Genomic DNA, 288,358 nt, shown 5'->3' with positions numbered 1-288,358 from the left:
AAATGAAGGTAATTTTATCAGATTGATAAATCTATTTAAAATCCAAAACTTGAATTTAGGAATTTATAATTTTAAAAATTGAGTTTTATCTTTATTTGAATTTAATATAAGAAATTAAACACTGAATAAATGCAATATATTTACCTGTCAATACTTTTAATAAGACTTTTCTGAGAATGGGCACTCAAATTTGTTGTTGAAGGCAGCTTTTCGCGAACTGATCGAAAGAGTTTGCTCTGATCCTCTCAATTTATACCGAAACACAGGTGATTTGAGTTTGAAGAAGTGGGCTTCACTGCGCAGAATTCGAAAACTTCTGTCGACCAATTGGAGCCATTCGCGGTGTCAGTGATCAAGTAGCGCAGCTTAGAGCGCTTCGAATTTTAATAGATATCTCTTGGAATTTATGTAATTTGCATGAAATAATAAGAGATTTTTCACTTCAAATTTCCACACCGATTTCTTTATCTTCAACGAAAAGGAAGGTCTTTGTTTATTGCAATTATGGAACAAGATTATAAAAGCATTAACCCTATTACAATTAAAAATGCATCCCAATTTTTTTCTTCCTTTTTAGAAATTATTCACTTTGATAACTTTCATAAATGAAATACTACATGATAATTTATAATGAGGCCATTTATATTAGTTTAAGAAATTAATGATTCTCAATTTATTTAAATATTTATCATTTAAATTTTGTTGGAACATCAGACGACTTTTCATTTCAAAGTTCCACTCAATATTTTTTACAAAAAAAAAAAAAAAAAAGCTTTTTTTTTTTTTTACTGAAAAAATTATAGCGGACGATTATTGAAGCATAAACAATATTACATTTACAGGAAAGAGAATGTGGATTGCCATGTTAAATGAGTTTCCATTAGTGTCTGTGAGAGTGAAAATTTTGTTTTTCTTCCTCTGTAATTACAACTGGTAATGCATATTAATTTTTTTCTTCTATTTTAGAAGCTTTTCACTTTGATAATTTTAATACACGAAGTACAGGAGAGAATTTGAATTCTCACCATATTAGAAAAAAATATTAATCATTTCAAATTTATTTAAATATTTACCATTAACATCTTGCTTCAAGTAATCTGAAAGAAGGACTACGGAACAGTATTTACTTATTTATTTTTAAATAAATCATAATGTAGACAGTCTGTAATGATGAGGGTTTTTTTCTGCTTTAAACTTAGTGAATAATATAACTGTTAACACTAGTAAGATAAAATTTTTATTAATCTGAAACTTCTTTATGAAACTCAAAAATGTTAATGCTTTTTTGTAATTTATGTTTATTTTATCCAGTTAAATTAGCTTTGAAAAACCTTTAGAAAACCATGAATACAAAACATAAATAGAAAAAATTTGTGAACATTTTGTAAAAATTATTTTTTGGATTTTAGAAAAGTTTTTATAATCACAAAAAAGGAATTTAGACAGAAAATCAGATATACATATTGATCATGTTGTTTACTTTAAAAAGCAAAATAGTACGTCGAAATTTTGATTATCCATCACTGCACTCTTTAAATATCACTTTTGTTTGTATCACAAAATTATTATAACTTCACACATTTAGATTTAAAAAAAGCTTATAAATCTTCATCAAATATGTTATTTTTTTCAAAAATTCAGTAGTCAAATTAAAACTCATTTGTTAATTTTGAAATTTGTAGTTTCTTCCCAAAATATTTTTTCTAGATTTGAATTTTTGCGTCATTCACTTAGAACTAAGAATAATTTTTCACTCACACTGTTCATTTACTATTTATTTATTATTTGCTAAACAATTTTTAAAAGCCAAAAAAAATAATTAAGAAAAAGAAGCATTATATAATAATAAATAAATAAATTCAAAATAAACGTTGAAAGGAAATTTCAGAAGTATTTTAAATCTTATACTAATATGACTGCTTCTTCTTCAAATATTAAGAATCTGTAAGAGGAACAATCCCACATCGTAAAACTAAGCCGTAAAGGTGCTATACGCAACACCTTTATCGGTTTAGTTTTGTTAGATTAATGTACCGTGTTGATTCTATTTGATGGTGATTTGAATAATAATAATTAAAATTTAGATTCTACTAATAAATGTTTAATTAAAAATGAATCGAAAGTTTAACATTTTTTTCCCACAATAACTATGGCACATGTTTTGAACAGAAAATCGTTTTTATGCTACTTTTAAATTCAAAATATTAGCTTTTCAGTGATTTCAGTTCAATTATTTTCCTTAAGTTGAAATAAATTTTCAAAATGAATTTTAAACATAATTTCCTTACCTCACCTTTGTAACCGTATATTAACGAGATAGCAGAATGGTTAATAACTAGCATATACTATGTACTTTAATAGTTCTCATGCAATTAAACAAAAATAAATATTCGATATTTCAGCATTGTTTTTTTAATAATAGTATAATTTATTCATAACTTTTTTATATATATTTGTATAAGATGTCAGTAAAGACATGAGATTGGAAGGTCGGTAATTTTTAAATCCAATTAAACATTAGAATGCTTGCAAAACTAATAAAAAGAGTCACCAAAAAAACTACTATGAAAAACAGAGTATTATTGTCTTGTTCTGTGGCTAACAACAGAATATATATATAAATATATTTTATATTTCAAAATCGTCTGTACCTTTCTTTTGACCTAAATTTTTACAAAATAGTATATATATAAATGACTTAATATTTTATAAAAAATTAAAATTAAAATTTATTATAATTAGAAATTTTAAATTTTAAATTAATTAAATTTTTGAATTTTAAGATGATGTAAAAATATTTCTTGTGGAATAATTTACTCAGAAATTGTTGTGAAAAAATGGCAAACTTCCGTACGGAGTCGAGTATCAATTTCTAATTAATATTTGCGTTTGGGAAATTTGAAATACCAAGTGAACAGTTTGGCTGATTTCTGCTCATTTGTTTAGGAAGAGATGTGGAACATAGATATAGACATAGCGACAGTAGCTTTTATTTATTTTAAAATTATAAAAAGAAAAATATCTTTCAATCGCACGCAATTTTAATTCCAATTCGAATGAGAAAGTATATTACATCAAAAAATTTATCTTGCAGTTTCTCGAAAAACTGTCAACTGTTCCAAACGATTTTTAAAACCTGAGAGAGATAATTTGTTTCATAAGTTAATGATTTTAAAGAATACAAATGTTATTGAATGGCAACTTAATATATATTTACAACATGGAATATAAACTAAATCATTTTCAAACATAGATTTCAGTCTCAGTCCTTTAAAAGCAATTAATCAAGTTTTGAATAAATTTTTGTAATAACAATCTTTAAAACAATTTTCAAGTTAAAGAAATATTTTAAGAATCAATAAAGTAAATAAAGTTTTATCTAAGTATCTCTCTTCCTTATATTAAGGTTATTTTCAATTCAATTTTGTATACATATTTTGACCGCCATTATTTTTATGCTATTACAATACTGCGCAAGCGCAAAAGGAACAGAACTTTTAAATAATGAAAAAATAGTTATTTAATTAATTATCCTAAAATCTTCATTAGAAAATCTTCTTTACGCTTTACAATATTTGAAATACAAACAAGAATTTATTCAAAAATTTGAATTTCTATAGAGTAAAAAATATGATATTTCAGTCTTTGTTATATACATTTAAACTTTAACATGTTTTCAAAATACAATACAATACAATAGAAATTTTTTAACAGAAAATTGCATGAAATAAAAATCATTTCAAAGAGCATGCAATGATTAATGCAATCAAATTAAAATTGACAGTATTATTGTCAAATCTGGATGACAAGGAATGACGACATATCAGGAAATAGAAAACATTTTCATACTATGATGTTTCAAGCTATAGGTTCGAATCTTTTTTTACTTTTCAATGACATGAAGCTTTAATTTTGTATCGTGGCTAGAACATGAGAACAATAATTGAACAGGCACTTATTTTCCAAACCCCACTGGACAGTTTTAAAGAAACTAGCTGAAAATAGATGGCATAACTGATCATCATATTCAACAATAATTGTGGAACTGGATCTAATCATGATTTTCTGATCTTGAAACCGAAAATGATCACTATTTTTTCCTCTGTCACTTGATCAAAACGATTTCCATTACATTCCAGGAGAAATTCGCATATCGCACAATTTTGTTTTAAATTATCCCACAAGTAACAATAATAAGAAAAAAGCAGCTCAATTTTTTGGTTTGTTTTAATTTGAATACCAGAACTGGTACAGAATCTTCCATACAGGATTTTCTGTACAGGGTGATAACAACTGATACGGATTGATTTGTAAAAGTGTAGATAGTTGAAAAGTTTAATATTTTTTCTTCTTGTATACGAAATATAGAAAAAGGGTGCCTTTTAACAGACAAAAGGTTTTACCTGAAGATTTTGAGATGGATCTCCATATTTTATAGCTGTCTGAATCCGAAAAGAAATTCATGAAATTATATTTCTATGTCTGTCTTTGACATGACACAACAAAAAATAAAATGAAATTATGCTAATTGGTAATGTGGTATTTATAACGAAAGCGTTGGATGATGTTTCAAATTTAGAACCGTTGGATACTGCAGAAAGAGAAGCTTTTACAACTCGGGCTTTGTCCATAATTGCAGAAGAACTGAACTCAATACTTATCATCTTACGGAAAAAAGAAATTAACTTTAAACTGCATGGAGTTCATAGCACTTAAAATTGCAACACCTGAACGATATCAACGGCTTTTCCCCATTGATAAATAGAAAAAAATATCTCTTCTACATCTTCGAGTGAAAATAGAGAGCGGATAAAAGAAACCTTTTTTGTTGTTGTTCTTGTTATTCTCTTTTAAAAGGTGGTATCCAATAAGAGAGTGATTACTTGCACAATTACTACGGAGCGGTACTTCAGCATGAGAATATGGTCCTAGACTGGTCTTTAAAGAAAAAAGAGCGCTTTCTACAATAATATTTTTGCAAGATGTAGTGACATTCCACATAATAAATAATATAAAGTCGTCCCTAGGAAAGACAATATCCTTATTTCTCCCTGCAAGTTTTTAGGGCACTTTTGAATCATCAGATTTAATTGCAGCAAACGTCTAATTTAAGAGATATTTGAGAATGCATGTATATTGATCATGACTTTCGATGCGGTTCGCCAATAGATGCTGTCCGCACCCACGAACTTGTTGCACTTTGACTTTGTGACTTGTCGACAATGTGTTATATTTTGTAGTGGAGATTATATCGAAGACTGACTTTTGTAATTATAATTTTAATATTGTCTTTCATTTATTGTAGAAGAAAGTTGTGAAAGACGAGGTAATTGAGTTGCTAGTTCATTTCATGGCACAAACAAGCTGAGTACGGGGCATTAGTGGTAAAAGTGAAGAAAATACCTTTGTGTTTAGTAGCGGCCATTTTGATCGATTCGTTTGGATTCTAGTTTTTTAAAAAAAATAGTCTAGTTTCTCTTGAATAATTTATTTACATTTACTTAAATAAAGAACTTATAAGGATTTGGTTGTCATTTCATGTATATTGTTACAAAATTTTTTTTCTACAACAAATACCGCCAATCAATCGTAATGACGCAGCGCATTTAATCGCTAATTCAGCAGCTTACTTGCTGTCTAATCCTCTCAAATCTTTTACTTGTCGGCGACTCCGACTCTCTTCTGACGATACACACGACTTCTTTACAGCTTCAGAGTGCCCGTCTTTTATAGTTCCGGGAGCCGGGACTAGAATCTTCAGACCAATCAGGGCGTATCTGAGTGTATCTTGGTTCCTACTGGATGGATCGTGAAACTTCTCGAACTTTCCAGTATGATCCATTTAGTCGCCAAACTCGTCGCCAAATGGCCGCCAAGCTCTCAGGTCATTGACTCACAGGACAGATCTTACAAAGGTTTTAACGGTTTTTTCCCAGGATGACACTATTCGTGCCTGGTAGCAAAATTACAGATTTGTAACAATATTAACTAAAATTGTAGCCTTTATTAACTAATTACATACCTTATGACTACTTTTGTTAAAATCCTGACCAAGAAAAAATATTAAACACCCATTAACTTGTCTGTAAGACAAGACGAAGATTTTACGTGATATAATAAGCCCATTCTACTCGAATTTTCCTGAATCACAATTTTTTCTTTGTGGATTAATGAAGATGGGTCAGATTGTATAAGGAAGATTAACCAACGAAAGCAATATTTGGAATCAATGAAAATACTCATGCTCCACATATAAGTTTGAGGAAACATTCATTTTTACAATTCTGCTCGATTGGAAATGAGGCTTTGATTATTTATATTCAAGGGCCGGTGTCCTGACATAGGGTGCGCATCTTCCCCGTGATCTGAGCGTCGCGGTTCAGGCATGGTTGTTATTCTTCTATGTTCTATCTATGAGGCGTGTGAATGTTCGCCCCTGTAAAAAAGGGTTGTGCAAGCGAATGTGACGCATGAAGTAGCTAAGTCGTACTCTTGGCCCTAGTTGGTGCTACTGAAAAAACAAGAGACGCTCACTCGGCTTAAATCGCTGACAGATAACTTGTCGGCGGGCTTGTAAAGTGCCATAAGTCACCACACAACAACAAGGTTTATATTCAAGGAGATTTAAGAATTAGATTCAGTGTTGGAAATATAAGTGATGGATTCATTGTACATGTGCTGATGAAAAAGAAGACAATGCGTCAACTCATCTTTATTAGATTAATTCTTATCTTGGTCTATCTTTTGAAATTCTATTTTCAACAAAAAAAAATGTATTTTAATGAAGTAAAAATAAAAAAATAAATTCATTTGTAGATCATTATAAACATCATTGAGGAAAATTATAATGGAGTTCCTTTCAAAAAATTTCAATCATAAATGTTGATTTTATTAATCTATAAATGCTAGGAATCCATTTTTAGGGCATTGTACTTAAACTTATTATAATTAAAAATCACGAAACGTTTCTAAACATTATCCTTAAGATTTTTTTTTTTTTTTCATGATTTTACATTCGTTTATAGATTATGATACAGTGCAATCTTTTTAAGTAGATTGTCTTATAACAAAACAATAGTTCTGACAAACTTTACACAAGATTATTCAGATAATATTTTTAAAAAAAATTGTAATTATTAACATTTTTTTTTCTTTTTTTTAATTACTTTTAATTTTTTATTCGTGAGTTACTGAATCCTCTTCATAGTAACATTTGAAGTTAAATGTTTTGCAATTTTAGTTAATCATAATATTCCTTGCCTTAAAAACTGTTTATGTCTTGATTAAATGAAAATCAATGGGAAAATCTGATTTTGGAATAAAGTGGCCCCAAAGCATTGTCACGCTACCTACAAAGCTGAATCTGGCCCTGGTGCAGTGAGAGAGGGTTTAAAAGAAAGTTGTCTGAAATAATTTCCACTCTTTTTATTTACTCGAATATGAAATATACAAATAGGAAATATAGTGATCGTCGAAAAAATTCGAACTCGAGATTGTGACGAATCTCCACATTTCGGACCTCCCCGCGTCATAGAAACGTTATTGGAATTATGTTTGCCTGTCTGCCTATCTATGGACAAGGTAAATCAAAAACCACTTTGCGCTAGACGAGTGCAATTTGGTATACATTTTCTGCACCAAATTTGTTAATTTCTGTCAGATTTAGAACGAAATTCACACTGAGGAAGTATGTCTATCCAGCTGTTCATAAGTTAACTCAATAACTACAAAATAAAGAAAGCTAGATGAATAAAATTTGGTACATGATTTTAACATCTAAAGTGTAGATATATATCAAATTTGAAATCAAGTCCGTCTAAGGGTTGACGTCTATCGGTCTGTATTTTCACAAGTATGTAAACGCGATTGCTCAAAAATGCAATGACTTAAATAGAAGAAATGTGGTGATTGTGATTACAATCGTAGCTTTGTGTCAAATTTTGCTTTTAGTCATTGGAAAAAATGGGGCCTAAATTACACATTCGGTTTTCAGATTCTTGTATAATAACAGCTCTCCTGCGATTCATTGCCAAAGATCTAATTTATTAGGCTCTTTTGTAACTATTATTTGCCAATGAATAATAATACAGAAGTACATTTATTAGAGATCATGCGAGAAAGAAAGTTTTGAAGAAACCATTCCAAACTGGTTCAAGATATTTTCCAAAGCATCATATTCAATCATGTACCTAGGTCATATTTTTATTGTTGAATTAATATTTATCAGAGCTGTAAATAGTGAATTTTAAATGCGAGTTATCACAATCAGTATCTAATCGTTACCAATCGTACATTAGCCGCTTTATTCTCCAAATATTAATCCATATAATTTCAATATGAGTTTATATCAATATTTTATTTTACAAGAACGAACAAAAGATCTTGTGACTTCAACAATTTCTTTTTAAAAAGTTCTTTTTCAAGCTTAAATAAAAAGACACTTAAAAACTGTATCTGACAACTTTTTGACTACGATATGTTATTGTGTTACCTCTGAAGATTCTCACTTTGAAAAAATTATCTATTATATTTCTTTTCATATTCTTTTTAATAAAAAAAAAGCATGGAGTGCAATCTTTAATGATTCAAAAAATATTATAAGTTGTGTGTTAATAAAAATTCTCATTGCATATTGTAATAAATTGAAAGGAAGAACGATTATTCTTTATGTTGAGCAAGCAACATCAATATGAGTATGCATGGACATAATTTGCACCATCAGTTTCACGTAAAAAAATAATTTGTGCTATATAGAGTAATAAAGTGCTTTCATTTAAACTATTTTCATTTAGTACCCATAGTCTGAAGTTCTATAACTAAAGTCATTTTCTCGTGTCGATTTATGCATTTGGTTTTTTCCTTTTTATCCTATATATAGATTGCGTTATTTTTATACACATTTCTGAAGAAGGTAGAGCATTCCAAGAGAATCGAGGGTCGCGGTGACCTGGTGGTAAGGTCTCGGCTTCGGAACCGGAGGATTTCAGGTTCGTGACCCGATTCCACCGAAGAACCGTCGTGTAAGGGGGTCTGTTGCACGTTAAATCCGTCATGACCAAACGTCCTCCCGCTGGTGTGGAGAGGGGGGTGCCAACTCAGGTGTCGTCCTCGTCATCTGACCGTGGTTCAAAATTACGAGATCCGTCCCAAAATAGCCCTAGTGTTTCTTCAAACGGGACGTTAATATAACCAAACCAAACCAGATCCAAGAGAATCGAAATCATGTAGATATACAAGTTGGGAATGTCTTATTCATTCGACAAGAAGTATCCCCCAACTTTGATGATCTCAGGTATACGTTTTGCATGCCATATGGAATTTTTCACGGTCAAAAACGTCATAATTTACTGTGCAAAAAAAAAAATAAATAAATAAAGCACACATATGTGAACAAAACTCGCCTTATTAATAAATTAAAATATTTACGAAATGCTAAGGAAATAATTTCTTTAATTTTTAATTTAATAATTTAATTTCTAAATAATTCTTTTCTTTAAAGTCAATTAAAGAAAAGAATTGTCCTGGTGAACAATTTAACCTGGATATTATTTATTTTATAAGTTATATATTTGATATGCATAATGAAATATTTTTCTACAAGTGAAATTTTTACTCACTTTTTGATACATTTGCATTCCCTATTATTATATAGAATTTATTCACGAATTGATATATAAATATATTTAAATTTTAATTCCATGTGGGCAGTGGACTGTAGAACAGGAGTGGGGAATCCAAAAGCGCCAATCCTAGGATTTTCCATGGTGACAAAATATTAATGTGATTATACAGGTTTTTAAAGTAAAATGCGATAAAGAACGAAAAACTATTACAATGTCTCTGGCGCCATTTTTCTTGCTAAACCAATGATGATCAAAAGGGCGAGGGGCAAAAAAAATCATATTATACTCCGTACGCTAATTATCTTCGATACGCCGCTGTATGCGAATCGCATCTGTGATCATTAAGTAAATATCGGGAAAAAAAATTCATTTTGAAATTCCATAATGTATATAATAATGATTAATGACTAAAAAGTTAAAAACAATTAAAATAATATATATATATTTCTTAATTTACTAATAAAGTGCTTTTTTAAATGGCTTTTAATTAAATTTATGTTACATGGTGCTTGAAAGCTGGCTGGGATCCAGGAACTATCGAACATCATGCCCAGTAATCTTTTAAAGCGGACTCTGAATTACTGACAAGATTGTTCTCATCCAGAATCTCTGGGTAAATTTCTTATGGGAATATGCATTAGTCTTATTCATATACATGTATTTGGGCTATTAAGCGTCTGAAAAATATCTGTTCAAAACTTTTTTTTTCCCCAAATGTTCATGTAGCATAAAAATTCGTCAACGCGTAAAAAATATTTCTGCCTCTGCAAATTTTTTTATTCCAATTTATCTGAATATAATTAATCGCTATTGAAACATCTATATAAAACCTTCTACGGGGGTATTCAAAATTAAAAGTAAAAACTCAGATGATATAGAAACACAAAGAAGAGCCAAATTATATAGAAATATATGACAGAACTTCATGCAAAGAAGTTAGGGTATGCCCGAAGATGAAGAAATTGTAAATTCTTATTAGGGAAAAAAAAAAAAAATTATGGTACTTTATACTTTATCTGGTTTTATGATATATGTCTTACTATTCCAGTTTAGCACGATTTAAAATCGCGACACACGAATCAATAAATATTTCGAAAATGGCTAATTCGTAAACATTTACAGCAATGATGAAGTGATACAGAGTTAACTAACGTCTCACAGATAATTTCTTTAAAGTCATGTAAAACCAAATAGACATGCCAGATAAATCGCAAATTCCTGATTCGATAACTTAGCAAGAAAATAATAGCTTTTATCCGGTAGGCGTTTCCTGTTATAATTTTCAATTTGATTTCCAATAGTGTTTCTTACTTTTCCTAATAGTTAAACGTTGAATTTTCATCAGCCAGATAAAATTAAAACTTCTTTGATATTATATATTTTTTAATTTTCCTTAAATATGAATGATTTTAAAGTTACCAATGAGTTTAACTATTCTCCCCATGTACAAATTCTTAAAAGTAACCAATCCTAATTAATCGTAACCAATTTGATATGACGCAGAGGCAAACGAAGTAATTTAAAATTCAGTCCTTTTATAAATTTGTATCCTAATTTTAATTGACTCTAGTATCTCAATAGGTACACGCTGTTGAATCGTCATTACTATTGTAAATGTCGAGCTGAAGACAAATAGCTGTGCGGCAGATTTCATTTGTATAAGTGGCATTTGGGCGTAATTTGTTTCAATTCCTATGTGCGCGAGAGCAGCAGGATTTCGCATGACAAATACTTCTTGTAACTGCATCTCCTCTCGCAGCAATTTCGCTGCGAATATGTAATATAATTTCATTGCCAGTTCCGATTATGTTTAATAACTCGGAAGCGTCGTCAATAAAACTTGGTGTTGTCATGGTTGTATTGCACAAAAGATGAATACAAAATACAATCTAATTGCATTAAGTCTCCTGCTTTCTCATAAGTATTTGCAAATCCCACTAATTTAAAATAACGTTAAATGAATTCTAATAAACCGTTACGTCTGCTGTAACGCTACGATTTAAGTGTCAACATGATTGAAAGTTAGATGGATTTTTACACGTTTAAACTATGATATAAAAATAATACATTATTTTAAGTGTTATAATACATGGATATTATTATAAATAATATGTTATGCAATAGTATAATTTAGAAGAGTATTTATAAGATTAGTTACTGTACACAAATTTTCATATTATTATTTTTTGATGAATAAAGTGATATAAAATGTAACTGTGTAATTTCACTTTATACAAAATTTATCTTTGCATGGTTTGATTAGATTAACATCTAATTTACATGAATATACATTTAGGTGGCTTTCAGAGTGTCTTCATAAATTTGGAGTGTGACCAGGTGATGAAGATAGCACTCTTATTCAGCCTATTCTTCGAGCTTCTGTGCTGCTAATAGGATTTTTGATCTATAAAGCGATAACTTAAAGAATATTGTACAATACAAATGCTAAATTTTTTATGGAATTGGATTTTTTTCTCCTATTTGGATGCCTTCATACCAGAACATGGAAACGACAATGTTTGCTTGTTTTCTTTTCTTTTATTTATTTATCCCTCATGAAAATCCAATTTACCCAAAGAATGGAAATTTAATACAAATTAGTGGGAATAGCGTTGTTTGCTGCGATTAAGGAACAATATCATGTTTTCCTTTCCTTTTGTATCATAGTGTGCTTCTAAACATAATGCCATTCAAAAGACATCTCTTCCTACATACTAACCATTTATCAGCAAGCGGTTTATAGGTGATTGTCAATTCTCGAATTTTGAAAACAACTAAAAATTCAAACAGCAAAAGATATTCCATAAATTGTATCAATAAAACCAAAGACCAAATAAGTACACAACAGTTCTTCAATATGCCATATGACATAGATGTCAACAATTCTTGGCATCTTAAGGTATGCACCGATTGTGGAAAAGAACTGAACTAGTGTGTGATCTGTAATTTCATGGTCTTTACCTCATCAAACATAATTTCCTTCACTATAATTATAGGCCCTTTTTTTTCTGGAAATAAAACTGAAAAAATTGCGTAACAGACGGCATTTTAAAATTTGTGATAAAGTATTAAATATTTTAAACAGAAAAAAAATAAAAAATAAAACTACTGGAAATATATAATTAAAGCAACATCATAATAGAAAAATTTTATCTCACATTTGATACAATCGGATTGCACATTACCAAGAAAACGACAATTATACGGCATGTGTTGCTTTAGTTGCGTGATTATGACGACACACGAATTCACATCTTTGAGAACCAAATAGTCCATTTTATGCACAAAACAATCCCTGAATGAATTACTTGCCTCATATATTTCATGTGAAAAGCTTAGAATATAAAAAACTTTTTTTTTTTTCCCTTCTTAGCAGTAATATTTTAAGATATAAAGGTTAAAGGTTTTGAAAGGAATTTTTTTTAAAGCCAAGAATTAAAGTTTTAAGAATATCGACAGCGTCAAATTTAACGAGTAATTTTCATTTATATTATTCTTAAATCTTTTAATGGTGAATGAAAGGTTGAATAAAAAATTAAAATATCATTAATAAATATAAAAGAGCAATTAAATCCAAAAGCATCTCAGCAGAATTCGAAATAAATCTATATATCTTTACTTATAATAAAGAAGAACGTTTGTTCTGTGTCTATGTTGGCACTATACGGACAAAAACTTTTCCAATAATTTAATGTATTATTAAAAATTATTCAAAAAAAAATTTTTTTTGAAAACTTGCCAAAATTTAAGAAAAGATTTGCACAACTAAATAATTTTTTGTCGAATAATATTTTCAGAAGTTTCAGAAACGCCAATAACTCGTTTAATAAATAATATAATTAAAATTTCAAAAAAAAAAAAAAAAAAAGACTCCTAAGTTTTTAAGCTCCTAAATGTATTAATTGGGAGTTCTACGCTAAAGGGTCAGACTTGTAGACATACTTTTCCCAGTATTATTGGTAAATATATGTTAATTGTACACTTCTACTGTTTCTATAAACTAACGGGAGCGATCTCTTCAAACATTTCGCGCATATTCTGTCAAAAAAATTGTCATTCCAGAAAATCGTTTTACATGACATTGGCATACAATAGTACGAAATATTAACCTTTGACGCAGATTTAGCATTTTTACTGAATCTATCGTGCCATCCTTGGCGATATTTTGGCGATTAATCTCTGACATTTATTAATAGTATGTGAAAATCGAATTTGTGTTTTAGACACATTTTTCTCAAATCGACTGAATCAAAAACACTGCACTACAAGTGCGGTTTTGACACAAAACTGCACTTGTAGTCATAAAATCCCATATCAGATTTGATATATTTAAATCACAGCGTTTTAAAATTAATGCGTTTACATGTTTCTGAAAATACAGACTGACAGATAATCAACCCGTAGTTGGGTTTAGCTCAAAATTTGACAGGTGTCTACATTACAAATGTTAAATCTATGTACCGAATTTATCTATCCAGCTCTCTTCGTTTTGTAATTGCCGTGTTAACTTACATTCGAATAGCGGGATAGACAAACTTCTTCTGAACAGATTTTACTCAAAATTTGATAGAAATCTGCAACGTTGGTGCAAAGACCGTATACCAAATTTCAACCGTCCAGCTCTAAGAGTTTTTGAGTTATCTTTGTCGAAAGACATACGGCTATTTTCTAAAAATGTGTCTATACTACGTGTACGAAAAAGTAAAAAAAGAGAATATTTAAAGTACACGAAGGCTATCAATGGGTGGTGTAATGTATATTTAATAAGCACTTACTTGACGAATGAAGTTTTAAACTTCAGAGCAGTAGTCAAAAATTAGCAGTACTGTAAAAATATTTTTCAAAAAATTGCTTTTTAGAAACATACTATTTAACCTGTAACTTAATTTTTTAAATTCCACAACCAGATAAAAAAATTCTTAACAAATGTACATTTCTCAAATGTTTTTCACAATTTTCGAGCTTTTTTTCAGGAAGATGAGACAAATCATTCACACCATCAAAAATTGAGGCATGATCTCCATTGCAAACATGAGAAATAAAATTATACTTTTTTTTTCTGTATTACAGCCATACAACCAACAAAATTTGGAATACTACTGTATACGTGTTACGTTTTTTATACTGTAATATAAGTTTTCAATGCAACTGGATTTTTCTGTTTGGAGATATATCAATAATGTTCAAATTTGGTAAAGTACTTTTTATATTCAATTCCTCTCTCAGTAAAAACCTTGAAAATGCTCTTTTTTTTTAAGATCTGGTAATTTTATTGATTTTTACATGTAATAATTAATAGCAATTGATCCCTTTTTATAAACATTTTCATCTGAATAACGCTTGATAAAATTATAGACGTGCCTCTCTTTCGAGTAGTAAAAGAAAGAGAGGCACTCTAATAAAAGAAAATGAATAGAGGGACAAAAGAAAGAGAATGAGAACAAACTTTGGGAGTAAAAAAAGAGAGAGGGAGAGAGAGAGAAAGAAATCAGCTGCCCTAGCTTCAAGGCGGGTCTGGTGGAATTTCAGTTCTGATATCTCCAATTTCAAATGAAGGGAAGTCAGTTTTAATCTTCAAATCAGTTGTGTGTACAATAGACTTTCCTTAGCTGTTTTGACGATTAGTTCCAACCTACGGCTTTCTTCCTTGTTCATTTATTTTCTATCTCCTTTTTACGTCTCACGCCCCCTCTTTTTTGATGACCATTAGTAACAAACTGTTGTAATATTTTAATAAATTTGCAGTTATAACAACAACATATACCTTAATGATTATACTTCTAAATTACACCAGCATTTTCAACACCTCAGAACTTTAATTTTAAAATAGCTAACAATTTTCCTTTCTTAATAATTTACTTACAAATTGGTAGTGTTTGAATTGGTTATTATTTGGCAAAATAGTTGTCAATAGTTTTGTTTATCTTTACAGTACTACACTGTCTCAAAAATATTAGATTATTCATGTCAAAAATGATTTTGACACTTTTTCTTAAGATAATAATCAAATTTCCATTGAAAAAAATATAAAAAAAACACCTTTAACCATGAATTTAAGCTCAATTACATGAAGATATATTAATTCCCATGATAAATAAAAACGAAGCAGATTAATGGTTGCTATAATTGCTGAATTGATTCAGTCACATTTAACTGCAGATATCAAGGTCTTTTTGACTAGATCATTATTAACAACATCGTTACTACAATGTTATTATTAGGCATTTTTTTTTTCTGCAACAAGCAAGATATTTCTCAATAATTATAGCATATTAATTTGTCATCTCTTGCTTTTTTTTAAAAAAAAAAAGAGAAGAAGTAATCGCTTTTAACAGTATATTACACATTCACTTTCATCAGATATAAAAACTTAGTGAAAACTGAGATTTAATCAGAAATGATGGAAAAAAAAGAATTTAAAGAGATTTTTCTTGGGGGGGGAGTATAGTGCGAGGGAGGGAAAGTCATAAATTAAAAAGGAAAATTTGTAATGGGTTTTTTTTTGTTTTTTTTTTTTTGTAATGTAATGCATTTTTTTTAAAAAATCAAATAAACATACATCCTATCTTATAAATTAATATAAAATCCCTTTTGAAAACAGCACATAGAAAGGATATTTATACCTACACAAATTATACTGTCATCTGTCATTTTGACTAGATCATTATTAACAACATTGTTACTACAATGTTATTATTAGACATTTTTTTTTCTGCAACAAGCAAGATATTTCTCAATAATTATAGCATATTAATTTGTCATCTCTACCTTTTTTTTTTAAGAGAGAGGAACTAATCGCGTTTAACAGTATATTACGCATTCACTTTCATCAGATATAAAAACTTAGTGAAAACTGTGATTTAATCAGAAATGATGGAAAAAAAAAAAAAAAAAAGATTTTAAAGAGGTTTTTTTTTGGGGGGGGGGAGTATAGTGTGAGGGGGGAAGTCATAAATAAATTAAAAAGGAAAATTTGTAATGTGTGTCAAAATTTAGCATTTTTAAAAAAAAATCAAATAAACATACATCTTATCTTATAAATTAATATAAAATCCCTTTTGGAAACAGCTCATAGAAAGGATATTTATACCTACAACCCTCGACAGAAATTACACCATCATCTGGCATAACAGAAGTTTTACAAGAGAAAACATTTTCATTTTGTAGGTTTGAGCAAAAATTTTTTTGACTACTAAACTTGATGGCTTATTGTTTGAAAAAAAAATTATGCTTTATTACAGTGCATATTTATTAGATATTGTGACAAATGAAAGATTAAATTCTACTGTTCAATGTTACAATTGCACATAAGAATTACTCTTTTTTTAAGGTTTCAATTTTCAAAACAAATTCTAATTTATTAAATCAATCTTCAAAATTTTATGAAAATTAGCATTTATATACATTCAAATGAGTTTCAATTTATACAACAATATTAATACACCAAATAAAGACAATGTTAAATAATGTGATTTTCTTGAATTAACTTTTACTAGCAGAAGAGATGGGTGGGAAAAACTCAGTAATTTCTTTTATTTTGAAATATAATATACAAATATTCATTTACTACACTGAATGCTTTATGGAAAAGCACCACTTCTGAAATTCATAAATTCACAAGCAAACTTTCATAAGTGAAAAGCTTACTGTACATTTGCCAAAATATTAAGCTTTGTTTAGTATTTCACATAATAACAAAATCTTTTTGCAAAACTACATTCATCTATCTTCTGATGACAGCTTAATTTTAATTTGTATGAGAAGGAATCTAAAACTTTTATATGAAGATTTCAAGATTTTCATCCTATAAATGTGACAAATGTTAGTCATGATGCACAATTAAAAGTTCTTTCAAAATTCAAAAATATCAGCAACGTATGCACCTTCATATATATTAATCTAATTAGTGATAATCAGTAGCTATTCAAATAATACAGATATGTAAATAATAAGTGCAGTGTTTATACTATTCTGCGTAATAAGATATACTACTTATGCAATAGAAACAACTGCTCATGTTTTTTTTTTCAGAACTAATGCATACCTTTTAAGAGAAAATATTTATAGCAATTGTTAAATACTCTTTTTTTCATTGAAAAGCTGTAAGCGAACTTTACATTTGGTAAAACACAGTCCCAGTTTTTAAACTCTGCTTAAATATTTTATATTTATTTTATTCAGATAAAATGTCATCAATTTAAAAGCTCACCTCTTACACATTATATAAAATTTTAATAATGAATATTAAAATATTATGAAAAAATTAACACAAAAGTCTGATCTATTCGTTAAGCATTTTCATTTTAGATTAATTTATCAATTACAATATTAAAAAATTAAAATGCAATTTTTTAAAGTTATGATAGGCCAAAATTAAGATGCCCAGTAAGCAAATATGAATAAGATGCCCAGTAAGTAAATATGAAATTCAGAAAGTTGGCAAATCCTTGATTTTGAATAATATTTAACAAAGAATACAATGAATCATTTACTAAACAGCACAGCATTTTGCACAACATACACAACACCAATTCACAAGTTTAAATATATTCTATCTAACACACTAATAACATGTTGAAAAAATGAAATTTCAATGAAAAATATCCAAACAAATTTTAAAATTGGGGAAGGAGGGAAAACAACTGCAATCTTTTGTAACTTAACAACATTTTTATGTAAACCTAAATTTTTAAAGAAAGTGAATAATGAATAATATATGCAAGACCAATTTCAGTTTTGGTGACTAGCTGCTTCCAATCCAAAGAAGATTTTAATCTTACTTTACAGGGTTTTAGTATTTTTAATTAAGGAGCATTTTAAAATTTCAATTCTAAAAAAGAGAAAAAAACATAGAATTTTTTTCAAAATATATAAAAAAAGAAGTTTATCCACAGAAAAATTTATGCCTTATTTATCAATGTATCGAATTTTCAAAATCTAAACATCACAAAAGTCTTAACATAAAATGCATTGTTAAAACATAACTATTATATTTTCTTATAAAACATTTTAATTAAAAAACACATAAAACATACTGATCTAATGAGGAAAACGATGAGGAACAAAACATCACAAAATCAAAGGTAACTTAATGAAAGGATAATTATAATTAAAAACAAGCATGTGCATAACTAAGTTTTACCTCAGAACAAAAACATTCTATATAAAAGTTATACCTGAAAAAAAAATATTAAATTTTCCTTATTGGAAAAATTTCAATAAAAAATTACAAAAATATAAATGAGATTTCAACTTGTTAGTAAAATATCAAATAAATACTTATTGTTAAAAGAGGATATTTTTGTTTCTAAAGAAAAAACAACTATAGAACTCTTACAATACTTTAAATTATGTATGTATTATGTTAATATTTAAAGCATTTCAACAATGGGAAAGGAAATCCATAAATTTAAAATGAATATTTTAAGGACATTAAAATTCTGAATACAAGACAATTCCATAAATATTAAATTAACATCATCCTTTTCAATGCATACAACTAAATGCAAATAATTAACCATTTATTTGTTCCCTGTTTGCAATTATCCAAAATGGAGATATGGCAAACAGGTAAGAAATATAAAAAAGAAAAATAATTATGAAAACAAATGTCAATACTCAACCACGTTTGAAATTACATCTTTAAACTAAAATGACTTGTGTAAAAGTTAATGCTCGTGCAAATCTTAGATTTTCTGTGACAAACTTTTCTCATGGACAGAAACCAAAAATTTTAATTTAGTGCTATGATTTGAAGTAACTTGCATATTTCAGCTATTTTATGATTAGAAAATAATAAATTTATTAAGAGTGGTTAAGAAAATCATGTTTTCTTAAAGAGGTAAAAATAATACAAGAGGTTTTTTATAGAAAGAAAAAAATAAATTAACAATGTATTTTTAGAGAGAACACTAGATTCTACTAATAAGAAACAATGTTGCCATTTGAAGTTATGGCTAGATATGCAAGAAAACAGATTTAAGGACCATTTGCAGTCTGTAATAATCACATGCGAAATACTTCATTGAATCATTTTTAAAGCAAATCACAGAAATAATATAGGATAGAACTATGGGTTTGCAACTATCCAGTTGAAAAAAGAAAAGAGAAAGGAAAATTGCATCTTGACAACTCGCTGACATCTGGGTAGCTTTAAAGAAGAGCTTGAAGTGTCCAAAACACATGTCACTGAGAAAATCTAAAATTAAATAAACAAGCTGTTATTGGAAAAAGAAGTACATGCATTTTATAATAAAATCATGAAGTCAGAAGAAAGAATGCACACATAGGTAGTTAAATTAACTGTTAACAGAAAGGGATAAATTTTGTTGTGCCCTTCATGTACAATGATGTGTCTGGCTTGTGCATCAAATTGTCGGAATTTGAGTATTTATAGTAAAGTGATACTTATAGAAAAGCATTTTAAGTCAAGTAATAACTATTTTAAAAGAAAAAAGTTACATAAGCATGTTTAAATATCTTAGCAAATAGGTATCTTCAGCATTCATAAATGAATTAAAATGATTATCATTAAAAGCAGGATGCATCTCCAAAGATTAAATTCATATGTCCAGTCTAGATTATGTTCTAACTGATTGGAGATTTTGTACAATAACAATTAAGCTTGATTTAATAAGGACAATCTCTAGTTGAAAATAAAATAACCGTAATAGATATAGTGTATGTCGAAGATCATTACTTTTTGTCAACACTGTTTTATTATGTTAAAATTACATAACTGCTACTTTTTATCCTTGTATATACCAGTAAATAAATATAAGAAAGTTCAAGTAAAATATATACATAAAAAAATGTTTTATTAAAATTTATTTTCAAGCAATTATTGTTTTTAAAACCATGTTCATCAGAAATTTACAATTAAAAATTTTAGTGCAATAAAATATTTAGAATTTTTAATATACTTATCCATTAATGTAAATATATTAACATAACAATCATCATATCATAAAAAATTCAATACAAATTGTTGGCGATACTTCAGAGGTCACTACAATAATGAATGATAGTGAATCAATTTATTCACAAAATTTGAGGGTCATAGATACTGCTAAGGTAATAATAAGAATATTTAAATACTTCAGATTCTTGTTGTTCATTCCCAAATATTCAAACCTTGGAGGTATGAAGGCTCATATTTCAAACAAAGAAGCACACAAGATTTATTTATTATTTTTTAATATTTTCAAAGGTGACATATTTCAAGAGAGCAATAAATTGATTTCTTAACTGAAACAAATAATAGTCTTTTTAAAATGCCTACTTCACAGAACAGCATATTTATTATTATAAATATATATTAGTTTCTCAAGCAATTTTTTTAAATTTTGGAAAATGGAGAGAAAAACAGGCTAACAAACTTTAGGAAAATCAATCACTAGTTAAACATCAACTAAAAGAAATTTGTTTTGCATGAATAATTTAGAAGTTCTAGGTTTTTAAATAATTACATAAATATTATATTTAAATTAATTAAAAAACATTTATTAAGGTATTCAAATTTTCTAACTTGCAAGAACAAGCAAAATAAAATTAAATTCCATATTTTCTAAGTTGATTATATTCAGATTTAAGATAAACCATAGATTATAAAGATAAAAATAATAAATATATGTGTGCATATACTTGTAAGCAAATGAAAAAGGCATTATCAACCAAACTTTTCTTCTTCTTTCATAATAATTAAGCAAAATGTTTAACTTTCTAGCAATATTTAAACCATGTTCAGGGACTTAACCAACATTCTCATACAAATGATATAAAAAAACAGAAGTATGATGTAAAAAAGCATTAAAAGCTTATATTCTTTCAAAAGCGGGTTTTAAAAATATCTAACTGCCCAAGCATTTATTGTAGGTGCATGATTTTAACATATTACTACTTGATGCTAGACAATTAAAAGATAGAGAAATTGGACTTCAAAAAGCAAGGAAAGAACAGAACTACGCTCATCTCAGGAGTTAAAGTGATGTTTAAATTCAAATGCTTAATTTTATGAAAGTATATAACACATTACAGGCACAGAAATTACTGATTGTCAAATAGCAATAATCAAATGTAAACAAGCCATTGAAGGAATTTCAGATTGCTTTATCAAACATTTTTACAGCTGATTATAATGAGTAAATCGCTTAATTAATAGATATAAAATGCTATGTCAGAGGAAAGAAGATACAAGAGAAATCAGGAAATAAGCTAAGAAAATTTAATCCGAGCACAAAAGTATGCTTAGCTGCAAGATGAGTAACTGCAGACTTTTTCTATGGAAATTGACCTTCATATCTTCCAAAGCAATTTTCTTATAAAAATGGCCTTTCTATCACTTTAAAATTAAAAAAAAAAAATAATAATGTAATCAATTTCATTTCCATATTATGTTTTCTTAATAATTTTCATAATATTATTTAACATAATTTGATACACAATGTTTTTAAATGTTATACTCAAATTCAAACTTGTCCATCAAAGCATTCAATAGTGTGTTATTAACATTCATTAATATTACATTAGAATTTTCATTTCTCTTTTATTTTGTAATATATACACCTTTTTTTTATATTTGTTGTAAACTGGTTCAATTAAATGTATATTTTGATGCGAATAACAATTTTTTAAAAAAGAAATGATAATATTAATAATCTACAGCTTTAAAAGTCAATAATCTAGGCGAATAAACTAATTGCATTTATTACACACATACATATTATACATAAAAAAATTCAAAGATTCAAATAGAAACAAGAATTATTCAAAAGTTGAAAGAAAATGGGGCAATTTCGAAATAAGCATATCCAAGAAAGCCAACCAAAATCCAATATTGAAGTAGAAAATATTTGTGTAAATAAGCATAATACATCAACAAAAATTACATATAACACTTGATTACATTATATTCATAAAAGCATGTAAAATTTCCTCATATCACAGTGGTTCTCATGAGAAATTTACTAACAACTAATGAAAGAAAAAAAATGTTACTGGTTGCAAGTAATATGAAAAGTAAAAATATCAATCTGAATAAATTTTTTGAACTGCATTCAAATTCTTTTTTTTTTTTCCCCACTTTTAGTGATTTTGCTTTCTATTATAGTGAAAAAATAAACTAAATTCTGTTTCATGCCTACTCAGAAAGAACTAACCAATTTCAGAATGTGGATAGTTCAAGGGATTATAATTTATGGAAGCATTATACATAAAATATTACATTAAAAACATAACATTCACAATACAAAGATTCAGCACATAAGAAAATGTAATACTACATATATAAATTACCATTTTATTAGCATAAAAAATCCATAACACAGTAAATATTAAAAATTGACATTTTTTTTCTTTGTGGTATAAGTACCTTTTAAATGATAATGTGAAATTCAAAATAATACAATGCTTATTTATTTCAACTTTTTAAACGTTTTTTTTTTTTTTTTTTTTTTTTTCCCCTGCTTAAAATCAAAGATTTTTTTAAATATATTATCTATGGCATTTTTTTTTAATTTTCATTATGCATTTCATACAATAAAATTCATTCTAGTGAAATTTTGGCTTTTTCTCAAAACTAAAATTTTATTTTTAACAATTGTTTAGTATTACAAACTATCAAAAAAACGAGCAAACAATACACAATTTCAAGTTTTTAAATTCTCTTGAAAATCAATCAAACAACACATTTTTCTTTAAGTAAACACAAAGGATAAAATGGCTAAAAACTTTTACAAAACTTTCTTGTGGGAAAAAATTTAGAAAATCTAGATTCAATTTATTCATTCCTTAACATTGACATTTTATATTACAAATTAGAATGTTTAAGAGAAAATTACAGAAATAACTCATGCCACCTCTCATTACTTCAAAATTATTTTGATAGCAGCAGATTATTCAATTAAACTGAAATATCATGTATTAAACAACATTTTCAATGACAATTTTCAGTTTGTATATTGTCATGATAGAATTACACCATTGCTTTAGCATTTAAGAGTAAAAGCACTACTGTCAACAAACAATATTTGAAAGTAAACTTTTTATTTTATGTAGGAGAGGATATGAAAGCATTTAAAATACCTAGTAATTCTCCAATTCATAATCTAACCTTCTAATCTAATCCAAATTGTTTCAACTTATATATATATATATTTTATGGTGACATCCCAACGGAAAAAATATGATTAGCAAAACAGATATAAATATTATTCAGCAATCTACCCATGTCTGCTAGTTATAAAGTATAAACATTTCCTAAGGTCCACTCTTGTTTCCCTTGTTTTAAAGAAAAATATCAAAATTCAGAAAAATATCAAAAGAATGAATAGCTCTAAGAAATTCAGCCTTCAATAAACAATTTCACTTGTCAACATATGCAAATGTTTAATGGATTTTAATAGCTAAAAAGGTTTTATTTTTTTCACATTTAAGTATTCAAAATTCCTAAAAGAAAAGTGAAATCCTTATTGACAACTCAAAAATTTCATAAGTTCTGAAGATGTAGGGCTTTTACCTAAAATTATTTCTTCAGATCTTAAATTAATTTACCAATAATTTTTAATTACATTTCTGTAGCATAAGTTTTCAAAAAGATTAAGAAAAGGAGAAATTTTGTCAATAATTTTCACCCTCAAATAAATCTATTACCTGATGTCATTTATGCAATCTTATATCCTTAAGAATACTGTCAGAGAAGGTGATCATAAAGAAAATTGATTAAAGTGGTACTCAATCTCCCAAAATTTAATTTACTGTGATAAATCAAAATACTTTAAATATTTTCCAAATAACCTAGAGTGATATTTATAGGTTTTTTTGTTTGATTGATTGTATTTTAAGTTAATAGCAGCAGTTAGGAATTTGATCATGCTATAGCACTCAAATTTACTTATCCAATGCCTCTTAATTTACACTAATATTTTCTCATTTATTTTAAGCACAAATGCATATATTTGTGGGTTTGAAATTTATTGCAATTCATGATACAGATTTTCAATTATTCTTTCCCTTTCTCTCCCTTTCCTCCAATGAAAAAACTTTTTAAAGGCAATTCAATAATAAGAGATGAACTCAAAAGGTTTAAATAATAAAACAAATGTTGTATACAATCTGCATATTTCAAATAAATATGCATTCTCTTGCTAACAAGTATTTCATATTTTTACAAACATCATTCTTTAGAAATAAATCTCCCTTCTCAAACAAAGAATTAATGTGCAGTAACGAAACATCTAAGATTTTATTCCATTCACATAATATCTAAGCAAAAAAATTTAGTATTTTTAAATTCAGTAAAAAAGATTAACAGTATTCATTGCAAAATTTTATATGCCCAAAAATCATGTGTAATAGTGCTAGTATTCTTGAACTGCAAGAAAAAGTTATAAGCAAAGAACCAAATATATCAACTACAAATGTATCATCCTTTATGCACTTATTTATTTATTTATTTAATTATTTACTAAACAGTTCTGTTTCAGCTGCATCCTTGAAACGAAAATAAGATTCAAAATAACATATTTCAGAAATAAAATGTGTTGAGAAATTTTTTTTTCTTGACTTTTTTTTTTTAAATCCACAAAATTTTCAGGTTCATTTGCAACTCCTAACATATATTTAAATAGAAACGCAGGACATTCTATTCATTATATGAATTTGGCGAGTTTCTCTCTCAATGCCTTTTTTAAATGGAAGACATATGTGAGAATCTCAATAAAAATTCAGTGATCCCATTTTGAGCTCATGAACTAATGTTTAAGAAACACTGTCATACTTAATGAAACATATTTTAAAACAAATTTTTAACCATTGTTTAATACAGTTGAATGTTTCTTTTTTTAAAAAACTTCTCTGTCTTTTGTATTACTTTACTCTTAAAAGGTTATTTACAACCCTAGGGGTTTTTTTTATGTCTTAAAAATAATCAAAAAGTTCCTGTTTTGAAATGATTTGTTAATTCAGAATGGAAAGTTCTTCTGTTTTCAGTAATCAAATTAATATTAATTCACTTGAAGACTGTACTATTATACAAATCCATTTAATAAAAAAAAAAATCTAATAATATCTTATTGTGAAGTTTTACCATACAATTTTTATATTCAGAGTGCTTAATGTATAGAGAATGAAACTTATTAAAAATAACTGAAATTTAAAATTTTAAACTACTTATCAAAATTGTTTATTAATGATAATATATTACAATTAAAACATTAAAAATAAATCATTAGGAGTTTTTTCAGTTTTAAAATGGTTGTCTTCTACAATTTTTTTAGATCCAGCTATTTAATATTTGGAAAAATTTGTTTCAAAGTAACCAAGTTCCACTGTATGTGCTAACTTAATAAAGATTTTTTAACAAATTTTGTAAACTTATATAAAACAATTTAAGGTAATGGAACTTTATATAATAAGACAAAACAAATTTCAGTTACAAATGACATTAGTTACTAAAAATTGTGTAATAAAGGTAATAAAAGTGCTTACACATAAAGTCCCTATAACTGCTACTAAGTGTTAAACAGATACTTTTCAAAAGTCTATGAAAAGCAACTTTTTGTTTTGTTTTGCCAAAGACCACAGTAAATACACACTACACTATATTTGAAAGGGAAAAAAATTCTTTAATTTGAAAACAACCCATAAAAGGGATTATTTTAAGTCTATTAACTCAAAACATGAAACTGCACATAACATTTATTCACATACACATTAAATTACAAAAAAAAAAGTTACTAGTTGCAAAATTATGAACAGTGATAATATGTGCAAGGATGGCTGCAAGATATGAATACATTTACATTTCAAATGAATAAGACAACATACTTGTAAAAAAAACTTAAAACAGCCATAAACTTCAAAAAAATGACAAATTCTTAAGCCATTGTCTGTTCATGGCTCTGTGTTTCTGGGGGTTTCATGACATCGGGCAGTTCTGGTGGGCTAGAAAGCGGTGTTATTTCTAAGCTTTCAAATCCCAAGGTTTCTGAAATAAAAATGGATTTAAATATAGAAACATAAAATAAAAAACATAAGTACATGCTTGATATTTATAATGAAATATAAAAAAGATTGCTATAACATTTTGCATAAATGACTTATGACATTCAATTAAAAAGATTTCATTTTTTTTTTAAATCTGAATACACAAATTGCAAAATATAACATAAGTTAAATGTTCTTGCAATGCAACAATGAATTATTAAAAAGATTAACACTATAAAAAATTGATAAATTTATTTAAAAGTAAATTAATCGAAAAAATTTTTAATGCACTTAACCCTTTCCCAGCACAAGTCATTAAAATTTTTGAAATGTAATGAAAAAACACAATGCATATGAGCATTAGTTTGTACACACATGGATTTTGCAGTCAAAAAATTTTTAAGTTGTCTGGTTTTGCAAAAGGTGGTGTCTTGAAACGAGGACACCGTCTGCCTATAGCAATTTCTGTGTAAGAAAATTCTTTCAAAATAATGGTGTAAATTCCTTAGGACAACATAATTATGAATATTTTAGGTTTATAGACACTTTTATATTCTAAGTAATTTGAAACATTTTAAGTATTAAATATAAAAATATACTATATTTACCACAAAAATTCTTAAGTAAATCTTAAAAATTTAAAAATAAGAAATATTACAATATAAATTATAATTTAATTCAAATAAGAATAAAAATTCTCCCAATTAAAATGCTAAAAATACTTACAATTAAATTTTATTATCAAATAAAAACAAAATTAAAAGTAACATTTGGCATGAAAGCATATGGCAGTGTCTTTTCATCTAATACATGCATAATAAGAATTTATTTTTGGCTCATTGAATTGTTCCTGTTTTGAGATTTTTTTTTTTTTTTTTTTGGCACTGCACAGTGAATATTTTTTAAGGAGGACACTTGATGGGCATATGTTAGTCCCCCCCCCCTTTTCTTGTCACTTTACAATTTTTTACATGCTGAATACGATAATAATCCTACATGGCTACATGGCCCTAATTATGGCTACATTAAACTACAGTAGACTCCCGATTATCCGCGCCTGCTGCATTAAGTGTTTTTTTGTTGTTTTTGGTTTGCTTCCAAGCAAAGAGAAAATGCTTCCAAAGCAAGAAGCAAACACTAATGACTGATTTCTTCAAAAAGGTGTAGTTTTACAGTTATGCTTTTGTAATTACATAATACATTATAGTATTAAAACAGTACATATGTATTAATTTTTCTGTGTATCCTTAACGCCTCTCGTAAGTACAAAGCACATTTCTGTTTTCATTAACAAAATGCATTTTAGATTAGTTTTGAGTGATATACTAAAATATTAAGCGTTAGTTAAACATTTCCTGCTGTTTATTTTACGTTTTATTGTACATAAAACGATTTTTCAAAGTTGGAATGACTGTTTTCTCTTTTGCTATACCCGTTTTTAGCTTTTTTCGGATTATCCGCGACGGTCGCGCCATAATCGGGAGTGTACTGTAAATATTTACAGAAAAAGATAGCAAAAAATAAGACAGAACATGATGGAATATAAGCAACGGTCTTAAAAAAAGGCAAATTTTAAATGCAAAATGTTTTCTGCCTTCAAACATGGATTTCTTCCCGAATTCAAAGAACAATAAACTAAAACTCCCCCTGAACATAAAATCAACATCACATCTTTCTCTGCAAAATATCACATTAAAACCTTTCACATGGAGAGAGGCAGCAGTATAGAAGAGAGGCGAACAAAGTCCTATGGGGTCCTACATGGGCAGTGTCCTCAAATGAGGACACCTGTAAATCTGCCAATATGATTCGTTCTTAAATTAATTTGAATATTAAACAAAATTACAATTTAAAACATCATGGATATGGTAAGAAAATTGATGATTGATAAAATTTTATTTCTTAAGAGGTCAAAAAAATTCCGAAATATGAGACAATTTTAACAAAATGCCATAAAAGAAACGAAAATTCTCATCCTGCTATCTATTTTCTAAAAGGAGACTAAATGCAATTTTTCCAGCAATTTTGAGAATCTTAAAGCTAACAGTTTTTTTTTTATATATAGAAAATTTTAAAACTGGTGTCTTCTTTTGCAACCACCACCCCTGAAAAGGTTAAAAGAAAAATAGCAATTTAATAAAATTAAACCAATGCTAAAATGAAATACTTAAAAAAGGGAAAAAGTACAAAACAGACCATTTAAAGTACCTAATGTAGTCCAACAAGTATTTTACATTCAAATTCATTTCGATCTATATATTATATGAGTAAACAATCATGCTAGCAAAGAAAATTTAAGAGCTAAAAAGCAAGATTTATGTATTCACCTTAAAAGATTTAAATCGCAACATTATGATTTTAAAAAATTTATCCTGTATCCAAAATTTATTTTTTTAGAATGCTAGCTAGAGGAAAACATAAAACCCTCCTCCTACAATAAAGATTTTAACAAGAAAAAAAAATTTATTTGAAAATCAAGACTGCAAATTTCTCAACTATTTCAAAAGTTACACTTTCAGTTTTCACCAATTAAACTAATATATGCTGATCTCAGGAGATGGAGGGAGGGGACAAAACATCCAATTAAAATAGAAAAAATTCCAGAGAACTAAATCGTGCAGGCAATGAATATTGAAGCTCGAAATCACATAGGCAGTGAATAAAGTATAAATGGCAATTTTCGGCAGTGAATAAAGTATAAATGGCAATTTTCATCATCTTTTAATCAGATATGCTTTTTTACATGCTTTTACCAGTAGTGCTTTATTATTACATATGCTTCTTTGACAGCAGATGCGTTTTTGAAAATTTGACATAGAACTATGACATCATAACTGTAATTTTCATGGAATATAATTTTTCGGAGGAAATTAAATAATTTAATTTTTATAATATGTTCAAAAAAACTTCACTCGCGTTTAATAACAGTTTTGATAAAAGCATTTTCTCCCGCCCCCATGGGAAAATATCACTTCATTCATTCTTAAGTGGGAAACATTGAAGGATCTGACTCCGGCTCCAAAATTAATCCATTACAAAATTGGTTTATGATCTCAGAAATTAAAAAATAGCAATTTTTTTACAAAAATATTGCTCTCATAAAGATTCTACAGAAGTTAATGTTTAAAAATTTATTGGTAAATAATTTATCATTTGGAAATCGCATTGCAATGGAAATGCTCGTTATTCAGCTTCCAAACGTGGCATTCCTTTTTGTGAGAACATATTGTTTTGGTTAGGGGGTTTTAAAGCTTGAAATCACGTAGGCAATGAATAAAGCATAAATGGCAAAAACGTTTTGGAGCTCTCATAAACTAGTTAATTACTTAAATTATTAAGGCAAATAATGACATAAAAAATAATAATGTTCTCGCATGATAACTTGAAATTTGCAATAGATTTTTTAAAAAAAATTAATCCCATGCTTTCACAGGGAAGATTTGAAAAGAAGAAGTCTCATTTTTTTTTTATTACAGCACATTAGAAAAGGTTTTGCAACAAACTAGAGGATCATATGAAAATCAAGTTCTCATCTCATAAGAGTAAGGAATTTTAAGAGGGGGGGGGGGGACAAAGCAACTAAAAATATTCAGTGGCAAATTAAGCAATTACCTAGAGTAGAACTCATTACTTTAAACTTTTTTACATTCTTATTTTTTATAAAAGATTACAAATTTGAATTGTGTTATTCAACTAAAGATAAGAAATTCAATGAAGAATCAATCTTTAGGTTTAAATTTTTAAACAAATACATTATCCCGAATTGATATTTTCCAGCTGATTTGTAACATCTATTCATGAAATAAATTTTAAAAAAATTTTTCCTTGTGTTTTTATATTTTACATAAATAACATGTTTGTTTGTTTTTTTAAATATTATTGATCTCAATAAAATGCACTATATATTTTAATGCTAAATATCAAGTATTTTTAATTTTTTAATCATGACTGAAAATAAATTGTTACATATTTAAAAAATTGTTTCATTTCCATGCAAATAATAATTTTGATGAATTATGTGCACTGGTATGAAACATAATGTATGTTAGGCTTAGTGGAAGAAGCCTATACTTGTTCAACCTGTACAGACAGACATCATTTGGTCCCATCCTGTGTGTGTACTTTTTTCCAAGCACACATTCAATTTAAAGGGTCAAATGCGAAAAATATACAGGCCAATCTCGTAAACATACATCTGCTATAATTAATATTCCTAATTTATTAATACAGTAAAAAAAAAAAAAAGTAACCTTTTGAATAAGCACACATGTTAAAGATGCCCAAGAAAACCCAGAATTAAGCTGCAAATAGAGTAGATTTTTGATAATTATGGAACTCAACAGCTATTTATCAGTTACTCAATCGCTATGAGGCACTGTGTTCTTTATATTGAAAAGTATAAAGAATTTAACAAAACACTCAGGTTGCATACTTCAGGACATAAAAGTCTTTCTAAATTGCAGGCTTCTTTAAAACCAGAATATAAAACTTGATCAAATAGTATGAAAAGGCTTTCAATCCTAACAGCAAATAATTATAACTTCCTATAAATGTTTCCAACTTTGGATTATTTTCTTTTAATGTCCAAATGAAAATTTACTTTCAGAATAAGCATTAAGAACAAGTATTACTTTATATCCTCCTAAATTATTCAACAGATTTATTCCCAATGTTAAATTGAAAAGTAGTTGTCATACATACACACCTGAAATAATACTAAAAAAAAATTTTTAACTCAAAAATTTAGCTGAACAAGCCATCTACATTTAAATTTTACTAAACAGATAATTACCACTGTCCCGGTAAGCGAGGCCAACTTGAGCAGGAGCTTGGGCTTTGGCTGTTGAACAATTCAAGCCGTAATCTCCCAAAATCTTACTGTTCTCCATAACCTAATCAAATAAAGAAAATTCATTTAACCTTAAGAATAAAAATAAGTATATAGATATATAGAAACATCTGGATATTTTTATAAAAGCAATTGGAATACTTAAAATACTATTGTCTAAAATACTAATTTGCCTTTGATTTTATTTGCCAGGTTTCATGCTTCATTCAATCTAACATTAAACTATGCAAAGCAACAAATTATGAGCTGTATGTCAGAATAAAATATATGAAAGTTTGATAGACAAAAAGATATAGAATACTTATACAGTCCAGTCAGACATGCATTTGATAGTAGTGTAAAATAACCAATTGCAGAAGGCACACAGCAGTAATAGCAATGGAAAGTTAAAAATTTTAATGGAGAAGAAAAAATTATAATCATAGGCAGAATAATTAAATTAATCATTAGCCTGAGAGGACAAGGTTGCAAATATTTCCAAAATGGCTATCTTGTAAGCTAACACTATCCAAAATCAACAACATGCAAGAGTGGCATTCTCAAGTCAATAAGTGAAACAGCTAAATAATACATCAATAAACAGCTAAATAATAGTAGAAATATGCATCAATCAAATAGCTACACATCTGAACCAATGGGCATCTACCAGTAGTACATATGCAGTAACAAAGGTCAACAACAGCTAAGGAGAGACATCTGAATGAACAGACATGTCAATCAAGAAGCTACTAAAAGTGTATCTAACAACTCAGCAAATGTATGAGGCTTCACAGAAGATGGCTGGTCACTATATGTATGAAGCTGGAATTTACATACTAGTAACTGACTAATAGCTTATTCGAAAACTGGATTTTAATTAAGTCCATCAAGTAGCAAAAGATAGAGATGCATAATCCACGATTTTTTGAACAACAAATAATTTTGCTATTGTTATTTTTAAATATTTGCTCCAAATATCTGTTATTTCAATCATATTAATTAAAAATTATTACTTAATATTAAATTTAAAATTTATTCATTGTAATTAGTACTTAATTTACTAATTTAAGTAAGTCAAGTCACAAACAATAAAAAAGGATTTATATGGAATAGTGAATCATCAAATGCGAATATCGGAAAGTCAAGGTTACTCTCATGAAGTGGAGTGGCGACTTCGCACTTTCCAGTGAAGTCACTGCTCCGATAAATTTCAGTGACATGCAATTCAATGATACAATCACTTATCAATCCATTCACAGATTTCTCCTTTTCTGTTTTGTTCGAGAGCTTCTGTTGGACAAATCGTATTGATTGTTACTTTCCAATTAAGTCACCTCTCCAGTAAATTTTAGTGATATCGTATCGACTGCTACTTTCTATCGTGATCCAACACCTGTAATCGAAATATCACCAGTAAGATCATATCAGGGATTTGAATCACACTCTTTGAAAAGTATTGATCACTGGTATTTGTGACTTTATATTGGTTACTAATAACCGCTTGTAAAATATTCGTTATCCCTAGCAAAAGATGATTTTGTACATAGATATATATATATATAATGTGAAATGTCAAAAAAAAAAAAAAAAACTTGAAATTACTTATCATCATACTAATTGAAAAGGTGATATATTTAAATACTGTTAAAACAAATAGAAAGTATCTGCCATTTCACTAATTTATAGACCTTTAAAATTTTGTTACGGAATTTTCATCTCTTATTCCTTTAAATTTTTACATTTCATGCTTAACTTAACATTAATTATTTACTCAAATAATTAACTCACAATATATAACAATCATTCACTGCATGCCAAACATTTTTAAGAAAAAATGTTACCTCATCATCTTTGTAGAGTTCTTGGTTGTCAGGAGGAACTTTTGTAATGCCCTCAACCATTCTCTTTAATTCATACACTGTAGTGTTTTCTTTCGCATCTAAGAAAATAGTAGTTTTCTTGCGTCTAACCATAAGGAACACATCCTGAAATAAAGAAATATTTAATTATTACAAAGAAAATAATTACAACTTCATAGTACAGGCAAGTAATATTTTCATTAAAATATATCTTTTAAAAATTAAAATTTTAGCAGTGAAAAGATAACCATGGATATTTTGTTTTGATATGTAAATACAGAATATTCATTATCTTTTAATGACCTTTCTATACTAAAATATATTGTAAAACATTCAAAAATAACATTTTGCATGACAAATTTAATAGCAGTTTATTTTAATCACTTCTGCAAGGGGTAATTTCCAAATAGAGATTTGATTAAAGTAAATATAAACATAAAACAAAAATGAGAAATTAGAATGTAGACTACAATGTGTAATTCAACATTTTTAAAGAGGCTTATAATGTTAACTGAAAATAATAATAGGCAGGGGAAGAAAATATAATTTGAAAAGGTATAAGGATTTATTGAATTTATATGTAATAACACATTCATAACGATATACAATCCTCTCTTAATCTAATTTAAGTTCTCATTAATTTTTCAATTTGTATCTTATTCTAGCCTATATTAACTTCATTCTAAAATATTCTCTCATTTCCTTACCAACTCCCTCTTTTTTATTTAATTCTACACATGCTCTATAAACCTGCTGAGTTCAGCAGGTTCTTACACTCTAAGTAAAAGGATAAAAATCCTTAATGCTTACAACATAGATACCCAAAATTCCACTGTCTAAATCCAAACATGTCAAAGCAATCCTATCAAAATCTCATAACTAAACCACTGTTGGGAAAGATTTTGTTCTCTTCTGCTCTTGAGTCAAGATGCAGACTGATATATTTGTTACCACTTACTCTTTATAAGTAAATTTTGCCTCTAGTGACGAAATAAATCAAAGTTTTAAATTTTCAAAAGTCCCTTCTTCTCAGCCATGCAACTGTTAAAATATGTTTACATATATTTATAGGGGTTATCCAAAGAGAAGTGTGACCAAAATTAGAAAGTTGTGAATAATATAGATGTTAAATCTTAGCACTGAATTTATATCAATCTAGTTCTCTGTTTTATAATTACATTGAAACAGCCAGCCAGACGAAATTCTTTTGAATAGATTTTAATCAAAATTTGATAGAAATCTGCAAATTTGGTACAAAGATAACATACCAAATTTTATCTTGTCAAGGTCAAATCATTTTTCAGTTATCGTTGTCACAGACAGATGGACATTTTCCAAACATTTATTTTTCAAACTCGGGGAGATTAAAACCTGAAGATGCGTCAAAATACCAAGTCCAAATTTGACAATCACAATACTTTCTGTATACTTCATGTACAAGAAAGAAGAAAAAAATAAACAAATGTGTAATTCAACATTTTTAAAGAGGCTTATAATGTTAACTGGAAATAATAACAGGCAGGAAAAGAAAATATAATTTGAAAAAGTATAAGGATTTATTGCATTTATATGTAATAATGCATTCATAATGATATATACTACTAATCAAAATCATTAAAAGAATTTTTTTAAAGTTTTAATATTATGAAAAACCCTTTTGTGAATAAACCCTTTTTTACATATGTAAAAACACTAATTAAAACATATATTAATATTTACATTTGATGTTGCCCTTCTGTAATAGGCAATAAGAATGATTCCTGTGCCATTTACTGCAGCAATTTTAAGCTAAAAATTTATATGCAAATATACAACTTTTAATATTTTTTCCTAACCACTGCAAGTAAATTACAATAAGATTCCAAATATTAATACACAAGAGTAATTCTGAATAAAAGCAATACAACTTTAAAGCTAAATTTACTTTGCATTTCAAATTTTCATAAATTTTGCATGGATGTAGTATTTGTATAAACTTGGGAAAAATAAATTTTATTCAAATATGGCAATACAATTTTTTAATTACAGTTACAGAAATTTTCAAAAATTTATTCAAAAACAATGAGCAGAATTTTTTTAAATTGTTTTTAGAACTCTTATCTGAGCTACAAAGCCGACAGAACATTTCACAGTATATTTCATGATCTTTCTTATAGTATGCAAACATTATATACTTATGCAAAATCTGAATAAAAATTTAAATTTCTTTAAAAAAATACATATGTTAAAATTTATTCTTTGAATAATTATTAAAGTTGTAAATTATCTGGTAAAACATAAATCTGAGATGGATTATTTGTTTAAATAATTTAAAATAAAGCTTAATTCTGCAGCAATATCTATGTTTAGCTAAATAACAAAGGCTCATATTTACATTTCAAAAAAAAATATTGCTAACTTGCAAAAAGAATTTAGTAATCCAATATAATATTCAATACTTAAGATATGCAGTTTGTTATCTATTAATATTTATTAATTTCAACTTTAAGAACTTAGATGCTTGTTTTTTTTTACTTTCATAAAACCTTCATAAAAGAATCATACTGACATGAATACTGGATGAAAAGAGAAAAATTTAGGGCCATTTAACATTGTAAGTTATAGAGTAAATAATTCTTTAAGATGGCTAGGGAAAGTGCTCGGGTGACAATGTTATGCTGAATTAAACACTGTGCAGCTGTTGTGGTCTTGTACCAATTTGGTGTAAAATGAAATGATGACTATTAAATGAAAAGTTTTACTTAAGAATCATTACAATAAATTTTTTTCAGGTGTGTTTTCATTCATTTTAATAGAAGTGTACAAATTGACACTCTTCTATTATTCAACCAAATATACAGTATTAAAAAAATCAAACTTTAATTTTAAATTATTTTAACAAATAACTATCATTATTCCAAACATATTTTGCAGGTGATAAGCATTAATGACTATTATAAATGTTAAAGTATTAACTTTTAAAACATTTGATTTTTTTATTTTTTGTATACTCTACGTCTAAAAAAAACTATAAAATGCCTTTCTCAGCTCTAACTCAATTAAAAGGCCTTCCTGGAACTGTTTTTTTTTAAATCTTTTCTTTTTTAATTTTTAAAATTTAAAAAATTTAAATTTTTTTAACCTTACAATAGCCAATTTTGCGAAATTCTAAAGCCAATTTTGCGAAATTCTAAGATAGAGAGGTTTATAACATATGTTACGAAAGCATGTAATGAATACTGACACAGAACATATTAAATAATATCAGTTAAATATATTAACTTCTTATCTTTTAATGAATATTTTTTAAATTACATTTGAAATTCTGATAAAGTTGTCAAAAATATTCCATAACAAAAAAAAAAAATGTAAATGAAGCTTTTTCAGAATGTTACCCTAATTTATGATATTGATAAATGGAATAAATCTTAAGGAATCCAAAAAAATATTTAAATTTTAAACACAGAGCTCACAATCACACATATGTTCAAGCTAAGAGATGCACAAAGTTCAAACATGTAAAAGGATAGTAAATATAAAAGCTTTAATACTCATGAAAGATTGAAACATGACTTAACTTTAAAAATAAACATGTATGTTAATAAATACAAAACACATAAAAAGGCTAAAAAGTTGCCCTTCCTACAGCTAATTTATAGATTTAAGACTTCATATCAGAGACTATTTTAATACAAAAAATAACTTATAAGCATAAACTGCCTCATGATCACATGCTTGTTTGGATGTTTAAAATGGCCATTCAACATATGTAAGCATGTAATGCAGCTGTTTTCCATGTGCAAGTATATATGAGTATAACTGTTTGCTACACTGAATTACATATCCAATATGGATGTTAACCATGTGCAAATATTTCTATTATGGTCATTAACCACGTGGAAATATTTTTAATATGGTTATTAACCATGTGCAAATATTAATATGGATATTAAGCCTAATATGAATGCACCAACATTCTAACTATACATTAACCAAGTGCTAAATAGTTAACAAGTGGCAAGTTTTACTGTCTCTTCAATAGCCATTTTTATAAGCCTTTTAGATATTTTCCTAATAGGAATTTTAGAATAAAGGTTTTAGGAAGTTAAAAACTGCTTCACTATAAAATATGTAAGCTAAATTACTTCAGTAACTGTTTATTGTTAACTTAAAATGCTTCTAAAATACTATTAAAAACATTCAAGCTAACAGCCCCATTGCAGAAGAAAAAATTATAAAATTCAGAATAACTTTAAAATAACAATTCAATTGAAATAAAATAGGGAAATAAAAATAATAAGGTCAATACATAAAACATTTGAAGAGAATCTTAATATTTGAGAAAATAAGATCCAATATTAATAATTACAGAGAAAATACAGAAAAAATACAAAACATTTGGAAAAGAATTTATTAAAATAAATTAAGGGACTGCGTTTTTGATGCCTAATGCTGTAAATCCACGATTTCAAAATCAAGAATAATTTAACTAATAAGCATTAACAGAAGTGTAAACTAGAATTAATACGATTGAATTATTAGAATAAAAACTGATTTGGTAAAAAAAGCATATTTGATAAATTAAACGCAACTCAATAATCAAAGCAATTCCACCGACTTTCAAACCGGTGTTAGACATACGCTTATCCTAAATATCCAAGAACAAAGCATTTTAATTTCATTCAAAACTTAAAATAAAATGAAAGTATATCAATATTTAAAAACCGGGAGGTTGAAGTTAGAAAAAATAATTTTAAAAAAATACCTAATTTGCATTACAAACGACATTTCTAAAAATTTACATACCACAGAACAAGGATAATGGAATTTTGATTTTGTGCGTACATATTTTAGGTTTACCTCTTGCATCAAAACAGATAAACACAATCCATAAAAAGGTAAAGGAATTCATTATGTTCAAAAATGCAAATAAATACACTTACCATTTTGAGATACTTTTCTTCTAGTTAAAAACACTCGGTTATTCAAAATTCTTTATGCCTCAAAAAAGCGTTTTTGCACGAACCAGCGACCCGAGCAGCTTGTTGTTAGAACTATTGCCAACGCTAAATTGAAAAAGTTGAAGCGCGAATGAAAAATGAAATGTCATGACATTACTTATTTGATTTAAGTTCTGGTAGCCCCGTAGATCGTTGATAATTGTAATAAATAATACCAACATTTCTGAAATTATTAATGAATAATTTTAAGCGAACGAGATTATATAATAAATTCTAAGTTTCTCTTTTATTTCAAATGTATAACAACAATGGGTGTAGTAATGGACTAATCTCTTCGAAAGTATCCTAGAAATAAATAAATTGCTACAGTGACACAGGAATCAAATGGCATCAATTCAAAATCCTGCGAATCTCGTCAATTTTGCCATATATCGTCACTTTATAATGATTGTGAAAAAAAAAAAATGTCAGAACATGGCAAGCCTAATGATGTTTAATTCATGATTGTGATATCACACGTGTTTTTGTTTGATCTTTGAACGGTAAGAAAGCAGGGCCCAAGTGGAAACAATAATAGTTATTTGCCCGAATTTTCAGTAACTTTGCGCTATGAGACTTTCATTTCTTCCCTCTTCTTTTACATATTTTCAATTTTGAAGCAAAATAATGATAAAAAAAAAATGCAGTTTTGGAAAAGAAAAATAATGCAAACTAAAACCATGTTTTTGACATATTTATGTATTTTTATAATTTTTAAAAAATGAGATTAAAAACTACGTTTAAAAATTGTTATAACATTTTTAATGCAATATATCTGTGTAGAATTTTTTTTCTGTTTAATAATGGTGCGAAAAAAAATTTGAATCGAAAAAGAAGAATCTTAAGTTAATCAAGCCGAAATTCAACATTAGACTGTGAAAAAGATCATATTTATTACTTTACCCAGATTTTATTCGAAACATTTTTAAAGCTGCTGAGGATTTCGAGTTAAGAAAGAAAAACACAGCTATCATAAATTCTTAAAAGTTTTTAGTATCTTGTAAAGGTGCCCAGGCAGCTGTCCTGCCCGACTAAGAAAGTTGATTGCATTCTGATGCGAACCTCAATTAAGAGTAATCGGTTTAATCGGCTAAATGTTAGTTCTGTGATGAAGAGCGTGTATCTTTGATCGATTTTCAGTATTAACTTTGTTATTGCCTTCAGTTTTGAGAAAACTGAAATTTTGATTTTTAACATTAATATTTTTTTTTTAATTTAGTTGCTGTTTATTACTGTGTAGTATCTCTGATTATGGGAGGAGAGTTATTTTTGACTTGGAATTACTTTGAAACACAAATATAAATGAGAAAGTGGCTTTTAATCGCATAAGACAGAAAAATAATAATATAATTCATTTCTTATAAGATTCGTTAATTAAAAATAAAATCATTATTATTTAATGAATTAAGAAAATCTTCATAGTTTAATTGTCTAAGATTATCATCATCTATGTTGATAATTGAAAGATCTATTCTGCTCAGGATATGCTTTTCATAGAACGGCAGATGGTAATAAATAAAATTTTAGATTGGTCCGAAAACAATGGTTTTTCATTTTCTATTAAAAAACCGTACACCCCCCTTTGTTTTATTTTTTGGAAAGCATTACAACATATCCAGAATTGACACAGAATAGTAACCTTCTGACTGCATAGGATTAACATATATTTCTTGGTGTTAAATTCGACAAACACCTAATTTTTGTAACTTATATTATAGATTTACACAGTATGTACGGGCAGCCGTTAAATGTCCTTCGTGTTCTATGAATTAGTGTATGGGAAGCACTTTACACTTGTTTTTTAAGGATATAATCACAACTGTATTTGTTCCAAATTGGATTACAGCTTAAAAGTGTATGGTTCAACTAGGTCTTACTTACCTCGTTGCTATTACGTTCATCATCAGGATATAAATGCTCTTTGCGTATGCTGTAGTATTTTTAAAACATCAACTATTAGTAGTTTATATATAGTAAATTATGAATCTCCGTCATCTTCTAGATAAAACCTTGGTTATCTTTATCTGTTACAATTTCGGCATTTTATCAAAAACCAAACTCATCTTTTAAGACGAATGCTTTTAAATCATAGTCATGCTCTATTGTTCAGTGTCCTTAGATCTGGTATCGCTCCTTTGGGATACGCATTTGGAGATTATTACCAAATGCATATCTTTTTATTACCAAAGTTTATATGCAAAACTTTTCATGATACTGAAATTAATTAAGAAAATTCTTTTCACACTTCATTATGGATTCAAAATGACAGTGCTTTTACTTCATCCATTTCAAAAAATTTTAAAGTTTGATACGTCTGATTTCATTTTTAAGGTACTCCTTATAGCTCACAGACATATGTTCAATGACTACTTTCTTGTATAAACGGATCGTTCCAAGTCCGAATCCCAAGTTGCGTGTGCTTTTGCTAGTAAAATATTATTATAATTCACACATTACACATATTTACTTCAGTTTTTATTTCAGAGAATTACAAAATATTGCAAGAAACAAGTTAAAAACGAATAATTAAGTCCTATTTTTGGAGTTCCTTTTTATTTAGCGATTACAGTCAATGGTATGTGATCCTTCACCACACAAACACACACACAAAAAAAAAAAAACCTTAGTTCTTCAACATCTCTTATTAATAACGGAAGGGGGATCATAGCCCATGTAATTAGCTGAAGAATTATTTATTACAAATTTATAGCTGTTTTTTTTTTCTTTTCTTTTCATCATTAGAACTTTATAATTCAAAAAATATTCTGAAAAAGCTCAAAGGTGAGGTTTTATTAAATTTACTAGAGTAAAAAGCCTCCAATGTAATAGCTAATACAAAAGATGAGGAACATTAAATATTTGAAAGTAAAAAATATTTAGGGAATTCCAGTTATCCCTTGTTTCTTGCGTAGAGAATTTTAGGAATGCCTCGTATATTCGCAATGAAATATATAAAATGTCCGCGAGCAGATTAATTACAAATTTTGATTTGTCAATTAAAGTCAGATGAAACTTATCAAACACTTGATAGAGAAATCGTATCGCATATTAGTGTAACACGAGGAGAGAGGGTAATTGCTTTAGATTTAATGAATTTGGAACAGAAATAAAATTTTTACTACACGTCTCAAAATAAAATAACATCTGATAATTATAACAAAAAAATTAAAGAAATGTGCCTAAAACATTTTTAACGGGTATGAAAAGTATTAAGAAAGAAAAACACCACATTTTGGCAGGGCCAAATTATTTACTATACCTCTTGAGGAACGAATATAAACTGTAAAATTTAATATATTGCGTTTTAACTGTTCAAATTTTCACAATATAATAAATTGCAAATCAAAAGTATCATGTCACCGTAAAAAGGAGCATCGTAAATTTCTTCATTACAAAAAAAAAAAAAAAACGGGTAAATTTCGTTGGTCAATTTCCGCTGAAAGAAAAGAAAACTGCTCAATCTGAGAATATCAGAATGAGACATTGAAGAGCTGGTAATTTGATTCATCCGACAGGAAGAGCGGGCCGCGTTGGCTTGGTTTTAAGGTCTCGGCTTCGGAACCGGAGGGTTTCAGGTTTGAGACTTGATTCCACCGAATAACCTCAGTGTAAATAGGTCTGGTACACGTTTAATCCGTCCGGACCAAATGTCTTCCCGCTGATGTGGCGTGGTGGGGTGAGAGGGATGCCAGCTCAGGTATCGTCCTCGTCATCTGACCGCGGTTCAAAATTACGAGATCTATTCCAAAATAGCCCTAATGTTGCTTTAAAACGGGACGTTAATGTAATCGAACTAAACCGACAGGAAGAGACTTCCCTAAACATCAGTACTCTTGATTTTTGTGCAAAGAAATAACTTACCTTGTATAAGCAATAACAGCATTTGACATTGTTGAGTATATCTGTTTGTTTTTTGTTAAATGAGTCAAAGAAATATATGCGGTTGAATTGGATGGTAGATAACGGAAGTCAAATGTGTTTCTTAAAACAGGATTAATTAAAATTAAGAAAGAAAAAACAAATGTCTTGATATCAGGATTGATTGATTCCTCGGTTGTAATTTAATCCAAAGTAATGCCAATATTACAAACGAAAACAAAAGCTATGTTCGAACTTTTTACTTATTCCTACAATTACCGAAGGATTAACACCTAATAAACTCAAGGTACCCTTTAACAATTTTAGTAACATGAAATTATCCGATAAAATGTTTAATGCGCCTGAAAGAGTATATATGCTTCTAAGTATAGAAGTATTTTATGAATTGCTGAGACCAGGGGAAATATCTACACCAAAGTGTAATTTCTTTCTACAAAAAACTGTTTTGGACTTCATTGTGTCAGGAAATATGCGAAGAAAAGAAAAGAGAATAGGAATCTTCAGGATTTATACAAAGCCGGCCTTCTCTATGAAAGGGCCAAGTTGTAAGAAACCATTTGGGGTCCTAAAGATTTTGCAAAGAAAAAATTCAAATACAAGCACATATTACTATTGCATGTTTATTTAATGCGTGATTGTGTTTTTACTATTAATTACTGCAGGAAAATTACAATTTTTTGCAATTTCTTTTTTGATGCTTAGTATAGCAAGTGCATTTAAGCGTTATGAGCACATGCGTGCCCAAAGACAATTCTTCATTAATTTTAATTTGCTGAAAAAGCACTAAGCATTTATTATTATAACTGTCAATGTAAAGAAAAGTTTTAACACAGCTAATACATTTAGAAATAATTATTTAGTATATATTGCAATATGTGTTGAGCGTTATTTAAGTCCTTGTTATTCAAAATCAAATCCGGCAGCAAAACAATTATTTGGGCAGATTTTCATCTACATCGTTATTATAAAACGTTAAAAAGTTTTTAGAACATTTTTCTAATTCATGTTTTTCTAAAGTTTTTATATCAGTGATTAATTTCAAATAATTTAAATTTGTCTTCTATCTGTACAATAACAGTATCAGTTACAGAATTAGAAAAATAGCATCAAAATTCCTCAACCGGGTTTTCTATAAATTCATCTTCTGCTGTTTCGAAATATAATTTTACTCTTTTTTCGAATTCGTTTTTCAGAAAAATGCTCTGAAAGATTCATATTAGGTGCTATCGCTTTTGATTCGTCTAAAAATGAATTAAATTTTGAATTTCAGTTGTAATTTTATTGACTAAATTAAAAGCAAAATCGAGAACAATTGTTTTTACTTTAAATAGTTTATTGATAGTGCTAATTTTGTATTTCTATAATTTCCGGGATAACAACCGGGTTTTCTATAATTTCATTTTCTGCTGTTTCGAAATATAATTTTACTCTTTTTTTCGAATTCGTTTTTCAGAAAAATGCTCTGAAAGATTCATATTAAGTGCAATCGCTTTTGATTCGTCTAAAAATGAATTAAATTTTGGATTTCAGTTGTAATTTTATTGACTAAATTAAAAGCACAATGGAGAACAATTGTTTTTCCTTTAAATAGTTTATTGATAGTGCTAATTTTGGATAATATTGTAAACCATACTGTTGAGCATAAAATAAATGTCATTTCTTGTATTGAATCCAAAAGACTTGTAGCTTCGGATATTGCTATATTATTGTTATTTACATCAATAAATTCTTCTAAGGGATTCCAAGTTTGTTCAAACTGTATATACACTGTTATAACCGTATTTTTTTTTTTTTTTTTTGAACAAATGGTGCATAATGGTGTAAGAGAAATGTTTAAATACTCTTGTAGAATTTCCCATCTTTTTGTAGATGCAAAAAATAACCAATATAAACGTTGCAATATGTAAAAAAAAAAAAAAAAAAAAAAAAATGCAATATATACTGCTGTAAGCGGCATCGCAAATTAATAAATTAAAAGAGTGTCACAGGCAAAGCACATAAAATGTATGAGTGTTTAGAGCAATTATTTTAGATTATACACCTTTATATTTTCCCTTTCATGTTGCGACCGTTGTTGTATGCCTGTCCACTACAATCCATAATATGTAAATCAAGCTCACTTAATATTTCCAATAAATAAATATTAATTCCTTTTATAAATCCTCCTAAAGTCACACCACTTGCTTCAATAAACCCTATAAAGTATACTCATTTATATTTAATCTTTTCTCTTCAAAATTTACATACCTAAGACAGACTGAAGTTTGTTTTTTATGGGAAATATCAAAAGTAGAATCCATTTGAATACTATAATACATGGCTACTTTTGTATCGTCTTTAATTTTGTTAAGAACTTCATTTCCTAACGCAGGAATAATTTGTTCTTGTGATGTTTGTGCTAAATCATGAACAATTCTGGAATTTTTATCATGCACAATTTGCACAATTTTGCGTTTTGAATAATGTACAATTTTGGAATTTTTTATTCTGTTTATATAATTTATAAGCATAGTGTTGTATTTACTTAATAATTCGATTAAACTTTAAAAATTTCTATTATTAGGCGTTTATACTATTTCATGATTTCCTCGAAATGGAAAATTATACATGCTAAAAAATAGAATCACATCTACAATTCTTTAAAATAGTAATTAAAGTTGTTTCGTTGCCTTATTTATACTAACTGGATTTGTTTTATCAATAGTCGAACATAAATTTAGTCGTTTCAACAATTCTTTCCAAACAATAAATGAATTAATTATATAATAGTCGAATAAATCATATAATAATTAATTATATGATCCATAAGCACAGAGTCTTATTTACTCAAATAGAAAGCTCGTGATCTTGAATTACAGTTGGCAACTTTCTCCAGTTATTATAGAAACCTATAAATCGTGTAGATTTTTTCCCATTTCTTCTGGAAAATAATGTACAGCAAAAACAAAACACCGAGCTTTGCAAAAAATCAACCAGCTGCGAATCTGCATTTTGCGATTTGGCTTTAAAAAAAGGCAGTAAATAGTTGAAAATGATCTACCTTGAGTATTCTTAGCAAAAACTCCTTTGTGTTGTACAAGTCTGTTTTTAACACAAAATGTTTTAAATTTATTAGTTATAATGCTTGGTCATAAACCTGATCAATAGTATGTATGATCACATTTGTCATTGTCATTTTCGTCGTCATTTTCTGATTCAATCATGTATAAACATATGTTCTTCAAAGATTTTCACAGTTTCTATATTTTCATTGCAAGACTGTGTAGTTTGTGCACTTTCTTCGCCAGTTGAAGCTTGAATTGTAACTTCTGAAGTCGAAGCAATTTCATTGACAGAATTACTTCATAACCAAGTAAACAGATATACTCATGACTTTGAAATTTAGCTGTCCCCCCTCCTTTTTTTCCTTTCCTGCTAATTTTCTTTTTTAAAACCGAGTCTTGACACCCAGAGGCATGGACCTGATTAGATCTAAAAATATGAAACATTTTATAGTATGAATTATCAAAGTAATATATGTAATTTAACCTTGTAGGTAAATGACCGTATTTTATGTTTATAATACGTTGCACACTTGCACTAAGCTGTAATATATCTGTAAATTTCGTATATTTCAAAACCCATCAATAGTTCCAGTTTAATTTCTTCCTCTCTTCTTTCCATCCCGCTATTATCGTTCAGAACATTATTTTAGTTCTTTATCATGTTGGGGCCCCCTCAATCGCGGGACCCCGGTGCATAGCATCCGCCTCACCCTCCAGATGGCTGGCCTGGATTTATAAAACATGAAAATAATTTAGACAAAACAGCTTTGGAAGTTTGGTATGTTACTCTCAATTTTTCGAAGAGCAACGAGAGTTTATTTTGAGGGTAACACTTTCAAACTAACTATTCAAGAGATAATATAAGGTAGGTGTGTAGTTAAAATTGTTTAGACCAAACCAGATGTATTGGTCTTACATTTATTATGGACTCAATTTGTCAAAGATCTTGAATAATTAACATGTTACTCGAATTTTATACGCAAATATTGTGAGTTAGGACACATGGATGAGATTAATGAAATGAAAAAAAGAAAAAAAAAAAAAAGATGCATAACATTATAACATTTATTCAGGTGTTTTTCCTTCCAGAAAGTAATACTAGCCCTTTCTAACAGTTTTTAGCTCATCGACACTGACAACTGAAGGGAATTCACTTTATTCAATATAATATAGTGAAGGGATTATCTGTTTTCGATTACGGTTGGATTAAGAAAGCAGCGGATATAAAAAAAATGTATAAGATAGGATTAATTCATTCGGCTCAAAGATGACTTCAGAGCACTTTGTGGAAGGATAGTTACACGATCCAATAAATACTTACGAGCTTACAACTGTCACAAATGGGACTGCAAGTGCACTCTTTTTTGGCTATCGAAATAATAAAACAACTTGCCATTGATAATGGTTAAAAATTACCTGCAGCAACAGGTATGTTAGAAAAAGATGACGCACTGTTGTCATAAAAACGGCAAAAAGCTTCAATGAGAATTAATTGACTTATTGTATTGTAGAAGGATATCGTTTCACAAGTGATACTAATAGCCCTGTATCTGTGGTAAACAATGAACAATATCCCTTTCCCGATTCGGAAGAGATTAAAGCTTTATGGAAAAATAAGAAGAATAGTTTTTACTTCAAAATTACTAATGAAGATTTTGATGTGGCAAAACATCGAGCATTGTCAGCCAAAGCTCGTCTCTTTGTTTTACTTGAGGTTTTGATCCAATGGTACCAAAACAAAGATATGTTGGAAGAAATTACAGCTATTCAAATTAAATTGGGGCTTTCATCTTCCTGTAAAAAAGAAAGACGAATGGTAGAGATTTACAGTAATTTTTCGAAATATCAACGACATTCAAGTTTTCAGATGGATATTACCTCCCAAACCAAACTTGATTAAAATACACGACTTTGTGGATGCTAGAAAGATCGCTTATGGTGCAGCAATATATTTTAAGTTTTGTTCAAAATCTAATAGCCATATATGATTTCTATGAAAATATATCTAATTTATGGCCTAAACCTAATTACCTTATTAACGAAGGAACTCTCTCAGAAGAAAAATGTGAAAAATCAATCAAACTTGTAAATAGCTGCCTTTGTACTATAAATTCTTTCTATAGCTATTCTAAAATTATTAGAATCTTAGGAGCGGATATCAAGATTTTATGATAATTCTAAAGCTGTAAAAGAAAACACAGATGGAAATTAGGAAGGATTAGCTACATTAAAAAATAAAAGTAGCAGGAAACAAAGTTGGTCAGGTGAAAAAAAAGAGAGAGAGAGAGAAACTGTCATAGATGAAAGCCAAAATTCCAGGGGAACAAGCTGAATGCCGAAGTTGGTTATGTATTAATGAAAAATATGAATTACTACTGTTTTTATATAATATAGTTTAAATTCCAGCTTTCCACACTGTTTTGATATTAGAGACCAAGCAAAACCAATCCTGTAAATAAATAGGGCAATTTTGATATTTAACTAAAAAACGCTTCAAAATAAAATATCATTTTCTCTCAGCAGCCTCTCAAAATATGATCCAATCCTACATTAGGTTTTAAATCAATCTCTAGTATTTTATGACAGCACTTTATTTTACAAGAGATAAAATGTAGAATTTTATCTAACAATAAAGCCAAAGTCTAAATGATGGTTTTCGTATCGATCATCTTAAATACTATGCAGCTTATCTAAAATGCTATTATCTAATGTTAAACATCTTCTCATTAAAAGAAGCTTTTGTTGATAATAAGCTGTCGCATTCTGTAATCAGATTTACTTTTGTTGTCTTTGAGAAGTAACAACAATTTTCTTTATCCCAAATAGGTCTTTATTTCTTTTCTGTTGAAAATTACCGAAATTATTCAACTCAAATGGCCCATGACCCACGGGAAGATGTGGGTCACGACTTGAGTCAGATTTTTCTGATATTAGTGAATGGGGGAAGAATTATAAAATTACGTATGAATACTTTGATATGAAATTTGATAAACTGTCTGATCAGTTCCTTCCCCTCGTATTGTTACAATCCTATTTGAGTAAAAAAAAAAATGACGTGGAAAATATATACGATAAGAATGTTTTAAATAAAGTATGGTACACTCCCGAGTATCCGGCCTAATGTGGCGAAAGGGCAGGCCGGATAACAAAAAAGCTGGATAGACCGGAGTTCTATGAACTCATTTCTCGGTCCACCAATACTAAAAGACAAAGTTTTTATACAATAACTCATTGTTTTAATACGTATTTTCACACTTCTTATTGAGTTATAAGTCCTCCATTTATCTCAAGCCACGTAGAATGTGAAAGCGGTCTGGCGAATCATAAAAGCAGTTGCCGGTAACGTGTCGAGTTAAAATAGAAGACTCTGTATTGGTAGTTCATATATGTTTATATACTCCGCAGCACATTTCAAGAAGCTATTAGAGAAAAAGTAAGTTAAAGAATATAAGCTGTTCACATTCTAACATAAATTCTGTAATCTTCACTGTAGTACACTTTAAAAAATTTTAGGCATACCCCATGAACAATTCACGAATACTGTATGTACTGTGCAGTTATAATCAGGAACAGCGGTAACAATTGAGATCCATTACACACTGATGAAGCAATGAACATCGAGCAGAACGCTACTCTTTTCCTGTCAGAACTTGTATTTTACAGACGACCCGTCGGAAGATCGTAGCAAACGCCCGCTTCTAATGCCTTGACAATGTTACCAATACAACGCCTTGCCTTCTTTATTTAATTGCGATAAAAGAAAACTAGGTCGGGTAATAGGGAAGCCGGATAGTTGCAAAGCGGATAGTCAGGAGTGTGCTGTATAAGAAGAAAGAAAGAAGAAATAAAAGAATTTTTTTTTTTGAATATAAAGTTGATGCAAATGTTTCTATGATACTAAATTCATCAGCCCGTAAATTCTTCAGTCAGATGAGATGAAGTTCCCGCGGAAATCAACCTTTATTTTCTTAATATTCAATTTTTAAATTTTAATATGAAATTTTTTAAATATGTAACATTGATGCATAATATTGAATAATAAATATATTACCGAACTTTATATATAAAATCAAGTTAATAATATCTTTATTAGAACAAAAAAACTATTTAGTTTAATAGATTTTTTTTTATCCAATTAACAATCGTTTCGGTTTGAAAATCTCCTCCTTTTAATAAAGACATCATTTCATTGGCTTAAAATGTCATTACGGTATTCGCCTCTCATTAATCATGAAAAATGACGAGTTGAACATATTTCATTGTCAATAAAAATTGAGGCTCATTGATTTCTTAGAGCGGGATCAACTGAAAAAGATGAATGGTAAATTGATTTGAAAAGTTATGCAAATGCCTCAAGAAAATTATACTCATCTTTATCTTTACTTATAATAAAACTAAATGAGAATCTGTGCATTAGCGCTCGACAGATTGAACGCTTGATCTAAAGCTACTAAATTTGGCGCAGGCAAACTTTAGAAGATAGAAACGTGTAACGATTTTTTTTGGTCAAATTTTAATTAAAAATTAAGCAACATTTTGGCGTTTTTCCTCGATAATCCGGAATTATTACAGTAGAAAAACCACTTTAAAACTTCCCCAAAAATTATCTTATATGGGATGATTTTACATTTTAGACCAGCGGGAGTGTTCTACCCAAAACTTACTCTCATACTCACTAATAAAGGTGTTATCCCAGAGAACGTCTTGGCTATATGTGACCATATGCACTAAATTCTTTTGAGGTCCTTTTCTAGGTAAACTCTATAGATAATAAGAGAGTAACGAGAACTAATCTTATTTGCTCTTAGACAATCGCTATATTGTTATGTAGTGCATCTACAACATATATTTTTCGCTATTTGAACAGGGAATTTACTTTATTACATACTAGCCACCTTTGGCGACCAGCCGGTTCGCCAATCTTAATGTTCGTTTAAATTATAATAATTAAATATTTTACGTAATTCCTACTTAATAGATTCTTCATCATAATATTTTAAAACTTCAAATGTTGATAGTCATATAATTCACTCATAATATTATAAACGCCTTCAGTCATAACGTAATCTGTATCTCTCTAATTTTCTGTTAGCTCTCGTAGAATTTATGCTTTAAACTAAAGAGGAAAGAATTAAGCTGCAATTAATATAATAATATTTTTTACTGAAACAAAGCACTTTTTTATAATATGATTACTGATAACAGAGTCACTGAGCGTTTAAACTTTATGGGCACTAAAGAATATCTTTCTTAATTTATGTAATATCTCAAGAATTTGTCAACAAAATGTTCTCAGATTCATCATGAGCAGATCGATTAATTAACAATGTTCAATTTTAAATGCATCAAACACTAAGAAAATAAAATGAATCGTTTAAAATAAACGGTCGAAAACAGGTTTAAAAAACTACTTAAAAAAAGATGTACTTAAAATTATAAGCATATACAAAAAATATATAACTAACATAAATACAATTTACTTACAAAAGCATGCAACTAACCTAAAAATAATTTAAATCAAGAATCATCCGTTGATAATATTGTCAACAATCAGAACACAATGCGCATGCGTGAATTTTCCACGCCAGTTACGGTAACGCAAATGCGTGAATTTTTCTACGCCAGTTGGGGTAACGCTATGCAGATTAGACATTTTTAATTTCCTTTATTCTATGTTATTTTAATTCAAAAGTACTTCAGAATGAATCTGAAAGATCGATTCATTAACAATGTTTCATTTTAAATGCATCAAACATTAAGAAAATAAACAGAATCGTTTGAAATAATTGGCCGAAAAATAAGGCTAGCCTCATTAGAGTGGGGAAAAAAACTGAAGCCTTACTCATTTGGCGGCGGGGAAAATGAAAAGATTTTTTTGGCAGGAAAATTAGTTTTTAATTAATAATTAAATTCTAATTAAAAATTCAAAAAAGGGACCCTAGGTGCACATTACCGACCTCTAAGGTATACATTTGCCAAATTTGGTAGCTGTAAGTCAAATGGTCTTTTCTGTAGATCGCGAACACACACACACATTGAGCTTTATATAAGTATAGATAGATATTTATATGTATCAGTAATTTTATAGTTCTGCATTACTGAATTTTGCATTTTGTGTGGATATATATTTATAGAAAAACAATAGTGAAGATGGAATCACTGCATTAATTGCACATCAGGGGATGAAATTAATGTCGATAAAAAAGATGATACAAAACTGAAATCCAATATAAATTATTTAAGAGGAAAGAGCTTAAAAAAATAAAGAAAATATACAGGAGAGAAAAAAAAAAAATGTAGAAATTAAAAGAAGCAAATTATATTACAAATAGAACAGAACATTACCATTTATTCTCTATTTGCAGTGTAAAAACTAAAATATCTCTTTTCGTATTTTTAATACAAAGAACTTGTTTATATTCTATTCAAAATCTATTTCTCGTATTACGTCATTTTAAAGAAATATATATTCAGTGCGTTTAGTCTTACTATTTTGCAAATGGATGTGTTTTAGAACAAAAATATCCAATTTCCAGCAACAACATCTTTCTAAATGAGCAGAATATTGGAGGTGCCAGAAATGTAAATGATTTTACTCAACATTTATTCCTTTAATAATCAAAATTGGTAGACAAAATTTTTTCCTTCCAAGGAATAACAATGTTTCAATTTCAATCATAAACAGGAAATCGGTAGTAAATCTTTTTAAATTTTTGGCATAAAAGATATTGTTGATTAATAATATCATTTTAAAAAATCATTTTTATTCTGTAGAAATATTTCATATACCATTGCTTTTGTACTTTTTTTTTTATCGTTCTGACTTTTTCTCTTCGTTTCCATTGGTGCTGACTGCAATGTAGAAAATGTACAGATGGTTAAAAATTATGATAGACAAAATTAAGCTCCCTTGTAGGTCTTGAAGCATGAACAATTACGTAACTAGAGTGATAAGTACCTCAAATGCCATTACCAGAAGGCCCAAAATTTTGGAATTAATTAGTTGAATTCAATAAAAAATATTTTTTTAAACCTTTTTTTTTTTTTCAGTGTAAACTAAAGCTTCTTAAAAACAAAAATGAAGATTTTCCTCTCATTTTAATGTTTCTGTATATTCAATTATCGCAATCAATTAATAAGTTCAAACCATTATTTAGGTTTCGTGCGCACACATCGTTTCTAATATAAACAAGCGAGTCATAAAGTTTTGATAATACTTTTTTGATTAATAAGGAAAGACAAATAAATCTCTGTAATATAAAAATAAATTATGGGAGTAGTATTTTATAAATTTGACTCAAACTGAAATTGGACTTAATACAAATAAAATAGGAAGATTATGTTTCTATTCACCAAGTTGTCTTATCAATCAGCGAGAAAAAAAAATTATTTATGTTGAAATACCTAATAGATTATTTAGAATTGCTACAAATTAAAACGAACGAGAAGAACACGGAATAGAAATTATAAGAAAAAAAAAACATTTTATTTGGAAGAGAAATGGATAAAATAACGAGCTAATAGCTGATATTTTTTGCTATTTTTTGAGGCTGGAATTAATTTATTGCGTTCTAAATTCATATCAGAACCATCAAGGGGGAAACGTGATTTTTATTTTGACCAAAAGTATTAGAGTTATGCTTGAAAATGAATCTTTCAAATGAGCAGTTGACATGAGTTGTTTGTCTAAATATATTTTAAATATTCGGTATTTCTCATGTTTTATTTATAAAGCTATAAATTTTGAGTTAAGTCATTTACAACAATCGATGACACCAATGGGTCGATAATAATAATAATTAAGTACGGATTAAAATCTTTGCTTTTAGAAGAAATTAACTGAACTTTAATGATTTTTTTTATTTGAAAAATATTTCTTTGAAATTAAATGAAGACAATGAGTTAATATACTGCATTTAAAAAATAAAATTAAGAATTCGTCACTAAACTTTAAAAAATGAAAATATTTCGAATTTTTATGAAATTGAAATTTGTTCTGGAGTTTTATGAAGTTGTGTCACTGTAGACTAGTTGTTTGATACATTATTTATTGTCAAATAATGTCCATTCATAGTTAAAAATAGTTTTAAAAGTTATGCAAATATCCTAAATAATTTATATACATTTAATAAAAATGACATGAAAAATATAATTTTGGAATAAAAGTGGGAGAAAGAGAGAGAATATAATAAATTATAAAATAAATTAATTAGAAATACAGTAATCTTTTTTACTAGAAAAAAAACGATTTAATGGTTTGGTGAAAATAGGTGTGACCTAAATCCCTACAAATGAAACTACTATTGTTAAATATTATATTAATTTCAAAAATGTCTTATATATAATTATTTGGTTCCAACTTCCACCCTGGCATAAATGGAGGGAAGATCTGAGGATTACAGTTTAAGAACGTGGGATGAGGTACTGTTTTAATATTTGCATTGAACGCCATTTAGTGTAGGTATACGAGCCTGAGACAATAGCTTTTAATGCCTATGCGGTTAACTACCCCTGCTTATTTCCTGGCATTGGTCAGAAAAAAATAAGTACCCTCCAATTAATAACTAATAAAAAATTTCTTTTAAAAGCTCAATGGGAAATATTTAATGAAATTGATGTTTAGGTAAGAACTCGCATTATTGATGTTGAAATAAGAACACGCATTAAGCTAAATTTCTAATAATAAGAAAGACAAATGTGTGTTTATGTTTTTCTGCTGAATATAGTAGACTATCGGATGATTATGTGTATTTTGAAGTGTGTGCTTTTAATTTGAATTAGATTGATTTTTAATTAAATAAAAAAAAAATCAATATTTTTCTATTGGTAACTTCAGTAATTATAAAAAGACTTCTAATTTATTTGCTCGCCAATTTTTTTTTTTTTTCTACTTTCAAAAAAATTTTGAAAAATACTTTTAAATACGATTTTTAACCACCTTTTCATCACTTTAATAAAATTCCAACCGTCTTAGCTTCTGGACATATTTAATCACATATTTTCTTCTATTGTTTAAAACTGAAGAATGAAGATGTTTATTTTTTGCATACTGCATAACTTTGTTCAGGAAATAAAACTTATTCAATTTACTGAAATTATGTATATTTAATTCGCTTCTGTTCTGTCATATTATGTAATTTTATTAAAATATATTAATATTAAGAGTTAAAAAAAATCTAAAGAACACAGTGGTTCAGTATTTATTTAATTTTTGCTCATCTCTGTCAAATCGTGCCAAAAAGATGAAAAACTCGCCAAATATTAAGTAAGGATTACGATTAGATCACCCGCTGTTGAAAACATCTATATTGAAAACTTGGGATAAAAAGCTTATAATTTCTTTTCCTTATCGTGACTTCAAAATATTAGCATTACTAAATTAATTTGTGCATAATATAAACTCTGCAGTAGACAGAGAAAGTTAAAAAGAGAGACATACAATTCTTTTAATCAAAATTTTAAAAATTTTGAAAAATTACATTTCTAAAGATGAGACTGAAATTATTCAAGGCAAATTACGTCGTATTTTAACACCACAGTAATTTCTCCAATTTTTGAAATATAATGGCAATTATCTATGGAAGTAATATTTTCTGCAGCATGCGTTTAACTGTTCAGTAAATCACAACATTTCGGTGAATTTTAATCAGGTTCAAACTGAAACTGATATCCAAATCATCATCAAAATTTATATTTTTTTGTATTTCATTTTTCCCATCTCTGAGCTGTGTAGAAAATCATGATTTATTATTACATTTTTTTAGTTAGAAAAATAAAATCTGTTTTTCATTTTATTTTTATTTACAAATTATTTTATTTTATTTATTTATTTTCACTTTTTATAACTCTACAAAGATTAAATCTTTTTATGTAAGCCGTATGATCCACATTTATACATCTGCTGTAACAAAGACCTGATGAAAATTCTAGACAAGAATTGCAACATATCTGTTTTCTTTTCTGTAAGTGAAGTTGGTGGAATACCTCTACGATCTAAATCGATTGCGTTTTCATAGAGATATTTTTTTTAACTTTTTACCTCGTGACCTAATTTTGATATTCTAATTTTTTTTTTTTTTTTTTTTTTTGTGCAATTATATATCAATCGGAAAACAGCGAACTGAAATAAATATCAACTATTGATGAATGAATATAAAATGAACACAAATATAAATGCAGTTAAATAATTTTTTATTCTGTTTTTAAGTATTGTTAGTGTCGGAAGATTTGACAGAAATATGTGTTTTCGAAGCTTTAGAAATTCTTTAACACTATTAAAGAAAAAATCCGTAGATAAAGAAGTCCCTTATCAATGGGAGTAATGGGAGAACGAGTTTTTTTTTTATGTTCAATTTCTTTCAGGGTATATATTAGATTTCTTATATAAGTAGTCGTTCATCTGGATTTTTTTCTAGAATTATACGAAAACGCTTAAAGTACGAAATGTTAACATAATTCTTTTCAATAGTAGAATGGGTTTTTTTTTTCCGTCAGTTAAAAGAACACTTATTTTTGTAATTTAAGTTATTAAAGAAAAGTTTTTGCAATAGCTGACAGGTCAATTTTCTTGATAATAATTCTAATATAACATGATTTTCTGAGTTAGATAATCTTTTATGATAAATAGCATCAAGAAGGAGACATATTAATTCGAATTGAAAAATTGCCTAAGTGGAATTGCATAAATATTAGAGATTACCTGTGATTGTTGAATAAATTTTACCTGAAATTTTCATAATTTTTAGAAAATTATATTGAAAAAGGACTCTGAAACTTTTATTATAAAGGCAAAAGTTTCTTTTTGAAATATTTGAAATACTTCATAGTAAATATGATTTAAATTATAACTATATTTTTATACATAACTATACTTAATGTATAAAATGTTCTCACGCTCAGTTAGGCACTATAAAGTTGGAATAAAAAATTAAAAAATTCTGAAAATTCCCAAATAAAAAGAAATTATTATATAGATGAGGCCGTAACATCAATTTCTATTAGAAATTTTCTTAATCAGTATTAATTCTGTAAATGCCATATTTATTATATTTAACATGAATATCCCGTTTCCCTTTTCATGTACGAAATACTCAGAATAAAAACAATGTAATCGTAAAATAATAATAATAATTGAATTCTGTATTTTAACAAATCTCTTCTTTTTAGATCGCCATGAGCCAGAAAAATACATTTTTATCTTCTCGTATACGAAATGTACAGAAAGTATTGTTATCTTCAAACAACTCGTGTTCGAGATTTTGATGAATCTCCACAGTTTAGAACTTCTTGAATATGAAAAACACATTTTTGGAAAATGTTCCTCTATCTGTGTATGAAAAAGATAACTCAAAAACGCTTTGAACTAGATGAATGAAATGTGGTTAAAAAAATTAAAAAAAAAAAAAAAAAAAAAAAACGTACACCTAATTTGTACATTTCTATCAAATTTTGGAGCAAACTACATTCTTAGGAATACTGCCTGTCCGGCTGTTTGGATTTAAGTTAGCATGTAGTGGCAAAAAGAAGAGAGTTAGACAGATAAAATTCAGTGCACAGATCTATAGTGTAAATAAATCCAATGAGGGGTTGACCATCTGTCGGTCTATGCTTTCAGAAACATATAAAGGCGTTTATTCAAAAAAGCAGTAAGAAGAAAAAAAAAAGAGTGTCTGAACACAACTTCGATTTTCAAATTCTATTAACCGTATTCTAGAAATTAATCGCCAAAAAACTCATCAAATACAACATGATAGATTTAGTAAAAATGTTAAATTAGTTCCAAAGGTTCCTATTTCGTGATTATTGTATGCCAATGCATCCACCTGCAAGGCTTTTTCTGGAATGACGTCTTACCAAACGTCCTTCCGCTGGTGTGGTGTGGTGTGGAGAGGGGGTGCCAGCTCAGGTGTCGTCCTCGTCATCTGACCGCGGTTCAAAATTACGAGGTCTGTCCCAAAATAGTCCAAGCGTTGCTTCAAACGGGACTTTAATATAACCAAACCAAACCAATCTGGAATGACGTCTTAATTCGAGTGTATGAAAGAAAGTTTTTGAGGGAACATTCCCGTTAGTTTGAAATTATGTCTGAGAACAAAATAATTCACAAATGTATTGAGCTAGGTAGATAAAATCTAATAAAATGAAATTTTGGTGTAACATTTCTATATAATGCCATTCTTTATTGGTCCTAATTTCCTGTACTTGTAATACTTAAAAGTTCCTGATTTAACGTTATTACTTTGAAATATTTATCGTATATTTAACGTCTTTTTCAGTAGGAAGAATTCCGATCAATTTTCCTAAAATTGCTAGCAATTGCGATAGGGGAAAAAAAAACCCATTCTTGTCATCAGGTACAACACAATTCTCGGAACACAGAGAAGGAGGAATCTCTTTCTGTGCGACTCGGAATCTCCCCTTCTCCTCTCTTTGTGTAAAAAGTGGAAAGACTGCTTTTTCCCCTTATTTTCTTAGTCATATGAATAAAATTCCTAGAATCCGGGCTGAGCCATACCATAGTGTACCGTCATACCGTATTTGTTGTTGTATTTGCGATCGAGAAAGTAGGTATTTTTCCGCCACTCTTCGTTAGCTCTGGATGCTGTATTATGACATCAAAAAGAAAGTGATTTTCAAAAAATGAAAGTGAAAAATTCAAGTCATAAAAAAAAAAAAAAAAGCCGAAGCTGACAATAAAGTTGATTTTGCTAAATTACTTGGTATTTCATATCCAATTTAGCAAACGATTTTAAAGCAAGCAAATGCTGTGAAGCAAAATTCGGAAAAAATAGAAATATTAACTAAAAAGGAAAAAAAAAAAAAAAAAAAAAAAACTCGTCACCATTTTTAATGGTTCAACGAAGCTCGTGCAACAAACTTTCATAAACGAACGTTTTGAAAAAAAAACCACTAGAAATTGCTTCTAAACTGAAGATCCATGGATTCTCAGCTTTAAACAATTTATTAGAACGTTTTAACCCCTTCACATAAAATACAATGACGCGTCTGAGATGCGCATCGAATTATTGAATTTTTTTTTTTTTTTTTTTTTTTTTTTTTTAAATCTGCAATTAAGCGACAGAATTATTTAAAAATGCAAAACTCACTTAGAAACGGTAAAGTGTCTCAAATGCTCCTTATATTATTATAAGAATCAAAATAACAATGAATGTGCAAAATAAGATGTACCATCGAATTACGAAGTTAACTAAATTCGTATGTCAAGGGGTTAAGTAGAAGCACAATTTTATCGGATAAGTTTATTTGTGGTAAGTCTGCTGTAAGACTGTCCAAGAATTAACTAGCAAAAAATTATCATCCTTGATATAAAAATATTTTAATAAAGAAAATTTTAATGTTGACGAGACAGGATTGTTTTTCAATCTTTTTCCGGATAGGATTTCTGCAGTAAAGGGTAAAAGCTGTCATAATGGAGAACTATTGAAACTCCGATTGATTGTTTTGCTATGCGCCATTTGAGACGTAATGAAGAGGGGGAAAAATATTAAAAGCTTCTGAACTGAATATACTTCAAACCCAAAATCTCGAATGACAAAAATAATTTTTGAAAGCAATCTTAGCAAACTGGGCAGACAAATGAGCTCACACAAGCTTAATATTCTTTAATCTACTGATCAATCCATAGCCCATATTGTAGATTTAAAGTTACAAAATTACGAGTGGAATTTTTCTCTGCCAGTTGCACAAGTGAAACTCAGTTTTGTAATTTGAGTATTTTACGATCATTTAATGTGCACTGCCCAAACCAACTTCTAAAAAAATGCTCTTCTAAATATAGAATTTGAAGGTAAGAAAAAGTGAGAAAACTAGAAGCACTTCATAGAATTTCTTCAGTGGAGGAGAGAGCAATTTTAACTTTTCATCAAAATCCATTAGCTCATATTCCCCAACAAACATTCCCTTTTCCCCCCATAGTTGTGCTGTGCATATTGTTGTAGCTTTATTATATACTAGCCGCCTTTGGCGACCAGCCGGTTCGCCAATCTTAATTCTCGTTAAAATTTTAATAATTAAATATTTTATCTAATTCCTACTTTAATAGCTTCATCAAATATTTTAAAGCTTCAAATTTTGATAGTCATGGAATTCACTCATAATATTATAAAGGCCTTCAGTCATAACGTAATATTATCTCTCTAATTTTCTGTTAGCTCCCGTAGAATTTATGCTTTAAATTAAAGTGGAAAGAATTAATCTGCAATTAATATCATAATATATTTTACTGAAACAAAGCATTTTTTTATAATATGATTACTGATAACAGAGTCACTGAGCGTTTAAACTTTATGGTCCCTAAAGAATATCTTTCTTAATTTATGTAATATCTCAAGAATTTGTCAACAAAAATTTCTCAGATTCATCATGAACAGATCGATTCATTAACAATGTTTCATTTTAAATGCATCAAACACTAAGAAAATAAAAGGAATCGTTTAAAATAATCGGTCGAAAACAGGTTTAAAAAAACTACTTAAAAAACGATGTACTTAAAACTATAAGCATATACAAAAAATATATAACTAACATAAATACAATTTACTTACAAAAGCATGCAACTAACCTAAAAATAATTTAAATCATCCGTTGATAACGGTTGTCATAGCAACAGTCTGAATGCGCATGCGTGAATTTTTTTCTCCAGCTCCGGTAACGCAAATGCGTGAATTTTTCTACGCCAGTTGGGGTAACGCTATGCAGATTAGAAATTTTTAATTTCCTTTATTCTGTTTTATTTTAATTCAAAAGTACTTCAGAATGAATCTGAAACATGGATTAATTAACAATGTTTAATTTTAAATGCATAAAACATTAAGAAAATAAACAGAACCGTTTGAAATAATCCGCCGAAAAATGTTAACCCTAGCCTTATTACTGTTGGGAGAAAAAAAAGCTGAAGTCTTACTCATTTGGCGGTGGAGAAAATGGAAGATTTTTTTGGCGGGAAAGTTGGCGGTGGGGAAAATGGAAGATTCTTTTGGCGGGAAAGTTAGTTTTTAATTAATAATTAAAATTCTAATTAAAAATTCAAAAAAGCGACCCCAGGTGCACATTCCCCACCCCCAAGGTACACATGTACCAAATTTGGCATGTGTAGGTCAAACGGTCTGGCCTGTAGAGCGCCAACACACAGACACACACACATTGAGCTTTATTATAAGTATAGATGAACTCAAACAGTTTTTCTCCCTCAATGAATCTTTTCATGTATATAAACTGGCAGGGAATCTAGAGATCCTAAGCTGGAGGTTATTCTGAAGCGAAAAGAAAAGAAATTATGGGAGAGAGTCGGGAGTAAACGTAACTTAAGTTCTTTTATAAAAAGTGGTTTTCCGGACGTCAGAGATGAAGAATCTGAGAATGAAAATCCTAAAGAAATGGAAGAATTCTTTCCCATTTTAGATGCTTTGCGAATTGCATACCTTTAGATACAAATGCCCTTATATCAAAGATTCCGACTCTAAATGATTTGATAGACACAGAATCGGATGATTCGGGCGATTGTAATGAAGGACATGATATTCACTCTAAGATATAAAAGTTTGCACAAGCTCATATATATTTAGAATGCGATTTACGATGTAGAAGATAAAAACAAAATACAACTTAAAATATCCGATTTCTTTAAAAAATATATGATGAAACCATTGAGAAAGTTTAGTCATATTAACGTCCTATTTTTAAACTACATTAGGGCTATTTTGGGACGGATCTCGTAATTTTGAACAGCGGTCAGATGATGAGGACGACACCTGAGCTGGCACACCCTTCTCCAAACTTCCGCAACACACCAGCTGGAAGACGTTTGGCCCCGACTGATTTAACGTACACCGGACCCATTACACGACGGTTCTTCATTGGAATCGGGTCTCGAGGCGGAAACCCTCCAGCTCCGAAGCCCAGACCTTACCATCAGGCCACCGCGGCCCAAGGAAGAAATTAAAAAATATGTAATTGAAATAAGTTTTTATTTTCTGATTAGTATTTTGCTTTTGTGATACCTCGATTTAGAGTTTTCCCGCATATGGCGCTAATTTCTTGAATGAAATTAAATCGAGGGTATGCCTTAAATACTTTTTACACAAATTTTGTAATCAAAATTTAAACTTAATCCATTCAGAGGAAGTCTGATTGTCCGAGTATAATTGCCAAACAATTTAAAGATAAAATTGTGCATACAAGTTTAGAATCCGTAGATCCGCATCAAGTTTGAAGCCAAATCTTTGAGAGAACTGTTCATTTGTCTATATTTTTACATGCAATCTAAATGTGATTATTCGAAAACTTAAAAATTTAAATAAAGGAAATTTAGTTCATAGTCTTAGTATCTAAAGTGTAGATCTTTTTCAAATTTTTAATTAAATCTGTCAAAGGGCTGACCGTCTGTTAGTTTATACTTTCATATCCATGTAAGCGCCGATTAGTTAAAAATGCAATGACTGAAATAAATGAAATTTGGTATGTAATCTTGTAACTGGCACTGTATTGTAGATACATGCTATATTTTGGTTCCTATCGTTTCGAAAAACGGTTTCCATAATGCATATTCGGTTTGTTGGTATTTGTATCAAAAATCAATCGTAAAAAAAAAAAAAAAAAGAAGTCAGCCGGATAATGCTTGCCAATATTTTTCACGAGTTGTATGCGTTTAATATACAAGTGTTTTTTTTTCTTTACTATATTACATAGCATACAACTGTCATGTGTGTGACTCGGCAAAAATAAATAAATAAATCTGAGCATTCATGGCTTAAGTAGGCGAAGAAGTTTCGGTTAGACCACTTCTGCTCATTCTAACATATAATGTTCAAAATAAGCAAATGCATATCTGGCGATTTACGCTGATTGGAAATTTCTTCCTCAATTTCCACAAACTAGTAAGCTTATTTTTTACAATTATTATTATGGCTGTGCATATAATAATCACATTTAACTTAACCATAGAAATGTTTGAATCGATTTTCAAGCGTATCATACGTAAGATGATTAAATAACTATTAGCATATAATTATTTTATTGATAATGAGTAAGTTAGACCGCATTGTTAAAGATTTTTTTTTTAATCATTTGGACGAATATGTACAAATAAATTTAGTTAAAAACAGTTTTAAACAAAATGTGTGTTAATGTTCTAAATAGTATATATGTATATATAGTTTTCATTATTTTCTACTTAACAGGCTCTGATTTATTCTAATTTATAATTGCATGCATTACAGAATATTGGAACCAACTTTTCTAAAAATTTATTACAATATGGTTAATTCGTAAGAAATTAGTATTCAAAATTTATAATTGAATGCTAATAACTATATTCTAAAAATATCAACAATATATTCTGATTAAAAACACAAAAATTGCACAAAATTTCAAAATTCTGGCACATTAGAAATTCACACATATTAACACATTAGGAAATTTCATCTATACAAGCATGAAACGATCAAGTTAATACAAATAGTTTAAAAAGTAACCCAAGAATTTCACTAAGATTTAACCAACTATCTTTTGTAATATGATTATTCATTTTTAATGTAACATTACACGCAACATAGAAATTAATTTCTGATTCTATTAAAAAAGTGCAATAATTTTTAAAGATTTTTTTATTGATTAATTTTATATTAATGATAAATGTAAACGAAGTATGATAATTTTACACGAAGAGATATAGATGACTGACATCTAATATATTTGAACTCCAGAATTGTGCAAACTTACTAGAGTTTCATTTAAATCCATCAAAGAATTGACAATCTGTCTTCTTAATTTGTAGTCTTCAAATGTGGCATTTCAAAAATGCAACAATTTATATGAAAGAAATTTTTTATGTGCTTTTGACATCAAAATTGTAAATCTGTATGAAAATTTTCGATTCTATAAGCCAAAGGAAGAAAATTTAAAATTCTTCAATGATTTTTTTCATTTTGCTATGAAGCTAAACCCCACATTGTGAAAGTATACAAATAAAACCAAGAGGAGAAAATCCATCGATTATTTTTTTTAATTTGTGGTTCTTTTATGCGTACGTTATTGTTAAAAAGTTTGCCAATTGCTTGATATTTCAAATTTTCAAGAATTTATGTTATATTTTAACTTTTTAACCTAATAACAAATGATATATTAAGCCCCGGGTGACAATCTTATGGTTCCTCCCCAGCACGGGCCTATATTTAAAATAAATAGAAAAATAAAATAACTACTCCTCTGTCTCCAACTACAGGTTCGATTTCGATATTTTTTATTTCATAATAGTTTATATATTCCGCATTACTCTGAATTAAACCTTTCATGAATAATATTTTTAACATAAAAACCACTTTTGAATAAAATGTTATAATATACCATTATACACTTTAATGCTTTATAATTAAAATATAAATTGAACTAGACGATTTTAAACAGCACTAATAGTTAATTAACTCAATAAGCTTGGTATTTATATTTGTTATATTAGTATTGCAAATTTTGTTCACAAATATTGGTGTACAAGAAAGGTGCCTCCATATGACGATTGCTTTTTAATTATGCTTAAGGCACTGTTTTAAAGCACATAAAATGCATTGACAACTGCGCATTAAAACAAAAACACATTTTAAAGAATATAGGTAGTACAGTACAAAATGTGGAAAAGAAAAAAAAATGATTAATTTCTAATTAATTAATTAGTTGACATTATCCTTTCCTTTGCCTTGTATGATAAGTATGAAGAGCTTAGCACACACACACACACACACACACACACACACACACACACACACACACACAATAGAGTCTTTCTTCTTTCTGGAAACTTTCCTCAGACAAAGCCCCCCTAACCTTAATAACAGTGCCGATTTCGTCAATTTTTATGCAATTTAAAAACTCATGACGTATAGATACGTCATTAATGATAGCCTATTCTCCTCTCCATTTGGAAATAAATCTCAAAATCATTATTTCACTGCACGTTTTCATTGGAAAAAAAATCCATTATCCGTTTCATTGGAAAAAATCCATTATCCGTTTCATTGGAAAAAATCCATTCCCAGAATCGAACAGATTCTGAGAATTCTGTCATGGAAAAAATCCATGACAGAATTCCCAGAATCTGTTCGATTTCGCCACTTTCAGTTCCATTTGAAACCTCATTGCTACTAAATACATCATTTATGGTCGTCTTTGAAATAAAACTGAAAAAAACTATTTTACTATAAATTCTCTATGAAGGGGGGGGGGTATTACAAGGTATATAAATACATCCTTAATGGTTTCCTGTACACTTCAACTTTGTATTTTTCAGATATATCACAAAAATTATTGATGCATCCCCCAACCCCAACAGTTAGGTCGATTTCTTCAACTTTATCCGTCAATTTGTGTGTATAACTGTGTGCTATTTCTGTGTATAAATATAATTCAAAATAGAACTTTCAAATGGGGAGATGAAATATGGTCAATCAAAATTGTCTGACATTACTAAATGAATCTTATCAGCTTTATGGGAGAGCAGCTGCCTTTTTTAAATGCGGCAATATTATGGGAGAGCAATTGGTTGCCTATGGTCGCTAATTATTATCAAAAATAACCTTAATGGAATGAATATATTTATTAAAATACACAATGCGCCTTACAAACATTTATTTTCCATTTTCAGGTTATTAACCTTTTTTGGAAAAGATATACTATAATTTCCGAGATCTTTCAGACAGAATTTAGAAATGAGTTTTCTTCACTTTATAATGAATATAAGATGAGGGAATAAAGATATACATTTCTTGTAGTGTCAAATGCTTTTGCTATACCACTTTAAAAATTGCTATTGCTATAGCACTATTGTCACTATGGGTTTTCTTAGTTCAAATATGAATATATTCTTTTAATTGCATTTTATTGTTTTTCGTAAACATTGTCTGCTATTTTGAATAATTGGACTGTTCTTATCTAACTTAATGTGGAATTTTTCTTTCAGGAATTTTAAAAAAAAAATAAACGAATAAATAATGAACTAAAACTCAAAAAGTTACAATGCCAACATATTAGATAAATATGCTTTTATTGCCAAAATTTTTGTTACTCATTATTAGAAAAAAATTTCAAGCTCTATTATCAATTGCACAAATAAAAATAATCATTGAAATCTTACAATTGATCATAATTTTTTAAAAAGTAACTATTCTTTTTTTTTTTTATATATTCTCATTTATTTAAAGCGAAAGGTAAGATTTGTCTAAATAAAATAAATTTTTCTTATCATCTTCATATCAGTGTGGTTTCAAAATAACCAGAATATTTTGGGAATGGTTTTAGAATTAGTCATCTAGTTTAAAAAATATAAACTTTTTTTTTTTTATAAATCCACAAAATCTTTTTATTGCAATTTTAAATTTACAAACAAGCTTTTGCACATGCCTATAGGTATTCTAGAAATAAACCATATAAAAAAATCATTGATTTGTAAGGAGAAACAGAAGAAATATATTAAGTAAAAAAACTCGACACCAATTGCAAACTTTCTGGTTTCCTCACAATTTCAGGCAGAGCAGAACTACCCATTTGCAGAATTTTATTTGATTGTTTTAATTACTATCTTTAACTGAAGCTATATTTGGGCTATGTTGGAATGAAGTTTGTAATTTTGAATATTTCCCACATGACAAGACCAACACTGAACTGCACATTTCTCTCCAATTTAGCAATTAAGTTTCTGCATACCTACAGTAGATAGATGCTTGATCTCAATGGATTTAATGTCACCAACTCAATGCATCAGTCGAATCTTTGATGAAATCTTATCTTGAGTCCATTACTCCGAAAGAACCTTGCAATCGATATTGAAAGTACAATGTTCTAGACATGATTTTACTGAAAGTCTACTTAATCGGAGGTCTTTTGCTCATCAGATTTGATTGTAATAAAACATCCTCATATTGCTACGGTATGAACATTTAAAAACTGGGTTGACTACTCATATAACATCATTTATTCACAAGTTAAAAGTTTGAAGGTCTATGCAGCCTCATAACGGAGCGAAGCGAAATAAATTAATTGCACAAATCAACAGTCCTTAGTCGGTTGACATTTCATTATGAAGTAGTGGTTTGTAGCTTCATAAATGTCAAAAAAAAATCCATAAATCTGTCGAACCCAATCTTTTTTAATGTTGAATTCACAGCTGAATGTTTCTATTTCATTATCAAATGGTTAAATTGGAAAATATTTTTGATAATGATACTTCAATTTTGCAACTGCAGCAATTGTAGGATTAAAAATAAAAATTAAAATTAAAAAAAAAAACAAAACTCAGGAATTATCTTGTAAAATATGATTTGCTGAAAAAGTCCGTTTCACTGAAGTGAAATGCTGATTCATTTTCTTTGAATCGTGTGCACGGTTTTCACAAGTTTTTTCCACGTTGTCAGAAATTTGGCAAATATTATATGGTAGTTAGGTTTTCTTAATCTACACCATTTAAATAAAATAAAATATGGAACAAGCGCCGAAAGAATCAGTTAATTCCGTACAAGTTTTCGGTAGGAAAGTAAGTTATTTTTTTGTTATTTTTTACAAAAATTAAGTCCTACTTTTTGATATTAAGCCTATTAAAGAAAATATTTTATTATCCAATTCAAAGATTTTAATGAGAACAATATGTAGATTTGATTTTAAGCCAATAATTTTTTTTGTACCGAGAAATTCGTATAAAGAATATTTAGTTATTTTCACTTTGGTTGCTTGTTCTGGTCCTCGTTATTAATGCTAGTAATACAATTTGCATGTAAAGGTTTTTGTGTAATTCTCATGATGACAATCTTCGAATTATAAATTATATAACTGAGATACTTCAAACATTAGACTGGTATGGGATGTCATTAGTGGTTGTTTTAAGAGTGAATATCACACACATAAAGAAAAAGTATTTTTCATTAATAACAAATATCAAGTACTTTTAGAAAATTTGCATTGATAAAGAGAGAAAATGAAACGAACATTTTTCTTATTATTTATCGGTGATTTATTTATATGCAATAAGTTATTTTAACTATCTATGTTTCTACTTTGTTGGAACAGAATGCTAAAATCGAACTTTTCTGAGATGAAAAAATAATTATCTCCCTTTTTCTTTTGTATATATATTTATATGCAGACCTGAAACGTATTCACAACTATGATTTTTTCATTTTGTTTGGCCTATCATTTGCTTTTAAATTGCAATCACATTTTTGTACTCATTATAATTAATATCCTGATCATTTCATTTCTTTTTTGAAATAATATAATTTCAAATGTAATTATTAAAAATATGCTGATAATATTTATATACAATAGACTTAATTGTAATATTTTGTTTTTAGTTGCTTCTTTATAATTGCCAGCCCATGATTTTATTAGAAAAATTGTTATTCTTTAACCTATTTTTTTAATGGCATTGGTAACTTCTTTTAAATAATATACTTGACAGTTTTCATATTTTACTTCTTAAAAGCCTTTTCTACTTTTCTGCTAGAGTATTCATTGCTTTTTTTAAAACCAACATCTATTTTTCATCTTGTATTTTGTTCAGAATATTTGAAAACATGACTGAGTTATAATATTGTGTCTAACATCAGAAATATAACAGATTTTAGTATACTGTAAATTTACATCATAAATTTATATACTTAAATATTTTATTAATATTCTCCTTATTATTTTGATTCAATGTGCATTCATGCATATATACTGATTTAAGCATTTTCTTTTGATACAGTGTAGATTTTTTATGTTTCTTTGATTATTAATTTTTGAAAGCAATTCCCAAACTTTCATATAATAACATAGGTCATTTTTGTATAAATATCTTCAATCTTTGTGATGGATTACTTTTCATTAGATAATAAATGTTATATTTTTTAAACTCAAGCCTAAATAATGATTCTAAAATTGCATGATTAAATTTTCAAAAAATATCAAAAGGTCTAATTAATAGATTCTATGAATGATTCTATTCTTCTAGCTTGCATTCGTTCTGTGCGATGCATGAATTATATTTACTTTATTTTGGGCTGCATTTATTCTAATCTGAATGAAATGTATAAATAATGGAAGATCAGATTTTTTAAAATTTACGTAGTTGGCAATTGAAATTTCATTAAAATAAATTGCGATGATTGAATGCAGTATTCAGTATTAGTGGATATAAGGATTTTTAATAAGACATTGCAAATATACCAATTCATAATTTTACTTCTAAAAGTCAAATATCTCTTAATGAGAAAAGATGACCAAAATGATAAATTAACTATTTTAGGTAAAACTTAAATTTGCCAGGTCATCTAACAACAATTTTCTTTCGCGATTCTCCATATTAAATCAAATTTCAACGTTATTTATTATTAAAAAAATTACTCTGTTGAACAAAACTATTGGTTAAAATTCTGCATATTTGGATATTGAATTTATATACCTCAACCTGTCAATACAAACTGTGAAGATTCAGTCTAGGAAGTTTGTAGTCATCAAAGATATTATGTTTAATGAATTAACTACAAAAGAAATCGTATGGTTATTTTAAGCAAATGGCATTAAAAAAATGACTTGGGAACCACCTAATTTTATAATATTTTGGTCTGTTTAAACATTTTTAACTAGGTCATTTGTTAAACTCATTGGAGAGAGAAAAGATTATGCATTTTATTTGATTATGAGTATTAAAAATTGAATGATGTTGTATGAATCTAATCCTAACCGCTCCTCTCCTCTTTAATTTAAGTGAATTGTTAAAATTACTTTATAATAAATATCAAATGATATCAAGATTTAGTTAATTCATATTTTTCCTGTAATTCAGTGCTACGTGTCAGTGCTTCTAGAAATGAATTTTTGTATTTATTAATATTTATAACATCGATGAAAATAATTTCATTTTATATTTGTAGTGATTATTAAATGGAAAAATTCACTAATCAGCAATATTGTGGATTTAACTTTAATAAATTATGAATAACCAAATCAAATTGTTTTTCTGATTTTTGCAATGAATATATGCTTTAATAATATATACCATGCATATTTTCTATATATATTTTACAGTACTAGTATTACATATTTTCAGATTAGGCTTTCTTGATTTTAATTTATAGTTTAATTTATATACTTTTCTTCATTAGAAAACAGCTACAGCTGTTGCTTATTGTAAAAATGGAAATGGTCTATTAAAAGTGAATGGAAGACCTCTTGATTTATTAGAACCTCAAATTCTAAAATATAAGGTAAGATTTTATTACTTGTATTTTTGAATATCTTTTGAATATGTTTTTAATAAATATTGATGTTGACAATAATTATTTATTATTTGTAATTAATAAGGCAGTGTCTTATATAACTTTAAAATTCTGTATTTCTGGATATTTGTTCTATAGTTGTTTTAATCTCTAAATAAATGACTACATGTAACAATATATTAAACAAAATTATTCAAATAGTTAAGAGGGCTTGTTATTTTTTAAAATTTTAATGAAAGGTTAGATTTAAATTTTTTTTAGTTTTAAATTTCAAATAATAAATGAAGTAGAAGTATAAGTTTTTACAGTTCTGAAATTCGTCTAATATATTTCAGAATCAGATGGAAAGATTTAAGAAAGATCAGATCTAAAAAAGCTTTTATCTGAAAAACTGAAATGAATCTAAATATTGTATTAAATTATCAAATGGAATACAAATATTATTTTATATTAAGCATTTTTAAATAAATATATATCACAATTTTTTTTTCTTCCATTACAGCTTTTGGAGCCTATTCTCCTATTAGGTAAAGAACGATTTGCTGGTGTTGACATACGAGTTAGAGTGAAGGGTGGTGGTCATATATCACAAATTTATGGTAATTGAAAATAAACTCTTCTTTATAATTTGATGTCTTTCAGATATTTCTGGCATAATACATTAGTATCCAAATTAAAGTTAGAAATTTCAATAAATTTTTTTTAATTATTAAAAACATTAAAAATAAAAGGAGTTCTGAAGTAAAATTGAAAAATTGGTAGGAAATCATTATAGAAACATTTTTGTTTCGATTTTTAAAATAAAAAAAAATTAATTATGAATTCTTTGCATCCAAAATAAATTTTAAAAAAATCAAATGAAAATTGCCAAATTATGATTATTGGACTTTAAACTCTGGTTTATGGGTAGTATATGTTAGTTGAAACTTATTGAACAGCTTTTTAATGCATATTGTTTTCAGACAAAGCTGAAAACAAACAAAAAAAGGTTAATTTTTTTAGTTGAAGATGTTATGTGTTAATTAAGTTAAATAGAGCTCTGTATGAGCTACTAATGATGTTGAGTATAAATTTTATGATAAAATCTTAAATCCTTTCTATATTGATAATATTGTGTTGATATTGAAATAGTAATTTTCATGTAGACCATTATTAATATGGATTTAATATTAAATAAAATTCTATCTACAGATGGTGAAATGAATTATGTCCCTCTTTTAACATTTTACTTTACAGTTATTTTAAGATTTCATGACTTGAGTTAAAGTGCTTCAACTATTATTCACAATTGTAGAATACAAAAAAAAAAAAAAAAAAAAAAAAAAAAGATTGTGGAAAAAAAGTTACATATGGCATTTTTTCTCTTGAGTTCAGAATTCTTTCCAGATAAATGTTTAAATTACCATTGATCACATTAATTCTAAAATTATAAATTTCATGGATTTTAAAGAATACTTAATATCTGAAATTGTTGAAATTGACCAAAACTTGATTATATTATGCAAAAGACTTTCAAATGAGTATTTCAGTGAAGTCAATACACCCTGTTATTTGAAAATTTATTTTTATTATTAATTTGAAATTAGTATATTAGATACTTGTTTCTGTTTGTAGATTGTAATGTAATATCTCTTGATCCATAAGTTGTCAGCAGAAAACAGTTTTTCAGTTTTCTGTGTTAACTTCTGGTAAATGAAGATTCATCTGAAATTCGTTTTGAAATGACAGATGGAAAGAGTTTTTGATTAATGGAATGTAGATTTTTTTCCCCCTCAAATCTCTTTGTCAGAAACTCACAAATGAATTGTAATAAAAATTGTATGCTTATGGAAATATTTATCATTTGATGCACATTTTTATATTCCTTTATGATAAGGGCTCCAGTCTTGTGACTGCAGAACAGAACCATACAGGAAATGAAATTCTATAACTATTCTGTTTGAAAATAGATTTCTTGCATTTTTTCTATATTTGATATTGTACAATGTACTAAAATGTATTTCTCGGGTAAAAATAGATTGTACAAAGACATATTAAATTTGCTACTTTTATTTAAAACTAGTAGAAATTAAATTTAAATACTTCTAGATATATTTTTAACTATGTATTCTTTAGTGTACACTTGTATAACTTTCCTGGCTAAAATTTCGCACATTTAATCTCCCAACATTTGCTTTCATCACTATTGGTGACCCAACATTTTAGAATAGTAATAGTAGTTATAATGACAATTCCTGTTATGAAAAGGTTGCTATCCTTGTGGATAGTGAACAGATCAATACAGGGAAAGTAATTTAGTACCTGTGCTATAACCTGAAATGATTTTTTTTTACATTTTTTGGTGAAGTCAGTACTATACAATAAAAACAGCAAATTCTAGTGCTTTCATTCTATGAAACAAATTTCTCCATTATCTATTCATTAAAATTTATATGGTGGTCATAGTTTTTCTTGAAATACTAAAAGTCTCTCTCTCTTTTAATGAATTATGTAAGTTTTTACTTTTTGTCTACCTTGTCATATTCAGTTTTGCTTTTTATATTCCATGATATTCAGTTGCTTCTGTATAACATATGGCAATTTTGTGATGTATTGCAATTGATTTCAAGATATAAACTTCTTTATATACTTTTAAATTTTGTTATCTTTGTTTCATCATTGTGTTATCACATGAATATTCCATTGTTTCTTTAAATTTTTAATGTTTCTCTTTTCTTTTCAGCTATTCGTCAAGCTATTTCTAAAGCTTTGATTGCTTATTATCAGAAATGTAAGTTCAAATTGTAAAATTCCCTTTTTTTTTAAAAAAAAATAAGCATAATACTATTTTTGATCATTTTTATTTTTAGCTGCTATTAATATAATTGTTGTTGTTGTTTCTGATCCCAGGCGATATAGTTGCAGTATACCACCTCCATGAAACCAAAGATCTCTAAAAAGTCTAAAAACAATAGTAGGTCCCTTAAAATCTCAAAAATCGTAACATTAAAACATTTAAAAACATGATTGGGGTGGCTTGATCTGCTTTGCACCAAGGACATTCATCACAAATCCTCTGTCTGTGTTGTAAGGTGTGGGATTTGTTGTGCCCACTCAAAAAACGAGAGCCATTTGCTGTTTTCTAGAGATATTCAGATTGATCCTGAAAGAGATGATTGATTCAGATGGTTGATAGAGAGATCAACATAAATTGTTCTATACTCTGTTTCACCCTAACTTGGCAGTAGTGTATATTCTAGGTATGCCGAATCACAGTCGCTGTGAGGGGAACTGGGTTACTTTAAACTATAAAGTTACTAGAAATGCAGATCGCTGGCGGAACTTTATCTCGCAAATTTTTCGCCAAATAGTAAATATTTATTAACTTTATTATATTATCATTTTAAATCAGAATTAATTTTTTCCTTATTTTCATTATTTTGTTCAATATTATTAATACATTATTTTAATAAATCATTAAAGTTATTTCCTTTCGTTTCATTGTTTCTCAAAAGAAAACCCTAAATCTTTGAATATTCTGTAAAGCGTAGTTTGGTTAATGTTTTTAGAAAAGATATCTGTATCATTGTTCACATCTTTTAAAACTTTATCTAATGTTGGGATCTCATTTCTACGAATAAATGCATGGATTTTTCGTCAGATACAGGATAATGTAAAATCATCATTTTTACATCATCATATTTACTTTTTCATAAAATGACCTGAATGTTTACCTACTGAGCCTGGCTGCTTCTTTCCAGGGGTACTTAAAGGACTGGATGCCTTTATTTCTATTTTTATGTTGCACTTTTTGTTGATTTCACTCGTCTTGAGCGAAATCGGTGAGCACAACGTATTCGGTGATAACACTTTTTCTTTTTCAGACATTTTAGAAGTGAATAGAAATGACGATTCGAATAAATATTCAACAATCAAAACTAATAACTACTAATGCGATTAATAGTATCAAAAATATCAGCTGGTAAAAAAGCGAGAATAAAAAAGTACGAAAGATGATAATGGTTGGGAACTAAATGAAGCTGAGTTGGCGGAGATGTAAAAGAAAAGCGTGCCAAATATTTGACCTTGAAGACCGGTTCTAGCCAAAGTGGAATTCATTATGTCAATCGTTTCGTTTTATTCGTTCGCTTTATTTACAAAATACTTAACAGATAAACACTTCTAACTTGAGAATAATTTTAAATACATACTGATAAAAAAAGGATTTCTGTAATTTATGATATTATTTGATATATTTCTGAGCATTTTAACTATTTTAAAGTCAAAATTGATGGGGAACTCTTTCCCAACTCGGAGCGTCACATTTTCTGCCTTTTACAATACTGCCAAGTTAGGGTGAAACAGAGTATAATATTATAGTTGAAAAACAAAATTATGAATATCAAAGCATGCTTTGCCAATATATTTATGTTGCAATTATATTTGTAGTTTCCATTTTTTTTCCTTCAATATCTGAATACTGTGCCATTCATTATGTTAAAAGGGTGCATGTTATGTGAAATTTCTTATTCATATTTTCATTCCATTTCAGATGTAGATGAAGCTTCCAAAAAGGAAATCAAAGACATTTTAATTCAATATGATAGGTCCTTGTTGGTTGCTGATCCAAGGCGATGCGAACCCAAAAAGTTTGGTGGACCTGGTGCTCGTGCTCGTTACCAGAAATCCTATCGTTAATTCTTTTTTTGTCTGTATTAAAATAAAACTGCTTTGAACAGTTCATCCTTCTGACTTTTATTGCATTGTTTATTGACATTCAGTAGTTTGTAGATTTGAGTCGATTATTTGGGAATTTTTAAAAAACCTTAATTATTTCAAAAAAAAAATTAAATGCTTTAAATTATTTTAAAAATGAGGTAACTATGAAGTAAAATTAAATTTTTATTTTTTCAATAAAATTCAAAATGATGAGTGATTTTGAAACAGACTAAAGTGTGGAATACACCATTTGGAACTGTGTAGGAACTTGGGAATATATATTGACTTCATAGACTAAATAATAACATAAAGCTGCATTCAATTTAGCTGTAGAAATGAAATATAAATTGTTCTGTAAATAAGATACTAGGTATTTGTAAGTTAATATACTTGTCAAAAGATATATCATTAAAAGAAAATCCTTCAAAATTCCAGAATGAATTTTTTCTTGAAATGAAATGACAGCACAAAGAAATATCATATATTTAAATTATGATCCAAAAAATTTTTATCCTTTGTATGGACAAGTAAATAGTAGAGGTGAAGGTGAAAGTTTTTCAATACAATAGAAGCAAATATTGCCATTTGTATGCAGAAATGCAAAGCAGGCTTTTTGAAGATGCAAGTGCAAGCATATAAAGAAAAAGTTGCAAAAAAGCATGAGAATCGTATTTTATTTTAAATACTAGCTATTGGCATTAATATAATTTTCAATGGAATTTTTTATGAAGAATATTCTTGATTTTATATATATATATGTGTGTGTGTATATATATATAATATAATATAATATAAAATATCAATCTTAGAAGAAAATGATTCTATGCAATATTTGTATTTTTTTTTAGTGATGTATTGTTTATATGTATTTTTAAAATGCCTAGATTGTTGCCTATGTGCCTAGATTATGGTAATTTTATCTATGAAGATATCAAATCATATTTAAATGAAATTATAAAGTAGTAGTATTTTAGTATGTCTAAAATCTGCTTGCAAATATCGTATTGAGATTTGATTTTAAAGATTGAAGTGTGAACATTTTTGACCCAGCAGTTGTCAGCAGAAAATTTGTTCTTGAGTTTTCTGTGTTAACTTCTGGAACATTAAGATTCATCTGAAATTTCGTTTTGAAATGACAGGTGGAAAGAGTTTCTGATTAATAAAATGTGGATTTTTCTCAAATCTCTTAATCTGAAACTCACAAATGATTTGAAATAATTTTATGATTGTGAATAAAAATTCTATGCTTTATCATTTGATATATATCTTTACATTCCTGTATGAAAAGGGCTCCAGTCTTGTGGTTGTGAAACAGAGCCATACAGGAAAATAAATTCTATATCTATTCTGTTTGAAAATGCATTTCTTGTATTGTTCTCAGTTAAGAAGCTTATACATATTTTGAATTTGCCATTCCTGTCTTTTGAGACTTTTCTAATTTTAATTATTGAATTATTGATTGGGGCAAATTAAGTTCTTGGAAGTGATGAAATGCAAATTATTTCTTTGAATCATTAATGATCATATTTATATTTTTAATACATTGCACTATTAAATTGGGATCGAATTAAACATAAAATTCAATCATTTTGGAAATAATTATATTGAATAATGATATTCAATATAATTATTGTATTTTAACTGTATTGGGTTTGTATAAAAAAAGTAGTATTTAAAATTTTTAATTTGTTGCCATCAACTGTATGTCTATATCTGTAGTATGGCGATTTTTCATTCTAGTAAGAACAAATACTGCTAATACTCTGAACATTTCTGTGTGTGTTCGTATATACAGGGTGTCCCAAAAAGATTGAAAATTTAATTCTTTACCCATTCGAGATAAGTGGACAATGTAAGTTGCAAAATAAGGTACAGAATAAGACTACGACATTAATAAAAAAAATTTTGTGTTTAATTTTCGAAAAGATGTTTATGCCACCCTTTTAAGACAAATTTGATCAATTAGAAAGTTTATCTTTTCCATGCAAAAAGATTATTAAAGGGAAAAAGAAATAAACTCCCAAATAACTGCATCTTTAAAACCAAATTAATTATGATACATTAAAAAAAAATGAGCGATGCCATTTATTATCACATCACGTAAAATGCTCTTAGCAGAAAATAGGAGCCATATACAAATTGATACTAGAAATTTTTCGATCAATCATGCGATAGCGTGTGTCAAATACCCTTAAATAAAGTTTTAATAGATACAGATAAACAGTGGTATGCCTATGCAAGAAGCCGAATGCACGAGGCTTTCAAATTCATTTTATGCAGCCTCGTAGTTACCGTATATAATTAAAAAAAAAAAAATCATGCACACAATTAGATAAAACATTTTATAAAAGACATATTAGATCTTTTGATAAAAGAAAATCGTCTGCATTTCACTATGCTGTTTTTAAAAAATATTTTCATTAAATATTTGAAATGGTTAAATTAAATGAAAGAAAATAAACCGTCTGTGAATTAATTAGATTGCCATTTTGAAAAATTGATAAATTTGACAATGAATTACTTGCAATATATTTTGTATTTTAATTTTTTACAAATAAAAATGGCAATCTGAACATAAAAACAAGCAAACAAAAACAAAAAACCCGTAAGAATATGTTGCTCTGCCGTGAATATCCCTAAACAGACAAAAAAGGTTTTAATGTAAATATTTTACATTTTTATATGAAACAAATTTTATTTCTATTTTGGTATATGGTCCCTATGCAGCGCGTTCAAATTACAGTTAAGTATAACTCAATATTAATGATACGAATGTGCAGTATTTTTTGAAAATGATTTTATTGCATAAAAAATAAAAACTTTCCAATGGACTAAATTTGTCTAAATTAATAAAAATTTAACTTTGGGAAAATTAACGGGAAACGGGAAATTTTTTATATGATCATGATCTTATTTCGTACCTTGTTCTGAACTGCTTTGCAATTTACATTGCCCACTTATCTCTAATAGGCAAAGAATTAAACTGCATTTCAATCTTTTTGGGACACCTTGTATAATATATAAATGCAGGCTTGAATGAAATTGTTGAGTATGTCTAAAATCTTCTTATGATTATTATATCAAGATTTGCTTGTAAAGACTGATGTGAAAACTTTTGACCCAGGAGTTGTCAGCAGAAAATTTGTTTTTGAATTTTCTGTGTTAACTTCTGGAAAATTAAGATTCGTTTGGAATTTCGTTTTGAAATGAAAAACGAAAAGAGTTTCTTGATTATAAGAATTGGGATTTTCCCCTCCCAATCCATAGGTCAGTAACTCACAAAGGAATTGGAATATTTAAACAGTAAATGCATATTTTAGGAAATACTGAACAACAGATATTTTTTCCACATATCTTTACATTCTGGTATGAAAATAGTTTCAGCCATCTGCCTGGTAAACAGAGCAATGCAGGAAAAGTTAATTATATTCTGCTTGAAATTGCATTTCTTGGTTTTTAAATTTTTTTTGAATATAAATCTCAGTTTGATATAGTACAGTATATTAAAGTGATATTCAAGAGAAGGAAAAGGCGTTTACATGTATGCGCCTTTTATATTTTTAAGATTTTTCTGATTAAAATTTTTTAATTTTTGTCCAATAAAAACAATTCACTGATTTATTGTATTTGAAGCAAATTGGACTATTGAAGTGATAAAATGGAAATTATTTCTTTCAATCAGTAATAATCTTAACATTACGCTAACTAATTTAAAATTTTTATTAACATTGAATATAACGAACTGGATATAAAGTTCCTATCATATGATCAGAGTATTGTGAAAATGCAATTATTGTATTTTAGCTGCACTAGGACTGTTTCTAAAATACTTAAGACATTTGTTGGGACATTTTGATTTAGTAGTGCATTTAAAATTTAACTTACTATCGCACATTCCATTTTCTGTTAAAATTAGTTCAGGAACTGAAAGTGTGTGGTAACATGTTAATTTTGAATTTTGTTCTGTTTTCATTAATGTAAACGACATTTTAAGCGTCCGAATCAGTGTTTCTCAAGGTTCGTATGTGGGGAACAATAAAAGATAAAAAACGATTTGAACTATCAAAATCGTTTGTACTAAGAATATATACGGTCTATGAATACAAGAAAACATCTCTTTGAAACACTTAATACTAGCAGTTTGTTTATATAAACAAAGTATAGTTATATAACTAAAATCTTAGATAGCATGCATGTAGGGAAAGTAAGAACTAATTCAAGAGCGAAGGAATGTAAATTAGAAGTGCAAAATGTAAACGGTATTGCCTTTTACATTAAAATTTTATGTGCTTCGTAGTCCTTCCTGAGTAAGCTGTAATAAATTTTCTATTTTAATGATCCTGTGATTTGAATCGGGAAAGATTTTGTAATCATATAAGTGTCAATGCATTGATCAGCATTTGACATTTAATCCTCAATTCAATTTGATATTTTGAGTTTGTATTCCCCCCCCCCCTGATTGTTAGTACTATTTTGTATTAGGTGCATAGCTTAAGTAAATTCTTAAAAAAAAAAAAAAAAAAAAAAAAAGCACCGACCACCTAACTTGGCTTTCGGCATTCCTTTTTCATATTGGGTTCAAAAGAATAAATTGGCGGTAAATAGCTTGAAATGTCATTAACAAAAATATAACCCAATTAAATAAGACAGGGAGGTAAAATAAATGAATGAAATAACATTAGCAACACAATCTTGTTATTAATGCCATTTCTTAGTAACAATTTGAGGCAGAAAAAATCAAGCAAACAAATAATGGATCATGCAAATTCCTCTCGCCCATACGGCAAAAAGAAACAGGTGAAAAATGTTCATTCCTGGATTTGGAAACCCTTCCCTCTCCGTATTTGAGCATGCGTTAGAAGACGTTTACTTCATCGAAAAATGAGTGAGAGAAAGGTTGCATTGTATGCGTTTATTAATAGGTAAATTTAGATTATTTGCGGAATTAAATGGCATATTAAACACTCATTTTTCTGCATACTACTCCTTAGCGAAGTACAATCGACTATAAATGCTAATCTCAGGATCTTGAAGTGGACAATATCTAAATATTTGTAAATATCTAAAAGGGACACAAAGAGTTTTCAAATTCATTTAAAAGGGCTGTGAATAGAATGAGCATAGAAAATCAATTTCAAATGCAAAGAGGGGATAAAAAAAATCCAACTTTGACTGGGGAAAAATTGATTCAAACTTCTTATTCTAAAACAGCAGCAGCGTATCATTTGTAGGAGAAAATTAGTGCACTTAACCGGATTTTTGAAGGTTGTCATTGGACATCATACCTTTAATTGATCACATAATACAAAAAAAAAAAAAAAAAAAAAAAACAGCAGGAGGGTTTTCTCCAAAATTATCTTGCATAATCTCTAAGAAAGGTGGTATCCCAGAGAACGTGTTGCAGACTAGAGATGCATAATCCACGATTTTTTGAACAACAAAAATTTTTGCTATTATTGTTTTTAAATATTTGTTCCAAATATCTGTTATTTCAGTCATATTATTAATTAAAAATTATTACTTAGTATTAAATATAAAATTAGCAAATTAATTAATTATAATTAATTTGCTAATTCAAGTAACGTGTGATTGAATTAATTTATCTATTTCAGCTTACTTCTTAAATTTGATTTTTTTTTTCAAAACTATTTAATTTCTTTATTGGAGTAAACCATTTTCTGAAAAATTTGAATTAAATATATGTCATTTCTTTAAAATGTTTACTTTAGTTCTATATTCTACCAATAGATGGCGCCAGCAGTAAACAGAACATATATAATTAAAGTCATGTCACAAGCAATTAAAAATGATCTTTATGGAATAGTGCATCGACAAATGCGAATATCGGAAAGACACGAACACTCCCATGAAGTACAATGATATGCAATTCAAAGATACGATAATTCCAAGAATAACTGGTCCGTTCACTTTTCAACCCATTCACAGATTTCTCCTTTTCTGTTTTGTTCAAGAGCTTCCATTGAACAGATCGTATCGATTGTTACTTTCTATCGTGATCCAAGATCTGTAATCGAAATATCACCAGTAAGATCGTATCAAGGATTTCAATCACACCCCTCTTTGAAAAGTATTGATAACTGATATTTGTGACTTTTTGATATTGGTTACATAATAACGTAACGTTCGTAATATATTCGTCATCTCTATTGCAGACGTATGTGTTGGTGTACAATAGCTACAGAATATGGCTCTTTCGCATGTATTTAGTATTTTTACTGTATGAATTGTTTCATCCTTGGCCAGTATTTTGGGAATTAATCCCTGGCATGCGGTTAATAATTTATGAAAATCGAATTTGTGTTTTAGATCCGTTTTCCCCAGCCGATTAAAACAAAACTTTGACACAAAACAATTATAGTCAAAAAATCCCATACCAAATTTGATCTATTTAAGTCGTTGCGTTTTTGAGTTATCGTGTTTACATGTTTCTGAAAGTATTGACCGACAGACAGTCGCTCCCATGTTGGATTTGGCTCAAAATTCGAGAGGTTTCTACACTACAGATGTGAAATCTGTACCGAATATTCGTCTAGCTCTCTTCATTTTGTATTGTGTTAACATATATTCGGATACCCAGACAGGCAGACTTCCTCTGAATGTATTGTGCTCAAGATTTGACAGAAATCTACAAATTAGGTGTAAAAACTATACCAAATTTCATTCTTCTGTCTCAAATCTTTTTGAGTTATCATTGTCGCAAATACATACATACATATATATATATTTAAAAAAAAGTGTTTTTTGAACTAAAGGTCTAAAACTCAAAAATTTCAATTCCAATCCATCAAAATTTCAAATTTGTATTTTATGTCAATTACATTACTTTCTCTATACTACGTATACAAGAAAGTAAAGAAAAAAAATTATGCTGAATATGTATTCACGAAAAAAGTTAGGACTTCCTATCATTGAACGATTAACTATATTTGATCAAACTGCCATCTGACATAACATCAAATCATTTAATTTTAGTAATTTTTTTAAAAATCAGTGTTCATTTAGAATGAGGCCTGGTATCCCCCCCCCCCCCCATGAATCAGTTAATTATACGAAAAGAAAGAAGGAAGTTTTTTAAAGATGAAACATTGAGTTTTTAATAGATCGTTTCAGCGAGGGTCTAGAATTATGTCTGTAAACATAATAATTTGAGAATGGATATATGATGCCATTTTAATATATCCATTTAACATATTTGCGCCAACAGTCGGTTGGTTTAAAATTTTAATTCGCCTGGCCGCAAAATCATGAAATTATTATCGTATTGTTTAGAACGTCGGCAGATTGCATAAAGTGAGAAGTGACGATTTTATTCTTGCAATGCAATCGATAAAAACTTTGGAATTAATGGTTCTCTTTCTTTTTTCAAATTGATTTTCCGAAATTTCAAGAATTATACCCGAATTCTTGCATCTGATTTTCACTATCCCTTTGGGTATGAATTAGTTTGTAAGAAAAGGGGGGAAAAATCATCACCCAGTAGAATAATTTATTCTATTGGGAAGGAGGATTATTATATTAATTTTAAGCTCGAGCAGTGAGAATACCAAAGAACACAACGCATAAAGAACAAATTTTGTCAATATAGCATTGAGATGAACAAGTCAAAAGTTATTGAGCAATCTCCCATTTAGTTCTTGTCTTCCAATAGTGTAGGGTTGTTATGATCTGACATCTCTTATTGTCAGATTATAATGCGACCCGAGTCTCATGCTAAACTAAATATAGAATCGAACTGATAAAAGCGATCTTTGAGAAACCCCATAGCCAGAAGTTATAAGGGCTCAGACCTGGTGACCTTGTTGGCCAGGGAAGCGGGGAAGAACGTTTAGACAGCGAAGGAAAGGGGATGTTCAATAGAGAAATGAGCTTTATTCATGCATATTGCACGTCTTGCCGTATTAGCAATTGCCGCGTTTTGTTTTAACAAAAGTGGTCAAACAGCTTTTTTACCTTAATGCCGGAACAACATGATTCTCCAGGCTGGTGAGTGAATGAGCCCATTCAACCATTCATTGTCACTTTGTCAAAAAAGTACGGGCCAACAACGAAATTCTCCGTGAGTCCACACCATGCCATGACGTATGGAGAATGCAGCGGCTATTATGCAGCATGAAAATTGGTGGTACCTCGTGTGGTATAAGTTTGCTTAATTTGCATGTGCACAATTACCCACAGAATATCCAGTGATGCTGTTGAGGTTCACTTACAGAATTTGCAGATATTACAGCTGTTGCAATTGCAGATTTCTCCATAACTGACGATTGATTATATTGCACGCTGCTTTCTTCCAGACCCGGTTTTTTAAAACTTCGCATAATGCCTTTGATTGCATTGGCGATTGATCTGGGTCCATTTCTTAAATAGGATTTACATTCAGCCAGTTTCAATCCATCCAGTAAAACCATGAAAGCGCAGAAACTATACAGTAGCAAGTACTTGTCTCGACGCGACAAGAATTTGCTATTGTCCACTCTCTTAATGCAAGCGCAGTCTTCCTTTTGCACATGCGCAACTTACTGGAATCTTATAATTGTAAGTTTAAGCTAGAGTGTAAACCCACCTTTAAGTTTTATATCTGCAAATAATAAAGGAGGGCTGTTGAAGTATTGCTCGCAGTCTCATAAAAGTTTCTGGATGAACGTGTGTTCTTTCTTGCTTAGCACCATGTTTACTGCTGGCAAATGAATTCTCCGGAACCATATAATCGTTTTTATAGAACCCATATATTCATGAACCACTCATTAGTATGTGGTTTAAGCAATATAAAGCTCTATCAATCAGTAAAATTTCAATTTTTTTCTTCTTGCGGAAACCTTAGCTTCTTAATTAAAATCTATACTACTTATATAAAGCTCAATATGTGTGTGTGTTGGCGCTCTACAGACCAGACCGTTCGACCTACAGCTACCAAATTTGGTACATGTATACCTTGGAGGTCGGGAATGTGTACCAAGGCAGCTAGTAATAAATAAGTGGAGTTCCATTCGGATCCATTTTGTAGAAGCGGAGCCACAAATCTCTGAGTATTGTCAATTTAATTTTACTACCCTGTATTGTCCTTATTAAAAAAAGATAAAGAGCTCGAAGCAAATACACTTTTTATATAGCCTTTCTTGCTCTGGTATATTAAGCCTCTATATCCAGACATAATACAGGTTAAAAAGAAAAATAAATAAATAAACCGGAATTTTATAAGAAGAACGAATTGTGCCCAACACCGAGAAGTAAAATAAGCATGACTAATTTAACGATAAAATGAATACGCTTATATAAAAAGTATTTTATATTAAATATATTGTAATGCAATCGATCTCAATAATGATACTATTCCATTCCGCAAAACACTGACCGCTAGCTTACTTTTCCATTCAAATTTATTTTCTGGTCTTTAATAATAATAATAAGAAGAAAATCTTTAACTAACAGATTACACTAATTTTTTTTAAAGGCTGCCTTATTCTTCAAAAATAAGCATGTCAAAGAAATTTTAAGCTCGCATTCTTCTTCAAGTCTCCGCCTTTGGACCATACTGCTAATGATATTGAACTACTTGGTAAGATCAACATGACATTTAATTTCTATGTATGGAAATTCTTAAGCCAGCAATAATTGAACCAGTCTATTTATTTGACAACTATTTTAACAATCAGGAAAATGATTATTTTCTTGACATGGCCAGAAATATTTTTTAATCCGAACTTGAAGATAATCTAATACAGAAATTTCAAAAGTACGACATTCGTAATTCTTCTAATTTCAACACAAATGTTCAATTAAAAAAAAATGTGACGGGTATACTTATGAAATACCAAACGAACTATCCTTTATTTTTAATGATAAACATCAAAAACAGTTTATGTATAATTTTAAAAGGTAATGCATGGTATCACAAAGCTCAATGGATTGAATAGTTCGAATTTATTTAATTTCTCTTGAATTAAAAAAATTATGTAAACATTCGTTACTTGGTTTTTATCCAAATGTTTTTTTTTTTTTACAAATTTAATTTATCATTATAATTGGAGAGATAAATCTCTGACCTGTTTATCTGAGAAATGGAAGATTTTAATTGATTTTTGGTTTCATTAGCTGAAAGACTTTTTAGTATCAATTCAAAGAAAGAGACGAAATCCTAGTCATTCCAGTTAATAAAAAATTGTCAGCAATCAACAGATTCTCAGAAACTTGGTATGTATCAAGGCATTTCGACCTCATGTTGAAATGAAAGCGAATGAAATATAAAGTATTCAGAATTGCTATCGTTAGAAATCTGAAATTGCTGATCATAGTGAAGGTTAAAGATTAGTTTGTAAATATATATATAAATCAGAAAAATAAACGCGTGTAATATTTTTTATAATTATTGAGTAAAAAACAACTGTATTTTTGAATACTAACAAAATATTCTATTAGAAGTTAAGTCCCAAAAGGCATATAATTTTCTTACAAATTTTTTTGAACAAAATATTATTTCTGCATAGTTTCTAAAAAATACTGTTTTTTCTTTTTTCTAACATTCTTGTCTAAGAAGCAAGGTTAAGCCAAGAGTTTTATTTTGCGATATCACTAAAAAATGGAGGACGACCACTGAAGACATAACTATATGAGATTTGAGATGAAATAAAAATTTGTGAAACAAGTAGTCTTTGGTCTGGTTCTTTGTTAAATAAATGACAATATATGACAACTATATCTGGTTAATTTTATTATATTTGGTTAAATAAATTGGCGAAATCAGACCAGTTGATCTGTCAGTTTTATTTTGCGATAATTCTCGAAACTTCACGACAGCATGGGGCAAATGACAATATATGACACATTTAATGAATCTAAATAAAAAATATAATTTTTCGAAATCGATGCAGTGGTTATAGATCTTTATCGCCCTTTTTCCGTATACAGAATATATAATGAAATAGTGTCTTCGCGATTATTCTTGAAAATGGTCGTTGACTGAGAGAAGGAAACTATTGAGGGCTGGTTCTTTGGTTTTTTTCCTTATTATGTTAAATATAGAGTTTTGACTGATTTCATTTTACAGTAATCAGTGCTACTTTTATAGTACTAATTTCGGAAACTACCTGGCTAGTCAAAATTATTGTGTCTCATATCAACAACATAACTTTAGAAGAAAGATTTTACGCACACACACTTTTTTAGTAAAATCAAATTTATTTAAATTGAATATCAGGTTTGACAAACAGGGAATTAAAATGCTTTTTTAAAAAAGTTATATCGCTTTTAACTATTTTTTTCTGCTGTTAACTTTTGGTTTCGTTTGGCAACGATTTTTTGTTTTAATTCAAACTTTCTATATATTACTTGATAAAACATTTCCTCCCCTTTCTTTCATCTCACCCTTATTTCTGTAAAATCAAAAGCTAACTGGCACATGCACAAAACTTTCTGAACGTTTTTAGAAATTACTGAAATATACAAGAAAATGTTTGAAAACTGACAATTGTTATATGATCAAATACTTGATGTATTTATTTTAATACATTAGGTACTAAGAAACATACAGTTAGACTATTACCACATTGTTTTAAACTATCTGTTAAAATCTTTTAAATTTGATTCTGTATTATAATGAAAGGTTTGCACAAAACTCACATTGCATTCACTTTTAACATGATGTCATTATCTACCATGAGCATGACACAGCTTAATGGTTCTAGCATCATAAAATTATACAAAAGTGATAACAATCCACATGATAGATTCTGTATGATCCAGCTTTTAAATGTTAATTTTATTGTTATATATAGTGTTAATTAATAATTTGTAACAATAAATTAATACGGTGTGTATATTTATATTTGGCATATGAAACACTTTTTTCTCTTTTTAATTATTCTAGCAAGGATATAATTTAAAGATATATAAACATTTTGTGCCTCCATCTTATGCATATTACTTTTTTTATTGGAAATAAATCATTCTTCCAAATACGCCGAGAGTAATTTTCTAAAACTTTTTTGCCAACTACCTATAAATTGTACACATTCAACGCTGTAAGTAATAGATTTATTTACTATCGCTGATTACAGATCTAATTCATTAGACAAGAAAACCTAGCTTATGGTTATTCTCGCAGATGGTATTGGACATTTTAATAACACTAATAATTTTATGTGAGCATGTTTATAATATCAGTATCTACTGTTAATTAACACATTCACTGTTATTCACCCGCAAGCAAATATGATCGGGAGCGAATATAAGAAGTCCTAACGGTATTATATTTCAGAATTAATGGTTCTTATTTCAAGAAATACCAATGTATATTTATTACAGAAGTATAAATGACTTTTACTGTCGCTAACTAAATTATTGTGAGACTTAAAATTTTATTATAGCACATATTTACATACATAATCTCACAGCAATTCCATTTTGATGGACACAAAAGTTTAAGAACATGAATGCAAATAAATACTTTTACGTATTATCAATCATCTTGCTCGAACATCAATCTTTTGGCAATAAAAGGATTTGATTCGCCTACATCGAATTTCCTCTTAATTGGCTCAACATTGCCAGTTTCATCGGACACAGCAAAGCTGTTACCAGAAGGCATTGGCAACTGAGAGCAAGGTGTAGGAGGAGGATAATTGCTAAAGTATGCCATCTTGAGAGCTTCTTTACAGGTGCAACGTTTCAATGGATTCAAAGCCAGCATTCTAGAAAGGACTTCTAATAAATCATCACCCGCTGCGGTAAAAATGTCCCGAAAAGGAATAGGAGGCGAAGGTTTAAATTCAACGTAATGAGGCAAGGCCGTCACATGAGGCCAATCTTCTTCACTAGGAGAGCCTAGGACTTTGAAAATTTGACTCAATTGATCAAGGTCTGTCTTTCCAGGAAGAAACGGTACTCTAAGAAGAAGTTCTGCTAAAATGCAACCAACAGCCCAAATATCAATTCCTGTTGCATAAATAGTGGCACCGAATATAAGTTCTGGAGCACGATACCATCGCGTTACAACTTGGTGAGAATATACTTTGTTTGGAGAGCCATAATTTTTAGCAAGGCCAAAATCACCAATTTTTAAGATGCCATCAGAATTTATAAGTAAATTATTGGGCTTCAGATCTCTGTGTAGAATCCAGTTTGCATGTAGATATTGAAGCCCTTGCAGGGTCATAATAGTATAAGCCTTTATGTGTCCAGGCGTCAAAATGATTTGAGGATCTTTAATCACAATTTCTAAATCTGTGTCCATGAAATCAAATACAAGTGATACATTGGATTTGCTTCCAAACACATCCAGTAAGCTGATAACATTGGGATGACTTAAATCCCGAAGAAACTTAATTTCTCTAATAGCAGTACGGTTTATACCGTCTTTAGCTTCAGTTCTACTGCCGACCTTAATTTTTTTCACAGCAACAATGGTACCATTTGTGACATCTCGTGCTTTATATACAGTAGCGAACTGACCTTCACCCAGAAAGGATATTTTTTCATAACGCCTGATTTTATTTTCAGCCATAGTGCATCAGAGAATCTAAGAAAGAGAATCAAACAACGTTTATATTTTCACACACAATAAAAATAAATTAATTTTTGTAAATAATCGTTATATTCTTTAAACATAACTTCATACTTAATAATGCAGCAAATATGTAATTTTTGTACACAGTACCTGCAAGATGGATGAAATAACATAATACATTTAGAATATTTCACGAAATATTGAGATGAGGAATAAATTTTCAGGGCATCACAGTAAAAAGCTGTTAATTTTCGTACTAAAATTTGTTTATTAATACAGTCACATCGTGTTTGTATCGAGAAGATTAAGATATTTCTCTGGTAAAATTGTAATTAAGTTAGTTAAGAGCTTCTGAAAACCATGAAAAAAAAAAAAAAAAAAAAAAAACTGAACTAAATTATTTTTCCAAATCAATTTTATAAAATGAAGATAACACTACAAATAGAAAAATGATAATTTGGAAGAAAGGAATGCAATAAATGTTCTCCTCGATTTTTAATAGCTGTCTAAAAATGTTTCAATATCATGGAACACAACACCTTTTCCACTGATTTATTTTACCTGTTCTAAAAGAAATTCTTGTTTCACTTCACTTGTTCCTAATATCATAATTCGGGATTTTTTTAAAAAATTATTATTAAACTGGCCACAGCATCTTATATTGTTTGTCACACTTCTAATATCAGTAGTGCCATTTTTTTTTTTTTTTTTCGGTCTTTCAAGTTTAGACTACAGCGTTTGTTAATGCTACTTTCCCAAGATTCAACCACGACATTTTTAAAAACATTTTTTTTATATGCAACTTATTTTTATCGCTCATTTTCGGACATTTCGAAAGTGACTTCATTCCATTTTATTATAATACCGATTTCCAAACGGCAATTCAATTAATGAAACTTTTCAATTAAAATATTAAGCTTCTTTTTTACATACAGAATCTTGAAACGATTCATAACTTATTTCTGATGAAAGTTTAGTTCCTTAATAATATAACGATGGCCTTTGAAACTGTTATCATCTATCCCCCCCCCCTCTTCGCCAGATTTCATGAATCGAAAATTCAGAAGCACATCGTCCACAGTTAAGACATTGAACTGTTCAAATAATCACATACATAAGCTCCGTTAATTATTTAACATTTCGCATTTTACTTTGTTCTCATCCACTTCCAAGATGCAATAGCTTAGCATCGAATTAAAGAGTGTAATGGTTTCTTCAAAAATTGTACCAAGAAATCGCCATATTCATATCCATACACAAAATACTATGCATCTATTAATATATATATAAACATTCAATGCCGTCTGTAATGATGGACAGAATTCAAAATATTTGTCCTTTTTTTCTGCCTCATTATTGAATGTGAAATCCCAATTTCTGCTTTGTCTCCAAAATAATGCAATTAAAAAAACCCGTTTAAGCTGACCGATTAATTAGTGTACAAACAAACGTAAGTATGAATAAATAGCAAAGGTCAATGATAGAGACCTGGAATTTTTCATTTACGCTGATTCATTATATTTTCCATTCATGGATCAAATTGAAGGCTATAGTTAATATTTTCTTTCGGTATTCTAAAAAATTTTATGCATCGCAGGGTACCCCCCCGGTTAATGGATAATTATTTATTTCAATCCGATTTTGGTAATTCATTTTGATTTGAGTGTTTCTGAACATTATGGAAAAGAAGAGTACATTGCAAGAAAATCTAATGTGTACTGCAAGTAATATTTTTATTTTTTAAGCATTTAGCCAATGCACACGTATTTGCTACTACAACTTTCATCAATTAATCTGTGACAATTAGATCTGACACATTGTCAACAGGTTAATAGCCCATCTAGATGGGCATATCTTCTAGTATATTCTAATATCTCAATTCATGATTTTTCTAAGAATATTTGTGTTGCCTTTATAGCCTTAGTAAAATTAAAAGAGAAGTAGACTGCTAATTTATGTTAGTATCTAGCTTTAGCTTATAAATCACTTGAAGGTCAAAAGAAGCAGAAAAAATTACCCTCCCCCCAAACAAAAACTAATACACATTTCATTAATTTAAAAATTAAGTGTACTATTCTTAATATACAAAGATAGTTTTATAATCTCATATCCATTAAATTTTTGTTTAATTGAAATACCTTGGAATAAGCCCTATCCCCAAACAAAACTAATACATAGTTCAATAATTTAAACATTAAAATTACCATTCATAATATACAAAAATAGTTTTATAATCTCATATCCATTAAATATTGGTTTTTGTATAATTGATATATCTTGGAATAAGCATATATAACAAGAGCCTGCAAACACAGATTTTCAAGTAACTGACATTTTTATTAATTAAATTTAGTTTTTTAAGCATAAATATTTTTTAGAAAAAAAAAAAAAATTTCAAAGCATTTTTAACTGATCTGATTTATTAAATACATTGCATCATGGTAACCATTTACTTCCTAAATATCTAGTTAGTATTTTGAAATCAACCTTCCTCTTCACCACCACAATTTTAAAAAGGGAGAAAAAACTGGGATAGTTATACAGTTATGTATAGTAAATATTTCACATTTAGATTATAAAGAAAGTGTAATAACATTTTTAAAATATACATATAACATATATTTTTTATCATTCACAATTTTATCAACACACTTTTTCCTAGTTAGTTTTATTTCACTTGATTTGTAACAAAAATAAATAGAAAAGTGAAAAGTTTATTGTGATAATATAGTAATGCAGATGTTTATAAAAAAATTTTAAAATGCCAACTCAATCGAAGGAAAGAAACAGCAAGAAAAGGAATCTATGAATAACTGCTACACAATGTGGTAATAAACATAAGGCTACATTCAATTATTCCTTTATGGTCAGATGATTTTTTTTAATACATGCTTATGCTGAGTATAATGCAGATTAAAGTGAATTAATAAGCATTTATCAATGAAGTTATTTATTTATCATGTATAATGAAAAGCTACTAAAAATAATTAAGTATAACATTTTTATAAAAATTCCTGTTACAATGCTTAAGCCACAAAATTACATCATGTAGGCAACATACTTCTATTATTAGCAAATACAATATAGCAGAGAAGAAGGAAGTACCTACTTAATGTATATTATAAAGCTGAAATGGCTTGAAAGATTTATTTACAAAACTGGTCAACTGAAATTTCTGAAAATATTGCTGATATAAAGGACGGAATTTTCAAAAATATTTTACTCTTTTTAAAAATGTAATAATTGTTGGTTTAAAAGCCAAATCATCTAATCCTAAAACAACACCCCACCCCCCAATCACAATAGGGTTTTCTTCCATGAAAATAATGACACTGATCTGCTTTTATATTAAAAATCACATCACTCCAAATATTTAACTTAAGAGAGAGAGAGAAAAAAAATGAAAATATATATTTAGATTTGAGATTCTTTTTATCTCCTAAAATTTAGAAAATATGCATTAAATGATTTTAGATTCAAGCAAAGGGTATTCTGGTTAAAAATTACAGCTGTATTTTTGACATATCCTTATTCAGTAAATCTCATACCTAATTGTTCACATAAAAAAAATTAACACATTAAAATAATCTTATTTTAGCAGGTGAATAATTCCTTTTTAGCTAACTGGATTTTTATTTAGAAGCCTCTGGTTTTTAATTGTTGTTAACAGTTCTCTGCTAATTTGATATATTCTGCTTTTTTATTAAACAAAATTCTATTTATTGATTACTTTCACATCATATTATTTTAAATTGAAATAACATAACTTATTCTATCATTTGCCAAAAAGCAAACAAAAAAAAAATCCAGAAAAAAATTTAACAATTCAAATTTTAACGAACACAAAATCTTAATGACTAAAGTCTGTTACCAGTTCATATTCATGAGGAAGTACAGTATATAAAAGGTTAAGCATCTTTAATAACTAAAATACATCTTCTCTTTTTAAAATACAAAACAAAAACTGATGAGAGCATTCCTTGAATTAATAAACATATCGGAATGGGACATTTTATTCATTAAATGCTAACTAAATTGCAATCCTCATTTTGCTTTTTTTCATTCGTCGAAATATTTTTCTTTTGGACAATCATCCATGCTTCACACTCCAAGAAACATACATTGTGTAAAACCAAGCATCTAATATACCTAACTTCTTTGGGTCGTGGAGTGGGGAGAGATAAAAAAGGAAATTCTTTTCCTACCACATGACAGGTTATGTCCATTAACCTTTTTGTTGTCCATCGTGCATCTAGCATGTTCAAGTGAAACTTCTGCAGGGTGGCCGTAACATGCTTCAAATGTTCTTCTATTTTTTTTTAAACTTTTAAATATTTACTTGTTTGACTTATTATTTTTGTTTGTTCTAATGCAGTGAAAAGTAGGAATTTTCACAGTCAGGTGGGGACAGCAAAAGGTTAATCATCAGTTCTGAACAAGATCGATTTGAAAAGAAATCCAATATTTTCTAATAGAAACTAATGAAAAAAAAATATTGTATTGAAATAATTAATTAATTCATCAAATATGGCAGGGACCTATATTTTAATCAAGGAAAAAGAATAATTCATTAAACTGCAAAATTCATAAATAAGAGTTTTGTTAAATTGGGGCTTGACTGTAAATAATTACCAGATATTACTAAAGATTCATCCTATGATTATAAACAACTTTTTAAATTTTTTCTTTAAATATTGCCAAAAAAAAAAATATTGAAAACCACACCATTATTTTCTATTTATTACTTTTTTATAACTATTCTTTTAATCCCTTATTTTCACTTCTTTACAAATTAAAAATTATTTTGCATATTATATTGCACAATAAGCGTTTAATAAAGATCTCAAACTAGCTTACATAGCAGGACAATAAACATTATGGAAGCCTAACGTTCCACCAAAAAAACCACAATTAAGAGGCACACAAATATTTAACCACATATACATTAATCTTTAGGAATTGAAATTTATTTTTAAAAAAGTATTCAATTTTTATAGTGCATGTCAGAAATTATCTAATCAAATTTATAAGTATTAACTTATTTATTTAATAATAATAGAAGTATGTTAGAAGGTTTTCAATGATATTCAAGATTTACTATTTATAAAATCTAAAGATATTTCCATATAATGAGATACGAGAAGAAATACTACAGAAAGTAACAAACATTTTTGGACATATATATTTTATTTATGAGCTTGAAAAAAGTGGCATTCCTAATCTATGACAATAGACACATCTAATTTACAATAAGACAAAAATGCAAACAGTTCAGAAACATTTAAAACAAAGAATAATTTCTTTTACAAGCATTCTGAATATATAATATACATATATTTGTTTAAAATAAAAGTGGCAATGAAAATATATCTTCACCTATTATTTAGTAATTTCAAAAATATATTACAAGGATATGACAACTTACCTGAAACTAAAATAGCTTAAGCTTCTTAGTAATAATTTCTTATATAAATATCTGATACTTCCATTAGAAAAGCTTGCAGCATCTAACTAGATCCTCATGCAGATATTTTAAATTAAAAAAAAGCTTCTTTGTGAGTAACCTAAAAGATAACATACATAGCTTTTCTAGTAAACTGTAAAAATTATATAATAGATTAAAATTTAAAAAACAAACAAACTAGTTTAAATATTTAGTATCTGCATGGTTCTTATTATTTTGATACTCATATCAAAAAGTACAAAACTATATATTTAAATTTCAAGGGAAAAAATAGGCTATTAAAAATTCCAACTTCTCATTCTTCACGGTATAAAAACCATGGTTAATACGAGTTATGCACATGATAAATACTGATGTTTAATATACAATTTTAAATTATCAAAAAAGTATTTTAGGAGGAAAAAATAAGTACATTCTATATGGATGCAATATTGTTACTAGCATGATAAGTTAAAAATAAAATGTTCCTGAATAACTTTGTTTAGCTTGAGAGTATTTGAATGAATATCAAGACAAACACTAAAGATACATTCGTAAATATATATTAAAGCATACTACTTTTGCAGTAAAAAATATTTTGTAAAGAAGTATATTCACAGTAAAACAATTATTTAAAAATTAATCTTCACAAATTAATAGTTTAAAGTAATTACGGGATAATTAAGATTAATTCAATATCAAACCGAGAAACAATATTTTTCATAATCAATACATTTTTCTCAATATTATTTTTGACAGCTTCTTATCAGTTAATAAAAGAATAATCTTATTAATTTACAACAATAACAATACAGTACCGATATTTACATCTAATTTTCATTAACAATTATAATGTATTTTATCTATGTGTGAATTATAAATGTATATTATTTGTACTTAACATTTATATGAATACATTATAACAAAATATGCATCTGAAAAAATGAATAGATATTTCCTAAATGTAATTTAATAATGTTCATGAAATAATAATAAGTGAAATACCACTATTTTTTGGATTTTGAGTTTATAAGAAAAAGTTCTTTTGATGAAAATTTCATAGTGAATATTAGAAAAAAAAAAAAAAATGACAGTATAAATTCAAAAGTTTTCTCATTTTCTTCTCCAAAATATCATGATAGTGCACATAGTGTTGAAGATTTATAAATACAAAATATAAATAAATATTAATCAGAATCACTATCTTCCTTTCCTTGGTTTTGGGATCGACGAAGATTAGCAAGAACCAAGCTGTGATCTGGTAGCATGCCATGTTCCAGAAGATAATTTTCAACATCAGACGTCACAAATTCATCTCCTAGCTCATCAGTTACACGAATAAAGTTTCCCACCAAATTTCCACTTTTATAAATTAATATAGCTGGCACACCTCGTCGTTCAAAATGCCTGCTCAATCCAGCAACAGATACTTCAACACAACAAAACTTTACTTCAGGATATTCAACAGCAAGTTCCTCAAAACAATGATACATTAATTTGCAACTTTTTTCATTACCACTATATATATAAATTACAACTGCTGTTGTTTTCTCAGCCTGATCAACTGCATCCAGATATTCCTGCCCAGACTGTATCTGAAATACAGTGCCAAAATGTGACTGTTTGCAGTGTTTTTCCATCATTTGCTGCATGTGTATTTGTTTGAATTCTTCAAGAATTTTGTCATCAAAAAGGTCTTTTAATTCAGCATCCAACTCTTCTTGTTCCTGACGAGATTTTTCTTCATCATTTGCTGACTGACAAGTTAAAGATAATTTTTTAATAAGAGCAAGTCTTTCTGCTTCTTGTTCTTCCCGTCTTTCCGATTCCAACTGCTTGTATCTTTGCCAATCTTTAATTACACCTTTAGGGCCAGTATTGGTAGACGAACCCTCCCAATGATTGAGTTCTTGAGTTGGAATAAATTTTGGGGCCGATTCTCGAGCAGGCTTTTCTTCTTCTTTATCCGAATCATCTTCACTTTCACTGCTGCTACTGCAATAATAATGGGTTTTCTCCCCTAACAATTTATCGTCCAACGTAGTCATGCTTTAAGAAAAAATGCCGAGTTTAAGAATTATATATTGCCTTATATACCTAATTGCTTAAAAAAATCAGAGAAAGGATCTTACCTTTAAATCTGCTTCAAGATGATAATAAAATTACCAATTTCAATACAAATTATGCTTTTCGGTATGTATAAAGAGCGGATTTACAAACGGAAACACACCGATTACAGTTAAAAGCCTTCTTTTCCTTTCGACAAATTTATTTGCGCATTATAATAATAATGAGTTTTTTTTTCATATAAAGTAATATTAAATAAGCTAATAAAATAATATTAAATCATCTAATAAAATAATATTAAATCATCTAATAAAATAGTTTATCTACACAATAAAGAAAAATTATTAATCTCAGTAATACTAATTTTACATATATTGTTATATAAATTTTGGAAAGAATATAATATCGTTTTTAAAGAGAAAGTAACAATCACATACACTTAAAACTATTCAAGTTATTCATTTCAAAGTTTGAGTCATTAATTCAATAAGTAAAATTATATACATATAAGTCAAATATATATGTCTTTTTTTCTTTTGAAGTTATCTTTAAACCGCCACAATGTTTATTTTTTCAGCTTGATCTGTGTTTACTATACGTGGTTACTGAAAAATGACTTCCTAAATTATTTATTTATATCATGATAGTTTCTAATTTAGTAAGTAAATTTACTACCTATGTTTTAAATTTTTTTGGGTTGTCAGTAATGCGCGGCAAGTTTTACTATTTAAATGTTTTATTTTCTTGGATATTTATTTTTAATTGTACGTTCAAGATTTATAAAATTTTGTTGTATATGATTACCGGCTAGTCGATGCTTGATAAATCATATATTATCTGATCAGATGAGAGTAAAATTTGCAATGGCTTAAAAGTTTGAAAAAAGCATTTTTTTTATTTTTAATGATTTTTGTACATTTATTTAATTATTATTTGAATTCAAAGCTGTGTATTCATTGATTTTTTTTAAACAAAAAGTTACACAATTAAAAATTGTGTCTTGATTAAAAAAAAAAAAATTCTTTATCATTATTATTCTTTACTAATTATAATTCCTTGTCTATAATTTTTTATTTCCTCCAGTCATTTGTCATTTTTTAAAGGTGATTTTTAAAAGTTTTCTTTTTCTGCTCGTGACTACTTGAATTTTTAAATTGTTGCTTGTAAAGCTTGTATTTATGAAAATAGATAAAATGAATTTTTGCTTAAATAGTCTGTTATTAAGATATTGAGTTGATGATTTCCTAATAGTCATTTGTTTTTCTTATTGATTACAAAGTAAAAGTAATCTAGTATTTTAATCTATTCAAATAGAATTATTATATAGTATTATATAACAGAAGCTAGTTTCATTTTATTTTTTGTCTATTTATTAAATAATAGTATGCATTGTCTAGAATCAGCTTAGATTTTTTTTTGTAACAATATCAAAGAAGTAAATATTTTGTTATTTTTAAACTTTTCAAACATTTATTTTGTCATGTTTTTCTTTTTCTCATCTATATAAAAGAAGGACACAGCTTTTTAAAAAAAATATTCCTTTTTTTCTCTGCATGATTTAATGATTTAAGAAAAATTATTTAAAATAATTAATATACAAATAACTGATGTACTAGGAACACTTACCTATTTATTCACTTAATTATGCAATTAAAAGTAATGTTTTCCTCCACTAAAAAGTTGAATTTTGTGATGTTCTTATTTAATTTTATAAACAGTAATTTGTTGCCTTATATTCTTTAATATTATTTTAGCTGTATAAACTTGTTTTATTTCTTGATCTTATAATGAATATAAATTACATTTTAAATCTAATTTCCTGCATATTATTTCATTCTTAAAATTTTGGTTCTCATAATTTTTATTATTTATTGGTGCATAATTCTTTCAGTGTTAAAACAAGCTATTGTTTGTATTTTATAGTTATATTTTGCTTATGTTTTTACAGCTATTTTATATTGTATGGCATATCTATCACACAATAAAAAACTAGATGATGGTATTGACTTAGAGTTGATTAATATAAATAACAAATTAAAAATATACAGAAGGATATAAAAATAGTTAAAGCAATATCTCTCCTTTTAAAGTATTTTTATACTGAATTTTGTAAATGTATATACCTTATAGTTTCTGAGGAGCAGTATCCATTAATTTACAGATATTTCATAGCAAGATGGTGTATGTAAATTTGAGATAAGGCAGCGGAATGGCAAACTTCAATCTCAAACGAAAATTTTTTGACTTGTACATACATTTAAATTTGTTACTACAAAATTTTATTTAAAGTATTCCATTTGAATAATAAAAATATCCAGAGCAAAGGTACTTACTTTTTCTGTACCACCACCTTTTACAGGAAAAAAATATTCTGTGCACCACTCTTCCATATTGTTTACTTATATGCAATATTAAAATATTGTTAGATTTTATTTGGACTTTTCTGTTCTGTCTGATTATTAAGAATCACAAGGTATAAATAAAAGCAACTATCAAATGCAGTGAAAAATTGTTTAATAAAAATTTAAATATAGAAACAAAATCAATCAGAAGTTATTAAGGCTCATGGTATTTTACCAGTTTGTTAATATCATGTCCCGATTTTGTTTACATCATTTGTCATTATTGATTGCAATACCGGGATACCGAATACTGGAATTTTGAGCCATTTGTACAATTTTGTAATATCGGTATTCTCAAGTTTAAATACCGTTTTTTCGGTATTTACTAGAAATTTTTTAAATTGTCTCCACTATATGTGCAGGGATCAACATAGCAAAATAGTATACGTTTTTGTTTTTATGTCTCCCAAAAGGGCAAAATTGATTAGACTGTGAATACAAAGTTGCATCCTGCAATCAAGATAAGTGATAAAATACTATTTGATAATGGATTGTAAATCTCGCCGCAGTTTTGTGCATGTGTTAAAATGGGTTTAATTCGACAAAATAGGAGTGAGAGGAAAGATGAAAAGAGGGGATGTTTAGATTTAATGATGAAAACTCATGATTTTATGAGACATAAATCTTACAAATAATTAGTAATACAGAAGGAAAATGGTGCTAATGCACAGTAAAATATTTCAGAGAAATTTTTATTTAGTATACGGGATATAAAACTTAAATTATGAAAAATGATTGAAAAATTTCTGTTTTTAAAATTTGGTAATTACTTTTTTACAAAATAATAATTAATATTAATTTTTTTATATTAAAATGTTTTTTTATATGTTATTAAATTTTTTCAGGAATATTTTAATTACTCATTTTCTGCTTCTTGGTCATAATATTTAATGATATTATGTAAAATTTTCTTCATACCATTCATGAAAGTTTTTTTATCACTTTTGGCTACACATATTAATATGAAATTTTGAATACAACACTCACATAAAAGTTGAAAAAATTAATATATCGCACATTGCTAACGGTACCACCAACTAGCATAGATGCCGAAAGAGCGTTTTCGGCAGCTGCTAATTTTTACATAAAATTACTTTTCAGGCTTAATGACAGTACAATTGATGCATTGTGTTTTTTTAAGATCACATTTCAAAAATTTGTAACACTACCACAAACTGAATAGTTATATTTGCACTCTTTTGTGATTTAAATAAATAAGATGTTCCTTTACTTTTTGGTGACTCATTATATACTTATTTATAAGTTACAAATTATTTTTTGTGATATTTACACTTTCTAATAAAACTGACAAATAAAACAAAGAAACACCTATGTTTTCTTTCTTTTTCTAAAATTTCTACTACTGGTATTAAAACCGATATCCCGGTATTAAGATCTAAAAAATACCGAATACCGGTGTTGAACTTTTAGTCTGGTATTGCAATCCCTATTTGTTATTTATGGCAGATGTGTAGTCTGTTCCTTTATTTAGACAGTAAACACGTTTTAACCTAATCCCTTATTCAACCAGAAAAGCATTTGAAAAAATCTCTTCACTTATTTATACAATTCAAAGTAGAAAATGTATTTTTGAAGTTAGTATTCATTCTTGAATTTTACTTTTAGTTCATTGATTAATGAACTTTACAAGTTTTTCATCTAAATTTGATAATTTTGAATTTTCTATATTTGTAAATGGATCCGAAACTCATTTAACTACTGCTGATTTGTAAATCTAATTCAAGTATGTTATTGTATTAAGGTATACCATGGTTAGCTTTTTTTACTATCCCTTTACTGTCTTAATGTCCCTCATTTACCTCTGGATACTACTGCCCTCATAAAAGGCTCTAATGCCCTCTGAGGACATTGTTGCCGCATTTGGGAATCTGTGCTATAGTGTTATGAATGTTATTTTATTTTCAAATATCAGCTTCTTTAAAAATGAAAATTAAAAAAAAATGTATAAAATTATTAGTAATGAGATTTCTGTATTTCTTTTAGGCTGCATAATGTATTAAAGTATACTTTTTCCTTGAAAGTTTAATTTTTCCTAATCTATGGGAGAACAAAGTTTTTTGGCTTCATCTAGTAAGTATATATTGACACATCATATTTCTAAATAACTTCTGCTGTGTGTGTATAAATGTTGTTGCTTGAATTCAATATTGATTTAAAATCTTAAAAACTCTAAATTTTATTTGAGATAAAAAAAGAAAAGCAAATTTTTACAAAATTGTAAAGAGTGCTATAACTTGTTCTGTAATAATTTATTCGTACGTTTGTATTGTAATCTTATGCATTATATTGGAATCCATATTGATTACATCCAATGGCATATCTACATAAAGGGAACTCAGGCCAAATGCCAAAACTGCACCCATCTCTTCCCCTCCCACTCTCAATATACATATTTGAAACACAACCTTTATTTTTTCTGACACTTTATACTAAATAGTGTAAAGATTGAAAATACGATTAAATCTAAATAAAATTTATGAAATATTTTGTAATTTATGTGATTTAAACATTACTATTACAGTGAACATTATATATTGACAACCTTTGAATATAAAATGTTTCATACGAATATTTCAAAAAATGTTTGGAAAAAAATCATTATAAAATTAGTTTTTAAGTTTCATGCTAAACTTACAATGTTCCCTCTTCTAATTTTAAGTATTTAAATTAGGCCCTAATGAAAAAAAACAAAACAAACCCAAATAGTTCTTATTGTGTAACCTTCAATATGTTAGAGGAATGCAAATCAAAAATGATTTCTATTATATCATGCTTAGAAAATATAAATTAGGTATAAATTTCTTAATTCATCAAAAAGGAATATATATAATAAAGAAAAATTTACATATATTATTTGAGTGCCCTTAGTCATTAGATGATAATTCTGAATATTGAAATAAATCCTTTGTTAACACATTGCATTATTCAAAAACTTTAGTTAAATAAGTGATCTTTCACAGCCATATACTTAATGTTGCTATTATCAGAAATATCAACAGAGTTGTCTCATTTATTTTAAAAGTAAAGAAATAAATTTAAGAATGCATGTGTTTAGAAAAAATATCAGATTGATATTTGGTTATTATATTTAGACCATCTTAAATCATAGTACATAATTTTGTTACTTCTAATTTCCATGATAGATCCTTATGTTTTTAATGAAAATTATTTATTATTTTTTTTTCCCCATTCAAAAGAGTTAGTTCAAATTCCAAAAGATAAATTGTTCAAAATACCATTGATCTTTTTATCTCATAAATAGATGTTTTAATGAATAAAAATAAATATATTTTTAGGGTTTATTTGCATGTAGTCTGCTTTTTCAAGGCTTATTTATATCTACTTTGCACTAAATATACTTTCTAATATTCGTGCTCTAATATTCAGGTACATAGTTTCTGATAATCTGTTTTACTACCTAAACATTTGTAAAATGACTTATTTTTCAAGCACATTTCTTTTTGAATGAATTTGAAATTTCTATAATCTCTCGCTATTATATTGCCAAGTGTTTGTTAATGTATTTACAAGAATCGAAAAGAAAGGCTATTTCTTTTCACATAAATATGAATGATTTAAAATCTCTATTCCTTAATTTTCATGCAAAAAATTTTGAGTTTTGTTATCACTTATTCCATTTAATGCGTGAAATAACTATAAGAATCTTATCTGCCCTTATTTCTAATTAGAGAATTAGCCTTTAAAAATTGTTAATTTTCTCTTGTTTTGCTGAAATTGTTTCAATTTTTAAAAATCTTAAGAATAAGAGTTGATTAGAAAAGTTTCTTTGATTGATTCCTTTGTGCGTTCTGGCAACTGTGTTTGATGCACATGCCATGCCCTGTCTTAGTTATACCACTGATTAAATCCAATGCATTATGTCCTATGGATGATTTGAAACTTGATGACCAAATGCCTTGATGCATTTTAGTAATTATGCAGATTAGTTAGGTGAAAAATATATGAAATTAGTAAATGGAAAGGTATTTTAGCTTATTAAATATTAAAACCTTGTACAAAGAAAACATATATATCTTGTGTGTGTGTATATATATATATATATGTAACATTATTTTGGTTGAAGCAGAATGCAGGTTTGAAGACATAGATGAGATGTATTTTTAATTTCGTTTTATTCTTTCCGGGAGACAGGCATGATTTATTTACAGGAAGGCACAGTGTGACACAAAAACAGAAGTAAGAAAGAAGGGATGGAACAAATGATCAGTAGTCTTATATAACATGGGATTTCTGGCCACATGTCAATTGAAAACGTGTAGACCTTGAGAAGGGCAATGGAAGTATCACTTTCACTCGATACATAGTACTGATGGCGCATTATTCTTACAAAGGAATTAATTAGACCGAAAGTGGAATTGGATAAGGAAATAAGAGAATATTTTATTATGGGCTAAATTAAGATAAAGATGTGGAAATTAATTTGGTTAAATTAAGAGTTTAAAATATCATTACATATATATATGTATGTATGTACAGGGTGTGGCAGAAAAACCCAGACTAACAATTTTTAATATAACTTTATTAAAAAGAAATAAATTTACAAAATATAAGAAATAATATTAATAGTTGACTTTTACTAATAAATAAATTCAGTTGGTTTCAAAATGGTCACTTTTTGCAGTTACCTAGAGGTGTAAACACTTATTTAAATTTTCAGCAATGGGCCGCAAGTCTTCTACTTTTAATCTACCCCATTCCCGCTGAAGCTATTGCTTTAGAAAGTCCAAACTTTTGTGTGGTTTAGTAATTAGTGTGGAATCCAAAATGGACCATATATTATAATCCATGGGATTGAGATTCGGTGAGTTTCCAGACGAGATGATTCCTGTCTGGAAAATGTGCCTTTTACCACTCTTGTGACTTTTTGTCCATGTGAGCTGGTACGGAGTCTTATTGAAATGTCCACTTTACTTTGCCAAAGTGCGTTTTGGACTACGGAAATACAACGGCTTCTAGAATGTCTCACTGGTGTACTTTTTGATTTATTTTAATGCCCTCATCCACAAAAAGCAGAGATGTTTTGGCGCTTGTGCAAATTCCGCCCTAGACCAAGACCGACTTAGGATGTTGGGGATGTTCAACAATTGCTGAAGTGCCTGGAGTGTCTACATTACCAGATCCTATTGTTCTGGGAGTTATGAGCTTGCTGGACAGTAAAGAGCTTCTCATTAGTGAAAAGGAATCTCTCCCAGTGCCAGCATGCAGCCCGTCTCACAATTTTTCGGCATCTTTGGAGCCGCATGAGTTTGTTTTCTTCAGTGAGAAGCTTAACTTTTTGGAATTTGAAAGGCTTTAGTCCAAGCTTTGTTTTTGCTATATAGGTATATTTAAGTACTTTTTTAGGTATTTTTATATTTAGGTACTTTTTTTCTTTGGAAATGAAATAAAGAAAAAAAAGTACCTAAATATAAAATAATATGATTAAAGAGGAAAGAAAACACAAGCATTGCAAATGCCTAAAATACAAAAATTCAATGAATTTAGCAGATATAAATCATAAATCAATTAAAAAAAAGTAGAAATAAAATATAAATTAAGATGGTTAATGCATATATATATATATATATATATATATATATATATATATATTACATTAAAATGGGTAGTGTTGCTTAAAGATGGAAATTTAAAGGTGGTGATGATATACATATGCAATAAATCCAAATTATTATTGTTTTTAATTTTTTTTTCTCTTTACACAATTAAAATTCAAAAAATTCGGTTACTTGAGTTGCATGAGCTTTTTATGCAACTCAAGCATATGATATTTTTTCCATTGCACTCTTTTTTAGGATTTAATTTTTGTAACTCTAATTATATAACATTTAAACTGCCATATCATTAGAAAATCATATACCTAATTCATATCCTCTATGTTGTACATTGTTCCTTTATAATAATCTTCTTTGAAAGTATTTTACGTCATCAATTTTTATCATAGATGTATCATTTCAATGCATTGATTGATTTGTGCAGGAAAACAATAAGTGTTGCCAGTCAAAAATTTCAATTTTTTTAAAAAAACTTTAACTATAACTATGAGAACTCTGTTGTTTTAATTCATCACAATCTTGAATACATACCTTCAGATAACAATATTTAAAATTTCCTTTTAATTAATTGAAATATCAGGAAAAATATATATATATATATATTTTATTGCCACCTTGTAGATACAGGCCATAAACTAACTATAGAAGCTGGTAAAAATTGCTATGATATTTACTATTTTGAGTTTCAGAAATGTTTGCCTTCTAAATGTTTATCTTAGTGATAGATTTTAGTGTTTAGTTGGTTTTTTTGATGAATGAAAATGTTAAGTATATAATTGAGGCAACTTTATTGAATGTCTTTGATTTTTGTTTCTCTTTTGTAGATCCTGTGTATATTGTGATAATGAGAAATTCACGAGGAAAACTATTTGTGTATGTTGCTGTCTTAGGTGTTCTATGCTTTATTGTATTTCTTTTAAGTAACACCCGCAACAGTTTAAAAGAATTGGAAGGTGTCAGTGAAAAGTGTCAACAGCAGCGTGACTCACTTTCTGCCCAACTTCAAGGTGAGCCAAAATTACATTCTTATAATTATGCATTTAATTATAAGAATTAAAGTTTTATGTTTAATTATGAGAATTATTAATTTTTATGTTGAAAAGAAGTCTTGTAACAAACATTCACTGTGGTAACAAACATTTATGAAATTTTGCATGAATATTAAAGCAAATCAAAATAATCTTCTTTAAATACTCTATACAAATGCCTCTCAAAAGTGTAAGCATAATGTTGTTAATTATTAAATGAAGAACTGTTAATGCACATCTAAATTTCATAATTTAAATTAATATGAATATGGAATCTTGTGAATTTATGAAGTTGTTGCTCTTGTCTAATATCAACTAAATGAATAGTATATATTGCTAAGTGTTGTATAGAGCTTTATGGTACAGCAAATATTCATTTTTGAATACTGTCATTTTCTAAATTGTGGCTTGTCTTGAGCTACAAAGATTATGCTCCAGTTTTTTTTTTTTTTTTTTTTTTTTTAACTCAAAAGACAAGTTAGAAGCAGAATCAATGAGTGTGAGGAAATTCAACTATTCTTTTTCATACTAATCATGCAGTAAGAAAATTTCATCCAAGTAGATTGTAGTTCAAATAAATTAAATAATTTCTGATAGTAATTAATATATTTAATTTAAATTAAGAAACTTTCATGTATCACATTTTAATGTAATAATTATTTTTAAAATATGCATATATTTTTTGGAAATCCTCTATTAAATAGATTTTAATATTTATCCTGTAGTATAGAGTTAAGAAATATATATGTATCCAACAAATTAAAATTTTCAAATTGAGTAATTAATTTACAAAAAATTAATTTAAATGTTTTTAAATAAGGAAGTCTTTTGAAATTGGAGGATCTCCAATTCAGAAAAATATTGAAAAAGATTCAGAAAAATATTGTTTTAAGTAAAGAATTTTCATGTAAAAGTTAAAATTTTCCCGTTTTGTAATATATATATATATATATATATAAAAAAAAATTGTAATTTGAAAATATTTTCTAACAAACCACATACCTGCAAATGTTTGATTAAATTTTAACTATCAGCTATGGAAAATTTTGAATTATTTTATCTTGATATTGTTATTATTATTTATTTTTTATTATTGCATGTGTCTACTAAATTAAAAGCTTAATTTTAAGAGATTTATAATTATTGTTTTAAAGAATTAAAATTATTTAGCTTGATTATTTTTTAATTGTCCTGAAATTAAATAGATAAATAATATTAAAAAATTGCATTTTATTTTTCACTGATCATTAATTGCTTTATTTTGGTTTTTATATTACTAGTTGTCTATGAGCACAAAAATAGACTAGAAAAATCACTGCAACAAGAAAAAACAGATCACAAGCACACTAAAGAAGGTAGATTATACATCCTATTCTTTTTTTATGTGCTTATTTGAACATTTTTTAATTTTATTTCTTTAATTTTACACTCCAAATATTATGTTTTGAATTGTTTTATTTTTATTACTATAGTTTGCACTGAATATTTTACTAACTAATTTATGATTTCTTTTACAAATGTTCATATTTATTTTAGCTAATGAAAAACAAGTGTCTGAAATTGAAAGCAAATTCCAGAAAGAAAAAGTCAGTATTTCTGATTTTGTATTTAGATTTTTCTGCCTTTAATTTATTTTGATAGTTCACATATGTATTAAAAATTTAAAACTTTAAAAAGTGATGTTTATCTTAATTTTCTTAATTGATTAAACTTGTAAAAATAAATTTCTTTTAACCAGATTTATAGCTTTATTAGTTCCACATAAATTTAAATTTTTTAAATTGTTCTTTAGATACAATTATAGGCATAAAATATTTATTAGAAGTATTGTTTAAATGTGATGTTTATGAATTATTTTTTATAGGATGAAAAACAGAAGGTTGAATCACAGTTGGCTCAGTTAAAATCAAGTTATAATGACTTAGAGGAAGAAAAGACACAATCTGAAAATGCTTTACAAGCACAATTAAAAACAGTTCAATCCCAGAAAGATGCAGAAATTGAAAAATTACAAAGTATTGTATATATTTTTATTCCTTTTATTATTAAGCTTATTTATTAAAATACATATACATAATAATAATACATAATAAAATACATAAAAAATAAAATACATATAATATACATAATAAAATACATATAATATACATAATAAAATACATATACATAAAATACATTCATAACAAAGCAATTATTTTTTGGTTAAATAAAAAGTATTGTACTTATGCATTTTTTTTTTTTTAAATTGTATTTTGGTGAACTTGTATATTAACTTGAAAATGTTTGCACCCTCACTCAGTTGAATGTGTTATGTATATCAAAACATATAAAACCATATTTATTTATTACCATGTTTATTTATCGCTACTGAATTTAACAGTTTCTTGTTATAAAATTATGCAAATTTTTAATATTTTTAACATAGTACTAGAATAAATCTTTCAAGGGAAAAAAAAAAAAAAAGATGGTATAATTCATGGAAAATTGCAATACCTTTTATTTGAAATTTTTTTTCATTTTTTTGACAACTTGTTTATTAAGAAAATAAACTTAAAAAATTAAATTATAAAGTATTTTCATGGAATTAATGAATTTTAAAATTCCATTCCAATAATATATGTTTTTACTTAATTGTTTCAGTATATGTGTACAATCAATATTATTTGTATCTTGATTTTTTATGTTTATTTATAATGCTTGAATGTTCTTAATTATTTAATTTTATTTTCAGCACATATAAGTGAATTACTTTCTGAGAAAGATAAACTGGAAGTTTCAAATAATGCTTTCGCCTGGAAGCTTGAACAACATTCTGTAAGTTTATTGATTTGTGATTCAATCTATTTGTCCAAATAGTCATTTCTGATATATTTGCATTAGTGATTATCAAGCATACTTAGTACTAATTTTAGAAATATTTTATGAAATAATCAATCTCTCTCTTATTGTGTTTATGAATCTTGCTAAATTTTGTTAGACTTTTAAATCTACCAAGTTTTGTGCCTGCCAATTCAAGAAATTTATTGCTTGTATGCATATTAAGATTTAGTTGATTTTCGTTGTTTTATAACATGATGATGATGTCAAATTCTGAGGGGAATTTATAGCTAAATGGCTTCTGTGCCACTGTTATTGTGACCCAATAGCTAAATTCTAAAATATTAGGGATATACATGTATTTTCAATTAGAAAAGTGCTTTATATGTTGGAAAAAATTATATATATATATATTTTGAATTATTATATATATACTTCTCAGAATGTTAAAAAATATTTAAACTTGTCGAAAGTTATACACAGTTACAGTTATAGTATACAGTTATATATATATATATATATATATATATATATATATATATATATATATATATATATATATATTATGGATATTATGCTGTTCCAAGTCCTATCAATCATATTTTATAGAATATTCTTAGCCCATTAACATTTTTAAAAAATTGTTATTCAACATCTAAAACTGATTGAATTATAAAACATTAAGGGAAAAAAAAAAATCTATTTTAGATGAATTTTGCTGCTAAATCTGCGACCTTGTGAGATATCTTAAATGATCATTTGCAAATTCAAAATTCTACACTCATGTATTACTCTTTCAAATTGCTGCTTGAAAAAATTTGTAAACGAGCTTCCATGTATTTTAAATAGTTATAATTCAGTCAAAGTAACACAAATGAGATATTGAGCCATGAAGCAATCAATTTTTCTTATCAGGAGTTTTAGAGTAAAAATTTTTTACTAAATAGGATTGATAGGATCAAGGAACTATATTGAAAGTTAAAATTTGTAAGTTTTTCAAAAATGTATACATTTTCCTAACTGGAACTGTTTGCCAATCTCTGTTGGTTTAGAAATTAGCTTTTGGACCTCAATAAAAGTGGACACCCTGTGTACTAATTTTACACATATAAATGTTACTTAATAATTTAAAATTTTGAGAAACTGTAATTTTTACTTACAAATAATTAGCTATCATGTAGTATGTACAGTGCTTATTAATGAATGTTTCGAATGACCGAAGAAAATTAAGATAAAAGATTTTAATGGAATACATGCATTGAAACCAAATATATATAATTTATTGATTTTTTATTTGATATAGATTCAAGTTTTAATTTTAAACTCATGATTAGTGGTTTAATTGTAAATTAAGCATTGGAACACTTCAATTTAGATAGTATTGTTGGGGAAGATGATAGGTAAGATAGAATGAGTAATAGAAAAGGTAAACAGTGAATCATTCACTATAATATATATATATATATATATATAATATATAATATTGCATTTAAGATAGTAATTATTTTATATTTATTGAAACCAAATAATGAAATGACAATATTGAAGGAATGTATATTTCTAACATATAATTTGATACTTTATTCTTAATAAACTTTAATTTAGTATGCATTAAGTTCAAAAGATTAAAAAAAAAGCTATTTTAATTTCAAGATTTATTAAAATTATGTAATTTCAGTATATAAGCTTGATATAGATTTTTCAAAATTAAAAAATAAAATATATTTAATGTTTACAATTTCCTTCTAATGCTTGCCATACAATTCACATTTATGAGGACAAAAAGTATAAGCAATATTTTTACACTCTAATGCTTAAGAAGTTTTTGAAAAAGCAGCTAAATTTTGAACTTTAACTAAATTAAGGAACTTTAACTTTGTAAACTCATAATTTTCCAAAATAAATGCAGTCCTTATTTGCAGCTTATTTGTTTAGAAATATATATAGAAAAAAAGCTATTGTTTATTTCATTATCTTGAGATGACCTTTTTTTGATGATTCCATTTCTCTAAGGGTTGAGACGTGATAAAATATGCATCTTTCCGGAATACGTACTTCCGGGCATATCTCTTTTATCTTTAAATGTAAACATCTCCTCCTTTTATCTTTCTTCTCACACCTGTTTTGTTGAATTAAAGCCATTTGAAGTCATGTACAAAAGCGCAGAGGGTTTTAGAATCTGATGACAAACAATATTTCATTTTGATTGTCATAAAAAAAAGACCCTTTCAAGCATTTTGTTTTTAATTGAAATAAAATTTTCTATATCCTAAAGCTATTCTTATATTTTTATTATATGCTTGAGTTCAAAACTTGTATTTTACTATTGTTGCTAGATAATTGTGTTCCATCTAAATCCATCTAGTTCATTTTTTTCCCCTATCTTTGTTTATTGCAAATCATTTTGGACATGCTTTAGAGATTTGAAAATACTTCATTGTTTTTTTCTGTTTTTATTCAGTCTTTATTAAAATCATCTTGCTGCACCAAGCATTTTTGTGATTAATAGATTATTCAAATCCACATTTATATGGCAAAATATGAATTTCTTTTGATTTATATAAAAGTATTTCTTTCAGGTTAGTGTAATGTTATAGTAGATATGCATTGTATGTAGTCAGACCTGAATTTATGCATTTAATTTATTCCTATTAATATCAATATACCAATACTGTTTCTTCTACAAGAATTAATATAAAAGGGATAAATCTGTTTCTGAACCCCTAATGACTATTTTAAATTTATGAGTGTCTATTTTATACAATTGAATAACCTTGAAATCAGTGATAAAGTATTAAATTTACTGCGCAATCAATATATATCATAAAAATAAATTAAATTTAGATATAAGTTCAGTTTAATTTTATCATACCTTTATTAAAGAGCCTGGCATTGTAGTTAAAAATTAGTGAGGAAGTGAAATGCCATTGTGTGAAAAAGTGTATTCTTTATTTTTCTTCCTATGTTAAAGACTCCAATTAACTCTGCTTCAGAACTATAGAGCCTGACCCAATAAAAGTTGTTCAGTGCAGTTTATTTCTATTTTTAAAATGGTATTATAATGTAGGATAATATGTATTCATATTTCTGCAAGTTATGTTACTTCTTTTAATTCTCTCATATGTATGTGCATTTAAACTCTGTGATTTTCAAGTATCTGGAATTCTTTCTATATATGTCTATCTTTAATATTGTATATATTAGAAAGAGCATATAAAAATCATTTTTGATCTACCATTTAAATATGTATCTGTTGTTTCTTGTAGTAGTAAGGCATTTTCCTACTTGTTTGTCCTTATGGTGTTGATTTTTTATGGTTTGCATATTCATAATTTTTGATACAATGCATCATTTAGAATTATTGATTTTACACAGTTCAGTATCTGAAATTTTCTAAACTGAAAAAAATGTTATTTAACTGAATAGTTCATTTTCTGACACATTTGTAGATCGAGATTGAGCTGTACTTTGAATTTTGGTAGAATGTAGTTATTTAATGTATTAGAAGAAAAATATTGTATTTTTAGGTATATATTTGATGACAATTCTGCTTTTAATTATTGTTATTTTTTATTTTTCTGAAAATAGTTTAATTACATTTTGAAACATATTTTATATTTTCTAGAGTGAGCTTAAATTGTGCCATCTTCAGTTTGATCAAGCTAAATCAGAACTTCAGACTTGTCAAGAGCAACAAAAACTGCACAATCTGAATGTAGTTGATAATTTTTCTCCTAAACCTGTTTTTTTAGAAAAAGAAACCAAGAATATTTTACCAATCAATTCTCCAATACCACATAATGATAATCTGAAGCAAACTCAAGGGCACCCACAAATATATCATGTATGTATATAACTTATTAACTATTTTGAATTAAATATTGAAACAACATGAAACATAAGAATTGTTATGAATCATAATTAATTTTTATATATTTTTGACCCCCCTACCTCTATTTGTGTTTGCAAAATTTATCTTATAGTTAATTATCTTGCCACTTTTTTTTTGTTAAGAAAATAAATGCATACACTGAAGTTGAAATGCGTTTGTCATATTGTGAATGAAAAATATTTATCTGACTTCTACATTATAGCATACTGCATTTGAAGTCTGTTCTGACAAATTTTATCAAATAGTAAATGGTAATTTTGTTTAAGAATTCGTAAGCAGTGTTCTGTTTTACTTATTAATTTGAGATAGGAAGAAACAGGATATTATAAGAATGAAAAAATTTACTAGTTGTAAAAAAAATTCATTTTAAATGAAGATATGTATTTTTAAAATTCTATACATGATTTAAAAATTTATTTATTCACAAATATTGTTTATTGTGAATTTACTCAGTAAACAATAATAGGCTGATATTCTTAACACAATAGAATTCCATCTATCCAGAATATTTGGGTAAAGAATAAACAGCTGATGAAAAAAAAAAAAATTATTAAAATTAAAGTTTATCTAAGAAAAAAAATTTTTTTTTTTAGATAAACAGTACAAAATTGTCTGTTGCATATTAATCTAATGATTAAAAAATAATATTGTTTACATTTTGTTTTATTTAATTATATTAATTATTTAATTTATTAATATTACTTACATGCGAGACTAAGATATCTTTGTTTGAGGATATCAATTAGTTCGCTTTTTTTTTTACTCAAAAGATTTTTCTTGCTGAAATTTTTTTTGTATCTAGGAAATGATGCATATAAATATGGTTTGAATAATTGATGCTCTAATGTAAATTTATTGTCGATAAATCATATATATTTAAAAGATAATTAAAAAGAATTTTGAATGAGTTTTTAATCTTAACTTGAATGTTATTTAATGTTAGCTTGAATGCTTGGATGTAATTTTATTTTACATTTTTATTATATAAATAAGTAATTTTATAATTTTAATGTAGTTAGCCAAGGGGGCAGAGGGTGGAGGTGCCAATAAGACTGCTTCACCACTACCTGATAAACCTGTAATATTAGCGAAACCTCACATTATGCCTGCTAATAATATGGGTGATGGTGTTCTCCCCAAACCATTGGATCTGAAACCAGAAACTTTTCATAAGGATCTTGATGCTGCCATTGAAGTCAGTGATCTCAAAAAAAGTGTCAAACCTTTGATGCCGGATGAGCCCCTGCTAAACAACATTGAAGACAGAGATGTTGATTTTCGAGCTAATCTTATAAATGGGGAGAAGAAACCTATTCCAGCTTTGGCTGTAAAAGACCAAGACAACCATCCTCAAGTGGTGCCTCCAAACTTAGAAAATATTGATGATAAAGATGATCATGCTGGTGAAAGAGGAGAAGATGGCAATCAGGTTTGACTTTTATTGTAAAGATTCAAACTGCTTGTTGAAATTTATTAAATTGTGATCAAGTTTTTATTCCAGATTTTAATGCCAAATTCTTCCAGAAATGAATAAATGGTATATTTGTCAAATGGAATAAATTATTCAAACTTAAAATTTGCATTGAAAAGGGGGATAAAAAACTTCTCAGCTTTAAAAATGTTAATATTTTAAAAATTTGATTACTAATTATATTAATCAAAATTTTTATCTTCATATTCTATTTAAAGCATCATTAACATTAAGCATTGTTCACTGCTGTCATGATTTTGATTTAAAAAAATCTCATTTAAGTAAATTAATTCAAAGGACAGATTGAGATTGGGGTTAAGGAATTGGGAACATTATATTGAACTATTTATTTTTGTTTTCTGTGCCATAATTGAATTTTTTTTTTCTTCGTGAAATTAATATTTTGTTCTCACATTATAAGTTCTTTTTTATCATAACAGGAGTAAAAATTTTTAATGAAACTGAGTCAGAAGAAAGCTTGCATAAATGATTCTGTAATTAAGAAATACGTTGTTTATTGTTTCAAAATAGCATGTGCATCAATTGAATTTTTTAATAAGCCCAAAGAGTAGATTTTATTTTAATTCCTAATTTGTGTTTATTTACTTCTTGATGAAAGATCAAGAAGTAAATAATCAAGAAGTAATAATGATCTTCAGATCATTATTTATTAACTTTTGTTGCAAGAGTATATATACCTAATGATCAAATTATTTTAAAATGTATATATATATTTGTATTATTTACTTAAATAACATGATTAGATTAATGCTATTGTGATAAATAAAGCAAACCATTTCAGATACTATTTCTTTTACTGCAAAATGTGTATATGAATAGCACTAAATTTACTATATTTTTCAGAGAAATTTGTTATATATGTTACTGGTAATATATAAAACATTAGCATATTACAGAATACTTAAACATTTTATGAAATGCCTGGTATTTTTATTCAAAGTATGAAATATGAGAATTATTATATACTTTTCTGGGGCATTGTATATAATACCTGGGTATTCTAAGCAAAGTATGGAAAAGTCATGATAAAGTTGTTATTTAAAAGTTGCTAGTTCCTCAAAAGTATAAATGTTATTTAAAAAAATATAAGGAAAGAGTGCCATCAAGAAACTTTTATTCAAATTATTTCAAAAAAAAAAAAAAATTAACGTTGTACAAAACTTAATTTATGCTTTACTTATTAAAGAAAACAAAATGAAATATGAACCTACTTGTTGCACCAAAAAAGAATTTTTGTGAATTGCATTTAATTTTATTTCTTATAAAAAAGTTATACAAGGTCATTAAATGAATTTTTCTAAAAATACATATTTTAAAGAGGAAAATATAAAAAATATAATTCTTCCATAAAAAATTAAAATCGACTTTCTTGTTGAAACATAGTAGGCATAACTGCCATTTTGAATTGCACTTAATCATTTTTTTTGCACAAATGTACTTTGTATTTTGACACATTATTATATATATATATATATTTAATAAGTCCTTGGCTATTTCCATATGACTGAGTAATTTTCTGTCTGGAGAAGAATTTTGTAGTCAGGAGTATCTTTGATTCCTATCAAGTTCTTAGAGTATAAAGTGAATTGTCATCATGTATATATTTGTTTTAAAATATTCTGAAGAATTCTACTTTGATTTGAATAGATCACAAAGATAAATGCACCTTTCAATGTCATGGTGCATAATTTTTTCTATTTGACTGAAAGTCTTTTTAATATTTTATCACATACTTTGTCTAAAAGTCAAATGAACTATTTTATGAAGTTCATAGTTTCTGTTATGTAATATTGTAGAGTTTTGACACTTTCTTTAAATGAGTAAATGAATTTATTTACCACAAATATTACATCATATGCAACTAACAATAATCTGTGGCTGCTTCTTGTCATCATCATTTATTAATTTCTACTAAGTTATTTCTGTTAAAAACAAGTTGTTTTTTGCAGCATTAACTCTAAGTTTAGACAGTTCATCTTTGAATTTTCCTTGCATGCTTATTGATTCTGACTTCTCTAATATTATATTTTGCTTTTCATTTTCATACAACACATTATAAAACTAATTTTTTTGTTCAGCAAATTTAAGTAAAATCACATATTTTGATATTCCCGAACAAAACTTAAAATGTAAATGGCAAATTTTGAGCTTGTGTGAGTATTAAAAGTCGCATGTCTTGCAACATGATAGCACTCTTTGATATGTAATCAAAACTTTGAAATGTAAGAATATACCATTCATACAATCCTAAGAAAATATACTAATAAATTAAAATAATCTGTTTTTGAGTTGAATATGAAAAATGGAAGAACTGATTTGGTTTCTTGGAGGTTAAACTCATCTTTTGAAGTTAATGCTTATGGCCCTTACTATCATTTTCAAGCACTTTCGTTTCCCTCTCTTTATATTATGTTTATATTTGCAGTATAATCCTGATGCAAAGCCTCAAGTTGAGGAGCCAGTTGTGGGACGGCAGAATATTCATCGAAAAGAACCCGTCCCTGCACAAGAAAACAATGACATTGGAGTGCAGATGCAACAAATGAATGACATGATGAACAAATCTCCTGGAGATGTGAACAATTTGGCTGAACAAAATGTCTTGGGAATGCCTCCTCGTCTTGACCCTGCAAGACAAAGGCATCCTGACTATAAAAATGGAGGTCATATCTTACACAGAGGCGGTGCAGAAGCTCCTCGAGTGATAGATGATAAAAATTATGAAGAAGGTGTGAAGTTTTCTTTCACCCCCTTTTATTGCATATGAAATTCAAAAAAGAATTTAGGTCCACATGATGGGAATTGTCATATGTTGCTCCTTAACAAATGTCAGAAATGTTTTCATTTTGTAGTAGAACTATCTGTGATTTCACCAACGAAGTAAAATTTTCCAGTTTTTTATATAACTTCAACAGTCCAACTAGATACCACAAAAATCAGAAATACCTCTTTATAATCTCTGGTTCTTCTTCATATTACAAGGCTGGTAATTTGTAGCGGATACTGAGATCCAAGTTACCATTAGGTCTTTTTTCCTTTATAGTGTTTGTGTTTTTTATGAAATGGAGCCAAAAAGATGCTTCTCAGAATGAATTCTTTTTTGTTTATGCTAACCAGCATTTTAAGAAGGAACAGAATTATAAGCTTCTAAAATAAATCTGTTTGGTTAAATTTCTATTCTTTTCCCAATCTTTTCTTCTTTACTTCATTCTTTAACATAATAATTTGCAGACTTTTATTTTGTTTGCTAATGAAATGAATACATACCTGCATCATTTTTTGATATGACTGATAATGTTACTCAGAAATTTGAGTATCACTGACATTTTGTTTTGGGACAATCTATGTACTTTATAAATGTAACTTTAAGTATATTTGTCCTTTTCTCTTTCATCAAACTGAAAATTAATATTTAAACTGATGGCACTCAGTATTATAATAAGGATAACAAAAACGTCATTAAATAAGGAATTAAAAATAAATTAATTTTCTTATAATTTTTCATATTTGAGTATTCTCTAAAACTGGACTTTTATTGTATTTCTGTCAGTCTTCTATTCTTGAGTTAATAAGTGTTTATGTTCTATTTCCTAATGTCAAATGCAAGTTTATGAGATAACAATAAATCTATCTTTGATCAATGAATTTCTAACAGAAAGTAATTTTGATATAACATGTTGTGCCTTAAAAACATATATATGAATTATTTTTTTCCCTGTAGAATTGTAGAATTTTTTTCCTTCTTTGTAGATGATGACGATAGAGAAAATGATGATGAACCACCAAATGGTCTTGCACATGCTATGAAAGGAGTCAATAATATTTTACAAGATAATGATTTTGATGACCAAGTAAAAAGAAATTTAGATTATTTGAAAATTATGATTTAGATATTGTTTTCTTTTCTTTCCTTTTTAAATAATAGTAACATCTGTAAATATTATTATTATAAGATGTTATTATATAAATGTTTTTGTTATTTATCTCTTAATTAAAGCAGACAGGTTTCTGATAAGAAACTATTAGGTAATCCCAGTGTTTTGTAAACTTTTGTTCAGAATAAACTGCATTAAGAACATTGATTTAGCAGATGAGCAAAATGCTATTTTCACCATATAAATTGCACACTTTATTCTAAATATATGCAGGTGTAGTGCTGTGAATTTCAAAAAGCAAATTGGAATGAAGTGACTATAATTTTTATGAAGAAGCATGTAGTGACTTGATAAATTTTGTCAAAATAAAGATTATAAAAAAATGAAGTATAAGAATAAACCAGATTGAATTTAATAGACATTTTTGTTGATAACCAAGTCAGAAATCTTTGTAATTTGCATTCTTAATTTTGGTGTACTTGTTTTTTATGCCTGAAGCTAAAAAAGTTCTTTTTCTAATTTAACATTTTAAAAAAATTTTATTAATTTTTTTTTCATATGAAGTGTTTACTGTTTTGCTTGCAGTATTCCCAAAAGGGTCATGGTCTGGAACCATTTGAAATATATTATAAAAATATTATTCATTTGCTTATTTCATTGATTTAAAAAAAATATTTAGATATTAAAAGGAAAAATGTAACCAAAAATAACTTTTTGGAATGAGTACAGCTTATTTCACTAATGTTTCCACTTTTTTTTTATCGTGTATAACTATGTATAGTAGTTGGCGAATTGCTGTTATTGAATAGTTGCAGCTGTGATCAGATTAATTAATGAACATTTCCATGAAAAATTTTGTATTCTTATTACAAATATCTCATTGAGAAAAACAACCCAAGAGATCACTCTGTTTGTGAAATTTCTAGAACTATATTTTGCTGTCACTTGCAGGTATCCTATTAGAATGATGAATATCTGAAAGTAGATACCAAAGCAAAATAAATTCACCTGGATAAAAAAAAAAAATATTTTGAGCAATAAACAAAATAATAAGAAATTTTATAAAATCCTGGAATGATATTTCCCAGATTTTCTACATGCACCACATAATCAATATTCTTTTTTTTAAATATTTGTTATTGTTTTTCTGCACTTTTTACTGAAAACATAATATTATATGTTTGAAAGTGAAGTGTTTAAAACTGATCACATAAAAGTCTATTCACGAAAGTCACAAAATTATGTTTGTAATTGTTTTTACACATATCTATTTTTTTGTAGTTTATATTTTTAATATCTTCTAATGTGGTAAAAATTATGTGATTAGTTATTTATTTTTAGCTTTACAAAATAAGTTAATCATATTTGCATTAAAAACTTATGATAAATCAATGATTAATAAATTAACAGTGTGGGTATTGAATGTTGTATTTGAATAGATTATATTTATTTATTGATCACTGGCTGTATATATTAGATGTCTATTCTAATTATGACCCAATATTTAATTTCTAAATCGTTAGAGATGGGCATACACTCCTAGTTGGGAAAATGCTTTAAATGATGTGAAGAATTATATTTATATTTTTTTGTAATTTTTTAAAGAAGTATATTTATTGACTCGAAGTCTAAACTATTATTCAATAATTATATTTAGCAAAATATTCTTGACACTTTCATATTTTAAAATTACTATTTTTTTGTGATTAAATCTGATAGGATTATGAAGTTTTCAATTTTATTATTTTAGGTCAGTCAACAATTGCCTTGGAGAAAGGCTGTACTTTGATTAGCTGATCCTCCACAACGTGATCATCTTTTTATTGATACTAGATATTGACATTCTAATGCTTTATAATTTGATTGCAGGAAGGATAATGATTTTTTAATTTAAAATATTAGCATATTATGAATGTTTATTAAATATGACTAACAGAACCAGGGGATCAAATAAAAATATAGGCATAGTAATATTTTTCATAATGCTGAATGAAACAACCTTCCAATTGACTGTAGTTTCTGTTGACTGAAAACATGACATATAATTCTCATTTAAGTCATTTTTTTTCCTTCCCTATGAAAGTATAGGCCCATGTTCTAAAAATAAGCTATTGAATCACAATTCGAGTGGACAGCTTGTATAACACTGTACCTAGATAATTCTGCTGTCACTTGCTTTTATTATTTAAAATATAAATTTAGCTGCACTTCTTGAAAGTTAATTTTTTTTTGTGATAAAATATTATGTTTTGTTAATACTAATTCTTTTTCATATTTTTACAGGATAATGTTGATAATGCCAAGGAAGAAGAAGGTGTAGTTGTTGCACCTAAATAAATTTATCTCCAACTTCATTCTGAACTTTCTACTGTAATTGGAGGTGATAACACTTTTATAAACCATGTGGTTGATGTACTGCACTGGCTTTGTGCACAGATGTATGAGTGCCTAGAAACAATACATGTTACTGTTTATGCGAAATTGAATCAATATCCAAAAGATCTTTAAATATTGAGATCAATATAGAAGTGTTGTTTGGTGGTAATGTTATTTTTACAGTTCGCCTCCCACCTTTTCATGTCTTTCTATTCAGTCTTCACTCTTGTAAATGCAGCAGGATTTCTTTGAATTTTTCTACTGATGTGAGATTCTGTTCTTGTTTATATTTTTCTGCATTTAAACTGACTTTTGTGACCTTGATTTTATTTATATGGACTTCAACAATAAAATTAGCTGTCAGTTTTTGGTGAAAACATCTAAAAATCTAAAATATTCCTTTATTAGTGCAATATATTATTTTAGCTGTATTATTCTATACAAAAGCTTATTTAATATTTATTTATTTTTAATAAAAAGAACATCATACAAGATACATCTTTATGTTCTGAACATTTAATTAAAAAACAAAAATATGGAAATTAAATTAACTCATGTTGATGAATATTTTATTTCCAATGATTGAATGTTCATAAATGAAACTTGCAAATAGTTACAATGCAATAGAACATTAATACTATGAAAATGTTATTTATTAATTTATAGTTTAAGAAAAAGATGCTTTTTATATGTTAGATCAGAAAAATTTATATATGAATGCCTTATATTCAATAATAATAAAGAGAAATGATTAAAAGGTAATGAATTTGTGTAATTGAAACACAATTACACACTTCTGGAGCAATTTTTTGAGTGGGGTACAAGGGTATTTTTAAGCCATATCTATTGGTACTTTACAGATGATATAAAGTATTCTGATAATGTTTGAATGTATTTAAATTTATAAACTTTTAAGTGATGAAAAGAAATCAATCAAATATACTGTTATACAATGTAAAAGTATTAATATTTAATATCATCTATTTTAATTTGAATTGTAATGTACATATTAAAGATTGCTGCAAAATGCACTGGTTATCAAATCCATAATTCAAAAAGTTAATTTCAGATGATTTTGAAATTTTTAAAAATTTGAACTTAATTTAAAATGTTTTTATTTCTATAAATTTTGTAGGTATTCATTGATTATTTTAATGTATTTCTGAAATGGTGTATGTAAAAAAAATTATAGAATATTCATTTCATGAATATATGTTGAAGATTTAGCTATGTGTGCTATATATTTTCAAAGGCAGAGGAAATACTTTAGGTATTGATGTGAAATGGAATGAACAAAATTTTTTAGATAACTAATTATTTATTTACTTAAAATAATATTCTTTTCAATTCTACTTTTTTATTTATCAAATATATTTGAATATTGTTAATTTTTTTTTATTATAGAGATTTATTTTATTGTTTTGAATCTTATGTTAATTTAGAGAAAATTAACTGTAATTTAAACTTTTAACTATATATTTTTCGAACATAAATTTATTTGAATATTGAAAAATATGCATGACATGTACTTATATTTTGCTTTGCATTTTAAACTTCTATGTGGAAATTAATTTTGATTGATTAACTTTACTGCTGGAATGGAAAAATATTTGAGGTAAAAAACTTTATGAATAAAGGTTTTAGATGAATTTTTGAAAAAAGCAGATTGTATGTCTTTTAAAAATATATTATATCAAGAGAAAAAGTATTTTATAAGTTAATAAATCATAATCATGTGAGTCAAATTAAAATCTACCATGCACAAGTTATTCTGGCATCGAAGAACTTAGTATAATTTTGGCATAAATTCGATTTGGAACAAAAAGATATTTCAGAACTGAAATGGTATTTTTTTTTTCTATTTTGTGTGAAATCTACAAATATAATTTTATAATTATATTTGAAATAAGTTATTATTAATCAAATTAATTCTTTGAACTTTCCATATAGAACTTTATGATTGAAATCATAGTAATTGAATTGAATCCATTAAAAAAAATGTTATTTGTCATATTTTCTGAAAAAAAAAGGCATTAAAAATCTTATATATTGAAAATTTATTATTGAAATGCATTCCATGTTTTAATGAGATGTTTCCCTTTTCCCTATATTTCACAGATGAAAGAATATTTATTGGGGACTTATAGAATCTTTTGTTAGATTAAATCTTATTACTTCACATCTTTATTATTTCTTTTTAAATCATTCATATCAGTGTTTATTACGTGCTTAACTGTATCTCAGGATGGATTATCCTAAAAACTTCCTAAAGCCGTATTGATAATGCCATATTTCAAATGATCTTTTTTTGTTAATTTTTTGTGTGATATGTCTAAACGAATTTTTGTTCTATTGTGACATTTAAATGGGAAAGCTTTTTTTTTCCTCCTTGCATTAGAATGTAAATGGTTATTAAAAGTTATAATGATAATTTTTTGTGGAAGCACTTCTATTTTTCATTTGTTATAAATTTGTACATTTGAGTGACTGGGGTATCAAAAGTTGTATAATAAAATTACTATTAATATTTGTTTGTTTTAATTTTTTTATTGGAAAGTTATAATACATTATATCAGAAGAAATTATGGCTTTTCTTTTTAAAATTCCATAAAAAATGCTTCTTGTGTAGTTAAAATCTGTAATAGTTTCAAATCATTCAAAATATTAATGCAGCATATAGAATATTACTCCACATTTATGTTTCTTACTTTAAAATTTTCTTATTGTTTACAATATTTTTTGTTGGCCTTCTCATATCAGAAGTAATTAATGTGAGTACTCTCTCATGATTTTTATATATTTTTTTCTGGTTTATATTGCTAATCCTCATTTTCCTTAAAAAGTGTTTAAGAAATGTAATGCTGTATACATATTTTCAAGCAATTTCACCAACTAAGCTAAAAATGGGCTGTAAAAGTTATCAATTTATTTTTATTACATCTTTTCACCAAATTGTTAGATTAAACTTTTTTTTTTATTTATTGGGCCCTGGAAATCTTTGTTAACAACTAAATGTTCAATAGAATTAACTAAATATTTTAATATTGACAATGCTTTTTATATTCTTCAATTATTAGATTAAAACCTGAAGTGCAAATGTTTATAGCTATTAAGGTGAAAAAACAGGATGAGAATGATTCAAAATATTTTATTTGTATTATTTCAAAATGGTATATTTGTCCTAAAGCAAAATTTACAAAGAATAATGAGCCTGCAGGTTAAAAATGTTTTCAGTTTTGAGAAATCTGGAATTGTTGCTGTACCTGCTTGTGTAGAATTCTTATCTTTCATTTTATTTATATTCAAAATGTTTCTATGTGTTGAAGGAAGATATTTTTAGTTCCATGTAAGTTTTTTTTAAATGTGTAGGAATTTTTTTGTGAGTATTTATTGATTAGTAAGAGCCCAAAGGACCTTTTAACATCCTGAATAATTTTAGAATATATTGGTAGTGATGATTTTTGGTTTTCAGAAATCTGCTTATATGATTTGGAACCAACTAGAGCTTGCATATCAACATATCAATACATGCATTAATCTTTCAGAGAAAGTGAATAGGAATATCGATTGGACTACAACTTGTTGTCATCTCCTGTCCACCAGATCTCGCCTGTTTTGAGATTTTGTCGAGATCATCTGAACTGTAATGTGGGGAAAAAAAAAAAAAAAAAAGTGCAATAAAGTACAATAGGCTATTTAAAACTTCTTTTATTGTAAGATGCTGTTAATAATTTTCAAAAGAATAAAAATTGAAATTTATGTAAAAATTGCCAACATATTTGAAATTAGAAAAACTGAATTATTTAAGACAAATAAGCATAACAATTTAAAAGTGAATATTATTAATTGTTGTTACATATTGGATTGTATAGAAAAATGAAAACAACTATAAATATCTATTTTGGAATTAATAACAAAGTTTAGATTTGATGATGGGAAAAATGAAAGGATTAAATTAAACACTTTAATTCTTTTGGATAATAGGGAATAAAATTATTGCAAAGTTTATTTAAAAAAAAATTGTTACAACTTGAGAAATTATTTGCTAACTAAAAGAAAAGAAATTTCATAGGTTTTAAAAAGAGTAATAGTAGGCTAATTTTTTTTGAGGATTTTCCAAAGGCTAGTTACATTTTTGATTAAGTACGATTCCAGTTTAAATTGCAGAAAAATTGTTCCATTGTGTACATAAACATCCTTTAACATATGCTTGTGTTGCTTAAAATTTATTTACTTGCCTTTCCTATTCAATATTAACAAGCACAGAAACAAGCATTCATTTTAATTATTAGTAAAGATAGTATATGTTTCATAACTGAAAGACAGCATGTTTAAGTAACTGCAATAATTTTAATTCATTCCATGTAATATTTTAAATTTAAAAAAATGTGTTCCTTGTATTTAATGTCTAAAAGATTTGACTCTGCTAAATTTATTGTAAAAGATAATTATTGGATGTAACAGGAACTATTGTACGTAAGTAAACACAAAGATTCATTTCACAAGTATAATACATTTATTTTAGTTTTTACATTCAATAACAAAATTCACATATATATAAGAATGGTGGCTCTATTCTTATGCAATTTGTGTTAAAACTGCACATTGAAAGAGCACAATAATAAATGACTTACATTTTTGTGATTTAATTTCTCCGTTAATACTGACAAAGGGCTTTTTTCCAGGAGGTAAAAAATATTAACTCTTTTTACATGTAATACATAATTTCTTTACATTTTAATACAACTATATAAGCTTAGTCTGAGAGAAATATAATGTAATAATCTCTCTTTTTTAAATTTTTTTTTAGATAAAACTAAGAAAATTATTAATTTTCTCCAATGTAAAATTACAATTGGCTTATAGGATACATTTTCAATTAGGGAATTTCATCAGAAAAAATTTGTCATTCTACAAATTTTTGCTGTATGAGAATTTGATTTGAATACAAAGAGAAATATTTTTATTTTCTTTTAAAACTATAAAATAAAATAATGAAGTTTTGAAAATATCGCACATTTCTAAAAATGTATTTCTAGCACTGAAGATAATAAGCCTTACTCTTCCAAACTATTATCAGACTAAATAATCCCAACAATGCTACTTAGTACCTGATTTCTACATTCTTTATATACAGAATATTTACACAAATATTTTCATAAATCAACACCAAAGATTTTTAAAGGATCCTGAGTTGGTTCCACTTCTGCTAAATGAATAGTGACTTCTATCTACTTCATCTACTCCGATTTTAGTATTCACTTCTCATATCCTTGACATTAGTGAGATCGAAACTAAACAATGAAAAATTTTTACTATTATCAAAGTCACTCTTCGGGCAGCATGTAGCAGTTGTCTTGGATGAACTCTTGCAGGACTATTTTTGTAACTCTTGCCTTGGTGGTCGCACCATTCCGGACAACAGTCGCCTCACCCTTGACTGAAACATCCTCTACCAGAACATTCTGCTGGGTAATGCTGCTGCTAAACACAACATCGCACATGAAATGTACCTCGACCCTCTTTTCAATCCTACCATCATCTTGAATTACTGTGCCAATTTCGATGTCAGGTGAAATAGCAGGGTTATTGACAATGATCCTTCCAATGTCCTGGCCACTCGATGCATTCAGGATCCTGAAGATGGCGTTCGATGAGATGGCTTGAAAGGTGAATCCATACCCATGTAGACGGCTGTCGGACCAGAAATAATTGTCATTTTCGTTCAGACTATCACCTTGGAAAGTCAATCTTTTACCGTAGCCCAGACCTATTGTCTCCAAGAAACGAGCTTGGCCATTGAATAGATATTCATCGCTGAGGTTTTTTCTTACTTTGTACTGAAAACCAGGAATGATATTTTTGTCGACGTATGTGCCTAAAACAGATGAATAAATAAATGATGAGTCTGCAACTAAAGTTAATTGTTATACGTAATGCCAAGAATAACTAATGGGGGAAAACATCATACTATAGTTTGCTTTGCAGATGTATGGAATTTGTATTGATATGGATTTCGGTTTTTTTTTTTTTTTTTTTTTTTTTATACTTAATATGACATTCTGTCACTTTTTACTAGTAAATAATAGATTTATATTTTATTTCAAATATAAACATAGTTCAGGTCTGTGAATTCCTTTTTTTTATCTCTTACCTTTCTGAGTTTCTAAGATACAATACAGTTGGAATGTGTTAATCTTTAAATGGAATAGCCTTTACTGTAAAGTGTACACTCCATAACTTGAATAATAATAAAAAAAATTCTTTTTCTAAGCTTTCTAATCCACTTTTGTTGCGTTTTTAAGCTATAGTAATATAGCTTTTGAATTGACTATGATAATGCCGTTGGCAGTTAAGAAAATCTTCATTCCCAGATAAGTTTACAGCTTCGGAATTTAATTAACTCCATGTTGAACAACAAGCTGATGTTAGAGTAATTTTCCTTCATCCAGCAAACTGCATAAAAATAAATTGAATAATTATGTAAAACCGTGTTAATTTAATAAAAACGTTTCTAATTTTTATTACGAAATTATCAGTCAGGATCACAAATTATTAATCGAGTGAGAAATTCTTGTTCTTTTTATTTCTTAATTACAATTGTTCTTTTCTGAATGAAAATTATTATTATTAATGCTAAATACTTATTCTCCTGTAACATCTTTTGTGCTTAAACAATTTCATTATTTATTCCATCATTAAACGATTTAATGATTTTAAAACTGATTTTCTTTCTTAAAAAATAATAAGGAAGGTGTTTAAGAAAGTAATAAAGAAATTTTTTTTATTGTAAACTTACCGACTGCAATCAACTCATGAGATTCGAAACCACCGATGACATATGACGTCGGAATGTCTTTTATATCTTCTCCCTTCAGTATGCAGAGGGTTTCATTTTGCGAATAATTATCCTATGAAATAATGAAAATATTTATTAAAATAATAAAATTATTCATTATTATTTATTAATAATAAGAAAAAACAACAAAATTTCTCTTAAAAGACATAAAAATACAGAAAAGGTTTTAATAATATCCTACGATCCTTTCAACTTCTGTTAATTTTCAAAGGATGAGAAAAGCAGAAAAACCAAAGAAAGAAACCATTTTAAAAGAATCTGATTATTTTAGCTTCTGTTCGTTTTGCATAGAATAAGAAAATCGCAAAAAATCATTGAAAACGCCCCCCCCCATTTTTATAAACAAAATTTATATAAACAAATTGGCAATTAATAATTAAAATAAAAGAGTTTGTTAAATTAAAATCAAATTCTCCGTTAATAATCCAAAAAAATTAGTTTGGAATTTCATAACGGTACAAGATATATATCACATGAAGAGTACAAGAAACAGGAAAGACAGCACTCTTTACTTGTTCTGGATACTCGGTTGCGTTTAGATGATTAACTGGGTTTGTTTGTGAATTTAGAGAAATGAATCGTCTGGTGGACAGATGTGCAACATTCATGACTTGACTGACATTCAAGTATTTGTATTTTTTCATGCTTACTTTTCCTTTAAATATATTCTGTTATTCCCATCATACCCCTTTTTTCTTCCCCACATACTATTTGTCCGTTGGTATATTAAACTTTATGGGTTTTTTGGAAATCTAATCTCGTTCTCTAATCAAACTAATCAATCAAAATCTAATCAAACATTTCTCTTTATTATTTATTTTATTTTGTGACTTTCGTTTTTCCTAATGTGACATTTTGGGAATCAGAAAATTAACGAATGAATTCTTTCCGCTTCATCTTAGATAGCTACCAAATTTAACTTGTATATTCTAAAGTTAGTTATGTAGTAAAAAATAAAATTGAATTCATATCTTAATAAATAATGCATGCGGAAAAAAAAGATTTCTTTTCATTCAACATCTCAAACAAATTCTATACAAACAGCATTAATTATCTTGAATAAATACTAATTTTTCTAACATATCATCCAATCAAAACAAAACAATTTAAAAAAATTAATAGAATTTCATTTTATCTATGATTTCACTGCCATTTTGCTTATCCTTACTTTCATATTTTTTCCAAATCAGGTATAAATTATTACAGTTTCCAAACATGCCCATAAAATTTAATAAATCGTTATAAAAATAATCTTTTAAAAAATACAAAATAATATTTTTGTCTTAGCAACTAAAATGACAAGAATATTAGTTTGATTGACAAGACATCTAAAAAGACAAAGAAAGTTATATTATATATATATATATATATATATATATATATATATAAATGTATATACACACACAGTGTAAAACAGTAGTGCTCCAATATTAAGTAGAAATAATACGATTGAAATGCAAATTGTTAAATAATAATAAAAAAATTCGCAACTAAAAGCAATAAATAAGATGGTTGGAAATTCAAATAATGATCACAAAAAGCAATAATTTTTCTTGGCCAAAAATTTATCTAAAGATAATCTTTAAGCAGAGAAAATTAATAATTGGTAATTGTTTACACCTTTCAAATGATAATAATAAATTTTTTTAATTAAGATATAAGTATTCCTTTAAAACTGTTTAACTTTACAAACTATTTGGGTCATCTATTGACTAATGAAATAAATCATTTACCTTTAAAGCCTGTGTTGGAGACGGTTCCTGAATGTAATCGTCATACAACAAATGTTTCTCTAAACTATTAGACAAAGGTTTTGTCTGCCCGTCAAAATCTTGCAGTCTCTGTTTCTCGTCTCCCCAGAATTCTTCCAGTTTGTGCCACTGCCCTCCACCCTCTTCCAGAGAACATTGTTCTGGGAAGACATCGAGCACGCTTGCTGAAATGCAAATAGCTTCGCTGTGGGACGTCATTTCAGTAACTAATTCAGTAACAAATCTGCCGGGCAGAAGCGTGCATTTGCTTTTATAGGCCAGGAAAGGTTGGGCAATCTGCTTATCTGTCATACTTGAGAGGCGCGGGAGTACGTCAGGAGTGCATCATTGACGGCTTATCGATTGGAAGAAACGATTTGGTTTCGTCAGATCTCAAGAATTACGTGATTTCTTACGTGTATCTATGAAGATTTCTTGTTTTTTAATATCTTAATTTCTTTTTCTGATAAGCGTTTTCGTTGATGTTTTTTTCTCTTTTCTTTTTTGATTTGTCGCATACGAAATATTCATGGAAAAAGTATCGCAACCGTTAAAAAATTTGACCTCAAGTTTTTAATGAATTTAGTAATAAATCTAAATGTACACAGAAAGACGCACACACACATATAAACACATACGTAAGATATACGTGACAAAACGTGCTCATACATGTATATGGGATCAAAGTTGCCAATATCATAACTAGCAGAATGGATAATAATGCTAATTTTTATCAAAAATGTATGTTAGATGACGAGGACGACACCTGAGCTGGCACCCCCTCTCCACTCCACACCATACCAGCGGGAGGGCGTTTATGATGACGGATTTAACGTGCAACAGACCCCCCTTATACGACGGTTCTTCGATAGAATCGGGTCTCGAACCTGAAACCCTACGGCTCACAAGTCGAGACCTTACCACCAAGCTACCGCGGCCCCTACCTCTTTCAAAAGATTCATCTTATATTTTATATTATATATATATATATATATATGATGAATGTTTATTTGTATGTTTTTTTATGTAAATCTGTCGTTTTTTTTTACAGTTTGGAAGAAATTTGGCACACGGGCTCTTCCATACAAGAGAAGAGTCATTGTCACCTTTTCAAACTTCAAATGTCATTTGAAAATTATGAATTCAAATTTTATCAAGTTCTAATGTTTTTTACATTTTCTAATTTATTATCACAAAAAAGCAGTTTTTGAAATACCTGAAATATTTTGGACCAAATTTGTCAACAAGAACGAATTCTTTTTCACCACATTTTTTTTACACCTCTCTCTCTCTCTTACACTTACTTACACACACACACACACACACACACACACACACACACAGATGATTTTTGTATGTCTTAAATGAATCTGCAATTTTTTTTTTTTTTTTTCGATTTAGAGGAAATTTCGTTCACATATTCTTTCATATAAGAGGAGAGTCGCTGTCATCATTTGTCTGCCTTTAAAATACGCTATTTTAAAGTGAATCAAGTTTTAGTGTTTTTCAGTTATATTTTCTAATATATTAACTAAGAAAAACAATTTTAATATTTTGAAAGTAAAAAAAATAACATCTTAATGAGTTCAATTTCATTTCTGTGCAATTTTCTCAAATTCAAAAAAATAAAAAAATTAATTTGGTGCATAATCAGTAACAACCTTTTTATTGTTATGATGAAATTTATTGTTCTATCAAACCATTCAATTGTGTGCTTTTGAAATTGTTAAAATTAAGATAATAAAAGTTGCTTTCTGTAGCCATCAACTCTTAAGAAGAGTTTTTCCACTTTTATTTGGTAGTTTATACTTTTTTTTCAAAAAAAAAAAAATGCATTAATTTGCACATTGATTTGTAGTAGTCTAATTACATTAAATTAATATTTTTCAGTCTTATAAAAAATAGATAAATACATTCCAGATTAGTACTTTCATTACCAGAGAAACCAATATTTCGTGCAAGGAAGTGATTTTCGAAAGGCGGCAATAAAATTAAATAGCTGTATTAAAAATAATCTAAATTTACAAACATCATGATATCATTCGAATCGAAGGAAATAATTTATCTAAACATTACGTTCACGTTTAAAAGAAATATTACTTACATTTTAAATTATTGTGTTTATTTACATACGAGTCTCTTCTCTGTTTTGTGAAATACATTTCGAAAATATTAAATACTATTTTAAGTGCGCCAATTTACTTAGTTTTTCTTAGTGATGAGCTTATCTATTTTTAAAAATCTAAAATACTCCTAGGGATGTTTATAACCCTCATCTTTCTGTATAGTTACCCATTTTTACAGTTGTAGTATAATCATCATACAAATTTATTTCTATAGAAATTTTGTTCCCGAAATTATATACACATTTTTGAAAATTTTGGAAATCAGGAAAAATCTAAACTATAATTAAGTTACCATCATAGAAAAGATATTTTTTTTAAGTATTAAAATTGCTTTCATTAGGTTTTTTGCTCAGATCTGATCGTCGGAAAACATTAAAAAACATGAGTGCAGTGTGATACTTATGAATCATTTTTGGAATATTTATGATTGGTATTTAATAATTTTTGATTGCATAGTTCCAAGGAAAAATTATTATAAATATTCGATATAAATGATATCCTTAAGTGGAAAGATATAGTCGAGAAAAACATTAATATTTCTTTTCATGTAATTTGAAGTTTTAATTTTTAGTTCTAGAAAAAAATAAAGAATGAATATCTATAACTTTGATGTTTGAATCTAAATATTTTATCAGAGAATATTTGAACTGAGTGATTCAAAGGCTTTTACATAATAAAAGTTAAATAAAGACTGGTGTCGAAAATTTTTGAAGTGACAGTTTGTTATTTATGGATTTCATGTCAGAACAATTGTTTTTTATATCTGTAAATAAGTTATGGTCAGTTAAAATTCGATATTTTAAAAAAATGAGTAGAGTTTCAGATTAAAAAAACCGAATAGATAATACAAGTAAAAAAATGTATTTGTATTAATACATATAAAATAAGTACATATAAAAAATTGAGCTGGGTTTGTTTAAAAAAAAACCGAATAGAAAATACATATATATAATATAAATTGAGCTGGGTTTCAATATCAAAAACCAACTAGAAAATGCATATAAAAATAATTTATATTTTTATCTTAATTTTCTTTCAACTGCATTTTCAGTTTTTATATGAAAATTCTGCTTCGTAATTTTTTTTAAAGTTAAAAAAATTGATTTTATCAAAACAACTATTGCTTTTTTCTTGGTGTATTAGTAGGAAGAAAATCATTTTTAAAATCAATCTTTTGTAGAATTTTTTGCTAGCAGCAAGATAAGAACTCTCTTTATTCTGGTTTTATAACTTCTTCACTGATTAATTTCTTATTTGCATTTTGCTTGACTTGTTTGTATCCTTAAAATGCCACTTAAATTTTGCTTAAAATTGCAGAAAAGAATCAGAGTTAAAAAAAACAATAGAATTTTCTTAATTTATAAGAAAAATTAAAATTTCAAAACAGTAGCTAGGTGATATGGAATATTCCGGATTTATAGACATTTTGTTCAACAGTACATTTAATGAAGTAACATAAAATTTTTTCCCCATCGTTTAAAGCATTATCTGTTGAATCACATACCCATCTTTAAAGTTAGAAATTAAATATTAGGTTAGAGTAAATATACTATATAAATTCCCTAATAGGATTTCTTGGCTGACGATAGAAAAGTTATAATATACACTAATTATTTTGTTTGTTTTTAAATAAATTTATAAGGAAATTTTGAAATTATTTGAAAGTTTATACAACTTTAAAATTTACACCTTAATTCGCTTTTGCATTTAACATCCCTTTTTTAATAATTATCATTTTCAAAAAGAATTTGAAAATAATTAGTATAGTTGGCATCAAGATAATAGTTTTAAAAACTAATATGGATTTTCGTTTAATTTTAAAACCGCAAGGTTTAAAATAAATATTTATCACTTTTTTTGTAATTTTTTTAGGTAGTTCATTTACAGATTCAAGTAACATAAAATATAATTTTTTTCTCATTGTTTAAAGCCTTTTCTGTTGAAGCATATACCCATCTCTAAGGTTTAGAAATTAAATATTAGGTTAGAGTAAATATACTGTATAAATATATAAATATACTGTATATTTATACAATATATTTATACTGTATAAATATATAATGTATTAATATAACTGTATAACTGTAAAAATATACTGTATAAATATATAAATTCCCTAATAGGATTTTTAGACTGTCGATAGAAAAGTAATACTATATACTAATTATTTTGTTTGTTTTTAAATAAATTTATAAGTAAATCTTAAAATTATTAGAAAGTTTATATAACTTTAAAATTTATACCTTAATTCGCTTTTGCATTTAACATCCTTTTTTAATATTTAATCTTTTCAAAAAGAATTTGAAAATAATTAATATAGTTGGCATCAAGATAATAGTTTTAAAAACTAATATGGATTTTCGCTTAATTTTAAAACTTCAAAGTTTGAAATAAATATTTATCAATTTTGAAACAAACAAAAATATATGAAAAATGAATATCAAGTTATCTAACACCAAAATACCAATAAAATATTAATAATAATATCACTAGTAAAATAATAACTTTTTTTGTAAAAGTTTCATACCTTCGTCTTTTATTTGCCCTAGAAAAAAGCGCTTCTAAATAAAGAAATTCGAAATGTTTGGCAAATCATTCCATATAAGGAAATTCGAAAATTTTAAGTCGTAGTGCATACTTAAGGCAACATTATCTGGCCATTCCGATTGACTGGAAATGTTTGGTTTTTCCGACAAAAGCAGTTTTCATTCACGTGAAACCCAAAGTATTGAGTATTAAGTGTTTTCTTTATCACTACATGGTGAAAGTGCATAAAATTCTAAAAATAAACTTCAAATTGTGATACTTGTTTTATTTAGTGATAAAAATAAATCTTAAATGTTCTGAGAAACAAAAATAAAGATATAAATATATTGATGTTCCCAGTTTTCTTGTAAATATTTGTATTTTTAAACTGAAAAATGAGAATCTTTCTTGTTTAACCCTTTCTAAGGCCTTGGGGAGTATGTTTCCCAACAACTTCGTCAGTTATTATATGAAGTTATATAGGTTGGCATAAATTCTGACAAATTTTTCTGCAAGATAGAAAACTAGGTTCTTCAGTTTCTTTATCTCGCACAAAATGACGTATCTTGATTTGTTAATTATTAAGTAGCCGAATTTATTAATTAATCGAATTAAATTCATCTTATAAGTTAAATGAATCACATTGTTTAAGCCAATCTCAATCCTAAAAATATTTTAATTTATCATGAATAGAAAAAAATAGCCTTTTAAAGGTTTAATTAAAAGGGGGGGGGGGGTCAAAAAAATGTATAATTTAAAAAGGCACATTTGTAGTGATAAGTAAAGATATATAAATTTTGTATTTATTTTTAAAATGTTGAATTTAAAGATATTATCACGTTAAAATAAATGAAACCTTCCGCTCTCAAAAATAAGTAATAATATGCTCACTTAAATTAGAATAAAAAAAAATGAAATATGGTCAGTGTTATATCCAAATGATGCATGTTAAATTTGATAAAACGTTTTATCGATGCAAAATACTTGTTTAGATAAACCACATTTTCTCTCAAATTGCTGCATGGGATTTGTGATTACAGCATGATGTCACAAAATGTCGCATGTTACTTGTAGTTCCAGCTGTATTTTTTATTGTATGTTATTTGTTTTATGAGGAGACAGCCCATCCCATAGAGCCAAAGTTTTTGGGGACATATAGAAGGGGTTGGAGGTCACCAATATGGTGTAAGGAGAATATATTTTTTAAATTTTCAAGATTACTTTACTTTTATTTTCTCATATATGTAGCATAGAGAAAGTATATAGTAATCGTCAAAAATTTCGAACTCAAGATTTTGACGATGAGATGTTTTAGACCTCCTTGAGTTAGAAAAACGCATTTTTGGAAAATGTTCGTCATCTGTCTACCTTTCTGTGAAAAATGATAATTCAAAAATGCTTTGAACTAAAAGGTTGAGATTTGGCATACAAACTTTACACCAAATTTGCAGATTTCTGTAAAATTTGGAGTAAAATCTGTTGTGAGGAAATTCGTATGTCCACCTGTTCGAATATAAATAAACACGATTAGCAAAGAGAGCTAAATCGATAAAATTCTGTACACAGATTAGACATTTATTGTGTAGACACCTTCCAAACTTTCAGCCAAATCCAACTAAGGGTTGACGGTCCGCCGGTCTGCACTTTCAGAAACATGTAAATTTGATAATTCATAGTTAATAAACATGTAAGTTGATAAAACATAATTCAAAAACAATTACATGCAGTGTCTTAAATGTATCAAATTTGATATGATATTTTATGACTACAAGTGCAGTTTTAGGTCAAACTTTTGTTTCAATCGATTGAGAAGAATTCGTCTAAAACACAAATTCGGTTTGGGGATACTATGAACGCATACCTGATATTACTCTGCAAATAACTCGCAAAGGATGACACGATAGATTCAGTAAAAGTGCTAAATTCAAGCCAAAAAGTAATATTCCGTAACTATTGTACGCCAGTGCCATGTAAGGCGTTCTCTATCATGATAAATATATTAGAGTACATGCGAGAAAGTTTTGGGGGAGACCACGGCTACTGTTTTTTTTACTGAAAATGATGCCGGCATGAGTTGAGCTATACTTTCACATTTATTTTCTCTAAGACATGAGTGTGGTAGGAGATCCGCATAGCAATATTTTGCATCGAACCTCAGTAGACCTAGACATATAATATTAGGATCATATTAAGGTCATTTTGTCATAAAAATGGAGTACTTACTGAAATGAATTGAATTTCACGCCATTGGAGGGATGTTTGATTATTTGTATAAAAGCCTCTACGGTTGATAAATAATGTTATTAGAGATCTAAAATGCTAATTAGATATGCAAATGTAACTTGCAATAAATAAATTTTGCAATTACGAATTTAATCCTTTAAAGGGCCACTATTTTCTAGTCATATTATGTTAAAAAATTTTTAGGCTAGAAATTAGAATAAGAAAAGGGATTCATTTAGCTTATTAGATAAATTTAATTTCATTAAGGAATTAATTTGGTTAATTAATAATTAAGTAACAAATCAAGACACATCATTTTGTCTGTGATAAAGAACTGAAGCCTCTAAGTTTCTGTCTTACTAAAAAAAGTTGTCAGAACTTATGCCAACCTACATAATTTCATACAAAGATTGATAAATTTGGTGGGAAGCATACTTCCCACAGCCCTAGAAAGGGTTAAAGTAATGTCAAACGAATCTTTTCATACAAAATTATAATCAAGAGCCGTGTTTTCATCAAGATATTCCAATATACTAAAAAAATATTGCGCACTTTAAGTTTTGATTTATGATACTCACTTCCTTTAGCCCATTTGTAACTGACAGTGACTAGTTGATCTATAAAATTTCACAAAGGTCCATAATTTTGGTTTCAAAACCGTACGTTACTAAATTTCCCTATTTAATTATTGGGTTCTTCAATTATCACTTTCACGTACATAAGAATGAACATACAGGCAGACAGTCAACAAAGACTGTGGTCTAAAATTTGGTTTAGGATCTACAATTATAGTGAGAAATAAGTATTCCACATATCATTTATCTAGCATTCTCGTATTGTTCAGTTCTTCAATTATCACTTTCACGTACATAAGAATGAACATACAGACAGACAGTCAACAAAGACTGTGGTTTAAAATATTTGGTTTAGAATCTACAATTATAGTGATAAATAAGTATTCCAAATATCATTTATCTAGATCTCTCATATACGAAGTATAGAGGAAATACTGTAATTTTGAAAAAGTTCGAACATTTTAACGCATCTCCACATTTTAGACTACCCTAAGCTCGAAAAACACGTTTTTGGAATTGCACCTGACTGTATACCTGGAAATAAAGATAATTAAAAAATGCTTTCAAGTAGATAGTATATGATATTAGACAATTCTTTAGATTTCTATTAAATTTTGAATAAAATTGATTTAGAAGACTGTTTGTCTTTTTTTCTGTCGAAGTGAACTCGATAGCTACAAACTGTATAAAGCTAGATAGATAGAAATTGATACATAGATTTGGCATCTAAAATGTAGATATTTTTAAAATAATATTTTGAAATAAATATATCAGAGGGTTAACCATATATTGGTCTATATTTTCGCATATATGTAAATGAAATAATTCATAAACACAATGATTTAATTCAAAGAAATTCGATATGTGCTTTGGCGACCTGTGTAAACTCGTTTAAAGTTTTGATTTAAATCGGTCAGAAAAAAGGCGTCCAAAGTATATATTGGCAAGATAGATTCAGTAAAATTGGAAGAATCGTGCCAGAGATCTGTTTATACTTTGTAACTATTGTTCGTCAATGAGATGCCAGGCATTCACGACTTTACCCAAGTATTATAATTTTATACTTGGTAAACAAAACCATGGGAACAAAACCATTATTGGAGAATATGCAAGCAAATTTCGAACAGATCACTCCCTCTCGTTGAGTTATCTTATTCATGTATATTTAATACATAGACAGTCTATCTTTAGTTGGATCTGATCTAAAACAAGATTAAGATTCGTAATATTGGTGTAAAGATTAAGTACGTGAAAAAATTTCATTCGCGTTGCTTGTTACGGTTTCATATGGTGATGGATGCATTTTTGGTGTAAAAACCATACGTATATTTAATTAAGTATATGATTTTCTGTTATGTAAAAAATGAGCTTTTCCATAACGATTGAGACAGAAGTTGCCAATCACATTTTTAAATTTTGAATTGATTCAGAAAAGATTTTTCTTTTTTGAATTGTTAGGTTTACAAATCGTCCATGAGACATAATTTCAGAAACATTTTTATTTCGGACTCGAATTTCAAATTTTACAGTTAAACTTTTTGTTTTTGCAATCTTTACTTACTGTATATGCGAGGGAAAAAAATCTAAGCGAAATTAGGTCCAGTTTTTCAAAACATATTAGAAGCTATATTAGTTAAACAATTAAAGTTTCTTAAGAGACTTCTTTCAAGCCATGTTTGTTTCACGATAGAGATATATGATGCTATTGAAAGGACCCAAACTGCTGAAAGAATTTTCGTGACTGCATAGTGTTTTATAGAAATTAAAATATTATTACTACTACTAAAAACGAATACCCGAATTTTAATTACAAATATTACCGAAAACCAATTTTTGGAAATATTCAATTAAAACTTGTATTATTAATGCGTAATTAAAAGACATTAAATTTATAAAAAATGTATTTATTAATTTTTCATACTTGATTTATTGTTAAAAAAAACCTAAAATGATTTTCTTTTCTGTTTTTCTGTTTTGTAAAAGTGATGATAATTGAGCTTTTCTGTAACAATATAAAAAGAAGCCAATAATATTTTTGAAATATTCTACAGTATTCAGACTTTTACAATATCAAAATACCTTGAAGAAACTGGAAATTTTAATCACATTTTTATTATATCTTAATCCATAATGAATGTTTAGGATTTTTTTCACAATATCGTGTTTGACTTGGTTGTTAAGAATATCCAAGTCAAACAAATTTGAAAATGAGTTAACTTAGTAAGTTATAAAAAAATATCATCCGTGTAGCCGAAATTTTTTTTTCATATCAATATCCAATTTTTCAATATCAAATGTGGTCGAAAAACATTGACAATAGTGACTAAGTCATCTAGAACATGATTCCTGCAGCTAAATTAAAAAAAAATTAACTTGGTAATTTTCATTTGACCATAGTTATATTTATATACAATCTGCTAATTATTATCTAACTAGTTTAATAACTTGGATTGATGGAAAACTGGTTACATAATAATAACGAAATAGCCTCGGTTACTTTTAACGTTATCAATATTGTATTAACTGAAAATTGTTTACTGAAAATAATTAGAAAATAATCAGAGTAAAGCAAGCTTAAAATTCAAGAAAAATGTCTTTTTTTCAAATGCAAAAGATTTTCTTGCTTGTTTATTCTATTATCAAGATCTTACAGAAATAAATGTAACCTAAGATAGTTTGGAATTTTTTTACAACTGCGTGCAAACTATGATTCTTTTTTGTTATTTAAATAATTTTTTTTGTATAAAGACTGCTCAGAATCGTTTGCTTTTTAATTAAAGTTTTTCCATTTTGTTTTAATTTTCTATTGCGCAATTACTTCTTTTTTCATTTTTGAAGAGATCATTTTAAAATATTATCCAAGTTTTTTTGAAATATTAAAAGACAATTAAACAAAATGGTGAGTGGGCTGAAGATATTTTTTTTTTGAAAACTAAAGTAGGGTTTATTTAAGTTTTGTATAAATTATAGTTTCATTCTGAAAAATATAAAGAAGTTCGGATATTTGGTATTAGTTACGAAATTGATCTGGAAATTATAAGAAGTAGATATTTATGAATTTTTCAGTTTGAATTTGATGTTCAATCTATCAAATCTTTCATATTATTTAAATATTAAAAGTCCTTATTTCAGTTTTACCAAGTTCCCGTTCCCAAAAGATGAAATTCCATCCTATGATGGCAGCAGAAAGTGACCAAATCAGCTTAAATTGAAATACACAAGAGATAAAGTCAGGAATTTCCTCTTTCTTTCATATTTTTATACCATGCACCCCCCAAATATATTTTTAAATATAAATATTACAAAAAAAAAAGGATTACGAAGAATAAGGTAACACCAAATAGGAAAAAACTACGATTTTTCAAATTATTCTAAACTTTAAATTGCATTTTCTACAAAATACGTATCTTGATTTTGTACTTTTAACAGTAAACCGACAATATTCCATCTGATTTATTTTTCTTTCTTGTATTGTTCTCAGAACTTCATATTTTTATATTTTTAATTTGATGTTCCTATTTTTGACAAAAAACGTTTCTTGATAACCTTCATAACAGCATATTTTCAAAAATTCTTTTATTTATTTTTTATTTTATATTCTTAAATATATTCCACAATTCATTTTTAAGAAAATTATGAATAAGAAAGTAATCCTGTTTTTCGAATTTATTATCAGATGCCATCTTTCATATGAATTCAAAATTGCAGTTAAAATTAGTCGATGAACTGATAATTAAATTCTGAAAACATTAGAATGTATTGTCATTGGGAACACATTCTTGTACAAAATTTCACAAGTTCTTGTTCAATTTCACAAAATTTCACAATTCTAAAACATCAGGGAAGCGAATGAAAAACTAATTGCAAGTTTTTTCCGTCATGAAATAAGCCGTATTCAATAAAAATGTATAAAAATCAAATGGCGAATCCTAATGGTAATAATTATTTAATAAAATTGAACGAGATTAACGATAGAAAAAGAAAATGCATATTTTTTTTTTGTTTCAAGATAGAAAAAGAAAATGTATATTTTTTGTTTCAAGATACAATTTCAGAATCTGTAACTAAATCATGGCTGCTAACTAATCCAAACAGCAAGAATTTGTTTCACATTTGGAAGTAGAAATGCAATTTTTTTTTAGGTTTTAAAAGCAATTAATATGAAATTAAAATTGTAAGATGATAACTATTAACTTACCGAAAGTTTTATAGGCAACTGAGCTGATGAATCTGTATCCATTTTTTGGGTGAAAATTACTAGCTTCACTAATGGATATCGCTTTAAAAAATACAATAATCTCTTCGGAAAATTCCGTTATAGATTCAATTCCGATATCTGGAAAAAAATATGGAATCTAAAGTGTGTCAAAATAATAAACCTTAATGAACTCAAGGTAAAAGAAGTTTTCAAAATTCTATCACAAAAAATACATACTGAAAGATAAAAATGAAAACAGACATTCAATAAAACGATGAAATCTGAGTAAAAGAATGTATACAGTTATTAGTATAAGAATTACTTTATACATTTAGAGTTGGCTCATAAGAAAAAAAAAGATATCCTTCAGAAAATTATAAATTTTATTTCTAGCGCTTAGACAAGCACAAATAGAGGTTAGTTTTTAAAATCATTTATATTTATTTTATCGTAATTTGAGAATCCTAAATCTATTTTTTAAAGTAGGATTAAAATCTGATTTAAAAATACATAATCACCAAGAATTATCTTCACCTTGCGATGACATCCGGAAGGGAAAGGAATTGAATGATTAAGTAGCCACTAATAGCAACATTTAGTCTTCTGTCCGAAGCAAAATAGCATTTATTAACAGCAACTTTTGTGCTTTATCCTTAAATTGGAAGTAAGGTCTGTTCATCCCTGATGAACAGTTTTATTACCATTATTTTATTACATTACATTACCATTATTTATTACCACAAATGAAAGAGAAACCCTGCCACTGAATACATCAACTTTTCATTGTCATAATTGATGCGTGTGTCACTTTCGGCGGCATTTAAAAATGCATAAAAAAATATAATATTAAAAATATCGATATATCAATATTTTTCTTTTTTTAAATATCCTATTCCATTGAACGATATCAAATTAGTTTTATTTCTATAATAATAAACTATTCTTAATATTTATTTAGACACAATAGTTGATGACCACATTTTCTAAATGGTATTTGTACTTGGAAGTCTATGAGTATGTCGAGAGAGAACACTCTTGATTTTGTTTATGTCCAGCCGTCGATCACGATCAGCCTGCTTGCTAAGATCATTAATTAATCACGAATTTTTGTTGTTTGTGCGTTTCAAATGTCTTGAACAAGCCATCTGAAACTTCTGATTGCGATAAGTATTTAAGCTGGATAATTTTAGTTGTCTATTGTCTGTTTTCGCCATTGTACGTCTTTAAAATATAGTAAACAGGAGCAGAATGGATGCGAAAAGCAACAAATTTTAAAAGTCGTTCATAGCGATCTCTTTAAAAGTTTGAGCTTCGTTGGGGTAAAAAAATGGAGAGATCGCAATATTAAATTCAATTTATATAAATGCCTATACTAAGTCTGAACTGTTGTCTGTCAGATATATATCATAATATAGTTAGTATTTTGATCGATTCTTATTTGTAGACAACAAAAAAGTTAATCAACGATTATAAGATAAAATATCCAAACGAAAGAGTAGTGAGATTTTTGGGTCCATCACATACACACACATTCGCTACTATTATTATTAAAAACTAGAAGATGTGTTCTTCTAGATGGACTGTTATTCTGTTAACAATATTTCGGATATGATTTTTACAAATTAACTAACGAAAGTTGTACTAGAAAATAGCATGCACATTGGCAGAGTGCATAAGAAATTTAAAAATATATATATTATTTAAAGAATACTTTAAATGTAAATTTACAGTAACTTGTGGAATCTTCTTTATCCATAATGACCACGGACACTGTAATGACTAAAATCGGTTTGAATTTAAAGTAATAAACCTCAGACCTTAGCGCATTAACCTTTGCTATAATCCAACACACACACACAAAAATGCAAATAAAATGTGAAATTTACTATTACACAAATAGCATTAATTAATACTTAGCTTTATTCGTACCGATAAATCAATCAAATTAAACATAAAAAAAAACTTGTCGCAGTTGTTAGACGCCAAAACAGAAGTTGGGATTCTGCATTTGATAATGACACAGACCGAAATGGAGGCGATATTTTTTACTCCGCCTAACGTTACAGACGATGAGGAACGATTTTATATACTGATGGGTAAATATTTTGTCTTGGCTACGGCATTAATGAATTTCATGTGAGTAAATAATATTTATGAAAGGCTAAATATTCGAAACACGGCGTAAAAAGACAACTTTCGCAAGATTTCAATTAAAATTTTAAGTAGTGTATATCTAAATAGAAAATTTACCAATTTATACATCTGAGAAAATAGTAGCAGAAAGTAAATTGACAGTTCAGTTTCTTTGGGCCAGAGATTTAAGTGCAGTTATATTTGGATTTCTCCATAAGCAGGATATTTGATGGAATTAAGCAAAAGGTTGTTCTGTTTGATCTGCTTTGATGATTAAACAGAAAACTTGTAATAACGCTGGTTTTATCATAAAGTGATCTTAGGTGTCTATAAAAAAGATAAAAATAAATAAATAAAAAGAAGCAATTGCCAATCAAACGAAATAGCCGTTCTCTCCATCGGAAATCAGAATAATTCTCCAGTTATTGATGAAAGATATTTAAGAAATCAAGAAGAATTCTTGAAAAAAGTCGGACAATTGTTTTCTTTTTATATATGACATATCAATTTACATGTATTTTTTTTTGCGAAGACTTGCAACATTGTAAACATCAAAAGCTCGCCCAGAGAAGAGTTTATCAAAACTGAAATCGGTAAAAGATTCGATTGACCAGGGTTCAAGAAAGATTGAGAGACTTTATAATAATATCAATAAAACCCGAAATTATAATTTATCTTGATGCCAATACATTAATTCAAACATTTGCAAAAAAAAAAAAAGCACGAAAAAAGCATGTATTTAAATTATATTTATAAAAATGTATTATGAAGTAAAATAATAAATTATTGATATTTAAAACATAAAATAATGAAAATCGCTGAAATATTTCTTTTTATTCTATGTAATTTAAGAAGTGTCTTGATAATTAAAACGATGTATTTTTAAGTAAAATGTGTTTATTTTCGACTGCGTTATGTTTAGCTGCACATGTGAATATATAAATGCTCTCAGATAAAAAGCGTAGGGATTGTTCTTTGTGCCGGCACTTCCCCCGCAAGAATCATCAAATAATCATATATAATATGGCAACTAAAATCACTCGCAAAGCGGGCGATTGTGTTGGAGCAGTAGTTGAATAATCTGAAATTTGTCTTAGCAAAATTATTTTTCATTTTCCAGTATTATTATATAAAAACACGCATTTCAAACTTTCTGTTTTTTTAAAGTTTATATTATGTGGTTCTTAATTATAAAAAAAGCAAAAAGTAAATGTAGAATTCAGCATTCTTCTACATTTTCATAAAATTGGAAAATGGTATCTGTTTTATCAGATTTTCTGTTTCCAATGTTCTTTTTTACATCATGGTTTAAAAAAAGCATAATTGTCACTTAACAGATACTAGATTATAGCGGTTAAATTTTATTTACTAAGCAGAATTTAATAAAAGGGAACATAAACCATAAAATTATTTTTAATAACATAGGGAAATTATTGATTGCAGATCAAAAACTTGTTAAAGATACTGCTGTGCTAACACAAGTAACGTGAAAAAAAAAAAAAGGTTTAGTTTTGTTACAATTAATTATTGTGAAGATAAATCATTATTTTTTTATAAATCATTCAAAATATCCTACTTATTTTTAAAAATTTGAAAAACATATATATTTTTTTTCTGCACAAAAAAAAACTAATCTTAATAAAGACATTTCTCATCAAATTGAATATAATAGCGATTTCTCAACTTCAAAAACTTATAAAAATGAAAAAATAAAAATATTCGTGTTTGAAGAAAACCGATCATTTCGAAATTTCTTCAAATGATAACTTAAGATTAAACCCATTCTTATAATGCGACCGCATTTTTATGATGCAATCCGGTGAAATCTTGCAGGGCACAGAGATAAAAAAACAATTTTCACATCTAGAAACTGATTGGTTCCCCCCCTGTTATCATAATTGCGTAAGCATGATATAAAATGCTAATTGAGTAGCCTAAAAATGTGCATATATGTAGCGATGTAGGGGTTTTTAAACTCAAAAGCGAGCCGCTCTGATAAAACTAATTTTCAAGGGTTGAAAAAAATCTCACACAAAAATGCTTTTTCTCAGTTATTAGTTAAAAACTTATCTTGCTACTGATTAATTTTTTTTTGAATTTGAATTGATGAGATAACTGAAAGAACAGTATTTAGAATTTGCTCTACCTATTATCTAAATGAAAAATTTTGTTTTTTCCGAGTGTCGATAGGGTTATCGGTTAAACGTACATTTTTTAAATGCTTTTTTACTTACTGGAATAGAAAGAGAAATTATTGCTTTAATCTTTGAAAAATTCCGCTTTGAGATGTTAATGAACTAAAACTCCAACTCTGACAAAAAACAAAAACAGCTAAGATATTTTGTTTGTCTATCCGTGGACACGTTAGCTCAAAAAGGGTACTAGATAAATGATATTTGGTATACAGTATGGTATACATTCAAATTAGAGATTTTAGTTAGATTTTAGACAAAATTCTCCATCGGAGAGTCTGTTTGTCTATCAATATGCTCGTAAATGTGTTAGATCAAACACGTGATTTTAAATATGGAATCTTTAGATCAAAAGAGTACATTCAAGCCAAATTTTAAACCAAACTGGTCTAGGGGCAGAGGTACTGATCAAAGAATCTCATCCGTACATGATGAAGCAAAACATAAAAATGTCCCACACTGAGGATGTAAAAGGCAGCCTTCAAGAAAAAGCATTTTCCCTAATCTTTCTATTTATATAAACTATTTAAAATTCTACGCAGGAAAGGAAGATCACTTGATGAAATTATCGTCAGTATATCTTTTGAATTTGTATAGCTGATATAGAAACCTTTTAGCCCATACATTAAGAAATAAGGTCGGCCTCCTGACCTAGAGGTATCGCTTCTTCCCCGTGATCTAGGCGTCCCGGGTTCGGGCCTGGTTATTCCTCTACCCTGTGAGGTGCGTGAATGAGCCCCCCTATGAAAAGGGGTTGTGCAAGCGCGTGGTTGTTTCTTCTTCATTTGAGCTAGAAGTCAGACTTCTGCCCTCAGGTGCCCAGGGGTCTTTACCCTCAGAAGCTACTGTGCAAAAATCTTGGCTTAAAATAGTCACACGACGAAAAAAAAAAATTAAGAAATAATTATTCAAAGGTAAGAATTAAGAAACTTGCCACATAGAGGAACCCTTTCTTTACTACTATATTATGTTCAATAGACAGACAATAAAATGTTCTTTTTTATTTTGCTTTTGCCGAAGACCACATCAATTACTGTATATCTTGAGCCATTTTTTAAAAAAATTTTTTCATTGAAAGTTACCTGATGACACAAGAAATCCGAAATTTCTTGTCACAAGTAATTCAATTTCTAAAAGACAAATGATTTATTTTTACAGATAAGTGAATTTGAAAATATAGCTTTTATTTCTTTGATATAAGTCTCATCTCTTTATCATAACAACAACATAGGAAAAACCCTTCCATCGATGTTACCTCCTCTTTATTCCATACTTTGAACCAAACTATTGAAAAGAAATTTCTTGGAAAATTTTCAATAAGACAGAAAATATTCTATAAAACAAAAAAGTTTCTAAAGCTGAATAAAATTCTCAAAATCCCTGAATAGAAATTTCAAACGTATTTAGTCAAATTTTATGCATTTCTTTCTATCAAGGTTGAGGTTGATGTATAAAAATATAAATAGGGAAGAAAACACTTTTATATGCAAAGAAGGCTTTAGAATCATTAGAATTTTTATTAGTTTCCTTTTAAAGGAGAAATTAATTTCCGGTTTTTATGCAGAATTCTCAAACCGGGAAGAAGCAATTGTAAGAAAATATTTACTAACAATTCTTCAAACAGATCAAGAATTCATAGATTTTTGGATAAAATGTGAACGTACATCATATACATTTCCTAGAGAAAAGAAATTTTGCCATTCCTTCTAGTATTTAAACTAAAAACTTTTCAAAGAAACTTGGTTAATTCGAATTTTTTTTATTCGATTGCATTAGTAATTCAAGTGTTTTTTTTTCTATTGACATAATGATAAAATGCGGAATAATATGATTCGAATTTATTTTAATTAATTCCATTTCCAAGCTGAAATTTTCCACAGTTTATTTCTACTTCCGGAATGCTTTTGCTAATTAAATACGTCATCTCTTTGTACTAATGCCAGATTATCAAATAGTAATTTACTTCCTACCTTTTTTGGCAATGTTTTCAAGTAATTAAAACAATTAAAATATTACATAATTATAATTGTATATTAACAATTAAATATATAAGAGAAAATTTATATAATTGTAAATAAAAATCTACACAAAATTTATTTTATTAAATTTTTCACTTTTATTTGATTTGTAAGTATTCGAAAACATTCAAACTTAAAAAAAAAAAAAAAAAAAAAAACTAAAATTAAAAAAAAAAAAAAACAAGATTTCGGAACATTATTTATGGGACCGTTTTAATATTTTTAAATAAATTCATTCACTAATCATTGAAATCCAAATTTTTTTTAACCTGCTATCGGTTATTTCGAATTAATAATCCTGGTAAATTTTTTGTTAAAACAGTTTGCGTAAAATAATTTTAAATTTCAATTTTTTTATACACAAGATTCTAAAACCAATGCTCTTTAAGGTGAACCATAATTTAATATTTTGTTATTTAAAATTGTCAATTATTTATTATTTAAAAATTAATTATTCAGAAATTCAATTAAATTCAATAAAAGAATCAGGTTTTTGAAGTTGGGTAAGATCAAATTGGAGAGAGAGAGCTAAATTTGCGTTGCTTAAATACTTTCTGCAGGACTCTAATTCTGATTCTGACGTGTGTCCTCAGTTATCATAAGGAAATAATTTATGAATAATCTTAAGTTCTTCGAATAATTTATTGCTTCATATTATATTCATTAAAAATGATAAAAGTTTTATCAAGTTTAAAAAAAAAATTTAAACACGTAAGACGTGCTGTAAAATTTTAAAATAGTGTAATTCACAATAATTGTATACTATTTATTAAAACTGATCAAAAAAAGTTTAAAAAAATTATCAAAAAATTAAATGAAATCATTATTTTTAAAATTATTGAACATTTTTAATCATAATTTTTTTATTTCATTTATTAAAATAAATCTTATTTATTTATTAATTACATAATTTTTAAACTTTTTGATTATTAAAAAGGAAACTTGAATGCCAAATTTAGTTTTAAAATAGTCGTTTATTCTTATTTTATTCATTTTGAGATTCAGTTTTTTTTATTCGAATTTTTAGAATTACCGAATTTTAATTGTTTCATCAGTCTCGAATCAGCCAACTCCAACTGTATCTATATGCCAAATGACGTGTTTAAAATTTGTATATTGTTATTTGTAGGAAAATTGAAATTATGTCCTGAAGTTTGAAATATCAAAGATGGAATAAAAGCAGTCAAAATGAACTGGGATTTTACAAAATAAACAGATTCTTCACTGATATTTTATCGGCTCCTTCGGAATTTGTCTGATCTGATGCTTTTGATTCTGGAAGTAAGCAGATAGTTATCAGAAATCGAAAGAGATAAAGAAATCGAATTCCCTTGACGTCATATGAACGTAATTGTGATCTTATATTCGGAAAGAATCTCTATGGACCTTTACGAAGTAATGTTGCAGAGGAATATGAAGTTATGTAAAATAATATTTTTTCACATGTTTCATATTCCATTTAAAAGTTTATTTATTGATTCTGTAGAGAACAAAACTAAACAAATTAGGGCACATGCTGGGTTGGGTGTTTTTGAAATAGTAGCAAAAATATGCACATCTGTACAAAATATGTGCATTAATGGAAAATTAATTTTCATAAATTAAAAAAATATCATCTTACAAATGTTTATTATTTATCTCAGAATCTCTGCAGAATGACTTTGAGCGAAGTGGATATCATAACATGACTAAGGCAAGTCTTCCAAATTGAGTATTTTCATATTTTCTGCAATACATACCATACTTGGAATATCATTTAATCCTGGTTAATTTGTGGTGAATCGCATATAAGCCAGTAACAGCTGTTTTGGCATAATCGGATCGTTACTGGACTGCTAACCAAAAGGTCCCAGGTTCTATCCCAGCGCGTCCCTTCCCTCCTCATACCGTACTTGGAATATCATTTAGCTTTCATTTCGTTTATAAACTACTTCAATGAAGATCAACCCAATGTCAAATTGTCAATAATGGATTTCTAACCAGGCAGCTACCTAGAATCGCAGTCACGTTGCTTAAAACGAACTATTGCTGAATTTGAATAAAATTGCCATAGCTAACTAATTTGATAGTAACCTGAATAATTATACTTGAAAAATTATTAATATCATTTTCGCTTTTCATAAGGATATTTCAAGTATAATTGGCCAGCTTCCTATTTGCTTCATTATGTTCAACTGTTATAATATTTAAAAACACCGAATTTCTGCTTAATTTTTTTTTATATCTCGAACGTGGTTGTCACAGTCAAAATTCATAATCTTTATAATAAAGAGAAATTTGTCTATGTCGAAGTATTTTGACGCCCTGCAGGTCATACCGTTTAGCTTAGACTTACCACTTTTGTCAGAAATAAATTTTGAGGGGGGGGGGGCGGATATGCTCCTCACACTGATTTTCTTTGAAACTGTAATAAAAATTTCGATTTAAAGAGGAGGATTTTAGTATTATTCTATCATAGCTTCCGAAAACACCATTATATCAAAATTTTTGCATTATTTTAAATTAAAAAAAAATTGTCTTTTTATTATAATCGTAAATCTATAATTGTAACTTAAATAGTTATTTTATTATAATTATTTAAGTTATCGTGAATTTTTCCTGATTTTGGCAATTAAAAAAATAGAGGTTTTTCAAAGTTTTCAGCAGTTTATTTTTGCACTGAAATTCAAACAGCTTTCATTATTTAGTTAATTATGGAATGACGTGGTTTAGTTCCGTGTGACAACTGAGAAAGCCTGATTTTATTTATTATCTATAGATCAGGATCAGGAATCAGAAAATCTCTTTCTCAATACTGCAAATGGTTACGTGCGATTCAAAGATGAGTCACCAAAAGATATACTTTTTTAATACTGGCATGATGCTATTGGACTCCATTTCATTATGTTTAGAATAAACAGAATAGATATATGACTATTAAAATAAAACGACTTCAAGGCCTTAGTGTTCATGATGATTTAATGCTTAGAAATATTTTGTGAAGGGAATCATGAAAACCAAGTCATGCACAAGAAATTTAATTGAAACTAAACATAACCAATATTCCTGTCTAAACCAAATGGTATCAAAATAGTTTCTGACCAGGCATAATAAGACCATAATAAATTGTCTTATTTTGTCGTAACATAATAAGACAAAATATTATGGTTTAAGGCTTGAGCTTAGTTTAGTTTCCAGATAAAATTAATTTTATGACCGGAAATGAGTACAACTAACATTCACATCGAACTAGCAAGTCATTAGGTAAATAGGAAATAAGTATTACTAAAATAAAATTCACCTTAAGTAAATCATTAACATACTGATTAAGTTTTAAAAAAACGTGATGAAATGTGAAACTAAATTGCCCTTTTATTAAGGGAAGAACTTCTAAAAACACGCTGCTAATTTGACCGCGAAGTATACAGATCCTCTACTGAAGATTGTGTTAGAAGAGGGCGCCGAGTCTTTTCGGTTGATGAACAACCTGCGTCGAAACTCACGCTGAAACGCAGTCATCTTTTCAACACTCCAATCATAAGCAAATATACGCTATTCTAAAGTCCGCATCTGCTTGACGCAGACAGAAACACTAATGCTGTGAACAGAAATGAAATGCTTCCATTTTTGTACCTGTGTTTTTTCTCCGAGGCCAAGGACTTGAGCTTTATCTGTCTCATTGTCAGTTGCTACTTAGCAAATATTTCAACAACAATAGCCTTTCGAGTAAAAGTTGTTGATTTCTAAATATTTCAAATTTTGAAATTTTATACTTCTAGATATTCCACACTCTAGATATTAAAATAATGTACCTAATTTAGGTTCATATGTAAATTAGCTAGTTAATGTATTTACATACAAGCATACAAATTACATTAATTAACAAACTTCTATGTGAACGGATTTTGTTCAAAATTTGAATAAAAAATTTATAAAAAGCTTGGAAAAAAATTAAAGATGAAAATTAAAAACCACATACCAAATTTCACCTGTCTAGTTCAAAATGCTTTTAGCTATTGTTCAAAAATAAAATAAATATACAAAGAGACTGACAGATATAAATATAAAATTATGTTTTTCACCCTCATGAAGGTTTGAAATGTAGAGATCTGTCAAAATCTCGAGTGCACCCTTTTTGACAATTACAAAAATTTCTCTTGTATTTCATATATGAGAAAGTAAAAAGCATGAAGTGTGTCATTTAAGATAAGCACTGGGGAGAAATCACCTTATAAAATCAGTTCAAAACTTATTACTAGCTCCAAGAAAATCTGGCTTTAGTCCTTCCTTATTTACATATTTTGGTAACGAATAAAACATGTGAATTCTTGACAAACAGAGAATTTTTATTTTGGTGAATTTTCAGAAAAGCGAAAGCCATTATACAAAGAATGCACTGTTTTTAATAATATGTTCCACCAATTAAATTTTTGTTAGTAATTCTTGTAATGTGGCGAGAAGCTTTAAAGAAAAGCACTTTAAAGATTAAAATTTTACTTAGATGTAATACGTTTTTCAAAGAAGTCTCTCTTGTTAAATTGCCATGAGACTATGAATTATGAATAAATTAAATTATCACTAATGAACGCTACCAGAATACTTTGATATGTTCTCTAAAACTACTTACACAAAATGTTCTGAATTCTAGCTGAAAAGGTTATTGATTTTGTACTAGGACGGCATATCATCTTACAATCTTTTTTGTTATTCATTGTAAAATTCCCTCCAAAAGTTCCTTATCCCTCTGATAAATTTCTTTTTCCATTATATTGCCATCAATTGCCATATTTTTCCATTATATTGCCTTCTTTTTCCATAAAATTGCCATTACTGATCTGCTTATTTGAGTTTCTGCTTATTTGATATAATAAAAAAAATGACGCGAGTGCTTAACAGCCCATGAAAATGATTTTGATAACAGACTCAGCGATTGTAAAAGCGTGAATTAATTTTTCGAGGGCCAGTACTTTGTACCGAATGCAATAAATATTGATTAATAAATTGAAATCTCGTGTTTTATGGAATCATAATTTATATTTTTATCGCTGTTTCATAAGTGGAAATTTACGAAATTACAAATCTACATTAATTTTAAAATATAAGGTGGAGATATAATTCTATGCCTTTGAAAGACGGCTATGCATCACAAGATAATTTTTTTGTGGTAGAAATTTATAAATTGTAAAATTTAATGTCTCCCTCTTAAGTATAAATGAAACGTCTGGTCGTTGTAGGTCAAATTGCCCGGCATATAGAGCGCCAACACAACACATATATTCCTTTTTATTATTAGTAGATGTTAGTCAGCAAAGGCGACCATCCGCTTGGTACATTGGTACATTGATAATATTCGATTTCAGATTAATCGTTTAGAGATAACTTAATGTTCATGGTTCCATCAAATTATCTGCCATTACGCCGTCTTAATTGTTTATTGTGTATATGAAACATTATATTTCATTTATAAATTTATTTTTGTTGTATAATACTTTCGGTAGTTAAGGAAAAGGGGCAAAACACAGCCTAGATTTTAATTAATTAAAATTCTAATTTGGTCTACCACCAAATAGTGTGGCTTGTAGAGCGCTTACACACACACACACACACACACACACACACACACACACACACACACACACACACACACACACACACACACACACACACACACACACACACACACCTTTATTATTAGTATTGATTTATAATCTAGAACCTCAAGTTTATTTTATTCAGCTTCTCTTTGATGTAATAATAAAAATAAATTCTTCTATTATTGTACTTTATTTTCTACTTTTCCAACGCAATATTCTAACTCAGTTTCAGGTGACGCCACTTATGGATTCATATTTGATAATAATAATTAACTCATAATTAAGTTCTGAAAGTATTAGGATAGTATATTTTCACCGAAAGCTCATAAGTATACAAAATTTCAATTCTTCAGCCCATCAGGAAGTACTATGTGCGAAATCGACTACAAAATTTCACCTTTAAACATGAAACAATAAAGTTTAAAATAAGTTGTTCAAAAAAGAATCCGTTCCATCTTTTTACTTTTGACAATCTTCCATTGTTTTTATCTATTAAGTAAGCATGTACTTAATATAAACAATTCGGGAAAACGAAATTTAAAGCTACAAATGCCCTTCAATAAATTTCCCAGATATTGAGATGATCAGTTTTCCTTTCCACCGATAAAATATGTGATCTAGCTGTAGTGAAGTCATCTTCAACGCCGATGATCCCTATCAATTTAGCTTATCAATCAGATCGGTCGGCAGTCCTCTGATTCACGCATTGCAAAACGGAATTGATGTCACGATATCTGGTCACAAAGAGCTGCCTTGAAACTGATCGATAAGCTAGATATCGGCAACTTGATCAAATGAAACTTCTTAAAAAACAAGTGTCGTGCCGGATAACCAAATGACGTTATTTAGGTACTACATACGTTTTTCAAAATGTAGGGGTAAAAATACCCCTCAATTAAAAAATCTCTGTAAATTTCTGTCTAATGATAATGTTTTCAATATAATTCTTCCTCCATGTGACTTCAAATGATCGATTTTTTACTGAGGTTTAAATTCAGAAAATGACTAGGATTAATGCAGAGAAACAATTTAGATTGTTGGCCATACTTTTTTTAATGTATGTGTGTGCAACTGAAATGTTTTTTTTTTAAATCAAAAATAACAAATTAAGACGTCGTGTTCAATCTTGATATTTTATTTCTCGAAAAGGTTTTTTACTAGTACGAAATTTTTTGTTAGTTTTTTTATTTCCGGTAGATAGTTTTTTTTTTATTCACAAGAAATGCTTAATAAAAGCAATAAAAATTAATAGAAATCTTCGTAACGAGAAGGTATTGAATTTTAGGACAGTTACTTTTTTTTTTAATTTTTATACTTGTGCGAAGTTTAAAAGTTGAACGATTTAAATTTTATTAAATCCAGTCATTTAATATTGCAATTTCTAAAAAATTTATACTTACTTTATATAATTAAATATTTTTTATATCTTATTTATAAAGAGCATAATAATATTTTTTCCATCGTCACAAGACACTTGGCTTTATACTTTGCAGTCGAGTGCAGAATGTAAAATAAAAACTTTTTTTAAAGGAACGATTTTTTTTTTTTACAATTCCAACGATAACTAAATATAATAATTTATATCATTCGTATTTCTGACATTTTTGTTAGCATAAAGAACATATTAACTTTTTTTCGTTTATAAACACAATTGTTTAAAAATAAGTTTAATCTTATTTTCAGTTTAGATAACAAAATTTTTTTTGATTCTTTGCTTTGTATAAAAAAAATTGCATATGTTCGTTGATCGATATTATTGATCATCATGTTACAAGCATACAGGCTGCATTTATGGATAAATGATGAATATTATTTGAAATTCACGCGATTTAGTTAATTTATTATACATTATCGAATATGTTAGTAGCAATGATGTTACTTTGATGTTGTGTACAGTTTTACGCTTTAATATCGACAAAATTGGATTTTCATTAAGATTTTTTTAAATTGTTAAGTTGGAAAGCTTTTGCAAGTAGTTTGCACTGTCCAATGTAATGATTATGATCCCTCAAGAAAGTTAATTCTATTCTAGGAGATTGCTCAACTTATTAGTTATGATTTTTAGTTAGGTATGTATCATTTTGTACGTGTGTATCGCATAGATACACACGTACACGTACTTGGGAAGACGCAAAAAGACAAAAAAATGTTTACTCTTTAATTATTACCCGTAAGGAGAGCCTTTTAATACATTCCTTAATCCAGTATTGGATGGTTTTGTCAATGGAAGAAATTGTATGCGACATTTTAAAAAACTCAGAACTATAAATCCAGAACTTAAATGCACTAATCCATCAACTAGGATTGTACAATTTTTCAGTGGTACACAAGACACTAAAACATGAATAGCAAAATAAACTTCAGCTCACGGGTCATAGGATGAAAAAAAAAATTAATGGATTTTTACTATTAGAATAGTAAATTTCTAGAATGCATTTCTAGATGCATTTAGAGATGCATTTATAATATTTTAGATATATCGATGAAAATCCAGATCTTCGAAACTCCCGAACTTGAGCTAACAAATTTATACTTTTGATACAAATTTTTATCTAGAAGTTTTAAGGCATCTTTAAAATAAGTAACATTCTATAAAATTCGAGGAAGTATCGTTTAAAATTCAAGTAATGAGCTTTTCAAACGATTAATTGACAAACACAGAAACACACAAAAGAGGAAAAAAAGATCTTGGTTTACTATTAAACAGGAAAAAAAGATCTTGGTTTACTATTAAACAGGAAAAAAGATCTTGAATATGTTAGCATTACTATCAGCCATACTTTGCTGGGTTGCAATTTTAATGTATAAAGTATTCTACTTGATAACTGATGCATTTTCATAACAGGACATATATCGGAAACATAATTCTAATTAATTTGTGTAGAATTCCACCCCACTAAAGGTTTTTTGTCTAGTTAGAGACATCGGAGTGAAAAATAAAATAAAGCATGATATATTTTTAATAATAAAAATAATTTAGATCAATAATTTTATCATTTTTTTAAAGAAGTGAATAAAAGTCCAACATTTTATTTTAACTTTAGAAGGCAAAAATTTGTTTAGTTCATAATTTTGAAACGAATAGACCTAGAATAATGAAATTTGGTTTTTTGAGAAGAATTTTTCAGACAATTTTGGAAAATGACCAGAAAAACAGATGCTGCCATCAGAAATTCTGAAGTTTATTCTTATTTTAATATATAGACTTCCGCATATAAAATTTTGAATTAAAAAAAATCTTAAAAAGTACGTAATTTCTATTGAATGATATACATTTTTTTATGAATATACGATGAATGATAATAAAGCTCAATGAAGCTTAGTGGCTCTTTGTATTCCTTGTGTTGTTTCCTGTATATGTGACTGCCATGTAACATCTGAAGCAGTATTATGATGTTATGTTTTGAGCAAGCTTTCCAAGTCGACAAAAATGAATTATTATCGATTATAATATAACGGTGAAAGATAATTGGCATATGAAAAGATGGCATAATATTTTTTTATATAAATTAAATATTAAATTAAATATTTTTTACCTATCCCATAAAAAATGAAAAATATCTAATAAAGAATTCAAATAAATTTAAATAAATATATTCATGAATTAAAAATTTTACAATATTTATATAAAACTCATTTTAATAATGAAAATAAATGCAAATGATTTTAATGTAAATACCTAATGATGTTAAATCGACAAAATTTAAGAATTACAAAAAAAAAAAGCCCAAAGTTAATAAAATTTTTAATGAATGCATTAGAAGGATTTACGAAGCAACAACAAAGATAACAATTATTTCGATAAACAAGAGAATTTTTCTTACCATTATAGGTAACAAATCTCTGATGCGCAATTAAGTCAAAATTTGAAGTGGAGAGGTCAGTTACCATTACAGTTTGTTTTGTTCCCGTTGGGATTCTGCTAGGAACTGTCCGTGTTGCTGTTTTTCCAGCAGTTATTGAAAATTGAAACTTATCTGCGTCATTTATATCCCTATATTTCGAAATGCGTATTCTATATGTTTGGTCATCTTATGATCAATGTCCATCCACTTCTTTTTTTTAAATAACATTTTGAACAGAGATACTTTAAATTTAGTCACTTTAATATTAAGAGAATCAAAAGAGCAGAATTGGAGAGAATTCTGTAAAAATGAATAGCGGAACACTATATTTTTAAAAATAGACCTAATTAATAGATTATTCTATCTATTCTAATTTATATAAAAGCACTGTCTACTCAAAGTCTAAATAAATAACATATGATCAGATTTCAGATAGCTGAATTTGCCGGGGTTGTTACATTTTTTCCCTCCACAGATAGAGTAAACACTCGTGTTTTTCTCAATGAAAAATCCAGTTGACGCAATAAAGAATTTTTCAAAAATTTGATACACGAGGCGACATATTGTAAACAAGTAGGCGGATGACACAAAACGTTGAAATCCCATTTTCCAAATATGTTTCGGAGCGCACGCGATCTCAAAAAAATGACGGAAGTTCCTTATTAAGGTTATTCAAGGGCAATCGTGGGATTGTGTCAATTTCTATTGCGTGATCAATTATGCGAAGTAAATACAAAACTTCGGAGTAAAGTGTTTGTTTAAAAAATTAGATTATTTACTCCTCAAACTTTCTGCCTGCGTGCGCTGGCTGCATCACATATTAATAATTTTTTCTTTCATATGCAAATTTTCAAATCTTTTCCATTTTTTTTTCATTTTCCCTCAAAAGAATTTCATAATTTTGAAAAGCAATGCAATTTCCTTCATGAATGAGCAGGTTGCTGTTATTTCTTATTTACTCTAGCCGCCTTTGGAGACTAATCTGACGAGCTGGGAATATTTTAGTGCTTAATTCAATCAAATCTTTTGATGCCCATGATTGTTCATTGCGCTATTGAGTCCTCCTGATTAAACCAAGCCCCATGACCTCATAATGGGATTAGAAACTTAAGTACTCCATCTTATAATAGTACGCCATCTTTTGCAACTTCAGTTTTTTGCAGCATTTAATTGTACACATTATAATATGAAGCAATGAAATATACTATTGAAAACTATACGAATATATGTATATATTTAAACTATCGAAATTTAACAAAATTACAAATAAATTAATGTTATTAAAAAGGAAATTTGTTACATTTTTATTAGTGTAAAAATTATATTTGTGAAACAATATCTTTGGGAGTTACTCATTTAATCAATTAGCATTTAAAAAACATAGCCCCAAAGTGCATATTTCCATTCATCAAGGATATTTGTATCCACACACACACACACACACACACACACACACACACACACACACACACACACACACACACACACACACACACACACACACACACACACACACACACACACACACACACACACACACACACTGCATTTAAAGGCAGTAACCCCTTTCCAAACTTCAGTAGCAGTTAAGCGAGAGAACGTTAAACCATTGACAGATTTAATGGGCAAAACCTGTAAACCTGGTGTATTTCCCAAGGAGCTGGTATCGAATCCATAATTTTATCATGCAAGCCACCGCAGTCTTCAGTCTTGATTAAGGCCATACGCATTGGAGTTACCTCTGTGTTGCATAAGAAAATGCATTAATTAAATGATCATCGCCGTGATAGCACAGAATTAAATTTGAGCCCTTGCGGCTTTTACGAAACAGGGTACAGTCTGGTTTGTAGAAAGTACGTACTGTCATGGAAGTGGAAGTAACTATCCCACAGCCTTAATGTGCCCATTCGGGAAGCGAGAACCGATCACGAGGTCAATAACTTTTCTTCTCCATATCTAAACTGCCTCCCCCCTCCCTCCTGAAGAGAAAATGCTCATCATAACAAGCATTGTAAATCTAATTCCAAACGAAATGTTTGTTTAATAGATAATTTGCATGGTATTGGAAAATAATCGAATAATTTTATATAATTAGACACATTGTGAACATGACTAATGTTGGCAGACAATTTGACAATTGGAATATGATATGTAATTTTCTATATATTAAAATGGTAGACTTCTTTCCAATTTTTGGACGAAGTACATTGTTCGGAACTTTGTATGTTTCTCCAACTGTATGAATGTGCATATGATAAATTAAAAATAAAACAATTCATTTAAATGAAAGTTAGCATGTTATTTTGGCACTAAATTTGTAATTAGTTTTCAAAATTTCGTTTCGAAAGAAACAAAGTTGTTGAAACTGCGAAACTGCATGTTCAGCTTTTGTCTCTATAGTACCAAGAACGAAACGCGCCTATATGTTAGCATCTGAGAAAGCCGAAAGTAACTTTTATATGAAATAAAAATTGGTGAAATCGGTGCAGTGATTGGGGATGGGGAATACTATTGAGGTTTTATTTCATATAGAAAATGCGCAATGAAGTAAGTATTTTTTTAAAAGATTTCTCACGAAAAGGGTGGTGGTGGGAGGGAACACCCTTAATGACATTTCTAGAGATTATGAGCTTTCATAAGCAACAAAATTTGGAAAATCAAGCAAGTCGTTAGGTTATGGAACTGAGTTTTTGCATATTACAAATTATTTTAAATATGTGAATCATGTTTTATATGCAATTAAGTTAAGTTATTTATAATATGCATTTCATCTTTTGGAAAATAGAGACATTTTATTCCTCTGTTATATAACTCATTTCGTAATTTTAAAGTCTTATTTATTATACCAGTGCTTTCAAAATTTGTAATCATTTTTAACTAGAAATACATAAAATATTTTTGTTAAGTGACTTTTACTTTGTTCGATTATGAAAATGAAGGTAAACATTTATCGTCTTTTTTAAAAATAATAAACGGGATGATCAATATTACCTTTTGTGTAATTAAACACTTTATAAAAAAAACGAAAAATATTGATTTAAAGCAGTATTTTAATTATTTGAGTAATTTTATGATCTTAGAATGAAAATTAATTTTCGACTTCTGGTGGACGATTTATTTATGTTTGGTAACTTTGGAAAAATAAAAATAAAACTTCTGCTGAAAATATTATGTTTAAAAAAAAATTAAGAAATGATTTTTGACATTGGCATTGCGTAGTTTTCGAAAAATGCAAATAGTCGCTCATTAAATATATCATTCATAAATTTTTTCAGGTATTTTTTAAATTTTCAATAATATTAGTTATTCCAATATAAATTTTTGTTATTTTGAAGGTTCAATAATTATAAAAAAAATCTGTAAATACACATCTCCGGCAATGTATTGGCTAATACACATCGGCAAAAAGAACATTGTAGTAACTATTTGTTTTCCTTTTTCTCTTGCACGCAAAATATAGTTAAGTTAGTAATATGTGGCTAATTAACTTTGGAAAACCAATGTCATTGAAGTGGTATTGTTTTGCTCCGTCAGTTTTTTCAAAAGTTCAGTTTTTTGCATTCCCTGGATACAAAAATTAGACAATAATAAGTAATCATTTATAAAATACAAACAAATCTAGCATAAAAAAATTTTCTTTTACGAATTTGAGTTCCGATTGCAGATTTTTATATTACAGGAGGGGAAGGGGGGCAAATGCCCTTGAACTTTAAATGTTTCATCTATTATTTGAACAAAATATCCTGCTACTTACATTTGGGGGCCGCGGTGGCCTGGTGACAAGGTCTCGGCTTCGGAACGGGAGGGCTTCAGGTTCGAGATCAGATTCCACCGAAGAATCGCAGTGTAAGTGGGTCTGGTGCATGCTAAATCCATCGGGGCCAAACGTCCTCCCATTGGTGTAGTGTGGAAGTTCAGAAGGTCGGTTCAGAGGGTTTACTACGAAAAAATACATTTTGCTCTGTATAGTAGTAAATGTTTCAGTTATTCGTGTAATTCAAATTAAAGTAACATTAATGTGACTTCTGTTGTTGCAGATTAGATGACAAACAACTTATATTAGGATTGTAAGATGTTCAGAATGCACGCTAAATTATAATCATCTGCCAAACGATTTTTAAGCGAGTCTTTAATGTTATTCCTCTCTGAAAATGACTCGCTGGCATAGATGAAAATATGCTTAAAATAGCATGAGCCAGCTTCTTCAAACAGTTAAATGTTCGAATCGATTTTCATGTTGTCAAACTTTCATTCCAGGCATTTTTACTTCTATTGCTTGTTAACTTTTCACTATTTCTAACTTTTTCCTTGTTTCAATACATTTTTGAATCCACATTGAACTAGACTGGAAATCAATCAGTTGCATTTCAAATTCTTCGATTTCCAATCAATCGAATTGGGACAAATTCAATTTATCAAATGAAATCACATGCAAGCCGTTTTGCAAACTGTATAATGGAAACCGGTTTGAATCGGCGGCGTGCCCAAAATATTGTGTTACGTATGATCGATGGCACGCATGCCATTGGTTCGCCATCCCTGTTATTACACACACACACACACACACACACACACACACACACACACACACACACACACACACACACACACACACACACACACACACACACACACACACACACACACACACACACACACACACACACACACACACACACACACACACACACACACACACACACACACACACACACACACACACACACACACACACACACACACGTGTGTGTGTGTGTGTAAACAATTTTTTAAGTAGAGTCCGAAGAGAGAGAAGACACTTTCGAAATTTAAACTTTGTTTTTATTCCATACAGGGTGGCATGATTTATGTCCAAGCAGAAGCGACGAGCACATCAGCACATAATGATACAAGAGTGAAAAGAGGAAAAGATAATGAAATATTTATCTCTATGATTATATACTGTGAGATTTTGATAGGGATTTCTTTACACTTGCCGATTTAAGTAAGGGAATTATAGGGATCTTTTAAAAGAATGTTAGATAAACAAATTTTTATTCCTTCACTCGGAGTGTGGGAACCGCTGACTTAAGTATTTTTCAAAGTTTCTGTTGAATTAATTAAATAGAAAAAGTGGAATGGGATCAGGAAATAAGAGAATATTTTAGAATGGAGTTAATGTGGGCTGAATTAAGATAAAACTTTGGAAATTAATTAGGATTAAATCAAATTTTAAAATATCATCACTCACACACACACACACACACACACATACACACACACACACACACACACACACACACTTGGTGCTGAGAAATTGCTTCGTGGAGAAACAAGAATCTTTTTTTGAGGAAAGTTTTTTATTTTTTTTTATCAGTTTGGAATAATTTCTTTTTTTTTATTCGCTGTTATCTTTGGCAGAACATTATCACCGCTGAGAAGTCAGAACATAACTCTGTTTATCGAAAACTAAGCGAGAATCGTATTTCATTCATATCAAAATGAAATCGTCAATACTTTTAAGGTTTATGCCTTTAATTATTTGTATTATAAAGAATTATTTTTAAAAATCCCATTTTCAAGATATATAGATACCAAGTCCCATTGAAGTACTAAGAATTAATTTGATATTTCCATATCGATTATTTGTCGTTGAATCCTTTTTAAACTTTTGTTGCCGTCTCTTATACAAAATGTACCTAAAGAGACTGCAATCTTCGAGAAATGTTTCTTTGGTACTTGGATTATCTCCTTGTTTTAGTGTTCCCAGAGTTGAAAAAAAAAAGATTTTTGGAATCACATTTATGTGTCTGTTTGCAAATGTCATAACTCAAAAGCCCAGTTAGCTAAATGAATGAAATTTCCCCGCTATTTTCCATCTAGAGATGATAGGCTAACTGTCAGCATTATGACAAAGGGAATCTCTCTCTGTCATTATTATAATAACGATCTTGGATCGAAAGCGATACTTTTATATGGTAATTGTACACATTATGATACCGCTCTTAAGCACGCCAATGTAAAATCTACCATTGCAGTTTTAACATGTCAGTGTTCTTAGAAATTAAAAAAAAAGTTAAAACAACAAGAATATATGAAGATCTTTATATCAATCAAATCTACACTAGCCACGTAATTTTTGGAAAACATTTGGCACGGTTATTCAATAAACCAGCAACATGTGCTGCTGGCTGGCACTTAAAAAATCAGTTGAACATATTCATTTCAAATGTCCAAATGTGGAAAAATAGGAGATCCTTATGGCCAGAATGTTGAAAAATTTACATATCCTTATATTCATTCTGCTCTGTTGTCGCTGCTTATATCACTTTGACTAAACACCAATTCAAATCAAGTACAAGAAATTGGGGAAAGAGGGGTGCAGTAGTTTCTGAGGAGAAAGACCTCTGAGCCCCCGAGGGCAGAAGTCTGACTTCTAGCTCATATGAAGATGACACTCACACACTCGCTTGCACAACCCCTTTTTACAGAGGGGCTCTTTCACATACCTCACAGATAGAACTCACATTAAAGAACAACCATGCCCGAACCCGGGACGTCCAGATCACGGGGAAGACGCGCTACCCCTTGGCTAGGACGCCAGCTCATTCTGCTCTTCTGTAAACAAGTTAAGGAATCATCCACCTAACCATGACAATTGATTTAAATCAAATGGACCAACCTCACTAATTCCTCCTTTCTATTTCTCCTCATTGAATTGTAATTTCTTTTTAGAGCGTTACTCATCGTTATGAAGTAGACAAGAATTTATTTTGCCTCCAATCTTCTTTATTCATTTTCATTCACTTTATTTACTGTTTTTTAAAATTTATTTTATTTTTAAAAATTTAGATTTATTTTATTATTTATATTAAAATTTTCTTCTGTTAGTTTTATAATTTTTCAGAATTATTTTTTTATTTTTTGATGCATACGTTTTCCTGCTTTTTGAATTGTTTATGTTTTTATTTATTTCTTATTCCTATTTTTTTTCTTTATCTTTTTCTCCTTTTTTTGTTATTTCTTATTTTGCTTATATTTATACATGACTTTACTTATTTTGAATATGTTAACTATACTACATACATTTTTTTGTATATATTTGCTTTTATGCATTGTCTATATGATTTCTGCCTTTGTCTCTTTATGTTGAAGATTTGGGCGGCTAGTCGTTTTCCCTACGAACAACACAGGGCCGGTCAAATCTTCTATACTGAATGTCGTGTTCTTAGAGATGTCAACATCCTATCGAGGCCATTACGATCACCAGATTTTTCGGTGAGCCAAATTTGGGCAGTTACTCTTTCATTCTTATCTCACTACTACTATTGTTTACGACACTGAACAAGTGCAACAAGCTTTGATAGCTATCATCGGAATGACATATGTTATTTGTACAATCGGATGCTTTTTAAGTTTTCATGTTTTTACTCAATATGGTATTGAAAACATAGGTTGCTAGGAAATAGTTGCAACACATTTTACACGTTACAACTCTCGCATTATTCTTCTTATGTTGAAATAACTGTTTTAAGCTTGTACACTCCATTGAAATGAGCATTATTATTTTCACTCGTGAATCCTTGTAGGTACAAAAATTTTATTTTCTAACATTGTACATTAAAAATCTTCTGAATGAAATTGTCATAGCTTCATTTTCCCTTTCCACCCATCCCTAACCCCCGGGGGGGCACCTCGAAAAGAGTTTGACATGTTTTCGGCAAGGTGGTTGGATCTCGCCACACTGGCGGGTACACTAATAGGTGGGGGATCTGACTCCTCCTATCGATGACGGGACGTACTTCCTTCGGGGAGGGTTGTACCGTGGCCGGTGACGGCCCTTAGGACTCAACCACAGTTCCCACCAATGTTGCTGTTGCGACGGTTCGGTCATTCAATTTTTATGGTTTAAATCCGTGTGCGTTCGTGGCGGGACGGAGAGTTAGATGGCTGACTTTCCACCCATCCCTCCGGGGGAACCTCGAAATGAGAATGAGGCGCTTCGGACATAGTGGTTGGTTCTCGCCACCCTGGAGGGTACACGAAAAGGTGGGGGTTCTGTCACCTCTCCTCGATGATGGGACGTACTTCCTTAGGGAAGAGTTATACCGCGGCCGGTGATAACCCTTCGGACTCAACCATAGTTTCCACCAGTGTTGCTGTGGTGGCGGTCCGGTCATTCAGTATTATTTATCCATGCATCTTCGGGTGGGTCGGAGAGTCAGTTATATGACTTTCCCTTTTTAACCTAGAGCTCATGTATCCACAGAAACCTAACTATTTCCAGTTTCTCAAATCCAATACAATATCCTAATTCAAATCTCTCCTTAAATGTTTCTGGGATTTTAGAAGATTTCATCAAGTGATTTAGCTTTGTATAAATTATACTATTGTCAGATTTGATTATCTTGAGATTTATCTCTCTTTAAGCTACAATAAGTTCGTCTTTTTTCTATTTCTTTTTTTATTGTCTCGTATAAAATTTTTATAATTATATGTCATAATAAGTTTTATATATTCTTATCAATGAAACTGTATATTATTGTTATAGATTTCTTTTTTATTTTTTCATATGAAATATACAAAAAAAAAAAAAAAAGTATTTCAATCGCAAAAAAGAAAAAAAAAAAAAAAAAAAAAAAAAAAAATTGGATCCAAGAATTTGATTAGTCAAAGTTTCAGACTTCAATGAGACCTACAAAAAACATTTATCGTCTGAGTAGCCGAACTAACAGTGTAAAATTTGGTCCTACATTTTAGTTTTCTGTCGAATTTAGAACGAAATCTGTTTATAGAAAGTCAATCTATCTTTTTTCTGGATTAGATGTAAACATGTTAATTCAAACTATCTAGATAGACAAAATTTAGTCTATAGTCTTATCACCAGAATTGTAGATGTATATCAGTTTTGGACAAACTCCGTTTATTAGCTGACCGACCGCCTCTAGAATTGTACATCCAAATGAATAAGATAAATAAATAATAAGAATATGATAATAAATTAACTTTTGGAGCGAATTTCGCATTTTTGCTGAATTTAGTGCGTCATTCTTGGCGAATTTTTCAGCGATTAATATCTGACATGCGTTAATAGAATCCAGAAATAGAATTTGAGTTTTAAACACGTTTTTCATAGCCGATTTAAACCTAAATTTTATTCAATGCACTTTTAATCAGAAAACCCCGTACTAAATTAGATATATTTAAGTCCCTGCTTTTTTGAATGATCGCATTTACATGTTTCTGAAAGTACAGACAGACAGTCAACCTGTAGTTGGATTTGGTTTAAAATTTGACAGTTGTATACACTATAGATCTTAAATCTGTGTACTGAGTTTTATCTATTTGTCTTCAATTTGCAATAATCGTGTTAACTTATAATAATACAGCTAGACGGACCGACTTCCTCAGAATAGATTTTACTCAAAATTTGATATAAATTTTCAAATTTAGTGTAAAGATCGTATACCAAATTTCAACTGTTTAGCTCCATCCGTTTGAGTTATCTTTGTCACAGATAGACAGGCAGAGAGACGGAAAATTTCCAAAAATGTCTTTTTCGAAGTCATGGAGGTATAAAACGTTTAAATTCGTAGTAATCTCGACTTTGTTTTGACGAATACTATACTTTCTCTATACTTCCTATGCGAGAAAGTAAAAATGCAAGGACTTCCATAAATGACATTCGACATGTGATCGTACGATCAAAAAGGCAACTCTGTACCGAATTCCGTACAAAATAGGTCGAAAGGCATGCGTCAGTATGAGCAAAATTCAATTATGATGATACACTATCCTGCTATAGATAATTACTGCGTGCCTAAACAATGAACTTATTTTATCAGTAAATAAATACAAGAAATAGAAGGAGACCTAGATTATAATATATAAATAATCTATAATTATATAAAGCTCAATGTGTGTGTGTGTGTTGGCGCTATGCAGGCTAGATCGTTCGACCTACAACTACCAAATTTGGCGCATGCATACCTTGGAGGTCGACAATGTGCACCTGGGGTCCCTTTTTTGTATTTTTAATTAGAATTTGAATTATTAATTAAAAACTAACTTTACCGCCAAAAAATCTTCCATTTTACCCACCTCCAAATGAGTAAGGCTTCAGTTTTTTTCCCACGCTAACCAGGATAGGCTTAATATTTTTTCGGTCGATTATTCAAACGATTCTGGTTATATTCTTAGTGTTTGTTATATTTAAAATTAAACATTGTTAATTAATTGATCTTTCAAATTCATTCTGAAGTACTTTTGAATTAAAATAAAACAGAATAAAAGAAATTAAAAATTTCTAATTTGCGTAGCGTTACCCCAACTTGCGTAGAAAATTCACGCATGCGCATTGCTTTCTGATTGTTGACAACTCTATTTTCAACGGATACGGACTTGGTTTTGAAGGCTTAACGTGTTTCCAACCAATTATTTCAAACGACTCTGTTTATTTTCTTAGAGTTCGATGCATTTAAAACTAAACATTGTAAATTAATCGATCTGTTCATGATGAATTTGAGAAAATTTTGTAGAAAGCTTCTTGAGATATTACTTAAATTAAGAAAGATATTCTTTAGTGCCCATAAGAATTAAATACTCAGCGGTTCTGTTTTCAGTACTCGTATTAAAAAAATACTTCGTATCAGTAAAAAAAATGTTCTTATATTAATTGCAATTTAACCATTTCCACTTCAATTTAAAGCATAAGTTCTACGGGAGCTAACAGAAAATTAGACAGATACAGATTACGTTATGGCTGAAGGCCTTTATAATATTATAAATGAATTATATAACTATCAAAATTTGAAGCTTTAAAATAGGAGTTACATAAAATATTTAATTATTAAAATTTTAACGAGCATTAATATTGGCGAACCGGCTGGTCTCCAAAGGCGGCTAGTAATAAACTATAAATAATAACTAATAATTTTATCGATTTTAAAAACGAAAGAATAATTATTGCATTTTTTGGGGCTATTCATTGTTTATTCCTTAATGCTGTCTTGATAGAAGTTGTTAAAATATACTTTGTTCGAATGGAAGATTTTAAAGATTGACAAATATTACTATATAAAACATATTAGTCAGAATTCCCAACACGAAATTCACTACTGATCTTTCAAAATCAATAGAAAATGTTAATTTACTTTAATAAAACGTTACTTCCCCCGAGTCACTTCAAACAACAGCTGTTATCAAAGAGATCAACATCTCAACGATTAGCCTACCATCTCTGTGTCAAAGGTTACAACTGGACGTCCAATTTGGGGGTGTGTTGAAATGCATCTGCTGGATTGGGCGGCGGATAACCCCTAAGTAAACATTGAACGATGTAGCTCATGCCAAAAAAAAAAAAAAAAAAAAAAAAAAAATCGCACATGTTGAACTTTCAAAATGTTTTTGAACTCAACTTTACACAAAGATTTTTTCCAGTCTTTGTAAACATGGCCTATTTCCTCTAGTGGGAAAATATCTCAGTCAAGGTCCAAACAAAAAAATCGACACGTGGTAATTTTTCTTATTTTCGCAAAATCATGGTAAAATAAAATACCCAAAAGATAGAAAAAAAAATCAGTTTTGTTTGTACATATAATTGGGTCAGTTTGATGCTTGGAATCGATAATCGATAAGAAGAAAAAAAATGTAGGGAAGCTTTAAAATGAGTAATAAAATAAATAAAAATAGCATGCTATAGAAACAGTAGGATATGTATTATACTATTAGGAAAAACTTTTTCAAGGTATGCCTCATAATTTCATTCAGGTAGGTACAAAAATCTGCTCTTCAGAAAAAGATGATATAAATTCCATAAATTAACAAAATTCGAAGAAAAGAAATATAAAACAAACGAAGAATTAAAAAAAAAACTGCTTTAATCTAGAATGGCTGTCAGTTTGTTTCAAAAATTGAACAGGAAGATAGTCACCTCTTCAATGTCTCAATGACACATTTCTATGTATTCTTTTCTCTGCTTTAATCCTCGTAAGTTTCAATAGTAGCTTTCAACAGATAAGAAACTGAGGTAGCATGAAATATGTATGCAGAAAAATTTGGACTTATCACCAAACTTTAGAATTAATATTTGAAAATAAATAAAATTTGGTTTGGATCAACTTCTATATTAGGAGAAGTAATGTAGTGCGCAAGATATTTTACATTTCAGACCAAATTACTGATGCATTTATCTCAACAAGCATTTAGATTGAAATATTAAACATGTAACATGTTCGATATTTCTAAGGTGTCGTTTAAAGGAATTTGATATAATGGCAATATCACTGAAACACACGGGAATGCTTATTTAGGTAATATTCAAAGGAAAAAGTTTAAAATGACCAGGATTATTCTGCAGCCTGGAAGGCATACCGTTGAGTTGAAAATTCTAAAGAGATTCGCAAAAGCAGTCTTATATTGTGGAGGAGATTTATTTGTAAATATTTTGATTTGAAATGAGTGATTGATATGCAATCTGTATGATTAAATCCATGCAATCAATTATTCATTCATGTTCAAAGATATTAATTAGGAATGGTAAATAAATTGTTTACGATAATCAACACAAAGATACACAAAATCGCTTTTTTTGGATCCTTGGTAATAAGCGCAACATCAAAAAACTCGCACTTTTCATTCAAAACTTTTCTTAACTCTCAGCAAGTTCTCTCTTTTTTTTTTTAAAAAAAATGTATTCTTGTAAACTACATTCTGTAAGGAGGGAATAAAATGGAAGTGGAATATTTTTTTTATATAAAAATAATTCTGTTTTTTTTTTGCACTTCATTTTCTTTTTATTATTAATCTATGATTTCTAAAAGACCAGGCTGGTCAGAGAAGAAATTTTCTCATTTCTATATAAATTAAAAAAACCTTTTTAAAATATTATCTAATATCTAAGGTAGAGAAACCTGACCAATCTAAAACGGATATGTAATTTATAAAAGTCGAGCGAAAGTCCGAAACAACTCACACAGAACAAATCAACAGATACAGCAAAGGCTTTTATATTCGCCATATTTTATAACTTCTTATCAGCATCGATAAAATATAATATAAAATTTATTTACAATACGTGAGAAACTTTGAAATCAACAGTTGCAACAAAATTTTGGAACGATAAAATGCGCGAAAACTAAAAGCAAGGTTTAAACAGTAAAAAATGAAAATAATAAAGTAAAATGCAAAAAATCAAATATAATGTAAGATATAAATTAATAGCAAGAAATGTATAAGATAAATAAAAAAGAAAATATAAATAAATATAAAAAGAAACGCACATTAAAAGTGAATAATAAGATAAAAGTATAAATAAAAATAGTTTAAAATGCTATTAATAATAACAAGAAGTAAGATACATACAATCAATATACAGCATATTCTAATGCAGTGTACTCTCTAAATATAATTCCCAGTATATTTTGTACAACGTTTTTAATCCCAATTTTCCCAAAATCTTGTGCAGAAATGATACCAAAATTCTCATAATTCTATAATTGTTAGAAAACAATTTTTCCTTTATTAGTTAGTACTTTGAACATTCCTCAATATACTGTCAGATGCCTCCTCCTTCATCAGTTCCGTAGTCACAATCTGGCGATTTAGCTGAAAAAACTGTTTTTTTTTTTCATTTGCCTTTTTGGCTACAAAATTTGACATGCATACTTGTTACCCATTATATCAAATAGGCCCTTTGAAGTTTTATATTTGGTAAATATTTTACATATCTTTGATCTTAACAATAGGTGGATAATTGTTTTTTGTTGATCCTAGGTCCATGAGTACAGAGCAAGAATCAGTATACAGCTAAATTTCTTCAAAAACGCCATTTTCTCAATTGCTTTTAAAATAGCCACTACTTCTGCCGATAAAATACTGGCCTCAGCATCGAGTCTCATCATTACTTTCCAAAGTATTTCAATATTTTCACTAAAGTATACAACAGCACACCCAACCTTATTAAATAATTTTGAACCATCAGTGAAGATGATTTTGGTTTTACCTTTAATAAAACCATTTATTGTAACATTTTTCCAAAGTGGGGAGTCAATATTTTAGAATCTTGCAAATTATGGTAACCTATTTCTATGCCATCTGTTTCAATCGCAATTCAATAAAATGATCAAATTTTCTTACTTCTTTTATACTGATAAATTGATGGACAAGTCGCTAATATCTAGGTTGAAAATGTTCTACATATTTATGTTTGGTTAGGCTTTTATTTGATTCTAATAGTGTCTTTAAACTTAATCTAACGCCGGCGTCCTTGCATAGGGGTAGCGCATCTTCCCCGTGATCTGGGCGTCCCGGGTTCGAGTCCCGGTTCGGGCATGGTTGTTCTTCTTCTGTGTTCTATTTGTGAGGTGTGTGAATGTGCCCCCTGTGAAAAGGGGTTATGCAAGCGAATGTGTGAGTTTCATCTTCATATGAGCTAGAAGTCAGACTTCTGCCCTCGGGTGCTCAGGGGTCTTTACACTCAGAAGCTACTGCACCCCCTTTCAGTGGTAACGCAGACACGACATCATCATCAAACTGAATCTAACCATCATATAGCATCCTTTTTTCTGGAAGATTTAATTAGATGAAATCTGATAATTAGTATAACTAACCTTCATTTCTTTCATGTTTGATCTTTGAAATAGCCTTAAAGGTTTCATTTCACGGACTACATTTTGAAATAAGAGCATTCCTTATTTTGAAGTATAAAAAGCTGCACCGCTACATTTACATATTACAATTTGACGACCATCATAAATACGCACAACTTCGCATCATAAATTTTAAAAATATATATAGCGTGCAATGACTAAAATTTCATTTTAAAAGTTTAATTTCCTATCTTTTATTTTTAGAACATATGCGAAGTCTACAATTAAAAGTTTTTTTTTTTTTTTTTTTTTTTTTTTTTTTTTTTTTTTTATCGGAACGATAATTTAAAAATTGTCAACTCCATTTTATTTCAAAAAAATTGTGTATTTAATTTTTTTTGACATAGAATAAATTAACTCAGAACCCAAGCATTTAAGTAAATATCATATATTATTTGTTATATTTTAAAACGTAAAAATTCCTTTTTATTCATTTAGACAGGCAATATTTCAAGAATACATGGATCTACAAAAGACATTATTTAAAGTACATGATAAAAGCGATTCAATAATGGAAATCAGTTGATGAAAGCACGATTACTTAAATTTATATAAATAAATTTGAAATACGGAAAATAGTTATAAATTATGATTTGTTTCTCATATGCAAATGAATATTTTAATATTTTTGTGTAGATACAGCATGATTCGGAAGTACTGCAGATACTGAATGGACAAATCCAGCTTTGATGGATGCTTGCATATAACGTAGTGATTTTAATTTCCTTAGTACATTTTTGTAAAGAATACTGCCATATTCATCTGATCATATGTGCATATATGTAAATAGATGAAAGGATTTTCTAATCGCGGGGGTAAAAATACATCAATAATGAAGAACCAGTCGAAATGGGTTGTATTTCTTTTATTAACTTCCCAGTGTTATGGCAGATCCATTTTTCAGGTTTAAATCAGGTCATGACATTTATTGTATTCGAGGTGATAGTTTAGTTTAGTTATATTAACGTCTCGTTTAAAGCAACACTAGGGCTATTTTGGGACGGACCTCGTAATTTTGAACCTCGGTCAGATGACGAGGACGACACCTGAGCTGGCACCCCCTTCTCCACACCACGCCACACCAGCGGGAGGACGTTTGGTCAGGACGAATTTAACGTGCAACAGACCCCCTTACACGACGGTTCTTCGGTGGAATCGGGGCACGAACTTGATACCCTCCGGTTCCGAATCCGGGACCTTACCACCAGGCCACCGTTGCCCCGTATTCGAGGTGATAAGCAGTGGCGTAACCAGGGTGGGGGGAGGCAAGGGACGCTATTATTAGGGAAAGCAAATTGGGGTATAAAGTAGTTGCATTTAAGACAGAAGTGCTGGGTTTTATTCCCCATAATTAAAATAAAAGTACTTCAAAACAAACACGAAATTTTTTAATGCCTTGACATATTTAGTTATCTTGAAATTTTCTTAATTCAAATCACTAAATTAGTTCCATGGATTAATTTTTTTCCTACAATTGACAATCAAATCAGGAGCGCTTGAAAATATATTTTTGATTAAGAGATAAAAGCAGATAAACGAATCAAGAAAATAGTATTTGATAAAGAAAAAATTAATGTGAAATCGCCTATAGTATAAATTAGATTAGACGATCATATATTCACCAAAAACTTGTATAAATCAGCAAAATAGGGATTAGTTTTTCGAAAATAACTTAAAAGTTGTTAAGAATTGATACAAAATAGACTGAATTAAAACGGAAATAAATTTCATTAATTATAAAAATGCTCAAATACAGAAATTATGAGCAATAAGAATGTTACTTATAATGAAAGATGTACTTGAGGGAAAAACAAATTATTAATCCTTTGCTATTTTTGTGGCTGAATGGACGTATTTGTTGCAAATTCGTGTCTCAGAAAAATAAAATTTCGGAGTTTTGTTTTTGTCCCATAACATGGCATTGCGTTCGTAAACGAATTATTCATTGGTTTTTACGACTCTATTTTACAAACAAGTTGAGTTTTGAGAAATTCTTATAGCCAATATTTAATATTGAATAATTAATTGAACAATTTCTCAATATAATCTCATTGAATTTTGAACAGATATATTATGAAACACAAAATATTATATATAAAATTTAGTACCGAATTCTTAATTTTATTTTAATCTCGTTGTCTTTATTTCACCCTTTCTAGTGTAGTGGGAAGTATGCTTCCCACCAAATTTATCAGTCTTTGTATGAAATTATGTAGGTTGGCATAAGTTCTGACAAATTTTTTTAGTAAGTCAGAAACTTAGATGTTTTAGTTCTTTATCTCAGACAAAATGATGTGTCTTGATTTGTTACTTAATTATTAATTAACCAAATTAATTAATTAATCAAATTAAATTTATCTAATAAGCTAAATGAATCTCTTTTCTTATTCTAATTTCAAGCCTCAAAATATTTTAACATTATATGAATAGAAAAAAATGGATCTTTAAAAAGTTAATTACAAAGTAATTTTGAAAAAGTAATTAAAGCTCAGTTTTTAATTTATTTTTTCATCAGCATTAAAGAAAAGATTTTAAACAGTATTTTATTCCCTTTTTTATTTCTAATGATAGTAATATGGATTGGTGAATTATTTTCTTAAATTTAATTCGATCAAGAAATACTTCCGAATTCTTGAAGAATTTTTAATAGCGTATTTCAAAGATTCCAGAGGAAAATGATTCTAGTTAAATCTTCAACTCAATATTAAAATAATAAGAATTAAGAAATAAATAATCAATTTAAATTTTATATTACCAACTGTTAACTTTAATTTCATAAAAAAATTAGTTAATTATTTTTCAAAATATGCTCTTGAATTAGATTTTCCGATTTTCATTTAATCATATTAAAAATTAAATTTAGATTTATCTTTTGTGCCTTATTAACAAAATTTTCTCAATTTTATTTTTTAATAAATATATCTTTACTTAAATTTCAGTGGTTAAATTGATACATTCCGTTAGTAAAAATTAAGAAATGTGTCATGACGCTAGAATTTTTTTATAGAATTGACATAGATTTCCATTTGTTAATCATTCGTGGCAAAGTGTTTAATAATTATCTTTACAAGGATTTAATATTAGTCTTTAAAAAATACAAGCAAAACAAACACAAGCGTATTGCGAATATAAATAGCATAAATGCGTTCTTCCGTTGTTCTTATTAAATAAACCGTTCATACTGTAAATTAATATAAATTATAATATTTAAGCAAACATTTATAAGCAAGAATTGTAAAAATAGAAATTTAAAATTACAGCTAGTTCATCCATCAAGCTATTTGTATTAATTTCTCAATGAAATAGTTCTAATTTAAATTCCAATAACCAAAAACTACTATTAAAAATATCTAGATTTTTTTTTCATTTGTTAAAATAGAAGAAAAATAGTGTAACTATAAAGATCAATGAAAAGTTAATTCACTTTTTCACAATTTTAGACGGAGTAAAATTATTTTTGTGCTATGATAGTTCAGAAGTTATCACGAAGACAAGTTAGATTTCGCTTAATTTTTGATTCATTAAAACTAATTCCTTTGAAAAATCGAGCTTTGAGATACAAGTTCTAACCATCCAAAATGCATTTGATTCATATTTGATAAAATTAAATCAAAGAGTTTGATCAGTAATGTGCCAACGAATACACAGATCACAAACACATAAACCTCCATTTTTAGTATTAGTAAAGATAACTGCATAATATATATTATGTACGAATGGTTGTCACATCTAAAAGACATTATCATAATGACATGTCATTAAAATGTTTGAAAAAATTTTAAATAGTGCTTAAAAAATGTTAATAAAATTTTGTTAAACTTGTTCAGAAATTACTTGATGTATATAATTTTTTAAACCACTTAAAAAGAAATTGAATGATAAATTTTTAAGAGTTATTTCGTCGAAAATTTTCAATTGTGCCGATTTTCTTGGGACAATCCTACATACAATGTACACACAAATCACAAACAACTGAGCATTTCGATTTATCGGTCATTATGTTTTAAAACATAATTTCAAAGGGTTTTTAACATTTTAACTATATATGCAAATTATATAGTAATTATAAAGTCAATAATGATTAATATTATTTAATTCGTAATAATACAGAATGCGGTAAAAGAAACTCGGACAAGGTTATTACATCATAAAATGGAAATTAATTAATTTCTTTTTAATTTTTGTTCATTTATTTTTGTTACCACTTCAATTATAACACATTTTATAATGCAGGCATCATGAGGATTAAGAATCCCCATACAACATAGGGTCCCAAATGATATTTAGTAGGTGAAAATCGCAAAAGTGTAGGAAGTCCGCAAATTGTTGGAAACAGTAAAAAAAATTTATGCCTCTTGATGTCTACTATCATCTCTCTGAATTTGTCGGTCGAATTCGGCAACACCCTGTATATGCATTTTCCCATTATTTGTGATTAAGTAGAAATGGGGAAATATGAGATGCAGGTATAAAATTTTTCATCAAATCGCATATTAGAAATATTTTTTTATAAAATTATATTTAATAATAAATGCTTTTTTCCCCACAAAACTTCTATTTAACCCGTAAATGGCAGAACACTGGTTGTTCTTACTGAAAAATTTCAGTGCGCCATGAATTGAATATAAATATTGGGGTACATGAGTCGCTATAGATTCGGTTTCTAAAAAATGGATCTCTTTATTTAAGTGCCTCTGTCATACATTATGATTTTTTGTAGACTGAATCATCTTTTAGGATCTCTGACAGATGACGCCACTGTCTGACGTCTCGTAATTTTATAACAGTTTTGGAGGGAAAATGGTCTTTGGAAATAATTACCATATTGTTACTTGTAATTAACATGATACCACCAAAATTAACAGTGCACATTTATGCAAAATCTTTATAGTTTTTTAAAAAAATTGTCTAAATTTATAGATTATTTAAATAAAGAAATTTGAATTGTAACAAAGGAAATGAAATATGAAAGATAGGCGACATATAAATGATTTTTTTCTGAAAAATAAAATAATAATTAAAAAAATTACTACTATTATTTTGAAAAAAAATAACGTTTTTATTCTTTTATTTTGCTTCTATTACAAACATTCTATTATTCTTACATTTTAACTGGTGGTATTTTTAGATTTAAATCATTATAAAGAAGAAAGTTATGCATAAATAGTAATATTTTTCCGATTGTTTTAGATAACATTTCCATTTTATGAAAAAAATGTGTAAGAATCTATATTAAAAAACGATTTTTGAAGACTTAGTTTATGCTAAATATGCATAAGTTTTATGCAATTTCATTTTGCTATTTAATATATATATTAATTGGCATAAAATTATGATGCCTTATTTCCTGTTTGTAAACATGACACTTTGTAATAGATTTGTTTTATTGATTAACTAGAGTTTTGAAATTTTCTTCACTTACGTAAAATCTGGACGATAATGCATTATTTTAATATTTTCGAGATTTAATGAGCAGCTGAGATAAGCAATCATATAATCAGATTTTGTTTCCGTAGTGTTAGCGAAACCAGGCAATTAATATGAAATTATACTGTTCCACGGATTCTGAATTATTTATAACAACGTATAATAAAATAATATTAAAAAGTAGAAATAGTTTTTAACAATTCAATGTTATAAAACGCAAATAAAAGTTGTTTAAAAATAATTGCATGAGATGCCTTTTTCGCCACATATACTTTTTTTTAACTTTTTGTACACTATAATTTATCCAATTCTTTTTTGTACACTACAATTTATCCAATTCTTTTTGCAGCAATGGAATATTATGAATTTTAAACGAGATAATATTATTCTGTTAACCCTATACCTTTCTTGAATTCGTTTTGTGATAAAAATTAATTTCTTGAAAGGAAACCGTTCCCTCTAGTATTGAAAATAATTGAAGAAATTTTTATTATTCGTATGATTCTTTCTGTAATTCTCATGAATTCAACTTTAATTTCTTAATGAATCAATTCTGCTAAAACTTTCCTTTTTTCATTTGAAAAGAGGCTTGTCTAATCATTTTAGATCAAAATAACTCAATACATCTTTATGATAATTAGGTTTCAGTGAATTAATATTTGTTTAAGAGGCAAAACATGCTTTTCAAAATGGAAGCTACGCTTTCATTTTCTTCCTGAAAAGTTCAGATATTCCAACCATAACAAATATAAAATCTAAAGATGTTAGTAAATTTTTAAAGTACAGTGTAAAAATTAATATACAGTATTTTTTTACATTAGCTTTTAAATTGTTGTATTCTGTTGCATTATTTTGTAAGTCAGTTATAAATTAAACCTTTCTGATTAAATCTGCATTATAGGGTAAATCTAGAAAGCTTGAATTAAAAAAATTTTCCATTTTAATGATAAAAATATGATATAAAGATCCGCGTTTTTATTTTTTTTATATTTGCAATGGCTTAACTTTAAAAGGATATATATAATAAAATGATAAAGATTTACACCGTAATAATTGAAGGGTTTTCTGCAAAAAGGATGTAGCTCCAACTTAGGGGAATTTGCAGTTTCATGTACTATCATGTGGAAAAAAGTTGTATGTATATTTTGTTAGTTTACTTTAAGTAAAATGATATAGTAAATTGCATTTTTATTGGGATATATTTTGATAGATGTAGACAGATTATTTGTTTGGTTGCAAGAAAGAAGTAGCTCCAATATTCCAACATGTGCCCCGTCATTTGGAAAATATATTTTTGAATGAAAATTCTGTCATAAAACGTAGGAACAATGAAGAAGATTTATCAAAAGGAAAATCTTTACATAATTTGGAATTTTCAAAAGTTTTTAACGGCTTTATGCAAACTTGAATAATTGGAGCTATCTCCTTTTTACAGCAAACACCTCAATTATCTTTAAAGAGAAAATATATAAGAATTTATTTTCGAAAAAAACAAACAACCTATAATTTTTTAAAAGTAATTTGCTTCTTTTATTTCAAATATCTTGTATGTTTCTTTTAAAATATCTTTGTCAGAAATTATAGGAGGTCAACAAGAATACATATTCATATACATGCAAATTCAACACAAATTAAGCAAAACAATAATAAAAAAAGAATAAGCTGGACGAAACTTTTTTTAGTCAGAATTTGTTTACATTTTGCTTAAAAGATGGCGCCAAAATCTTGTCACCGATAGTATGAGAGCCATCCATCTAATAACGCAATTAGTCTCTTGCTTCAAGTAATTAAAAAAGAAAAAAATCAGGGTGTGTGTGTGGGGGGGATGCTTTTCCTGTCGAATGAGAAGTTTGAAAAATTATACTTTTATTCTTGACACTTAATTATTAAGATTATTTGTTTTATGAAAATTTTTTTTCCCAATAGTGTTCTTACAATTGAAAAATAATTCAATTTAAGCAAATTATCGCTTTATAATAAAAAACAACTCTCGAGAAAGAATTGTTTGTTAGTTGCATTCTATTAGAAATTAGGGAGTTAAAATTCCTTTTTCAACACTTCGATAAAAATATGTTATCAGTTATATCAATTCTATCGCGTTCCATCCTCTTTGCTCTAACCTCTATGAAAATAAAAGTGGAAAGAAATATCAGAGGGAAAATTTTCTATGTTTTGTATTTCCGACAAGTTCACCAACAAGTTTTTTTTTTCCTTTAAGGCGTGAAGAATTTTAGAGTAGTTTGTATAATTAACTACTCTAATTATACAAACCCCGTAATAATTATACTAACTATTACGGGGAGGAAATCGTTAACTTTTTTATATACGTAAAGTTATACAGTTTATTGTTACAGTAAATTTACACAGTTAGTTTTTTTTATACACTTTGATTTGCGCTGCATATGTAGTTCGGATATACGAAGATTTGCAGACCCATGCAATTATGAATGTGTTTATAAGTCCAATACAAGTGTGCATTTATAAATAATTCATATGTGCTTGGCAAATATTTTGCAATTGTTAAAAGTGTAACTTGGGAGCCTACTCGATTCCTTTCACTTGTTTTAACGTTATTTTGGGATTCCTCAATTCTTAAATATATTTATAATTTTAAGAATAAAAGATATACCATATTTCATTCTTTTAGTTTGCTAGATTTTTTTTTAGTTATTTTATTCAAATGCTGATGAACGGACATTTCGAAAACGGAAAGATGTAAACGAATGAAATTCTGAATATCGTCTTTATTATAAAATTGTAAAATGTATATGAAATTTTTGACAAAGCATTTGAAGTAATTCAGTCTGGCTATATGTATTTCGGAATTGTGTATGTGAATTCAATAATTCAAAAATTAAACAGAACAGATACAGCAAATCTGGCATATTGTTTAATCATCAGAACTATAGATCTCTATCCAGCTTCGAACTAAATTCATAACCGATTGATTGTATGACATGTATATTCTGGTGTATGTAGATTTATAACATAAAAATGCAATACGCAAATGCATGGATTTCAGCATGTGATCTTTGATTCAAAACTGTAGATCGTCAAATTTTGAACCCAACCAATTGAAGAATGAATTCTTCAACCCCAATCAGTGGAAGATTTAATTGTGAAAAGAAGAATGCATTCGCGACTTACTGTATAAGAAAACTAAACGCGCTATATTGAGGAAGAGTAGTCATCATATTACTGACTCTTCGACCCACCCGAAAGCACACGGATAAAGAAAACTGATTAAACGGACCGCCTCAACAGCAACATTGGCGGGAACTGTTGTCGAGTCCTAAGGGCCATCCCCGGCCACGATACAACCCTTCCCAAATGAAGTACGTCCCTTCATCGATGGGAGGAGTCAGATTTCCCACCCATTTATTTATGTACCCACCAGAGTGGCGAGATCCAACCACCATACCGGAAGCATCTCATTCTCATTTGGAGGTGCTCCCCCACAGAGATTGCGGAAGAATATAAGGAATTCAAATTTCAGTTTGTGTTCATTTTGCCTTCTATCTTTTCAGATATTTAAAAAAATATATCGAAATGATGAGAAAATTTCAATTTATTTTCCGATTCGCCTGTAAGTGGACAAGTATTATATATAAAGTTGTTTATTGCCTTGTAAAGGGTAAAAAAAGTTTGTTGCATTCCAAATAGTTTTACAACGATAAAAGTAAACAATCCCTAATACGGAGCAGAAACATTTCAATTTTATATTCGAATCGTTGGAAAAATTCTATATGTTTTGCTTAAGTTAATCAACATATATACAGTTAGTATATGTATTAATTAACAGAACAATACTCCGATTCTTCCCAGAGACTTTAGAACACGTCGTTACCTGAGCCATCGATAATATGATTCTGGAACTCATTCAGCGTAATTGGTTAGGGTTGCAGATGCACAGTGCTTTAATGTAATTCTAGCCGGAGCAATAGCAAACCATAAAATTTGGAGATTTTCTAAGTTACCTATAAAGGGCTAAGTTATCAGTATCCTGCGTTTTTTAATATTATAAACCTTTTATTTCTTTTTCCTTTTTATCACGGGAATGTGTTTGGGAAGAATTTGGAGATATTCTTTTTAATCTGAAGTATATGCAATAGACTAAGCATTTTCACAAAATTTTTTCTTTTGAACTTCTATTGTTATTTAGTATCGCAATCTCAAGTACGCACAAAACCGCGCCCTTTTCATTCTTTGCTTTTTATCTTAACATGTCTATCGGATTGTTTTAAATATGAATATAAAAATTTAACATCTGCTTCTTCACCTGATTAGCACTGAAGAGTGTAATTAACTTTTTAAAATTGTTTTTCAAACCTTTTGATGTTATGTTTGAATTAACTAATATATACATAGTTATTCGAGATAAATTTTTATTTTTATTTATAAACTAATTATCATAAAACGTCATTAAAGCTCTATTTTTATTTCCATATTGGTGGGTAAAGTTTGAATTATGTATCAAAAGCGAAAAATTTAATATCTATTTAATAATAGCAATCGATATAATTCCAATATGTACATAAGCAGATGCATTTTAAATAACTCATTTTCAATGATAAATATCATTTTATATAAAATAATATTTTATATAAAACAGTACACAATTTTTTTGTTTTGTTAATGCAATTTTACTTTTGGATTAAAATAAGAACGTCTATGATCTAAAGAGTTTTAATATTTCATTGTTTCAAAACTGCAGATTATTCTAAACGCTTTTTAAAAAGAATAAAAGGCTTATTTTTCATTCAGTTATAAATTAAAAAAAAAGAATCACAAAATTTAGTTAAACATCGTGTATGACATCTTAGATATGAGCTTACACCATGGAATATAAATGTAGCCATTTTCAATCCTGAATTCAAAACTCCAGTGACCAATAAATGAAAGTAGTTCAAGTTTTCACATGAGCGTGGAGATCATGCAAAAGTTCACGAATGCAAAGATGGTGGATATACTTACTACATCTCAAGAATTTTCAGAAAATGCCTTCATCTATTATGGCTATTTTAGAAATATGCCTCCAATTCATACACCGGATATATGAAACGTGCGTTGTTTAAAAACTTTGAACAGTTGAAACAAAACGTATGCCTGTTCTAAGTGTCAAATAAAGCCAAACAAAAAGTTTTCACTTTTTATTGGCCTAACATTTCTGCATTTTCGTGTATCCACTACCTATAAGGGATGGCATTTTCAGTTACACATTTTTATGCTATTCCTATTGTTTTGTGTTTCCTAGTTCCTCTCATAGTTTGTATGCCAAATTTTAAATTACACATATTATTATTACACGTATGTAATCATTTCATGTGAATACTTACGCGCATGTTCAATACACATTTTTACAAATACGCAGTCTTTTTGTAAAGTTTCTCAGTAAATAGAAAATTGAATATGCACAGAAGTGACCATCGAATACTAACCACTCTAGATTTTGTCATATTTTAAATACAAAGGAGATAAAATCTCTTAAAGCATGATGTATTAGCAAAAAACAATAACGCATGCGTGGTTATTTATTACCTATTAAAAATAATTTTTCACAAAACAAATATTATTTGACTAGTTTCAATTAATGCCATATTCTTAAAAAATTAAAGTTTATTCTTTTGATTTAATGTATTTCGAAGAAATATTTCTACACTTATAAAATTTTAGTTTTAGAAAATACTTAAATTATACGAATCATTTTATCTTTGGGCAGATAAACATTTAGACTTTAAACAAAACAAAAATTCAAGGCCCCAACATAATGGGATCGATGAGATTTTGAATTTTTACAAAACTTTCTCTCAAGTATTTCACGTAGCAGAAGACAAATTCCTCAATAGCAACAAGAAAATTGCAAGGGCGCTCTGTCTTTATTTCAAATCTCAAAGAAAAAGATCGCTCCAACATTTACCAATCAGTTTGATTTCATATCTCTCACCTTGGAGAATTTTCCCAACGAAAAAAAAATAAAATTTTTCGGTTGCAATAGAATCCTCGAAAACAATCATTGCAAAGCACTTCTGTAAATGCAAGCTTTTACTAACCATTTATTTATTTTTTAAAGCCGGGATTTCTTATTTCTTTCCTCGCATTGAAAAGAAAATATCTGATAAGTTTTGTGTTCCGCTCGTCGCTTGAGGATCTATGCTGGTCTCGAGGGGATTAAGATTTTTGAAATGAAAAATAAAAAAAAAAGAGGGTACTTCAGTAGATTTTGATTTTAATCTTACGAAAATCTTTCAAAATGGAGCATTTGAAAGATTTTTTTTGTCTCGAGCTGTCTTTATGTCTACTGTTTTAATAAAAAAAAGTGACTTATTTCACATAAATGTCGACACTGTACAATCATCACTTTTTTTCTAAAAATTGAAATGAAGTATTTCTTATCTTTTTTGTCATTGTGATATGAAATTTAACAGATGTTTTTATAATACTTGCATAACTGACTAGAAATTTGAAATACGTTTTTTGCAAATAAATACATGTACAATTGAAATTTTTTTTTGAAAGTATCATATTACCTTTTATTTTACTTAAATTACATAATAACACCTGTTGAAGTTTAATTTAATTTTGCATTGATCGTTAAAGCCCACTTTTAGGATTCTATTCCCTTTTTTTTGTGTACGAAGAAAACACAGGGAAAATAATGCATTCTACAAATTCAACCTTGAGACTGATGAATCTTTACGCTTTAGATCTTTCTGAGACAGGGAAATGTTTTTTCGAATAACATCGATCTGTTAATGTTCCATTAATTAACAATCAAGCACTAGAGTGAGAAGCTGATATTACTGCCTATCGGCAAATATTATAATTAAAAAGTATTAATAGATATTGAAATGATATTTGATAGGGGGGACTTCACACAAAATTGTAAATTTCTATCATATTTTGGATAAAGTCCTCTTGTAGAAAGTCTGTTTGCCTCTCTGTTGGATGTGATAGTCCATCAAAAAAAGTGTAAATCAAACATATGAAATTTGATGTACGGTTTTATTCTCAGATTTTTACATTTGTATTGGATTTAGACAAAATCTGTCAGCAGACTGATTATCTGTTGATCTGCTTAATCAAGTATATGCAGTTGCAATAACCTCAAAACGTGATTATTTCTTGTCACCAAAATTGTAGATCTATATCATATTTTGGACTTGAGCAAAAATGCTCAAAAAGCATAATCTTTTTTTACTTTCTTGTATATGTAGTCATACGTGTCAAAAAATTCGACCTTGGGATTTTGACGAATCTCCACGTTTTAGAATTCCCTGAGTTCGAAAAACACATTTTTGGAAAATGTCCGTTTGTCTATCTGTCTGCGACAAAAATAATGTAAAAAAGTTTTGATCTAGATGGGCGAAATTTGGTATACAGACTTAAAACCAAATTTGTTGCTTTTTGTCAAATTTTGAACAAATTCCGCTTAGCTTAGTCTGTCTGTCCGGCTGTTACAATATTAGTTATCACGATAACTACAAAATGAAGATGGATACACAGATTTAACATCTTGTAACATTCCCCATTTCCCAGTACTGATAAGACATTTTACAGCCAACTGTGTCGTCGCTGTTAATTACTAAACGCCACGAGATAGCCAGATGGTGCATCTTTTCACCTGGGTGGTTTCGCATATGTTCATTAGCGACTACAGTGAAAGACCACATGTGGGAATTCTTCGTCCAAGAGATATTGATTGTACCTTCAAAGAGAAAGGGGTGTCCAAACATCTGGATGCTAAATGTTTCTCATTGTGAAAGGGCTATGATAACTCCGTGTTCCAGAATAGTTAGTTATGAAAGGTGAATCACTAAAAGGACCTTCCCACGACCTACTGGCGCCGCTGAACCCCGATGGCAAAAAGAGAGTTCAATCGCTGAAATAAAATGCGGTTTTTTTTGTTTTTTTTTAGGGAGAGGAGAAGAAACGAATTGCAGGCAGACTGTTGGACTACGCTCACGATTTCGGAGTCCGAGAACTACCCCTGGAGTGGTCGTGTTGACTAACAACCTGTTAGTTCCCTGTGGCGTTGTTTCTCCGTATTGATGGAGAACTGAGTTTCAAGATAAACCTTCGACTTCGACTGTTGTGTCTCCTACTACAGGTGTAAATAACTATTTATTTAACCAAGATTAGAACAAGTTGTTCTTTTGTATATATAGAGCTGTAAAATAAAGAATTGTCTGGAGATTCTGCTTCGTTATTTGATAAGTCTAGATAAATCTATAGTGTATACACCTGTCAAATTTTAAACCAAATCCAACAGGGGGTCGACTGACTGTTGTTTTATATTTTCAGAAACACGATAACTCAATACGCAATGACTTAAATATTTTAATATTTCGTATGGGATTTTGTGATTGCATGTGCAATTTTGTGCCAAATTTTTGCTTCAATCGGTCTATAAAAAATGTGTCTAAAACACAAATTCGATTTTCGGATAATATTAACAGCATGCCAGAGATGAATCGCGGAAACACACGCCAAGGATCACACCATATATTTAGTAGAAATGCTAAATTCTCTCCGAAGCTTCATATTTCGTAATTATTGTACGCCAGTGCCTTGCAAGGCGTTCACTGGGATGACATTTATTAGAGAATATGCGAGAAAGTTTTGGCGGGGTCATTCCCTGTTTGTTTAATCATTATTTTGCGAAGCACAAAGTGAGTTATACTTAAATAAAGCTCAATGTGTGTGTGTGTGTGTGTGTGTGTGTTTTGGTGCTCTACAGGCCAGACCGTTCGACCTACAGCTACCAAATTTGGCACATGCATACCATGGAGGTCGGGAATGTGCACCTGGAGTCTTTTTTTTGAATTTTTAATTAGAATTTTAATTAAAATTAAAAACTAACTTTCCCACCAAAAAATATTTTCATTTCCCCAGCGCCAAGTGAGTAAGGCTTCAGTTTTTATTTCTCAGGCTAAAGAAGATAGGCTTAAGAAATTTTCGGCCGATTATTTCAAAGGATTCTGTTTATTTTATTAATGTTTGATGCATTTAAAACTAAACATTGTTAATGAATCGATCTGTTCATGATGAATCTGAGAAAATTTTGTTGAAAACTTCTTGAGATATTATATAAATTAAGAAATATATTCTTTAGTGCCCATAAGGTTTAAATACTCAGCTACTCTGTTTTCAGTACTCATATTTAAAAAAAAATGCTTCGTTTCAGTAAAAAAATTATTATATTAATTGCAGTTTAATTATTTCCACTTTAATTTAAAATATAAATTCTAAGGGAGCTAACAGAAAATTAGAGAGATACATATTACGTTATGGCTGAAGGCCTTTATAATATTATGAGTGAATTATATGACTATTAAATTTTGAAGTTTTAAATATTTCAATGAAGAAGCTATTAAAGTAGGAATTAGATAAAATATTTAATTATTAAAATTTTAATGAGCATTAAGATTGGCGAACCAGTTGGTCGCCAAAGGCCGCTAGTATTTTATAAATATGCTAACTTCGAAGATCTGTATCATATTTTGTATTCGGTTGGTCAAAGGAATATATAAATATACATAACTATTTAGATTCGTTTGCAAGAAGTTCGTCTCCTTTTGTAAATATGTAAAATTCGTAAACAAACTGCTTTTGCTTTGTAAAAAGCAACTAAATGAAATACAATCGCAACTAATTCAAATAATATTTCTGATAAAATAATCAATGTAAATTTCATCATCTGAAGATATACTTTTTTTAGGTTATTAGCTCAAAAGGTTCGGTAGTCCAAAGGTTCAATACCAAATGTTGAAGTTTTCACGTTGCATAAAGTCCAAGAATAGTTTCTTTTTTGTAATAGCAAAAAATTTGCATTATTTTATTGAAGCCAGTTTCCCTGCTAAAACAATGGTCGGCGCTATGGAAACTGAAGGTATAATGATGTTTTAAGTTCGCATAAAAAGTTGTGCCACTTTGGTACAACTTTTACAAACTGAATAAAAGTACACATTATAAAAATATATAATTACAAACTGAATAAAAGCATATATTCACTAAAATTCATATTTATACATAGTAACTGGACAAATTTCAATTTTTTTACATTCAAAAATGTTACTTTGCCTATGTTTTTCTTAATCGTCCTAAGAAACCAGTTTTAACTAAATAAATTTATCTGGTATATCGCTATTTAGTTTGAAAGTTAAACATTGACGCATTTGAATCGTTATCTTATTTGCTTGATGAGTGTAAAGATTGCTTTTTGATAGCTACAGTGGTACATCAGTGCTTTGTTTATAAATCATTAGATGTCTTCCTTGTTAAAATTTGACTTCCTCGTCTGTCAAGATAGTGAATTAGTTAACGAAAGCTAGTAAAGCAGCCTTCACAATTAACACAAACAAAGGTTGAACCGTCTAATCATCTTTTAATGTATAAGGAGAGGAAAGAATTCTTACTTAAAACTAGTAGAAAATTAGAAATAGTTTTTTTGATGATTTGAAATATAATTAAGCTTTTACTTTCTCTCATACGAAGTATAAAGAAAATCCAGCATTCATTAAAAAAATCCGAATTCGAGATTTTAACGAATTTGTATGTTTCAAGTCTTCCCGAGTATTAGAAACCAGTATTATAAGCCAAAAATATTTTGAGCTAGGCCGATGAAATTTGGTATAGTATATCTACTCCAAATTTGTAGATTTCTATCAAATTTTGAATGAAATCTATTCAGAGGAAGCCTGTCAGTGCAAGTATAAGTGAGCATGATAACTTGAAAACGTAAAGAAGTAGATAGTTAAAATTTGCATTACAACTTGAAAACGTAAAGAAGTAGATAGTTAAAATTTGCATTACAACTTGAAAACGTAAAGAAGTAGATAGTTAAAATTTGCATTACAACTTGAAAACGTAAAGAAGTAGATAGTTAAAATTTGCATTATAACTTGAAAACGTAAAGAAGTAGATAGTTAAAATTTGCATTACAACTTGAAAACGTAAAGAAGTAGATAGTTAAAATTTGCATTACAACTTGAAAACGTAAAGAAGTAGATAGTTAAAATTTGCATTACAACTTGAAAACGTAAAGAAGTAGATAGTTAAAATTTGCATTATAACTTGAAAACGTAAAGAAGTAGATAGTTAAAATTTGATACTGCATTAAACGCAATGACTCATAAATGCGTAATGACATAAATTAAACAAAAAAAGTTTGTACGTGATCTTATAACTACAAATGTATTTCAGTAGCAAATTTTGTTAACAATCAATTGGAAAAAAGGAGTGCAAAATACTCATTCGCAGAACAGATTCATTATAATGCTAGATTCACACCAAAGATCTACATTACATAGCTAATTTTTTCACTCAGGATTTTGACGTTTCGCCGCATGTCAGTCCTTCCAGATTCCGAAAAACAATTATGGAATTATGCTTGAGCGCCGCGATAACAGCAAAAATTCCGTGCATTATTTCTGCTCCTAATTCATAGGTTTTTATTAACTTTTGAATGAAATCCATTTAGAGGGACTCTGTCCGGCTATCCGAATATAAGTTAACATGAGAATTACAAAACCAGGAGAACAAGATGGATACAATTTGGTACACATATTCAGTTTCTAAAGTGTAACAAATATTGAACCAAATTTATCAAGGGTTTGATCAAAGATCGATCTGCGTTTTCACAAGCATTCCAACGACATAATGTCATCTTTTAAAAAATATAATCTTTATATTAAAGTAATAGAAATTTTCATAGTACTTGATCTTCCAAAAATATAATCTTTATTTGAAAATAATAGGAATTTTCAGGGTTTTTGATCGTCAAAAAAATAGCCAATTGAGTTATTATTTAAATTTTCTTTAACGTAGAAAAACTGGCTTATTAAAACAGTCGAATTAAAGAAACTTATTTCCTAAATTGGTCAAGCAAAAGTATTTTTAAATTAAAAGTAATTATTGAATCTCAAATTTCCGCCTGAACGCAATGCAATAACCCAACATTTTTACTTTGTATCTTTTTCGCATTTTTTCCTTATCAGCTCCCTAATCTACAATACAAATGCACTCTTTTTAGCTTTTTTAAACCGATATTTGATGTCTTTAACTTCTCCTTATTGTATTTAGTTTTGCTTTGATTTATTTCATTTGTAGTTTATAAATAGTTATTATAACTGCTTTCTGGTTTACTTCTTTCGTTTGAGATAATATTTTTCATTTTATTCGGATTATTATTTGTGATTCAGTCTGAGCGACGTTTGGACAACAGAAATAGAATCCTTCAAACATTATCTTTTGAGTATTTTTTTAAAAAATTTTTACAATAAATTATATCCGAACAACTTTTTCGTTTGACCAAGAAATCATACCTCAGTGATATAATAATAAAAAAATATATAAAGTAGCAATCGAAAAAGTATACTGAAACATGTTTTTTGACGCATACGTTATTTGTCTTCGAGATAAAAAAAAATCTTAAAGTATTCTAATTTATTTATCTACTTTACGCAATATAAAAAAGGAAAAATCTTGTTTCTAGAACCTTCCATTTCCCGCCAAAATTCACCAAATTGCATTATTTTGTTATTGCATTACAACACTTTCTCTATGCTCCGTGTACCAGAAAGTAAAAAAAAAAAAAACTGTAAAATTTAAATAAAGCCAAGAGAAACAATCAGACAGAATTAAAAGTGAGGAAATTGAAGCAAAGAAAGAAAATCAGAGAAATCTCATTACATCAATCTATAATACACGCCCTGAAAGGATTTCTCGAACATAATTACAATAAAGGTATCATTTTTATCTTCTGTATACTATATACTTCTCCCCTATATGCACTTTTCTCTTTTCAACTGAGAGAAGTGAATCACTCTTCGGAATTAGATATACACGCCCTGAAAGGATTTCTCGAACATAATTACAATAAAGGTATCATTTTTATCTTCTGTATACTATATACTTCTCCCCTATATGCACTTTTCTCTTTTCAACTGAGAGAAGTGAATCACTCTTCGGAATTAGATATACACGCCCTGAAAGGATTTCTCGAACATAATTACAATAAAGGTATCATTTTTATCTTCTGTATACTATATACTTCTCCCCTATATGCACTTTTCTCTTTTCAACTGAGAGAAGTGAATCACTCTTCGGAATTAGATATACACGCCCTGAAAGGATTTCTCGAACATAATTACAATAAAGGTATCATTTTTATCTTCTGTATACTATATACTTCTCCCCTATATGCACTTTTCTCTTTTCAACTGAGAGAAGTGAATCACTCTTCGGAATTAGATATACACTCCCTGAAAGGATTTCTGGAACATAATTACAATAAAGGTATCATTTTTATTTTCTGTATACTATATACTTCTCCCCTATATGCACTTTTCTCTTTTCAACTGAGAGAAGTGAATCACTCTTCGGAATTAGATATACACGCCCTGAAAGGATTTCTCGAACATAATTACAATAAAGGTATCATTTTTATCTTCTGTATACTATATACTTCTCCCCTATATGCACTTTTCTCTTTTCAACTGAGAGAAGTGAATCACTCTTCGGAATTAGATATACACGCCCTGAAAGGATTTCTCGAACATAATTACAATAAAGGTATCATTTTTATCTTCTGTATACTATATACTTCTCCCCTATATGCACTTTTCTCTTTTCAACTGAGAGAAGTGAATCACTCTTCGGAATTAGATATACACGCCCTGAAAGGATTTCTCGAACATAATTACAATAAAGGTATCATTTTTATCTTCTGTATACTATATACTTCTCCCCTATATGCACTTTTCTCTTTTCAACTGAGAGAAGTGAATCACTCTTCGGAATTAGATATACACGCCCTGAAAGGATTTCTCGAACATAATTACAATAAAGGTATCATTTTTATCTTCTGTATACTATATACTTCTCCCCTATATGCCCTTTTCTCTTTTCAACTGAGAGAAGTGAATCACTCTTCGGAATTAGATATACACTCCCTGAAAGGATTTCTGGAACATAATTACAATAAAGGTATCATTTTTATTTTCTGTATACTATATACTTCTCCCCTATATGCACTTTTCTCTTTTCAACTATGAGAAGTGAATCACTCTTCGGATATATAATTTTTGTATAAAGAGAGCTAATTATTTTTCTCAAATGACGCTTTTATACAAGGTTCTTAAAAGGATTCTCAGTTTTTACGTTCAGTCTGCGCTTCAAGGTAAAATTCCCAAAATATTTAACCACTATTTGCATTCATTAATCTGACCTTCGAAAAATCAGAAAATATCATGAAGAAATGTAAACTTAAAATAATTGAAAAGTGCAATGTATATTTTTTAGTAACGCTCATTTAGAAGTCAATGTTCAAAGTCCTAAATTTAAACAACTGAAAAAAAAAATAGAATACATTTTAAAAGGTAATAGGTAAAATAGGGGGGAAAGTATAATAGAGTAAGAAGAAATGATTGGTGAAAATGCCATGAGTGATTGGTAGGAATACTGAATCAAACAAATCGTTTGAAGAAAAATCCTTTTTTATAGCATTTGAACTTCTCGTAATGAAATAATTATAACTTGAAGTTTAGAATATTAGTTTGGAGATGAAAAATAGCAAATAATTCAATAATTTTTGTTTCCATTTCCTTTTATAGTGCAAATTTCTCGCATTGAAAAAAAGTCTTGCTTTTGAATGAAATGTCCGGAATTATTCTGCTTTTTTTACTTGCAAATAAGTCGATACCACAAAAGAAATTTTTAAGATAAATTTGATCTAATTTAAGAATTAACATCCGACAAATTAACTTTATCATCTTTTATTATATGCAGATTTACCATACTTTACTGAATAATCCCTTTTTCTTATTTATGTTCTTTGTAAATTATAAAATAACATATGTATATCCATTCTGCCATTAATATCAATGGCAAAATCATGGCGGATATATTAGATTGTAATCATCTCTTTATTTTCTCGTATGCGTAGTATAGAGAAAGTCCAGCAACCGTCAAAATATTCCAACTCGAGATTTTGACGAATATTCACGTTTTAGACCACCCTGAGTTCGAAAAACACATTTTTGGAAAATGTCCGTTCGTTCCTCTGTCTGTCTGAGACAAATATAACTGAAAAGCGATTTGAGCAATTCTTTATGTATCTAGTATAGTCTAATATATGTTCTTTACAGCAAATTTCCAGATATCTATCAAATTTTGAGTAAAATCTATTCAGAGGAAGCCCCTCTGTCCGATTAGAAGTTAACACGATATATACAAAACGAAGAGGGATAAATAGATTTGATTCGATATACAGATTCAACATCGATAGTGTAGCGCTTATCAAATTTTGAACAAAATCTAACGACTGGTTGAATGTCTGTAAGTCTGTACTTTCAGAAATAAGTGAACACGATGATTCAAAAACGGAATGACTTCAATATATCAACTTTATTATGAGAATATTTGGTTACAAGTGCAGGTTTGTGACATATCTTTGTTTCAATCGATGGATAAAAACATGCCTAAAACACAAATTCGATTTTTGGATACTATTAATAAATGCCAGGGATAAATCGCCGAATAACTCGCCAAGGATGACACGATAAATAGATTAAAGATGTTAAATTCACATCAAAAATATTTTGCAAATATTGTACGCCAGTGCCATGTAAGACATTCACTGGCATGGCATATTTATTAGAGTCCGCGAGAAAATTTTAGAGAGACCACTCTCGCTGGTCGAATTTATTGTTTAAACCGAACCCTCCTATCTCCCTCATAAAATATCTGAAACGCTCCAAATTAGAATTATGAAAATCTAACGCTTTTATTAAAACCACATAGGAAATTATTTTACTTAGATCATAAGTGATCATTTTTCATTACAGCTTAATCCGAAAGGATCAGCCTATCTAGCTTGATGAAGTTCCTTTGCAGTAAATATGAAAGATAAAATGATGGCAAGGTTAAAAAACAACTGGGAAATTAAAAAGAATGTGCAAAACAGCTTTTGTTATTATTTTTCATCCTTTAGGATTATTTGGGGGGGGGCGACGATAAAGACTTGGACCTCAGTCAGAAAAAAACAATTTTCCATCGAGTAGGTGATTCTTCCAAAGTGGGTAGTAAAGTTCAATGCCGCTAATCAGCCATAACAGTTGAAATTTCAATTTGACGATTCTATTTATAGAAATCAGGTGATGATAAGACAATTCTTATCAATCGATTTCACATAACTTGAGCTATTCTTAGCCAAACTTATCGGCCATTCCAGTTATCCAATCAGCCTTGGCGATCAACGGTCGAGCCCCTCAGTCGGAAGTGTTCTGTTTTCCTTGTTCTCCTTGAACTGGGGCATCTTCTGGATTGCAAATATTTATTACAATCGCAGAGAATCGAATGCGATAACAAGGATTGATTACAAAATGATTAGCCTCCGATTCCTGTTTATAAATAAGTGATAAGTTTTACAGGGACGTCTTCGTGAGAAGTGATGAGCTATAAATTTTGCTCATAATTAAAATGTTCACTGTTTTGAATGAGTAGTTCCTAAATATGTGCATAGTTAAAATGGTCTCTTTCTGGCGTTGTAATGAAAATCAATGGAATTTTATAAAGTTGAAATAATTTTTTGGAATTTTGTGAGAAATGACTAGCCAATTGAAATTTTATATCCTTAATATTGATTTCTAGAGTTAACTAGGAAGTTAGTGGTCAATGAAACTGTACACTATTAAAAATGATCTCCTTCTAGAGTTCTGTGAGAAATGAAAAACTAATGAAATTGAGCATAGTTAAAATTTGTTTTTTTTCTAGAAGTTATGTGAGAAACGAGTATCCATTGAAACTGTACATAGTTAAAATTTGTCTCTTTGTTTTGAAGTTATGTGAGGAACGAGAATAAATTGTACGTACTTAAAAAAATTCTACGTACTTAAAATGTATATGACAAGTATTTGCGTAGGATAATTTTTCTGCATTGAATAAACTTTCCTTTTTAAATAAATGTTTCCATCTAAACTTGATATATCCTTCTAAATATAAAAAAAAGCATATTCCTGCAAATTTTATATATAGAAATATAAATTTTATGCATGCATATTCGAATGTAAAAGAAACGTTTATTAACTGAAACTTTTGCACTGTCGATGAACTATGAAAAATGGGCTTAATTTTTTTTTTAATTATTTACCTTCACAGAAGCCCGAGTATTTCTTACAACTTCCCATCTTATTTAATGTTCCTTATTAGCGCGCACGCACACACACACACACACACACACACACACACACACACACCTTAATTGTTAATAAATATTATTAAGAAGAACATTATACCTTAAAGAGTGGGTAGTGTTAGCGGTATTTAGTGTTAGAAGCTGAGATTGTTGCAACTAATCTAGGAACTTTGTTCCCTTTACACATGTTTCCTCTTAAAAAAAATAACATTTCTGAATGCCAACAATGCTTCTTAAAATAAAAAGTAGATAAAAGTAAAATTACGTGAAGACACAAGCACGTAAGTAATTTGTCTAGAGAGGAAATAACTTAATTTTCTATCTCCTTGCAACATATGAGTTTTCCTAATTGTGGTGATTATTTTCGTCTTTGGAGAAGATTTCTTCAGAAGCTAAAAATTTTAAAAAATGAAATGTTATCATTATATAAAATAGCTTTTTTAATTAGCCATCTTCGCCGGGATAGATTCACTTTAATTCTTTACTGATTATAATAATTTAGATTACTATAGGAAGAATAGCTATTGCAATGGCACTCAGGACAAGACTTCGGGAAAATTTCTTCAGTTCTTCACCGTTCATAGTCCCTAGAGCCCAAAACCATCCTTCGTTCAAATTTATTATATATATGAAAGGCATATATTTTAAAGCAGTTTCGAGGCCGAAAAGAGATAACACACTTTGAATTTTTAAATTTCGCTTTTACTCCATCCCGGGAAACAATTGATGTACAAGCAAGAAGCGACGAGGTACGTCAATCTACATCACAACAGAAGAGCGAAAAGACAAAAAAGCGTCAGAAATATTTTCCACAATGATTATATTCCATGAGATTTTGATAGGGATTTCTTTACAAATGTCGACTTAGGTAAGAGAATTATAGGCATCTTTCAAAAGAATTTGTTTAGATGAACAATTTTTTTATCCCTTCACTCCGAGCGTGTGAAAGCGCATATTTAAGCATTTTTACAGAGTTCGTGGAACATTAAATAAAAACAGCGGAATTGGATCAGGACATGAGAGAAGTTTTAGAATTAAGTTAATATGGGCTACATTAATATAAAATTAGGAAATTAATTAGGATTTAATTTAGATTCTGAGATATATATATATGCTTTGTCCATGTCATCTTGTGAACAGGATGACTAGAGTAATTTTGTTTGCATTTTCACTAGCTTATAATATAAAGTTAGAAATGCAAAACTCTCGGACGAGTTCGTAAATGAGCCATCTAATTCCAAGAGGGTAGGAATAGCGGGGGGTGAGGGGGGGGGGTGAAATTTTTAATTTCTCTAACTTTCTTAATATTGAAAATAGAAAAATAAATCCTATTAGCCAAATTAGTGCCTCATAAAAACGAAGAATTTTTGCATTTAATCTTTTTCAATAACTGCAATATCTTTGAAGTTAGGAGCTGAAAAGTGATTTTTAAGCCCTCATTTTGACTATTTCTAATATCAATAATTTATATTGCCAGATAATAACTTGGATGTAAAGGAATATACCTCTGTCTTCCAGCTTGCCAAAAGGAACCTTTTTTTAATATTTTTTTTCCATGAATTAACGACACGTTCTTTCCTTCCTTTGATTTCTTATATACTTTACTTTAATAAACGATCTATAGGCATTCTGTTAGGTTATTCCCTATTTTCATTATAAATTCTTGAACTTATGATCATTTTCGCGCAACGTCTTTTTCAAGGATTTGATTAAACTTTTGGTAACCTCAGGAATCACAATATAACAACATTGCATTTCAGCTTCATCGTTGGCAAGAAGCCATATTTGGAGGTATTTGGCTTCTTCATTGTAAAGAGAACCGAAATTTTATTCTAGTTTGCAGCTGAATTATGTCGAATCCTTTGCTTTCAGTACACTTGAATTTTATTTAGTAAATGGTCTGGCACTCGTTTCTTTCTTGAAAAGCCTGATTTTTTTTTTTTGGTTTGCAGTTGCCTGCAATTGGTTACCAGAAAGTCGCGGTTAAATTGTGTAGCATTTTTTTTTATTTCGTCTTACAAATTCTTATAATTGTCTTCAGAGCATCGCTGTTTAATTTCTTCAGCAGTTAATTTCTCAACTCATCGAATAATGTTGGAGATTATTGTTCTTCAGCTTGTTAGTTCCATGGCTGCATTTCACGCACTCTGTTGAAACATGCACGATTAAAAGCTTGTAATTTTCTTTGAAGCATTTATATAATAAACCAACGGGCGTGGCCTCCTCGAAACTTTGTCATATACTTTCTAATAAAATTGTCATACCAGAGAGTGCCTTGCATGGTATTGGCATGCAATAGTTCCAAATATTAACTTCTGGCCCGAATTTGGCATTTTTACTGAATCTATCGTGTCATTCTTGGCGATTAATCCCCGACATTTATTAATAGCATCCAAAAATCGAATTTGTGCTTTAGACACGTTTTTCTTAATCGATTGAAGCAAGGATTTGATACAAAACTGCCCTTGTAGTCACAAAATACCATACCAAATTTTATATTTTCAAATCACTGCATTTCTGAATTATTGCGTTTACATGTTTCTGAAAGTATAGACAGATAGACAATCAACTAGTTGTTGGATTTGGCTCAAATTTTGCAGGTATCTACACTATAGATGTTAAATCTGTGTAGCTTATCTTATTTGTCTTGTTCTCTTCGTTTTGTAATCGTTTTAACTTATATTCGAACAGCCAGAGTGATGATTTTTTTCTGAATAGATCTGCAAAATCGGTGAAAAGACCATATACTAGATTTCAACCGTCTACTCAAAGCATTTTCTCGATATTAAGTAAATGAAAGAATAAAAACTTATAATAATTATATGTCTGATTTAATTTCAGAATGTAAAAACTTACGTGTACTGTGTACGGTATCGTTCCATACATCTCTAAAATAAGCAAAACATTAAAGTTAACAAAAAGCTTAATTCTTAAAAAAAATATGTTATGAAAATTAAATAGCAGATTTAAAAATTATTTTGCTATTTATTGGTAAATGATTACATAAATTTAAAAAAGATAACCTTAAGATAAAAGAACCAGTTTGTTGACAGTTTCCATTTTTTTAATAACAAAACCTTGAAAGGAAATTATTCCTTACTTAATTAAAGATAATGTACTTTTTTTTATGTAGGACAAACAGCCGGGAGTTAAATATTCGATAATATACTTTAACTATGTTATTATTTTGAAAAGTTGTGCATAATGTTTTAAATGCCAGTAGGAAAACAGTACTATAAAGAAGAGAGAAAAAAAAAAGAACGAAATAAAGGAAAAAGACCTCTCCCCTTTAAAAATAGATGCAAATTATAAGTAGAGTGTTTTAAATTAAACTGGAGAAGTTCAAACCCCCGCTGCTCATAAACTATTGCTTAGATCATAACCAAATTTTTTACTCATAGAATTCTGAATATGCGGTTTTGATTTAAAGAGAAAAAGAAACAGTTCATATTATGGCCCCAGAGGAAAATTAGAAATGTAATAATAATATGCATAAAATGTAAGGTATTTGAATTTTTTTCTTTATATTTGTGCATTAAATCCATTTTCATTAAAATGATTTTTAACAACAAGAATAAATTTGTCACCGAACATTACTCATTGCACTTTTTGCTCACATCGCAAGATCTTGACGTTTGGGCACTTCAGGCTCGAAGCTTGATTCCAACGCAGAACCGCCGTACAAACTTATTTAGTGCACGCTATTTCTGTTGAGGCTAAATAAATGTCTTCCCTTCAATGTGGCACGGAGCTTGGAGGGAAAGGCGTCAGCTTAGGTGCCTCCTCGCCATCCGACTCCGGTTCAAATTTGGGAGATTCATTTCAAAATAGCCATAGTGATGATTTAAAACAGAACGCTAATATAAGTAGGAATACTTTATTTGAATCTTAGATTAACAGTACTTCTCCGTCCCCATTACATTTAGACATCCTCTTACTCTCTCAGATCTATTGGTGAATGCTTATGCGTTTTGGAGAAACTAGAACCTCTACAGTAAAATATAGATAAGGTTCCAAACCACTTTGGATGCCGTGAGATAAGTTGCGATTGCAATTGTTGAACAATCAGTAGCAAATGCGCTTGATTACAAAAACGCAAATGCATTTAATTTTGCATTTTGCTTTAGAAGAAAAAAAATGCACTTCTTTTTTAAATAAACGTATTTCTAGCCACCTTCGACTGCCTACCAGCTGTTTTTCTTCTGTATATTTAAAATAACTATTAAAACAAAAGAATCAATTTCCGAACTACAGCCGCAGTTCCGTTTTTGAAGATTTTTATTTTACATAAAATTTAATGAATAGGTATGCGATAAAGTCCCTTTTTTCTACTATCTTCCATTTTTTTTTGTGAAAAACTATTTCAATGTACATTTGTAGTATTAAATTGTACCTTTAGAGTCACAAAATACTAAATAATATCTTTAATGAATCGATTTTGATAGTTTTTATTTCATATGTAAGCACATGACCTCTTTGTATGTCATTAAATGTCTACCTCTCTGCCTTTTTTTTCAAAAAAATATTGCAAAATAAAATGCCGATAGAGCTAATCTCAAGAACTGTACGTATTTAGCCAATTTCTTATGCCAATTAATTTTATCATTTTTCAATAATAGCTAACCAATCAGAATGCTTTATCAGTGTTATGCAATCATAAGTTGCATTTCAAATTTGATCAACATGACCATCTTATTTAGATTTATTTAGTCATGTAAGTCAACTGATCTTAAAAAATTCACTATTTTAATTATATTTCCACAATAATGATACTTCATTCTAATTGATGAGCTTCATTTCAAAATGAATTCGTGAAATTATCGCATGTTTTGCATCGTTATTAGAAAAGGAAAAATTGAATAAAATTTACTATTTATAATGTATAATGAAATGAAAATCAATTAAAAAATTCTACCATTACAAATCAGAACATTTACGAACTAAATAAAACCATATAATAATCAACAATTTGAAAAGAATTTTAAGTGTTTTTTTTTTTTTTTTTTTTGTAAAAATGCGAATGAAGTGCAGCCATTTTTATTTAAATAATATGATCAGACGATTGTCAAAAAAGGGAAGTAGTCGTTTCTTGTTTAAAAAAAAGAATCAAGTTCTAATCGTAACCTTTCTTGAGTAGAATTTATGCCCATGAAAGCTTTCACTTTCTTTTATGGACGAAGAGAGGCGATGTTTTTCCTTTCGTTGACCTACTCTCCTAAGTGGACCTGTTCCTCCTTAGATTATTTCCTCTGCGAAACGAGTACGTCAGAGACCAGACATTTAGAGATTATTTTCATATTTTTAACTATTTGGTGGAGGTTTTTCATGACTTTCATTAAACGGATACACCTCATCAGTGGCTAAATTGGACTAAGAATTAAAATGATTTTCATTTTCTTTTTTAACTTCATTGTTAAAGATGTGATTTAGTGTTTTATCACATAACAGCATGTTGGAAAAAAGATAAAATGATATTTGTGGGAAAGGAGGAAGAAATTGGAATCGCTATTATGAAGTGGAAATATGATAATATTTTAGACATGATAGCTCATTATGTATACAGACATTTTACAGAAAGCAAGACAATCTAAAACTATTATACTGTTGAAGAATGGGTTTTGCATTATTTTAATCCTACAGTGCATGAATTTTTATTATTTTTTTAAAATTATATGGGTTTTAAATAGTTGCATATAATTCAAGAAAATTATTAAAAATATTTTGAAGTACTTTTTCGGAAAATTAAAAAATTAAAATATGCCATATGGTTACATTATAAATAAAACAATTTCACAAATTACATTATAACAATTCTTCAATAAAAATAAGAGTACCTCTTTACCAATATATTTTCACGAAACAAAAAAAGTATTTTGATTATATTTTTAACTGTAGAACTATCCATACACAGAACCGTTCTGGTATTTTCCCCAGCTTCCAGTCTAAATCTAATTCTAGTGACGATATTGCCTATATCAGTCTTTTCTACAAATTTTATCAAAAGGAACTTAAAAGATTTCCAAACACTCATTGTTACCCTTTAAAATAGCCATGTGAAACTTATAAATAGAAATAAAAATGTGTATCCAAATGGCTACACGATGCACTGTAGGGTTAAAGCAAAACCTCCACCAGCGAGGGTGGTCTACCCAAAGCTTTCTTGCATGCTCTCTTATAAATGTGTAACCCTCCGTCTCCTATATAAAATTGATATCGCTGTGAGTGCCTTACATGACATTTGCGAATAATAGTTATGAAATATGGATCTTTAAATTTAATCTTGCGTATTTACTGTATATGTCGTATGATCCTTGACAATTACACTCTGATATATGGGCAATATACAAGTACACGAAAATCAATTTATATTTAAGAAGCCATTTTTTCGACTGATTGAAACCGAAATTTGATGTATAACTATAATTGTAATCACAAAATCATTTACTAAACTTCTTTATATCATTGTGTTTACATACGTGTGAAAGTAGCGAGCGATAGACGTCACTCCTTTGACAGAAGTGTTTCAAAATTTGCTAAAGACCAACAGTTTAGATGCTAAATCTGTGCACCAAGTTTTATTTATTTTGCTCTTAACGCTTTGTAATTATTGTGTTCATTTGTCCAAACATCCTCAGTATGGATTTCGTTCAAAATTTGATAGAAGTCAACAAATGTGGATTTCGTTCAAAATTTGATAGAAATCGACAAATGTGGATTTCGTTAAAAATTTGATAGAAATTGACAAATGTGAATTTCGTTCAAAATTTGATAGAAATTGACAAATGTGGATTTCGTTCAAAATTTGATAGAAATTGACAAATGTGGATTTCGTTCAAAATTTGATAGAAATCTATAAATGCGGTTTAAACTCTGTATATTAAATTTCGTATATCTAACTTAAAATATTTTTCAGTTATCGTATTCATAGACAGACGAACATCGTGCCAAAATTGTATTTTTCGATTTGAAAAAAGTCTGAAACATGGAGATTCGTCAAAATCTCGAGTTCGAATTGTTTGGAGTTTACAATAATTTCTCTTTGAATATTTCATATAGGAAGAAGAAAAAATGTAATATTTATCTTTGCTTTGTCTCAGGAATGTTATCAAATAATCTTGATATTGTTTTTTAGATAATTATTTAAAGGAAAAAGACAAGTTATAATATTGCGTTTGAAGCCAGTTTTGGAGAACTTATTAAAACTAAAGAGAAAACTTCACGAAAATGAAGTTGATATAAATAAAAAGCGAATGTTTTTAATTTTAAATTAAAGGAAGAATATTTTTTTGTGTGACATTATATCCCGAATTTATAAATGAAAATTTAAATCTCAATTTTAAAATTCTGATTTTTTTTTTATTGAACTCTTATTATTGAAGAAATAGCTAGCTTTCAAATTATGTCTATCTGGTTCAAATGGTTATTGCTTTATAGAGTATACATAGGAGCAATCAACCACCAAAATATAATTATGTATTACAATCATTTAAGAAAAATATATAGTGTGAAAAACCGTTTAAATACTCTCATATTTGGAAAAAAAATTAAGCAAATAAACAGTATACAAAATAGTTTTACACACACACACACACACACACACACACACACACACACACACACACACACACACACACACACACACTTGAATTATATTAAATTATATAATATTAAAATGAAAAAAAAATATGTTAATTAATAATTGCTAACTTTCTCTTTTGCAGACAAAGATGACTTATTTTTAAAAAAACTTATATTTAAAAGCAATTATTTAACAAGTTTTATTTGTTTTATGTAAAGCAACAGCATTATTAAATATTTAATTCACCATCTTTATATGTTTATTTTGTTTGAAAAAAATAATTATGATTAAATTCAAGTATAACAGATAGTTTTTCAAAGCAAAATAAAAGAGAATAAGTACATAATATGTTGTTTGCTGTTATAAAAGTGGTGTGGGCTGTACCCAGACACACCCGCATATTTCATTTCACATAAGCAATTGTATATACATTTTCTCGTGAACGTATTGTATTGAACGTATTGAACGCTAACAAAATCATTTCTTTCTTATGACTATAACCTTATTTAGTTATAATTCTATCATTCAAATGGTGAACAGTTATTGTAGTTTAATATATTAGTCATAATATTCAATTCTACGTAGCATGTCACTTCAAAATGTAATGTACATATTATATTTTGAGCTCACATTATCGCGTTTATATAATTAAGAACGTATTTTAACATTTTATTAATTCGTTTTCTGTTCTGTACGTTTGTTTATTCGATGCAAATATTTCACTCGATTTTAAACTAACTTCCCGATGAGCTGGAGACTTGAAAATTTAAGCATATTTCAGAACATGAAAACAATGCAAGATTAACTCGCCTTCTTATCTATCTTTTTATTTGCCTGTTTATCACGAATTTTGAAAGGGATTGAAAATTTTCATTACCGACAGATGGCACCATCTAAAATCGTTAGTTCATCCGGAAGTTAGTTTAAAATCGTCTATAATTTCATGCACAAAACTGAAAACAAAAATTTATTATTGAAATAAAATGTATTTTCAATACACCAGTCTTTTAAAACGTATTAAAAAGAATAAATCTAAGCCCCATCGAGATTTAAACCCCTATACAAATTCCAAACTCCATATTATTAAACTGTACAGAACTAGGAAAAATTACTCGATGCTATTTAGTCCATTTTAAAAATGTGGTATATTAAAAATCTTTTTTATATAGCTAAATATCTTTAAAAATAAAATGGACGATCCAAGTTTGAAGCATTACCATGTTACGATGTTTCGGACAAGAAGTTCAAATCTCCACGGCAAATTTTATCCAAACATAATTATAATTGTTCATTTTGTATTACGTTATGTAAATAAGCCTACTTGTTAATAAAATCGACTCTAAGCGTCACATTAATAAATAATGGTGCTCAACGGATACACTGCAAGAGCAATCATCTATATTAAATGGATTATAAATACCTAATTTTCAAATAATATTCACAATTATTTTTTCACGACTTAATAGTTCCTTTCTGTTCTGAAGAAATCAATAGTTAAAGGTTATAAACAATCATATTTCCTATTATTTCTAGCATATTTCTTTCAATAATGGATTGTGTGAATAACAGTTCACACAACGCAATAATAGTTCATTAGCTTTGCTATCTTTGTAACACAGCGCTTAATAAAATAATGTGCAATTACATGTTAGGGACATGCGTAGATACATTTGTCATGTGATTATGACGGCTAACATTTATTATTACAGAAACAAATAGAAATAATGACACATACTTCAAAAGTATGGAATAATATTAACGCAAAATGAAAATAGAATAACTCAAATCATTGCTATCAAGAATAAGAAATAAAATTATCATGAATAGAAAAAATCATAGATTTTTTTGTTTAATCACAGGTATTAAGTATCCCATATAATATTAAACTATTTCATTGACTGTTAAAATTTCTGCTATTTCATTGCATTATATAGTATTTTTTGTATGGATATTAGAACAGGAAGCTGAAATCACTTCGACTGGGGTGATTTGTTGATAATGTATAAATTACAGAGCCGGAAATTCCAATATCGAAACACAATTCCTGCTAAGCACTGCCTTGTAACCGAGCATAGAACTTATTAAAGTCGGCGTCAAACATTCTCCGATCGGTATGGCGTGGAAGTTTGGGAAAAGGAGGATAGCATAGGTGTTGTTTTGTCACTTGAGAGCGGTTGATACCTGTGAGATTGGTTTCAAAACAATGATTCTTCAAAAAGGGAAATTAATATAACTAAGTACTAATCATTTCTTATTATGCATGTGGTGAAATCGTTCGATTGCTTTCTTTTCCCTTTAGAGTGTCCGTATTCCTAGATGTAACCACAGCAAAGCACTGCAAACTTTATTAAACGAAAAAGTAGCTGTGAAATAAACATTCCTAGGCGACATTCATTAAAAACTTGCACTTATTTTTTTTTTGTTTCACTTTATATTTTGATCTAATTTAAATCTAAATTAATTTCCTAATTTTTTAGCCCATATTAATTTCATTCTAAAATGTTTTCTTATTTCCTGATCCAATTCCACTTTTTAATTTTAACATGTGCTCTAAAAAACGGATGAATTCAACAGGTTCTTACACTTCAAGTGAAGGGATAAAAATCTAATACTTGCAATATTCTTTTGAATATACCTAAAATAACCTTACCTAAATCGACTCGTGGCAAAGAAATCCCTATCAAAATATCATAGTAAAAACCATTGAAAGGAAAAATTTTGGTATCTTTTGTACTTGTATTGCGATGTAAATGGGCCTCAGTTTTATCATTGCTTTTCATACAGAAAATGCCTCCCGTAATGAAATAAATTGAAGTTTAAAAATCCGAAAGTTTCTTCTATTCGGTCACGCAACTGCTAAACAGTATGTTTATGTTACCGCCAAATACCGAAATCTGGAGAATGTCAACATATACCAAATACCTCAGTGAAAGACCGAATAGTTTGTTATATTCTTATATATTCGAACTATCACCAGTGTATGTCGACAATCGTCGACATGCTCTGGTGAAGGTCGAAACGAGATGCCGATGCCCACGGAGAGGCGGCACCACTGTGCGAATACAAGTCCCTGAAGTCGACTGTGTTCCTACAGATACCCGAAATGTATTGGCGGTTGTTGTTGGAATAGAAGACTGATTTTTATAAATTAGCAAACAAAAATGGTACCTTTAAGCAGCTTTATACCCGTAATTAGTTTGTAATTTGTAACGAAAAGTTACTTCCCATAGATGAGATTTCTTCTCAACAAATGTCGCTAAAAGAAGCTGCTGCAGCTAATTCGAGTAGTGGAGAGTCTATACACGCGGTCATTGCAAAAAGAGATATTTCACTACTAAATACAATTGTAAAAGCAAGGGACTTTTGTGCAATTGAAAGTGTCATAACAGTTTAAATTGTTGTAACAAATAAGATAGTATAACATCAATCACATAATTATGTTTAATACTATAGCTTTAAGTTTAATAATTTAATTACTATAATTTTATAAGTTTAAGTTTAATAGTTTAATTACTATAGTTTTTAAAGTTTAATTACTATAGCTTTCTCCTATTTTGACATATATCATTCATAATATGTTTTAATAATAAAGTATGATTTAAAAACGAAAAAATTTTTTCAACATTCATCATCAGTGCATGGTGATTGTCGACATACACCGGTGATAGTCCGAATATATAAGAATATAAAATATTCGGTCTTTCACCGAGGTATTTGGTATATGTTGACATTCACCAGATTTCGGTCTTTCGCGGTAATACCTCGAAAGACCGAAATCTGGAGCCAACTTTTATCCAAAGCGAGCAATTCGTTGTTGAAGTCTACATCGGTTTACAAGTTTTTGAATAACGCTGATTAAGAGTATAGTTTGAGGACTGAACTCAAACTTCCTACTCTGATTCCTTTCCCTTTGTTAGATCATTTTAAAACCATTAAAACATTAGTGGATAACTTAAATTACTTTTAGTCATTTTAACCATAATGGATAACTTTTTTTTCCAATTATGTAAATATTGAATCAATTCAATAGCGGCAAGCAATTTATACCTTCTAGAAATCAAAACTAATGCATATAAAAGTTTTAGAATAACAAATAAGACAATAAAGCGATTGATAATAAAAATGTAATTAACATTCGCAACATGTTCCTTGAATCATCAGATTATGCTATTACAAAACGAAACGAAAGCTCTTCATGCATAAATAAACAATAACAATTTATTGGAATTACCACTGCTTGACCCGAATTTATTTAGATTAAGGTTCCTTAACATTTCTAGTAATGTTGGAGTCAACTGGCGCAAACCACGCAGAGACATTTATAGCGGTTTTTGAATGATCTAATTCGAGTCTATAAGAAAAAGACTGGATCCTGTTTCATTCATAAAAGTATTCATAGATGACGGCTTCATATATTGTGGGTCACGATCTCACAATATATGAAGTCCACAGTCTCAAACCAAAAAATACTAGAATAGCAAAATTCCAATTTAGCACTGCATGATGTCGAGCAGCATTCGAATTATTCGAATGACATTTGTTCTATAATCGAATTCTGTCCGTTCAAAAAATTCAAATTTTCTATCGTATTTGTGTCTGAACTGAATTGTGGAAATTCAAATATTGTATTGCGTTCAAATTGCTACCGAATTCTGGAAGTGTGAATTTTGAACTATAGGTCTCTAAGCCTAACCATGAAATATAAAAGTAACGAAATTTTGCAGGACCTTTTCTTTCATATTCTAGAAATTGTGTACTGCAGTCAAATTCCAGCTATTCGTTGAATTGGAATATTAAATTGCATTCAAATCCGAACCGTATTCAGGAAATTTAAGCCTCAAATTATGAGTCTGGATTCCAGGCTGGTTTCAAATAAGAAATTAGAATTGCAAAATTTGAATCTGACCCGAAATTCATATCAAAATTCGAATTTTGGTACATTCTAATAAGGAACATGGAATCGGATCTGTATTTGATTTTGATTTATACAAATAATTCACATTATAATAATCACATAATTTCAAATTCATATTTACTTGAACAAATATATCTAAAAATCAAACATTCCAATAAAAGATTTGGTTCTGAAACTGAGTATTATATTGGTCTAATATTGGATATTAATATTGTATATCTAAAATACACAGGTGATTAAATTTTATACAAAATTTCAGTTGCCTGTCACATTGCGTTGAGTGTTTAAGTGATGGGGTTCACAAGCATGCGGACAACAGATGAATTTCATCCGATTGACAGAAACCTTGAACTTTGGTGAAAAATACCACACATCGAAATTCATACTTCTAGCTTATAGAATTTCACAAGTTATCGTTTTCACAGAAATACCGAAAATCAGCTAAAAATAATCACAAAATTGTGTGAGAAAGTAGAGGGAATTTAAAGTGTGAAGATTCATCAAAATCTTGTAAGCAAGACTTTTTTTTTTGACGAGTAAAACATGCTTATACTTCTAATAATGAAATCACAGTTTATTTTTTTAAGGGCCTGATGCGAAATAACTTGGATAAAAAGATAAACAGACGCATAATTAAAAAAAATATTGTAATTTTTATAAGCAACTTTGTTTATTATAAATATAATACAGCCAATGCAATTTCATTTTAAAGTAATAATTTGAAAGTCTTTTTTTAGGTTTCTTTTAGGTGACACTGATAAAGACACATTACTCTATTGAAAACGATGATTTTGTTTTAAGATGAAACCACTATCATAAAAGTGTGAAAACCACTTTCTTTATTACATTATTTCAGTACTAATTACATATGTCTTATTTTATAAGATTCATGTGCGTGCAAATTGATGTTTAATATGAAAAAATTCTTTAATCTACTCAGACACTTTGATTATACGTGAATATTAAATACAGCATTACGAATCGAATTCACTTTACTGAATGTTTTTTTTACTAATGTTTTGACAACAAGGTGATTTCGAAGTTTTTCTGTGAAGTCCAATGTATTCTTAAAGATAAAATAATTATTTTTCAAATCCCTCTATATCACTGCTTAAAGGCCATTTGGTGGAAAAGTCTCGAATTCGAGACCTAATTAACCGCCGTGTAAGTTGTCTGATCCACGTTTAATTTTGTCGGAGACAAATGCCCTCCAGTTGGTGTGGTGCTGAAGTTTGGAGAGGAAGGCGCTAGCCCGGTGGCCACCCTTGTAATCTGATAGCGGTTTAAAAGTACGAGGGTCATCCCAAAGTAATCTTAGTGTTGCTTTAAAACGAGCTATTAATATAATTAAAATGAACAACTCTCATCAATGTTTAATAAGTAAAAGATAATTTGTTCTTTAATTCCAAAATTAATATATCGGTGACATAAACAAACCACTTCTCCTGTCTCTTAATGGGAATAGAGAAACAATAATTCGGGTAAAAAGTTTTTGGATTTCAGAAAGGGGCAAAAATGATGTATAATTGAGGAATTTCATCTTGTGCAGTATAAATGAAGAACTTTATCATTATAATTGTTACGTAATTGGAATATCACTGTTATAGCAAATATTAGCTTTTTTTTATCATTACATAAGTAATGCTCAGCCTCAAATCGATCTAGGCTTTTAAAGAGAAAAAAATTTCTTTCCTTGAAGGGACCCTATTTTTAGGAAAACGTAAACTTTTACGCTGCATTACTCTTAATCGTTACTGCATTTCAAACCACTCGTTCTCTTTTCTACTTGAAAATGAAATGTTCGGTGAATTTCTCGAACTATCCCAGCCATTGAAATGATCGATTCTTCGTCAATGTGTCTTTTTTTCATTCTTGACTAAACCGCTTCAAACAGCAATTTTCTCCTTCTATCCGGTTAATTTATTCCAATTTAGTTCTTTTCAATGTTTTTCCACTGTTAGTGGGATAAAAGTTTACTAGAACTTTCAGGAATTGATTACTTTTTTTGTGTAAATCCAGCTGATGTCCTGGATGATTTGTTAAATACTACTACATACAGCTTATTTCTGAGATTCGATCAGTTTGAACACTTTTTTTCTTCTTTTTTTCACATTGATCTCTCTATTTCTAAAGGGATTTCTGAGAGAAACAAAAAAATTATTCTTAAAGCTAAGAAGAAAAAAAATTAGAAGCTTTATAATAGAGAAATAAGAAATGAAAAATCAGTCTAATAATTATAAGTGAGTGAATTAGTTTTCGAGCGACACATGCCAAGTGTGTTTGTCAAATTTATTTTTAGAATCCATTGAGCATTTTGTGCAAAGAAAAAGAATGAAAAATTCTTAACCCCCTTAATTATTTTATTCTTTTTATTCATGTTCTGGGAATGTATGATCTATTGATTCAAATAAGAATTTGTAGAAGCCCACGAGATATTTGAAGATATTATGCAATTGGATCTTATAATATGATTTGTATCTAATAATCTAATGATATTTGTATAATTTAATTTTAGGTCATAAATTAAAAAAAAAGGATATTTTGTGGCATGTATGATGCACTGACATGCCTGTTAAGGGGATAAACATTTTCCATTTAAGATTCCTACCATGCAAATTAAATAAATAATCGTTTCATTTTTATCCAAAATATTCTATTGAAAAAAAATTGTGAAAAAGAATATTAATTAATCATTATCAATAAATTGATACAAAATATTTTCCAATGACTTATAAAGAAACACATGAATAACTTGAAAATTAAAAAAATTTCGACGCTAATAATAACACGGTTTAGCATAATTGTGTGAATTTTAGGAAAAAATAATCTCTGATGTATATGGTAAGAATTTAAGAAAGTAAATTATTTTTTATTTTCCGAAAAAATCCACTTGTATAATTTCTTTCGGTAAAAAACGTTTCTATTCTACTTTCTTTCTGAATATTAAAAATAGATCCTTTTTCATATAAAAGAATGTTTGAATATTTTGACCCTCTAGGTGAATTGCCATAAACGATAACAACCAATGACAATTTTAATTTAGTTAGTTTCATATGTAAATGAAAATATTTGCATATGAAATGTCAGATTTTCTGAATCATATTTATAAAATATGGCTGATTTATGTGATATTTTCTGAAGTATAACAATTACAAATTAAAATATAATCGTACTTATAAATTGAAAAAAAAATATTTATTAAAAGAATCTTTGCGATAAAAGTCATATATACCGCTCCAATTTAATTTTAGAATTCAATACGCATCTTGTAAGAAGATGGTGATATCACAGTTGCTTCAGTGAAAATTTAATTAGATGAAATGTGCTTTTCTCTTTGGCATTAATTTAAATTGTTTTAATCATTTTGTAACATTATAATTATTTACGTCTGGAGACTTTTGAGCACAGTCGAATTTTAAATTGGATTCTATCTTTATTCGCTTTTTTCTTTTCTTTCTGTTCTTTTTTTTGTCAACCGTTGTTATTCAAGATAAATGTTTTAGAAGTGTTCTCATATGTCCGATTGAATATCGCGTGTTTTAAATTGTCAACTAATACATGTATTTATAAATTCTAAGAGGAATTTGCTGAATTGTTGTATTTGCATTGCAATATTAATTGCTGCTTTATATGTTCTATGATGGAACATCCAACTAATACATGGAATATCTAACTTTCAATTTTCTTATTCGAAATTAGAAACTTGGAATAAAAAAAATGTATTTTTTCCAAGTCTCGATATAAAGAAAAGACTGAATATTTTTCTGGTCTACATATCAACAGATGTAGTTACTGGTGGTAGCTTTGCGATTCTATCATCATCCAAAGATTTAAATAAAGGATGATGACCTTCTTCTTGTGAAATAACCATAAAATATTTTGAGGTTAGCATAAAAAATCATTATAAACAACCCTATCTGGAAATATTCCCATGCATTGCACCACTAATTTAAACGCAAGATGGTGGCTTTCTTTTATGCTTACCATGTTCTTGTTCCATGGATGACAGTGTTCCACTTTATAGCAGAGAAAGTTAAACATAGTTTAGTATGAAAATTCCTTATAAACTATGGTAAAAGGAACCAACAAAACAAGGGTTTAATGTCAAAATTTCATATAAACATCTTACAGTAGTAAAAATCAGTACTAGCAGAAAGTCAAAATTTCATAAAAATACCTTACAGTAGTAAACATTAATAACAGCTGAGTAAAAATTTCATATAAACACCTTACGGTAGTAAAAATTACTAATAGCCGATAATTTAAATTTCATATAAACACTTTAAAATAGTAAAAGTTAGTAATACCTTACGATAGTAAAAATTAGCAATAGCTGAGTGTAAAGATATCGTATGAACGCCTTATAGTAATAAAAATTAGTAATTTTTGAGTGTCAAATTTCCTTATAAATATTTTATTTGAAATATTTCTGTGCAATGCCTCATTTATTCAAATATTGGGCGATAATTTTGCTTTTTGCCTACTTTGTAATCTCCCTTCTCCGTTAACAGTTTAACGTCTAAATTTATTAAAATAACTTTTTGAAAAATGCCAAACTTCTGACAAATGGGATACTTTGATATGGTCAAATATTTGAAATCGATGTTTCTTTTGAAGTTCTGCCCATTTTGCAAGCTATTCTGCTTGTTCTACAAATCTAACCAATGGATTTTAATGTTTTAAGTGCTCGGAACATGTTTCGGTCCCAAGTTTCCTCCTTCCGGTCGAGTGAAGGGTGTTCGTTCCTCTGGGGCGGCTGAAGAGTGAAAGTCCTCCTTTGTAAGAAAAAAAGGGCAAGGTGACCTCTGCCAGAGTTATTTGGGTCGCCAGAAGAAAATCCATCCAGAGGTCGCACCCACCTGCTTCAAGGATGGACCGCGTGGCTTTCCTTCTGGTAACGAGCGATTAGGCAATCAGTTTCTAACGAATGGGTCATTCTTAAAACCACAACCATCCAAGCAACAGAATGCCGCTAAGGATAAACAGTCAAAGAGCTTTATAAATGCTAACTGCGAATAATAGCATTAACTAATCTGAAATTCTGATTTATTTTCAGAGTGTCATGGCTTTGTAGCAGACAGATGGTCGATTTTGTTTAACTAAGTAAAATAAGAATCAGACTTTCTGAATGAACCGGGAAAGACCTGACTTTTGATATTTTGTCCCGGAATTTATCATACACCTTAGTTTTTACTTATATTTGATTATATCTGTAATAGAGTTACCTATGTAGCAGAATACTATTTATTCAGTTAAGTAACGGAGAAATCTAAACTTTATACGAGACTTCTGCGTCAGTACCATTAAAGAAATTAATTCGAATTTAGGTAAGTTGCCCAACAGTTTCTTCGGACTACAATGATTATATAGAAGCAAATGACCACTTTTTTGAAAATACAATGATCGTGAAGTATTCCAGAAGCAGACAAATCAAACAATTTAAAGAACAATAACAATATAAATCACAATCAATGCATTCAAAGATTTTAAAAAGTAAATATTTGTTTACCATTTTTTTATTTTATTGAATACAATACATAGCACTAAAGCACTTGCGTGAGTTAAGAGTCTTAAAAACTATTCATCTATGAACACTAATGATACAAAGTATGGCTGTATTTTAGTAATAAAACGTGTAGATGTATTTGGTAACGAACGGATGTATAAATAACGGTCTAAACAGGAAATTACCAACAAATTAAAAGTTTCTAATTTAAACGAATTCCATATTAAATTTTATCTTAAAACATTAGTTTTCATCTAAAATTTTTGTACGCAGACCACATACAAAATTTCATTCCAATAGTTCGTTCGTTTTTTCTTTTTTCTCAGACAAATATGTAGATACTATTAACCTTATTATAATTTAACAAAGGTTTACAAATAAATTTCGAAGAATTTTAAATTTTATTGTGAGGGCAGAGCAACAATAAAAAGAGTGGAAAAACCAAACTAAAATAAGTTTGTTTCACCAATCTTATTTTGGGCATTTTTAAATCATCTATTTTACCAGTTTATTTTTTACGAGATAATTCTTTTAAAGTAAAAGTAGTAACTTATTACTGATAAAAATAAAGTAATTCAATTCATATAATTTTTCTGACATTTAAGCTTTTGCCGGCATGAAGAGATTATTCTAAACCATAATAACAAAAATAACCATCATAAAAATGAACTGCCAATACAGTCAAGAAAATAACAAATAAATTGATTTATCATCTTAATAGTCTTTTTCAGATGTAATTGATTTTCAATCAATGATTCATTAATTTTTTTTCTAAAATAACTAATGCTTTCATCACTGGTTCAACATACATGTATATATCCCCTTTATTTATTGAAGCCAAAGCTACATACAGAGCAGCACCAATGGTGACTATTTTTTGAAATAACTGAAGCCTTTACCACGCATTCAACTTATGTATTTCTGAATTACAGTGAAGCTAAATTACTTGAAGTGAAAACGATCATTACAGAATTTCGAGAAACTGACTTTCCTTTTCATTGAGGGTTGAGTAAAGGATTACAAAATGTGTCAATGTGTTACCTTCGTTTATGCTTTAAATGCGTCTCTTCCTAGCGGAATAGCGCACGCCGGAGCCTTTCCGCGGCTTGGAAGATTCCCTCCTCTGAGGCCAAATGAGGACAGAGGACGTGGCCTCGCTGTGGGCAAGGCGATTCCAAGGATACAAATGCGACCGCATGCAAAATAACCACTCTCACTCGCAAACATATTACATCTAAAAAAAAGTTACAGAAGCTTGTGTCATACGGTGAATTAAAAAGATTTTTTAGTAGTGAAAGTTGAATTAGTTTAATAATTTTCGATAAAGGAATATTTGATCAACTTGTTAGCATTGATCCGTTAAATTGTTCTATAAACACCAGGTCATTACAAATTAATCATCAACTCTTTATATTTTAAAAAGTATTTAAAATGATGAAATTTAACACATTGCGTAGGGGTCAAGAGATTTTTCGTTTTTAGCAGGCAGAACGTTGTAGCCGGATCACGAGATATCTTGTTTCCATGTTTTTTCGGCTAATATCGATGCATAACCAACCCGAGAAATATTCAACACATTAAGGGCCGCAAAGAAATCTGTAAGACATAAGCCTGGGATAGGTTTTTGGGCAAATCTGTAATTTTTAAAGTCATCATAACTTTGCTATTTATAAAGCAATAACAGACGGTACATGCAACATGAGTAAACACGTGAGCGGCTCGTAACAGATAGGGCGCGAAACACGAGAAAATAACTGAGCCATCCTTAATGTTTTAAAACAACATACTGCTTCAAATCGTGCCAAATATCATTGCGCAAAGTAATATTCTTTACCAAATATCGTATTCTAAAGCATTATTCAAGTCTGAAATAAATAACAGTTAAAATGTAAAAATATCTTATATAATAAATGCATGTATAAAATATATAGTAATATTTAAGAATACTTTATGTAAATAAAATACCAAATTCAAATTAAAAATGTGCATATATGCATCCTATTGCTTGCCAAGCATGCTTCCAGAGCGTTCAAAAATGTGCGGACCCTGGAAGCGCGTTGAGCTCGCAAAGAGTCGTACGAAATGTGTTAAAATATCCAATAAAAGATGGACATATTTCATTCAATATGTTATGATAAAGGTATAAAAATATGGCTTATTTTGGTATTGAGTAGGGCATTTAAGCATGCTTCTAATATAATTTTTGTTACTTGCATGTATTTAATATCTGAAGCGAATAATGAAAATTTATTAAAGTTCGTTCACTTTTAAATACCGCTACTTTTTTATGTATTAAAAGTATAAGCATAAAAGTTTTTATACTTTGTTTTCATAATTTGTTATCACATTATTAGTAAGAAAACTGCTTTCGTATTGTAGTGAAAATAATGTTTTAAACCCAAATTTCTTTTATTGAATTATCTTGTGATCAAATGTATAAAGATTTTTAAAAACAATTCTTGGGAATTAGTTGGCTTCTAAAAGTGCTAATTTGTACATATAAAATAATGGTATATAACCGGACCATGGTGAGTGTATAAATATAAATTATGTTTAATTCTTGAACGAATGTATTATAATAAACATATGAACTATTTTCAGCTGTAATAGCTTCTGCATGAAATTTTGTCGATTTCTATCGCAATAGGTGCATAGACCTGGATGCTAGTAGCAATTTTCTCAAATACTTTCAAAATATGGCGCTATTTATATTTAACTTTATAATAAAATAAAAATTACAGTGTGCATTTTGGACTTTACTCCATTAATCATTTGAGCCAAAAATTTCATTTTATACATATCTAAAAATTTTAGCGTTAAGGTCATATACAAAATTTCATTTGTTTAGATTATTTCAGCATTGAATCATTGTGTTCACAAAGCTGAAGACATACAAACTATGCGATTTTATCAAATCTTGTCATTTGATTTTAAGGATTCAGTAGGTACCTAAAAAGTAGAAATTTTTCAAAATCGCGACAGGATTAAAAAACGATTTTTTTTTGAAAACTAAAACTATCTTCTGTCTGCATTCTTCGTCAAAAGAGACAGCGAAAAGGATACTTTTAAGATCCAGACATGACCGTTAATAAGTGAACAACAAATGTGTCTGGATTATTAATTAGATGAGCTAAAAATAAACTCACTGTCTCTGGAAAAAGAACCTGAAAAGTAATGCGTTATTGCGTTTAATTTGCTGCATCAGCACATTCTTAAAAACCAGATAATAATTTAATCGGAAGAAAGAGAATGGCAACTGAATCACGTACCGTACTTGCCTTAACACTAAACTAATACTTCTTTTCCGAAGGAATTATCAAATAAAGCCGAGCCACCCCTACAGTTTCTCGTACATTCTGTGTTAAAGGTCTTAAACTCTGTATTAAAAGATCCTGCTCGTCACACGCACAATGCAAAAAATTGTGGATCTTGGCAGTGTCATAAATGGTAAGAGCGCACAGTTTTTTTTCAGAGACCTATACATAAAAGATAACAAAGCAATGCATTATTGCTTCGTAACAGAATGACGAAGACTGAACACTCACTTTAAATGGCTCTTGTTCAATCGATTGAAATTCAAATTTGGCAAAGAAACACATTGAATAACAAGATAGCATACCAAATGCCATTTATTAAAATAAATGCGTTTTTCAATTATTATTTTTGAATACATACACATGTACAGACAGAGACTGCCAGTGCGTTGACGGATTTAGTTCAAAATTTGATAGATACCTATACTTTAGATGGTCAAACTGGCTACCAAATTTGATCCGTCACTAACTCCTTATGTTTTTTAGTTGTGTTTACTTACATGCCAACAATACGAAAAGTACAGCCCAAGAAATAGTCAATCATTTAATCAATACGGCTCAAAATTTAATAAAAATCTAGATTACAAATCTATGTACTAAATTTTATTTTCCATTGAATTTTCGACTTTTCGTGTTTACATACATGTAGGTGAAAGTACAGGCCCAAAGACAGTCAATCCTTTGATAGATTTTATTCAAAATTAGCTAAGAGTTTTACATTTTAGATGTTTAATTGTAGACCAAATTTTTTTATCCAGTTCTTTATGTTTAGCAACTGTTATGTTCACTTGTATTTTGGCAGACAGACGAATATTCTGCAAATAGATTTGGTTTAAAATTTAATAAAAATTTATAAATGCGGTGTAATGACCGCATACAAAATTTCAACCTTCTAGTTTAAAGTTTTTTTTAGAGTTATTGAGTTCGCAGACAAACATATAGACAGACAAGCATAATTCCAAATACATGTTTTCGGACACTAGGAAGTCTGAAACATGGAGATTCATTCGAGGACAGATTTTTTGACGATTAGAATTTTTTTTTTAATATTTTATATAGGAGGAGCAAACAAAACCTATACTATGTGTAAAAAACAGACACTGTGATATTACGTTATCACAAATACTATGTATAAAATATCCGTAGGGATATTTTCATGAATTACAATAGCATGTATCGGTACGAATATTTCTTTTTTATTCTTTATTATTATCTTTAAAAAGTACAACAAAATATCAGGTATCTGATAATGTGAATGAAAAATTCATAAAAAATGTATTTTTATGTATCATTAATTATCACCGATGTAAGGATATTATGTTTTCTTTTTATTATTTATTCATTATTCATATATATAAAGAAATACCAAAAAATCACACATCTGATATATATAGATAAAAGTGATACAGAAATAATTATTAATACTATTAGAATGAATCGATATGAGCATTTTATAGTTTCTTTTTATTTCTTTCTCATTTTTTACCTACACAAGGACATTAAATTTACTAAAAGATTTTTTTTACTACATAAATTCTGTCGTATGCAACAGTGAATATCAAAAACTAAAATGAAAACTTTTCGTTAGTAAAAAATAAATTTTAATTAACTTTGTTTACAATTGTTGAAATTTTATTTAACAAGCTATTTAAGAGCAGAAATAATACTATATTTTATTTTCATGAATAATTAAAAAAGATTTTGAATTATCCCTTACTATTTTCGGCATAGTACTCTTTCTTTATTTTTTTTACTAGCCGCCTTTGGCGACCAGCCGGTTCGCCAATCTTAATGTTCGTTAAAATTTTAATAATTAAAAATTTTATGCAATTTCTACTTTAATAGCTTCTTCATCAAAATATTTTAAAACTTCAAATTTTGATTATCATATAATTCATTCATAATATTATAAAGGCCTTCAGTCATAACGTAATATGTATCTCTCTCATTTTCTGTTAGCACCCGTAGAATTTATGCTTTAAATTAAAGTGGAAAGAATTTATCTTCAATTAATATAATAATATTTTTTACTGAAACAAAGCATTTTTTTTTATAATCTGATTACTGAAAATAGAGTCACTCAGCGTTTAAACTTTATGAGCACTAAAGAATATCTTTTTAAATTTATGTAATATCTCAAGAGTTGGTCAACAAAATTTTCTTAGATTCATTATGAGCAGATCGATTAATTAACAATGTTTAAATTTAAATGCATCAAACACTAAGAAAATAAAACGAATCGTTTAAAATAAACGGTTGAAAACGGTAGAATTTATGCTTTAAATTAAAGTGGAAAGAATTTATCTTCAATTAATATAATAATATTTTTTACTGAAACAAAGCATTTTTTTATAATCTGATTACTGAAAATAGAGTCACTCAGCGTTTAAACTTTATGGGCACTAAAGAATATCTTTTTAAATTTATGTAATATCTCAAGAGTTGGTCAACAAAATTTTCTTAGATTCATCATGAGCAGATCGATTATTTAACAATGTTTAAATTTAAATGCATCAAACACTAAGAAAATAAAACGAATCGTTTAAAATAAACGGTTGAAAACAGGTTTTAAAAAAACTACTTAAAAAACGATGTACTTAAAACTATAAGCATATACAAAAAATATATAACTAACATAAATACAATTTACTTACAAAAGCATGCAACTAACCCAAAAATAATTTAAATCATCCATTGATAACGTTGTCATAGCAACAATCAGAACAGAATGCGCATGCGTGAATTTTCTTCGCCGGTTACGTAACGCAAATACGTGATTTTTTCTACGCCAGTTGGGGTAACGCCATGCGGATTAGAAATTTTTAATTTCCTTTATTCTGTTTTATTTTAATTCAAAAGTACTTCAGAATGAATCTGAAAGATTGATTCATTAACAATGTTTAATTTTAAATGCATCAAACATTAAGAAAATAAACAGAACCGATTGAAATAATCCGCCGAAAAATTTTAACCCTAGCCTCATTACTGTTGGGAGAAAAAAAAACAAACCTTTCTCGTTTGGCGATGGGGATAATGGAAGATTTTTTTGGCGGAAAAGTTGGCGGTGGGGAAAATGGAAGATTTTTTTGGCGGGAAAGTTAGTTTTTAATTAATAATTAAAATTCTAATTAAAAATTCGAAAAAAGAAACCCCAGGTGCACATTTCCAACCTCCAAGGTATACATGTACCAAATTTGGTAGCTGTATGTCAAACGGTCTGGCCTGTAGAGCTCCAACACACACACCGACACACACACACATTGAGCTTTATTATAAGTATAGATTATATTACTATGTCAACATCAATTCTCCTAATTCGCTTTTTAGTTACTGTTTTTTTGGAACTAAAATGAAATGAATTATTTTGCTAAATAGATTTATGTTAAAAATTTTACATATTAAAACTTCGTTATCATATTGTTTCACTTTGTATCTTTGTTTTTAACATTCAAATATCATATTCTTGGTGATAAAATTTAGCTTACTTTCGTACTTTCACTTTCAATATGATAATTTTTCGCTAACATCCCTTTTATAAACTACGTAACAGAAAAAACGTGCTAACAGAATACAATGCGATGTTTTATGCACAGAATACAATACTTTCAAGACAAAGATTTTGATCTAGAAATTCTAAATTTGGTGCGCAGTAAGTCCTTAGATTGTAGGGGTTTACTAAGAGAATAGCTGTCAAATTTTGATTAAAAATTGAAATGTACAAATTTTAGTTAACTTCGGCGTATTTTATTGTAAAAAAATTTCTGCATCACTTCAAAATCTAATATAATTTTACTGTTGTACTAATTCTATTTCGGCACAGCTCTTTAGAATTTTAATAAGTTTCCAATCTTAACACATTTCGTACAGGTCACGAAATTTCTCGTGTTTAGCAGGTCGAACGTTGGGGCAGGGCCATGAGATCTCGTTTCATGTTTTTTCGGCTAAATCGATGCATAACCAACCAGAGGTAAATATTTAACATACTAAGGACCACAAAGAAAGCTGCAAGACATATGCCTGGATATGTTTTTGGGCAAACTTCTAAGTTTTAAAGTCATCGTAACTTTGCTATTTATGAAGCAATAACAGACGACACACGCAACACGAGAAACCCCGTGAGCGGCCCTTAACAGATGGGACGCAAAACACGAGAAAATTCGTGAGCGATCTTAATGTCTTAAAACAACATACTGCTGCAAATCGTGTCGAACACCGTTACACAAGGTAATATTCTTTACCAAATATCACACTCTAAAGCATTATTCAAGTCTTTGAAATAAATAACAGTTAAGATGTAAAAAATCTTATATAATAAATACATGCATACTATATATAGTAATATTTAAGAATACTTTATGTAAATATAGTATCAAATGCAAATTAAAAATGTGCAAATATGCATCCTATTGCTTGCCAAGCATGCTTCTAGGGCGTTCAAAAATGTGCGGACCCTGGGAGAGCGGTAAGAGGCGTACACAATGTGTTAACTTTAAATAAAATTTGCAACAATGGTTTTTTTTTTGTGCTGAAATTCAAACCAATTTGTTACATCAAATAATGTGAACGAATTATGTTAAAGTTCTAATTAAAAAAAAATTACTTTCTTTTGATTTTACTTACTTACACTTTTGCTTTTGTTAACATAATAACGCTTTTAAGGTAGTTTTAAGGTTAAGGTATTATAAGGTAGCAAACTGCGCGATATGTAAATCATTAAGCGCAGAATACAATGCTGATGAAATAAAGATAGGCGAATCAAGTCTAAAGTATTATATTATTACATTATTTTGGAAAAGAGATCCGAAAATTAAAGGTTTTTTCCCAAAAAAATTTTACTTTGTTCATGGACGAAAGTGAAAACGCAAGTGACCTACTGCCATCTATTAAAGAAACTCAAGAATCGAAACTGAATGAAATAATTGATCACGCTTTTTTTTATCGAGTTATTTTACGTAAAATTGTCATTGTTTGTGAAAATCACTTTTGAAACAAAGTGACTTCACCTGAAAATTTAGCAAGCCTTCTTCAAGAAATAAAAATAAAGAATTATTTGTGTGGTAATTTAGCTCAGATATGTTAACGTCAAGTTTTAAAGCAACATTAGGGTTATTTTGAGATGGACCTTTGTAATTTTGAACCGTGGTGAGATGACGAGGACGCCACCTGAGATGGCACCCCCTCTCCAAACTTCCACAATACACCAGGATTTGTGTAGTAAATATCTCTGACTTACAAGATACATATGTAGAATATGTTTTTATACTTGAGAAATATTTGAACCATCAATTTATATTTTCAAAATTCTTATTTTGATCGCATATCAAATTAAATTATTGTAACATTTTTCTGCTTTTACTCAAACGAAGTTTTTACATCAAAAGCGTAATAATCATAAATTCTATTTCAAAATTTTGTCACATCTTGTTGTCAGTTATAAAACTGAGTTAAAGTTTAAAAACTAAGAATATTCAAAAATATTCATCAAGATAATTCGCTCGCGAGATGTTGCTGAATTTCTATTTTTAAATCTCCTTGAATTCTAAAGAATCCGTGTTTGATAGAATTATGTTCTGTGAACACGATGATCAAGATGAATTTTATTTAGTACTTAGCAATGATTTTGGTTTTAACATGAAAATTAGAAATCTGCAACACATTTTGGATAAAATCTGGAAAAATAAACATTATTATTTTGCAATAATGTTTAAATGTATCCTAACTTCAAAAATAAAAGAACTAGACGAGTAAAATTTGTAATATGATCTCTTCGAACCAAAAATGTTAATTTGCTCCAATATTTAAAAAATTCTTCAAGGAAAAGACAGTCTGTATGTGCATTTAGAAGCCTTATATTATATAACCCTAATAAGTGAAATTTGCATTATCTAAACTGCGGAACACCCGTGGGGGGGACCTCGAAATGAGGATGAGATGCTTCCGGCATGGTGGTTGGATCTCGCCACCCTGGAGGGTACACTAATAGGTGGGGGATCTGACTCTTCCCATCGATGACGGGACGTGCTTCCTTAGGGGAGGGTTGTACCGTGGCCGGTGACGGCCCTTAGGATTCAACCACAGTTCCCGCCAATGTTGCTGTTGCGGCGGTCCGGTCATTCAGTTTTTATGGTTTAAATCCATGTGCCTTCGTGGCGGGTCGGAGAGTTAGATGGTTGACTTGTCTAAACTGCGGATCCACGTCAAATTTCCTTAAAAGGAAAGAAAAACAGAGTAAGGCAGATAAATGCGACGTTTTTCAAAGCATGCCTGACTTTGGAGAGGGGGATACGTATAAAAGTAGGGATATTTTATACCACTGACATTTCTGTCTATACCATGCAGTAGCGAATATCAGAAAATTAACGCCCTTTTCTCTGTGATTTTTTTAATGAGAAATAATGAACTGAGTACCACATTTGAACTTGTGTTTCGTTGTAGATTCAAAAATCCATAGAAGAGACATCGATTCCCTTGCCTATGGGAATCTCATATTATAGTAATCTTATTTAAAAGATTCATAAATGAAAACAAAATTACATCGCAATTCGTAAAGTATCCTCCAAGACATTCGCGAAAGGTTAGAGTAGCGATATTGTAATATCCATACCGCTAAAAGTTTTCACAAGAGTGATTTCGGTGATATTTTTAATAAAAAAAATATTTGATCCCTTTTTAATATGAAAAATAAGGCTATCGAATTTACGGAAACAAAAATTAAAATATTATTGGTTTTGGGGAATTCACTAGTTGTCCTCTTATATTATTCTTGTTGCAGGAAAACTGCAAAAAAATTTCCTATAACAATGATTAATTTTTTTTCGAGTTTGTTTCAATATTTCCAATTGTTTTTCTTAACACTAATTATTTTTCTCCAAATTTGATGAAGCTTATTGAAAAATAATCGGAATTATTGAGAGAGAAGTAAAAATCAAAATCTAGCATTTAAGCACGATTTTGTGTTATTCACAGTTGAGAAAATAAATGCACAAAAATATTAAACAAGAAATTACATTAATTGAGAATCCCTCATTTTTAATTATCAAATTATTTCGAAAGGAAGAAAGATATTCGGTAACAATAATAATAAAAAAAATGTTTAAATTCATACATTTTCTTTTGCATGAATTTAATTAGAAACGCTTGTAATACTTAGTGATCATGACAGTTCAATTCTTTATCGAATTTTGTTCTAATTGAATATATTTGATCAAGTAATAACATAGTTCTAAAACACGGTTATTTCACTTTCCCTTTCGTGTTAGCTTAACTAATAAAAAAAATACTGAAATCGAAGTAATAAAATATTCCCAAGAATGCATCTATTTTTCTTTTTTCATCTGCAATTAAATTTTTGCCTTTTAATTTAATCTTAAAATAATCCCAACAATTTATATTTATTTTGTTTCATCAAAATCAAAATTAAAAATCGCAAAAGAATCTTATTTCTGAATAATTCTTGTTAATTATTTCTTGCTCACAGTGATCGCAAATTATTCAATTTTAGTGTCTTTATTCTATTATCGAGCTCTTAATTGCTATGCAATGTTTTAAATAATAATCACAAAAAAAAAACCGCAAAATCTTTCCATTCTTTAAGAAAAAAATGAATATATACGAGTGAAAATTTTATTATACTACAGTTACATTCAAGAAATTGTTGCTTATAAATTTACTTATATGCAGAAATTATTTTTACAACTATTTAGGTTTTGTATTATATATGAATAAATTGTATATATAAATTAAGTTTTATTATACTACAATTCCCTTCAAGAAATTGTATTTTGCCTGCTTATAAAATTACTTATTTGTAAAAATTCTTTTTATCTCTTTTTAGGTTTTGTAATGTAACAAATAGTCTTATTTATTGAAATATTAAATCGTTTTATTAATTATGCTTTATCATAATTTTTAAATATTAAAATAACTATTTACTACCATTTTTCATTTAAATATAATTATCACTTCCTTTGTACATATTAAACCTAGTTTTTTTTATTTAAATTATTAGATAAATCACATTTTTATCATAATATCTTGGATTTCTACTGGACCTTTAAATAAAAAAAATTTATTCTTTAAGAAATGATTTTTATCAGGAATGAATTCTATTTGAGTAATAATAATAATAATAATAATAAGCATCAAAATACTGGGAAAACACTAAAAATATTTGTTGTTCAAGAGGAACATTAGTTATTGATTAGAAATTTGAAAAAATATTTCAATGCCGAAAAGCGAAGCCTTCAGTTGTAGAATCTTTGTTCTATGTTTGCGAAACAGAAGGTTAGAGAAAAAGATATTCAAAAAGATAATTTCAATTCAGCACGAAAGTAAAAAAGCAAGTTCAAGAGTAATGATGCATATCCTGTGAAGGAATTGTCTTTGGTGATCTCGCATTTCAATTAACCTTCGATTTGAGATTAATTTTCGTAGTAAAATAAATGAGAAAATAAAAGAAGCTGCACCTTCAAGGAATTCCAGGAAATAAAAGTTAAAACGTCATTAATGAGCAAAAGCTATTAGAAAAAAAATATCAGAATATAACGGTACTGAATACGATGGTCCATCATTGAATTTCCTGAAAATTCGATTGCGTTATTTTCAAAAATCATTTTAGGTTTTTCCAAGATTCGGGAAAAGAAAAAAATAAAGTGATTGAATTTTTAAAACAAATTCAATCCAAAAGAAAATGAATGCAAACAAATTTTGCAAAATAATTAATTCCATGAAGTCAGCTTTGTTTAATGCAATATACGAAATTATATTATGCTATTCGGTTCTGTTATTCGCAATTTCCGAGCAATGAAAAAATGAACAAACATGTGTCAGAAGAAACTTATGTTTGAATAAAAGGATTATAAGTGAATTTTAATCTTTTATAAGCTATATAAATACAAGCTACTGACTAGACACATTTTGTTCATAAATATTGTAAAGTATACAGTGGCAGTGAAAAGTATTCATACATTTAAATTGTTCACCTAAAAAATGAATGAAAATTGAAATTGCGTAGTAACAAATAGCTTTTTAAAAAGGGTTAATGTCAATCAAACAGCTGTGAAAATTATGTGTATTTTTGAGAGAAAAACCTTAAAATATAATAAATTGCTCATTAGAAAAACAATTCCTAACTCACCATTAATCTCGTGCTTCAAAAGATTCGTACATCGACAGTTCACTTTAAACTAATAAAATGGAGATCATTTGCACATCAAATGCCGTCTGTGGAACTAATCTATTGTTGTCTTCTTCTTTCTTTTGCTACGGGTCTAGTATTATTCTAATGTTTACTAACTCAAGCTCGCGTTGCTCGTTGCCAATCGTACAGGGGAAAGAAACTACTCTTGCTGAAAAAAAAATCATAATGAGATTATATAACAACTGTAACTCTCTACGAAAGATATAGCAGGTTATTGGAAGACCATGTTCTACAGATCAAGCAGTGTTCACACGAGGCCAACTATTGCACGCAATGAAAGGCCACGCCTACTTCAAGAAGATCATGTGACCGAAATGGGACAATGGTAGATAATTTTCCCATTGGGGTCACGTGATGTTCATGAGGTAGTATGACTTTCTATTGGCCGCAATAATTGATCTCATGTGAACGCTGCTTCAGTATAAATCGACAATGCCAACGCAGTACTGTCGAAAATATTCATAAAATTCAGTGCCCAAAAGTACTCACCAGTAAACACAGACTTGTAAAATTGATTAAAGAAATCTGGAATTGAGTGTCTCAACGATTAAAGCGGACTTTCTCATCCAAAGAATTTCGAAGTCGAAAAGTACTGTACTCCGCACTTTTAATGATGCAAGACTCCATGGTCTAATATCTAGAAAAAGATTTTTTTTGTATCGGATGTTAACAGAAAAAAGGGTTTTTTATTCGTTAAACAACATTTTAATAAAAATCCTGACTTTTGGAACAGAGTTATATTCGCGGATGAGAGCAAATTCAATGTGGATGCAAATGCAATTGGATTAGACGGTAGATAAATAGTGCGACGTAAAAGGGATGCAGAGTTGTAACCGATAAATCTGAGTGTAACAGAGAAGCATGGCGGTGGTAATATTCTAGTTTGGAGGTGTATGAGAGCACATGGAATGGATAAATTGCATATCATTGATGGAATTATGGATCATAAAATAAACGTTGTCATTCTGAAAAATTATTTAAATTCTAGCTCTGCACAAATGGGTCTGCAAATTAAGCACATATTACAACACTATAACTGCCCCAAGCATGCAGCTCATAATATTAAGTTCTGTGTATTATATAACGCTCCCGAAAGATTTAACACACCTCCACAATCACCCTATATGAATTCTATCGAACATTTGTGGAGTATTTTAGAAGACAAAATTCAAAATCGACTCATAAATAAAAATCAGCTGAAAACCGCTAACATGGAAGAATGGGAATTCTTCATCGGACGTAATAAAGTTAGTAGATTCAATGGGCCGTGGTGGCCTGGTGGGAAGGTCTGGCTTCGGAACCGGAGGGATTGAGGTTCGAGACCAGATTCCACCGAAGAACAATCGCATGAATGGTTCTGGTGCAAGTTAAATCCGTCGGAGCCAACTTCCCACCTGCTGGTGTGGTGTGGAAAATTTGAGAGGTGGGTGCCAGTTTAGGCTTCGTCCTCGTCATCTGACCGTGGTTCAAAATTACGAGGTCCGTCTCAAAATAGCCCTAGTGTTGCTTTAAAACGGGGATGTAAATATAACCAAATTAAACTAGTAGATTCAATGCCATATCGAATGAAAGCAATAATTAAAGTCAAAGGATATCCTACAGAGTTTTAAAAAGATGATCTAATTTTTAGAACATTTATAGAATATACGAATAGTTTTGACGCAAAAATTATGTTAGTTAAGTTATTTTTATATATTTCTTCCTGTTACAAAATTTACTTTTATGAAATTGCTCAAAATAAGAAAATACGAGCCGTGGTATTTGTGATTTTTGACATAATGCAATAGATAAAGTTCTACAAAACATTAAGTTCTTTAAAATTCAGTATTCGAATACTTTTGACAGTCACTATAAGTAATGTTTTAATAAAGATTTCAATGCAATCAAATAAAGAGTTAATATTTTTTAATAAAAACTATATCTTCATTAAAAAAGATCAAGGGAACTGAATAGTGGTATCATTTCTCTCAATAATTATTAATAACTTAAGAAAAAATATAAACTTTCTGTGGTTTCGTCTATAAAAAAAAAACAACAACAACATTTGGAACTATCAAATTTTTTCGAAAATTTGTGAGGCTTAGAATTTTTTTTGGTGCAACATATATTTTCATTTTAACTGAAAAGAAAGTATAAAAATATTTTTAGTATTATAATAATTTATTTTGATTTTTTTCATTCTTAACAAACTTGTTTGAATCCTGACGAGTGCAATTATTATTATTATTATTTTTTGCTACCAACCATGTCAGCTTTTCACATCATAATTTTACACAACTCTTTTGTGGCAATTTTTACCTTTGTTCTAAATATGCGTAATAAAAATTTCAAATTTTGCCCACGAAAACTGAAATGCAAGAGAAACCTTAATAAAAGTTTTGTGACAGTAAATTAAATAATTTATTTTTCATTAATAAGAAGCATGAAAATAATTTCATCTCTAGCAACCAGTAAATAAATAAAAATATAAAAATGTTTAAGAGAACGCTTTTGTTAATATAAAAGTTAAATAGAAAATCAATTTTAAAACAAAAAATTATATGTCCATGCAAAATCGTAAAAGCATGAGACGTTGATAGAAAATCTCTAAGCAACCTCAAATTTTAATTACATTTTTATTGTATTTTAATTTTTAATGAACGCTTAGAAATTTTGTTTATTATAATTTTCATTATGGTCCTAATTTCTTTCATAATGTTATTTTCACAAGGTGAAGTGGATAAACAAAAAACTTGAGTAGGATCAAATATGTTTTTTTCTGAACACATGTTATTGAAGAAGAAAATTTGAAACCAATATTAACTTGTTTAAAGATTTTTTTTGTCTGTAAATATAATTGTTGAGAAACAAGTGCTGCATCCATTTTAAAAACGAAAATTAATTGAATTTCATTCAAGGTATTAGAAAGAACGAATAAATTACATTTTTTGGTTATTAACAAAAAAATTAGGAAAAGAGAACATTTTTTATGCTATTAAGGAAAATCTTGAAATACAAATCACGCTTAGTATGAAAAAAAAAAGCGGATTCATAAATAATAGAATTCTAAAAACTATTTGAATGGAAATGCTGCAGTTCTCAGATTATAAACACGGCACCAATAATTTCCTTTCTTCCCTTAGTAATCTAAGAATTGGGATTTTTAAATTGTCTAGTTCATGATAATTAAAAAAAATAAAGAAATTGAAGTACAAATTGTCATTGCTGTGGAAATTATAAAACTAAAATAAAAGCATTCATTTAGGAAGTCATATTTTAATGAAAATTACTTGCTTCTTGGAAGACGGATATAAACTCTTATTTTTGAATGCAAACTCGTCAATTCTCAGATTGCAAATACGTTCTCAAAAGTCTTTGATTCTATGGTTTTATCTAGCTTGAATTGTTTAATATTTGTACAGATGTAATCTATTTTAATTTGTAATCTATTTTATTTAACTCATTCTCTGATTTTGTAATTTTTTTGAAACTTTATTTACTAATCAATTCTAGCGTCAATACATTATTTTAATATTTTCAGAATTATGTTTTAAGTAATCAGTTTATTTAATTAAATTTTGATTCCGTTCATGTAGCGCCATCTGTTAAAAGAATTTGTGAAGAAATGATTTTAAGATTACATGTTGTTTATCATAAAATATTATCAATTAAGAAAAAAAAAGGAAATCACTAAATAAATTCCATTTCCTGGTACACTAATAGAAATGTATTCCTAAAAACCGAGTGAATTTAAGTAAACAATTTCTTAAAGATTACCCGCTATTTATTATAAAAAATTATTAAGTAAAAACAAAAAAATCATTAAAATAAAAAATCTATTTTTTAATATTTTTATGTAAGTATACCGTTAAAAAACATCGCATTTATGTTTACTAGTCACTTGCAATGCTCAGCAATTCAACTACCATCTATGTATTTAAAATAATTAGCAAAATCAGAGAACTAGTGTCCAAGCCATAACCACTATACTTATTTCACAAAATTTATTCTTGCAAGAAACTTAATGATGCTTAAATAAATCTCACAAGGAACTTAATGACACCAAAATTAAGCTCATATGAAACAATAACACCAAAAGTAATCTCATAAGCAATTTAAGGGCACAAAAATTAATCTCACATGGAACTTAATGATACCAAAATTAATCTCACAAGTAACTTAATGACCCCCAAAATTAATCTCACATTAAACTTCATAACACCAGAACTAATCTCACAAAAAACTTAATGGGACCAAAATTAATCTCACAAGAAACTTAATGACACCAAAATTAATCTCTCATGAAATTTAATGACACCAAAATATACAACATGAATGGTCCTCTACTCTCAACCAAGATCCACTTCGAAGAAATTTTCAATAATACTATCTTGAACATTCTTTGTAAGAAAAGCCTACAAAATTTCTCAACAAAACTCTTAAAATTTTGAACGAAAGGAGGAAAAACTGCAAGGAAATCCCACCATACTGTCCGGATTTAGCATACTCTGAACTGTAGTACTTTAGTACTGAAATTTGACTGTTTGAACCTATGAAATGATTTCTCGGTCGTCAGAAGTTAGACTTTGATGGACGTCTCAAACGGGCTGATGGTTTTTAATAGTACCGTGTTTTTCAAACTGATCCAGTGTTGTGACAAATGCGTTAGCTCGGATAGCATACTATTTATATAGAATACTGAAGACAAAAATTCAAGGTGCTCCAGAATTCTGCAAGGTGCACAGAGTATGTTCAAAAGCATATCTTGCTTTAATTACTAAGAAGTATCATTTCTGTACCCTGTAAATCTATTTAGTTGAAAAGAAATTTAAACATGCAATCAAAGCCAAAAATAATATTTAATTTTTTTTTTTTTTACTTTTTTAAAAATAGTAATCTAAAATAACTCTCATTTGTCAAGTTGCTCTTAATTCTTCTTACATATTCAAATTTTTAATACCTAATCTGGGACATTTAATAATTATCAGTTATAGCGAAAAATAATAAAATGGCAATGCTTTTATTTCACTCATTACATTATTTTATTATATATGTTCAATTTATCATTATTTTTATGTTCAAAATTATGTGCCTTACTTATTGATACCTTTTAATAAACTAGATTCCTTGCTTTTGCAAAAGAGTGCTTTATTTTATTTATTTTTGATTCATTTATTTTTTTAAGCCGTTTTAGCTATTCGAAGACATTTAAGGGTTAACTTTTGAATTTTAATCATGGTCAAATGACACGGACGGTCCTTATGCAACATCGCCATTTTCGAGACAGCCTTAAGACACTAGATTGATGGTATAGCGCATTATACAGTTAATGTAAAGCGGTTTCACATACTCAACTATGTTTTTTTGTGTGTCGAATTAGCAGCTCAAAGACAATTGAGAGCGATGGCCTTTTGGTAAATCTGAAATCGAACATACAAATTGATTCTATCAATGATTCACAGAATTTGTGGCTCTGGAGCACGATTAACCAATATCGAATTTAAATGTCTGACTGCTGGTATGGTGCGGAAAATTGAAGATTTTTTCTTGTCTCTTGAGTAAGGTTCAATTAATCCTAGTGCTGCGTTAGTCTACATCCAATAAAAAATTAGCATTATTCTTCACAAGTAAAGAGCGAGGGCAATTTTTTTTTTTACATTTGAATTTATAAGGAATATAGCCACCTTTGACGACTGACTTGGATTACTGATAATAGTTCAGTTACACCTCTTATGCATAACACGAAGTTCAAGATTCCTTAAATGAGATTTTCTCGCTGTTCATGATTTAATGAAATCTTGTGAAGCATTAAGCCGTGTTACGTTTGTAGTCTTACACCTGCTATGTTTATTGTACGCATGAACCTTCTTAATGGAGTTAACTCCCACGACAATATAAAGCCATTAAAAGAATATATGTGTGGCTAATCCATTTTTCTAATTGCGCATAGACTTTTTATGTAATTTAAGTTTGCATTCTGATTCCTCATTTAAACTGAGCAGGTAATAAATAACCAGGATCTTTCTTCCTGATTTCCAAACTGCGCTAGCGGGAGGACATATTGAATGCATCCAACGAATTTAAAGCTACCGGAAATGTTCCCATTAGAGTTCGTTGTCGGAACTGGGTTTCGAACTTGAAATCTACTGCAGTTGAAGCCAAGAATTTACTACCAGATACGGCAGCCCTGTGAGTTTGTTGAAACATTCAAAACTTCGTGTGCGGATAAACGCAGGCGAATTTTCACTTTTTACAATAGCTAATAAATCTGCCATAGGTTTTCTAAAATTGAAAAATAATTTCATGTTTCTTTCGCTGTTTCTTTTGAATGTTTAGCACGTGTGAATGAAACTTTTAAATTTAAATTACAGTCTCACGGAGTGATAAGCAGGGCGAGCAATGTTTTAAGAGGAGACAAATGACACATCCATACGCAGAGTTTTAACTTATTTTCAATAACAGTCCGATTATTTTCTAACTCGTACAAATAGCGTATCTTGTCGTATAGATATCTCCTATACATAACTTTATCCTTGATGGATTGAATTTGAAATTTATTTTATGTGGTTAATTTAGTGTGTTATTTGTAAAGGGGGTCCCAAAATGAACTCAAGATTTGAATTTGTCACCATTCAGGCAGTAAAGTGTTGGCAACCCCATTTAAAAAAACATTTGACAGCTACTAGTTTAGGGGTAACAAAAATGGAGCGTTACACGATAGAAAAACGCAGTAATGCAAGATTTAAATTAAATAAATCATACAATTTTCTTTACATTTATATTTTTATTGAGTCGTAAAGTACACAGGATAGGTTATATATGGAATAACATATAGAGCAAGTGACCTGCACGGCTTTGCTGGCACATATGCACTCTTTTGTCGAAATTTTCCATGACTATTTTGCATAAATGTGGCTGAATTTCGTTGATGAAGCATTGAATTTCCTCCTTCAATAGACGCGTTCTAGTAGGCTTGTTGGCATAAACCTTTGTCTTCAAATAATCCCATAGAAAGAAATTCATTGGTGTTAAATCACACGATTTTGGGGGGCTATTTCTTAAATTTTCGAATTGTGGCTGCGAGATTTTCATTATAATTGAAATATTGCTCAACAATGTAAACAAGTTGTTCTATCGTGTAACGTTCCATTTTTACTAACCCTAAACTATCAGCTGTCGGGTTTCATCAATAGGGTTACCAACACTTTATTGCATGAATGGTGGCAAATTCAAATCTTGCTTTAATTTTGGGACGCCCGTTATTTCCTATATCTAATTTTTAATTTTTTAGGAATCTTGGTGACAAGCACGTAGAATGCTGTCAAAAATTTAAATACTAAATTTTTCGGAATGATTTATTGGAGCTTTTAAAGATTTACAAAAATCCCGAATTTCATTTTCCTATAGGATTATAATCTGCTCTCTCGCTCTCTTACTCCATACCGATTATCTTTCTAGTATACTTCTTATACAAGAAAAGAATAAATTTATCTTCCAGTGAAAAGTGCACAGATTTTTTTGTTAGGGCAAATTTCATTTTCGTATTTTTTTTCTTTCTTTAGCAATAAATTAATGAACAGGGGACTTGAGAAAAAAATGGCATTTTGCTTCGATCTGAAGGATTAAAAAGTTTCATGAGATAATAAAAATTTTAGCATAGAAGCTGGCACTTTTTCTCTTAATTCGGCAGATGCACTCGTCATGAAGCCTTTAATAAGTCTTCGCCTAGTCAGGATAATCTTTTCAACAAATCACCAGCAGCTGAGGGCATGGCCGATCTTTGTCAGAAGGGATTTCAAGGTCACTGTCACCTAAGCTCTTTTCTTTTCTCTATATTGTTCAAATTATCTTAATTTCTTGATTTAACAATAATCTACAAATCTGATTAGCCGAAGAATTTTATCAAGCTAATTTGTGTTAAAGGTTAAAAATGAAGACATCCGCCGCCCTACTCGAAATAATTCAGGTTTTTCTCCCCCTATCTCCCAGCTATTTTACGACTAGTGCAGGGAAGGGATAATTCTTGAGTTTTATTCTCACCACACCTAGAGCCGCGGAGGTCTGATGGTCAGGTCTCGGCTTCGGAACTGCAGGATTTCAGGTTCTAGACCCGATTTCACCAAAGAATCGGGCCGTCGGGGCCAAACATCCTACCGCTGGTGTGGTGCCAGAAGTGCCAGTTCAGGTGTCGTCCTCGTCATCTGACCGCGGTTGAAAATTACAAGTTCTGTCCCAAAATAGCCCTAGTGTTGCTTTAAAAACGGGACGTTAATATAACTAAACTAAAACTCATCACACCTTGAAATAACTTCTTCTTTTAGCTTAGAATACGCATATGTGTTTTATGGAGACAAAATAATGTCTCGAACTGCGATACCCACATTTGGCGACAAATAAGATTTATTTGTAGCCAAATGTGGCGATGGCATTCGCTAATTTAAAAGCAGATTTAACTGTCTTGAACCGCAAAGCAAGGTCAAAAACAATGAAAGCTGGTATCTTAACAACTATAATATCAGCCATAATTATCAGGCATCTTCAAGCATGTATCGTTAAAAAAAATAGATTCAGAAGAACACATTTTAAAAGTCCAGATCCACCATTTTTGGTGTTGATGATATTTAAAGAACGATGAAATGTTATAAATTTTACTCTTTAATATCCAACATAATACTAATTGAAAATATATTCAATTTACACTGGAATCGTTCTTTCATATAAATTCTGTGATGGCGGAAGAAATCACAGAAATATTTCTTTCATCCAATGGCATGCTCGCAAACTGTCCTTGCAGCTGATAAAGTACTAAGAATTAGAATATTATAGTTTACATTACACTTTCAAAAAGTTAATAAAGTATAGTTACTGAGAACAATAGCAAAATAAAATACCTATAAGCTTATTTTTAAAAAGCAATCTCGATAATTTTTTGGAAATAATTTTTGTTTTGATTCAGCTACGTTTTTTTTATAACTTCTCAATGATCTCATTTTGAAAACCTCATCCATTAAATTTCTTTCCAAGTTTTTTTTTAATAAAAAATGTTTGTAATACTAGCTGCTATTATTCAAAACTTATTTTAGTTCAAAATTGTAATTAAAAGCAGAGAGAATAGCCTCCCAAACCTTTTTAGCATTTACTCTAATAAAGATTTTATGTCAGAGAACGCCTTACAGCACTGGTATAAAGAATATTAACTTTTAACGTTAATTTAGCCTTTCTACTGAATATATTATGCAATCCTCGGTGAGTTATTTGATGGTTAATCTCTGGTATGCGGTTAATAGTATACAAAAATTGGTGTTTTAGATGCGTTTTTCTCAACCAATAGAAACAAAACTTTGGCACAAAACTACACTTGTAGTCATGAAATCACATATCATATTTGATATATTTAAGCCATTGTGTCTTTGACTTATCGCGTTTATATGTTTCTGAAAGTGCAAGAATCCCTTGTTGGATTTGGCTCACAATTTTATAGCGGTCTGGACAATAGATGTTAATTCTGTGTATTGCATTTTATCGATCTAATTCTCTAGTTTTGTAGTTATAGTGTTAAATTATATTCGAACAGCCGAACAGACAAACTTCATCTGAGTGGGTTTTTCTCAAAATTTGATAGAAATCTACAAATTTGGTATAAAGACTGTATACCGAATTTCACCCGTCTAGAGCAAAGCGGTTTTGAGTTAGTTCTGTCACATACAGACAGACATTTTCCAAAAATGTGTTTTTCAAACTGAGGGAGGTCCAATTGAAGGTGAAGTGGAGATTCGTCAAAATCCCGAGTTCGTATTTTTTGACGATAATTTTACTTTGTCTATACTAGGTATACGAGAAAGAAAATTAACCCTGCCGAGTATAGAAAAATAAACAAAATCGCTATCCAAAATTTTAGAAAGCCATTTTGAGACCTCAGAAAAGTTTCTTAATTTATTATTTATCCTTTTTTTTTATCCGATTATACAAAAGGCATGAAATGATCAGAAAATATACTAATCGTCTGAAGTCGAGCGCTTAATTTATGGTCGTTCCAAATGAATGGAAATTGAACCAACTACGACCACTATACTGTTACACGTTATATTAGGGAATGTTGATTCAGCGTAACGGATCACGAATTTCATATACTCGGAAAGTTTTAAATATTTCTTAAATAAAGTGTCGTTTATTAATCAGACTTTGAACTTTTGACCTAAGTGAAGAAATAGCTTATAGATAACTAAAATATTCGATCTTTTTAAGATGAAACAATCAGAATCTAAACTCAAATCACCACGTTATTTAAGGTTGTTTGGGTATTGCAACTAATCGAGGATTAGTTGCAATATTCAAACTAATCCTCGACCAGTTGAAATATCCAAAAAATACGCATTATGCTGCAGTGTAATTGTTTACAGGTGATAACTCGCCAAATATGGTAATCAATGAAATTTTAATTTAAAATCTTACCAAACGAAAAATTAAATGAAACTTCTTTCTTCCTGCTTCTTTACAAGATGGCTGCTGTTTGGCGAACGGAAGCTTAGTGATGAGACTTTATCCAATTTTATGGTTCACACAAGATTGGGTTTACAGAGGGCTACATAAGACAAAAAAAATTTAGTTTGTATGATTTTTTTTAATGATATTAGGTCACATCTGATTTCAGTTTTAGAAGTTTAATATATCACGAGATTTAGTTTGAAAATTAAAATGTTAGTCATTATAGAGCAAAATATTTGTGATTTCAAGATTTAGCATTCTTTTGAAGCAGTCAAATGCTTTAAAGTGATATCGTGGCGAAATTAATTAATTATATGTATTAATTAATTATAGTTTGAAATATTGATAATATTATAATTATTTGTTTTATTGGAATTAATGTTATAAATCTATTTAAAGATAAAAATAAAGCTTGATAAAATACTTCTTAAAAAATTCATGTTCATTCATCATATATTCTGTTATATATCTGGCATAGAAAGAGGAAAAGAAATCGGAATGTGTGATATTTGTACATTAAAATTGCAGTAGTTGTGTTTTTACATTCTTATTTTTTAAATCATTGCAACGTGTTTTTAGAAATGAAGAAACTATGTCCCACTTAAATAAAGAGAGCAAAACATTAATTAATCGTTATTTTGATTAGATACTAAAGTAATCAGACAAGTTAAATTGTAACAAAGAAAAGTATTTTACTAAAGATAAATAAATTTTTATTGATAATAAAACAAGATTGTATGTTAATGTGTGCAGCAGACCGATGAACCTAGAAATACGCAATTTGGCACAAACATGTTTTAAGGGTGGGAAAGAGCACTTAGGAACCATTTTTTAGAGATCTAAAAAATTAAGCAGCGTAATATCACTTTTTAATGAGAATTCTCTAAAATGTTATTATGCAAACAATTTCTTTAGACCATCTTGAAATAAAAAATTATCTTTAAAGTAATATCAATTTAGTTGTTAAACAGTTTTTTACTTTTAACACATTTTTCACGATGATTTGCAAATAAGTTTTCATTATGAAAGTTACTCACATTTATTTGTTTAATAAATGTTTGAATGTTTAACCTCAAATGGCAATAAATAAATAAATGACATAAAAAGTCTACACCTTTGACATATTGAGTTAAAAACATCTTTTTAATGATGCCAATTTCTTACTGATTTATATAATATTTCTTATAGATTGATCAATATTAATATTGCTAATATAAAGGATGTATCAGCTGGTTACCAAAGATTAGTAATACACAATACAAATTGATTTTTATTTCGAGCAACTGTTATTAACTGTTATCAAATAGAATTATATATATTTCATTCGTAATAGATCAATCACCTACGATAAAATCCATCATTAACAACACGTAATTATGATTGTTTAATGTTCCAAACTGTTTTCGTCATATGATACACATTTTTTTAAAAAAAAATCTTTTTAAATACACCTCACAAAAAACACGAATGTGAAACAATTGATTAATGATCTTTCTTTTCTTCTTTTTATCATCTAGATTTTTGTTGCCAATTCAAAAAGCGGAGAAAAAAAAACATTCCAAAGTGGAGCTGCTTTTCAACAACACACTACTATTGACATAATTCCAGTGGAATTATTCAAGCCTCAACCTTCTCATGTTTTTTATTACTACAAAATAAACACACATCTGCAAGAGGCTTCTCTCTATTTAGGCTTGATGTGTTTGCTCTGGTAGGCTCAATTTTGCCCCCATGCGAAGCCGACAAGTTTAGTGGCAGCTAATTTTTAACGACCGATGTTTCTGAGGAAGGATACTCTTCACTTTCTTTCCCTCAACAGGTGGCATGGAAAAGGAGGTCTCCGCCCACAACTTGGTTTCTGTGTCCAAAATCGGCGAGGAATGGGGTTAGAACCACGTGAGTGCCTGACCTGGTTTCTCCTCTGGAAGAAAGTGTTCCTTTACCTTGGCCTATGAGCAGGGAACAGGAAACGTGTCACCTCTGCGCAGTGCTCTATGCTGTGCCGTGCAACCTGTTTCTGTATCTTGTCTAAGAGGCAGCGATTAGGATCACGTCTGACAGTATGGCGGACTTCGAGAGTCGGGAAAATTATGGGTTTTATTAATGCAAAGTGGATGATGGTTTAACAAATATAATCAAAAATGAATTGCTTGTAAACCGATTATCCATTTACCATTAAGATTTGCAATGGTAAATGATTGCTGAGATTTTTCAGTTCATACCGATGACCAAATAAATAAAGAAATGAATATTTTCTCTTTTTTTTTTCTTTCTTAGAAAGAAAATATTGATATTTTGATGAATGAATCTCCAGATTTTAAATCAACACGGGCCCGAAAAAAAATTTTTTTGGAATTATTCCTGATTAATTAATCTGTCAGAAGTCACGCTAACTAAAAAAATGTGACGAGCTTACAATGAAATTTAGTGCGTAGTTTTTACATCAAAATTGTTGAAATGCATCAAATTTAGAGCGGATTAAGTCAAAGTTAATTTTTGGTCCCTAGGGTTTAATACATTCAAGTCTTGCTTATTGGGTGAAATCGGGTGCAAGAAACCAAAGTCGGGACCTTACTATCAGGCCACCATGACTTTCTAAATCGAACAAATTAGTGAGTAATATTACGGCTTTAAGTTCTATGGTTTGTAATTCTATATCAAATTTTGGTTTCAATTGGTAGGGAAAAATATGTCCAAATGCAAATTCGATTTTTGGCCACTTGTGATTAATTGCATACCAATGACTAATCACCAAAAAAAAATCATTAAAGATCGCATGATAGATTCAGTAAAAATGCTAGATTCATGTTAAAGATCAATATTTTATAACTACCGTTCGTCAATGCCACTAAGACATTCGCAGCATAGCCCAAGATCGATCCACAATTTTATGTAGGAGAAAAGGGAATAACACCTTTCATGGAGATACTAGAATATTTCGAGGAGACCAATTCCACCGGTTACAATATCCCTTCTACCCCCACCTCCCTATAACTGCGCTTCTAGAGTCCGAGTTAGAGAAATATGGTTCCGATATCTAGAAGAAACTTTAACACTAAACCAACCGGCATTTTACCGATACATTGGAATTGCAGTTAAAAAGCGTGACGGTTAGTAGTAGGTTTAGTGTTAGAAATCCACAAACTAAATATAAAGTGATGTTATTTGTACAGCAAAAAAGGGAAATAAACAGGGTTTTTTGTCATGAAATGAGAATTTTTTGAATGCATAGTTTCCAAGTTAAACCATCAGATGGGTCTGCTGATCGATTCGCTGCATTATGGCGATTAGAAACTGATCGGATTAATGGTCTACAATTTCTCGGTGTGTTCTCACCCATTCAGTCAGAGCCATTTATTCACCCATTCATTCGGATGAGAAATTTCGTTACGCAGCCTTTCGAATGGTACGACAGATCGACAGATGATGAGCAATATAAATGTTAATTATTGCTATAAATGTATGTGGTTCCTTGCACCGACGGATTTCCAATTAGGCAGGTGCCTAGGTTTACCAAGGTTAGCAGCGGGCTGCAAGCAGGTACATCAAAAATTATTTTTAAATGCATAGACCCGAGGAGCTAATAAATAAATTTGTAATAAATACAAATTTTATTAAAGATAAAAATGTTTGGATAATATTAGCACTTTATCAAGTATAATTTGTCAAGATTCTATATATTTCATTACGTTCACTTAGTTATTATAATATTTATAAAACCGAGCACTTGTTTCGATCATATTGCCTACATATTCGGATGCCGGGCAATCTGGAGTCACAACAGATATTCGACATATTCTCGAAGAAAATGAAGTAAAAAATATTAATTTAAATCATTAACATGTTAAAATTGCCCTGAAATGTGAAACTAAATTGAATATTTTATTAAAAGATCCACCTCTTAATGTGCACTGATTAAGACCGCAAAATACCTAAATCCGTCATTGGTTCCTCGTCTGTCAATTATGCGCCTTGATGAAAGATGACACTCTGTACCTCTGAAAGTTATTGTTCCAGTCATTGTCGCATGTTTCTTGTTTCTTCTTTTTTAAAAGTTACATCCTCTGTAGAATCATCTGATTATTTAAATTGTAAATTAAGATGCCATTAAATTCTGATTGTTTGAAATGTAAATTAAATAATTTAACCTCATAATATCTACAAGTAATAAAGAAGAAAATGTATTTTTGGCTTTGTACAGGTCAGATCATTTGATCTAAAATCAGAAAATTTAGCACATGTATATTTCCATCGGTAGAAATGTGCCCCGTGGAGCCATGTGTTTAAAAAATTTTAATTAATTAAAAATTATGCGAAACTCTAAAGTTTTTTCATCTTTACTTTCAAAAATACTGCAGTATTAAATTTTTTCTATAATTGAAAATTAAATTTTTTTTCTTATCAATAATTACAATTTTTGAGCCTCAAAATTTTCTACTTTTAATTAACTTTAAAAAATATTTTAGAGCACTTAACAATATATTGCTGAATTTAATCTCAAATCTGTTTAATTATTGCTGTTAATATTTCATCCCGGTTTTTTTTTATTATTAATCATCAAGTTATAAAAATTTGGTTTATATTTCCATGTTGAATAAGTTTCAGTACAAGGCTTTAAAATTTTATTGCAACTGCAATAAGGGCTTAACTTCAGAGTAATCAAGCAATGCTGGTAGTTTTTTAGCCCTGGTGTTCTTATCGATAGTATAATTTGATGCATAAAGATATAGAATGAAAATTAAAGAAATGTATAGGATAATGAGCAGAACGAAGTAAAGCTTCTAAGATAAAGGCTGCTAAGATAATATATGTATCCCACAAAATTTGAAAAGTGAAAACATTCTGCTGAGGACGCCAGTAAGATCAAATTACTCTAAATATTTAATTGAATTTTTTTAGTTATCATTAACCACAAATTGGTCGTCAAATGCGGAAAGTGATCCCCCCCCCCTCCCGCAATTCTAACTCTACTTATTTTTATTCATTTCAGTTGAGTTATATTACATTCCTTTTTAAAACAACGCTAAGGCTATTGTGGGATGGATCTCACAATTTTGAACTGTGATTGGATGACAAGGACGTCACCTGAGCTAGCAACCTCTCTCGAGGCTTCCGCGCCACACTAGGGAAGGGCGTTTGCCAGACGGATTTAGCGTGTACTAGGCCCACTTACATGACTGTTCTTCGGTGGAATCGGGTCTAGAAACAGAGACTTCAACATTAGGTCACCGCTGTTCCCTTATTTATTTTTTACACAAGCGGTATCTCTCTATTTTCATTTGTTTGGGAATTATTGATTTTAAATATTCCTTTGAATTTCTGAATCATTCTATATTATATATGAGAAAATTAACGAAGTTGACCTAAGTGGATTGTTTTCTTTTATGTGGGATAAAACATCATTATCAGAGCTTATGCTTTTTTTCTAATCCGAATAATAAAAATCATTTTCAGAGTATGTTTTACCTGATTCCTTAGCAATTTGAATTATTTGCTAACTTAATGATTTTTTTTTAACTTTTCATCAATGTTTGCAAAACTGTAGAGATAAGAATTTGAAATATAAGAAAATTAATTAAAAATATATTAGAACACATTTTAATTAAAATTAATTAAAAAATATTATTGTTGTGTCGATCGATATATTAATCTTCATCGCTTTTCTTCGTATGCTTGTAAAGCAGATATGTGTTATAAAAAAGAAGAAGCCCTTCTTTTCCATTTTGGAACTACCATTCTTATGTTTATTATTTTTGAGTTTGAATTTAGTTTTAATTATGTTAGACAAATTCTTTTAAGTTAATTTGCATCTTTCATTGAACTCGTCGGCAGTGGTTGAGGGATAGACAAGTACAGCTGTTTATTATCAGTCTGGACGAATTTTCTTTATTTTTTCCCAATTTAAGTCTAAGATAAAGTAACTGAACACTTTTTATGTTTTAACTATTATTCGGTGAAACATCGTATTTGGTATTTTAATCTTATATTATATTAATTACACATTTATTTTATACAATTTCACTGTACATAGATTATGAACATCAAAATATCACGAGGCAAATAACTTCAGATGAATATATAGCCAGTGTCTGTTTGGTTAATTAACCATAGTTAGGGATGACCATATGCCATTTATTACCTTGACATTTTTGAAAATGGAGTAAGATGTCTATCATTGATATTGACTCTATATCTTATCAGAAATTAAAATTCTTCTTCAAAATTTGTTTTCAATTTGGATTTAAAAAAATGTTAATATATTCATCATAACTCTCTCATATAGTTCCGCAAATTTTTTTAAATTTAGTTATATTAATATCCCGTTTTAAAGCAGCACTACGGCTATTTTGGGACGGACCTCGTACTTCTGAGCTGTGGTCAGATGACGAAGACGACACTTGGATTGGCACCCCCCTCTCCAAGCTTCCACACCACACCGGCGGGAGGGCATTTGCCTCAACGGATTTAGCATGCACTAGGTCCGCTTACACGACGGTTCTTCGGTAGAATCGGGTCTCAAGCCTGAAATCCTCCGGTTCCAAAGCCGAGATCTTACCACCAGGAAACTGCGGCCTCTATAACTCCGCCGAAGAATGCGATATTTACAAGACTTTTTGGAACAAAGCCTATTTAATCATTCAAATCCTTCCACCAGGGGGCACCTCAGAAATGAGAATGAGAAGCTCCCAGTATGGTGGTTGGTTCTCGCCACTCTGTTGGATATAAAAATGATGAGGGTAGGCTACCTCTTATCGATGACGGGACGTGCTTCCTACGAGAAGTGTTGTAGCTTGGTAGCTTGGCCGGTGATGGCTCGGTAGGATTCAATCTTAATTCCCTTCAGAGTTGCTGTAGCGGAGGTCCTATCGATTAGATTTAATCCGAAAGCCTTAATTAGGCAGGGCGGAGTAACCAGTGTGTTTAGTCATTCAACTCCTTGACAAATACTCGCCGCTTTTATGAAAAAGCAATGTCCTGCAAAAACAAGTTTTAAATTTATCCTTTTTTGACGTACACAGCTGAAATCTATGAAATAGCTGCCAAAACACACGAAGAAAAATGGAATGGAGAAATGGAACACGAAGAGAAATTGTTCCCAGCATCATGCTGAATTCACCATAGATTATGAAAAATAATGTACAATTCTAATCTATTTGAAAATTTATAAACAAAAGACTTCATTCAGAGAAAAAAAAGAGAAGACCCGGCAACTTCTCCAGCCGAATCAAGAGTTACCCTAGCTCAATTATTGGCTGTCGAACGTTCTTCTGTGTCTACTATGAAGGTCTACATATCTACAAAGGAGGGAAACACGCAACCAATATGACGACTGCAGACAACGCATCTTTCCTGTAAAGCCGGGAAAAAGCATTTAAGAGAAAGAATGAAATACTGTGACCAGCAAGTTTTTTCCACTTAGATATTGAAGGGCAATGCTTTTCAAAAAGGAGAACTTATGCAGTGAAAGCTGATTTGAAACCAAATCAAATAGAGATATGGTGTGAATGAATTAATTATTGAAATTTCAATTGCTCTTATTAAATAAGAATTTATAAAAAGTATTTTATTGTTTTCAATAAGGCTTATATTCATATTTCAAAAGAGAGTATTGAAGGTCAATTAAAAAATCCAAATTCAGGTGTACAAATCATATCAATCATGAAAAATGGCTAATTCTCATATCTTGAAATGGTCATATACATTGAATGAATGAAAATAACTTCAGTTAAGAGCAAATGTAGGATGTCACAATATCATATCTTGAAAAATATTTCAAAAGTAATTTCAAAGGTAATTTAGATAAAATTCATTAAAAAAATCATATTCAATCATTCAAATGTTGATAATGTACACGATTAAGATGTATGCTAATCATTAACCGCTACCCGGTCTCCATGAAATACAAGCATAGAAGTTTCTACATCCCTATTTAATTATTACCGTTAATGGCAAATCTTTATGAATTTTATCTCTGCATCAGTTACAGAATATCATTTAAAAGGAAAAATGAAGAATTTCGTTGTTGTTACTTATGGCCCTTACCATAGACAAGTCCGCTGACAAACTCACCGATGTCAGCCGAGTTTGTGTAGTAGCTTCTGAGGGCAAAAGCCCCTGAGTACCCGAGGGCAGAAGTTTGACTTCTAGCTCATATGAAGATGACACTCACACACTCGCTTGCACAACCCCTTTTTACAGACGGCTCTTTCTCACACCTCATAGGTAGAACAGAAGGTACCATGCCCGAACCAGGACTCGAACCCGGGACACGCGGATCACGAGGCGCTACCCCTAGGCGAAGAAGCTGGTAATTTGCTTCTAAATTCAATAAAAATGAAAGAAAATTCCCGAAAATCTATTAAAATAAAAAGCATATAATAAATGTAATAAAAATATAAAATTATTTACAGTGTTTCTATCAATTCTTTTCAATTTTAATATTCAGTTTTGACTTCCCTATCAGTGATGGAAAATTATTTTTATTACAATAATAATATCGTGTATTTATAAAACTTTTAAGTTTCTATTGCAAATCTTTTCATCTGAAAATATGACATAAAAATTATGTCACAGCATTGATTCCTATAAAACCTTTCTTTATTTACAATTGCATACAGACTCACTGAGAGGGCACGGTACAAAATCCCCGAATGAAAGTCCAAGGGAATGATTCTATCGGCTGAGGATAAGGAGGGAAGAGAACACTGAAGGGTTGGTTACTGAAGAAGTGCTCCAAAACTTCGCTCCAAGGCCCGGATCGACTCAAGGAGGCTCTAACTATATGTGCTCCGTTTGGAAGCTCTTTTCAGATAAATCTCAGTTGGAAAAAGTCTAAATGAAAAATAAAATATTAAAGTGTGTTTTTTTGGAAAATTGAAAGTTTTTTATTCATTGAAAATAAAATTTATTTACTTATCCTAATTTCTTAAGCAAATAGTTTTTTTAAGAATTGATAATCACAATAAATAAAGAATTTTAAAGACAATTCGAATCTCTCGTTCATAACATTGTAGTACCGTAATATTTTAAAATTGATTCATCTATTACTCTTTGGCTTGATTGCACAGCCGTTGGATTTTGTATGCAGCAATTTTTTTCAACGTACAAATTTATAGAAAAAGAAAATGAATGCTTGAAAAGATTATCATGTTAAATAAACCTTCACTGCTTTGAAATATATTAAAGTATTAGTTAGCAATAGACTGAAAAATCCAAATTTTATTTTTGCAAGGGAGCAATTAAGAAATTCAAGTTAATTATTCATTAACCTTTCTATTGTGTCACACTCTATTATATAAAGGAAAAATATTGTTATAAAATTTTGATTAAAGCTAAGATCGAAAAATTTATTACAATTAAGAAAAATCAGACAGAAATAATAAAATCGGTTTTACTAAAGCTAACATTTTAATTATAATATAACTCTTGTGCGATAATATGCTTCGAAGTTATTGAAGTTATTAAAACTTCTCTCAATTTTACTGATTAAAAGGATGAAGCGTCCCTTTTCATTGAGAAATTAATTCCCAGAAAATAATTATGCACCAAATGTGAAGTTTGAAGGTTCATTTGCCAAACCTTTTAAAGTGTTTAAAAAATTCTTATATCGCTGTTTACTAGTATATAAACCTTATTATGTTAAAATTGATGAAATTTTAAAGTAGAGTCACATTTTAAAGCAGGGCGTACAAGATTATGAGTATCTTAAATGTGTAGGCATGCAGTAGGCGTAAAAACGTTCATTGTCGTTTCCTGTTTCGGATTCACCACAGTTAATAAGAAAAAAAGCTATACTGATTCAAAGTATTTAATTGGAACGTACTGAATAATTATTTTAAATCTAATTTTGATCAATTTGTATTAAAACTTTTTTGGTTCTTTGTTCATTTTATGATTTTGTGGTAAGATTGTTCAGGTGAAAAGTTTGTTTTCGAAATTTTGGTAGGAAAGAGTTTAAGAAGTACTATTTTATGAGTAGCAATTTAACTATAGAAAACAAGCATTAACCAGCGGCAGTGGTCTCCTCCAAAATTTCTTGCATACACTCTAATAAATATATTATCCCAGAGAAAGTCTTGCATGCCATTGGCACACAATAATTACCAAATATTAAATTTTGGCGTGATTTTAGCATTCTTACTGAATCTATTGTGTCATCTTTGGCGAAAGTTTTGATGATTATTCCCTGGCATGCGGTAAATAAATAGCATCCGAAAGTTGAAATGGTGTTTTAAAAGCATTTTCCCCAATCGATTGAAATAAAAATTTAGCACAAAGCAACACCTGTTGTCACAAAATCTCTTACCAAATTTGTTATATTAAAGGCGTTGAGTTTTTGAGCTATCTTGTTTATATGATTATGAAAGTATAGACAGACAGACAGACAGTTAAACTCTGGTTGGATAGGGCTTAAAATTTGACTGGTATCTATACTATTGATGTTAAATATGTATACCGAATTTAATTCATCTGACTCTCTTCGTTTTGTAGTTATTGTATTGAATTTTATTAGAATAGACGAAAGACAGACTTTCTCGGAACAGAATGTGCTCAAAATTTGGCAGAAATCTACACATTTTGTGTAAAGATAGTATACCAAATTTCATACGTCTAGCTCAAAGCGTTTTTCAATTATCTTTGTCACAGACAGATGGACATTTATGAGAGATTTATTTTTCGAACTCAGGGTGGTTTTCAAAGTGAAGATTCGTCGAAATCTCGAATTCGAATTCTTTGATGATTACAATATTTTCTCTATACTACGTATACAAAAAGTAAAAGAATAAAAAAATTGTAATATTTTGCAAAAATTATAATTATAAATTTAGCTCATTAAATTATAATTAAAATTATAGTTACATTTAAAATAATAGTTTAAATTTCTATAATTATAATAACAATAACATATAATGTCTCTACTAATAACCTTATCAGTCTTCAGTTTCATAACCCAAAATCAACAATCATGGTGTGGTTTCAAAGGATATTATTTGACAGTTAGATGAAAATAGAGATTAATCTTGACCTTGTTTATTAATGAAATGTAAAGCCACCCTGTTCTTGAACTTTATAAAATAGGTTTTTCTCTCGGGGCATGTATCGAATGCAGCTTAAGTGCGAATTACAACAAGTTGCGTTATTATTTGTAACATTTTGTGAGCAAAAACAAATAAATATCGGTTAGGAATATCATTTTAATTTGATGAAAGGCGGAATTTACAAAAGTTTTGAAAACTTTCACTTTTTTCAAATTTTTTATGCAGAGATTTTTTTATTTCTTTGCCAAAAGTTAGTTTTCTTTCTTATTCATATAATCAATACTCATTTTAGAACCATTTAAAGAGCAGTCAAGCATTTCAAATTTTTAAAGAAGAAAAATGTAGCCGTTATTCTATTGATGTTTTGGGTCATTTAAATTGATTTTAATGCAATAATTCATGATTTAATCTGATGACTCGAGTAGAGGTTCATTTTTATATACTTCTATTAAACTTATCTCATATTTTAATAATATATGAAATTTTGTAATCGATATTTTTATCAACTTCTTGATAAAGATATCTTCCAAATTTTATAGTTTTAATTACATTAAACGTCCCGTTTTAAACAACACTAGGGATATTTTGGGACGGACCTCGTACTTTTGAACAGCGGTCAAATAGCAAGGACGACACCTGAGCTGGCACCCCTCTCTTCAAACTTCTACACCACATCACACTAACGGGAGGCCCCAGTGGATTTGGCGTGCACCAAGCCCGCTAATGCGACGGTTCTTCGGCGGAATCGGTTCTCAAACCCGAAGCCCTCCAGTTCCGTAGCCAAGAGTTTACCACTAGGTTACCGTGACCTCCCGTATTTTACAGAGTTTTGTTTTCTGTAGAAAATACAATCTCATTTTTTTTAGATTATCTATTAGCAATAAATTAATCTATTAATTAAATTAGATTTTAATACCATTTAAGAGAGCCCCTTTGTAGAGAATATGATAATAAATGACTGACTTCACTATTTTAAAATATTTATGGAATGAATTTTTAAATTCAAGATGAAAAAATAGAAAATAATTAAAATAAAAAATATATGCATTGTAGTATACAAACAAAAGTATTTTTTAAAAAAACATTTTTATTAAAATTATTCGAAATTAACTAGGTTTGTCATTTTCTGTTCCTTGTATATCTATTATAAGAGTTTAATATGACATTTTCAAGGATATTCGAGTTTAATCTTTACTAGAATTATTTAAAGAGATCACTATATTGCTAATGCCCAATCTGAGACATTATCTCCAATTTTTCTTCATCTTTCCTTAGTTCAAAAATTAAAGACTATATCAAAACATGTTCTGATCAAATTTATTCGACAGAAAAATTAAATTAAATGACACAAAAAAAATAATACTAAATGACACCAAATCCTTAGCCTCAAAATCTTGCTGTGACTAATTCTTGCAATGTCATTACTAGGAAATAACGATACACTTTACCCGTCTAAATAATTAGCGACACATGCAGTTTGCGCGATGCTCTGCTAATTAATTTATATTGATTTTAACCTTTATATGCCAGAAGTTTCAAATTTAATACCGGACTTTTAAATCGAAATTTATACTTGTACTTATTACTGGCTGTATGCATGTCATTATTTTAAATGTTCTTTTAAACAAAAGTAAAAAAATAAACGTCATCTATCGAAATTGTTCAAATAATATGACATTTTTTTTTTCCGCCTTACTGAACGAGTGACGTACTTTTAGGAAAAATTTGACGGAATAACTTTGATCCATTTCATTTTCCCTAAAAATAAAAATACTTTTGAGGTAGGCGAGTTTCTTATTTTTACTATAATATAATTATTTTTAATAATGGCCTGTTTTGCTTCAAGAATTGATACCTACTATTTTTTTTGAAATAAATATATAAGATATGCATTGTGAGTTTAAAAAAAATTATTTTCCCTTTATCTGGCTACTGCAATGAGCACATTGATATTTTTTAAAATTTTAGTTTGAAAAAGCAGGCTTCTAAGGGTTAAAATCCTAGTTCTATTCTAGAATATAATTTTTCCACAACATTTTCAAATGCTATTTTATATTAACCGGATCTTTGCACTTGCGGGATTCTTGTGTATATGGCGAAAAAAAAAATGGCAATAAGAAAGGGAAAAACCCAGTCGCTTTCGTTTTTAGTCGCCGGTTCAATTATTATTATTTTTTCTTTCTCTACATGTTCTACCCACCTGCTTTCAACAAGAAGGGGGCGGGCAGAGAGCGTAAAACAAAGCAGGAAGGAGTGAGTGACCTGCCTCATCCCCTAAGTTCGCCCCTCGATGGCCTCGTTCCAAGAGAATTTGAAAAAAGGCATTCCACCCCCTTTGGGCTCGTTCAATGACTCCGTTCGGACCATGCCAAGGACGACAGGGGCCACTGAACGTACCTAGGCACCTGGGCAAGGTGGCATGGGGCATCTGCACTCGAACCTGTCACATGGGAGGAAGATGGAACACGTGATTTCGGTTCCGAAATGTTGCAAAAAAAGAACTTAGGAATTTAATTAAATCAATTTCCTTATGATTTGAAATGCAATAGATGTCCAGCCACACACCAGAGAGGTAAAAATTGGCGAAATTATTTTTCTGATTCAAAAACCTCACCTAAGGCGCCAAACTAGAGAGATCCGACATGCGAGGTAACGTGCTGCCTGTGGGATTTGAGATAAGCGTTGTAGTTACGCATGACTGGAAAACGTGACATATTTTCGTTAATCCTTTTACAGGTTAAATCTATAGAATCTCTGCCTTTGAGTTGTTAATGAAATAATACCTATCGCTATATTTTGGGGAAATTTGGACACAAACGGTTCTTGCATCATAAAATCGCAGAAACAAACAAACAAGTCAATCTTTATACGATTAAGTAGTGAACAAGATGATGTCGAATTATAATGTCTTCACGGTCGATGCCTCCAAAGGCTCCTACAGAAATGAAGCGTAAGAGGGGAGTAGATACCCCTAATGTTCTTGAGAAAGAACGCTGTCAAAAAATATCAGCGTGCTTATTTTGTACTAAACATGACATCAACTAGTATAAAACACTTTCAGATCTGGTGCTATTCATTTTATAGATGCTATTTACAAACAGATATTTTTAATAATTATAAATTGATTCTCTAAAAATTTTTTTAAATTGAGTGCTATTTTAATATGGCAGTTTTACTGTTTTCTTCTGAACAAACAAATGAAACAATTAATAAACAATAAAATACCGGTGAATGTTGATAGCTGATTCAGATGCGTCCAGCCATCAAACACACTAGCATTTAGAAGGCTAAGAAGTTATACTTTTTATTTCACTAATTATATTCAAATATAACAAGGATATATTTTGTCTCGGGAAAGTTAATCTTTGTTATGCCTCTAAATAAGTTTGAATATCAGTTATTCTTGTTAATTAGTCGATAGATAATGTAGATCTCTAATTCACCCAGTAATTCGTGTTGCATTAACATAACTTTAAAATGCAGGTAATATGAAAGATAAAGATACATTATAGAGGGCATAGAACTGTAAATAGTCCAGAAAATACACGCATTTAGCGAAATTATTGGTTATTATTGCTGCGGAAGAGTGAAAAATTTTTGATGCTGTAAATGATTTAATTTTGTACACTACTGTTCTGTAAAGGATCTTAATGACTTGTTTATATGAGTGCCTCTGACTTTCAGCATTCTAAACAAATGTATGAAAAATGATTGAAGTTAGAAATTAATTTTAAAGTGCCACCTAATTCACAGAATAGAATCTATCTCAGATTCTTCAAAACTCTTAGTACAATGATAGCGTAAAATGTATTAACACCTAAAGAAGTTATGCAATCATTCATCGCTTTTACACTTTTGAAGGAGCCAGAGGAATAGAAGTATACGGTGGGAAAGGTAAATCATGGAAAATCATCCTAAGGGGTAGGAAATATAAATTTCCATAATTGAAGAAATCATACACTATTGGTTTTAGGATCTTGAGACTAGCACTTTTCGACGATTGTATTTCAGGAAGGGGTGGTGCACAGAAAGATACACCGTTATCACTCCTCCTAATTTTAGGACTAATCTTTCACCTTTTTGCTAAAGGTAAACATCCCCTCTTTTCATCTTTCAGAGGACCCTTTTTTGATGCAATTAATGCCTTTTGGAGCATGCGCAAAAGCTCAGAGAGTTTAGAAATCCACTAATATATATATATATATATATATATATATATGTTACGGCCAAAGCCCGAAATCGGCCAGTTCGCGAATTGGCCAACATTGCTTTACACTTACCGGCCAATGTTCGATCTTCTCTTGATTTCGGGCTTTGGCCGGCCAATTCGCGAAGTGGCTTGGGACGATCGGTCAAAGTAGGAAGAAAGGAATCAAAAGCAGATTGTTTCACACACTGTTAAAAATGAAGTATTTAAAAATTAGCACTTCTGTGTACTTTTTTTTTTTTTTTTAAGTACAATTATTTCAGAAACGAGTTCAAATATAAGTGACACCTCTGAGTTAAAAATAAGCTTGTAATATATAAAAATATGATCTCGCGTTATTCTGTTCTCATATTAAAGTCATAATAGAAATTATTCTGTGAAAGTATATGCTGTAACAACGTGATAGTTAGAAGATTAGATTTACGCCGGTCAAAATGAACGAATTATATCTTGAGCAAAGGCGTTGCATATCGTGTATGAATACAAAGGCAAATTGAGTACTCAGTTTTCATTTGCCTTTAAGGGTGATCCTTAGTCTTTTTCTGCTCCATGGACCTAATGTTAAAGATCCCAGATCATATTGTCTCCCGAAATATCGCTTCAAAAATATGAAATTTTTTGCAAAGACAAATAGCAAATATAAGGGTTAATTAAAACAAATATGATGGAAATGTAGTTTTGTTATTAATATCATTTAAAGACATTTCTTTGTTGGCACCATCTGTCGAATTTCACCTACAACATGACCTTATTTATATTTTATACATAAATGTCATTATATTTATTTACCACTAGCCGCCTTTGGCGACCAGCCGGTTCACCAGTATTAATGATAGCTAAAATTTTCAATTAATGTAACTTGTTCTCTTAGTAGCCTTTTCTGCAAAATAGTTTTGAGCTTCATATTTTGGTAGTCATATGATTCAGTCATACTTTTATGTAGGCTTTAAACAGTTCTGTTCATTGTACTACTTTATTTAATGTTTTGTCAGTATCCATAAAATTTCTACTTTAAATTAAAGTAGAAATGTTGAACTGCAATCAATATAAAAGCTTACCATGTCTTTTTTTAAATATGAAAATTGAAATCAGAGTCGTTTGGCAGTGAAATTATATGTGCACTGCAGAATAATTTATATAATATCTTAAAGAATTATTCAACAAAAATTTCTCTGATTCATCGTAAAATCAATTTTTTACTTTCAAAAGATTTAAATGATGCAAATAAAAATATTTTATTTTATTTCAGTCAATAAATGAACTTATGAAAAAATTACGAATTTTAAATTTTACAAGTCCTTTGGTCCCAAGGAATCATATTCTGCGAAATACTCTTGACACTTAAACTTTTAAATAAATAAATAAACGTCCCTATCTTCTGCGATGAATCTGACCGATTTATGAAGTTTTTATGCATCAATTTTAGAACAATCAACATTTTCATAATCACAGGCCAATCCTGGCAGAGGATAAGCGTATATTCATTGAGACAGTCGGTGAAGTAGTCTAAAATCGCCAGTTTTTATAGAAGAGTGATATTGAAATTTCATAAATCAGTCAGTTTTAGAGATGGATTTAGATGGTTGGAGTTCAACAATTTTTATTTAAAATATTGGTGTCTCAAGAATATTTTGTTAAATATGATTCAAAGGTCAGAGAACCTATGTAAAAATTTAAAATTCCTGATTCATCGGAGCATTTATTGATTAAAGTTATATTAAACATAATTATTAAGTTTTTTTAGACCATTTTGTTAGCAAATATATGCCCCAAATTAGCTAATGGTTGCTGATTAGAATGATTATAAGTATATTAAACTATGTTTGCCTTAAATTATATTGTTTTATTGAATTAATAATATAGGTATTGTCAAAGCTCATAGAAAACTTTTCCTCTTTTTACTTTTCAGAAAATATCTTATTTCATTTTTTTATCCTTTTATACAGACACTTGCCGAAAATTACAATTTTATTTATTAAATTTGCAATAATAGTTGATTTATTTTTTAATTTAAATTCCTATCAATGTGATGGCAACACGTTGATAAAAGCCTTTTTTTTTAATTTGACGTGCTCGTGCAGATTAAATTTTATTTTTATTTTGAGCTAAATATACTATTGAAATATATATTTAAAATATTTCTTTAAAAATTCGTTAAAAATCTAAGCATAATTTATAAATTAAAACATTGGCATCGTTAAAAAGATAATTTTTTGAGCTTTAATTTGATGCAAAAATCGATTTTGTGCTGTATTATTTTCTAGTTAAAGCGACAAAACGCCGAAATTACGCTTAGTTTTTAATTAAAATTATAATTAAAAATTTTAAAAAATCGCCCCACAATGCACAGTCCCGATCTCCAAGATATATTTATGCCAAATTTGATAACTGTATGTCAAACGGTTTGGACTGTAGAGCGCCAACACACACACACACACACACACACACACACACACACACACACACACACACACACACACACACACACACACACACACACACACACACACACACACACACACACACACACACACACACACACACACACATTGAACTTTATTTATAAGTATAGATTATCACATCGGGCTTTGGCCAAGGATTCCCGGCCACTTCGTGAAATGGCCAGCCAAAGTAGAAAATACAATATTAATTGCAAGTATTTCTGACTTTGGCCAAACCTTTTGGCCAGTTCGCGAATTGGCCGTACTTCGGGCTTTGGCCGTAACATATATATATGTGTGTGTGTGTGTGTGTGTGTGAGAGAGAGAGAGAGAGAGAGAATCTAGTTGTCTTTTTGAAAATATTCTTTTACAAAAAGAATTTTTAAATTATCTGAAAACTTACAAAATTTCTTTTTTAGTAATTTCAATTTAATTCATTTTTTTAAATTTTTAAAATTTAATACATTATGTGTGACAATGTCTTTATTGTTTTTAATACAAATGTAGTTCAAAACGTAAGGCAACAAAAACTCGCACCAGTGCACAGCTTCCTCATCCGAATTAAATTCTATGCCTAAAATAAAATAGACGATAACGGATGCATGGTCGCCGATTGAATTGCAAAGTGTCATAGGGGAATTCCCAGAGAATGACTCGAATTGCTCCCGAAAGTGTTCCGTTATTGCATGACAACACCCAACCACACATAAATTTAGTTACAGGTAATTTGATATAGCCTTTCCGATGGAATGTACTGGAACATACATGGTGCCGATGTCTTGCAACGAGCGATTTACCTTTCTACGGAACTCTGAAGATACACTAGGTAGAAGTCGCCGTTTGAGAACTGCTACCGAGATATCATTTTTCGGGACTTCAGGATGCCGTCATTATGAGACTCTGTGAGCTAAATCCTAATTTCTTCTATAAAGTTTCTATAGATAGATATACCAATGGTATATCTGTTTCAACATTCTTAGTGACTTTATAAAAAAAATGATATTTGCCAGTGAGTTTCTAACTTTGTTTTTCTCTTTAGTTTTATGATTAAACACTTTTTCTCAAACGTCTAATTACCTTTCTTTTTTGAACCACCTACATAATTTTCAAACCAATTTGAATGTTCCATTAAAACTTTCAATCCCATGCTGTTTTCAATATTAGAATAGAAAGCCGCTTTCTCTTTGCATCAACTTAAAATTAGAATGTTCATTTCCAATTTTACTTCACAGTTAAATTTTTTAAAAGTTTGCTCGGCAGTAACTTGTTGTAGATTGATTCCATGAAATTCATATTTTTCAGTCTCATGAGATAGCAAGACGAAATTTTAAAAATTATATATTCCAAATTATTTTTTAACAGCGTGGAATTTAAATATTCAGGGGGATAAAGGGTATACTAGCAATTATTAATAGTATAAAATATTGCCTTCTTATTATAGTAATTATCTCAAATAAATATCCAATGCAAATTAATTTTTAGAAGAATCTAAAACAATATGCTCTTTCAGTTTAGTTAGCTTTAATTGTAAAGAGATGGAATAATTTAAGATACAATACATGCTGTTTTTCGAATTTTTAAATTTTAATGAATAGTATTAAATTTATGACAGTAACAAATACTTATTCCGATTATGGAACGCAAATCTGCTTCCTGTAATCCAAAATATTTGCTTGCGTCATTTATTCTCTATATCCTCTACTTGTCTTTCAAATTCATAAAAAAATATCGGTATTATTTTCACCCTTAAATTTCAAATGAGTTTCTGAAAGCATTTTTGATTGCAAGCCATTTTGCGTCAAATTTTCCCTCAAGATTGCTTGGCCTTGTATATACGGTAGATAGTACAAACTTTCATAAAAGCATTTACACACATATAAGTTTGAGGACTTTAATGCATTGTGTACACAGGAAATTTGAGAGAGATTAACAAAAAGTATTGTGAATAAATGGAAAATGCAATAAAGTGGGAAAATAAAAGTGGTGTAACATTGTATCTGATTTTTTTTTGTCGTGTGACTATTTTAAGCCAAATTTTGCGCAGTAGCTTTTGAGGATAGACCCCTGAACACGCGAGAGCAGAAGTCTGACTTCTAGCTCAAATGAAGATAGCACACACACACTCGCTTGCACAACCCCTTTTTACAAGGGGGCTCATTCACGCACCTCACAGAGGGAGCACAAGGTAGAGAAAAACCATGCCCGAATTCGAACCCGGAACGCCTAGATCACGGGGAAGACGCGCTACCCCTAGGACAGGACGCCAGCATTGTATCTGATTTAAAAAAAATGTTGCTGGGAACAATGAGCTCAAGATGTGAGTGTTCGTTTTGATTATTTAACCAATAATAATTCAATCCATGTTGTCCACAAATTTGTGCTTTACCATTACATGTTAAATATGTAAATATTAAGGCCTTAACTGCTTTTTGTTGAAGAAAATGGGTATTCAAAAGTTTTCTCACATCTTTTTTTTCTTTCATTTTACAGGAAAGCAATATATGTCCCAAATTCAAAGATTTGAAATCTAATTTTTTTATTCTAAATTAACTACATTGATTATATTTTCCAGTCAATTAATCTGTTGTGCTCAGTATAATAGTAAAAATTTTATTTTCTCGTACACTGAGCATAATAAAGAGGAAATATTGCAAAGATAAAAAAAAAAATCGAACTCCAAATTATTTGTTTCGAATTTCCACGTTACCAGCTTTCCGGAAAGCACATTTTTTAAATTTTGTTTGACTGTTCGTGAAAACGATAGTTAAAAAATGCTTTAAGCTTGATGGATGGAAACTGGTATGCGGAACTTTATACCAAAAAATTGAGTATCCATTTGGACCATTCCAGCTGATAAATTGTATTCAAAAGTTGATATAAAACATTAATTTTGATAGCAAGATCAGAAACCAAATTTCATTTCTCTAGCTTGTTTTGTTTGTAAGTTCAAAAAATTTCGCAACTCGAGGAGCAAATTATCACTTTTTTGTTAATCTATTTCGTTCAAAATAGGCACATATACTTAATTTTTGTATAAAAATTAGGAGCTGAAATTCGTTTATTTGGTTTGATACATTTATACTTTCTCGTATACGAAGTGTACAAAGAGAAAATACTGTAATTATGAAAAAATTCGAACTCGAGATTTTAACGTATCACCACGCTCTAGACATTCCTAAATTTAAAAAAAATGTTTTAGGAATTATGTCTGTTTGTCTGTGAAGACATAATTAAAAAATGCTTTGAGCCAGACGGATTAAAATTTGGTATATAGACTTTACACCAAATTTGGAGATTTCTATAGAATTTTAAGTGACATCTATTCCAAAGAAGTGTCTGCCCAATCATTGGAGTACTAGTGAACACGATAATTATAATAAGTAAAAAGCTAAATAGATAAAAACTGGTATACAGGTTGGATATCAAAAATTTAACTCAGTATTTAAATTTAGTTATCAAATTTAGCAAAAAACATTTACTAGATATTACACAGATATAACGTATATCAAATTGAAATTAATTTTAATAAACACTGATACTGAAGTTCTGAAAGATAGTAAAGAACCATTAAATTTCTAAAAATTCACTAAGGCAAATAAATTGAAATTAAGTTCTGAAAATTTTAAAATAGTATATTTATTAGTAAAAATATAGAAGTATACAAAATTTCAAAATTCTATCTGAAAGTGGGTTGTTGTTGTTTCTTATGGCACTTGCCACGGACAAGCCCGCTTTTGCGAAGACAGCGATTTAAGCCGCAAGGGGAGCTTCTCTTGTTTTTATAGTAGCGCTAACTAGGGCCAAGAGTACGACTTAGCTACTCACGCATCACTCAATCGCCCACACAACCTCTTTTTACAGGAGGGCACATTCACACATCTCACAGATATAACAACGGAAGAATAATCATGCCCATACCGGGACTCGAACTCGGGACGCCCAGATCGACTATGCCAGGAAGCCGGCGAAAATGGGTTTTAAATTGGTTTTAAAATTTTGTTCTTCACAGGCATAAAATGCCAAGTTAAAGTAAAGTGTATAAAAAGAGTACTAGTGGAAATGATAAAAAAAAATTATTGAAAATCTCTTTTTCAAACATTTTGTCTACTGTAATCACTTCTGTATGCTCTTTATTCTAGAAAATGAAGCTATCTATTGTTTCTCAACGTATTCTAAAACCTTCCGCGCCTTTGCGCATGCGTTAGGATGAGTTTAATTAGTCAAAATAGGAGTCAGAGGAATGATGAAAGGTGGCGATGTTTACAATTAACAATAAAGTAAATTCAAATTATTCATGGACTGAATTAGAATAAAAATATACAATTAGGAACGACACGATACTGACATACGCGTGTTAAAAAAGTACATTTAATAGGCTACAAATCAAGGTAAAAGAATGATAAAGAATTAGGGGAATTAAGGAAATGCTCTCATCATTCCGCGTCTCACCCCTCAGTGAGATAGAATCGTCGAAAAGTGGTCATCTCAGAAAATTGAAATGAATAGTACTTTTGTTTTTTCAAGTTTAGAAATGTCTGTTGTATTGGTGAGCCGAATTTCATCTGCAATTAATACAGATTCGACAGCATCGACCTACGGAGAAAAATATTTGAAAAATCAATGTAATGAGCAATTTTAGTTCATTTTCTGGATTGATGTTATTGCAAATAATGAAAAATATTCATCAGGAAATTCTGTGTCAATTGATATTCTGTAAAATGTGTCAATTTGGGTAAAAAATAGTCAAAATTGCAATAAAAAGCGAAACACTCTACAAAGAATTCTATCTCACATATTCCAATTATTTTTATACAAAACATACTTACAGCTATGGTGAAGGGAAAGAATTAGAATCTAAGAAATATGTGCATTTTCAAAAAAATTATTGCTAATCGAGTATTTCTGTATAACAAATTCGTTGTTGAAAATTACATTAGGCAGCTCTAATACAAAAACTACTCATAGGTATATTCATTCATTCTCTAGTTCATTGCTATTAGAATACTTAAGGTAAAATACATGCAAAATTTCAAGGTAATATATTAATAAATTTTTAAGATATCATGTTTTGCATATAAACATTTTTACGAAATCCAAGTTTTTCAAAAAAAATTCATTTGTAGTTTTCATTTGTATTGTACTAAAAATGCTTTATAAACATAAACAATATTCAAAAGCAGAAGTAATTGCCAATCCTTTCGGCATAAAAACTATTCAAAACGTATTCTAATATGCATGACTTGCTGATAGAACATATTATAAAATAAATTATTATTCAGAGAGGTGTGCATTTGATAAAATGTTGGAAAACCTCCAATTTCAGGTTTCGTTTTCAGCTGCAGTGATTTATAAAAAATCGCATATCTCGGTTTCTATTTATCGTAGAATTAAAACAAACATATATTTGTAAAACCCAAATAAATAATTTTAAAAAAACTACGAAAAATTGTGAATTTTGGCCAAAAACTGTCTTTTAAATGTATACATATATCCTAAATAACCTAAATGCAAACTGTAACAATTGACGTTTAAAAAGTTGAAATCCTAATTGATCACATCAATATAAAACATTTTAATCGGATGGAACACAGTTAAAAGAGAGATAAAAAAAAAGCAAGAAATTCCCAGGTGAGAAGCGTTCAACAAACTGAAATAAAAAGCGAAAACCCTAAATTAAACGATTTCTCCCAATTCTTTTTTTAAATTTAAAAACCAGTTGCAGCCGCACTAATTACATATTAAAGGCTGCAAAAGCCTCTTCGCCTGAGAACTCCAAAAATTGAATTCGCAACGCAAAGGGAGCGAAGACAGACTAATCTTCCCTTTTCGGATGAAAATAAATGAGGTTCCCGCGGCCGTTCCATTTGATGACAATAAGCTCCTTTGCAGTAAGTACATAATTGAATCCGGTAATCTGCGAGTGCCCATAATTAGGGTGTCATTTACAGGTGGTTTTCGAGGAAGCGCCAATCGGAGATCAATTACAGAATCACCGGGGCTTGTTTGCAAAGATGCATATTTAAAAAAATGCCGTGGAAATTATTACTAACTGACAAGGGTACTTATTACAAGGGTTTTAATGCTGTTCACTTTTATCAGACACTGTTTCTGTGCGAGAATTTTGATTAGAAGTAAAGTAATTCGAGAATTGAAGGCTTAAAATTTCTGCTGAAAGTATATTAGTTCAGCTGAAGAATAAATTTAATAGAATGATTTTGTTCAGGGTTGCTTAAATAACTTCCAATGATAAGCGTTAGAGAAATGAAATCTCGTTGGAAAAAACATTTGCTCCCTTATTTTTAGGAAATATCTCTCAATATATCAATACTACAATATCAAAATGTCTTATGGAGAATGTGGCATGATACATAATGCAACACATTTAGTACCATTCCCTCTCAAATTATTGAATATGATATGTGATTGTTGTATGTTACCAAAAAATGCTACACGTCGCTATTATATCAGTATTTCCACTTGTGTGGTTTTTAATGTACGGCATTTTGATATAACAGTGGATAATATCATCCATTTGCTTCGATGCTCTGCAGTCATCTTTGTTTTAACCGCAATGGCCTGGTAGTAAGGTCTCGGCTTCGAGACAGAAGGGTTTCAGGTTTGAGACCCGATTCCCCTGAAGAACCGTTGTGTAAGCCGGTCTGGTGCTCATGAAGTCCGTAGGGGCCAAACGTCCTCCCAATGGCGTGGTATGGAAGTTTGGAGAGGGGGTTGTCAGTTCAGGTGTCGTCCTCGTTATCTGACTCCGGTTCAAAATTACGAGATCTGCCCCCAAATAGCCCTAGTGTTGCTTTAAAACTGGACGTAAATATAACTAAACTTGTTTTAATCGCACGAATACACATTGGTAAAACACTAGAGATTGTTTATCGCCCGCTATGCCATCCATGAAATGCTATGAAATAAGATCTTTGTCATCTTGTAACTATTTAACCGCACATAAAACCACAAATATTATTACAGACTTTAATGCGATAGAGCCAGATTGGTACAGTATGAAAATTGTAGCACAAATGCCCGTTCCAGTTGACCAATCTTGAGAACAGCCTGCCGTCTTACGTTATTGTAGAGTAATTTGATGGCCGTTACATGTAACTTTTGCCTTTTTGTTCGTAAGATATATTATAACTTGTCCAAGGGAAAATGGTAATGTCCTTTGAAATGTATGAAAAAATGTTATGAAAATTCACCTCCCAGTGATTTCAGAAGAATCGGATATCGAATTTGCGATCCTCTGGTTATCAATGCGTGATTCTGCCATAAGAACATCTTGGTAAGGGATTTTTTTTGGTCGCAAGAGCCATATTTGGCTTAATTGCGCCATGCATATGGTTAAAAGTTAAAACTAATGATACTTTGTCTATGAGATATACAATATACATTCACTTATCAAATGACTGCATAAGTGTGCGCTATGTCCATTGATAACCTTCAAATAAATGAAATTTAGAGAAGCAAGCTTTACTAATCAAGAATATAATCTCCATAATGTATAATGGATTTTCATCGACCTACAAGTTTACCAATTCCGTTTTTAAAAAACGATCTTCATTTTAAAAAAAATGCAGTGAAGTACTTTTGTACGTCTTTCTAGAATTTCTACTACCTATATTATTCTGCAAAGACTGGTATTGGTGATAACCAGATGGCACAAGATAGGGAGAATATGGAGGATACTGAAGACATTTGTGTTTCAGTTCTTATAATTTTCTCAACGTTTGTTAAGTAGCAAGTGGTCATTTGACTTTGCCATTGTTATAGAAGAAGATTATATTTTTTTGCATTTGTATGAACATATTTTTTTTCTTGAATGTCTGCATCGAATCTAACAGGTTACTCACACAACTTGTTTGAGATGATCGCTCTGCCACATTGAGATAGTTTGAAATGGATAATTCCAATGGTGTCCCACCAAATAGACACCCACATCAATTTTAAAGGGTCCAGACTTGGCGAGTTCAGCAATTTTATTTGATTTTTAACATGTTCTTTTGCCTGAGTAATGCTCAGCATTATTATATAAAATGCACTTCTCAAAGACTTTTTATTGTAAAGTGCAAGTAGAGAAATAGACGAAACGGGGAGATAGATATGATACCAAGATATCGAGCTTGCATATATACACATATTTTTATGGGTTTTTTTTTGTGTAATTCCATCACACATCCTTTGGGAAATTCATAAAGCATGTTGGAAATAAATTTTTTCATTGTTGATTTTTTAAAAAAATTATCAAAAATTGACCAATTTATCTATATTCAAAACTTTACAGATTTTTGCTTGCTTTAATCTTTCAAGCGCAAGGAACCTAAAAGAACAAAGCTTCGCCATTTCTTTATAAAGTACATTCTGAGCTATCTATGAAAATTCGAATTTTTGCAATGATTTTATACAATATTCATCAGAAAAAAATATCCGCCTTTTTTAAGATATGTTTGCTGTAAAAAAAGTCACAGGAAATAGTGAAGAGTAGAGATACGAAAATTTGCCCATGTCACCTTGAAGTCCTTTTCTAAGTCAGCTATGATATTTTTAACTATTACAAATTCTTCAATAAAAATGGTTATTTAAGCGAACTCAACAAATATTTTTTTTTTCGCCTTCTGAAGAGTAATTCGCAAGAGAGTTCTTGAAATAAATTTGCAAGTGCCAGATTTATAAAATTCATCACAATGAATAAAGAATGAATTTCAGTCTAGCCGGATCAAAACTGATTAATAAAGATAGTTAATTATAAGCTTTCTAATTTAATTATGATTAAATATATTTATTTTGAATAATCAGAAAGTTGAAAAAAAATCCTTCTGTCTGTTTTCTGTTGTAACTCAATCCAGAGAACATGATGAAATAACTCATCAATAGCAATAAGTGACATTCCTATATCTCGATCGGAATTGCAGATAAAAATTAAAGAAAATCTGGAAATGATATTTTCCCATATTTTTCTACCTCTCTTTGTTCTCAAATAAGTGAAAATATGTATCAGTGATTTGTTTTCAAGCTTAAGATCTGAATTTTTCTTTATGCAGATATTAGTGTAAACAGATCAATACTTTGAAAGGGAATAAAAATATATTAATGTCAGTCAAAACGAATAATTGATATAAACTTTCTCATAAAATGAATCGAGATAATGAGGTTTCTGAATCTTTTCAAATTACTTTACATTATTTGAATTATTTCGCATTGCTTTCTATAGATGAATTGAACTACAAACCTATAACATTGTAGGAAGTCAGATCATAACATGAGCGCTATTGATTGTTAGCACTGACCGTTTAATTTATAGCAACCAAATTTGCCACATATATCCTTTGGAGAGTAGAAATGTCCATCTGGGAACGATTTTTTTTTACAAATTTCAATGAATTGGAAATTAAGTTTTATTTTGGTGATTTCCGAGATAACTTCTGAAAATATTATGGCATAAAAATAAATTTTGCTCCTTCCAAAACCTAAAAAAGTGTCTTTTTAATTCCACTGCATTCTACTTTTGCTGGCAATTTGCCATGGTTTTTTGGAAAACTTTGGATAGTGGTATTCTATTGGCGTTTTGGTCGATTGTATATATGGCTGCTGTTGGATAAACAGGGATACTTACATTGAAAAGAAGTTGAAAAAAAAATGTGAACTCACGTGAAAATGATGCAGATGATTTTTCAGATAGTGATAATGAATAGGTAGATTCTGAATATACATGGCAAATATTACACTTGCTTCATTTGCCCGAGATAACTCGGGAGAATAAAGGGATGATAAAACCATGTACTTTCACCATGTACTTACTACTTTAATAAATTAAAAATTCAACTATCTATTTATGTGCATTTTGTTTTGCTTCACTTCCTTATGTTTAATAAAGAAATAAAAAAAATGATGATTTTTTGCAATTTTTTTTTAAAAAGAGAAGTGGTAAAGCTGATCTTCTTTGGAAATATGATAAAGCTGTAAATAAAATAAATAGCTGTTTTTGCAATAATAATCTTCTTAAAATGATGAGATAAATTGATTATACGGTGGATATCAAAGGAAACTTTAATTTAAATCTCTAATGCGATATACGAACCTATAATATCAATGTAAATTATAATTCATACAATATTAATAATTTGTGCTAACTTTGCCAATATATACCTTGCACTTATAAAAAAAATTAAATTGAGCATATAAACAAAGGATTTGTTACTGATTCAAAATAGGCCACCGAAGTAATTTACCTTTTTCGGGCCAGATCCACTAAGCCCTTTAAAAACCTTTTCACTAACTACTACAGTCGACAAGAACTTCCAATAAATTATTTCATGTTACAAGCAAGTTACTTAACTATTAGTAAAACTATTGTAGGAATAAGAAATAAATGAAATAAACTCTACTATTTTTCAAGATGACTCAAAATTTTAAATAGACAATATCTAAAACTTACAATTTTGAATTCACTGAATTTTACCAAAAACAATGACGATATATTACAGAAAGGGCTAATTGTGTCTTCCAAAGCTTGAAAAATCACAGAAAAAAACTTTTTTATTAACCTCTGTTAAGAAGATATCTGTGATCTTCCATAGGCTATATCATTGCACCAGGGGAATTTGGCATAAACATAATTTGAAGGATAACAATGTGCATCATAGAGAATTTGATGCACATTGAAGTTTCATTTAGATTATTAACGATATAAATCAGCCAACATTTAAAATTTTTAAGGTTAACTTTGAAATGCCTTATCACCCCAAAATCAATCATACTTATTTAGAAACTCTGCCATACTTATTTAGAAGCCATATTAGAAACTCTATCAATCACAAGTTGACTATTCCGACCTGCCCTGAAGTCCTAAGGGTCATCTCCGGCCACGGTATAACCCTTCCTGTAGGATAGGAGGCATCGATCCCACTCATGCCATGTAGAAACTCTGTTAAGTATGTATAATTCAGTGAAATCGATTCAATTGTCCAGCATTATTTCTTCCATTTTAAGTATATTTAAATGCATTTTTGACAAAATTTGCAACAATATGTTTCATTGTTGCAATGAAGTAGCAATAACAATTTTTTTTCATTATTTAATCAATGTCTTTAGTTGCATGTGGATTTCACTTTGAAATTAATGATACAGAAGTTTAACTTCATTTTGCTGTTATTTTTCAATTCGGCTGATGTAATAATTTGAATTTCTTGCTTTATAATGAAATGTATTATTTGCCAAAATAGCCCAAGTAAGAATGTCTAATTATGGTCTTTAAAGACGGACGAGTTAATTACCTTGTGAGTCCATTTTCGGAATTTCAGTCAGACCTAAAGTTTTGGAGTAGTCAAATATTGATTTGTATCTAAACAATAATGTTACTAAAGTTCATTTAACAGTAGCTAAAGGGTTTGATAATTCACATTATCATTATATAAGTTACTTAGTAATTAGTTTAATGCTTAAAATGTAATGTTAAATGCTGAAATATTAGAAAATTATTTCCAACTCATTCTTCAGAACTGATATACTCATTGCAGGGTTTATAGCATGGAGATAGACATCTTTGTGAATTATTGCATGTCATGCTTAGAATATGAAGCTTCTGACAACAGTAAGCTCCTACTCTATAAATTATATCAGATTTTATAATTTTAATATTAAGGAATGAAAATTTTCTCAAGTTTATTGATAGATAATATATGAATGAAGCCTCAAACTGCACAGCAATGTAATATTTGTGACAAATGGCATACGAAAAAACAAGGAAGTTTTATATCCAGAACGAGCAATAGAAGAGATTGCATGCATGAGAGCAACACTTAAAATTTCCCATAGTCAATTTTTGTTTTAACAGTTGTTTTATTCAATGTTTTTCAATCTTTAAGATCTCTCATCGGGAGCGGGGCTTTCACTTCAAGTATGAGAATAAAAAATAGTTTGACTCAGTATGCAGGTTCTCGCTTCCTGCTGGGTATAGATATAGATTGATTTAAACTTGACTTATCTCTGTTGTGTTTATGGAACGTGCTTCTGTGTGAGAACATGGCTGAAGTCGATAATGACCATTAAATATCAGGCGGCATTTTTCGTGTTTATGTCGTAACGTCTATTGTCATTCAAAGGAATTCAGGTGTATAGATAGGTGAAGGTAATTCTTTCATCGATACATTGAAAACTTTGTGAAAGAAATTATTTTTAGTTGCTAATTATTATGGATGCCGATTGAATAGAGACTTCAGATGTCATTGTGCAAGTGCGCTCGAAGTTAAGTCAGCTATCTGACTCTCCGACCTGCCACGAAGACACACGGATTTAAACCATAGAAACTGAATGACCGGACCGCCGCAACAGCAACACTGGCGGGAACTGTGGTTGAGTCCTAAGGGCCGCCACCGGTCACGGTACAACCCTCCCCAAAGGAAGTACGTCCCGTCATCGATGGGAGGAGTCAGATCCTCCACCTATTAGTGTACCCTCCAGGGTGGCGAGATCCAACCACCATGTCGGAAGCATCTCATCTTCATTTCGAGGTGCCCCCCCCCGGGGTTTTCGCTCGAAGTAAAAAAAAAAAAAACTATCATAAAGGCGACGATATGAATTTTCAGTCCTCCTAATATGCCGATAATACTTCCGTAGAAGTTGATTTAATGCAAATTTTGAGGAAAAAAATCTATCAGATTAAAATCTGGAGGGAGTGGAGGTCAACTAAGAAATCACTTACTTACGTCAAATATCCCAAGTGAACGAATGAATTCACGATCACATTCGGATTCAATAAGCAACGTTTATTGAATCCAACGTTTATTTTTAAGCATTTAGGAGAAAAAATTAAGCAGAAATATATAAATACCTTACACATTTTAAATCTTTGATGAAAATTCTTTCATTTGTTACTTTATTAATCGACAGATTATAAAAATTCAAGTTCATTATTATCACATTCATTTGTGAAATTTATGACCAACACTGTTTCAAGTATGAGAATTAAAAAATATATACACAAGTAACTAAATAAACAAAAAAGTAAAACACACACACACTCACACGCACACAAGAAGAGTAATTGGATAAAAAGTAAATTCACAAAAGTATATATTTTAAGATACACATAACATCTGTTTACCTTAAAAGTAACTTCTTCAACGGATCATTTTAAGAGCTACTTTTTATTTTTCTCCATCAGTGAAGGTTATAATGTAACTATATACCTACCTGAAAATATTATAACATTTCGACATCTAGTAAATTCAACAACTCCAGTTCTGGTGGAAAAAATAATCCAAATTTTCAGTCTTCTCCTTTCTGTTACCATGGTGATGATAGAGTACGGCTTCCATCTACAAAGAAATATTTGCTCATCTTTGCTTAGATTGGCTCTGCTCTTAAAAAAGAATTTACTTTTTTTACTGATATATATACATATACGATGCTTGTATGATATTGAGAATATTCTTTTGAAATATGATGTAATGAATGGGCGAGGGTAAAAATCAAGGAAAAATTAAGAGAATCTGTTTTTATAATTATGCAATATAGTTTAAATTTTTTTCTTACCTCAGAGACAGTTTTAAAAACTGACGTCCCAATCACAATAAATCAATGATTTTCCGAACAGGTATAAAAGATTTTCAAATGAAGGATGGCCTGTAATTCTCATAGCATTATTCCACGAGATACAGCATAGATATTCCTTTTATAGATGGCTGTATATATTAGGAAAAATATGGTATGAAACAGTTAATGACGTTGTGTCATTGTGTGGAATAACAGAGAAAACTCAAATGATGTCTTGTCATGCATTTTTGAAAATGGCTCAACGAATAGTTCAGTTTGTGTAGACAGAAAGTCTTAATTTACAAAACGATGAAGATTCTGTGCAGGATTGGATATATGTCATGCAATGCAATTTTATGTGTTGCTTTGATTTAAAGCATAGTCATGTGAGTAAGCTTATAAATCGCTTTTAAGTCATCTACAGACACATGTATAAAAATCTTTGCCCCATCTGGAGATTGCTCTCAATGACATACACTCAATTCGATTCAAATATCGATATTCGACTACAAATATCGATTCTATTAAAAACTTCGGCTGAAAAAAAAAATGAATTTCTTCAAGCTGAGATGGTGTTGGAGAAATTCATAGCACCACGTCCCTTTATTTTTTTTTCTGTTCCAATATCTTTTCTTTCTTTTCAACAAAATCGCTAATAGTTTAATATCAGATCTCTTCTGACTTCAGATATTCAAATCTATTTCAGAAATTTCAAATGTTTACTTTGTAGAACGATGCCGCTAATAAAACAATCTATTTTTAATTCAATATACCAAAAAAAGAAGCATTTTTTATAAATTAGATGTCGTATCGAAAATATAAGCTCGTGACAAACTGATAAAATTGCCCTCCTTCATTTACATCCAGTATTTTTGTTAATTTTTCCTATTCAAAGATGCTAACTTTCTTACAATTTTTATCAACAAAATTTTATAATTTATTAAAGTAGCTTTAGTGAAAAGTATTTATTGCTGAAAAATAATATTTAAATGAATTATGTCACTTGAAATTGCAATAGAATGCAAATAAAATGTATCATTGAAATAAACAAATAACCGATTGCATATGCTTTGTAAAAGCTTTTTGATTTACCCATAGATTTTAATGAGCCACTGAATACTTACTTTTTTGAAGTATTTCTTCCTTATTTATAGAATAAATCATAACAATTTAACTCTTAAGCTTTTTAATGGTCATTTTTACATCCGCACTCTCAACCTGTGCTTTTGATGAGGCCAGTTTTTTCATCTCTTTGATTTTGTTCCGGGTTATGATTACGGGGAACTGATTTTGGCGAGATGGAAGCACTTTTATTAAATAAATAATATTTCGGCATTGAGACAAACTGAGAATTAAGTGCACCAAGCTTTCTCAGGGACCAGAGTGAAAGCGCACTCGGAACTTAAAGAAGACTCACGATTTTTTTTTCAAGCATTTTTCTTTTTGTTTTTGGGTATATGAATATTCTTGTTATTTTTATTTCAAGAATTAATTTCTCGATTTTTTTTACACCTCATTTCGACAACTTTTGCAATTTTGTTTTCCTTTGACGTAATGACTCCCACAAGCTGAGAATCACATATGAGCCAAGGTTTTTTTTTAACCTTGACATAGAAAAAGTAAATAGATCTAGTACTTTCTTCTAATTCGCGTCTTTGATAACGATTTAATGAAATGCTGCTCAGTTTAATTTTCGGAAGTATTTCTTTTGTATTTGTAACTTTTCGAATTCTTGCAATTTTCGGTACATAACAAGAACAATGCATACCAGTGTAAGAGACAAATTATAGATAAAAAGTCGTGTGCTAACTTAATATCTGATGACTGGTAATGATAAAAAATTTAAATAAGATCCTATTTGATATGCCGTACTTCTCGATTATAATTTGAATTTCTTTCAGTAATATTTTTGTTGAAATGGTGTCTAAAGATTCTACATAAAACACGAAAACTAAACCTATGTACATGTATTACTTGGAAAACCGAGCTTCGCTGGACATTTTTTTTGTTACAAAATCGTAAATAAAAACCTACCCTGTGGTTTGTTTAAAGTTATAAGCGAAATCTAATTGAATTGCAAACGCGGGATCGAACAGGAGAAAAATGCAAAGAGAAAGTTCGAAGCCCTAACCACTATTCTACCGCTGATATGCTTATGTACCTAATGTATAATCACATGCCAATATTTATTTATAAAATAAAATTTTTTTTGTGTCTAAAATCGCTTTTTTTTTCTAGGAAAGACACCTATACAGATAAACTTAAAAAGTACAAACTTATCTAAATATAAAATTTGATCCAAATCATTAGAAACGTTTCGGAGATACAGGACAGGATTATTCAGATTATATTTTATTACCTCAAAACTCCATGGAAGGCGTTCTATTAACCGCTTAACTGTTTTGCCCGTATGTCATACGTGCATCGATTTATCGACTTTTGATAGTTGTAAGCAAAAAAATAAACCATTCATAGCGATTATAATTCAATTTTAAAATTATTTCGATTGCATAGATAAGTCAAATATTCAATGGGTTTCTATTTGAATCAAAATAAGTAAATGTTACCGAAATAGAACGTGTCATCTTATTAGATAGTAAAGAAAATAAAAGAGTCAAGTGGTTGATGATGATGTCGTGTCCGCGTTACCACAGAAAGGGGGTGCAGTAGCTTCGGAGGTAAAGACCCCCGAGCACTCAAGGGCAGAAGTCTGACTTCTAGCTCATATGAAGATGACACACACACATTCGCTTGCACAACCCCTTTTTACAGGGGGGGGGGCACATTCACACACTTCACAGATAAAACACAGATGAAGAACAACCATGCCCGAACCGGGATTCGAACCCGCGATGCCCAAATCACAGGGAATATGCGCTACCCCTATGCCAGGACGCCGGCAGCCAAGTGGTTAATCCATATGATAGGAAATCAACAAGCATCTCACATGATGTGCTTCCCATTTAACATATAAAAAAAATTACACAAATTTCGAAAAATAAATTTTATTGCAAAAAATAACCAGCAGGCGTGATCTCCTCGAACTTTCTCATATACTTTCCAATAAATGTTTTACCCTCTTTCCCCTGCATGAAACTGTGTGCCTTGAGTAAGATCGAGAATGTCTTCTATGTCATTGGTGGATAATAGATATGAAATATGAATTTTTGGCGTGAATCTAACTCGTTCACTGAATCTATCATTCGAATATACATTTTATATGCCTTTCTTCCTGGCAGGTGAAACCCAAACTTGATGCGGAACTGTAATTGTAGTCACCAGATCGCATTCTGAATTTGACCAATTTAAATCATTACGTTTATGAGTTACCGTGTTTGAGTGCATATGAAAATACAGGTATATAGATCTTCAAATAGAAACTATCAAATTATCAAATTTTCATTAAAATTTGATAAAAATCTACACTTTTGTTTTCCAACCTTTATCTATTAGGCTCTTTGCTTTACATTTATTGAATTCACTCATTATTCATTTACTGGAGCCAAATAAACTTCCTCTGATAAGATTTCGTTAAAAATATGATAATTAAAAAAGTATAAATCAATGCTAATTTTGACTATTCCTTTATAAAGAAATTAAGAAAAGAGACTAAATTTCCTGAATAAATCAGGAAATACTTTTACAAATATGCAATCCATTCTTTGATAGATTTGACCCAAAATGTGTTGCAAATCTTCAGTTTCCCTGTTAAGCCACGTACCAAACTTTATTCATCAAATTTTTCATTATCTTGTTCTTATACACATAGGAAAAAAGTTTACCTTTTGATGGATTTTTAGAAAATTTTGATAAATTTTCACAATTTTTTTGAAATAACTAATCTACCCAATCCAATAACTAATTCAATTTTTTGCATTAAATTTAATCCATCCAGTTCCTTATGAGGTTGAGAGCTCGTGTTTATACATATAAGAATTGTAGAGAAAACAAAATTATCAAAAAATTATTTTTTGTCAGACGCAAGAAAATCTGTAAGCTAAATTTTTTTATTAATTTAGTGATAATATATTTTTACAATGATAATACTTTTTGTTTCAGTATTTGCTTTTAGCATGCCTTTCTCTATGTTATACAAATAAGATATGATAAATACAAATTACAATTTTATGTTATGTTATACAAATAAGACAAGTGTTGAGGCACTTACCGTGTAAAAATTGCAAGATAGATTCACAACTAAATTTTGGACACATACTCTTCTGAATGTTGGTTTCAAATGCAAAATAGTTCATGCTTCTATACATGGGGAAGGGGTGGGAGAGAAAGGAATGATGCCAGTTAAGAATAACTTGTATGAAATCGAAGATATTTGAAATCTTACTGTCTATACAACATATACGAAACAAATTTCCATTAAATCACTTTCCATTAATCAAATTATTTGAATGTCTTTGATATCAATTTTGCCATTGAATGTCACTCGTCAAATTCTTTTGCCAGAAAACTAAAAGCACTTCTACCACGCTCAAAGGTAAAAGGTTTCGATCGAGTTCTTCTTATTATTATAAACCTTCGCCGAATGATTCTTCTTTTGGAAGGGAGTAAAATGTTTGTAGTGATACTTAGAGGAAGTGCAAAACAACTGAAATGCAGAAAACTGAATAAATTGAGACAGCAATTTCGAACAAACAACAACAAATACACATACTCACAATAATACACGTACAGTTTAGTAATTTCACATTTTCTCTTATAAGTTGTTGCAGATACCTTTCTAAAAGTAAATTTTTGGAATTTCATATCGTCCGAAATATGAACTATTTTGTTTAAAGAAAATTCTGGATTCGAAACTGCTTATTCAGAGATATTTTGATCACTTTGCATATCATTTGCAACGAAAATACAAGCTACCTTTTAGAGATTTTAACATATCAATATTTAGGATGCAAAATACATAAAACTCTTGTTTCAGCCAGTAGTGGCATGTCAGTGAAGTAATTACTTTGGATATTTTAATTTTTAATGCTGAATGCTCTTTGTTTATTTTTCATTTTGATATTGATTTTTTTTCAATATTTTGCTTTTTTTATATTGAGTACTTTTGAATATTTTGCCTTTGTATTGACATTAGTGTTGATATAGGATATGTATGCAACCATCATCAATTGAAGGTTAAAGAAGTTTTGATAAGAGGAACGTTATGTAACAGATATTGAGAAAACATATCCATGTAAAGAAAGTAAATTAACTAGAAGATTCAAGACAAGCTAGTGGAGACAGTCCCAATCTTTGACTCTTTGCACCGCATTACAAAAAATTAACTATTTTCCTCCACCATTTAGATAATTTTGAATTGAGATTCACACATTCTTTTCACATTAATCGAAACATTTTTTTCTTAACAATTTCAACTATTACCGTCTTCATTTTTCAACTACGCAATACCATCATTTATAAATTACGGCTCACTGTATTAAATTGTATCTAAGTGTGAAGAAATTGTTATTCAAAATAGAATTAACTTCATAAATTGTGCATCATGCTACTTTTTAATGCAATAATCATTTTTTGGACTATTGCATGATTCAATGCAGCATTCGAAATTTTTGTAAGCCTTAAAGTTGGTTCCAAAATGCAAAACTATATCGAACCTCAAGCCTGAATATCAGTTCCTTTAGCTAAACATCCAACATATTTTTAACTCGAGCACTCTCCAACATTGCATTAAAAATTTTCAACACCATTTACAACTTACATAAACGAAGGCAAATATTTTCAGCTTTTGTTCGACAGAAATCCTTCCGTTTCTCGCCGAATTCTGAGTGTCCAGGGTGTTGAAAATAACTCACTCAACAGGTGGGGGAAGAAGCGGTAGGAAACGGCGATCGATGAAACCGAAAAAGGGGTGAACATCCTCTCTCTCTTCTCAAGGCCGCTACGAGAAGGAAACTCTTTCGAAAACGATTGGTTAGCTCTCTGAATAGTAAACAACTGTAGAAGGGATGTAGCATGTATGCCAAGAACTTTCTAGAGTGAAAATATTATTTGAATTTCAGAACTTTTCACTTTAGATGGAAACGTAAAGAAGAAAAATGAGCTAAGCTTTAAAGCTGCTTTTATTTATATTTGAATTGTAGAATATTTTGAACATACATATGTGAAGAATTATTTCTCAGATAATCATTAGAATTTATTATTTATTTCTTATCCATTGCTTTAAAACTGTTCTTATTAATATTCGAAATTTAGATTTTGTGCTAATGTGTTTGTGACGAATTACTTTTCGGTTAAGTATTGCAATTCAATCCGATATTACTGAACCATTCACATCCGGTATTTTGAAAAGATTTCTGAGGCAGATTTGCTAATAAATTCAAATTTATTTAGTTATAAAATAATTAAAACAAATCTTCAACAACTGGCTTTTAATACTGGTTATTTATACTATAGATTCGAAAATGACTATTTCATAGAAAAAAAATCTGGAGATGAAACAAAAAAAGTATAAATGTGATACGTTGATAGAATGATTCTAAGTTATCTAAGCCAATTAGAATTGTGGTCATATTCATAGTATATTTGTAGTTTAATGCATGTTCCAGAATTTCAAAGCATTAATTACGATTCATCACTTCTTTAAGTTTTAAATTTCATCTCAAAAAGTTTTGAAGAAAAATTGTTCTTCACTTTTTAATACATTGTTAAAAGTATGCAGTAAAGATCTGATTATATTCTTTTCTACTTTTTAGTCTTTAATCTAATCATAATTCATTATTATAATTATTAAGTAATCTCGAATTAATTTTTTCTTAAATTCGTCATCAGATGGCATTGCTTACATTAAGACACTCTCCACTGAATAAGATGTAAGTTAAAATTAAACAATTAATTGGTATTTAGGTTTCTAAAATACTAAATTGGTGCATTGCTACTCATAGGAACACACAAGTTTTCATAATTTTAAAATTGTACCTATCAAATTAAAAGTGAAAAATCGATAAAAAATTCTATTTTTACAAACACAGAACAAGTAATGTTAAATAAAATTGTATAAAATGACAAAAATGTTCTCTCTGAATTTCTTCATTTATTTCAATATAAGAATAAAAATTATAAATTGCGATGGAAATGATTCTGCCAATGTTTTATGAACACACACATTTTCAATTAATTTTGATAAATTTCTTTTAAATGATCCAGAATTATATTTTCCAATGATGATCTGCCTCTTTTATTTTTTTTCTATCATAATTTTACAGTTTTCCCCATAATTTGAGTATGTTTTTAATGAGAAGAATTTTTTTGACCTTGTCTTAAAATTTAATTTAAAATTCATTCTGAATTTCATCATTTTATTGAAAAAAGGCTTCATCATTTTTATTTCATATCCAAAATATGCCATAGGTTAAATGGCGCAAAAGAAAAAAAATCATAATATTATTTTGTAATATTAATGCAAAAATAGTTTCAAAATTCAGATATCAGAGCATACAACTTGGAAATTTTAAGAATATAGAATTAGTATGCAATATTTCCAAAAGCTTGCGTTAAGTTAACAGAAAATTCTCACAAATACAAAAAAATTGTTCATTGTAAAATTTTGAAACATATGATCATGCATGAAATTTAAATGATAGCAAGTGGCTTAGAAAAAAAATAAATTTAAAATTAATTAAATAAATTAATCAAAATTAATTTAAAAATTAGTTCTAGTTCTACAAGTTGGCTTAATTATTAAAAAAATAAAATTAGTTTTAAAAAAGATAATTCTACCTCTCTGAATCGATTTGGATTAATTATATTAAAGTCTAATCTTGAAACCGCGAAATGGCTATTTTGGGACGGATGTCATTAAATTAAACCCTGTCAGATGACCGGGACGACATCTGAGCTGTCGGTCCCTCTCTTATCATCCATGCCGCGTCAGCAAGAAGGCGTTTGATTGTCTATCGTTAAGCCCAAATACATGACAGATCTTTAGACGAATTAGTTTTCTTATTATTTCCAAAATAACTCCCGTTGAATTTTGTACTTCCTCCAATGGCCCCTAACAATATTATTTTTTAAAAAATGCTTATCTTTTGCATATTTTATTGCATATCTTACATTTAAAGAATGTACAATTTTTGTATATTTTAAGTATATAATGTTGATCCGATGTTTAAATTTTCAAACAATTAAATTTAATTTTATAAATTTTAATTTCAAATCAGGAAAGTCGATGAAGAATCTTGAGAATCTAGGAGAACGATGAGAAGAATCTTGAATTTCGTAACATATACTGAGATGTGCATCGAACCGTTAAGATTTTCCTCAGTTCTTTAACCTTTCGAAAAATTCAATATTATAGGTCTCCCATTATTGGAAGAAATTGGAAATCGAAATATTATAGCAGTTAATTCAAACGTTTAGGATACATGTTTAAAATGATGCCATTAATTTGTACTACTTGTAAATTGCGTCATGTGACATGCACAGTGAAAAAAAAATGGTTCAGAACAATGTACAAAGCAGACAGAGACCAAATCCATAAAATTTTATAAGTAATTATCTTTCAGTTCGTAAATGTATTTTAAGAAAAGGTAAAATTTTAATTCAAGTTTTAACAAAATTCTAGCGGCTTTCCTCAATAATTATGAAACATATCATTACAGAAAAATCATTTTTACACCAATTCAAATTAAAAAATAAGTCTTTTTAGTGATATTAAAATTATTTTCATACCATTTTTTTAATGATTTCAATAAATTTCAAAAATAATTTAATATGTATATATATTACAGATCTTCCTGAATCCTTCTTAATGAATAATTCTTCCTTCAATAAAAAAAAATCACATATTGGCATTATTTCAAATTCCTTGAAACACTATAATTGGAAAATGAAACGAGATATATCTTCAAAATTTGCTATGCTATTTGTATACCATAATTATCTGTAAGAAAATGAGGACAAATCCGTCTTGTAAAAGAACGTCTATCTCTCTATCTGAAAACGTATGGATATGATACACAAAAATAAATCGTTGTAAGACTCAAATCCAATCGAATTATTATTCGATTTTGATCCAATCTAATAATAGTAATTCAGTTCTGAGATCATTGATGACAATTTTAGGCATTATTTTAAACCTTTATCGAAGGTATTTAAACACCGTCTTATTGTTTGGCCAAAACGGTCTCCCCTTGTTATATGTAGAACTCAGAATATTAAAGAAATCAAGACTCATTTTAAGTAAGTGATAAGCAGATAATGAACATAAGAAGACTAAATAATTTGAAATTATTGATACATTGTTTAAAAAAACATATCTACAAATGCTTTAAAGTATCGTTTCTGAATCTAAAAATTTAAATAGGAAATCCACTTATAATATTTGCCAAATTTTTATGTTCAAAATTAGCATTTGTAAAATAATTTACAATTTTTTTTTCTTTTTGAATATTTTTCACTCACTTTAATAACAATATTCTACAGATAGAAAAAAAATACCCGTATAAGGACAAATTTTTATAAAAAATATCACGAGCATGATAAAATAAAGTAAGAAATAAAGAGGAAATTGTAATATTCTCATAAAACATTTCACGTAAAAAATAAACAACATTTGAATAATTCATTTTTGTAGTAAACCCTCCAACAAACTTCCAACTAATAAGGATTATGCACGTTTTGAAGTTATTTATAGTGTAAAAGAAATAGAGTTAGGTTAGAGATTCTTTACACAATTAAATAATTGATTCACAGGCATTAAGTTTTCAATAAAAGTATAAAATATATATAACTAATTCTGCGATGAAATACTAATTAATTCCGACAACCTTTTCCAGCTATATCTTAAAATGGATAAAGTATTTTAGAATCAAGATATATCTATCAATCATGTATAGACTAGAAGCATAAAACTCTAATTAGTTCACATAATCTGAAAAGCAAGAACAAAACTGTTCCTCTTATATTATTATAATAATATTTGCAAAGATAATGCTGAAATGAGAAAATACAGTTTAATTATATTTACAGTTTCATTATTACTATAAATAATTTCAATAGATTAATTTCTAACATTTGAAAGAATTTTCTGAAAAAAATCAATCCATTTTTTTAAATTTCCAGATATTCACAAAACCAATGAAAGATTTTGAAGATAAATATTACGTTACTATTACGCACATTTACAATATTATATTTAATGGTTCTTTTGTAACAATTATTTGTAATCAGTGAAAGGTTTTATAATCACTCTGTATATTGTTTCTATAAAATAAAAAAAATCTGTTTTTTCTGCTCCATGTTAGAATTAACATAATAGAAGCAATCTTAAATAAAATGACACACAACTTGTGTTAAAAACGAGGTAAAATTTTCAAATAATTAACCTCAAATAGAATTAATCTCAGGAATGATAAGAATTACTTCAAAATAAAAGTAATTAAACTCTCTGTGAAAGCCACAATTATTTTTGCACCAACTTAATATAGCAGAAAAAGGTTGATTCTCACATCCAAAATTCGCAATTCGTCATATATTTATATATAATATGATGGAGGAAAATATTTTAGCCTAACTTTCCATTCAAGAATTTAATGGAGCTTCTTTCACATTCTAGAATGCATATCCAATTGCTCAGAAACTAATATCCATTCGCAAAGATATATATAATAAAAGAGAAATATATTTTGGCTCTGGAAAGTATTAGAAGTTGCAAGGAAAACAAACATTCAGTAGTCAATTCAGACATTCCTACGGATGCATATTCACCAGAGAAACAATTCTTTTGAAATTAGCAATCATTTAGTGTCAACACACTATTGATTAATTAATTCAGATAATAATGAGAGAATATCATTATATTGGTTTGCAAATTGGAAAAGTTTACAGAAGTGGAAAAGTTTTTCTGACTGATATATGATCTGTGGATATTGTATATTAAGAGAAAAGAAAATTCCATGTGGGTATTTTTGAAGGTATAACAGGACTTTACTTTCGGTTTTTATAGCATAGTAATTTCTATATGATAATTTACTATCTGCGAATTTTATCATTCGGCTTACACAAATAAAAATTGCACAAGACTTAAGACAGAGCTCGTTAGTCTAAAAACTATTAAGTTTTGAAAGTATTTATTTCTTCTAGTAGTAAGTTCTTAATAAGAAAGAGTAATTCAATATCTTAATTAGATTTCTTAATTAAAAATGGTTTGAAATGTGCAATTGAAATGGCGTTTCTTCAAAAACATCTGAACACTTTATTGCACACAAAAGATCATTCATACACCATTTTTTTAAATAAGCTTTTCAATGAGGCAAATTTTATTTTTGCATAAATGATCTTCGACTCTCTGATTTGTAATAAATATTTAAAAGTATTTAAGCATAATTTACAACACTATTTTCATTGTTTCGTCACTGGATTTATATTCATATCAGCTGCAGCGATAGTAAATTCATTCTTGTGTGAAAGTTATATATATTATGCAATTAAGAATAATCCTTGAAAATAAAATAAAAATAGGAGAAACAACCAAAAATGTTATCATACTAAAGTTTGGATAATAGGTTTGTATTTAGTTTGATTAAAAAAATTATGTCAGAAAACAAAGCATACACATTCCGGACATCGAATAATAGTAGAATAGAAATTTATTGCCCTGAAACGATTTTAGAAAAATCGATGGCAAACTGATTCACTATTTAAACTGTTGATGAATGAAAGAAACATGAAAACAAATCAACATTTCAGAGAAATGTTTGAATAGAACCATTTACCGGAGGATATAAAGGGTATTGCTTCACCAAATTCGTAGTAAGATTGTTAGTGTCCCTTTAATATAGTCTGAATTTTTTCTTATGAGAGATGCTTAAAGCTATAATCTACGATACTCTCAAATGCTAATCTCGTCGAAATATATTTCAAAGGGTTTACCATTGTGAGGTGTGCATAGCTGTGTAGAAATCTGAGCTATTTTCGCGATAACGGATGTGTGAATACACTGTGTAATGTATCGCCAAATAAAGGAGTTTTCACTGGTTTCTGAGTTATTTCTGCATCTTCTTGTATTTTCTGAATCATCAGGTTGTATTTTCAGTCTTTAAAGGTAAAGAATAATTCAAATCGAAGATTCTGTTTAATTGTTCTTAGATATAATCTGTGTTATCTTATCACTGCTCAAAATGTCAAGTTCACCTATAATAAATCATATAATAGTTTTGAAAATAGAATAAAGATGACAGATTAAATTTTATGAGATATTAAGAACAACTGAATGCCGATTCTTTTTATAATATGAAACGCTCCCACAAGGGGTACCTGAAAAATGAAGATGAGAAGTTTCCGGAATGGTGGTTGGTTTTCGCCACCCTCGTGGGTTCAGAAAGAGATGGGGGTTGGCTACCTTCCACCGATGACGGGACGTACTTCCCACGGGAAAGATTGTACCGTGGCTGGTGATGACCCCTAAGACGAACCACAGTTCCCGCCAGTGTTGCTGTCGCGGTGGTCCGATCATTTAGTTTTATCCGTGTGCCTACGGACGGGTCAGAGTAATCAGTTATTGATTAATAGTATGATATGCAACACATTAATATGTGTTATTGCATGCGGATTATTGTTAGTGATGTATCTAATATTTGCAATACAAATGCATCTAATATTTCTTATCTAACATATATATATTAAGAGGAATGAATATATGATAAATTTATCTCATATATTTTACTTCATAAGTAAAGCAAAAAAGACTACCAATAATGAAATAATATAAATGAATCTAAAATTTCTTCACTAATGACTTCATTAAGCCTTTTAAATTCACAATATTAAAAAATTTCCTTTCCTGAGCGAAGTAATAATGCTATTATTTAACGAACTAATATTAACAAGCAATTGAATTATTTAATGAATTAATACTAATGAATAACTCAATTATTACAAAGGAATGCAATATTTCTAATTTACTATTTATATTAAGGATTTTTATATGGAAAAATTTACTCCTCGAGAGACCAAATCATATTCTCCATCAGCAAATGAGATTTGCTTCCATCAGAGATATTTCATTAATAGCAAGAAATATGCATTTCATTTATTCTTCCCTAATAGCCTTAACTTCATACGCACTCGAATAAAAACAATGAAAATAAATGGGATGCATCTTTGGTCTAAGTCCTTCTATCTGTTGATACGCATCGAACAGAATAGGTTAAAAGGAAAGAAAAAGAGACTCAGCCGTCCCTCTGTCCATCTGTAATGGCTCTGTGCCTCTGCCTCTCACAAGAATGTTTTTCTGCAGTTGTCCCCGGTGACATCCGATCTATAAAGAGCCTTCGAATGTGCTTTTTGGCTTTGTTTGTGCGCTTTATGTGCTCTAGAATTTGTTTTTCGAAGGCCATTTGCTGAGAGTAGAGGAAAGAAAAAAAAATAAGGGATGCTTTTGCCTGAGGTATGCTTCTGAGTCGGGTGCTCTTCTGTCTTTATAAAAATATCTGCGGAAGTTCTCAGGGCCTTGTTTTGTTTTGTGACAAAATAGAGATACTGTAAGAATGGGAGTTTCCAAAAGAATGCAAAACTACGAAGGAGTAAATATTAACGGAACTATTCATCGTGCTCTATGTTAGGTAAAAAATGTATTTAAAATGCGTATCGGGACGCATTTATAACATTTTGAAAGAGTGATTGTCAATTAACGACTTTTTTCCGACTGTTGAAAGTATTTCTTTAACTCCTAACTCAACAATTTATTTTATTTTTAAAAAGTTTGATGGAGTTTATCATTATTTGGATTTGTATTTCAAGTTAATTCTTATTTATTTTTTTATTTAGGAAAAAATGTTTTATATTTATATTAAAAAAATTTTCCTCTTGGAATTTAGTTTAAGATTATTCTAATTCAGATGATCTTAGCATTGCACTGACAAACTTTAGACAGATTGTCTGGAGATATCTCAAGGTCAGCTGGACTGAGAGAGGCCGCAAAAGGATCACCAAAAAATATCATATTTGCAGCTAACAAATTTGAAAAATATTCAAATTCTGGAGAATAAAATATGCTTCTTTATAATAATTTTAAATAAGGATGAATGATAAATTGGAGAAAGGATAATTATCTTCATATATATACATACTAATTACATACAAAAATTTGGAGGTATAGAATGTACCAGATATTCACTGGAAGACTTTCTCAAACAACTGTGAATATAAAAATCAGAGATGGAAGAAATTTGAAACAAGTTTGTTCCGAAGATCACAATTATTTGTCCACTCTTTTTTCCATATTATATGAGAATAAATGTTAATATTATGTGTAAAGTTTACCAGAACTTTACTCTCATACTTTGAATAACAACAGAAATTAGAATTTTAGCCAAGATTAGTGTTAAGACAAATTTGTCATCGTAGTATTACAAGGAGTTTTAAAATTCTGGGGAAGTTTTAATTTCCTTACTGGTTTAAGATGAAATAATTTTTACATCAGCGATTACAATACAAACAGCACTACAAGCTGCTTTTATTTAAAAGGAATTTAATAAAGAATATTCTTAAGGTAATAATCTTCAGGGCAAATAGCCACCCCCCTAAAAAGAACTTTAAATTCTTCAAATTATTAAAATTTTTTTAAAAATAATCTTAATTTTAACAAAAACACTCATATTTTATTATCAGGCATTTCACCTTTACTCTAGATAACTTGTTTAAAAGTTGAAGATCATTTCAAGGCAAAAAATATTTTATTTTATCATATAAATATAATTAACAATAAAAATATTATATTCGATGGATTATGAGGGTTCAAATGCCACATTGATAAAGCTACAGTGAGTAATATCCTTTTGTACCCCATCTAGTGAGACCCTGTGATTTTATCTGAGTTTAAATTTGTAAATTATAATTGCTCCTGTATATTCTGAGTCAAAAGTAAAAGTCTATTCACTCTATGAAAGCAAATAATGACCCCGCACCCCCCAAAAAAATATTTTATTCAATTCTTTTCTTCGTCTAATTATCTTTTTCTGTCTTACATTATCACAAAACTCAACTAGTGAGACATTTTTAAATTTAATACTTACTCAATGTATTCAAATAGAAGTTAAGATTTGTCTTATAAATTCTGGATGTTTGATTGTTTACCTTTTATTTCACAAATTCTTAGATGCAGATAAAAATTTTTTAAATGATATATTTGCTGGAAAACAAAAACTGAATTCCGAATTCTAGAAAATCTTTCAGAAAAATATGTTAATTATTTAAGATAAATAAATAGTTAAACATCAAAACTACGGCTATCTAACCCATTCATTGAGAATTAATACAATTAAGAGCCTGAAAGATTTAAATACGTATTATTTCACCAATGTGTTCCAAAAGTGGGAACAAAAAACTAAGAACGTGAAATAAATGAAGAAATAGAAAGACAAGAAAAAAAAACGTTGTTTAAGCGTAGTGAATGCACAATAACCTATTAACGCTACATTGCATATTAAGACATACTTGTAATTTTGTCTTTTTAAAAAAAATGTTTTTTCATATTTATATAGATGGAATTATGTAATCTCTTATGTACTCAATTTTTGAAGTATTGCAGCTCTGAAATTTTGTATAGTTGCATGTTTCTGTTGCCAACACAATATTTTAATATTTTCAGAATTTAATTCTTTAAATAATTTTGTCTTAATGTTAATTACATTCTAATTCTATATGAGAAATAACATCTGACCATTTGAGAAAAGTTTATTACAATATTGAGATGATTAAATGATTCCTATTGATTGTATTCAAGAATAAAAGTAGAAAACAAAAAAGTATCTTTTAAATAATAAACAATTATTAACTTGATAAACATTCGTAGATAATGTTCTTATTAAAAATTTGAATTTCAAGATAAAATTATAAATACCCGAGCGGTTTAAAACAAAACTATAAATAAATGAAAGCAAAATAAAAATCATAGGAATAAAAATTCTAGATATTCATTTAAAATTAAATGTATCTTGAAAATGTGACTAACTTTCCATTTTTAATTCGAGCATTTCCATTTGAGGATTGACGTTGGTACAGTTCCATTTTGATATTCTAGTTTTTTTAATTAAAAAATATTTTTTACTTTTTAATATGTTTTAAAAAAAGTTTTTGTTTTTATAATTTCATTTATTTCGGAGTAGGTAATTAAAATTATTCGCTTTCATTTATTATTCAAGTAAAAAAATAAAAATTATAATCAAAAAGTTCATTCTTTGTCATTATAAATTGAATTCAAAATTGTTTATAACATTGTCCGAGTGAATTAAGTTTAAAAATAAAATATATTGTTTAAAATAATTTCTGATATTCTTTGGAATCATTCATATAAACATGTATTCTTTTAATATTATTAATAAAAGAAAACTTTATTTCAATGAAATCTGAAAAGATTTATTTATAAATTCAGATAGTTCAAAAACATATCAACAGTTATATCTACTATATTAAAAAAAATTGTTTTATGATATTTCCTTTTATTATATTAATACAGTGGAAAATGCATTATTTTGGAATATCTTGTCTAAACACGATAATAATGATATGATTTTGCAAATTCTGAAAAAATCACTCTATTTATAAAAATTGATATTTTGTATCCATGTAACTTAATTTTTATTCCTATGTTATTAAAAACAGCATTTTAATGTAGGAGATAAATTTATTTTGTAAGGTTGCACTTTGTGTATTTGGAAAACACGAAAGTAATTTCTTTCCGTCTGTCTTAAAAAGTATCTTAAGATATACCGCTGATTGTTATTGCAGAATCATATTAAAATCTGAGAACCTATTATAAAGCAGTCATAAATAAAACCTTTTCTTTTCAAATACAAAGGTGAAATGTTTATTTCGAAATCGCATAAATATCTCATTTCGAAGGAAATTCATTTTCCACTACATGGAATAATATAATATATTCGTAAAAAAATATACAAACTACAAAACACAGTATTGAAAACACTTTTATATTTCCATTATAATTCATTTGTAAAGGGTGTTCCAAAATTAACGCAAGATTTGAATTTGTCACCATTTGAGCAGTAAAGTGTTGGCAAATCTGTTATTATGAAAAAAAAAACCCATTTGACAGATGATAAATTAGGGTTAGTAAAAATGGTGCGATACACGATGGAACAATCATCCTTCCTTCATTTATTAAACATCATAAATTATTTTTATAAAATTATTATTATTATTATATTATATTTATATGCCATTATTTTATAAATGAATAAAAATGAAGCTAAATCAGTTTTATAATTTAAATACTTTTCTACATTTTTATTGATGAATTATTCATTTGTATAATTTATTTTCTTTTCCCATTTCTCAACTTCCGGATTTTCCTCCTAATTAGATTAAATGTTATATTCGAAAAGAAGTGTCATTTCAATTCATGTAAAATGTAAAGAACACTCAGAGTAACTAAACATATTTTATTACTTTGAATAGCCTTAAATTCTCATTTAGATTAAACGTTATATTTTAAATATCAGTTGTTATTCCAAATATATTTTTAAAAGCGGAAAGGGCACATAAGATAGTTAATCAAGTTTTAGTTTTTAACCTGATTTGAACTACAGATTTAATTGCAAAAAGTCTATTATTGAAGGCACAAAATAAACACGTCATTGTATGCGAAGAGTTAAATGTGTACGTTGGTACATGATCTTTGTTCTTTGTATCATCTCGAAAAAAAATTGTCAAAAAAAGAAAAAAAAAAAAAAAAAAAGCAGAAACTTATAGCATGAACCGAAATTTCGCAAATAGGAACTAAAATCATGAAAGTCTGTCAAACAACAAAAACCATTAATTTCAAATTTTGAAATTAGCTGTTTGAGGATACATTTATTGTTAAGAAACGTTTCTCTTTATTAGTATTTTCTCGAAGGATTGAATATCCTCATTAAAAAAAACTAATACTTTACAGCTTTCCTGAAAGATGAATCGCTTTATTCGATTTGATCATCTTACAGCATCAAACGGTATTATTTCTTCATCAGAGCTTAACGGAAAATTTTTGATGAAATTCTTCCATCGAAAAACAATTTCAAAACTATTTCACCTCTAAACCGACAGAGGAAAGAACTCGCTGGAGCGAATACAGTGGAGAAAGGTTGGAGTGCCCGAAGTAATCTGTAAAACCCGTTCTATGGTGCGAATGCTCCTCGTGCGGTGTAGCCCCCTTTCAGAGGAGGTCAAGGCTTTCTTGGTCCCTCACAGAGGGCCCCTTCTTGCCTGGGCCCTTTCGTCCGCGCCAATTTTTTCACCCTTGCCGAAGGGAAATGACCTGAAAGGTAGGTGGCTGGACCTTTTTTTTTTCTGAAGAAGGGTTTCGACCCCAAAGTAGGACACCGCCTGCCGGGCAGTTTCACTTTTAAAGGGGCGCCTTGCGTGGGGATGGGCAAGAGCCGTCACGTGATGTTCTGGAAGTGAGGGAAAGTAAGTGACTCGAACCGCACGATAAGGAAAGTAAATCGCCATATCCTCCACTACCCCTACCCCTACATAAGAGAATTCAGGGGTGATCTCGGAGATATTGAAGGTGAATTTGAAGGAAACACCCATTAAAAATTTATGTGTTGTTTTCTTTAATTTTCGATTTCTTGTACTATTACTTCATTTGACTTTGATAGTGACCTTGCAATAGATTTTTAAAATTCGAGAATGTCCTCTCCTTAATGTTTCCTTCATGTAAGAGTTACAGATAGATAATTACAGATAGAAAAGATTGTGTCTATATGCCATACATCCAAACGTACTTGATAGGTTTAATAAAAAGCACGGAAAATTGCATTAACTTACATATTTATTATATATTATTAAATTACATTATTATCATATATTTATTATTTTGTTTTTTATTAATCATTTTTAATTTCAGAATTACGATGTTAGTTATTTATTATCTGCCCACGCTGACTCAGACTGCCTAGAAAGTGTAGTGCGCAGAAAAGAATATTGCTGAATTTGAAAATGCAAATAAAAATACAAATGCAAATTCAAAAATTACAATTGATCTGCATTGCATAAAATAACACACTTTATATGTTACATAAAATAATACACTGATCTGAAATGAGAAAAAAATGACGATTACGTTGCTCATGAGTTTAAAAAGTCACTTCAATTTTAACAATTAAAGAATATGTTCACTAAACAGTAAATTTTAAATCCATCCTGCTTTAAAAATAATCTTTCATATTGAAAGATTTATTACAAAAATGACACAGGCTTGGAAGAAAGGAAAAGCTGAATGTCATAAAATAATGAATTGTGCGAAGCACTAACACCGAAAAATAAAATAAACATGATTAATAAAATGAATGAACTTATACAAAAAGTGCTGATATTAAAACTATTGCATAACTATTATATAAAAGAAAATTAAAAATGATGAAATAGAATTCTGAAAAGGCTAAAATCCGTGTTTCTGAGAAAATGCATTATATCTGTAATAATAGACATGAGAAAATACGGTGAATTTTTTTTTGTATGGATGAAGTCAAAAATATGATGATATGAATTCTCTATTTTTTCTGCGGATATATAGCCGTGAAATAAGGAGTTTTAAAGATATCAGAAAATAAAGACAATATTGTTATTAAAATCAGAAATGAGGAGAGGAAATTTCAAAAGATATCATTTTATTTAAAATATCGAAGAACTTTGTACCAACCTTAGAGCTGTTATTCAGCAGTGCATGAAGATTACAAAGTATATGTATTAAATTTGTTATATATCTCATTTCTTTTGGTAATGTGTTTTTCTTTATGGATAGAACTATTAACAGAGTATTTAACCAGATCATTTTGTAAAAAAAAATATAAGAAAACCATAAAATATCTTATCTGTAAACAAGTAATATGAAGGTATCTCAATACAAGTAAAGACTGTAAAATAACTGATTTTGACTAATATTTTCAAGCATTTATATTTTAATATAGTGGTGAATATATAAAATGCTACGACTTTTTGGCAATGATTAAATTAATCCGTTATAAGCAAATTTAGTTTTCAGTCTAAGAAGTAATATCCCCCCGTAATTATCTATTTATTCATATTTGATTAACCAAGTCGTGTGTTGTCCTAATTTATTCAAATAATAATTCAGTCCTAATTTATTCTACCTAATTCTACCTATTCTACCTAGTCCTAATTTATTCAGTCCTAATTTATTCTACTGTGCATATATTGCTTATTTTTGTAATCTAGACTTCGATTCTTGTTTTATATTTTTGTATAAATGATATCTGCATGCTTTCAAAATAATTTTACTTTTGATATTTTTCAGGTTTATATTCACAATTCATTCTTTCTTTCTTTTCAGAACCATAATTCTTCATCATCCACTTTTCCAATTAATTTTTTAGAAACAGACTTAATTCACTCATAAAAAAGATTAAGTGTTTTGACAGTTGAAATGAAAAGTAGAGATAAGCATTCGAAGTTTCAAGTTCATAGCCTTACTTATTTTCCACAGGATTAACAAAAAAAGAGAGCAAATCCCGTTTGTTCCTGAGAGAGAGAGAGAGAGAGAACGGAGAGCTATTTGCACATTTACCTCCACCGCAAATCCGGCTTCAAGGTCAGTCATTTATTTGTCTTTTTCAGGCACAGATGCGTTGTCCTGGAGACGGGATCGGTCGCCATGGGGATGAGGTTCAGCGTCCTCCGTTTGAATGACAGCGCCATCTGTCGGTAGGCTGAAGTGTAATGAGAGCTTACGCAATGTCTTGACTGACAGCTAGAAGAGAAAAATTTTCAGGGTTTGTTCGGCATTTCGGAGAAGGTTATTGAACGTTATATGAAATATATTCGCCCCTAAAGCTACTAATTGGACGAAGTGAAGGAAAATGTATTAATGTATCTGCTTTAACATTTTTCTGGATTAGCGCCCGCAATAACTTCTAAAAATCAGCCAACAGTCTGAAAAAACATTTTAGTCGATAATGTAGTTTAGAAATTGCTTAAAGGAAAAATAGTGAAAATGGTTATGGATGAAATACTTGAAGGATGTTAAATTATTTTTACGTTAGACCGGGTCATATTTTTCATTATCTATTGTTTTTGATTGTTCGTTTTTAATGAATGCTTTCTGACTTTCATATCTGTCAGATTGTACTAACAAATTTTTAATCGCTTTCTTTAAAAGTTTAACTATTTGTCTTAGTCAAAGTAAACTTATCTTTAATATCTTAATTAGGACATCCATTTTAACTTTTTAAGTAATAATCATATTGTTTAGAAATAATGGACTATTCCAAATTTCTTTATAAGTTTATTATTATTATTATTTCTGTTTTAAAGTTGAAGTTTGACACCTACCTGAAAAATTGGAATTGATTATTTCTTGAGTAAATCAATATGAAAACAGAACAAGAAGGAATATATGGTAAAATCTATCTGAGAAATTAAAACTGATAATATTTTAAATAAATTAAATTTTGTACACTAATTATATGATAAAATATTGAAATCTATCTGAGAAACTAAAATTGCTGAATTTTCAAACAAATCAACCTATAATCAAAAATTATATGATTTCTTTTTTATATGGGTTTCAGAAAACTCTCACACACAAATTGGGGAACTCAGTGACAAAAAGATTCATTCCTTAGCTAAAAATCAAGATGCACTTCAAGACTCCGATATGAAATATATATGGAAAAAGTAAAATTGTAGATTTCTTCATTTTTATGATTTCTAATTTTAGATCTTCTTGTATTCTAATTTTTAGATCTTCTTGTATTCGAAAAAAATCCACTTAGCAATTTTGTCTATATGTCTGTTATGCATTGCGAATGTGAGATGATAACTCAACATATAAAGAACTAAATGTATGACATTATCATTTAATCTTTGTACTAAACTACAAACTTGAATCAAGTTTGGGGAAGTCTTTAAGAAATAAAGGACACAAAAAATGCACAGATGGAATAAATAATTGTTGAAATCTTGATAATAATTCTTGAATCATTTCATCAAATAGAAAAATCATTTCTTCTTAAATTTTATTTTTTATTCGATGTACAAACTTTCATGACTCGAATTTTCGATAACCATGCTTTTCACTTCATGACGATTATCAAGTTCTCACAAATTTTTGTTAGCAAAATTGATCGTAATGCGAGTTAGCTCGTCTTTGAAATTGAAGAGAATTTTAGAGAATTTCATATGATAAAGGTATGAGCGTAATCTCTTGGTTTAAAGATGAATTTAGATATATTTAGTTCCTTGAGTGAAAGAAACAGAGATAAAGAGAAGATTGTTATGCATTATATAATCTAGTAAGATAATTTTCTTCTTCGCCAGCTAATCTTTCTAAAAGATTTAGACATTTCGGGAAATTACTTTTCTCCATACCCATTACTTCGCCTCTTAACTTCCGACTGTTTCTGCAAAAGTGTTTGGTGCATTGACCAATGACAGCTATTTAAAATCAGACTCGAAAAGTATTGTATAAATTTTGGATGATTTTTTAAAAAGGGGGATTTTGATAGACTTGAAGTTGTATGAACATTCGAACAGTTTAAAGAATTATTTGTGCATGCAAAAAATTTTATTTTTTGATTGATGTTTGCTTTTTGATGTTCTTTGCATATGCCTTTACCCTTGTGTTTACTAGTTATCTATTGCGAAAGCATAGTCATATGCCCGTGCTCTTCAATTTTTAATATCTATTTCATTGATTTCAATTTTTTTTAAATATAATATTTGTAATTTCAACTGAATTTAAAATTTTGATTTGTTTGATCAATATGAGAAATATCAGTCTTTTCTTTAACATAGGCATAGTTCCTTTTCAGTGATTTCAAAAAGCAAAATTTTGCTAAGATAGGAATATTCTATGAAGGAGTCTTGAAAAGATTCTTTCCATATTCTTTTCATTTCGTTTTCAACAATCGTTTGTTCTATTTTATCGATTCTTATTTTATGTCGAATCTTAATTTTCAGTTCTTTCCATCTCAAAACAATTCGAATATGAATAGAGACAGGTTTATGTTTGTGCATTTTTAAATTTAATTTTCTTAGTATGTTAAATCCAATTATAGAATCAAACTATGAATAAGATTACCCGAGAAAAGTTTTACAGTAAAAGCAATAAAGGTTTTTTTAAAAGCTTAATGCATCATTCAGGATCTTAAAATCCTTTTTAGAATTTAGTTAAGTTAAGAAAAAAAAACCAGAAGCAAAAAAGCTCTCCATTTGATCTTTGAATTATATAGCTAGTCAACTCACTTTTCCTAAATCAGCATTTTTATCTTGAGGAAGAAATGGGTATTGATGTCCCAGATATTCTTGTATTGTTTTTAATTTTAATTGGTCACTAATCAATGTTTTTCAAATCAATATAACAATTCTTCTTTCCATACCGCTAAATGTTAAATTATTTGATAGTTTAATAACTTCGGATTCTCCTAAAGTTGTGCATTCAACTGCAGTAGAAGTAGTTGTTTGGTTTTCTCTTTTATCAGCAGCAGTAGATATAATTTTACTATCGGAAAAATGATTCCGACTCTATTAGAAGCAGTTTCAATGTTCTCCACTTCATCGGCAGCAGTAAAAACAGTTTCCATGGTTTCTCGAGAAATGACTTTCAATATCGCTACTTCATTATTTTTCTGCTCTTTTTTTGTGGCCTTTCATTCCTTTTATCGTTTCGTATAAGTTGAAAAAAAAGTTTTTATTCATGGTAAATTACATTGATTACATTCAAATAGAGCTTTTCAATTATTTTAAAACAATTTTCATTTAATGGAAGTGAAAATATTTTCGTTAAATCAAGAATTTAAGTTTAAAGTAAGTCTTCGCATGAAGATATTTAATTTTCCAAGTTAATATACCACAGACCTGATTATAATAAAAGTAACATCGTTTTTGCCAGTCTATATCTTTATACTTTAATAATTTAAATTTGATAGAGAAATATTTTTCTACAAGTTAAATTTTTAATTTTAAATGTAAGCGAATACTTAATACGTTTAAAATATGTATGTTTTGATTTTATGGATTTCAATATACATTCATTAAATTCATTTCTGTTTTTAAACTAAAAAGGCAACATATGCAATAAATTTCCTTATAAATTTGCTCCTTTTGAAATTCTTTCTGTCTCTCTCTCTCTCTCTCTATATATATATATATATATAGACAAAAAAGCAAATAGCATTAACTCTAAAAACAACAGAAACAAAAATTAAGATTTGTATTAAATACTGAATTATTTTTGAATAATTGTTTTTATTTTT

At 28.9% G+C, this 288,358-nt stretch overlaps 5 protein-coding genes across 10 annotated transcripts; 2 read left to right on the top strand and 3 right to left on the bottom strand.

Annotated features, from left to right (window-relative positions):
• Positions 1–18,959: 18,959 nt before the first annotated feature.
• On the bottom strand, positions 18,960–38,355 carry LOC129971339 (elongin-B-like). 2 transcript variants are annotated; one of them, XR_008784789.1, is made up of 5 exons: positions 38,216–38,355; positions 33,276–33,419; positions 31,399–31,498; positions 26,448–26,607; positions 18,960–19,821 (listed from the first exon to the last, which is right to left on the bottom strand). XR_008784789.1 is itself a non-coding variant. In XM_056085009.1 (4 exons), the coding sequence occupies exons 1-4, from the start codon at positions 38,216–38,218 to the stop codon at positions 26,498–26,500; spliced, it is 357 nt and encodes a 118-aa protein (XP_055940984.1). In that variant the 5' UTR covers positions 38,219–38,355; the 3' UTR covers positions 23,777–26,497. The 2 variants fall into 2 exon arrangements, 1 of the variants encoding a protein (XP_055940984.1); XM_056085009.1 differs by lacking the exon at positions 18,960–19,821 and having other exon boundaries at positions 23,777–26,607.
• A 28,192-nt stretch (positions 38,356–66,547) lies between these two features.
• Positions 66,548–74,177, top strand: LOC129972340 (40S ribosomal protein S16-like). Its single transcript, XM_056086444.1, has 5 exons — positions 66,548–66,733; positions 69,342–69,443; positions 69,958–70,054; positions 72,178–72,225; positions 73,987–74,177. Exons 1-5 carry the CDS (start codon positions 66,680–66,682, stop codon positions 74,130–74,132), a joined length of 447 nt encoding a protein of 148 aa, XP_055942419.1. The 5' UTR covers positions 66,548–66,679; the 3' UTR covers positions 74,133–74,177.
• A 12,085-nt stretch (positions 74,178–86,262) lies between these two features.
• LOC129972173 (cyclin-dependent kinase 7-like) lies at positions 86,263–95,372 on the bottom strand. 3 transcript variants are annotated; one of them, XM_056086196.1, is made up of 3 exons: positions 95,248–95,372; positions 93,098–93,236; positions 86,264–87,684 (listed from the first exon to the last, which is right to left on the bottom strand). In XM_056086196.1, exon 3 carries the CDS (start codon positions 87,667–87,669, stop codon positions 86,626–86,628), a length of 1,044 nt encoding a protein of 347 aa, XP_055942171.1. In that variant the 5' UTR covers positions 87,670–87,684; positions 93,098–93,236; positions 95,248–95,372; the 3' UTR covers positions 86,264–86,625. The 3 variants fall into 3 exon arrangements, with proteins under 3 accessions (XP_055942172.1, XP_055942171.1, XP_055942173.1); XM_056086197.1 differs by lacking the exon at positions 93,098–93,236 and having other exon boundaries at positions 86,263–87,684; positions 95,248–95,348; XM_056086198.1 differs by lacking the exons at positions 86,264–87,684; positions 93,098–93,236 and adding an exon at positions 93,243–95,164 and having other exon boundaries at positions 95,248–95,360.
• Positions 95,373–95,730: 358 nt separating this feature from the next.
• Positions 95,731–121,185, top strand: LOC129972158 (Golgi integral membrane protein 4-like). The gene is made up of 12 exons (XM_056086177.1): positions 95,731–95,840; positions 99,589–99,675; positions 104,003–104,185; positions 105,487–105,561; positions 105,743–105,792; positions 106,071–106,221; positions 106,938–107,020; positions 110,649–110,867; positions 111,931–112,344; positions 114,833–115,136; positions 116,158–116,258; positions 118,566–121,185. The coding sequence occupies exons 2-12, from the start codon at positions 99,645–99,647 to the stop codon at positions 118,617–118,619; spliced, it is 1,665 nt and encodes a 554-aa protein (XP_055942152.1). The 5' UTR covers positions 95,731–95,840; positions 99,589–99,644; the 3' UTR covers positions 118,620–121,185.
• A 1,970-nt stretch (positions 121,186–123,155) lies between these two features.
• Positions 123,156–222,393, bottom strand: LOC129972549 (uncharacterized). Of its 3 annotated transcripts, none has more exons than XM_056086728.1 (4): positions 222,376–222,393; positions 138,917–139,054; positions 125,458–125,569; positions 123,156–124,536 (listed from the first exon to the last, which is right to left on the bottom strand). In XM_056086728.1, exons 2-4 carry the CDS (start codon positions 138,956–138,958, stop codon positions 123,986–123,988), a joined length of 705 nt encoding a protein of 234 aa, XP_055942703.1. In that variant the 5' UTR covers positions 138,959–139,054; positions 222,376–222,393; the 3' UTR covers positions 123,156–123,985. The 3 variants fall into 3 exon arrangements, with proteins under 3 accessions (XP_055942703.1, XP_055942702.1, XP_055942701.1); XM_056086727.1 differs by lacking the exon at positions 222,376–222,393 and adding an exon at positions 154,657–154,785; XM_056086726.1 differs by lacking the exons at positions 138,917–139,054; positions 222,376–222,393 and adding an exon at positions 127,251–127,513.
• Between the last annotated feature and the right edge of the window lie 65,965 nt (positions 222,394–288,358).

The sequence above is a fragment of the Argiope bruennichi genome, chromosome 6 (genome assembly GCF_947563725.1).
Source record: "Argiope bruennichi chromosome 6, qqArgBrue1.1, whole genome shotgun sequence".
Lineage (NCBI taxonomy): Eukaryota > Metazoa > Arthropoda > Arachnida > Araneae > Araneidae > Argiope > Argiope bruennichi.
The sequence above is the reverse complement of the archived record's forward strand: the minus strand, read 5'-3'. Positions and strand labels throughout refer to the sequence as shown.

Bases quoted from the DNA above. Each gene is read 5' to 3' on its own strand.
- LOC129972549 (XM_056086726.1), bottom strand. From the start codon at position 127,487: ATGACGTCCCACAGCGAAGCTATTTGCATTTCAGCAAGCGTGCTCGAT. The intron at 125,570-127,250 runs GTAAATGATTTA...ATTATTTCATAG, and splicing joins CTCCAACACAGGCTTTAAAG to GATAATTATTCGCAAAATGA. The intron at 124,537-125,457 runs GTAAGTTTACAA...CATCTGTTTTAG, and splicing joins TCATGAGTTGATTGCAGTCG to GCACATACGTCGACAAAAAT.
- LOC129972158 (XM_056086177.1), top strand. From the start codon at position 99,645: ATGGGAGAACAAAGTTTTTTGGCTTCATCTA. The intron at 106,222-106,937 runs GTATTGTATATA...TTTTATTTTCAG, and splicing joins AGAAATTGAAAAATTACAAA to CACATATAAGTGAATTACTT. The intron at 115,137-116,157 runs GTGTGAAGTTTT...CCTTCTTTGTAG, and splicing joins TGATAAAAATTATGAAGAAG to ATGATGACGATAGAGAAAAT.
- LOC129971339 (XM_056085009.1), bottom strand. The intron at 31,499-33,275 runs GTAACATTTTTT...TTATTTGATTAG, and splicing joins AACTCTACAAAGATGATGAG to GTTATGGAGAACAGTAAGAT. The intron at 26,608-31,398 runs GTAATTATCTGT...TTTTTATTTCAG, and splicing joins CCTCGCTTACCGGGACAGTG to AAACCTTGGGATTTGAAAGC.
- LOC129972340 (XM_056086444.1), top strand. From the start codon at position 66,680: ATGGAACAAGCGCCGAAAGAATCAGTTAATTCCGTACAAGTTTTCGGT. The intron at 66,734-69,341 runs GTAAGTTATTTT...TTTCTTCATTAG, and splicing joins TACAAGTTTTCGGTAGGAAA to AAAACAGCTACAGCTGTTGC. The intron at 70,055-72,177 runs GTAATTGAAAAT...TTTTCTTTTCAG, and splicing joins TCATATATCACAAATTTATG to CTATTCGTCAAGCTATTTCT.
- LOC129972173 (XM_056086196.1), bottom strand. From the start codon at position 87,669: ATGGCTGAAAATAAAATCAGGCGTTATGAAAAAATATCCTTTCTGGGT.